The sequence below is a fragment of the Hirundo rustica genome, chromosome 19 (assembly GCF_015227805.2).
Source record: "Hirundo rustica isolate bHirRus1 chromosome 19, bHirRus1.pri.v3, whole genome shotgun sequence".
NCBI lineage: Eukaryota > Metazoa > Chordata > Aves > Passeriformes > Hirundinidae > Hirundo > Hirundo rustica.
Window position 1 is genome coordinate 1,313,579 of NC_053468.1, and position 282,716 is coordinate 1,596,294.

The window sequence follows — 282,716 nt, forward strand, 5'->3', positions numbered from 1 at the left end:
GTGGTCCCGGCAGTCCCGGCGGTCCCGGGGGTCGCGGGTTCGAGGCCGGGCGCGGCCCCGCCCGGCTCTCAGGCCACGGCCATCGCCCCACGGGCCCCGCCCCCGCCGCGCCGCCCCATTGGTCACGCCCCCCGCCGCGGCCCGGGCGCCAGCCAATGGGAGCGCGGCGGGGGCGGGGCGCGCGCGGGGCGGGGCGCGCGCGGGGCCTGACCCGAGGTAACCCCGATCACACCACCGGGGGGCGGCGCGGGGGCGGGGTCGGGCCGGGAGGGGCGGGGCCGGGGCGGGGGCCGCGCGGGGAGCGCCAGGCCGGGGGCCCGCGGCGCCTCCGCTGCACCGGCACCGTGAGGTGAGGGCGGGGGCCGCGCCGGGGGCCGCGCCGGCGGAGCGCGGGGGGCGCGGGGCGGGCGGCGGGCGGCGGCGCGCGGCGGCGCGCGGGGGCCGGGCGGGGGCCGGCCGTGCCTCGGGAGATGGCCGGGCCACGCCGTGCCGGGCGGGCGGGACCTGGCCGGGCGCCGCGCCGGCGGGAGGTGGCCTGGCCGGGCCATGCCGTGCCGTGCCGTGCCGTGCCGTGCCGTGCCGTGCCGTGCCGTGCCGCCGGGGGATGGCGGCGTGCCGAGCCGAGCCGGGTCGGGCTGAGCGGAGCAGCGCTGGGCCGAGCTGAGCCGGGGACGGGCGGGGGTCTCCCGGGCCGGAGCCGCCCCTGCCCGCCGGAGGAGCCGCCGCCCGCCTCCCTCCCGGTACCGCGCGCTCCGGCCGGGCCGGCGCGGGCGGTGCCGCCCCCGGCGCCGCCGGTGCGGTGGCTCGCGTGGCCTCGCCGGTCACCCCGTACCCTGAAACAAACACCACGTGGGCGGCGGCGAGTCCGGCACCGAGCGCCCCGGGGGCTGGAGCTCGGCGGCTGGAGCCCGGGGCGTCCCTCCTCCATCTCATCCTTCTGCTAGCCCTGCGGGAATTTCAGGATCCCGGGGAACAGTTTGGGTCTGGTTCTGCCGAGGGGCCGAGAGCGGCCCTGAGATGCTCAAAACCAGTGAAGTTTTAAAGGCAGATTGGCAGAGCAAACAAAATTTTTGGGTTTGCCCCTCCCTTCTAAATATTCTTGAAGAAGTTTAAAATGAGAAGGAGTACTGTGTTGTGAGTGGAGTCTGTTCCAGTTTAGCAGGCGGGAAATACTCAGTAAACTGCTTAAGTGATGCCAAAATCTCTCAGAGGCAGTGGGATTTAGACAGTCTCGAGTGTTTTAGCAAACTGGGATAGCTGTAAGTACAGGCTCTCCTTTTGGTCTCTGTAGAGGTTTGGGCTGGACAATAGGAAACATTTTTTCCCGCGGAGGGTGCTGGGCACTGCCCAGGCTCCCCAGGGAATGGGCACGGCCTGAGGCTGCCAGAGCTCCAGGAGCTGCCGGGGATGCACAGCCTGGGATTGTCTGGGCAGGGCTGGGAGTCAGACTTGGGGGTCCCTTCCAGCTCAAGATATTCCGTGATTCTGTGATTCTACATCCACAGGTGGAAAGTTCTAGGTAGTTGTTTTTCTCCCAATATCCAGCCTAACCCTGCCCTGGCACAGCTCCAGCTGTTCCTTTGGGTCACGGGGAGCAGAAATTGGAGCAGCAGCCCCCGGTGAGTGTCCCCACAGTCTCCTCCAGCTGACCAAATCCTTGTGAGGCCCCTGCAGACCCTTCCCCATCCTCCTGTCCCTCTTTTGGACGCTCTCCATCAGCTCTGGATCCTTCTTGTGCTGTGGAGCCCGCGCCTCCCGCAGCAGCGCGCCGCGGCCGTGGAGCCGGTGAGGAGCCCTTCCTGCGGAACCTCCGGGGGTGTTTGGTGTGTGCCGGGCCGGCAGTGAGGCAATGCCCAATGATTAACCAGGAGGCAGGCTCAGGTGGGGCCGGCACCGGCCCGGGCTGGGCTCCGGCGTGGGGGCGTTAAAACAGCGCGGCCAGGGAGCCGCCGGGGCTCTTCGGAGCTGGGAACGCTCTGGGGCAGGATCCATCCCTTCTCTCCCGACCTGGAACTCCCCTCCCAGCCCTGGTATAGGTGAGCACGGTGCTGGTTTATCTCTGGTCAGGACAAGCGACTCTGTTTTAATTTGGTTTTACCTTTTTTTTTTTTTTTTTTTTTCCCTCCGTTATTTTCTGTGTTTCGCCAGGTAGGGGTTGTGAGAGCACAAATCCATTTTGTCACTTTAGAGTGATTCACGTGGATCAGCAACAGCTCCCTGGACTTTAATCAGGAGACATTAGGTTTATCAATTTCCTTTTTAAATGCCATATCAATATTGTAGAAGTGTTACTCTGATTCTTTGAAAGAGCCCGTTGAAATACCGATGTCCTCTTCAGCTGTGGATTTGTCTTCAGAACGTTTAGAGAAAAATAGGGAACTTTAATTTCCACCTGTCATTGCCCAAGTTTCATGCCTGGGCGTATTTTACAGTATTGAAAGTGATTTAAAAGTGCAGCTGTTATAAAACTTCCAAAGTCTGGTATTCTTACAAGTGCATTTCACTATTAAGCCAAGGATGTGACTAATGGCAGCAGCAGAGCTGTGGAGGAGTGCAGTGGGGTTTGTTTCACCTCAGGCGAAACCAGACACGACGCTTTCTGGGTTTGGGTTGCAGAGTTTTCACTGCTGGTAGCGCGGACACAATTTGGGTATAAATGCTTGGATACCTGCAGAGCTGGGAGCTGATTTCCCTGGCAGAAAGGAGAAGGGAGCACGGCGAGGCTCAGTCTGTGGGGATCCAGCTGTGCCTGAAGGTATTTCTGCATCTGAGCAGGCTCAGTGCTGTTACCTGTCCTTACATCATCTCAGGACTGAGCTCTCAATCTCCATCCTTCCATAAGCTGCAGGTTTTTCTCCTCTCTGCAGAAGTTACCTGTTGGGCAGGCCTTTGGCACCTGCAGGAGGGAGTGCAGGGGCTGAGCACAGCTGAGGATCCGGGTGATTTTGGGTTGTAGGGTCTGGTTCAGCATTATTGAGACGAGCAGTGCATGTGCAGCGGTTCGTGGCACACGAATTTACCTCGGTGCTCAGCTGGATTTGAGGTGCTTGTGTAAAAATGGAGCTGTGGCAGTTGCATTTCAGAGAGCCAATGAAATATACAGAGCTGCATAAATGTACCCCTTTGTTTGTATATATGTGATACACTCCTTTATTTATGTTTATAAAACATACCCCTTTATTTGTAGATATGTAACACGCTTCTGTGTTTGTATGTATGTGAAATATACCTCTATATGTGTATAGATAATACAAGTATATTTATAAAATATCACTCTGTATGGGTATTGTTGAGGGTATAGATAATGTAAGTGTATTTTTGTATGTGTAATACACCTCTGTATTTATAGGTAATTCACCTCTATAGTTATATATATAAAATTTGCTTTTATATTTCTATATATGCGGTGTACCAGTGTGCAGTGCACAGCCTTGTGCATTCCACTCACAGCACAGAAATCCAGAGGCTTTGGTGAGGAGATCTCTGAGAAAGTCCCGGTGTAATTTAGCCCCAGACAATGCTGGAATTATTTTAACTATGAACGAGGACTCTCGGTGTGCTGAGAACAGGCTGAGCTTATCGCTCCAGCACAGCGCTGCTTGCACAACCCCAGTGGAACTCCTGCCTGTGGGACTGGGCTCCCAGGGCCTGGAAGTGCCTTGGGAAATGGACCTCAGTGGGGTTTCGTGGATAACAACTGCGTTTTTTGGGGCTGAACTGGACAAACCAGGTGTTGCAGTGGAGTTGTGTGAGCGTGGCGGTGCCTGGCCTGGGGTGGATGGTTTCCCGCGGAATATTTGAGTGAAATACTTCGCTTCCTGTTCCTCTGCTTCCAAAAACCCCCCAAAAATCCTTGAAACTTGCTTATTATATATTAATTATTGAAATTAGAAAAGGTTTTTTTTCAATGGAGTGGGGTTGAAGTTAGTTTGGCTTCATCCCAGCCTCTTCAGAGCTGGTGATTGTGCCAACAGTGAATCTGTCTGGATGAAAATCTTTAGGAGTGATCTGATGCCAGGATAAATATCCACGTAAATACTGCCTGCATCTTTGTATGCACAAACAAAATTGGATTTGTGCTGTCTGAGCACCTCAGGTGAAGAAATCTCCCTGTATGGTTTAGCTTGCACATCACAGGTGGACAGGGAAAGTTTCTGGTCGTGCTTTCCCTTCTTCTCATCTCTGCCCTTAAAAAAGGGGTTTTTGAATGCTTTTAATGCCATGTCAGACAGATATTTGTGACTTTTCAGTTACAAAATGGTTAATGATGCCTCTGTGAAATGAAGTGCCCGTGGCCCCAGGGTAACTGGAGTTTGTGGGAGGAGTGATGTCAACACAGGACTTGATCTAAATAATTCAGTCGGGTACATTCATGGCAAAAGTGCATGAGCCAGTTGGATGAGTTTTTAGTTCTCAGTCACTGATGGGAAGCAGGAGTGTGGTGCCCAGGGATTGCTCTGGCTGTAAATGCTTGTCTGGTCCCTCATTAAAGTCCCCATCATGTCCCATTTGTGTGACACCACGGGGCCAGGTTTTTGTGCTGCATCCCTGTGCTCTGGCATAATGTGGCTGTAATTAGCAGGGCTGATGAGGTTTTCACTGGGATTTACTCCTTGGCATTCAGCTGGAATCAGGTGCAGAAGGTGACAGAAAAGGTTTGATAGGAGTAGACAGTGCTGGCACAAGCCATTGGTCCTTTTAGGAAGGAAACTGGCAGGTGGGACGGCCAGGTCTCTGGGAAGGTTCCAGAAGGATGGACCAGCTGGAGTGCAGGTTTAGCTCCTGGGTTAATCTGTACCTGGAGCAAGCGAGCCAGATCCTGGTGTCCCTGTGGGGTTTTTTTGGGACTGTTTTGATGGTATAAGCAGGAAAACCCACATGGAATATGCTTCATTATAACCCCAATGCTTATTTCCTGATTCTTCTCTTTTCCAGTTCGTTTTGGAAGTGGCTCACTGCTCAGATTGCCCGGATATCGAGAGGTTAGTGCATTCCTCATTTCCTAATGATGTGTTTCCAGCTGGGTGTAGTTGTCATGTAGGTGCAGAGAAGGGAGGTATCAAATGTTTAATCCCCATCCCACCTTTGTGCTGTGGGGTGTTCCTTTCTTTTCCACGTCTCTCATGGCTCTTTCTCAGTTGATTTTTTTTTTTTTTTTGTTTTGTTTTGTTTTGTTTTTAAGAAAATGCTTTAATTCCCTGCTGGAGTACTGGAAAAGACCCATCCCTGGAAGTGTCCAAGGCCAGGAGCAGCCTGGACTGGTGGCAGGTGTCCCTGCCCGTAGCAGGGGCTGGGATGAGATGATATTGAAGGTCCCTTCCAACCCAGACCAGTCAGGGATTCTCTGATCCTGTGATTCTCAGAGTTCCCTGCCTTTGTCTATAGGTTTTGTGTCTGGTGTTTGGGGTTATTTTGGTGTTTGTTTCCCACCTTTAAGTGACTCCTGCAGCTTTGTGAGGTGGGAGGTTCTGCAGCTTGTGAATCTCAGAGTCCCTGTGCAAACGGGGAAGTCAGTGCTCAGAGCAGAAGTGTTTTTGATCCCGCACTCAGGGTTCGGCTCTGACCTTTTGACGTTGCATTTCCCATCAGTGAACCTTGCTTTGTCCTCCCAGGGCAGGTTATTCACCCCAGGTGTGGTGCTTTCCTTTCCTTTGCCCCTCACAGTGTTGAGAGCGCAGTTTGGGGGAGCCATGGAGGAGGCTTCGGAGGCCAATAAAGCCCTGGATGCGAACGCTCACTCCCGCTTCATCATTGGCTCCGTGTCAGAGGATAACTCCGAGGATGAGACCAGCTCCTTGGTGAAGCTGGACCTGCTGGAGGAGAAGGAGAGGTCTCTGTCTCCTGCGTCCGTCTGCTCCGATTCCCTCTCGGACCTGGGGCTTCCAAACACTCAGGATGGCCTGGCCAGCCACATGAGGTATGGATAAGTACTTCTCCAGTCTTTTTACCCTGTCAATTCCAAAGACAATCCAAAGGTTCAGCTTCATGCCCGCGTTTGGCTTCAAATGTTTCTGTTGTGCCAAGACATGCTCCGGCGTTCTGTGTCTAAATGACCTCTTGTTTGTTTATCTCATCAAACCCTTCCGTTTTCCTTTGGTTTTAGGGAAATACTTGTGCCTAAATTCCTTAAGCACCTTGCCTGTCTTGTCCTGGCTTTCAGAAAATGGAAGTGTCTTCACTGAGATACTTGAAGTTTTCACTTGTGTGTGTTTTTTCTGGGCCCTGTTTGTTGAGAGCAAGAACAATATTTGCTTACTTTGTTTTTGCTGCTTTAAATGTATCCAAAGAATTGGCAGTGGGTAGGATCAGTGGCTCCATGCTGGAATTTTTTTTTGGTTTGGATAGGGAAGATTGTGATGGTTGTAGTAAAGATTGGAGTCCTGCAATGTGGTGATAAACCAAGATTTAATGTGGTCACAGCTGCCTGAGCTCAGGGTGGGTCTCAGGGCTGCTCCACTCCTGATTTGTTGTGAATGATCTGATGAGCAGGGCTTTTGAGGTCGTGGTGATGGTGTTTCCTTGTCCAAAGGTCCCTTTATTTTCAGGTATTGCTGATTTGCATTTCAGTAGTGGGATGTGCCTGTCGGATTTCCCCTGTACTCTGGGCACTTCTCACTTATAGATCACTGTTTCTCGGTGCCTGGTCAGTCTCTCCTCACTCTCCCATGTAGCCTTCACTTGTTTGCCATATTCCAGGAGGTCTGCTCTTTCTGCCTGTGCCATCCCGTTCCAGGAACACCCAGGACAGTGTGAGTCCCACTCCAGTTTCCGCTGGACAATCCCTCTTGTTGCTCTTGAAGGAATGCTTGATTCCAGGAAGCTTTTCTGACCAGTGGGAGATATTTACACAGCCAGCTAATCCTTGTCCTCGTGTTTCGCTGGTTTCTTTGCTCGTGCAGGTTAAGGAATTGTAATCTCTCCTTTTTTTTGGTGGCTCCTTTCCCACTTCAGGGAGGAGCCTCTGGGAACACAGAGTCCCAAACTCCCAGGCTGGGGCAGAAGGGGGACATTGGGCTGTGCTTGACAGAGCTGTCATGGCCAGGCTGCTGGGCATGTTCAGCCAGCTGCCACTTGCACAACTGATGCAAAACCTTAAAGCAAATTTACAGAGGGTTACCTTTCCAGAGCCTGCCAGCTTGCAATGATTTGGCAGCACAAAAGGTAATTCTGAAGCAGGAAACTGTAACTATATATATATATAAAAAATCTTAGGAACAGGAGAACTTTGATGAGCACCTAACCACAAGTGTGTAAATGGCCAATATCAGAGCAAGAAACTTCTAGGACAGTGCCTGGCACCAGAGAGCCCCGGTGCAATAGGTGTGCAACCTTGGGCACCTCTGTTGTAACCTGCTTACTTTGGCAGTGCCTCTGGGGAGCACTTGACTTTTGAGTTAAATTGGAGAGAAATGCCAATTCAAATAAAAAAGAGTTACGGCATTTCATGGGCTGTTTTTCTAAGATAAACTCAGATGAGCTGAAATACTTTTCAGGATGGTTGTCCCTTTCATCGGGACATTTCTAAATCGTGTTTACAGATGGAGAAACTGAGACAAAGACAGCAGCAAAGACAAGTTCAACAACTTGCCTGGAGTCACTCTGGACAGTCAGTTAGTGGAACAGAGGTGCTCTTGCCTCCAGCTTCCTTTTGGTGACCACAAAGGTACCACACTTTGTAAAGCGATAGAGGTGAATCCACAGGCAGTTCTGTGCTCTTTGACACAGGGTGCAGGTCCAAGGGAGCAGATCTTTTGGGAGGAGCTGCCAAAAATCTTTCCATTTGCTGGTGATTTTCCCACAGGATTGAAACAGAGATGGTTCGTGGTTCAGAGCAGCTCTCAGGGAACAATCATGACTGAAGTGCAGGATTTACTCAGCTGCCAAAGGGTTTGTGAGGACACGTTTGTGTGACCTTACTGATCTTGTGAAGTGTTTACGCAGTTGCTAAAGACACTCTTGCTGGGACAGGTTGTGCACTGAGGGCTCTCCTGCCCCTGGACATCCGTGGAGAGCTTCAGCTGTGCCAGCTGGCTGCTGCCCTGCAGGGCTGAGAAAGCCACCTCTGAGAATGAGCTTTCAATTGCTGTGTGGATCACCAGCGCCTGAAAATTGGTGTGTGGGGACAGTAATCACGCAGACTGAATGTCCAGAGGGTCTTTGTTGCCTTTTGCACCATGAAATAGTGAAACTGAGCCTGCCATTTTTCTGCCTTTTTTTCCTGCCTGTGTTGTCTCTGAGTTCAAAAGTTTCCATCAGCGCTTCCAACCAGTCCTGCTGGGGTACAATTTTCCTTGTAGTGAGCTGTTAGAGAGTTGCTGTGCTCCTTTCTGAAGTTTTAGTGGCAGATGAAGCAACTCCTCCACAAGTGCCACTCAAAGCACTTTGGGCCCATCTGTTTTGTTTAATAAATTGTTGCTGATTATTGCTAATTTTAATTTCTAGCTTCCGAGACGGTCTCTCGTATCAAATTCTCGTTTAAAATAGAACAAAACCTGGATGTCTTCTGGTATTTGTACATCAGGGCTCTGGTTTCATAATCAGTGACATGGGTGCACAGAGTCACCTGACAATCCACTTGTATCAGCTGAAAGCCAAATTTTTGGATGGAGTTCAGCTGTTACCTCATATGAAGCCCACAGAGTTTAGCTCGTTGCTCCTAACACTGATTGGACATCCCAGTGTATTGTCTCAATAAATTATGGGGATGCTTAAGCAGAACTACTCATCTGCTAAAGGAAATTTGGACAAATGCCTCAATTTTAGCCTGGACAGTAGTGGTTGAGCGTGCCCAGCCTGGCACTGGGACAAGGTCCCTGCTTAAAAGCCAGCCCCACAGTGACTGCACAGGGTCCTGAGCGTAATGAAAGATCCTTTTGAGCCTCTTCTGAATGTAAAAAAATTCCTTTCCAGCCCAGCAGTGAGTGGCTGGGAGGTTGCACTGTGGGGCATTGATGGTGTGGAGCTGTTGGTGCTGCTGTGGTTTTAGCCCAGCTGAGGGCAGGGAGGTACGAACGGGCTCTGCGGGGCTGCTCCACAAAGGATTCCTCCTCTGCTGCACGGAGTCCTGGCTGCTCCAGGCTGTCTGCAGGGTCCTGCTGTGGGGCCTGGGGCTGCTCTGGCTCTGCCTGTGCTGTCAGGTGGTGCTGGAGGTTCTGTTTAGGGTGATTTGTGTGCAAGGAACACCTTCCTCTATCCCAGCCTGGCCGTGGATGGATGGGGCAGCCGCAGCTTCTCTGAGCAACCTGTGCCAAGCCCCCACCACCCTCACAGGGAAGAATTTCTGCCTAATTTCTAATCTAAACCTGCCCTCCTGCAGCTTAAGGCCATGAACTTCGTCCACCTGGAGTGAAAAGCCGACTTCCTCCTCTCTCTGTTGAAAGAAAAGGAGGTGGTTTGGACTCGTGGCTGTCCCTGGTTGTGCTGATAACGTGGGAATTGCAGCTCTCTCCTTCCCTGGAAGGTACTCTGCTTCCTGAGCAAACACACTCTACACCTCTGCGTGCCTCTCAGAAGTTGTATTCTTATTTTTGGTGTTATTTTACTCCCTTTAACCTCAGTTAACAGAGGAAGTCTCCTCTCTAAATTCAGTCATCTCTTGGGAGAATTTGTGGAGATTCCCTGACTGAGATACCAGTGTGGGAGCATCTCCCGCTCTTCTGATCCTTCAAACTGAAAGAATCTCTTACTTTGGGTAAATTTAACCTGCCCCCTAACTCTGGTGTGTAGAGATCCATTCTCGTGTTCTGCAGATCAGATCTGTTCAACACTTGAACTTTGCCAGAGAGCACGGGGAGGGCTCCGTGCCAGGGACTCCAGTTCCGTTCCACTCTCTGGTGCAGAGCTGTCTTGTGCTGTTGTTGTTCACTTTTGTCTTGGTGCCAGGGCTTCACCTGGACAGTGTTGGGCTGTTTGCTGCTCCAGGAACTCGTGGAATTTTATACTTCATGAGGATGTAAAAGTAAAAGTTGGTACTTTGTAGGTTTCGGAACTGCAGTATGGATATCGATGTGATTTACTCCTGGCTGTTTATTTGGATTGATGTTTGGATGCGGTGGGTATTTTGAGTGTCAGGGTGTTGCTTTTGGGCTTGCGAGGAGCCTCGGTGATTTGGGCTGTGTGCCCTGGGAATGGTCCCGTTCCAAATGCACCTGGCGTGGCAGATGAACAGCCAGGTGTGTGCTTAGAAAAAGGAACTTCTGGCAAACTGTTGGCACTTGGTTATTTGGGAGGAATCCTGGCAGCTTGTGCCCATTTGGGCTCTGTAAAAGTTCCTGCTTTAGGCTAAAGACCTGCCTGGGCTGATGTTGGAATTCTGTGTTAGCATGGAACGGAAGTTATTTACCAGGCAGCGCAGGGAGGACCGGTTTTGTTCTGTGCTGCATCCTTTATTTAATTTCCTGAAATCCTGAGGCTCAGTTCACTGTCAGAGCTGAGTCAAGTTTCATTTGTTTTGACCTGTAGGTGAAGCTCTGGTTTTGACAGTGTCTGTGTCCAAGCTCTTTAAACCACGGGCAAGGCTGTCTTTGACAGAGTGCAGATTGCTGCCTCCAGTGCCTGTTGCCTGAGGCGTAGGGAACCATTTACTCCAGCTGTGGAATTCTGCATCCCTTGCTGGACAGCATTTCTGCTTGTTCCTTCTCTGCCTTCCTGTGAAATCGGATGCAAGGGCAGAGCTAAAACTGGAGCAGGTCTTCGGGAGGCTTCGGCTGCCTGAGCCTTATCACCTGGATGGAACAGGAGTTCTCACCGTCTTTCCAAAACACAGAGCCCAAATGGATGGGGAGAGCTGTGCTTTCCACACCCTTCACAGGCCACATCCAGAGGGAATCAACCCCCAGCCCTTTCCCCGGGTGTTTGTGTGTGTGTGTGTGTGTGTGCTGCAGCGTGCTCCAGGCTGCCTTCCACACGAGGCAGCTCACGCATCCCTGCCTCTGGAAGCCCCGGGAACGTCACCTGCAGCCCCTGGCATGTGGCAGTGCTGGGATCAGTGCTGGGATCAGTGCCGGCTCCTGCCTGGGATGTGCCTCAGGTACGTGTGTGTCCCTGAGCAATGATTTTTCCTTGGAGGCTGCAGCAGAGGAGCGGGCTCAGCCTTTCCCTTTGTCTGACAGCGCCGGGGAGGGGGCGGATTCCGTGGGATCCGGGTTTTGGGGAGCGCTGCCTGCGGGACATGAGCTCTGGGGAGCCCGTGTGCGTTGGATGGGCAGCCCTGGATCGGTGACACGTCCTTGTGCAGCCTGTTCTTGGAGGGAAGCTGCAGCAGATCGTGGCCATTGATTTCCCAGCAGCGAATTCAGCTGGCAGGGTATTTTTAACCAATGCTGAAGCTGCTCCTCTGGGTGTGCTCCTCCAGCAGCAAATCGCGGCCATTTCTCTCCCAGCAGTGGATTCAGCTGGTGGAAGGCACGGGGAATGTTTCTAGCAGTGCCACATTAAGCTCTGTGTAGATTTGTTTCCTTGCAGCCATGACAGGCAGAACCTGGGTGGGGTTTTTGGGAATGAATTAAATGGGGAATTTGTGGGCTACCTGATGATTGGGCAGTCTGAGATGCTTTTCCAAGAGGAATAAAGGCTGGCAAGTGAAAAGGCGTTGAGTTCTGGGGTAGGTACGTGGTGTTGGGGTGTTCCTGTTGGTTGAACTCTGTTCTCTCTCAGACCCCTTGGCTCTGCTGGGGTTTGTGTGCAGGGTGAGGCTGCCCTCACCCCACAGCTGTCCCTGTTCCCTGCTGCTCCCTGGATGTGCCTGGAACTGGCACATCACCGTGTCACCTCCTGTCGCCAGGTTAGCGTGGCACTTCTGCCGTGGATGGTTGTTCTTTCCTGAGTGATCCCCTCCCGGCTGGCTGCATTTTGGGATTCTGTGCCCCAGATCAAAGCTGTGCCCCCTGGCTATGGCCCTCCACCAGGACAGACCACAGTATCCCCAAATTTAGAAATTTCCAGCTGCTGTGCAGTCTCAGCCCAGGTTTTACTGCTGCAGTCACTGCCCTTTCTTATCCTGCCTCTACCCCCAGATTTACAGTTTATGTCTGTGTGTGTGCAGGGCCAGGGGTTGGACTTTGATGATCCTTGGGGGTCCCTTCCATCTCAGGATGTCCCATGATTCTGGTACTGAGTAAACATTCTTCCTTCCTCCAGTGATGTTACTGGACCCTGCCGTGCTGTAACACCTTGCTTGGGAGGTTATTTATTCTCCCGGCACACGGAGTGATCTCATCCCCATCTTATAGGTGGGAAACAGGCACAGAAAACTGAAGTGACGTGTCCAGGGTCTCCCAGCTCCCAGGCTGGTGTCCAGTTTGATCTGCCAGCTCTGCCACACTGTGGCTGCGTGTCTGCACAAGCTGCCTCTGACATTCCTCTCTGCAGCCCTGGAAACGCTGCCCCTGTCACCTCCCCACCCCTCCTGAAAACCCCATATTGAAATCTGACAAGGGACTGAATTCCTGGGGTCTCAGAGCCTGCAGCTGGGGACGTGCTCCTGGAGCAGAATCCTTGTGTGTGCTGCAATCCTGTGTGTGCTGATGGAGGATGTGGGGAGCTGCCCCGGTCACCTCCCCACCCCTCCTGAAAAATCCCATATTGAAATCCTACAAGGGGTTGAATTCCTGGGGTCTCAGAGCCTGCAGCTGGGGATGTGCTCCTGGAGGAGCGCCCCACTCCCTGTGTGTGCTGGTGGAGGATGTGGGGAGCTGCCCCTGTCACCTCCCACTCCTGAAAATCCCATATTGAAATCCCACAAGGGGCTGAATTCCTGGGGTCTCAGAGCCCGTAGCTGGGGATGTGCTCCTGGAGGAGCGCCCCAATCCCTGTGTGTGCTGGTGGAGGATGTGGGGAGCTGCCCCTGTCACCTCCCACTCCTGAAAATCCCATATTGAAATCTGACAAGGGACTGAATTCCTGGGGTCTCAGAGCCCGTAGCTGGGGATGTGCTCCTGGAGGAGCGCCCCACTCCCTGTGTGTGCTGGCGGAGGCCGTGGGGAGCCGTGCTGCCCGTCCCCAGCGTGCCCCCAGTTTGGGAGCTCCTCCCGGGGCCCCCGAGGCTCGGAGCCGCCGCCGTGCAGGCGCTCTGGAGCTCCTTCATTACGTAACCTGTGGCTGTGGCGCTCAGCCGCGGTGCCTGGGAGGCCGGTCCCCTCCGCTGCGTCACCGCCACCGCCGGGGTGACACTGCCGGGGGGAGCCGGGGACAAAGGTCGGGAGATCCGGAGCGGTGCCGCTGCTCGGGGGAGAAGCCGCGCGAGGCTCTTGGCGCCTTCTGCTTCAGCCGCAGAGTTGGCAAAATTTAGGAGCCGCGAGCTGCGGAGAGGAGCCCGAAATCCGTGAATCCCTGCGCTTCGGGCGGCATGGAGGATTCCGCAGAGCAGAGTCAGGAGATGAGGTACCACATGCTGCAAAGGTAGGAATGGCAGATGTGCCTGTGCCCCCCTGCCTGGGCTCTGGGCTGGAGATGCCCTCGGAGCCTTTGGGGTTGGTTTTGTCCTCCGGAAGCTCGCAGAGCCCGTGGGCTCTCTCCCCGTGACAGATGCCGGGGTGCAGCTCGGCTGAGGGGGTCAGGGTTGTCCGAGTTGGAGGCTCTGCACAACTTCTCCCCCCTAGAAAAGCATGTTGAGAATTCCTCCATCACAAAACGTGGCAGTGGTGATTAACGGGGATGACAGTCACTAACTCAGCATTTATTCTGTTTTGTTTAGAGCTCTGTGCTTTCTTCCTTCCTGTCCAGCTTCTACCTCATCTTATCCTGCAAAAAAAAAAAAAAAAAAAACCCTCACCCCAGCTCTTCTGTCTTGATTACAATGTGTTATTGATAAATAAACTTCATGTTCTTGACATGCTCACAAATGAAACTGTGGTGGTTTATGTCCAAGTGCTCGTTGTATCCTGGATGATGAACATCAGGCTCTGTTCACATTCTGTCAGTGGCAGTATCTGTGTGTGTAGTAATTTCTCGGTGGGACAGTTCATACTTGAACACGTTCACAAATTCTCCCCTTGGGATTTTTATCTCATTTTTTTTGAGGCTGCTCTCAATAAACCTGTAATGCATAAGCCTCTCTCACTCTTTGGACTGTGCTCCTTCCTTGCCAGGAAGACTCTGACCCCTAAATGCACAAATTTAGTAGAAATTCAACCTTAACAGCACATTTGCTCTCTTTCTTGCCTGCTGGCTCCTGTCCTTGTGTTCCCAGGCTGAGTTCCCAGGAGTGTGAGATCTTTTGCTCGCAGGGACGAGTTCTAAGTTTGGTGACAATGTCTGGAAGTGCAGCTGACTGGAAGAAGGGAAAGTACGAGGGGAGGGACCTGTGCACACACAGCTTGTTCTTGCCTTTCTCCGGCTGTCAGCTCCCTGCTCCTCTCTGAGATAAGACACTGGATGGATGGAGTTGGTGTGACTTAGCCCAGCCTTTCCCGTGTCCCACAGTGTCCCTGGCAGGGGCGGTATTGGTCTGTGGTGGCACCGTGCTCTGGTGAAGGAGGGTCTGAGATCCACCTGGGTGAATCCTCACGGCCCAGAAGGTGTTTCTGAGGGAGCGTGAGGGGGAATCCCTGTGTTCCCTGGCCAGGCCCCTCATTCCCGCAGGGATGCTCCAGCCCTGCCCTGGGGCAGGTGCAGCTCTTGGGCTCCCTGGCTTTGGTGGCTGTGATGGTAAAAGGAAATCTGTACACGTGCCTTGGCTTTCCCTTGGTTTTCCCTTCGTGCCCTCCCCCAGCAGTCCCAGCTGCTCTCTGCTGTGTCCCATCCCGTTCCCAGTGGAATTACTCAATGGAGCAGCCCTCCAGCAGCTGATTAGGCCAGAGGTTCCATCCAGAGGGCTCCCGGGCATGGATCTGCCAGTGACCAGCACCGACCCCTTGGTGCTCTCCAAAGCTCTGAGCTGAGCTTCCCAACTCTTCCTTCCTTCAGCAGGGTTCTGTGATGCTGCCAGGGGCAGGGTGGGGGCTCCCCCGACTTCCTGGGAAGGAAAACTGTTGGGGGAAGCACAGTAAGTGCAGTGCAAACAAGTCAGGCTCTGGGGTGAGCAGAGAGGGTGAGGCTTCAGCGGAATAGAAAGTGTCTCATTAATTCCCCAATTTGTGCTGCGCCGTGGCAGACACTGGGTGTGGGGAGCAGCTCTGTGCTTTTCCCTGCAATTTCCTCTCACAGACTCAGCTTTGTAAACTTTAGCAAATCCAAGGCAAAGGGTGATGTGTCCCTGTGTTGTTGCTGTGGAAGCTGAAGCAGAAAGAGGAGAAGTGACTGTGCCATTCCCACACAGAAGGGCTGTGGCAGGACACGGGGCTGGTCTTGGCAGGCACAAAACTGGCTTTCTGTGTTTGTAGCAGGAGTAACGTGATTAATTTGTCCTCTGGCTCCCAGAGCTTTTGAGGAAGGTATTAAAGACCGGCTAGAGGAAAACTCTTGGAAAACGATTTCCGTAGCCAGTCTGAGTCTCTCGTTTGCACCTGGAGATAAATTTGCTGTGCTTCCCAAGAGGGTTTCCTTACAGAATCTGATCTTTGTAGCTTGTTTTGCCAAAGCCAGAAATCACTGCTATTTCCAGCTTCTCTAGATGGACTGAAAGCAATCTGGTGGAGCATTGTTGTCCATGTGTTGGGCAGCAACACACACCAAACATAATTTTACCTGTTTATATTTTAGCATAGCTGGAATTTTTCCAGCCAGCCTGAAACTTTTGCATGGAAATAGCTGAAAAGTAGCTTAAGAGGAGTCAGCCCTGTAGAACTGGGGACCAGGCAAGGAGAGATTGTGCTCGTGTGATTGGGGAATGTGGTCAGAGAGAGCTTTCCCATTACTCACATAGTTCTTTTGCTGGTGTCCAGCTGCACTGGCAGGTTGTTTCCAGCTGCACTGACAGGTTGTTTCTGTCTCTGCCCGTTTCCCCAGGCCCAGCATGTCTGGTTTGCACCTTGTCAAGCAAGGCCGGGACAGGAAGAAGGTGGATGTGCAGCGAGATTTCACCGTGGCTTCTCCAGCAGAATTCGTTACTCGTTTTGGAGGGAATAAAGTCATTGAAAAGGTAACTCCCTGACCTTTTTTAGGGTATTGCAGCTCCTCTCTGGAGCTCTGCCTGTCTCTCTCTAAGGCTGTACGTTGCAGATATCAAATTATTAATATTTCTGCGCTTGGAAGTTGTGCTTCTGCCTGGAATCATTGTGTTTCCTTTTTCTGTGTGATAAACAAACATCTCATTATTTTAGCTTAATGTTGTAAGAAAGTGAGTGAGCCAGAGCACTTCTGCTGATACAGAGGGATTTCTAAAATTAAGTTAAAAGTAGACTGGAAAAAACACTAAGAAATGTATTTAAAAATGCATAATAATTTGATTTGAGTCCTTCTGCTCTTCAATCCAACCAAGGCATAGCACATTAAAATTTCATGGTGAAACAAGAGCTGCTCTCTGAATCGACAGATGGGCCATGGGCTGGATGCTGGCTAAAAATCCCAAACTGGGCGAAGGGTCTGCAGGGGAGGGGGCAGAAAAAACTTCTTTCGTGATTGTTAATTGCTTTGTGCTCTTTAGACTCCCATTTCATCCCGGCTTCTCACGCCCCCAGGTGCTGATAGCAAACAACGGCATCGCAGCAGTGAAGTGCATGCGGTCCATCCGGCGCTGGTCCTACGAGATGTTCAGGAACGAGAGGGCCATCAGGTTCGTGGTCATGGTCACTCCTGAGGACCTGAAAGCCAACGCAGGTGAGCTGGGGAGGGGTCACAGCCCTGTCCTTGTGCAGCCCTGGGGATGCAGGGACCGGAATGTCCCCCTGGCCTGGCAGTGCTGGGATGTTCCCAGGGAGCCAGCCCCGTGAGGAGCAGCTGAGGGAGCTGCCAGGGCTCAGCCTGGGGAAGAGGAGAGTTTTGAGTCCTGTGGTGAGGTTTGCAGCCTGAATGGAACCTGCTCTGTGTTTGCAGAGTACATTAAGATGGCAGATCACTACGTGCCCGTCCCAGGAGGACCCAACAACAACAACTATGCAAACGTGGAGCTCATCCTCGATATTGCCAAGAGGATTCCAGTGCAGGTGAGAGGTGTCACACACGATCTGCTCTCCTTCCATGAGGAGCTGTGCCTGGGGAGCGAGGCAGGGCAAAGGAGCTGGAGTTCCGAACCAAACGAGCAGCCAAAGGCAGCACGTGTGACAGTGGCTGTCCCAGCAGGAATATCTGCAGGACAGGGAGGTTCCCTGCAGCCTTGCACTTCCCTGCACCCAGCTCCTCCTCAGCAGCTTGCTGCAGCAGCCTGCTTGCACTTGTCTGCAAGGTGCAAGTCATCCTTTAAACTCAGCACACCCTGCAGCTCAGAGGCTGCTCTGGGGCTGTTTTCTGTGAAGAAAAGAAGGACTTGGAGTGTTTGCATGTGCCTGTTTCTGCTCACTCGCTTGTCTTATTCCAACAAAGGGCAAATTGTTTCTTTTCTCCTGCAGGCTGTGTGGGCCGGCTGGGGCCATGCATCAGAGAACCCCAAACTGCCGGAACTGCTCCACAAAAACGGGATTGCTTTCATGGGTGAGGAGATGGACTGCTCGGGTTTAGGGAGATAAAAGATCCTGAGTCCAGGGGAGAGCCGTGAGGAATGGTGTGCAGTGCAAGATGGATTCTCTGTTCTCTACAGTATGGAAGAAGGGGAAAGTTTTCCAAAATAGCCTTTGATGTTGAGATAAAAAAATCAGAAAAGTTTCCTGTTAAACCAGATTGTCCCAGGAGGGGACATTTTAAAGGGTTCAGTTTTATGGGAAGAGTGGAGTTTTTCCTAAATCAGAATTTCCCCTCTCTCATGCATTGTCTTTGCTCTTTGCAGGTCCTCCCAGCCAAGCCATGTGGGCCTTGGGAGATAAAATTGCTTCTTCCATCGTGGCTCAGACTGCTGGCATTCCTACTCTTCCTTGGAGTGGCAGTGGTAAGAAGGAAATTGTCCTGTCTTTATCAAGCCATCCTAATCTTTTTTTCCTTCAGCGTGTCTAATTTTTGGGAAGCTCCGTGCCCAAAAGTGTGTTCCGGGAGCTGTTCCATCCTTTCAGGATTTCCCATTTGTGCTGTTTGCCCTGCACACCAGTGAGGTGCCTTGGATCAGTGACACTGGGGATGGAACGAGCCTGGAGATGGTGGGAGAGGCTGGCAGCGTGCAGAGGAGGACAGGGAGCAGGGACTGGGGGGAGAAGTGAGGAAACATGGAAGAGGTTGTTCCTGTGAGCTGATGCTCACAGGCTCACCTGGTGCACCCAGGGCTTGGAGACACCGGGTCTAATGGAAGGGAGAGAGACTTTCACCATTTGTGAAAGTCTTCTTACCTTCACTGGGTCCCACAGAAGGTGTCCCTGTCCACGGCATGGGGTTGGAACAAGATGATCTTTAAAGTCCCTTCCAACCCCAACCATCCCGTGACTCTGTGTAGTTTTGGAACCCATACCCTGCTTCCATGGAAGTTCCTCTGGAGTTTCAAAACACTGAATTACAGCCTGCTCCTCGCAGATGAATGGAGGAGGGTATAATGGACTGGATACAAATACTTGCTCCCCGGAGCTCAGCAATGCCTGTTTGCGTTCTGAGGGCTCCCAGCCCGGTTCCTCAGGCTGCTGTGACTGCGGCTCGTGTCACCCACGTCCCAGGGGTGGCTTCTCCCAGCTCACAGGGCGATGGCTGTGTTCCAGGTCTTCGAGTGGACTGGCAGGAGAACGACCTGCAGAAGCGCATCCTGAACGTCCCCCAGGAGCTCTACGAGAAGGGCTACGTCAAGGACGCCGACGACGGGCTGCGGGTGGGTCTGGGGGTCTCTCAGGGCCCACAGGGCTGGGGCTGAGCTTTCTCCTCGTGGGAGCACAAACTGCAGCCCCAGAGATGGGAAGGGATCATTCAGGGATCTTCTTGGCCCTGGCCTGCAGAGTTAGGTGAGGGTTAGCAGGGAGAGGCAAAATACGGGACAGAGGTTGTGTTGCTTTAAAAGCTGACATCTAGTTTTTGTTCAGTGCAGGAAGAAGGTGTTTTTAGTAAAGACCCACAGCCTCACACTTGACATCATCTTTGGAGTCTCTCCTTGACGAGTTTTAGAATAAGAAATACTCCTGGCACAGCACAGGGTTTGGAGTTTTCCTTTGTGAAGAGCTGGGCTAGGGATATGATTTTTCCATGTTACCCAGCTTAATGATTTTCTGTATTATACAAAAGCTTTTCTGTGAGTTCGTAGATTTCGTGGCATGAAAGCACTGACAAAAGGTTTTGTGGTCACTTGGAGAGGTCAGAGTTCTCTGTAATCACAAAATCCCTGCTGATTTTTCCAGCTACAGGCCCTCTCTCCAGTGGGATATTTGATTTCTATCCCATTGGTTGCTAAATAGTCAGATAGGGAAGCTCGGATGTGAATCACCAGGGAAATAATGATCTTTTCACTGGATCCTGCTGCCCTTCTGTACTCACCCTGTTGTTCTGCCCGTGCTGCCAGGCTGCTGAGGAGGTTGGCTACCCTGTCATGATCAAGGCTTCTGAAGGAGGAGGAGGAAAAGGAATCAGGAAAGTGAACAATGCAGATGACTTCCCCAATCTGTTCAGACAGGTGATTTTCCCTCTGACCCGTGCTGCCTTGTCCGGGTGGGTGTCTGTCGGTGCTGCAGGCCCGCCTCACATGGGATGCTCTGCCTGTTGGTTGTGTCCCTGCTGTAGGTTCAAACCGAGGTCCCAGGCTCTCCCATCTTTGTGATGAGGCTGGCCAAGCAGTCCAGGCACCTGGAGGTGCAGATCCTGGCAGATCAGTATGGCAACGCCATCTCCCTCTTCGGCCGGGACTGCTCCGTGCAGCGCCGGCACCAGAAGATCATCGAGGAAGCTCCAGCCTCCATTGCAACCTCAACGGTCTTTGAGCACATGGAACAGGTGAGAGGCGGCTCTGCAGCTTCCCCCTGCCCTGGCCAGGCTCCAGAAGCAGGCAGGGCTTTGTGTTTTTATTTTACGTCACCCGGAGTTTGGCGTCGTTGAATAGGAGCGGTACGGGGTTGTGCGTCTCGGACGGTTTTGTGTGGGCAGCACTCATGTTTCCACACTAAATCTCACCAACAGCTCCTTTCAAAGATACATGCCCCCCAAAAAGGGGAAGGAAGTGTGTTTTAAATGTGTGTTACCATATTAAAAGCAAGTTTCAGGAGTTGCAGGAATTGCCTAATGTTGAGTGTTGCAAGTATTTGCTTCAAACCCTGCCTTCTGTAAACTGTAGAGGAAATAAGTTGGAAATCAAAACTGCTGTGCCACAGGGTTTTCTCTGAGCTGTCTGTTACAAGCTGTGGGGCGTTTCAGAATGCCAGCAAAAATCTGCAGTGGGTGTGATGGGTGAACAGAGAGGGCACGGGTGGCTGGCCATGCCAAATCCTCTCTTTCCCCCTGTGCCAGTGTGCAGTGAAGCTCGCCAAGATGGTGGGGTACGTGAGTGCAGGCACTGTGGAATACCTCTACAGCCAGGATGGCAGCTTCTACTTCCTGGAGCTGAACCCCCGCCTGCAGGTGGAGCATCCCTGCACCGAGATGGTGGCAGATGTCAACCTGCCAGCAGCACAGCTCCAGGTGAGCGCAGGAAATGGGATTGCTCAGCTTTCAGCAGGTGCAGCGCTTTGAACTTCCTCTGAGATCCCGTAGAGAGCAGCTGTTGGTGTGCTGTGGCTTCTCAGTCCCTTGTGTGTCCCCCCAAACTCCTGGCCCCCAACACCCAGCAGATGCCACAGTCCTCTCACACCTCATTAAGGCTCTGTGTGATTTTCTACTTCTTTTTTGAACTGTGTCTATAAAAAAAACACCCAACTAATGAACAGGGCAAGTGGGATTTTGCTCCATAAGCATTCAGCCAGCAGCTGGTTCTGCAGGTCGCTCTCCCCACGGTTTATAATTGTAAAATTCCATAGTTTCCTGTAACCAGTTAGGGCCCTTCTGTCTCGCTGGGCCCTCAGTATATTTTTAACAGGCCTAATGCATGCCCATCCTCAGCTGACCTGGCACTGCCAGCTTTCCCTGGAGCCTTTTAATCAGTCAATGGAAAATACTGGCTGAAGGGCTTAAGGTGGATATTACACTGAGCTGACTTGCCCTGGGAAATGGGAATGTTTGACTCTGCGAGGAGAGAAACTTACCGCTGAGGGGTTTTTTTTCATTATTATTATTTTTTCCTTCCTCCTTAGATTGCCATGGGGATCCCCCTGCACAGGATCAAGGATATCAGGGTGATGTACGGGGTCTCTCCCTGGGGAGACACCGCCATCGATTTTGAGAACTCGGCCCACGTGCCCAGTCCCCGCGGCCACGTCATCGCCGCGCGCATCACCAGCGAGAACCCTGACGAGGTGAGGCCTCAGCCTCTGAGCTTGGTGCTCGCCCTGGCCTTTGCAGGGCCGGTCCCTGCTGCTGCTGGAAATGTTGGCAGCGCATTTAAAACATTCTTCTCCTACCTCACTTAGGTTAGACACAGCCTGAACTTGTTTTACCATGTTGCAGCACCAAGAGAGAGGTGTTCTCAGAGCCTCCAGAACCCACACTGTGCATTATTCACCATTTCTTCAGGGCCTAGAGCAATGTCTGTCTGTCTTTGCAGGGGTTCAAGCCCAGCTCTGGCACAGTCCAGGAGCTGAATTTCCGCAGCAATAAGAACGTCTGGGGCTATTTCAGTGTGGCTGCTGCAGGAGGGCTCCATGAATTTGCTGATTCCCAGTTTGGTCACTGCTTCTCCTGGGGAGAGAACCGTGAGGAAGCCATCTCGTAAGTCAGAAACGTGGGAGAGCCTTGGCAATGGCTCGGGTTTGTCCTCTTTGATCCAAAGTTCCACGGGAAAACAAAGCTCCTTACTCCTAGGCGTTTCAAGAGAAATTTCCCTGTCTTTATCTTGTTTTCCATTTCATGGTCAGGCTTCTCATCCTTGTCTCGCTTTGCAACCCCACTATGTTGCACCTACATTTCTGCACTTTTTGCTTAATTTTCTTTCTTTTTCTTCCTTTCTCTTTCATCCCTGCCTTGTATGTCTGGTGCTGGGCTATGACTCAGCTACCACAGTGGGAAAGTCCCTCTTTAAGGCATCCAGGTGAAGGCTTCTAACAGGAAAAACATTTCTAACCTGACTTGCCAACGCTTCAGGAGGGTTTGTGAACCATGGGGTGTCCTCTGTGGTGTGGGATTTTAAAAAGGCAGACCTGTCTGACCTGTCATCCACGCTTTTCATCCAGAGCCTTTCCCCAGTTCCACTCTGGGTGGGGTGGACACCACATCTGTCTGTCTGTCTGTCTGTTGTACACCCCTGACACATCCCAGGGAAACCCCTGGTCCCACTGAGCTGCTCTGCACACCAGCAGCAGGGAAATCCATCTTCTCCCCTTCCCAAACGTTCCTGCGGGATCCTGCTCTAGTGCCTGTGCTCTCCTGCTCTGACCTTCGGCTGCTTTTGTGTCTGGAGCTGCCAGCTTGCCTGCTGCTGTTAGGACGGGACAGATAACAGGGCTTCTCTGCCCTTTCAGGAACATGGTGGTGGCTCTCAAGGAGCTGTCCATCCGAGGGGACTTCAGGACCACCGTGGAGTACCTGATCAAGCTGCTGGAGACAGAGAGCTTCCAGCAGAACCGCATCGACACGGGCTGGCTGGACCGGCTCATCGCCGAGAAAGTGCAGGTGCAGCTGCTTCCCCTGGCAGGAACACAGCTGGCAGTGAGCAGGGGAGGGGGTGGCTGCCTGCTGCTGAAGCCTTTAGGGGTGGTGGATGTCCACTTAAAGAGTAAACAATTTCAGTGGCATTTTACTTCTTACATATATCAAAATCCTAGGCTGTCCCTATTGGGGAAAGTTGGTCCTAAAAGTTGTCCAGAAAATCTTTGAGGCCAGTGTTCTGTTGGGAATGTGGGACAGGTGACAGTGGAAATGTTGTTGGAACCTCGAGATTTGATCCAGGCAGAAGAAAATATGGTTTTAAGGAGTTACAGAAATAATGGCTTCTGTGTAGAGTTCACGTGGCTGCTACACTGATTTTAAAGAGCGTTGGCCATGAACCAAAAGCAGAGCTGAGACTGCTGATTCTTGTAGCTGTGTGTTCAGGCTGTGCTGAGGCCGGAGGAGGTGTGACTGTGTGTGTCCCTTTTTTAGGCTGAGAGGCCTGACACCATGCTGGGGGTGGTGTGTGGGGCTCTGCACGTGGCTGACGTCAGCCTCCGAAACAGCGTCTCCAACTTCCTGCACTCCCTGGAAAGGTAAAAGTGCAAGCTGCTCTCTAGTAATTGCCCCTGGTGTACAAGTTCTCTTCAAGTCCAGTCCAGGAATGCTCGGGGTTTGTTATCTGCTGACACTTCCCTGGCCCCAGGGAGCTCTTTATCTACTGGGAAAACTGGCAGGTGTCTGCATCTCCTCGAAACATCCCCTGCTGTCTGCACAGATTGCTTGGGTTCCTCGCAGGAGCTCCAGGAAATGGCTCAGAAACACCGAGTTCTTTCTCTGTGTGCTGCTAGGGCAGCGCTAGGGAGTCCTGAATCACCCAGGAGTGAATGGGAAGGAGAGCAAAGCTGGCCTGTGTGGCTGGAGGGACTTTGTTTGATTTGGTCAAACTGACCCGTGTCTCTCTTAAGAGGAGACTCCAAAAGCCTACTCCCATCTCTCTGCCGGTGTTTCCTAAGGCCTTGCATGCATCTCTGAAGCTCTTTGGACCCCTGGTAGTGATTTGGTGGCTCGTGGAAGATCGGTTTTGTTTTGTGCTTCCCTTTCCAGGGGCCAGGTCCTCCCTGCTCACACTCTGCTCAACACGGTGGACGTGGAGCTCATCTACGAGGGACGGAAATACGTGCTGAAGGTACAGCGTGGGACCCACCCTCCTGCCTCTGAGCTGGGCATGGCCTCATCTCTGCACAGCTCTCTGCAGGGAATTCTGGCTGAGCAGGGTTTATTTTCTCTGCTTTGGTGGGTGAAGAAACCAGCACAGCCTCCTTTAGGATAACACCCCTCACGTCGCTCCGTTGCAGCGTCTCTGTAAACATTTCAGCCTCTTGCTCTGAGGAGCGTGAAAATTACTTTGTTACAGGCAAAGATTACTACAGGCTGACCAAAACTTCCAGCTGACTTTCCTGCACATGTAGGTCCACTCTGGTGGGGTTTTGACGCACCAGTGTGACAGAATTTGCAGCAGTTTTTTCCCTGTGGTGTTGCTTTTTTGCTGCATGCAAAACCCCCCGTTGCAAAAGCAAACATTTGAAAGTTAGGAAATATTAGACTTAAGGTTGCCTGTGCAATCTTCATTAGCTTCCTTGGGCAGATTTGTGGTGGTGAAGTTTTTAATGACAAGACCACAGGCTGGTTTTTGCAGCGGTGGGAATTCTGTGCCTCTGCAGCTGCCTGGGTTTATCTTTGATGAGAAACAGAGGCATTGAGCTGCAGCTGAAGTGTTCTTCGAAGGATTTACCCAGCTTCAAATAGGAGCTCTGGGGTGGAGGCTGGGAGAGCACTTGTTGCTTTCCAAACTGTGAGACAATTTCTCTTTTTCCCCCCAAATTATCTCCTGCATTGCCCACTTTTAATACACGACTGTGACTCGTAGGTAGATGAGGGTGAGAAAATGTCTGTGACTGCACGATCAAACCTCAACCATCAGTGCAAAAGTGTGAGAGGATTAAATCACCGTTCATGGACAGCACTAGGTCTGGCATCCCTTGACTGCTGTGTCACAGAATCCCAGACTGGTTTGGGTTGGCCCTTGTAAAAAGTCTCTGTCTTTCTTGTGGGCTCCCTTCAGGCACTACAAGGCCACAGTTAAATCACCCCAGAACTTCTCCAGGCTGAGCAATCCCAGTTCTCTCAGCCTTTCCTCACAGATGAGGTGCTCCATCCCTCTGATCAGCTTGGTTGCTTTGCCTTCATGGCCCCAATTTTTTTTCCACGAACATCAAACTCCTCTGTTCCTCTTCATGAATTCCCACTATCGCAGCACTTGGAAAACTCTGTGCTGTGGCAGCCAAAGACGCTCAATGCTGCGTTAATTCTCTGGGTGATTCCTGCTCTTGCGGGTTTGCAGGTGACCAGGCAGTCTCCCAATTCCTACGTGGTCATCATGAACAGCTCGTGCGTGGAAGTCGACGTGCATCGCCTGAGTGACGGGGGGCTGCTCCTCTCCTACGATGGCAGCAGCTACACCACCTACATGAAGGAAGAAGTGGACAGGTAGCAACCTGGGCAGCTTCATGTGTAGCATTTACACAGCCAGAACGAGGTGTGTTTGTAGCTTCTGTTTGTAGCTTCGTGCTTGCCAAAAGATCAGCTGGGAATGGAATTCTCCCCTGGAAGGGGTTTCCTAGGTGGACCGTGGGTGAGTTTTAAGGCAGAACAGATCTTGGCCACTCTTAGAAGAGGGATCTGGCTGTGCACCACGTGGAGTCAGTAATCCTCTGCTTGGTCCTTAAAAGTGACTTTTGGCATTACAAAAACTGAAAAGCCAGAACCTGAAAGTCTTTAAAATTCTTGAAATTCCACAGCTGCTTTAGAAATAAAGACAAGTTCTACTGTTTCAGTGCATCCCCTCAAAACTTCCTGCAGTGAGGGCAATACAGGGCATCCCCAGGTCTGGAATGTGAACTCTGCTCCCTCTGCTGTGTTATCTTCTGGGAAAAGTAATGGATCTGCTCAGGAGGACAAAGAATTCGGGTGACTTTCTGGGTTTGGATCTCCACCTCTCGGTCGGCTGAGGTGTTTTCCTGTAGTTCTGTTTCAAAGTAGGATAGGGAAAGGGAGACTGGATTTTCCCCTTCCCCTGCCTTCCTCCAGGAATTCTGTTGCACTGACCTGTCCTGTTCTTCCCTAGGTATCGCATCACCATTGGGAACAAGACCTGTGTGTTCGAGAAGGAGAACGATCCCTCCATCCTGCGCTCGCCTTCCGCTGGGAAGCTGATCCAGTATGTGGTGGAGGATGGGGGACACGTGTTTGCAGGCCAGTGCTTTGCAGAAATCGAGGTAAAAGGCTCAGAGACCTGGTTTGGCTGCCCAGGAGGAAGCTCAAGGGGGAGGGATGTTGGATGCTTTGGGACTGGGAGTTGACTGCGAGGGATAATTTGCAGTATTTCATTTACAAATTTTAACCTGAACTACAGTGGGAATCATCAGTGAGAGTGGTGGGGTGGGGAAGAAATGACTGAAATTTGAATGTTAATGACTGTGCACCAAGTTATGAGCAGAATTTCTCAGCATGGGCATGGTTATCACCTTCCTGAGATTCCAAGGGAGGGAGGAATCCATGTGTTACCCTGCTGCGCTGAAGGAAGCCTTCTCCTTGTAATACTGACACAGAGTCAGGATGAAGCAACAAACTTCATCCTGGTTAGCTGCTCATTTGTCAGGTCAATCCCGTCAGTTAATAAGTGTCACTCCTCCCTTCTCCCCGGGAAGTTACTTAACTCTTACCGAGGAGGAGGATGAGCAATTTCTGCATCACGGTGAGGAAAGCACAAGGGGCTGTGTAGGAGTGTGTGGCTCAGAACAGATTTGAGGGAGGGGAAGGTGTGTGATAACAGAGGGGCAATTAAACCAGCTGGGGACAATGTGTAGGAGAAAAACATCAAGACAGAGATCCAGCTGTTTTATGTAAGTGCTTTTGCACTGCAACAGGTCGTGGCTAAGAAGGCACCGCCCACACAATCCCTGTGCCTCCCAGTGGTGTAGAGCAGAGTGAGGGTAAAACCAGACTGGCTCCCCCATGCCCAGCCCTTGTGCTCCAAAGGTGGCAGCTCGTGATCCAAGGAAGCGTTTCTGCCTGGGAAGAGCTGTCTGAGAGCTCTAGGAAGCGATGCTGGTTCCCTCTGCTTCAAGTGAAGGTGTGGCTGTAGCCTTTGAGAGGAGCCTTTGGAATGCAGCAGAAAATTGTCTGCTTTGTTCACTGTGCTGAGTGTGGGACCCTCCTGAGTCCCCTGTTGGCTCAGGCAGTGTGAGCAGCGACATTCCAGAAGTTCCTGCTGCACTATCTTCTGGCCAGCTTGTTTGTTCTCCCGTTCACTTTAGTGGCTGGGTTTTGTTCCCACCATCTCTGCTTGGAAGTTTTGGGAACGCCTGAATGCCAGAGGTGCTCATGCAGGCCTGTCTGTGGTGGGACACTGCCTGCTGGCTCCCCAAACCAGAGCCATTTTGGGGCACATGGAGCTGAGCGTGTAACCTGTCTTCCTTGCTACAGGTGATGAAAATGGTGATGACAATAACAGCAGGAGAATCAGGCTGCATCCACTATGTCAAACGCCCAGGGGCAGTCCTGGATCCAGGCTGTGTGATTGCCAAGCTGCAGCTGGATGATCCCAGCAGGGTTCAGCAGGTGAGGAGCTGCAGAAGGCGCGGGTTTTGTGGGGTTTTAATGCGGGACTGATGTCGAGAGCGGTGCAGGACAGCCCACTGAGCCAGTTTCCCATTCGTGCGTTGTACTGGAATTGTCACTTCACCGTTTATTTGTCTCACATGAGGACTGGGACTGAGATTTTTCCCTCTCTCTCTGATTCAGGCTAAACTTATCTACCATTCCTGCTCTCTGCTTACCTCAGTACTACTGTGGGGATGTGTCTCTCAACCCAGGGCATTTCCCACTCCGGGCATCCTTGCGAGCTAAACCTTGGCTCCAGTCGAGGGTGGCTGGCTGTCGCCCGTGGCTGGTGCCCCACAGGAGGCTCAGTGAGGCTGTTCCTTGTTGCAGGCTGAGCTGCACACGGGTACCCTGCCCCAGATCCAGAGCACGGCGCTGCGGGGCGAGAAGCTCCATCGCATCTTCCACTACGTCCTGGACAACCTGGTCAACGTGATGAATGGCTACTGCCTGCCAGAGCCCTTCTTCAGCAGCAAGGTACCGGGGGCCTCTCCTTCCAGAGCCCAAACACAGCGTTCTTGCAGCTCAGGGAAGGGTTGGGCAATTTTTCTGCCCCGGGGCAGCACCCATGAGACGGGATGTTGGACATCACCCCTCTCCTTCTTCCCCTCCTTGTTGTTTATTCTCTTCTTCGCTCTTTCCTTCACGCTGCCTTGTCTCTCTCTAGGTGAAGGGCTGGGTTGAGCGGTTAATGAAGACCCTGAGGGACCCATCCCTGCCCCTGCTGGAACTTCAGGACATCATGACCAGTGTTTCTGGACGGATACCACCCAACGTGGAGAAGTCCATCAAGAAGGAGATGGCCCAGTACGCCAGCAACATCACCTCTGTCCTCTGCCAGTTTCCCAGCCAGCAGGTGACCAACCACACCTCGTGGAGGGATAGAAATCGGTTTGTGTTGGGGCAAAGAGAGTGAGAAAGATCCTTTAAATGACGTGGAGGTTAATTGGACCTGAAGGTGTGTTTGAACATGGGGTCCTCATGACGAAACACCTTTGCCTGTGTCACTTCAAGGCTTGTCTCTACCTGTGCTGAAGGGTTCGTGTTCCCTGCTCGGTACCAGGCACTTTGGAAACACTTCAGTCTTATCAGTGGCCCTGTGGGCATTTGTTTGCTTTTTGCATGGTGCACGTGCTGCAGTGCAATTTGTGGTGCCAGTGTAACCTCAGAAAAGCATGATTGCAGCCAGGGGAGGCCTGGTGGGGCAGGGAGATGCTGCAAGCTGATTTCTCTGCTGTGTGATACAGCGCACTGATTTTTGTGTCGCTGGCAGCTCTTGAACTTCCTTTGCTGGAGCCTGTTGGGGCTCTGGTGTGTCTCTGCTGGTTGTCCAGCCCATCCAGGGCTTTTCCCTGTGCTTTTTTTCCCACGTTTTGTTGTTTATTTTCCCCTTTCAGATTGCCAACATCCTGGACAGCCACGCAGCCACCCTGAACCGCAAGTCGGAGCGCGAGGTCTTCTTCATGAACACCCAGAGCATCGTGCAGCTCGTGCAGAGGTGAGCCTTGCCCAGGGGCACCCTGCAGAGCTGCAGCTACCCCCAGCAGCCATGGCAGGGTTTCTGTGTGCATCCAGCCTCGCTCAGGGCTGGGTTTGGGGTCTTTGCCCTCTGCAGGTACCGCAGCGGCATTCGGGGCCACATGAAGGCCGTGGTGATGGATCTGCTCCGGCAGTACCTGAAGGTGGAGACTCAGTTCCAGCACGGTCAGTTCCTGGGCACATCAAGGATCTGAGTTGTTAAAGAGTCGTGTTTGGTCCTGGCAAAGTCCCTGTGGGCCCTTTGGAGAAGCTTTGCTCTCGCTGTGTGCTGAGGGTGAGGTGCACAGCCTTGTTTTAGGGGTCTGCAGTCAGATCCGGGGTTCTGTAGAGGAGATTCTGTCCCCGAAGCTGGGCTGCAGCTGAGAGGTGAAATCAGCGCCTTGCACTGCTGTATCCAGGCACAAGATGGCAATGAAGCCCTGGCTAATTCCGAGGCTCTGGCTCTTACAGGTAGTTCAGATTCCACTCTTTTGTCCTGCTCCATTACCTGCCCCAGCCTAATGGTACTGCAGATTCATTTCCACCTCAATTTGCTGGCAGCAGAGGAATGGTGCAAGGCTTTTTGCTGTTATTTCATTTTGGTTGTCATTTGAATGAAAGTCTGAGCTCCCTATTCCTCTCTCAGTATTGCTCACAAAGGAGGCATTTGGTGTTGGAGCTGTTTATTAAGAGTGGGATGTTAGAATCAAAGTTTGCAGGAGGTGACGGTGGGAATGATTGCTTCCCAAGTTGATTGTGTGGACCATAGAGAAGCACAGAGTGGTCTGGGTTAAAAGGGAATTTTAAAGCACATCTCATCCCACCCCTGCCAGGGGCAGGGACAACTTTCACTCTCCCAGGGTGTTCCAAGCCCTGTCCAACCTGGCCTTGGACACTGCCAGGGATCCAGGGGCAGCCACAGCTGCTCTGGGCACCCTGTGCCAGGGCCTCACCACCCTCACAGGGAGGAATTTTCTTCTGATACCCAACCTAACCCTGCTCCTGTCAGTGTGGAGCCATTCCCCCATGTCCTGTCAGCCCATCCCTTGTGAATAGTCTCTCTCCACTTTCCTTGTCGGCTCCCTTCAAGCCAAGGAGATTCTCAAAAAATACCTGTAGAAAAATAGAGACACATCTGGTAACTTGCAATCCTGTGAAGACTGGAAAAGAAATGTGGATTTCTGCCTGCAGGTCACTATGACAAGTGTGTCTTCACCCTTCGTGAGGAGAACAAGAGTGACATGAACGCGGTGCTGAACTACATCTTCTCCCATGCCCAGGTCACCAAGAAGAACCTGCTGGTTACCATGCTCATTGTGAGTGTCTGCTGCTTTCTTTCTTTCTCCCCTTCTTTCTTTTCTTTCTCCCCTTCTTTCTTTTCTTTCTCCCCTTCTCCCCCCTTTATTTTACAAGCATAATGTGGTCTGTTACTGCCAAAAATCCATCCAAAGTAGCCATCCACGAAATAACTCTGCAAAGCAAAAAAAAAGTGTCATGATTTTCCTAGACCGAGGGTAAGTTTCTTAAATTCTCATTTGTAAGATGTAAGAATCCTGGTGTTCTTTCTTCCTTTTTTCCCCCTTTTTTTTCCCCCCTTTCCCTTTTTGGTGTGCGGTGTGATTGTAAGTAACGCTTGCCTTAAGAATCTCATTATTTGAACACGGAGCCATATTTCCTCTGAGAATTCTGGAGTAGCTTTGAGCCGGGGCTGTTCATTTCTCAAGTAATCACGCTGGCGTGATGGAGAGAGAAAATGGCAGCTGTTCACAGCTCAGGCCTTCAATTTTCTTCAGAGTCCAGTCACTCAAGTGTGTAATTACACGGGGGTGCGGGCGAGGCGTTAGCCCTTGTCAGAGAGCTGGGCTGAGGCTTTGCTGCTGCCTTTGCCAATCAGTGCAGGCAGAGCCAGCGCCTGCCTTTAGGTTCTCGTTGTCATCCTGATTATTCCTTGCTAAAACGGGCCTGGAGCTTTGGGTCTGGTTTGTCACCTCGTGCCTCGCTGGCTCTCGGTGCCGGCGTGTGGGGGGGCCCCAGGGAGCCTCCCTTGTCCCTCCCTTGTTGGATCGTCCTTCCACCATCGCTGCCAGTTAGTTCTGCTCGGGGAAAAGCCAGCATCCCAGGCTGCCAGAACTTGAAACAGCCGGGAGAGCGTGGTGGAGGAGCTCCTGGTTACCTGAGTCCGTCGGTGCCACCTCACGGGGGCACGGGGATTTCTCCTCTGGAGCAGGGACAGGAGGGACAGCGTGCCTGTGGTCACCCTTGGCACAGCTGGTCTGAGCTGCTGGCTTTGGAACTGACAGCTCGGGGTGTCCCCGAGCCTCCAGGCACGCCATGAACCACGAGAACATCACTCCTCTCCCTTCCAGCTCACGGCTCTTGGCGTCCCCCCGTGCACGTTCGGTGTCCCCACGGTGGCAGCTGTGGGGTTCCAGCTGTTGGGGTGGGGTGAGGGCAGCCTGGCTGTTATTGATGTGTCCCGGGGATCCATCATTAACCAGGGGCTCCGAGGATGGCTTTAGCCGTGGCGTTCTGCTGCCATCACTCACCTTTTTTAGCCAGCAGGCGCTGAAGGCAGGGCGGGAGCTGCTTCATCCTTCATACAGCTGTTGAAATACGCTGTGATTTGTTGTTGTGGGCTCATTTTCTGTGCTTAACTTAAGCGCCTCCTGGCCTGAACAGGCTGGAGTGGCTGGGGGCACGGCAGGGGCCCGTGTCCTGTTGGGTTTCTGTTCCCTGGAGCAGCAGCAGAACAGCTCCCAGGAGTTTGTGTTCCAAACCCAGCAGTTCTGGAATTGCTCGCTGTGAATCCCCACAGTGTCCTGGAGTGGATGAATGCACGGAATCACACCCGTGTTTGGTGGCCAGGGCTGGGCACAGCAGTCTGCTCAGAGTTAGGAGCTCAGATGTTTCCTCAGTGGTTTCAGTGTGCTCTGTCTCCCTGGGAGAGATCTGGGTCATCATTCCTGGAGGTGCCATCGTGCCCGAGCAGGGCTGGAGAGGCAGGGCTCAGGAGCAGTGTGCGGGGAAAGCTGCTGAGCCTTGGAGTCTCGTGGAGTAGGAGCTGTTGTGTAGTTATTCACTCTGTGGGGCTGTTGGATTATTTGGCTTTGGTTTTCACTTTATTTTCCCTGGCAGGTTTGTCGATCCCACCTGCTGCACAGAGGTTTCCCCTTATCCTTTTCTATTTCTTGGATCTTCAAATGGCCTGTTCTGGTCTGTAGGTGTTTAAGATCTCTTTAAACTTTTAGGCACCAGCTCTTTCTTGTGGCAAATCCCTGTTTCATCTCACATTTCCCTCCTATGATTAATTTATCAAGACAAGCTGTTAAATGCTGTGTGGGAGAATCGTGTTAGAAGCTCCTAGAGGGTTTCCATCTTTGGGGTGGGAGGGAAGAGGCTCACAAGAAGTGTTGAAGACTGTGGGATTATTCGTGAGAATTGAAACAATTTTTGGAAGAAGGCCTTTACTGTTGGTGTTTTTTTTGAATGGATGAATTCAGAAGAGTTTTGGAACAGCATTAACACTGGAAGTTTATGCTCTTCAGCTTTGTTGTTTTATCCAGCCAATATAGACAGTAAGGTAAGCTTGTGGATTTCCTCAGATCCAGGATTCTCTGGTTAGAAGAAATATTCCAGAGTCAGTCCTGTACTGTGGCAGGAAATACAGGACATTATTCATGGGTTTTGTTAGCTTTGCTTAGCCTTGTCAGAGCAATGACAGATCTTTTTTCCTGGTGTTGGCTGAAGCTGCACAAAGCTTGGGTGGTTTGTGGTTGTGGAGCTGGGGGGATTTCTGAGGTTTGAGGTGTTTTTTTGAGTGGATGTCAGGAGGTTCTCTGGCAGTGTAGCTGTGGTCACCCTGCGTGGGGAAGGTTTGCTGACCTTTACGTGTTCCACAAGGTGTCTGGGTACAATTTAAGCTCTTTGAGTTTTGCCTTGGTGCTAGGAGAAACTTCTGGTACAAACCTGAAACTGGGTAATGGGGAAAGGTTTTCTGAGTCTCTCTGACAATTCTGCGTTTCTCACGTGTTTGGGTGCCCAAACGTGTGCCCCAAACAGGAGAACGGGAGATGGTGCCTGTCCCCTTGTTCACCTTTTGTTTATGTGGGTAAAATCGTTGAATGCTGAGCATTTGTGTCCTTGTCAGCACAGAATTCCAGGATAACTCAGGTCAGGACTCCTGGGGATGGTGTGATCCAGCCCTGAGTGTGTGTGTGTGTCCGTATTCCAGGCTCAGACTCCTTCGGGGGAGCACAGATGACGTTTTCCCTCTGTTCTCTCTGCTCCCAGGACCAGCTCTGTGGCCGTGACCCCACCTTGACAGACGAGCTGATCAATATCCTGACAGAGCTGACCCAGCTCAGCAAGACGACCAACGCCAAGGTGGCCCTGCGAGCGCGGCAGGTGAGGGATCCCTGCCCCGGCTCCTGGAGCTCACCCCTCTGGGAAATCCACACCTCCTGATGGTTGTTTTATCTCTGTGCAAATGGGGAGAGTAGGCTCCTGTGAGCAGCACTTTGACAGTGAAGCTAATTAACGGTGATTAACCAAGGTGCCTTCCCAAGCGCTGTAATATTTAAATTTTAGCGTGCGTTCCTTGGTCCCCCGCTCCTCCTGGAAGTTTTGTCTGGTTCACACAGGAGTTAACTGGGAGTAGCCCGTGGTTTGTGCGATGGAGGAAGTGGAGATGCTTGGTCACTGTGGTTTTTTGGTGGTTTTGTCATCTGCAAAACCACAGGATGCCTGGATTGTGCAGGAACAACGTGGGCAGGCTCTCCAGGTTCCTCAGCTGCGTTACAGTTGTGGATCCATGGGTGCAGAGAACAGGGAGAGCCATTTGCACAAGAACCAGGAGTTCTTTGCAGCTGCTAAGGAATTACCACAAAGAATTTTTGCTGGCCTTTTGCAGGGTTTCTTCCATCTCTGAGTTGCGCTTTGTCGATTTTGCTTTAACCTGGAAATAATTGGGAAAAAAATCTCTGGATACTGTAAATTCCAGGAGTCTGCTACTGAACTGATTTGAATGTCGCAGAGGCACCCAGATACTGCTGTGAGCTTCCTCTTGAGGAGTTCAGTTTAACCCTCCCTCTGTTGCCAGGAGGGGATGAGAGGGCGCCGTGGTTTCCTGATAACGCTGACCCCGGAGTCTGATCTCTCCTCTCGCTCCACAGTCCCTATCTCCAGCCTAAAGCAGGAAACCTCACACTTCAGGGGTCTCTCCTTTTATTTCAAAGCTTGACTATTGAAGATGAACACGGTGTTTGAAGCTGCTCGGTGACCTTCTGTTTCCTTCAGGATTGTGTTTGTGTCCTTGAGCCGTTCCGCTGTTGAACCTCCCCACGGCAGCTGGGGATGGTGCTGCAGCCCTTGCCTCGCTCTTCCACTTCATTTTCCCTGCAAGCCGCTTCCATTTCCTGCCTCTGCATCCTTCACACGTTGGGCACTTCGTGGCCGGCCGTGGTGTGTGTGTTCCCTGCCCGGGGGCAGAGCGTGCGCTCCCCACGGCCGCTTCCCGAGGAGCAGCCGGGCGGGCAATGCCCAGCTCTGCGCTGCTGAGCCACGTGCACTGGTGGAACTCGATGGAAGGCGCTCCCTCTCTCCGTGGGGAATTGCCAGTAATACGGAGCAGAGGCACAAATGAGGCCGGGGAGGCAGGGAGAGGGTTTGCCTGGGACAATCTGGAGGTGCCAGCCCCCTGCTGCTGGCCCAGCGGGGCTCCTTTGTGTGACACTGCCCGTGTTCCCCCAGGTCCTCATCGCCTCCCACCTGCCCTCCTACGAGCTGCGGCACAACCAGGTGGAGTCCATCTTCCTGTCGGCCATCGACATGTACGGGCACCAGTTCTGCATTGAGAACCTGCAGGTACCCACCGGCCTCCTCTCCTCGGCTCCCTGCCTCCTCCTCGCTGACCTTCACGTCCCACGCTCCTCGTGGCTTTGCTCTGCACACATCTCTTGTGTCCGGCTTTGCCCTGGGTTCTGTTTTTTGTCCCCGTGCCAGTTCTGCACCTTCCTCACGGGGGGTGGCAGAGGAGAGGTGCTGCTTCCTCCCTCTGGTGCCCAGACACGAGGAAATCGAGTGGAGCTGTGCCAGGGGAAGCTCAGATTGGACATTAGGAAAAGCTCCTTGCCCCAGAGGGTGTTGGGGCGCTGAGCAGGAATGGGCACAGCCCCGAGGCTGCCGCAGCTCCAGGAGCACCTGGATCAGCTCCTCTCGTGTGGTTTTAGTTTTAGTCCTGTGAGGAGCAGGGAGCTGGGCTCACTGATCCCTCCCACCTTCAGCTTTTCTGTGGTTTAATATAAACAAGTCATAATCCTTGATGAACAACAGGAGAAGCGTGGAAATCAGAACTAGCCAGGCTTGATTTGGGGTTTTTCCCTTTTTTTGCCTGATCCTGGTTGCAAGACAGATTTCTCTTTTAAACCTCTGCTTAATATGATCTCTCCTAGAAACTCATTTTGTCCGAGACATCCATCTTTGATGTGCTTCCCAACTTCTTCTACCACAGTAACCAGGTGGTAAGAATGGCAGCTTTGGAGGTGAGTTTACTCCCATTGAAAAAAATCAGTATTTTTAATTTTCCTGTAAGATTTGGTTTGTTTTGAGCGCTGTCACCCTGCAAGATCCAAGAGAGCCGTAGGTTGTGTGGGGTTGGGCATGCTTAGAATCTGGTATTTACCAGCATTAACCCTGATAGTTGAGTGAAATTTCAAATTCAAGCTGTGTTTGTGTGAAGGCTGAGGTGGTTGAAGGCAGGAAGTGAAGCTGCAGTCAGAGGACAGGCTCACAGTCCTGATGGCTCTGGCCTTCCTCAAAGAATAACTTCAAATTCTGATTGAATTAATCTATCCAGCTGCTCATTTGGAGGCACCTGTTTGTTTTTTTGCTACTTTAGGGCTCTCTGGGGCATGCCCTGATGGAGTTTCTGTGTCCCCAGGTGTATGTTCGGAGAGCCTACATTGCCTATGAGTTAAACAGCGTCCAGCACCGCCAGCTGAAGGACAACACCTGCGTGGTGGAGTTCCAGTTCATGCTGCCCACGTCCCACCCCAACAGGTCAGATCACCCCCCTCTGCGGCTGCAGGCTTGGGAGGGGCTCACTCCTGCCCTGGCAAAGAAAACTTGTGCTGGGGCTGGTGGAGAAGGGGGGGTTTGTTGCAGTGTGGTGCAGTTTTCATGGTGTTTTCTGGTTTTTATCTTCGGCTCGGGTGGTGGATCATCTCTGGGGTGTCAGTTCTAGCTGGATCCCGAGCCTTCCAAAGGATAGTGTTCCAGGCAGAATAATCAGTCAGTGGGAGTCGTGGTACAGAACAGTCAAACAGGCTCTGTCCCCTTCCTGCCAGCCCCTGCTGACTGCTTGTGTGGCTCTGCTCCTTCTGCCTTTGCTGGATAAGGTGACAGCTTTTGTAGCGCCCCATTTCTTCTCATTAAAAAAAAACCAACCCAGAAATCCTGACTGTCAGAACTTACAGGAGCATTGCGTCCGAGTGGTTTGGGTTTAAGGAAGGACCTTAAAGCTCATCTCCTTGCACTCCCCTGCCCCGGCCCGGGTTGTTTCTGGGTGTCTGTGGGCTCAGCCCGTGCCGTGCTTTCCCCAGGAGCTGTCCCCTCGCTCTGTCCCTGCTGGCTCCGAGGTCGCAGTGAGTCCCCGCAGCCACCGGGTGCCACTGTCGGTCCGTGCCGGGCGCCTGCTCTCCCTCCTTTGTTTCCGAACATCTTCTCCCTGCTCTGGTTTTTTGGTGGGCCCCGGTCTCGCTTCGTTGAGAATCCATCAGTAGCTTTTTATGGAATGGTTTTCAGGCTCTGGTTTGCTGGAAATGAATGGCTGTCCCCAGCCAGCCCCTGAACCGCTCCTGCCACAAATGGGACGTGTGCTGGGGCTCATCTGGTGCCTGCATTTCTGGAATATTTGTAAATAATTGCATGCTATTTTTAGTACCCCTCTCTTCTCCCCTTCGTTCTTCCTCCATCTCTTCTCTGCTGGCCTCAGTTGCCTTTGTTGCTCGGGGATTTTCTGGCCTGCCAACGCTGCCCACTGCTCTGCTCCGTGCACAGGCTCAATCAGACGAGGCCAGCTGGGAGAGGAGAGCTGTTCCCTGCTCCAGGAGCAGCTCTCTGGCCTCACATCTCCTCTGCCCTCACGCTGAATTGGCTGGGACAGCGTTCTGAGCTCAGCTCTGCTCCTCAGGCTGCTGGGTGGTGGGAAATGCTCCGAGCTCCTCGCGCAGAGGGAGGCAGGCTCCGCTCCTTGGAGCTGCTCCGGCTGCCACTGGTGGATTTGGCTGCTGGGTGGTGGGAAATGCTCCTCGCTCCTCGCACAGAGGGAGGCAGGCTCCGCTCCTTGGAGCTGCTCCGGCTGCCAGTGGTGAATTTGGCTGCTGGTGCTCGGGGCAGCTTCTTGCAGGAGGGTGCCCAGGGGCTGATGGTGGCACAGGCCTTGAGGAGCCTTAAACCCAGGGTGTGGAAATCTCAAAACTCTGACTTTGTCCTGCTTAAGTCTTCTCTGTTGTTCCTGACCACGGTCTGTGTTCATGGTGTGCTTTTCTGTATCTTCTGTAGCACAAGTTCTTAGGCTGGAAAGCTAAAAATGCCTTCCAAAAATGCCAAAATATCCCCAAATGTCCCTGGAGGCTCTGCAGGGCTGGTGACCCCGGAGCAGCTGCCCTCAGGAGAGCATTCCCTTTGGGAGCTGCTGTTACCTGGTGCCACACATTTTTCACCACTGCCTCTGATGTTTTTAAACCCTTTGTGTCAGAGGTGTGGGAGCCTCTGAGAGCCCACGTTTTACTGAAGCAAATATTCCCTCAGAGAAATCAGGTTTAAAAATGGTTTAAATTCTAATTGGGTTTTTAAATTTATATTTAAATTCTCGGTTATTGGTATTTAACCCTGCTATGCCTCTACTTAATTGTGGCAGAAGCAATCCCAGGCACTCCTCCTGCGCTGCCTGATCACAGCTCGGGCTCAGACTTTGTGTTTCTGGCCATGGAAGGATTGCCATCAGCTGCCCACAGGGAAGCAGAGAGGACAGAAAAGCTGTTAAATCTGCTGACAAAGTCGCAGAAGTGCAGCCTGCTCCTGGTGGGCTTTGTGGGCAGAAAACCGTTCGGGGAATTATTTGTCGAAATTAACAGAAAACATCCTGATGTAAGAATCCCCACTGAATGGCAAAGGGAAAGCCCTAGGGAGCAAGAAAGCTTCAGATGGGAATCACAGAGGCCTTGGTGGATCCATCAGCATCCCCGTGCCCGCGCAGGGCAGACGAGCAGCGCAGTGTCACCATCCGGCAGCAAAGGGAGTTTGTGAGCCCTCTCCGAGCAGAAATCCGCCCTGGAGGCGTGGGTCCCAGGGGATCCGGGTGGCCCCACGCTGCAGGGGGCTGCAGACGGTGCAGAGCCCTTTCCTGGGGATGACCTGCCCGGGACAGGCAGCAGGGCCCTGGGGAGGGCAGCTGGGAAGGGAGTGAGAGCTGCTGCCGTGGGTGGAATATTGACTGGAGCTCAGAGCCTTTGTCAGCCTGGCAGCACAGGTGACAGATGCTGAAAGGCCTTTCCGAGGTGTTCGTGGAGCAGGCCCTGCCTAATCTTAGCTTAAAATCTTCTGTTCAAAGGAACATTGTGTGTCGAGGAGAGGGAATTATAGTGCTTTTTCAACAAAAGTGCTGCTTTTCTAATCCCCTCTCCTCTCCTGCTTTCCAGCAGCCTTTCTTAGGTCTGAAGCTGCAAGGTTTAAATTAAACTGGGGCACTGTCTGCTCTTGGAGCCTGCTGCTGCCCTGCTCCTCCCAGAGCATCCCCTCCTCCCCAGCTCCCCCTGCCAGGCTGCTCAGCTGCTTCCTTGATCCCCTCTTCCCCAGGTGTGCTCCCAGAAAATGGTGAACATAGTGTTCATTGCTCCCACAAAACAGATCCCTGTTTTTTCCTCAGGGCTGGATGTGTCCCGTGTCAGATGCTGAGACAAGGAGACCTAGAGGTGCAGGATATATCCCGATTTTGGGGTGTGGCAGGGAGAGCCCGGGGCTCTGCCTTCCGCTTTGTTGAGCCCCAGAGGAAACTGAAATAGAACCCAGGCTGGTTTTGGTCCCTGCTGCCTCAGCCCTGTGAGCCCACCCCTTCCCTGTGCCCCATGGAGCACCCCCAGCTGCCACACGGGGCCCTGGGGTGCCCTGAGGGATCTTGGACCGGGCAGTGCCACTGGGAGGAGGCAGTAAGGAAGGGTTTGGCACTGCAGATGGAGTTTTGATGATGGGCCTGCTCAGCCCTAAGGTTCTGGGGGCTGGACAAAGGAGGAGATGTCTGATGGCAGCACACCCTGGATGCCTCTGGAGCCAGGAATGCACACACCCAACAAACAGGGATGCAGAGGCAAATGCCTGGTGTGGGCTGAAATCCTTCCTGGGGCTGCATCCTGCTGTCCATGGTGCTTCCAGGGATGGCGTTAGAAGCTAGGTATGAGTTACTCTGCATTCCATCAGCATCATCCAGCCACAGAGCTGGGGTGGAGAAGGACCTTAAAGCTCATCTCATCCCACCCCCTGCAATGGGCTGGGAGCTTCCCCCTAGCCCAGGCTGCTCAGAGCCCCACCCAAGGGGATTTCCCTCTCCATAAATGTCTCATCTCGTGCTTGGTTTTGCCTGGAACCTCCTCCCCCTGTGCCTGTGGATGTTTGTTCACGCCCCACCTCGGGCTCTGGTGTTGCTTGATCGCTCCTTTGCTGTCTCCTGGTGTTTTATCATCTATGGGGTGTTTTGGTTGTTCCTTTTGGTTGGCCTCTTCCTTAGCTTACAGGCAGAAGCCACTGAGAAGGTGAAATATCCCTGCTCCCAAACAGGGCTTTTTTTAGGAACCCCACACTCTCTCACATTGAGAGCAGCATGTGGAGGTTTTTTTCCCTGCTATCATTTTACGATGAGCTACTCGTAAAATGTGAATTTCTGACAGAGTGAGAGCATTTTTCCGTGGGCTGGCTGCTGGAACCACCTCTGGCACCGGTGTTTGGATGCCAGGAGCGACCCAGCCGTGCTGCTGTGGGCTCTGACCCTACCTGGAGCCCCAAAAGGGATAACTCACGGGGTGTCAGGTAGCCTGGGGTCCCCTCCTTGCTGTGAGAGTGGTTTGCACGGGGAGGGAGGAGGGGAAGACGACTCCAGGACACCTGTAAATCCCTGCAGCTCCGTGCTGAGGTTTGATGTTAATTAGGCGGCAGGCAGCAGTAATGTGCTGCCGCTCCCTTGGCTTGCCTGCCTCGGAAAGGGCAAAATCTTCCAGCAGAGCAAAGAGGGGGCTGTGGAAGGGGCAGCAAACTGAATGGAACGACGATAATTTTATGCAAATTGGACTTCTGTAGCAGATTCAGCTTGGCTGAATCACAGAGGGAGCAGAAGAATAAGGGAAGAAAGAGGGAGAGGAAAAAAAAACCCAATCAAAATGTATGGTTTGAGGCATGTTTCCCAGCCTTCTGCTTAGATTCTTCTACTGAAATGAGGAAACATAAGAGGAGTGGCACTGGTCAGAGCCAGTGGAATTGCTCTTTCTCCTGTGGAACTGCTGTTAATAACTACAAGTGGGTTGTTGAGCCAACCTCTGCTGATTCTGCTTTGCTGCCTCATTTCCAAAGCCTTGCCCTGTGCTGGCACTCGCTCACAGCTGCAGCTCTGCATGGCCCTGGCATGGGGGGAGAGAGAGCTGCTGTTCCTCGCAGAAAAAGGGGAAGAGAAGGAGAGAGGGCAAGGGGAACGGAATTCAGAGTCCTTGGGGGTGCAGGAGCAACGGGGCTGGAGCAGGTCCCTGCTGAGGTCAGCTCCTGGTCAGGAAGGGCCTTTCTGGGAGCTGGGGAGGGATCAGAGCAGGGCTGGGGCTGGTGTGGAGCACAGGGTGTGGGGCTGTGGGTGCCAGCACTGCCCCGTGGCTGTGCCCGTGTCACCCCTGGTGCTGCTGGGGGCTCTGACACGGCCCTGGCGCGGAACCAGAGCATGGTTTGGGCTGGAAAGGACCTGAAAGAGCTTTAATTCCACCCCTGCCATGGGCAGGGACAGCTGTCCCAGGCTGCTCCAAGCCCCAGTGTCCAACCTGGAACATTTCCAGGGATCCAGGGGCAGCCACAGCTTCTCTGGGCACCCTGTGCCAGGGCCTCCCCTCCCTGCCAGGGTGGAATTTCTCCCTGACATCCCGTTTGGACCTGCTCTCTCTCGGTTTCCATCCACTCCTCCTTGTCTTGTTTCCCTCCTTGCCGCTCCTGCCCGGGCCTCTTGAGTGTGGAGTGGCAGGAGAAGCTCCCGGAGCACAGCACCAGGGTGCCCTTCTCGAGGCTGAGATGAACATTTGTTCTGCTGGCTTTTTTGTCCCTCTCTTTCCTGAAAGCCTTCCAGGGACGGCTACAGGAGTGTTCCTGCTGGGGGTAGGAACTGCCAGTCCTCTCCAGACTATTTTTTCCGACTGAAAGAGATCACATGCAGCTTTCCAACTCTTTGCCAAGCTCAAAAAATAGTCCCAGCCCCCCGAGGGCTCGAGGCGCGTTCTGTCCTGACCACAGGCTCTGCAGCACGGGGTCTGTCCCCACCACTCCCCAGAATTAAAGATTTGTGCTACTTACACCACAACAGATATGTTTTTAGGGATTTCCCCCTGCTCCATTTTTTAAGGAGGTCATGGGAATTTTTTGTGCCTCTACCAGCAACGCACCCAGCACATCTCCTCGTGGTGAAGGTGACTCTGCTGTGACCAAACCAGTCTGGGACGGGAGCAGGGCAGGCTGAGCAGCGTGACCATGGAGCACACTGCTCATTGAGCACTGAGCCTTTGTGCTCAGTCACCTGGGCTCGTGCCTGTGGTCTAGGATGTCCAAAAAGTTTGTGGTTCGATCTCCTGAAGGGAAGGGGGTGAATGTCCCCTCACACGTTCCCCAAAGCTCTTCTTTCCACCTTTTAGTTCTTGCTAATCCCTTTGCACAAGCCTCCTCTGTGCAAGGACCATTTTTTTTTAATTCAGTCAGATCCCAGCAGTTTCTCCATCTTGCATGGAGCACTCTCCTGGCAGCTCCTGGTGTGGGCTGGGCTGTGCTGCTGCTGTGAAAATGTGCAAATGTGCCCCTCACTCCTCTCTGCCTCGTGCGCATCACTAAGCCCTGGGCTGCACACAAATACAGGGAGAGTTGGGCTGATGCAAAAGAATTGGTAAAGTTTTCCTCAAATTAGCTTTAAGGTTGTTCTTTTTAGCCTCGAGGTTGTTCTTTTTAGCCCTGAGGTTGTTCTTTTTAGTTCTGAGTGCTGGAAGTGCGGCGTGCTCCGCGGTGCTGCGCGTTTGCTCTGTTCCTGCATTGTGGGAGCCTGTGCGTGGGCTGCTGCTCAGCCTGCGGGTCTGGCACTGAGGATTTGGCTCGTTTTCCTGAACCTGTTGCAATTTTCCTGTGTGAGATGGTCATTTTGTTTTATTTTATTTTATTATTTTTTTTTCCCCTGCATCTCCGCTGTTTGCTGATCTGTCGGGGAGTGGAAGCTCCCCCCCGCCCTTGCTTTGCGCTTGGTGTGCGCAGAGGGCTCCACGCGGGGACAGTGGAAGGCGGACAGGAATGTGCCAGGCGTTCTCCTGGGCTGTTCCGTGGTTGGCACGCTCCCTGTGTGTCCCCTGCCCCTGGCAGGCGGCGGGTGCCTCCCCAGGGCCCCTGGCAGGGAGCTCTCCCTGGCACCTGACAAATTTGGGAGAGTCGGTTGTAGAGATGCGTGCATCGGTTTGATGATGGTTCTTTATGATGGCTTTCACTAACCAGTCTGTGACTAACTGTGGTTGTTTGATTACAGAGGGAACATCCCCACGCTAAACAGGTACGGTACTCGTCATCTTTTCGAATTTCAAAAGCCCCACTAGAAAGAAGTAGCCTAATCCTGAATGTTTTAACATGTTTTGTTGTAGTGCCCTTCTCTTTACTTGGGAAACTCTCGACCGTAACTCTTCTTTTACCTCCCCTTCTCCTCTCCCTTTGTCTAAAACATGTTTTCAGCTTTGCTTTAAAAATAAAAAATTAAATCTTTGCATGCAGCAGTCTTTGAAATCAAATTTGCTGGGTGACTCAGCTCATCTGCAGTGTGTTACACAGCAAAGGGCTGTCCTAGGGTCTTTTTTTGGCACTGGATCCCCAGGTGTTGGTTCCTCCCACCCCAGCCTGGTGCTACTCTGGTTTCTCATCCATAGCTTAGAATTTGTCAAGGCTGTTTCACCTCCCTCGCACCATAGATGAATCTACATCTCAAACAGCTGACAGCATGTTTTGTTGTGGTTTGGACGCTAATTTTTCCTCCTGTGTCTCAGTTGAAAAGTATTTCTTGTTTTGAATAATACGTGAAAAATGTCCGCTGTCTTTTTGTTCAGCTCCCGTTCTGTGATAGTTTTTGTATTGGTTGTAAGAAATGTACACCAAGGCACGTCCTGAAAGATTCCACTCTTCCAAAACGTGAATACCTATTATTTATTACTGCTTACGAGCCCGTTTAGGGAAAAATAGTAAAAACGGGCTTGGAAGTCTCACGGCTCTTAATCAGAGATAAATTGCGGAAACAGAGAGTGACTTTAAGCACGGAGAGCTATTAATCACACTGATGATACTTTACACTTGTTAGCACTGCACTCAGGGCCGTATCACAGAGGGCTTGGTGTGTGGAAAGGAGGGAGCACAGCTCAGCACCCCTTGGACTCCACAGCTCTGAGCACCCTGTGGCGTGGGGAATCCACTCCCTGACTTTTTTCCCCATCTCCTCCTGTTGTGGCAGCGGTTGGGAGGAGCAGGATTGACGTGTCCCCGAGCCCCAGGGAGAGCAGGCAGCTCTGGAGGGAAGCCTGAGTTGGGATGAGTCTGTAGTGCAGCTCAGAAATTGGTGATAATTACTGCAGAGAAGGCAAACCCCAGCTGTGGTCACCAGAGAAAGGTCCAATGTAATTGTGTGGGTTTTTTTCCTCGCCGTGGGAGAGGTTTCCTAAGACTTGACCATGGCATTGTGAGTCTTTAAAAAAACATAAAAATCACAGGATCAGTGAGGCTGGAAACGACCTTCAAGACAGTTGAGTCCAACCTGTGGCTGATCCCCACCTTGTCAGCCAGCCCAGAGCACTGAGTGCCACGTCCAGTTGTTTCCTGAACAGAAAGGGAGGGAATATGAGTGTAAGACTCAGTAAAGAATTTTGGAGAAGTCACTGTACCATACTGCATTTGAGGAGTGCAAATTATGACGTGATCAGAAAAATCCTGGAATCAATAAAATAATACTGCATGGTGTGCTTCAACCTAATTTGCAGAAATGTACTGAAATCCTTCAAGTGTCAAATCTTAGAATTGTCGCTGTTTGAATCACGTTCCACCTGTAAAGCAAAACATAAAGACAGGAGGAAAAATGAGTTCATCTTTGCATAGTCAGAATTCTCCTGTCATCTCAAGAAATACCTGTTTTGAGGGGGTTAGAACATTACCCTTGAGTGCTCCTGTGGTTGAGACAGCATCCGGGTGAGGGTGGCACCAGAGGCAGGGCCTCCGGAGAGGGCTGAGAAATCCGACGTGGATTGCGCAGCCGCGCTCCAGGCGCTCAGAGCGCGTGCCCAAACTGCTCCCGGTGCCGTCCCCCGCCTCCCCCCGTCCCCGCTGACCGTGCTCTCGTTGCCTTGCTGTTTAGAATGTCCTTCTCTTCCAACCTCAACCACTACGGCATGGTGCACGTGGCCAGCGTCAGCGACGTGCTGCTGGACAACTCCTTCACGCCGCCGTGCCAGCGCATGGGCGGCATGGTCTCCTTCCGCACCTTCGAGGACTTCGTCAGGTGCGTGGGCGCCCTGGGGCTCGCTTCTGTGGCCACCTCGCCCCCTGGGCCCTGGCAGAGCCGGGGCAAGGCTTTGCCAGGCCTGGAGTCGGGTTTAGGCTGGTCCTGGGCGTGTTTCCCCCTTGGATCCCCGCGTGTGTCCCGTGCCGTCTGAGGCTGCGGGCGGAGCGGACGGAGGGATCAGCATCCCGGCTTCCTGCTGCTCGGAGACCATTAGGGAACGTGCTGATGTCTCCCAGTGCTCTGTGGATGTGTGTGTGGGGGGAGTTCTCTGTGCTTCCAACCTTTTGGGGTTGGCAAACCCCTCAGCCCGCGCCCAGGAGCTCTGTGACAGGCGTTGGACAGCCCAGACTCCGCTCTGAGGAGCTGCCTCCCCATCCTTGAGGAGCCCTCTCCTGCCAGGGCTGGTGGGTTCAGCGCCGGGTGCTCCGTGGGCTGGCAGTGCTGTGGTGGTGACTGCTCCTTCGCTGGTGTGTTCCAGGATCTTTGATGAAGTCATGGGATGCTTCTGCGACTCTCCCCCGCAGAGCCCGACGTTCCCCGAGGCCGGCCACGCTGCCCTCTATGATGAGGACAAGGTAGGGTGGGGATTTTTTTTCTGGAAGGGGCTCTTAGGCTGGCAGCAGGGCTGAGGCTGGATGCTCCTCCCTCGCTGGAAGCAGGAGTTAGGAGCTCTGTGCATTTATGGCTGTGATTTGCTTGCTTGTTCCACAGCAGGTGACTCGGTGTGGGCGGCCGCTTTCCGGCTCCGTTCTAAAACTACGGCTCAGTCCCTTGCTCTCCATGTAAATTTAGTTTATGGCTTTTAGCATCAGCAGAATTACTGGATCCACAGCAGCACAGCAGAGTTTAAACCCACCATTAAGTCTCCAGAGCCTCTCTCTCTCATCCTGCACCAGGATGTTGAACTGCATCCTCAGCCGTCCTTGTCCTACGTCTGGCTTGCCGTGTTTCCTGTCTTACACCCTTCCCAGTCACCTTAAATCCTGATTCTTCCCTCTGTTCTGCCTCTTGGGACTGTTTTCGGGAGGAAAAGCTGAGTGGAGCCGCTCGGTTTCTGCGGTGGTGTGGAGAACAGGTGCAGGGGAAGCAGGTGGTCCCTAATCCGTAGGGATAGAGGTCCAGTTTCCCTTAGAGACAGGTAGCTGCTCCACAAGAGTGGGAAGCTCTGCTGGAACAGAGCCTGTGTCCAGAACAGGGCTCTGTTTTCCACTGATCCATTGATCCTGATGTGTGGAAGCACTGTAGCCTTTTCCAGAATATTACTGTCAACCTTAATGTTCTCAGATCCCTCTCTCTACATCCCCCTCACCTCACCAAGGTAATTTCCTGTTCAGACTGTTTTCCCCAGTTAATCCCAGGCTCCTGAAGGCTGAATTTGTAACTGCTTGGAGCTCTGATGTGGAATTGATGTTTCCACATTGTTTCGTGCTGTTGTGGATATGAAAACTCACATTGTTTCGCCCCTACACTTCGATTAATTTATTTACTTTCCTCGATGCCAAAGTCCTCTACTGTCCTTGCATCTGGTAAAGAGAGGCCCTGACCCTGTGCCCTGTCTCATCCTCAGACTTGGATTCTCCAAGGGAGGCTCCTGTTTGATGTTTGTGGACGTTGACTTCTGTGAAATTGCAGATTTATGAGGCTCCTTGGTCAAGGATTTCCCTGAGAGTTTTCCCTGCTGCTCCGCTGAGGTCATTCCCCCCAGAGCACCTCTGCTTTAAGGCTGGATTTAGGGAGCCTGTCCTGAGCACTGGCTGGTGTTGAGCTGGTGATTATTTACCCATGGGCAATATTCCCTTGTCCTTGCAGAGTGCCCGGGAGGAGCCCATCCACATCCTCAACGTGGCCATCAAAACCGACAGCGACGTCGACGACGACGGCCTGGCTGCCATGTTCAGGGAGTTCACCCAGAGCAAGGTGAGCTCCCTGCATTCCCCCCTGCCTCTCTGGCCTCCTGCAGGACAGCAAAAGTCTGTCTGTTCCCCGGGTTTGGGGTGGTTTGGTTTGATTTCAAAACTGACATGCCGCAGTTGCATCCTTGATTTATCCCATCTAAAGCCTCTGCCCATTTCTTTGACTGGATGTGGCTGCACCTTTCTGAAGCCACCAGGTCGCTGTTTCTCCGTCTAATCTGTCAGGTCAGGGCTTCTCCCTTGAATTTTTGGTGGGATGAAAGACTTGGAAGGTTTTAAACACATCAGGTCAATCTTCAGTAGCTGCCTCCACGTGCCCCGAAAAATGTGTTCTGTCCCTTTCCCTGGTGATAAAGTTGCTGTATGAGCAACAGAACGGCGTAAAATGACATTAAAATGTCCTGGATTTGTGTATCACCATAGTCTTATTGCAATTAACATTTATTGCCCTTGTTAGCATGCTGGAGCATCCACCTTATGCATTATTCCTGGCAGGAGGAGGAATTATTTGGTGTGTTCTGTGCCTCCTCCCTAAGCTTTTTTCTCACTGTGTGAGAGGCTTCCTCTGCTAAGACTTGACCGTGGCATTGTGAGTCTTTAAAATAATATAAAAATCACACTTCAGAGTGCCAAATGTGAGTGCTGGGTCAGCTGTGACACAGCCTCCATGTGTCCACTCTGGGCTCTGCCTGCACCTGCTTTCCTGGTGGTGTGGAGAACTCCACCAGTTTGTGCAGCTGAAAATCCCACCAGGAGCTGGGATTCCCGGTTTTGGGAGCTCCAGCTTCTCGGTGTGGGAGGTGGGAACATATCCTGCAGAAACCAGGGCTTCCAAAATGGGACTGGCATCCACGTGGCTTCAGCAGCTTCCTGTCTCTTTAAACAAGGAAAGCAATCAAATCTAAGAATTAAAACTACTTCTGCTTTTCATCTGCTTGATCATGCTCCAGGCATTTTATGGGAAGGGGATAAAAGGAAAGAAATAATATATATATATATTAAAATAAAAATAAACTCCAAACCCACATTAAACTCTCAAATAGGTTGATCCAAATTGTCCAAATAATCTTCTAGTCCCAGCATGTTGTGTGTGGCTTTTTTAATAGAAATTAGGATCATATACTTGTAAATGACTTGTGGAGGAGATTGAGGCAGTCAGTGGAAATGGAGTTTCTCCAGGTGCTGATGGCTAATCGCTCTGTAATAGCTGTGGCCTTGCTGGGAGACCCACATTATTACCATGTAATCAGAATCCTGTTGCTCTGCTGTTATTGTCTGCCACTTGTGGAATTTTAAAAGCAATAACAGTTTTTGCTTTTTAAATCGCGGCGTTATTAAAGTTATTTTCCTCCTCTTGCCGTGACTATAGTCACTGCTGCTCATTTTCGAAGGGCTTAACCTTAGTGAAACATCACGGTCTGTGCCGAGAGGGGCTGGCTTGTTCCTGCTGGAGCTGAGCTGCTGTTCCTTTTTGAATTGGGAGAGGGAGGAGGAAGGAGAAAAGTTTGAAAAGGAGGAGAATTGCGAGATCTTAACACTTCAGAGGATCAGTGGTGTGGTAGATTCTGATGGCAGCGCTCCTCAGAGAGGGGGCTCGGGGGAATCTGAGGGAGAAGCAACCAGGATGGAAATTCTGTGATCTGTTTGAAAAGAGTAACTGACACTGACTTGTATCACCTTTGCAGTGCAGATTCCTGGACTCTCGGGGTGGTTTGGGTTGGAAGGGCCCTTAAGGCCCTGCCTGACACCCCATCTAACCCTTGTCCCCCTAATTCTTGCCGTGTTCCTCTCTGCCCGCACAAAAAGCCCCTCTCCCTTCTGTTTTAACGCGCTTAGAGCACCAGGGGGTCGCAGTGAGAGCCCCCCAAAGCCTGCTGCAGGCTGAGAGCCTGGACGTGTGCTTTGGGCTGGCTTATCCAGGAGCTTGCTGTGCCAAAGGCGAGTATGAGCCTGTGCTGCCCTGGGTTGGCTCCTTTAAAACTCCTTTTCCATCACCTCCCGTGACCTCACCACCTCCACGCCGCGCTCCCGTGGAAGAGCAATCCTGGCAGAGGAGCAAGGACGTTTCCTGCGAGGTTTGGGTGTGACTGCTCTGCAGTCCTGCTTAGCCGGGCTCAGCTGCAATCCACTCTTGCTGTGATTTAGTTATTTACCTGCTCAGGTGGAGGGGATCGGGGTGTTGGTGCTGCTGAAGGAGCATCACCTGGGAAATCCTGGCTCCGAGGAGGCTGCAGGGGCTCAGAGGTGGAAGGATCTGCAGAGCTTTTTCTGCGTCACGGAGGAGTTCAGCACGTTTTCAGTCTGTTTTTCTGCCAGTCCAGTCACCTGTTTCCATGCTTGTTTTTGCAGAAATCAGTCCTGATTGAACATGGCATTCGGAGGCTGACTTTCCTTGTAGCACAAAAGGTATTTCAGTGTCTCTCCTGCTGCTCAGAACTCTTTGGTTTCTAGCTCATTATAACGTTGGCATCTGACAAGTTTCCCCCCCTAAACTGAACGCTGCATTTGCTGTATTCAGTTCCGTCTTCACCGTTTTTGTCCTCTAAAACTTGAGATGGTTTTTCGTGAATTCGCTTAAGAAAATTAATTTACAATTGTAAACAATCTTGACGCCTCTTGTATTCTTGAATTAATTAATTTTTGATTTTAATCCTAATTGCTAGCTGTCTTCTGCTTTGTTTTTTTTTTTTTTTTTTCTTCCTACGTGTGTGTGTTTCGTTTGTAAGGACTTCAGGAAACAGGTCAACTATGAGGTGGATCAGAGATTCCATGTAAGTAAAAAGGGCCTGGAGCGTGGTGGCATTCCTGAGGTGAGGCCAGGAGACACACAGGGGGCTCTGGCCTTCTCATTTGCATCTCAGGGCAGCCGTTTGATGCCCGCACTGGTGTCAAAGCGAAGTGCTGAAGCGTTTGTTTGGATGTCTGACTGCAAACCCGGACTGGCATTCCCGGGCTCTGAGCCTCCCTCGTTACCTGGCTGAGCTCAGGAAGCCACACTGATAAAGGTTTCCCTGTGTTTCGGTGTTGTCTTCTCCTCTAAAGTGCAATTATCAGTGAAACCTTTCTGTTTCTCATGTAGTTCGGTGATTTCTTTCGGCTTGCTGGTTTTTAAAATAACTCGGGGCAGTCATGGAAGGGACCTGTGAAATTTTGCGCAGTGCTTTTGTCATGTGGGAAATGTTTGATGCTCTTACTGCTCAGAATTACTTCTTCCCCCAGGGCCTGGGCATCAGTGAAGCCTGGTTTAGGTGGCAATGTAAGGCATAAATCAGATTTTTATCTCTTGGGTGTCTACTTTTCGATTCTGGGAGTTTTATCAGGAGCCTTTGAAGTGCAAGAAATTCACCCTGTGCTCCACACAGCTGGGCTAGGAGGGTTTATGAAGGGAAAACTAGTTTACAAATCAGCAGAAATAGTGTTTGAACCTATGTGGGAGTCACCACGTGGGAACTGATGCTCACGCTGCAGGTACAGAGGTGGCAGTCAGTGGCTTAGGAAACCGGATTTTGTGGAGCCTTTTTTGGGACATTTGGCATGAAAATCCAGGCTTTAGGTTTGAAAAAGGAAGTTTTTAGAGAGCAGAGTAGGTGTTGGGGGAAATGAAAAATCAGAGTTGCTGAGTAAGTGCTGTTGGGAGGTGTGAGACGTGAGAAAGCAGGCACAGAGCAGGAGGAACCGTCCCTGCATCCTCAGTGTGGTGTCATCTGGCTGCAAAGTTTGTGGAGCACCTCTGGGAGCTGCTCTGTCAGTCTTTATTACTGTCTGCTATCCCAGCCCCTTCATTACTGGACCAACTATTAACTTAGCCAGGGCCTGGGCTTGGGTTTGTTTTTGTTTTAATTACAGTCTATATAATTAGTTCCCAGCATGTTGAGGTAATAGAGAGTTGCTCCAGCAAGCTTCCAATTTCCTCATCTCATTAGGTTTTTAACGTGATTATTAGTATAATAATCAACTCTGATGATTTCTGGTGTAGCTTTTCGCATTCTGCGGTTTGCAGGGTGTCTTGATTGGCTAATTTAGCCAAATTATTTTGATTGTCTTGATGATGGTTGGTTGATTAGAACACAGCAGGGGTATAATTCTTCTGCCTAGGAAATGGAGCACTCTTTTGGATTTTGGTACCGGGGCACTGAGGGTTTCTGTGTGTGTGCACATCTAATTATGATATTTGCCCACCACGCCAGTGAGGTGCCTTGGAAGCAATTCCAGTCGTGATGGGATGAGCATGGAGATGGTGGGAGAAGCTGGCAGCGTGCAGAGGAGGACAGGTAGGAGGGACTGGGAGAAGAGGAGACGTGGAAGAGATTGTTTCTCAGATGAGGCTCACAGGCAACGGATAGATTGGGTGAGCCTGAATATTTAGGCAGCATTTCTTGTGCCACTGCTTGTTTTGGAAGGGTTTCCAGGCAAACACAAGTTGTTTTGCTCAACTGAGAGTCATCAGGTTGAGGTTTGGGGGCTGTTTTACCTAGCAGGGGAGGAAGGTGACTGACTAGAGCAGCACTTTGAGCTTTAAAATCAAAATCTGTGCTGCTCAGTGGTGGCTCGCACGGTGTCACTGGTTGTCGCGCTCCCTCCAGCTGGGGCTGTTCATCTTCCACGGATAGTGGAATGTGAGCCAGAAATTCAGTGACTCCAGGTCAGATTCCCTGGTTTTTTGCTTAGTAAGACAGTTCTGGCAAGTTGTGTGTGTCCCTTCAGGTCACCTTCAGCACAGGCTGCAGCGTTCTCGTGTGGTGCAGAGCACTGACCAAAGCTCTGCCCAGGGAAATGGGATTCCAGAGGAGGGGATGGATTTGCCTGGATGGAGCTGGAGGGACAGGATGCTGTCTAGGCTTTCTCTCTTCATCTAGGATTTGTACAATATTTCAAAACACTCCCAAGGCTCTGCCCGGGTTTTGTCTATGTAAAAGAAAACCAGAGAAACTGCATGGTATATGGGCAGTTTTTGGAATGCTTTTGCTGTTCCGTACAGGAGAATAAAGCTATTTGATTGCCACTCCCAGTTTTCCTTGGGAAGAGAGTATTTCTGGCAGTAATGGTATGGAGGGAGCTGTAGGATAAGATCATTGTTCTGTGTACATCTGCATCCCATGGCCGGGTGTTCATATCACTCCAGACATTTCCACGGGAATCTTAATCAGAACAGAGCTAGGAAAAGTTTCCCACTGCTGTCTGGACGCTTCTGTGTTGTTATCTGTTACTAACTGGCCATAATAACCTAAAGCCAATCAAGTAGCCTTTTTTGAGGGCAGTAGTGAGGGCAGGTTTAAGCTACCTCTGCTGTCTTGAGGGTGACTTGATTTCCCACCACCTTGGTGATGTTGAAAAAGTTGCTGGGAACAACTTGTGTCCCCTCCTGTGCTGTGGTGCTGCCCCAGGAGTGGCCTGAGAGCGCTCTGGGGACGTCAGTGCTTGCTTTGGGGGGACTAACGCTGTTCTTTTTATTTCCAAACAGAGGGAATTCCCAAAGTTCTTCACGTTCCGTGCCCGGGATAAGGTGAGTTGGATATTCTTAATACTTTTCTCCCAGTGTTGGCTTTACCCTTCTTCTGTGCAGTGATTCACTACTCAGGATCAGGACAAAACCTTCAACCTTCTGTTTTCTTTGGAAAAGAGGTTTTTTTGAGGGGGGTGAGCTTGAGAACTTGCTGTCCTGCAGTTTGTGCTGTGCTCTCAGCGCTTCAACAATTTCACAGCTCCCAGTGCCAGATGGAGAAGTCTGCGTTGGGTTTGTTCCAATTTTTAGGAGTTTGATTTAAATGTGGAATTTCCTAAGGGGTGTTGTGGAGTTCTTGCCCTCAGTGTTTCACCTTTTCAATGCACCCTTTCCCCCGCTTTGCCGTGCCCCTGCAGTTCGAGGAGGACAGGATTTACCGGCACCTGGAGCCGGCCCTGGCCTTCCAGCTGGAGCTGAACCGCATGAGGAACTTCGACCTCACGGCCATCCCCTGTGCCAACCACAAGATGCACCTCTACCTGGGGGCAGCCAAGGTGGAGGTGGGCACAGAGGTGACAGACTACAGGTTCTTCGTCAGGGCCATCATAAGGCACTCGGACCTGGTGACCAAGGTGAGTTTGTCCCTCTCCAGGGCGGTGAGTGAAACCCCAGGGGTCGTCCTGGGGACCTGCAGGGTCCCAAAGTGACCGTTCCCTGGGTGGAGGGCTGGGGGTTGTGCCCTCTCCTTGCTGGTGCTGCTCTGCAGAACCATCCCTTTGGAGTGCTGATATTCCTGTGCACCAGGGAGGCCTTTCAGGGACCCTTCAAGAGAAGAGTCATAGATCCTTAGTTCTTGGGGCAGCAGTGGCTTGCCCTGTCTGGTTTCAGATTCACTGTGAGCTGAAGGAGGGCACAAGGTGTGGGATCCAGGCGCTGGGAGCGCTGGCCCTGTGCTGGGGGTGGATCTGCTCCGGGGCTGCACGTCCAGCAGCGCCCATGGGGTCTGCTCTCCATTGTACCCCCCCGGCAGTTTCCCAAACCTCGCGTTCCGGGGCGGTGACTGGCGAGTCCAAGGTCAATGCTTTGTTTGCCATCTCTGGCAGGAAGCCTCCTTTGAGTACCTGCAGAACGAGGGCGAGCGTTTGCTGCTGGAGGCCATGGACGAGCTGGAGGTGGCCTTCAACAACACCAACGTGCGCACGGACTGCAACCACATCTTCCTCAACTTCGTGCCCACCGTCATCATGGACCCGTCCAAGGTGGGGGCTCCTGCCCAGCTCGGGGCTGGTTGTCTTTCCAGGGCTTCGCTTGTCACAGCTAAATGGTCTTTTGTTCTCAGGATCACGGAATTGTGGAGGGTTTGGGGTGGAATTCCATCTTTTTCCAACCCCGACACCTTCCGCTAGCCCAGGTTGCTCCAAGCCTCATCCAGCCTGGCCTTGGACACCTCCAGGGAAGGGACAGCCTTTGCCAGGGTCTCCTCATCCTCAGAGTCAGGAATTTTTTCCCACTATCTTGTCCAACCCTGCCCTCTGGCAGTCTGAAGCCGTTTTGTTGTGCAGCTCAGCTCCTCTGTGTAAACTGAGCGACAACTGTTAGAAATCTGCTTTGTGTTTGAAACCAAACCTGTTTTTTCACTGTGTATTTGAGGTAAACAGTTTTAATAAGGAAGCAGGTGTAAACGCTCTTCTGTTTGTTACGGAAGTTCAGATTCCATCCAAATAAAACATGAGATAAATTGGGAGCTTAAAGAGGATCTGTAAATTCGGCTGCCAAAGTGCCTCATTTTCAGTCTCTGATACAAAACCGCAGAGATGAACGTTATAAATAAATGAACATTAAGATTTGTTGATGCACAAATGAAAGTGTTCAGGCACAAAGGATGTTTGTGGTTAGCAGAATCACCACAAAGCAAGTCCCGAGTCCAGGCTGAATTTAGCTGGAAATCAGCATTCAGTTCATGGGTGCCCAAAGATGAGAGCTGACCTTTCCTGAGGAGAACAGCTGAAAGTTTAAAAAGATGAATTGGGTATCAAAATAACTCTCTCCTGCTTGCTGACTTTTAAATCATGATTAAAAATTGGTGGCTTAAATCCCTTTTGAATGAACCTTTCCCGGCGCGTCCAGAGCCGTTGGTTCCCAGGAAGTTCAGAAGCAGCTGGAATATTCGTCCCTGGAAGTTGGGCTGCCCTCAGATACAAACCATGACTTTTCCTTGAGCTGCTGTGCAAAGGAGACTTTTTTTGGGAAAAATGTTTAACCCAGCCCGTAAATTGCCTTCTTTTAATATGCGCTTTGCCCGCAGTGGTATTTTATAAAGTTTAATAGAAGAGCAGAAGGCCCAGCTCCAAGTGGTAATTGCTTTGTTGATTTAAAGCTCCGTGCAGGCAGTGAAATGTGATTATTGTGCATACAAGGGCTACAGAGCTGCTTGCCAAGGGTTTGGTTTCCCTGGATTCTGTGGATCCCAGGTGTAGTGATGCCTGTGGAGGGGAGGCAGGGGGTCCCAGTGCTGGGGTGGGGTGTGGTGGTTGGGCTTGAAGATCACCAAGATCTTTTCCAGCTTAAGGATTCTGTGGCTCCGTGTGCCATGAGGAAACAGGGATGTGAATCCAGCACCGTCCCGCTCCATCGGTATTCCCCAGCTGGAGTCCCTGCCTGTCTCAAGGCTTAGGATGAGGAGGGACGGGTCGCCAAGGTGCTGTAACTGCACTGGGCACGAGCCGACGTGCGGTGCTTCCATCACCTTGGAGCAGTGATGGATCCAGGACGAGTCCCGGGACGGTCTGGGTTGGCAGGGACCTTAAAGCCCGTCTCGCTGCACCGCTGGCACGGGCAGTGCCCCCTGCCCGGGTGTCCCTGTGCCCGCTGAGGAATCCTTTCCCCGCCGCAGATCGAGGAGTCGGTGCGCTCCATGGTGATGCGCTACGGCAGCCGCCTCTGGAAGCTGCGCGTCCTCCAGGCCGAGCTGAAGATCAACATCCGCCTGACGCCCACGGGGAAGGCCATCCCCATCCGCCTCTTCCTCACCAACGAGTCGGGCTACTACCTGGACATCAGCCTCTACAAGGAGGTGACGGACTCCCGGACGGGGCAGGTGCGTCCCTGCGCGCGGCCGCGGGGCGAGCCTTGGGAAGGGGGCGCGTTATCCCTGCTGGAGCTCCTGTCCCGCCCGGAGGTTCGGGGCCTTCGCTCAGGACCAGAAGCTGGGTGGCTGTGAAAGCAAAGTGCTTTATTGCATCGTTAAATCAGCCCCGTGAGGGCAAAGTTATTGGGGTCCGTAGCAGAATGCGGAAAGCTTCTGATGTCAAATCTCTAAGTCCCAAGGAGCATCTTACCAGTAAAGGCAATTTACAACAGCACCCGTATCCCGTGTTCCCCAAACAACGTTCTAACATCCTAGTGTCCTGACATTCTTCGTGCATTTTATTCTGTTTTTGGCCAATCAGGCTTAAACGAGAACTCTCCACGAAAGTGTTGGACCTAAAATTGATTTTAGCTAATCCCAAGCTAAAATTGATGTGTATTAATATTTGTAAATTCTTACACAAATTCTGCATAAACACCTCTATCTGTTCTATCTAGGAATTTCTAGCGAGGTTACATTATTTTTATTAGAACTAGAATTTAACTTTGCAAAAGGCAACTTTACTGAACTATAAAGTAGGTGTTAGATCTCTTTCTTACTAACACAGGCTCTTATTTTTAAGGCACTTAAAAATCCTGTATTTATTTAAAACTAGGCTTGCATTTCTACCTCATGTCGGGGTGGATTTTATTTTATCTTAGCTTCTCAGAAGTTTTTAACTCACTCCCTACATCTTTGGACACTGAGTTTTCCTCAGAGTGCTAAAAAAAGCGCTAGAAAAGGAATCACTGCTGGTGCTCATGCTGTAGGTTGTAATAAGAAGTATTATTATATAATTATAATAATATAATTAATTCCTGAGAGGATAGAAGGAAATCTGTGAACGTGTCCTTTAAATTCTAAAGATACAAGGAATGACCTGGGTAGGATGTTGTAAAACTATGGAACGTGCTTTTGTATCATTTTTACAGAGCGTAATGGGCTCTTTTGAAATGGTTGTGGCTGTTGTGGTATTTCTGTTTTTCGTGCTGCAGGGACAGTGTGGTTAACTGAAATACCTACATGTGCTAAAATCCGTGGAGCATGGGATGCATGGAAAATATTTAAATAGAGAAATGTTTACATCTCCCTCTGTAATCATCTCTCTGCCAGGCAGGGGAAGCAGCAGAATAAATCACTTGGGCACTGTGAATGTAGATCACAAAGTGCTGAGTCACCTTTCTCCCCCGTTTTCCATTTAATTTTTCCAGCGAGCTGCTGTCCGTGGAGTCCATCCAGCTCTGAGATCCCAGAACAGATAGTGTCAGTGTGTTTTACCTCGTTCCTGCCTTTGAGGGGAGATGAGGAGAGAAAAGAACATTTTAATAATCTCCAGCAGCTCAGCTTAACCCTTGAGTTGGGTCAGTCACTTGTGAAGGTCACAAGTGAACTCTGAACTCGTTATTTAAAGCTTGGGGAATTGGCTCAAGCTTAGCAACTTTTCCAGTATTAAATTTGATTTGTTTTCCAGAATATTAAACCAGGTTCTAGTAAAAAAAAAAAAAAATACACTGATATTTTTAGGAAACTTCCCCCTCATGATGGAGGTTTATAGGGCAGGTTCAGATCTGTGGATTTTCTCCTGCGTTTTCAGAGGGCTCTTTTAAACATAGAGAAATCTTTTTAAAAATTTGAAATATTATGATGTGCTGGGTACTTTCCTGACTTCTGAAGAATAGGAAGAAGGCTTCATGGTGAAAGAATGACCCTGATCTTTTGTTTCTCAGTAGTGGTGAGTGGTGATGCTCAGCACAGACTGCTCCAGTTCCCTACAGAGCTTCCCAGAGACTGAATGAGAATTTCCAAGCGCAGATCCTGACAGGTCCCAAGACAGGCATTGCCACAAACACTCATTACCCTGAACAAATGCTTCTTCCATTAAAGAAGCTGCCTCCCAAATTAATGTTTGTGCAGCCTGAAGAGAGCATAAACTGCAGGTTTTATCTAAGAACAAAAACAGGCTTTCCTGAATTTGGTGTAAATCTTCAATTAGATAAATTCCTCTTCAATTGGATAAATTCATCTTCAATTAGATAAATTCATTGTCAATTAGATAAATTCTGTTAAACACATGCCAGTCGTGTCCCTCCTGCCAGGTGTGTCCCTGTTAGGCAGCGTTTTTATCCCGTTTTTATGCCGTTTTTATCCCATTTTTATCTCCTCCTGCTTCTCCACTGAAAAGCTTCCCTTCCAAATCCTGCCTGCCCGGAATTATATAGTGCCGTGAAGCACGGCAGTTGATAATTCACGTTGCTACTCTGGGAAAATCCTTTAAACTTACAATATCCAAACTTCAAGCCCGGTGACATACGCGAGTCCTGACCCGGCTCGCGGGCGCCGCTCCATAAATACCGGAGTTCTCCCGGCTGCTCCCCGCGCGTCGGCGCAGCCGCGGCGCCGGGGGGCTGCTGCTGGGCCCCGGGAGCCCCTCTCGGGCCCGGCTTTGTGCCGGGGCCGTGGCTCTGGGCGCCCTGTGCTCCGCCGGGATCGCGTGGCGCGGGCGCCCGAGGGCAGCGATGCGCGGTGGAGCCTTGCAGGGGGCAGGGGCAGCGGGGCTGGGGGTTTTTGGGAGGAGCTCTGGGTGTACAGAACCCGTGGATTGAGCAGGGCTGGGCCGTGGTTCGTCCTGCAGATCATGTTCCAGGCGTACGGAGACAAGCAGGGGCCGCTCCACGGGATGCTGATCAACACCCCCTACGTGACCAAAGACCTGCTGCAGTCCAAGAGGTTCCAGGCGCAGACTTTAGGGACGTCGTATGTCTATGACATTCCCGAGATGTTCAGGCAGGTGAGCATCCTTTGGGCTCTTCTTGTTGCTCTTCTCTGTGCCATCGTGATTGTCAGGGGATCCAGGGGCCTGGAGGGGCTGCCAGTGGTCCCCAGGAATTATCAGCTGTGGATTGGATCTGCTTTGCATCAAATCAGGATAAACTGCTGCTGGAGTTCCATTAATGAGTCAAACAGCAGAAGCTGAAGCATAAACCAGTCTCCCCTTTCTTGTTTCTTTGTTTTCTCACCTTGTCACCTGCCCTTCCTAGATGGTGTTTCTGGTTTGCTGGGTCCTATCCTGAACCACCCCATCCAAATTTCACTTTGGGGGGAAACTCTTTCACGATTCAAATCCCAAAGCGGGTGAGATCCCCCTGGAATGCTGTCAGTCACACTGGCGGGAGGGACTGTTGGGAGCACCGAGTTGGGAATAATCCCAGATTCCCAAATGTGGGAACACCACGCTGGGGTGGCTTGAACATAAATATATAATATTGAATGTAAATATAAGAACACGTCAGAAGGTGACGTTCCTGACGAGAGTCTCCCTTCCCACCCGCAGTCTCTGATCAAGCTGTGGAATTCCATGAACGAGCACGCGTTCCTGCCGCCGGCGCCGCTGCCCTCGGACATCCTGACCTACACGGAGCTGGTGCTGGATGACCAGGGCCAGCTGGTGCACATGAACAGGCTGCCAGGGGGAAACGAGGCAAGTGTCCCTTCCTCCCGTGCTGCTTCTCCCTCCCTGCCCCACAAGACCCTGTGCTTTGGGCTGGGTTTGACAATTTTAATGAAAATTTACCAGCCGGGCACAAAATCTATTCTTTCAGCCTTTCACAGATGGAATCTCACTCTTGAAAATGAGATTTTTTTTTTTTTTTTGTTTCATTAAAAATTAATACCCTCCCTACAATGGGTGTTTTAACTTCCATAGTAAGTGATGATTCCATTTCAAACCTGTGCCTGTGCTGGGCTTCCTTCGTAATTAAAAAGTGCTCATTCAGCTGTTCCTGGTAACTGGGGTTTGTATTTGAGCAAGATGTGTTTTACAAGGCTAAATGGAAATATTTTCATTTGCTAAAAACAAAACCAAAACAACCCAAACCATGGAAGAATCTGTTTTATGCTTCCATTTCCATCCTCCCTGCACAGTTTGTATCAAGGTGTGTGGGACCTTCCCCACTGGAGCAGGATTTACTCAAGAGTTACAACGAGCTGATGCTGGGGATGGCAGAGTCGAGCAGGAGGAGGATTTGTGCGTGGGGTTTTGCCTGGGGTGTCTTCCCGTTAGGAAGGCAAAAATTGCAGCTTTGGAATGACTGCAGGGTGAAGAGAACCCACTAGAAGGTGTGGTGGTGAATGTTCCAAAGCAATTTAAATTTGAACGGTTCTAAGCGACGGTGTCATTTATTTTTTTCTTGGTGTCGTTGAACCGTGTTTTCCTAAACACACAGCTTAAGGTTTGCAGAGGCTCTGTTCAAAGCCATCGGGGTAGTGATGCAAGGACAGAGGGGTTTTCCTGCACGGATCTTGTCAGGGGCAGGTTTGGAATAGGATTTTTGCAAACCGCCCCCGATGGTGACGGTGGGGTCGCTGCGGCCTTGTCTTCCGCCGGACTTGAGGAGAAATGTTTGAACTGGTCTAATTAAAGCTGGAATGAGCTATTCCCTGCATTCCCAGTGCACGCTGAGGCTGCTGGGGAGCCTTGTGCCATCATCTTTCTCTCTTTCCCCGCTCTCATTCAGCCTTTCGAGTGGATGGTGGCTGGGGAAACAGCAAAGTCCCTCAGGGACGTCGCTCTGTTCTTGCTGAAATTACAAGCACAGAGCTGCCTGGGCATGAACATGTAGTGTTTACTCCGCCAGTATGAATACAAATAGTCTTATTATAAGAGATTCTGTACCCAAAGACCACCACCAAACAAAAACAAAAAAAAAAAAAAAAAAAAAAAAAATTAGGAGATTTTTTTTTTTTTTTTAACCCCTGGTAGACGTCGTTGTGCTCAGTCTGTAAAGAAATTACATGGCTGCCGTGGTGCGTGGAGTGTCGGTGTTTAAATTAATCTGATCTGATGTGATCTGTCAGATGTCTTCTTGCCCAGAGGGGTTGTAGAGGTTGTGAGCTCCCCACCCCTGGCAGTGCCCAAGGCCAGGCTGGATGTGCTTGGAGCACCCTGGGGCAGTGGGAGGTGTCCCTGCCCAGGGCAGGGGTGGCACTGGCTGGGCTTTGAGGTCCCTCCAGCTCCACCGTGGAGTCTGTGCCCCAGAGATGATTCCAGTGAGCTGACTGACAGGTGAAATAGGAACTTCTCAGGTAAAGGTGAGATTTTTATCATTATTTTCCTTTCTTGCCAGTGAAAGGTGCTGATTTTCTGAATTCAAAGTTGGAGATATTGCCCGTGGTGTTTTTTTAGTAAAGAGGAGATATCTATGGTAAATGTTGTTGTTTTGGGGTACATTTATGTTCCTGTTCTCCAGTCTGGATCAGAGGCTCAGAGCCATCCCCACACTTCCAGTGGGAGCCCAGGCACCGGGGGATCGGTGTCCCTGAGGCAGGGCTTGGCCTCCCTGACAGTTACATCTCCATGAAAAGGGGTCAGGCACTCCTGCTCTCACAGCATTCAGCCGAGCTGAGTGCCCTGAGTGTCTGAGCTGAGGGGAGGAATTGAGAAGCCACCATAAAATCCGGGAGATTTGTGGGCAGCGTGTTCAGCCGGAGCCGCAATCCCTGCTCTGACACGGGGCAGGGCAGGAGCTCCTGGCTGGGCTTCTCCTGTCCTCACCGAGTTTGCAGGCAGCATTTTGGGCAAAAATCTGTGTTTTCGGGAAAATCTTGACGTCTCAAGACTTCCCCCAACCCACGAGGTTTTTCTCCATGTGGCTCACGACCACTCCCCTCGCCCACCAGGCCGCTGCAGTAATTAGCTCTTTGCTGTGGTCTCAACAAAGAAGCCAAGGAATTAATGGACTGTGAAAATACAAGTTGCTCTTTATTCCTAGGCTGCTCTGGCTGCTCCCAGCCCCTGTGCTGCTGGCCCTGCCTTGCCCTTGGGGCACAGCACCATCCCTAACGGGGCCTTTTCCCAGCCTCTGACCACCCAGAGGACACCTCTTTTACCACTTTGTCACAGAATCCCAGGCTGGTTTGGGTTGGGAGGACCTTAAACCCCATCCTGTTCCGCCCCTGCCGAGGGCTGTGCTGAAACGGGGAAATCTCTGCAAGAGTCAGGAGCTGGGTGAGCACCGAGCGGTTCAGGAGTGAATCCAGCGCTGTTTAAATCACCGTGCTGGAGACAGGACACCCCTCCAAAGCCCTTTGTTCCCAAGGTTAGCATGTTAGCAGAAATCTCCGTGTGAAAAGGTAATTCCCTCAGCCCCTTGCAGAACTCAATATATTCCTTGTCAGTCCTGAGCCGGCCGTTCGGGTGCTTTTCTGGAGCACTGGATGTATTTTGACTACAATTTCCCCTGATCCTCCGGCACCAGGAAAGCGCCAGCTGCTGATAAGACCTGACTAATCTTCAAGGACAAGGAGAAAGCAGTGTAAGGAGGGCCTGCAGCAACACCCCACATCGCCCTTCATCCCGGTGCCCATGGAGAATGTGTCGTTTTCCCCACTGGCACTAGATGTCACAGTTTTTCCTCCTCTGTAGCACAGGGATCAGAAATAATCCACAATTGCCGCTGTTTGCTGGAGCTTTGGCTGCAGCACCTTTCCTGGGTGGCTGGGAAGGTTTGGCCAGGGGAAATTCAGGATGGCAGAGGGCTCCTGGAATGCTGCTCTGGTGGCTTCCCGGATTGCCAGAGGCAGAAAGGTGTAGCTAATGCATTTTATACAAGCACAGCTTAATCGTTGAGCTGCATGTTCTGCTTTGTCACCCCCTGTTCCTGCATTTTATGGCAGGCACAGGGAATTAAAACAGCAGCGAGAGCTGCAGATTTCTTGGAGGGTTTTAGAATCCTCAAATCCAAGCCTTCCAGGAGCAGAGATGGAAGTGGTGGCGCAGTTTTATTCTCTGTTCTCATACAGGTGTTTGAAGGGTTGTTTGTGGATCACACGGACACCGTGGACAGGAATGTTCTTGCCCACTGGAAGGCTCCTGGTGAAGGTTGTCTGTTGCTCTCTGCAGTGTGTCTTTACCCGTCTGTAACTTCAGGAGGAATTTCTCCGTGGAAAGGGTGGTCAGGCACTGGCAGGGGCCGGAGTCCCCATCCCTGGAGGTGTCCAGGGAAGGACTGGATGTGGCACTCTGGTCTGGGTGACAAGGTGGGCATGAGTCACACGTTGGACACGATGATCTTGGAGGCCTCTTCCAACCTGGATGTTTCTGGGACTCTGACACCTCTCCTGAGCACTCGGTCCCGACTCACCCTGGAGCTGTTCCCTCCCATCAGCTCGTGCCAGCGTGCTTGGCTGGGCTGCCACCACCACGCTTGGATTGCTGAGGGACACCTTTTCCAGAGCCAAGACGGAATCCTGGCTTTTGGCACTCCACCCTTGTCAAGGCACGGAGCTGGAATGCCTCTGGCAAGCCTCGTGCACTCTGCCCTTTCCCTGGGAGCTGGTTCGTGCTCCAGATAAGATTTGGAAAGCTCTGCGCCATGTAAGTGCAGAGAGTCGCTCCTTTAGATCTGAAGTTCCAGGCAACAGATTCAAATGATGGAGTGCCAAAATTGCTGTATCTGTACCGAGTAAATACCCACATTCAGCTTTTCAAATTTGGATGTAAATAGATAAAATAAAGCCTGGCCTCCAGTCCCCAGGCTCAGCACCATCCTGTTGTGGGGGAAGTAGGATAATCTCTTCTGTCTGGTGCCCAGTGACAGGACCTGAGGGAACAGCTGGAGCTGGGCCAGGGCAAGGTTTATGTTGGATATCAGGAAAAGGTTCATCCCCCAGAGGGTGGTGGAGCACTGAACGAAGCTCCCCAGGGAATGGTCAAGGCTGCCAGAGCTCCAGGAGTGTTCGGACAATGCTCTCAGGGGCAGGGTGGGATTGTCGGGGTGTCTGTGCAGGATATTCTGTGCTTCTGTTGGCTGTGCTTCTCCAGGAATTGCAGAACCTGCCAGAAGGAGCCTGAAGAGCTCCCTCTCCCCAGCACCAGCTCCCCTCTGCTCGGAGCCTGGGATCGGCTCCTTCCCCGTTCCCCTCGGCGCCTGTTGTCAGCAGCTCCGGCTGCCACCGGCAGTCAATTCGGAACTGCATCAGCGTGTGTATTACTGTTCCCATCGATAGTGCAATTAATGTTGAAGTCAATTTTGGTGTTAATTTTAGGCCGTGATTAGTGTTGACACTGGGTGTCAAACGAGCGGCGTTTACGAGCGCCGGGGAAGCGCCGTTCGTTAGCGCGCCCGTTTTACTGGCTCTTAATGCTTCCATTAAGGCCAAGATGGAGAGGGAGAAGGTGTGTGTAAAATTACACATCTGAAACTTGGGTGTCATCTCCGCGCGTCGTGCGATTCCGCGGGGCTGGGGCCGTCCGGGGAGCAAATGACAGCTGAGCACTGAATCCTAATCACAGTTTGGAGCATCAGAAATAATGATCACTTCTGATCGGGGCTTGTGAATTATTCATCCCCTTTGATTTTCACGTGCTGCCCACTGATACTTTTCAAACCAAATGTGTTCCTACAGGAGAATAATGGTCCCACTTCTTATGGAAATACCGTGGCACAAATCATTTTGCCAACATAAAAACAGTTAAATAAGATGGTTCCTGCTTTTATTTTTTTTCCTCCGCCTCCTCTTCACTCCTGGGTGTGCTGGGAATGGAGCCGTGGCAGGAGCAGCGCTTCCAAACTGTGCTGCCTCTTCAAAAGAGCCTGTTCCAAAGCCGGGGCTGCTCACCATCACCTATCATTGCCTGCCAGTGCTCTTAGGTGATTAGCTCAGCCTGGTTAATTAACCTGGGAACTCTCCAGTTTTTGGAGTGCGGCTGTTAACTTAAAAATCTCATTATTCCTTTTTTTTTTTTTTTTTTTTTCTGGAATAGAAAGCCATTCTCCACTGCCCATAAATCTCCACCGAATCCAGCAAATTCATAGCAAAAAAAAAAAAAAAAAAAAAAAATCCTAAGTTGTGCAGATCCCCGTGGCTTTTATGACTGGATAAATGACACAAAACATGCAATGAAGTGGGGAGGCAAAAGACACCCCAGTTAATATAGTGGTGCACTTTTAATTTTTCTTTTCCTAAGCTGTGTAGGGTTGCTCCATATTTCTCAACTGTAAACTGTTTTCAGGAGTTTGTGCCCTGGCTAGATGGTTTTCTGTTCTACTGGTGAGCGCTGGCAAAAGGGACTTTCCTGGTGTACAGGACACACGATCCTAGGTTAGGAAACTATTCCAACGCTTCTGTTACATTCTGAATTTTCTAAATAAGAAACGCCTTAAATTGGCCCGTTTCCTGTGCTGTCAAAAATCATCAAGCTGCTGAAAGTGAGGAAAACCTCTCACATGCTGGTGGGTGGGATGGAGTGTGGGACCAGCCCTGGGGGCTCCCTGGTCCATCCCTGGTCCCTCAGCCCTGGCTGATGGGATCAGTGTGGATGGAGGGAAACAACTTTCAGGGATTTTTGCTCCCTTCTTTGAAGCTGCTTCAGCATCTCTCTGTTCCAAACCCTGCAGCTGGATGCTGAGGTGGAACTGTAGGGGTCTGCAAATATTCAGAGGCAAACAGATTATTCCCTTTTGACTTGTCAGAGGAGGAGTGGAGGAATCCAAGGAGAAGGTGAACTGAAACACTCTGTTAACTTGCAATCTCAGCTCTTGGAAGGGGAGGTGTAAGGAAGGATCTGCCAGGAGCTGGCTGTAATATTTTTGGATTGCTGCCTGCTTTACTTCCAATGACCCTTTGATTAATTCCTCTGCCTCTTTATTTTTTTTAATGAACCTATTATGGCATATCTTATTGCAGATGCTGATTGGATCTGGGCTGTGTATTGTGCCATTTGGATGTGGATTAAATGGCACAGATCTATCTGCTGCCTCTCCCCCTCCCTCTTTAGTTCATCACGCTCAGAATTCCGAGGCTCCACAATGAGAGTCTCGGCCCTGCTGATTGCAGAGGATGTGCAATCGGCTTGAGGAATGTGTACTCAGAGCTTATGATCCTTGGGCAAGCGGGGACTGGGTGATGCATGTGGCTTTCAAGGGACGCTGCTGTTCCCATCTGTTAATGGCATTCCGAGCTGGCCGGCTCCCGGAGCGCTGCCTGAGGGATGGGGCAGCCGGGGGAGCGACTGCTGATCCTCCAGGAGAGAGCATCCCCTGGGTTTTGCAAAAGGAAAAGTAGGCAGCAAAAAGCGCTGCTTAACCCGGGCAGGCTTGGCATGGAGCTGCTGTAAAATTGGGGAAGGGAAAAGGGAAGAGAGGAAGAAATGAAAGGGAGGACCGGGGGCGGGGAAATGTAAGATAGCAGTGAAATAAAAAGATGGTTAAAATGAGGGGCACTGCAAAGTGTCCCCTCGCAGGAGTGCAGAGGCTGTTGGGGTGTGGGATGTGATGTGTTCCTGCTCGTGCCCAGGAATGAGGCTCCAGGGTGGTGAGGATGATGACGGTGTGGGGTGGTACCTGGGAAGGCTGAGCAGGTGGTCAGGGATCCTGTGCAGCAGCGCATCCCGGCTCACCTGGGAGCACAGGGAATGCACGGCTCCCTGCAGCAGGGACGTGGGCAGAGCGCGTCGGACCCGAGACAAACCCCTGAACGGGGAGAGGGAACGCCAGTGTGAGCGTCCTGGTGGGATGGGAGCGCTGGAGAGCGCGCTCCAAGGAGTGTGGGAAGGATCTTGTGCCTCCAGCCGTGCTGTGCACTGGCTGAGCCCATCGCAGCTGCTGTTATCCAGGTTCCCAAGGAAAATATGCCAAGTCCAAGAGAATCCAACAGACCGTTTCCTCAAATAAGAGACATGCTCCCTGTGTGGCTCCCTTCCCTCAGACACAGCCTTTATTTAGTGCTGTTCTCTGCTCTGGGGCTGCAGATTGGGATGGTGGCCTGGAAGATGACGCTGAAGACGCCGGAGTACCCGGAGGGCCGGGATATCATTGTCATCGGCAACGACATCACCTACAAGATCGGCTCCTTCGGGCCCCAGGAGGACGTGCTGTTCCTCAGGGCGTCCGAGCTGGCCCGGGGGCAGGGCATCCCCCGCATCTACGTGGCTGCCAACAGCGGGGCCAGGATTGGCCTGGCCGAGGAGATCCGGCACATGTTCCACGTGGCCTGGGAGGACCCAGACAACCCCTACAAGGTAAGGGGGAGCAGGAACCAGGGGGGGAAACTCGGCAGCAGCCCCCAGGAGTCTTGTTTTGACAGCACCTCTTCTGACAGAGGTGAGGGTGAGCATTTCTCGCAGCGTCGCCTCTGAAGTTCTCCTTGGTATTGGATGGGGAAACACTGGGAATGTCCAGGGATGAAGCTGGGAGCAACCTGCTCCTTTCTAACCCAAACCATTCCCTGACAGGATTTTACGGTCTCCCAGGCAGCAGATTGGCATCTGGAAGGAGTTAGTGCTAAATATTGCACCATTCCCAGCTGTCACTGGCCCCAGTTGCATCTCCACTGTTGAGAGAATGTTCTTATCACTCTGTGGAATTAAATTCTGCCCCCTGGAAGTTTCTTTTTGGAAGGGGATACAGGGGCTCAGGAAGGGACTAGAGGAGGGATTGGGATGAATGAGCTGTTTTTCCCTGCAGGGATACAAATACTTGTACCTGACTCCTCAAGACTATAAGAAAGTCAGCGCCCTGAACTCTGTTCACTGTGAACACGTGGAGGAAAATGGAGAGTCCAGGTAGGATTGAAAAGCTTTCTGTTCACCCTTGGGTGATGCCTGGTATGTCCTTGTCCTCAGCTGGGGCATTCCTTAGGGGCAGGGGATGGAGGCATGGAAGAAGGAATTGAAGAAAAGGTGAGATTGCAATCCTTGTTCTTTTCCTTTTTCCCTTTGTCTGCATCCCTTTTTCTTATAATCAGCCTGCTCCTCGCATCCTGTGGGAACGACAGGACGCTTTTCCAGGCCTTCCTCTCCCTTGGCGTTTCCCTTGCCGTGCTGCAGCCGTGGGGACGTTCCGTGGTGCTGCAGGGCGAGCCCTGCTCAGCTCCTGCCCAGCCTTTGTGCGCATTTCTCCTTGGAGCCTTGATGATATTTAGTCACTTTGCATTTTCTTTGTAGCAAACCGATTCAGCAAATCACTGGAGCTTGTGACTCGAAGGCTGTCTGTATCTCCCTCAGGTACAAGATAACGGATATTATCGGGAAGGAGGACGGGCTTGGCGTGGAGAACCTCAGAGGATCTGGCATGATTGCTGGAGAATCGTCTTTAGCCTATGAGAGCGTTATCACCATCAGCTTGGTAATCCCCCACCGCTTTCTATTCTTCAGATGTATTGTCTGTTGCAGCTAAAACTCCTGCGATGCTATCCCAAGCATCCATCTGGGATGGGCCTGGTGGAGATGGGCTCCTGTGGGCTGTCAGCAGCGCTCCTGGCGCTGGTGCAGGCCCGGGTCCCCTCGCACTCAATTTAAAACACTTCAGGCATTTGGCCTCCTATTTGCTCAGTCTGAAAGTTGCTGCTTCTCTTTTTTTCTTTTTCTTTTTTCTTTTTTTTTTTTTTTGAAATGCATTTACGTTCAGAATCCTGTGTTTTACGAAGTAACGGATTCTGGAGTTTTCCAGCGAGAGTAGATTTTTGTGGCCTTGTACTACAAACACACCTCGAGTTTTGTCTCAGTGTTTGAATCAATAGGTTGGGGCTGTGTGGAGAGACAGAAATCAATGCCATTGCTTTTATTTTTATTTTCTTTTTTTCCTCGTTTTCCAGGTGACGTGCCGGGCGATCGGGATTGGGGCCTACATCGTGCGGCTGGGCCAGAGAACCATCCAGGTGGAGAACTCCCACATCATCCTCACCGGCTGCGGGGCCCTCAACAAGGCAAGTCCTTGCACTTCCGTCCTCAGAGCTCTCCGAGTGGAGCCGGGGTTTGTCGTGGAATCCTGCAATGGTTTGGGTTTGGGTTGCAAGGACGTGGAAGGAGGAGAAGCAGCTTTTCTCAGGGGTTGTGGGCACGGATTAAATACCAGGAGTGGAGAAGCCCAGGCAGTGTCTTCTCCCGCCCACTGAGTGCTGTGAGGGGACAAGGGCTGTTCCAAAATAATCCCAGAATCCAGAACTTCCAGAATCACCTGAAGTTCCAGTCACCCACAGCAGTGTATTGGTTCTGGGGAGCACTGAACCCGAGGAGCTTGGATGCTGACTTCCCAGGCTGGGAACGAGATTTCCTGCTGGAAATCTCAGCCGTGGGGACAGGAGGAAATAACTGGGGCTGTTACAAAGAAAACTTACAGCTTCACGACTAAAGTGGCTCTTTTTTTTTTTCCCTGCCACTCCAGAGGCAGATTTTCTCCCTGGCTGCCCCAGGCCCATTAATCCCACAGCCTCCAGCTCCTTGCCTGGTGCAGACACAGCTCCCAGCCCACTCTGCTCCCATCCCTGTCCCTGAGGGCTTTGTTTCCCTGGAGTTGGGGCTGTGTGCTGTGAGTGCCCTTCCACATCCAGCAGCTTTGTTCTCAGGCACTCTCAGCACCTGGGGTGGCTGTGCTCCATGGCAAGCTGTGTTTCCAGGAGTGCCTGCCTGACAATGGGAGATAAAGGAAAACAGGCTCTTGTTGAATTATTCCCCTGAATAAAGGGGGCTCTGCAGAAAATGAAGCATTGATCCTATCAACTCTAGGCTGCAGCACCCTCAGTTAGATCTCTTACACACATCACACACACCTGCATCAATGGGAGGAAAAGAGGCATTTGAAAATGCAGCCTTTAAAAAGAAATTGTGTCAGTTTAGTGCTTGCTGGAGTGCAGTGAGTTGCCTGGTTCCAGCTGTCACTTGCTGGGGCTCGGGGCCCTGCAGAGTTTCCCAGATGGCAGGGCCAGGCTGTTCAGTTCTCCCCCTCTTCCCAGCTTCAACTGCACTCCCTGCCCGTGGAGTCAATGGCTGTTTTCACGGGGCTGGATTAATCTCACTGAATTTTAGGCACTTAAAAATTAAGGATATGGACTGAGTTAAGCACCTGACATCTGTCAGCAGGCGCAGGCAGAAGGAGCTGCTTTCTGAGGGGGATTTATCCCATCCTGAGAATTTCAGTGGGCTGAACAATCCTGTGTGTCCTTTCCCCTCCTTCCTGCTGTCTTGGGATGTTTGGATGTTTGTGTCAGCTCTGAACCCTCCACCTGCCTGAAGGTGAAGAGGGAAGAACCTGTTGCGTCCTTTGCAGCTTTCCCAGCAAGACCCAGCAGTGTTTGCCTGCCCTTGAACAGTGGGAGCCTGCGAGTCCCCATCGCTCCCGGGTGTGTGTGATGTGTCTGCTGCTCCACAGGATCCTCACTTTGTGTGATGTGTCTGCTGCTCCACAGGATCCTCACTTTCCAGTTCTGCTCAGGGCTCCTCGAAGGGATCCAGCTGCAGTTGTGTCCCAGAAGTGTGTTTGAAGTAGGGAGCTGGTGCCCAGGGTGAGCCTGGAATGTCCAGGCTCAGTCTGCCTGATCCTCTGGAGGATCTGAGACAAGCAGTGAGTGCTGATCCATTGGCATCCTCCTGCCATGGAGTCTGGAGTGACTTCAGACTCACCCTGTGCTCCCTGAAACCTGTTAAACACTTGTCCCTGGGATTTAGAGAGCCAGCTTGAGTTTTTTGGGAGATCAGGCCACTGCCAGGCAGGGTCAGTTGTGCAGAGCACACCTCGCAGGAGTGCTGAGGCTGTTGGGCTGTGGGATGTGATGTGTTGCTGCTCGTGCCCAGGAATGAGACTCCGGAAAGGGGAACTCGTCGTAGTTCTGTGTGCGGGGTGAGTGAGTCTTGGTGCTGCTCGTTCCCTTGGAGGAGGTGGGGAGTCAGGGCTGGCAGGGGCTTCAGGAGAGAGGATGGCTGAAACAAAGGTAAACACAGGGAAGCTGCCGCCTTCAGCTTTTCCCAGGTAGGTGCCAGAGATTTGGGACAATTCTTCCGCTGCTGACTTTTACATCCGTGCGTTCCCAGAGGTTGCAGGACAAAGCTGGCGCTTCTTGTGTCTGCAGACACATCTTCAAAATGTCTCCTCTCCGCCAGCAGAACGTGCAGCACAAAATTCTTTCTGCAGCACTGGAGACAATTGGGCTTTCAGAGAGCAGGCAGGGCTTTCTGGGAAGTTGTTTAATTTTATTTTTCTCTCCCTCTGAAATGCTGGATTCTTTCTAATTTGCAGAGGGGAATGGTGGCAAACGTTACGTGCAGCCAGAGCCGTTGCTGGTCTTGTTCATTATCATTATGTAAAAGCAGCCTGAGGGTTTAGGTGTAGAGGGAAAGGTCCAGCTGCCAGGGCCAGAGCGTGACCTCTAGCTCAGACCACGAGCTCAAGGTCGGTGCCATTCGGAGCTGCAGCTCCTGCTGGGCTCTGGGCTTGGCTCCTCGCAGAGGAGACCCCCGGCTTGGAGCATTCTCCAGCCCCATTCCCTGGCAGGGCACGCCCCAGGGCAGTGCAGGGTTTCCCCTTTGTGTGCCCTGGGTGCCGGGCAAAGGTGCGATGCTGCGCTCTGGGGCCGGTGCCAGCGCGGGGGACGCGGGGCCGTGTTTCAGCTGGCCCCCTTTTGTCTCCCCAGTGCATTTCAGCGGGGGGTGGAGAGGTGGAAATGCCATTTCCTTGCTCTCGGTGAGCGTGTGCCGAGCCCGCTGACCCCCCTGCAAATTGAAATAATGATAATGCGCGTCTCCTGACTGCATCAAAGTATCAGCACATCAAAAGCCAGGAGGCATGAAATGCAAATGATAAAGTGAAAGCAGATGGATTGTGCATGATCGCCTGATGCCCAATGAATTTTAAAAGATGCTGGTTCACATGGGGAGAGGGGCTGAAATAAACACGTTATCCCTGCAATTTTTTTCTTTTTTTTTTTTTTGTTCTTGCTGCTCACTCCTGACAATATTTTTTCACACTTCAGCGAGCAGCCACTCCATCTCCCTCCCTCCCTTCCCTCTCTTTCTCTCCCTCTCTCTCTGTCGCTGTCTCTACCTCACACACGTCTCGGGTCATGTCGCCGCAGCTCCGGTGGAAATAATAAGATATAAACCACGAGGTTGTTATTTGCATAGAAATAGCATGGAGCCCCAGGCAGCATGGGAGAAGGACACAGAGATCATTTGTCTAAAATTTTAATGAAAACTTTTGCTGAGGCAGAGATTTTTTTTTTTTTTTTTTTTTTTACTTCCCCTGCCTCCCCCTTTTTCCACCCCTAAACCTTCCTCCTCCTCCTCCCTTCCCTCGTCATGAGCTGAGCACGGGGTGATTTCAGACGTGACGTGCTGTGCCCTGCTCCAACACCTTCATTTCCATGGGTTTTCTTTTTAACGGGAGTAAGACCAAAGAGCCCGGCATTCCCAATTCTGCATTGCTTGTGTGCCTCATGCTCCCAGGGCTGTGTGCCATTTCAGTCCTCCCAAGGATGTTCCAGAGTCTGCTGCTGACCTATTTTTAATCAGTTTGCTCCTCCTTGTCTTTTGTGTTTAAAAGAAATCCCGTCTTGGAGACTGTTGTGTTAATGGAAACAAATAGTGGCTTTCAGTCACGTTTTCCCTGCAGATCCGTGTTCCAGGCTTTTCCTAAGGGAAGCCAGCAGCTTCAGCTGAGGCTTTCAGGAACTGCTCCAAGCAGCATTCCCAACAGTTTATGCAGATGTCCAACCAGGCTCTCCAATGGTTTGTGTTTTGATGGTGACGAGGAGCTGCCCCGAAGCTGCTGGAGGTGACAGAATTCTGGCCAGCATTGCTTTGTTTCACTCCTGTTTTAGCTTTATTTCCCCCAAACTCTCTGGTTTTGACAGGCCCTGTGCTCCCCATGGTTTGCTCAGAGCAGCCAAGAGTACCAAGGATGAGCTGGACAAATCCCACATGCCAGGAGTCTGCAGGGAAGATGAGGGGTCAGAAACTAAAACATGAAACATTTTAGGCATAGTTCAGTACTTTGGGTTTCATTTCTCTGCCTGGTCATGGGGTGATCTTTTTGACCAGAATGGATCCCAAAAAGAAAGGAAAAAAAAAAAGTGTTGTTTGGTCTTGTTGGATTCCTTTGCATGAGGCTGGAAGAGAATTTCTTTGTATTTTTGATTCAGTCCCGAGCTGTGCTGCAGAACTCTTTGGATGCTCTGGGATTGACATAACAGGATGAGACAATAGGTCAGGGCTGCTCAGGGGGCTGTGCCCATGTGAGAGAGGTCTGGGCATCTCCGAGGCTCCCTGGAGGAGCTCAGGGAGGAACAGGAGGCTCACACAGGCTGGGGAGTGATTGCCAACAGTAGTATTTACCCTTCCATTTCACAATCTGCAAAAATAAATAAAAGCCCTGTGAGCCTGATGCTGTTTGGGGTTTGTGCTGTGGAAAGCTCTTTTTAAAATTTTTTTTTTATTTTTTTTGAGATTCAAGGCAGGGACAGCTCAGTATCTGCACAAGATGACTCCAGCCTTGGGATTAGATCAAAGCAATCATGTGAGAGCAATCATGTGAGTTAGAACAGCAAGTGCCAGCCCTGTCATTCAAAGGAGCATTATAATTATTAATGCATGATATGAATCTTTCTGTAGTGGCACAGCAGGACCGTTGGGAAGATCTGTATGGGTGCTGGGTGTTGGAGAATGCTAAGGAGGGGTGGGAAGTGTCAACCAGGAATCAGCACTCAGCAGCATCAAGTGTTGGTTCCTTGTGTGGAGGTTGGAGCTGCCCAAGGTTATCCCGCTCCTGGGAAGCAGGACAGCCCCCCTGCCCTGCGTGGCTGTGGTCACAGGGTGAGAACAGGGCTGGTCCCAGGGTGGAGGTTGGGTTCTCCAGCTCCCAGAGCTGCCCAGGACCGTGGTGCTGCTGTTGGTGTCCCTGATGTGGGTCACCATGGCTCAGGTTCATTCCTGGCCGGGCTCATTCCTTTCTTTCCCTGCCAGTGAGAGGCTTTAGGTGCTGCAGGAGCTGTGGTTGGTGGCACTGCTGAGGACACACGGGTCCTTGCTCTGTGTGGAGCAGTGGATGTGAGCAGGATGGATGCCTGGCCTCAGTGCAGATAAACAACCAGCACCCTCCACTGCTGCATTTTCGTTTTAATTGCTTTTCTTTAAGTGGTGATATTTGTGTGTTGTTCCCATTAGAGACAATTTACGTTCCAGGCGTGCCATTATCAGTCCCTTGATGTTTGCTTAGGGAAGAAAGTCTAATAGATTTCTGTTGACTTTTTTTATTCTCCCTCCTTCTATCATTTTTAATACAGATCTTGCTCAGTTTATCTGTGTGGGCTCTGTGTGGGTTCAGTTCTGCTAAACAGGAGTTTAACACCGTGGCCCGCATTCTGCCTGTCCAAATCTCTTCCCAGGACTGTGTCCCAGCTCCTGGGGATCCTGCAGGGCATATTCTCACTGGAGCATCCACTCTGCTCCCTGATGTTCCACAGGAGCTGAACTTTTCAAACATATCCCAGAGTTATTAGTCTTGACCATCCCTCTTGGGATGCCCCCAGGAGGACATTGGGGTCACCAGGGGCCTTTTCCTTAGGAATTCCCTGTGATTCTGGACACAGGATGGAAATTATAGGAACAGCACTGGAGAACTGCAACATTTCTCCTGACTAAACCTAAACTCAGGCTGGAAGGTGAACAGAGTTTCACTGTCCTGGTGAAGAGGCACAGGAGCTGCAGCCTGTGCCCTGGGGGTCTCTGAGTAACGGGGTGCTCTGACAGGGGTCCAGAAGGTGACAGAGGAAATGACCACGATCTTTGAGTTGGAGACAACCATTAATATTGTTTATGGGGTTCATATCTAGATGAGGGAACCCCTGGCTGAGACAGGTGGGATTTATGGGTGTTGGCACCATGTAGAATAGGGGCTGTAATTTTAGTTTGCGAAGTGTATTGAGTCCTTTTGATTTACCACTGACTGAGGGAGTGACCTTGAGCAAAACACACGCAGGGAGAGGAGAGAGGGGCACGAGGGTTTTGACAAGACATTTTTCATCTGGAAATGCCACTTCACTGAAACTGGAGCTCTTCAGGAAAAAGTATCAGTTTGGATGAGCTTCTCCTTTGGAATTTTTTGGGTCGAATGAAAAGTTGTTCGGTTTTTATTTCCCAGCTGACTTTCGTTCCCAAACAAATTTTTTATTTTTAATACATACAACAAATATTTTAGAGGTCACTTGGAGCCTGTCTGATTTCATGTTTGTAGTTCAGCTCTCAAGATTGCAAAACCTGATTTTTCTGCTGCAACCCAGAAATTTTCCAAAATCCTCCTCGATGACCGCAAGGTGGGAAAAAACCTTCCCACCAAAAACGTGTGATGCTGCAAACAAACAGAGTCTCTTGTGTGTGTGACCAGCTGTGGAGCCCTGCTCCCTCTCTCTGTGTGAGGAGTGTTGGGATCTCCAGGCGGGAGCTGCAATTCCGTGTGCACCTGGGTGCACCTTGCCCTGCTCCCTGCCAGGTGAAGTGCAATTCCTTTCTTGTCCCTTCCGCCTCCCATCTCACCGAATGGAAGCAGGGAAAGGCTCCACCAGCAGGACCTGCCCGTGGATTTGCAGTCAGGAGCCATCCCCAATAACCATCAGGCTGTCAGCTCCCCACCTCCCCCCAGCTCCCACCTCCCCCATCACTCACCAAAGGGAAAAAAGAGCCCGAGCTGCAGCTTGAAATATATCATGCAATAGTGTATCATGAATTTCTTGTGAATCACATTGGAGAAGCAGGTTTATTTATTTCCGAGACTCTAAATCAATACAAAGTAGGTCTCTTAGTTCTGAAGCTGGGATGGAGTGGGAAAAAATGAGCCCATTGTACTCTTAAAACTTTGGGGAAAGGAGATGACAGCTATATAATTCCATTTACCAGGCACTAGGGGCTTTAATGTGAAGGTGACAGGGAGCTCTTTGTGCATTTAGAGCACCATATCTTCTAAATAAAAGATCTGTAGACTTGATAGTGGAGTATAGCTCTGCCTTTAATAATCTCCAAGCATTAGACCGAGCCAATCTGTTCCCAAGTCAGAAGGGTCCCCCACCGAACGCTCGTAAATTAGGAGTGCAGGAACTGCAAGGATTCAGGGATTAGGGAATGCAGGAAGGGCAGAGAGGAGCTGTCCGTGTTCCCACTGCCCAGCACAGGGGCTGTGCCTTCGGGAAGGGCTCTGTGCTCAGCTGGGCTCTCTTCCCTCTTGCTGCTGTTCCCCTCTAATACACGATCCGTGTGGGGGAAGAGCTGGAAATGAGCACTGAGCTCTGCCGAGGCTTGACTGCACATAATAGCAGTCAGGTTTGAAGTTCCTGCATTGTGTTGCTACATTTTTTCTGATGAGACATTCATTCCCATCATTTCTGCCTGTTTATGAAAAATAGGCTATTTATAGGACGTGCATATGCCTCTTCTGCCTCGTGTTTCTGGCAGACAATATAAATTGTGGGATGGGAATTGCAATTATTGAAATTATTTGGATAAAAATCTGGCAGTTATATTTGATATAAACACATGATATGCTCGGAATAATAACAGCACTTATGTTACATAATGATTCCCATTCAAGCCCTCCCAGCTGTCGTGTTTTCAGATCTTTCATCCTGGGTGAAACAGATGAGCCAAGCCAGCCCTCAGCCAGCCCAGCTTTGCAGGGAAAGTCCCAGCTCTCCAGCAGCTCGGGTTCTGAGAGGAGAAAGCAGCTGCTCAGCGTGGGTTGGAGTGCTAGAAAATTATTAATGTACACGCAATGGGCCTATGAACCTGTTGAGGACCATCCTTTAGAGGCTGTTGGAATCCTAGCTCTGCTTGTGTTTGCCAAAAGATCCTCTGAAATAACGAGAAATGTGGTTTCCTAATGGGTTTTTTGAAGATCAGATGAACTCCGTGTTGGCAATGCCGCCCAAATATTTTGGAGTGTTTTGGAAGTGTTCTCCAAGGGAGCACATGACAGGACAAGAGGAAATGGCCTCAAGCTCTGCCAGGGAAGGTTCAGGTTGGACATGAGGAAGAATTCCCTCATGGAAGGAGTTTAAGGCCCTTCCCACTCAGACCATTGTAGGATTCTGTGATCCTCCTGACCCCCTGAGTGCCCAGAGCCAGCCTGGGGATGGAGCAGCTCAGGCTGACCCAGAGCTCAGTGTCCCCTCTCACCTGCGCACGTGCTCAGCTGTGCACATCCAGCTCATCCAAATCCCGGCTCCAGCTCTCCTCAGAGGCGCTTTTCCCTGCAGCTGGGCACCCTCTGCCCCTGGCTGCATCCTGCTCTGGGATCTCCCACCCGCTCCAGGCTCTGCTGGAAGGGCTGCAGCACTCGGGAGAGGGAGCTGTGTGTTTATCTCCATCTCCAAAAAGGGATTGAAGGGCGAGAGCAGCGGTATATTAGGCTGTTTCATTGCCTGTCAGCAGTGCTAAACCTGAGCTGTCTGCAGTGTCTCCAGATAAGCAGGAGCAGAGGCCCATTTTGCATGAACATGCGTTTGCATTAGTTCAGAGAGGGGGAGTTTAAATCCTCTTTATTTTTATTTTCCTCTGCGGGAAGCGTTTAGCTAGGCTTGTGCCTGGCATCTGGAGGCCTGGGCTTTTCTTATCCTTGAAGCTAAATCTGTGCTGCTGTCTCCTCTACCGTGGCTTTGCTTGGCACTGGTTTTGTTGGAGGAGGAGGAGGAAGGTGGCTGAGCTCAGAAGGGAGTCCCGGGAACATCCCTGTGCTAAGACACACGCTGGATTCTATATTTGGGAGTGAGTTTTGTAGCATCTGCGCCTCGGTTTTCCTCTGTACATAAACCTTGACTGGCATCTGCCAGCTCCTCTGTCCCCAAAACGAGCTGTGCTGGGTGTTTGGGGGAGGCCAGGCTGCCTGTGTGTGTTTGAGGGGGGTTTTTAAGATCCAAATGAAGCAGGTGTGTAATGTCCTCTGTCTGTTAGAAAGACTCAACCCATAAAAATAACAAACGGCGTGTATTTGCTGGAATGTCAAAGTTATGAGTTTATTTTGTAATGATGTGCTCCTGCCTTCATGAGGTAAACTGGCCGTGGCAGAGGTGTTATTAGTAATATGGAGTCAGTGGAGCAGAAAGCCAAGTGACCGAGAGATCAGTGTATCAGTCAGGGAGAGGGCAAATGGGAAGAGACAGCAGGAGAATGAGAAAAGAGCTGCGCTGCCCAGGCTCAGATTAGAGATGGAGCTGTGCAAGAGAATGAGGAGCCCCAGCCTGCTTCTGTCCAGCCTCTCCAAGGAGCTGCTGGGCCTTTGTCTGGGTTTGTTTGTTTGTTTGTTTGTTTGTTTTCCCCAGTTATCCATTTAAATATGTCCACCCTACAGTTTTCTTGGAGCAATTTGGGGTTGGTGAGCTGAGCTGGGCTCAGCACCCGGGAGCTTTGGTCACGCTGCTGCTTGGGGAAGGCAAGTGGGAAAACTGCCTCAGTTTCCCCACTGGTATCATTCCCCTTGGGGATCGCAGAATCCAGAATGGTTTGGGCTGGGAGGAACCTTAAAGGTGCAATTCCACCCCTCTGCCATGGACAGGGACACCTTGACTGTCCCAGGGTGCTCCGAGCGCTGTCCAGCCTGGCTTTGGGCACTGCCAGGGATCCAGGGGCAGCCACAGCTGTGCCAGGGCCTGCCCACCCTGCCAGGGAACAATTCCTGCCCAACATGCCATCCAGCCCTGCCCCCTGCTCACTAGGGATCCCTGCTCAGCAGCTCTTACCTGCACACAGGGCTTGGCAGGCTGTGTTGGGAGAGGTTTGCTCCTCCCTTTTCATTTCCAAGCGAGGCTGAGGCGCTGCAGGAGTGGGTTTGTGTGAAGCTCCTTGGCCAGCACCTCCTGGTCACATCCCAGCACTGATGGCTTTCCCGTTTTTCTTCCCCCAGGTGCTTGGACGGGAAGTTTACACCTCCAACAACCAGCTGGGAGGGATCCAGATCATGCACAACAACGGGGTGACACACGACACGGTCTGTGATGACTTTGAAGGAGTCTACACCATTCTGCAGTGGCTTTCCTACATGCCAAAGGTAATTCCTGGGCCTGCACGGGTCCCAGGTGCCGCTGTTTGCGGGTTTTTGGGAAAGGGGGCCCTCACTTCCTGCTGTATTTTCCTTTTCCCCTTAGAATATACACAGCCCTGTGCCCATCCTGAAGGCCAAGGATCCCATAGACAGAACCATTGACTTCGTTCCCACCAAGACCCCCTACGACCCTCGCTGGATGCTGGCTGGACGCCCCAACCCAAGTATGGCCAGGAAATGCAGCAACTCATCTTGTTCCAAGGCTGTTTGCCAGATGTCTGCAACCCAAATAGATTTCAGATTCTGTAGAATAATTAGTTCTAAGCAATATGGATATAATATAGAAGTATTTACATATAATTATATTAATCTGTGATATAGTTTATAAACAATATCTAAAAGTAGCATGTAAATCCTGAGTGCTCAAGGACACCATACTTTTACAGATGTTATAATAGTTGCTTTTATGGATTTTTTTAGTGATTTAAGGGGAAGTCCATCCACAAAGGGTCTGCATGTTAAAGGAATCCCAATATTCCTGCGCATCCCGGGCAGTTGTTGTGTTGGCACCACTGGGGCTGTGCAGCCTTGTGCAGGTGCAAGCTGCAAACTGGGTGACCGTTACTCCTGCTGTTATTAATGAGTTTGGGGGGCTAAAATGAGATTTGTGATAAACTAAGTTTTCTGGTTTTGGATAATATTTTTTCATCATCTCTCAAGCAATTCATCCAGCTGTCTGGGCGCCGCAAACGCCGGCTTCCAAATCGAGTGACTTCAGATTTTAATTTAGTGGAAGCGTTAAGGAAAGCAGATGATTCCCTGTGATAAGTTAAAGCAGATATCTCCTAGGTGAAAAGTTAAAGCCATTTATTAGAGGAGATATTGCCGTGATATTCTTCAAACTGACGCCCGACACGAGGCCAGAATCTAAACGATCAGCTTCGGGCTCGCGATAAAGAGATAATTTTGAAATGGATGGTCACATTTTACAGTGGGGCCACAGAGGCAGGGAATGTAGAACACAGTAATTACAAGTTTGGGCTTGATAAAACACTCTCCATCCTGTTTAAGTCAGCAGAGGTTAGCTTGCTTGGATCTCCACTTTTTAATTGGTTTTGGACTTGGTTTGCAGCAGCAGAGGTGCTTGTTCAGAGGAAAGAGTTCCTCGGGAGCTCTGTGCCGAGGGGTGAAGCTGGGAGGGATTTGGGGGGATTTTTTGTGGGTTGTTTTTATGTAGGGCTTCCCAAAACCCCGGTGCAAAGCAGAGAGTTGTGATTTCTGTGACTGACTCTAAATATCATTGACATTTTCGTATTTAGTTCCTGGGTTTCTTCAGCATTCCTACTTTCAAGGAAAGATTAGGCAGGATCAAGAGAAGAATATGAGAGAAGTTTTAAAATAGAAATAGATGTGTTGAAAAGCCTCTTTAATGACTTTACTGCTTTTTGACAAATGTTTGTAGTCTTGAAAAAAGCAGAGTTATTTATTTAAAAGCACGGGAAGTCCCTCTGCTCTCCGAACCCCATCGTTTAACAATAAATGATGCTTTTGCTGATAAATTGCTGTCTTTATGCAGACTAGGAAATGAAATAAGACATGATGGCTGAAGGCAGACAAATGCTCAGCTGTCTAATGTTCCCTTGTATTGTCATCTATTCAAAATTAAATAAATAAGAAGACAGTGCCATGTTCTCCAGCTGGCATTTTTAAGCAAGTTTGAGTTGCTGCTTTGATATTCTGTTTTCTTTCTTCCCTCTCTCCTTCCTCCTGTGATGTTTCCCTTTTTTTCCCTTCCCTTTAGATCAGAAGGGGCAGTGGCTGAGTGGGTTCTTTGACCATGGCTCGTTCATGGAGATCATGCAGCCCTGGGCTCAGACAGTCGTGGTGGGGAGAGCAAGGTAAGTTCTGAGACGTGTTTTAGACAGCTACAGAAATCCACTTTGGGTTATGCTTCGCATTTCCCTAGAGCACAACATTCCTGTGATTATTTCTTTGTCTCTGTGTGTGTATATATATATATATCTGTTTAATAGAAAGAGTTGGAAAGAAAGGGATGAGATGACGGTTAAGGTCCCTTCCAACCCATTCCATGGCTCTATAATTCTATAATTTAAAGGCTTCCAGGCTAGAGCAGTGTGCCAGGGGTGGAAATCAATGATTTGGCAGAGCCAGAAGCACTCTGTCCATGCTCAGCTTCACTTGCAGTTCCTTTCTTCTGACAAATTCCAAGTGGCTTTGGACTCTCACACAGCAGGGATATATAACACAAATGAAACAGACTCCTTTGAAAAGCAGTGGCACTTTGAAAAAAAAACCAAATATGAATGTATTCTTCTGGGATTGTTACTGTAAGTGCTGCCAAAACTCATCTCTTGTATGTATGTTTGGAATATGTGTGCTGTTGGCTGTAAATTGTCTTTTATTATTCTATGGCAACTTGTCCAGGGACACACTATAAAACAAGATGTAGCATCTTCATGTGCTAGCCTGATAAAATTTATATGAAGTATTATGGAAAACAGAAGTTGTTTTGAGCTGTTTTCAAGTTCAATAAATAACTGTAATACTTGGATAAAGATGTTCTTTATTAGGTCACATGGGCCCTAATATAGAAGTTATAAGTTACCGATTTAAGACGGCTTCTGCAATTACGGGGTTCCAGCAGACTCTTAATCATAGGGAATGGGAATATTTCCAGCCCCTCAGCGCACATGGGCCCTGTCTCTTCCCTGCCTGTTCGTGTGTCATCAGCTGGGGGTGGCTGGGGAGGGAGAGGGGGCTCTGCTGGGACTGTCCTGGCAGCGTGACGCCGATGGCTTTTGTGTGTGGATGCCCTGTGGGGCGGAGCTGGGCATCCTCGCTGGTGCCTGCGCTGCTGCCCGTGCCTCTGGGCCTGCACCTGCCCCCCTGGCAGTCCCCCTGCAGCAGCACGTCTGGGGGAAGCGCAGGAAGGGCTTCCAGTCCCTCCCAACTCGTTCTGGGGTTCTCCGATTTTTCACGGTCAAGACCATCTGTACCAAACCTGGGTGATGGCAGGCGAAGGATACATGGATTTACCGTTCAAAACCCGAGTTTGGTTTGTTCTGCTTTGTTTTTAGAGGGGAATGTGCTCATTTTTGCAACAGATTTTGCTGTGAGAGCTCTCTGGAGCTCTGCAGCCGGGTGCCTCAGCTCTGCACAAGGCCACGCCGCTGCTCCTGCTGTTTGTCTCTGCTGGCTGCTTGGCTGTGTAGCAGCAGGAGCAGCAGTTCTGTGTCTCACCTGTTTGCAGGCTGGGAGGAATACCTGTCGGAGTGGTTGCCGTAGAAACGAGGACGGTGGAGCTCAGCATTCCCGCTGACCCCGCAAACCTGGACTCGGAGGCCAAGGTGGGTGCGCTCCTGCCCCTCTTTGTCCTCTGCAGCTGTCCCTGTGCAGGTGGGGTTCCTTCCTCTCCCAGACCGGTGCCGATGTGCAGCCGTTCCTGGAGCTGCTGGAGCAGTGCCTGCACCGTTGTGTGACCTTTCCTCCAGGAGACATCCCCAGCACTGCCTCAGGACTCAGGGGAGGGGCAGGGATTAGAGCCCAGGGGATGTGACAACCAAAAAATCGCTTCCCTGCTCTCTTGCTGTGACTGGGGTGCTCCATGGCCTTCCTGCTGCGACATTTTGCTGTTTCCCCACCTGATTTCACAGCCCTGCCTCATCTCTCCAGGGCTTTCTCCTCTCCATGTCCTTTTCTTCCTCTTTTCCTTCCCCTCCTTACAGCATCAGGCTGTCCATACTCTCCTTTCTGGGCTGAATTAATGTGACTGCTGCTGTTGAAGCTGGTGACAGAAGGATTGTCCCAATTTTCCCATGGCCAAGCAGACCCTGCACGTTCCACTTGCCACCCTTCTCATTGTTTATCCCACATCACAGCTCCTGATGACTTTTTTCTATGTTTCAACTCTTACATTAATGTGCTTTGAGGCCTGACAGTGGATTTTCCTTCCCACCAGATAATCCAGCAGGCTGGGCAGGTGTGGTTCCCTGACTCTGCCTTCAAAACAGCCGAGGCAATCAAGGACTTCAACAGGGAAGGGCTGCCCCTGATGGTCTTTGCAAACTGGAGAGGCTTCTCTGGGGGAATGAAAGGTAAGCAGCACTTTGGAGCTGTCCTGGGGGTGGCTTTGGCTCTGTCTTGGCTGCTGAGGGCACCACGGAGTGCTGCTTGAAATGTTGTGAAGTGCCAAAGGACGTGAGATTGATATTATGAAGTTGGAAGTGAAAGATGGGATCGGGGCCTCTCGCCTGTGTGAGAGGAGCTCCAGGGGCACTGAGCTGGTGGAAGCTCTCAGGGTGGCAGAGCCTGCTGGGCACAAGGCAAAGCCTTTGAATTTGCAGATGCCAAGGTGGGAGGTGGCAAAAGAGGGCAAAATTCTTCCCTCTGGAAAATACCCACAGCCTTTGAGGGTGGATGCTGCTCCGTGTGCTGCTGTTGCTTTCCCAGCCACACAACTCACTGGGAAGTCGTTGATATAATTTAAGCTCGTTTATTTACCTTATTTAGCCCTCAGATAACGTTTTACCTTAAAATGTCAGACCTGGCCTGGCTGGGTTCCTCAGAAAGCTGAGTTTTAGCTTGGTAGTTGGGTGGACCAGGCAGCACGAGGTTGTTGATATTTATATTGCATATCCCGAGTTATTCCAGCCAGCTGGCAGGAGGAGGAGGAGGGAAGGACAGAGCCATTGCAGTCTGCACCTTGCTCCTTGCATTTTCCAGCCTCCTGCTTGCTGCTGGTGTCTCCTGACGCTCTGGGTGTCCCTTGGGGAGTTGTTTGCAGTTTTGGTTTCAGTGCTGGCTGGGGATTATGCGAGGAGGGAAAATAAACAATTATGCCACCCCTCAGTGCACACAAACACACTGCCAGGAGCCGACTGCACTGTGGGTAAAATGACTCCAAAATTGTGTGTAATGAGTAGGAAAAGATTAGAGACAGCTCTTGCTATGCTGAAAATTGACATTAGTGAAGGGGGGGGAGGAAGGAAAAAAAAAAAAAAAAAAAGGGGGAAAAAATGAAGCCCCCCTCTTCCCTAGTCGGCCTGGGAGGTCTAATTCCTGCTGTAAAATAAAGAAATAATGCCCTAAATAAAGGCAGCTCGTGGTGCTGCTGCTGCTGGTGGCCTCCCCAACGAGCTCTCTCCGTGGCCAGAAGGCTCCTGAGCATAATGTGAAATTAAATTATGAAAAACTGGCTGGAATATTCCTTTGGAGGAGCCATTTGGCCGGGGTTTATTTGGGAGAACCGGCGGTGACCCACGACGGGGAGACATCCAAGCGTGAAATTCCCTGGAAATTAGCACCAGGGTCCTGGGCTCGGCAGGGAGGGTTTGATCACATGCAAATCCCCCCCTCGCCGTCGGGCGCTCCTGGTTTACTTCTCCTTTTTGCCCGGGACCGATTATAAATAACAATAAAAAAAAAAAAATGAAATGAAAGAATTCGGTGGAGCGAAGAGGCTGGTTTGGAGCTGGGGGTGGCTGAGTTCTGTGGGTTCTGTGGGTTCTGTGAGTTCTGTGAGTTCTGTGAGTTCTGCAGGTTCTGTGGTTTCTGCAGGTTCTGCGTGTTCTGCGGGTTCTGCAGGTTCTGCGGTTCCTGCAGGTTCTGCGGGTTCTGTGGGTTCTGCGGGTTCTGTGGTTTCTGTGGTTTCTGCAGGTTCTGTGGTTCCTGCAGGTTCTGCGTGTTCTGCGTGTTCTGCATGTTCTGCGGGTTCTGTGGTTTCTGCAGGTTCTGCGTGTTCTGCGTGTTCTGCGTGTTCTGCAGGATGGGCTGCGGGCTGTCCCGGCCCGTGGGTGTCTCCGGGTGCCATCTGCTGTTCCAGCCGTGCTGCTGGGGGCTGTTGCAGCTCGGGGGGCAGCGAGGGCTCTGGGTGCCGGGACCAGCGGGGTGGGGACAGCTCCCGCAGGCCGTGTCCCTGCGGGGTGGGACCGCAGAGACGGGCACAGAGCTGTGCCCACGCCACTGCCGCCCCTCTCTGCCCTCCTGCAGCGTCTCTGCCTTGCGGGTGGCTGCTCGTGGAACCCAGCCTGGTCTGGGTCGGGAGGGGCCGAAGGATCTCCTCATTCCAGCCCCTGGCCGTGCACAGGGACGCCTCTCACCAGGCCGGGGTGCTCAGATTAGGCTGAGCTTGAGATGAATTTTGGGCTGGAGCACCATGGGGACCCTTCGGTGGTGGCACTCAGGGAGGAGAACGCTCCTCAGCAGGTTTGGCAGCCACATCTGGGAGCACCGAGGGTGACTCCAGCCCCAGGAGCAGCAGCAGCTCCCCTGGCCTTGCTGAAGTGTTGAGTTTTGTTATTTGTGTTTAATCAGTTATTTAATGGGGATGCCTGGGCTGCTGGGACATTCCAGGACACTGAAGGGCTGTGCTGCAGGGCCCCAGCCCTGTGCAGAACCACGGAGGGCTGAGGCTCATCCTCCTGGAGGGCTGATCCCTAAAGCTCCGAGGGCACAGAAATGCCTCCCTGCCCGCCCGCTGCCACCCGGGCAGTCACATCCTCTCCTGGCGACGCCCGGGGGACCTGAGCGAGGTTTGGAGCTGGGAGGAAGCATCCAGTTCCCCGTTTCTCTGCTCCTCCTCCCCCTGGCCTCTTCAAACAATTAGTGCTGCTCTTCCCTGCGCTTCACCTGAGTAAAATATATACCCGTGGCAGGAGTGAAAAATGTATTGCTAATTACACGATTATTTTATTATGTAGCACTAGTAAAAAATGTCTAGTAAAGAATTAATTCAGTTAAAATAATTTGAATCAAGCAATTATTTTCTTAACACTAGAATTAGCCGAAAGTACTTCAAGTGGTTTATTACTAGCACTACATAATAAAATAATTGTATAATTAGTAATAAATTTGTCACCCCTTTTGAGTCTTTTCCTTTGCTCAGGACAAAAGGAAAGGTCGGAGTTTTGTTTGGTTCTCAGACCTCGCTGTCTCTGCTAGGATTTATGTTTATTCCCAAATAGAGGGAATAAATTGTTCCTCCTTTTGTCAGCATTTGATACCTCTTAAATAACATTAAATTCCTTTTCTTGGGTGGCAGTGACCTTGGAAATGAAATGGAGAGATCCTATCAGTGCCTGTGGTACTAATATGTATCTATATATATTTGTTTGTATATGTATATATTTAAAATACAGAAGAGTGTGTGTTTCCCAAAGAATTAATTGCTTTATTATGTTCATGTTAACACTTAACACTTAAATGAGGGTTAAGTGACAAAGGGACCTTGGCTGGAGTCTCTTTCTTCCCCAGAAATGAGGCTTTTCTCGAGGGATAGAAGGATTTTACATGAATAAAGTGTCTCAGTGTTTTCAGACTCCTCCTGTTGCAGCAGGTTGAGGTACATAAACGCAGCTCCTTAAGTTTCTCTGCACTCGTATTTTAATGGCCAGAAAAAGAAATGAGGCAAACTGGGAGGGTCCAAGTAAAAATCCCCAGTGATGGAGGGGGCTGGAAGAGAGATGAGGGATGGAGGATTCCTGCACTGTCTAGAGACAAACCCCGCTGCGACTCCTGCTGCTCTTTGTGCTGAGCCTGGAGGAGGGCAGACGTTATTAGGGTGCTACAAGGGAGGTGACGTGAAATTAATGGGGAGGGAGGGGAAGTTTGGCTGAGTTCTGAGGGGGATCTCATCTGTCTGGCTGTGGAAATGCCCCTAAAGAAGCAGTAGATTTATTGTTTGGGGTTTCTAAATGGGAGCTTTCAAAAGCGCTGTGGAAGGAGCGGTCCTGTGTGAACAAAGAGGTGGGCTAGATGGGCCTAATAACTATTTTTCATTTCTTGTATTTTGATTTAATACTTCTAGATACAATTATATGTAACAAAATATATATATTCAAGAGTGCCCGTTTCCATTACAAACTGTATCCATTAGAAACTATATCATCTCATAGAAATTCTTCTGCCTTCCCTTTTTCTCTTTTATTTAAATCACCTTTGGGGCTGGTATTTTCAATGTACTGTCTTTACACAGTGGAGTTGTTCTTATTAATTTTGAGCAAAATGCCTTAAACAAATTCTAATGGAGGAAGAGCGGAGTGCTGTTCCCCATCCCTCCCCACACACATTTTTATGAAGATCTGCAAAAGCTCTGCTGCCCTTAGGTGCATTTTATTCTCGTTACATGAGCTGTGAGAGAGGTCCAGGGTGGTAAGTCTGAAATTGGGCAGTACAGATGTACCCAGCCTGATTTCCCAAACTCTGGGAATGCTTGTGGGCCGGGAAATCAGGGATTGATCATCCCCAGGGCAGCTGGTGTGAACTGAGGGCCTGCAACCCTGGCATAGATGCGGTTTCATGGAAAGTGTCCAGACTGGATTTCCAGAGAGGAGATCCCATGGTTGGACTGGTGTGGGAGCATCCTGTAGGCTGCAGAGGGACTTTTCCCAAGGGTGTGGGGTGACAGGACAGGGGGAGCAGCCTGAACCTCGAGGAGGGCAGATTTAGATGGGGTATCAGGGAGAAATTCCTTCCTGTGGGGGTGCTGGCATGGGTTCCCAGGGAACTGTGGCTGCCCCAGCCCTGGAAGAGTCCAAGGTTGGGGCACGGATGAGCTGTGACTCCAGGCTGTGTGTCCTTGTCCCAGCTGTGTGTCCTTGTCCCCAGCTCTGTGTCCTTGTCCCAGCTCTGTCCTTGTCCCCAGCTCTGTCCTTGTCCCAGCTGTGTGTCCCTCCCCAGCCCTGTCTGACCAGCTGTGTGTCCTTGTCCCAGCCGCGTTTCCTTGTCCCCAGCTCTGTGTCCTTGTCCCCAGCCCTGTCTCACCAGCTGTGTGTCCTTGTCCCAGCTGTGTGTCCTTGTCCCAGCTGTGTGTCCTTGTCCCAGCTCTGTCCTTGTCCCAGCCGTGTGTCCCTCCCCAGCCCTGTCTCACCAGCTGTGGTGTCCTTCCCCAGACATGTATGACCAGGTGCTGAAGTTCGGTGCCTACATCGTGGACGGGCTGCGGGAGTACCGGCAGCCCGTGCTGATCTACATCCCGCCGCAGGGCGAGCTGCGCGGCGGCTCCTGGGTGGTCATCGACCCCACCATCAACCCGCGGCACATGGAGATGTACGCGGACAGGGACAGCAGGTACGGACCCCTCTGCCTGCAGTGCCCCCCTGGGCTGCTCCCTGGGGCCCGGGGCAGTTCGTTTCCGTGGGGCTGGGTCCCCGGGTGGAGCCCCGTGTGCGTTTTCAGCCCGGATAATCCGGAGCTAAAAATTCTCCCTTTGCTTCGTCTCCCTCCCCGTTCGTTCTCTTCTCACGCGCTTTCCGGCTGACGTTGAACCGTTCTCGAACCTCTCCAGCTAACGTTGAGCCAGTTTTGTGTCTGGTGAGCTGCAAGTCAGGTGCAAAAAGGGCCTCTCTTTTTCCTTTTGCAGAGGAGGGATCCTGGAGCCGGAGGGGACGGTGGAGATCCGGTTCCGCAGGAAGGACCTGGTGAAGACGATGCGCAGGGTGGACCCGGTGTACATCCGCCTGGCCGAGCGCCTGGGTACGTGGGACACCCTCCCAAAGGGCACTGGGGCGTCTCATCAGAGTCATTGCCGTTTTTATTTCCTGTTGTCTGACGTGGGAAGAAAACCAGATGAGCCCCCTGCACGTGTGTATGTGTGAGATGATGCCCACGCGTGCTCAGCGTGCCCAGGGTGGGGTTTTGAGCTGATTTCTCTTTTCTGTCATATTTTATTGACTGGATCTCACAACACACCCTCGCTGCAGGTGCCTGAGTCTAACTTCCAGCTCAGCTCACTAAAGGTTTGTGGGGCAAACCTTCAGCGGGCGGCGTTTCACGTAACAAAGGGTTTGATCAGAGACATTCTGGGCTGCTGGACTGTCACTGAGTGTCTGGGGTAGTCTGCCGTAATGACGTCCGTGTGCTCTTCAGTTTCAAGGGAATGAGGAATGTTGTCCACGTCTGTGAACGGGGGAGCTGTGCAAGGCTCAGTGCTGGCATGGCCAGGGTTGTGTTATTGCCACTCCGAGTGATCCCAGCGCCTGCTGTACACTCAACATCCCAAAATACAGAGTGTTCAGCAAAATGCACTTATTATCAGATATGTTCTCTCTCAGGGGAATAGGCTCTTTAAATAGTTCTTTACTGGCTGTTACTATAAGAGTATAATCTTACAGAGCCTCCTTTTACCTCCAAAATTGACTACATTTCAGTGGAGGGAGAAGTGTGCCGTGTGGGTATGGCTTGAATTTACAAAGCCTTTTGGGATCCTTCAGGAGGAAAAGTGTTCTGCAAATGACTGATAAATCCTGGCTGTTGCTGCAGTTACATTTTATTATTATTCTTTTTTTAATTTATGGCAAGGCAACAATTTATATACAAAACAACCCTCTCGATAGGCCTCGGGAAGAGAAAAATAACGGGTGAAGGGTGACAGGTACCCTGGGATAGTGGAATGTCCTGTCCATGGCAGGGAGTGGGATGAAATGATCTTTGGAGTCCTTTTCAACTCAAACCGTTCTATTACTCTCTGATTTAAATCCCAGTTTTTAAAGCCTGCAGTTGCAGCAAGGAGGTTATTTTCAGAAAACCTCACTTTTGGCCTCTGTCAGGCTTGACAGTGTCCCTTGAGGAGCAAAGGGGCAGTGACTACCCCAGATCATGGGCACCCAGCTCAGAGTCCCAAAATAAGCTCTGTGGAGGTGTTCAGTGGAGTTCCTCACCGGGCAGGACCCCCAGGTCCCCTTCCCAGGGGTGTCTGTCAGGCAGGGAGAGCAGGAATCTGCAGGGAAGGAGAAATCAGATGTGTGCTTAGGGGAGGGAATGTGCTGAGCACTCAGCTCAGATGAACGGCCCTGCAGGGCAGCGCTGCTGCTGCTGCTGCTGCTGCTGCTGGGAGTGTTTGCCTTCACCTCCCCACACAAACCAAGCCCTGCTGCAGGCAGAGCCCGTGCCTTGGGGATGGATCCGTCCCCAGGAGCGGAGCCACCGGAATGCTGTGGAGAAAGGCTGGAGTGAGGAAATCCTGGAGGGAAGGGGAGCAGAACATCACCTTCACTCACCTCTGTGGCTGCAGGACCATCTGCAGGCCACCCTCGAATCCTGTGGGACTCTGGAAAAAAGCCACAAGGGGAAAGATGGGACAGAGTTTTGTGCCAAAACCCCAGCGCCGTGCGAGGACGCAGGAGCCTGGTCCGGGGTTTTTCCCCTCTCTTCCTCTACAGGGTAATTACTCCCGGCAAACTCCATACACTTTAATTAAAATGACTGCAACACAAGAGCAAGTCACTTACAGCTGTACACAGGCAGAGCTCTAAAAGCTTCAGTCACTGATAAGCATCTCCCTGAGATGGATCCTAATTGCTCCCAGCATCGGGTGATCATTGCTGTTGTTTTGGCACTGATTCCGTACCAGAGCAGGAAAACCAAGATTGCAGGACACACTGAATTGCATAATTTTTTTCTTTTTTTTTTTTTTTTTTTTTGCTGGTTTTCTTTCTGGCCAATTTAAAATTTGTCAAAGTCGGTCTTCTTCTGGATCACTGCCCTTTGATATTTCGCGCACTCCATTTGCCACAAACAAGCCGCAGGGCCGCAGTTCATGCTGACTCCAGCAGAAGCAGAGAAAGCTCCATTTATCTTACACTGCCTGCTGAATTCTTACTCATTAGCTGGGGGTTCACTGCCTCTCTTTAACCCCTGAGTGGCTGTCATCCCTCCCCGGAGCTCGGGGAGCGGCGCCGGGGGATGCTGTGCCGCAAGCCCGCGCTCGGGGAGCGGCAGAGCAGGGGAGGCCGGCAGATAGCGGATCGTTGGACATAAATCTGTTCATTATCAATTCTCCGGCGCCGTTGCCGAGATGTTGATTGGCCCCGTGGTTTATTAAAGTGTCACTCAGAGTCGGGCTGTTCCAGCAGAGGGCAGGGGGAGAGAGGGTGGTGGCCCTTCGCCTGCCCCAGAGCACGTTCCCACGTGGAATTAGGTGTGCAGGGAGCACCCAGAGGTGGAGGAACCGTGCAGGCTGCAAGTTTAAAATGCAGGGATCCGATTTTGTTTATTTATTATTTTAACTAAGTAGGAGTGGAGTGGGAAGAAGCCTCATCCCGCAGATGCTGTGCCTTGTGTCAGAGGTGCAGGGAAATGGGTCAGCAGCGGGGTGGAACGTGAGTGAGGGGAGTGGCAGAATGGCTCCAGGTGCAGCAGGAATGGCTGTTGCATCTCCATGTTTCTTGTAGGTGGCATCCAGTCATCACCTGATGCGTGTTGTGATAGCGGCAGTGTCCTCCTCGCCCATCCTGTGTGCTGGAATGCACCTCTAATTCTATTTATTTCATTTATTTCATCTCCTCGGGCAGTCAGTCTGTGCTGCTGGGGCTCGGCTCACACCTCACTTGGCTAAAGAGCATCCAAAATTGTCTTTAAATTTCCAAATAAGCAGTGAACACTCAAATATTCACCGCTCAGCTCCACTTCAGCACAGCAGATCCTCTCTGAAATTAAGCACTTTGTGGTACAGGACCAGAACTGACCCCCACTGCCAATTTTCAGGAAAACCTGGGAGAAATCACTGCTCTTTTGATCCCATCTCTCACGGGGTGTAGGATGAACACAGGCTGTAACTTTGTTTTGTGGGTGGTGCTGGTTTCAGTAGCTGCTTCCGTGTGCAGGTGCTGCTGCATTTAAATTGGTGTTAATTCACACTCACGAGGCTCCAGGAGCAAGTCCTGCTTTCCCTCAGCTCCTCCCTGGCACTTGGCACCTGGGACATCCTCCCAGGAGGGCTGGGGGTAGGAAATTTTTGGAATTATGTTCCCTGCCACACTTCACCTGCTCAGAAATGAAACCTCAGGAGCAAAGAGCGGGAAGGGCCAGGGTGGGAATCACAGGGATTCTGGACAAGGATATTTGCAGCCTGTGCCACGAGCGTGTGTGACCTTCACTGGCTGTTCATGCTGCACCTTTCTGACATAAATCCTGCTGAATATTTAGTGAAGCAATTACAGCCCGTCTCATTTAAAGAAACAAGAGACAATCCAAAAATGCCTGTCTCTCCAGGGACGTGAGTGCCTCCCTGTGACCTTCCCTCTCCCCTCTGGAGCAGCTCCCTCCAGATGGGCTGGGGGGAGTTTCCTGGGCAGCCTGGACACCTTTGGCATTTCTGCTGCCTTTGCTGAATTTCCTGGAATCCCAGGATGGTTGGGAATGGGAGGAACCCTAAAGCTCATCAGGGACACCTTCCACTGTCCCAGGCTGCTCCAAGCCCCCCAAACCTGGCCTTGGACACTTCCAGGGATCCAGGGGCAGCCACAGCATCTGTGGAGCCTGTGCCAGGGCCTCCCACCCTCACAGGAGAGAAAAAACCGATGTCTGGCACCCGTTTTGCTCAAGGCAGGAGAAGAGCAGGTGCCATTCAGAGGGGAGGCTGTGCTTGCAGGTGTGGAAATGAGGGGGGACCCCAAAGCTGCTGCTGTCCCAGGGCACCTTTTCAACTTGGTTAAGGCAGCTTTGCTACTGATTAAAAAAGAGAGAAGCGTGTAGAACCGGGAGGTGTTGGGGTGCTCCCTGCCGTGGGTGGGCTCTGTTGGGAGCAGAATGAAGACGTTTTCCTGCCCCTTCCCACCCCGGCCCTCTCCGGAGCCACAGAGGCTGCAGAGGAAGCTGCAGTCTGAGAGAAAGGTGACATTTTGTGGCGCTTTGGAGCTGCCTTGGAGCGTGCCCTGTGCTCCCTGCCGGGTTAGGGGGGTCACACGTGTCCTGGTGGTGCCCCAGCTGCGTGCCAGGCTCTCTCCTCATGGAATGGGGCTGTCTCAGAGCGCTGCTCCTTTTGTTTCCCTATTGATCAGCAGCCAATCCATACCTAGAGGTCTATAATGTTCCTATGATTTAAACTTTAACAGTTTCATTAACTGTCAAGTACCTCTAGAGCAAAGGAATCCCATATTTTAACTCCCCTCTCCTTGCCAGGATAAGATTTGTGGAAGGAGATTTCTTTTTCTCCTTCTTTTTTTTTTTTCCTAAAAAAATTTTATTTTGCCTTGAGAAATAAATAAATAAAGCCCAGGCTTTCTGAAAAACCCTGAGGCCTCAAGATCTGACTAGGAAAGAAAGAAAACCATTCCAAGATATTTAATTGTACAGGGGGCTTACGGGATTGATCGAGAGCTTAGCTTTTTACAATAGTCCAGTGAATAAGAAATGCTCCTGACAAACGATCGATGATGGGATAATCACTCTTTATCCCCCCTCCTCATTGTTACCTTCTTTCTTCCAGGAGAACAGGGTTCAGAAGTCAAAAATCTTTATAGACGCTGCTTTTAAATTAAGCAGAAAATAGACATTGACATATTTGTTAATCTCACCTAAATCATTACTGGGCCTGGCTGGGTGGACTCGGTGGCAGGGGCTGGAATTCACCACCAAGGCTGCCTTAAGTGCTTGTGTTGCCATTAAAACCAGGGAGCCTGGGAGTTCAACGTGGACAAATATAGATAATTTTTTATTCTGAAGGTTACAAGGGGAGCTTCTCTTAATTAAAACCTTCTTACTCGCATCTGAAGGGTCGGGTAACATTTGTATTGGTTGGGGCACAGAAAAAAACATTCCTTCCCCGGGAAGGATCTTTGTCTGGAGGGACTGTGGCTTGGAAAAATACAGATTTGGGGTGTGTGAGCGGGCACGGGAGTGCTCAGGCCGCTGGGGAGCTCGGAGCTCTTCCCTTTGCACCAGCAGCCTTGGACTGTGGTGTCAGTGGGAATGAGCCAGGGAAAGAGCAGCAGCAGCAGCCTGCAGGTGCCATCTCAGCTTCCAGCTGTGGCTTGGAGCCTTCCTCAGAACAGAGCAATGTCTGATCTTTGTGCTCAGGAGCCTGTGCTGGAATTTCCTTGCGTGAATTTGCCCGTTTGGGCCCAGTGACGGTGAATTCCAGCCTTGGATTCTGCGCTGGGTGAGGCTCGTCCCTCTCGGGGGTTCTGCAAAGCTCTGCCCGCTGGTTTAAGCTGGGTTTGCTGCCTTGGGGTTGCTGCTGTGGTTGCAGAGCCCCGGGAGTGGGCTCTGGCAGGCAGCAGCATAAGGAGAACCGGCAGTGGTGAGGGTGGTGTGCCGTGCTCCGTGTTTCCTGCTAAATGAACAGCGTGTTGGGACATTATTCTCTTTTAGGAGTAAGTCCCGTAAATGTCACTTAATTGATGGCTTGGATCGTTGGCATTTAAATGGAACAGAGTTTCCATGGTGAAAACACCCTCAGAGCTCTTGCCTGAGTCTCTGTGGCACAAAAATCTGGGCTGGAGCACAGAGCTTTGCTGGGCACTGCCGGGAGCTGATGCTCCGGGCTTCGTCCTTCGGCTTTTCCCAGCTCTGCACTGCCTGGAGCTGCCCCCCGAGCTTTCCCCAGGCTCTGACTGAGCTGGGCTGTGTGTGGTTCCAGGCACCCCCGAGCTGAGCCCGGCTGACAGGAAGGAGCTGGAGGCCAAGCTGAAGGAGCGGGAGGAGTTCCTGATCCCCATGTACCAGCAGGTGGCCATGCAGTTCGCTGACCTGCACGACACCCCCGGCAGGATGCAGGAGAAAGGAGCCATAACCGTGAGTGTCCTGGGGCCTCCTGGGGCTGGGGATGGAGCCAGCGCCTCCCCTGGCCCCGCGCTGCTCCTGGTGACAGCGGTGACAGCCTGGGAACCCCTCGTGGTGACGCCTTGGGGAGGCTGACCTGGAACAGGGCTGGGCAGAGCTGGAGAATAAAGCAGATACTTACTGAAAGGATCCACCTTGGGCAGGACAAGAGCCTGGCTACACCCAAGGTGGGCACAAAATGGGCACAAAATGGACACAAAATGGACATTGGGCCACGAGGTCTCACACTTTTTAAGGTTTTGGTCCATTTGCACATTGGGGTTTAATTGTCCCATTCCATCCCCAGCTTGTGAGGCCCCATCCTTGTTCCTCCCTCCAGCCACCGCTGTTCGTGCTTTTGGGCTGGAAGCTGTCCTTGGTGTGCAGCAGGAACAGGATTTGTTTTGTGTGGCTGCTGTGTGCAGAGAGCTGAGTGACCCTGAGTGTGAGCTCAGAGCTGCGCCTGGGCACCACAGAACATGGAACACGTGAAATTAAACCTGAAGGCATCACTGGGAGCCGCCATCTCCCTCTTGTGCCAGGGGACAGAACAAATCCCAGCCTGGCTTTCCCTTTGGGGTCGAGCTGTGTGTGTCCCTCGGTGCCGCCGCTGTCCCTCACTCCTTTCCCTCTCCCCACCCGTGCCCGGGGCAGGACGTGCTGGACTGGAAAACCTCCCGCACCTTCTTCTACTGGCGGCTGCGGCGGCTGCTGCTGGAGGAGGCGGTGAAGAGGAAGATCCACGACGCCAACCCCGAGCTGACGGACGGGCAGATCCAGGCCATGCTGCGCCGCTGGTTCGTGGAGGTGGAGGGCACTGTCAAGGTCAGTCCTGGCTGCTGGCACCCGGGCTTTGTCCGGGGCAGTGTCCTGATGACCCCAGGGCGCTGTCCTGCTGTCCCCAGGGCATTGTTCTGCTCTCCCCAGGGCATTGTCCCCTGTCCTGCTGTCCCCAGGGCAGTGTCCTTGTGTCCTGCTGTCCCTAGGGCAGTGTCCTGCTGTCCTCAGGGCATTGTCCTGCTGTCCCCATGGCATTGTTCTGCTCTCCCCAGGGCATTGTCCTGCTGTCCCCAGGGCATTGTTCTGCTCTCCCCAGGGCATTGTCCTGCTGTCCCCAGGGCGCTGTCCTGCTGTCCTCAGGGCAGTGTCCTGCTGTCCCCAGGGCATTGTCCTGCTGTCCCCAGGGCATTGTCCTTGTGTCCTGCTGTCCCCAGGGCAGTGTCCTGCTGTCCCCAGGGCATTGTCCTGCTGTCCCCAGGGCGCTGTCCTGCTGTCCCCAGTGCATTGTCCCCTGTCCTGCTGTCCCCAGGGCGCTGTCCTACTGTCCCCAGGGCATTGTCCTGCTGTCCTGCTGTCCCCAGTGCATTGTCCTGCTGTCCCCAGAGCATTGTCCTGCTGTCCCCAGGGCATTGTCCCCTGTCCTGCTGTCCCCAGGCCAGCCTGACCCCCCTTCCCAGTTCTGCCATCCCTTCCTTGGGGTGGACACCGGAGACCACGGGGATTCCTTTTAGAATTGTGCTCAACCTGCACGGGAGGGCAAGCTCGGGAGCTGCTCTCGGGCTGGTTTTGTCACAAACCTCCAATCTCAGTATTTTATTTTAGTTTAGTTTAGTTTTTCTATTTTATTCTATTCTATCTTATTTATTCTATTTTATTCTATTTTTATTGCATCTAATTTTATTTATTTTGCTGAATTTTATGTATTTATTTATTTCCTTTTGCTTTGTTACTATGTTGCTTTATTTACTTTTATTTGTTTAATTTTATTTTACTCTGTAACTTTATTTATTTTACTTTACGTTACTCTATTTTTAAATTTTATTTTACTTTATTTTTCCAAAATTCTATTTTATTCCATTGTTTTATTTTTTAATTCTGGTTTTTGTTTTTTTTTTTTTTCCGTTCCATTTTTAAAGTCCCCAACACGCAGGGGTTCCAGGGAAGGGGGGAACGTTCTCTGGAGGGCAGCAGCCTTTCCAAGGTAGAGCCTGAGCTCTCCAAAAGCAGGCAGCTCGTTAGCTAATACATTACACCAATCAAGGAGAGTTATCTTAAGCCACAATTAATCTGCTCCCTGGCATATGTTGATAGGGAAGCATCATGCTGTTTCTTAATTAAAAGCAAACGGATTAAAAATGATTAATAAGAGTATTAAATATTCTCCTAAACTAAAAGCTTTGGGATTCTTGGGTAAATGGAGCTTTGCACAGGTCTGGGGCTGTGTCGCAGCTTCCCGGGCTGGCTCCTTCCCCCTTCCCTGGAACCGTCCTTTGTGTGCCGGGAACGCTGCTGCGGGGCAGGGGCACGGGCAGGGAGCGGAACCCGGCGAGTTTCCAACCCTGAGAAGGGGAAAAACAATGAAAGAAGCAAAATCTCGAAGTGACATCACCGGGCTGGGACAATCTCGTGTGAAAGGAAATAAAATAATCCTGGGGTTTCTGAAGTGTGCCAGGAGCTGGGACGGGCTCTGAAACCAGAATTCCTCCCTGGCAGTTCCCGGAGCAGCCCCTGGACCCCTGGCAGTGCCCAAGGCCAGGCTGGACAGGGCTGGGAGCAGCCTGGGACAGGGGGAGGTGTCCAAGTCCCTGCAGGAGGGGACAGCCAGGGACAGGGACAGCAGCAGAGGGAACGGCCTCAGGCTGGGCCAGGGGAGGGTGGGATATTGGGAAAATTCCTCCCTGCAAGGGCAGTTCGTCCCTGGAAAGGGCAGTTCCCCCCTGGGCAGGGCAATTCCTCCCTGCAAGGGCAGTTCCTCCATGGAAAGGGCAGTCCCTCCATGGAAAGGGCAATTCCTCCATGGAAAGGACAATTCTTCCCTGGACAGGGCAGTTCCCCCCTGGAAAGGGCAGTTCCTCCATGGAAAGGGCAATTCCTCCATGGAAAGGGCAATTCCTCCATGGAAAGGGCAGTCCCTCCATGGAAAGGGCAATTCCTCCCTGGGCAGGGCAATTCCTCCTTGGAAAGGGCAGTTCCTCCCTGGAAAGGGCAGTTCCCCCCTGGGCAGGGCAATTCCTCCATGGAAAGGGCAATTCCCCCCTGGACAGGGCAATTCCCCCCTGGGCAGGGCAGTTCCCCCCTGGAAAGGGCAATTCCTCCATGGAAAGGGCAATTCCCCCCTGGACAGGGCAATTCCCCCCTGGGCAGGGCAGTTCCCCCCTGGAAAGGGCAATTCCCCCCTGGACAGGGCAGTTCCCCCCTGGGCAGGGCAGTTCCCCCCTGGAAAGGGCAATTCCCCCCTGGACAGGGCAGTTCCCCCCTGGAAAGGGCAATTCCTCCATGGAAAGGGCAATTCCCCCCTGGACAGGGCAGTTCCTCCATGGAAAGGACAATTCCTCCCTGGAAAGGGCAGTTCCCCCCTGGGCAGGGCAATTCCCCCCTGGGCAGGGCAGTTCCTCCCTGGAAAGGGCAGTTCCCCCCTGGGCAGGGCAATTCCCCCCTGGGCAGGGCAATTCCCCCCTTGACAGGGCAGTTCCCCCCTGGGCAGGGCAGTTCCCCCCTGGGCAGGGCTGCCCAGCCCTGGCACAGCTGCCCAGGGCAGTGCTGAGTCCCCTCCCTGGTGGGATTTCCGAGCTCTGTGCGTGTGGCACTGGGGGACAGGGTCAGCGGTGGCCTGGGCAGTGCTGGGGCAATGGTTGGACTCGGTGATCCCAGAGGTTTTCCCAGCCCTGAGGACCCTGTGGCTCCCTGGTTCCGTGCCCCAAAGGCGTGGCAGGCTCCGGCTGCAGCAGGGGTGCCAGGGAGGTGCCAGCGCGGCGTCACCGCCCCCAGCTCATTGTCATTCTGCCTTTGACTTGGTTAGTGATAACAGAGAAGGATAGTGCACCTTTAAATGAGGAGCTTTGTGTTTAATTACCCAAATAAAATGACATAAATATGAATGAGTGCTAATGGCAGTACTTGCTTTTCCGGAAACCATTAACAAAATGATTCTTAAATGATTTGTAAAGAAAATGAGAGGAGAGGAGAGAAGGCTGTTAGGGGCTCACACACTCCTGAGTTATTACACAGCCAACTATCTAGCAAATATCAGGTGAAATGATCTCGTGAAAGGCAAAAAGGGGCTTGTGGTGAAGGCTCCACACGCCCCGTGTGCCCAAGGAGCTGCTTGGCTCCGGGTCAGGGCTCCCAGGATTGCTGGGGCCTCAGGGACAGGCTGGAGGAGATGGGGACTCACAGGTCCCCTGATGATTTAGGGGACAATCCTGGGAGCAGCTGCATCTCAGGTCAGCCAGGTTCCACCAGAACTGGGGGAGCTGATAAACCAGGGAAGCTGGGATTTATCCGGGACAGCTCCCGGGGTTGGTGCAGCTCCTCTGCAGCACTGACCAAGCACCTCCCTGCTCCCTTCCATCACATTTATGGCAGGATGCAAAAGAAATAATGAACCTTCGGCCCTGCGCTGATGGTTAGGTGTGTCTGTGGGGATCCCCGGGCAGGTGTGCCACCCACAGCTGCCGCTCCAGGAGCTGTGGGGCACATCTGGGGGTGGGCAGGGCTGGGGCACGGGCTGAGCTGTGGGCTTTTGGCAGGCCTACCTGTGGGACAGCAACAAGGACCTGGTGGAGTGGCTGGAGAAGCAGCTGACGGAGGAGGAGGGCGTTCGCTCGGTGGTGGAGGAGAACATCAAATACATCTCCAGGGATTACGTGCTCAAGCAGATCCGGAGGTGAGTGCAGGGAGGGGACGTGGGTGGGATCAGGGGTGGCCCCAGAGCTGCTGCCCTGCCCCAGCCAGGGCCACGCGCTCAGGGTTCCGGTCCCTGCGAGGAAAAGTGTCCCGAGGAAGCTCCCGGCTGCTCCCAGGGCTCCTCGCGTTCCAGCCCCTGGAATTCCCACCGGGAGCTGCCTCGCTCACCTCCGGCCCCTTTGCAGCCTGGTGCAGGCCAACCCCGAGGTTGCCATGGATTCCATCGTGCACATGACCCAGCACATCTCCCCCACCCAGCGAGCCGAGGTCGTGCGGATCCTCTCCACGATGGACTCTCCCTCCTCCACGTAAGAGCGTCCGTTCCCGTTCCCAGCCCGCCCCGCCAGGAGGAACCCGGGGCCGGAGCCGGGAGCCGCCCTTGGCGTGCGCGGCAGGAGCGCCGCGGGGACGCTCAGGGAACGCTGCTGCAGGGACACTTTCATTGTTCACATCGGGCTCACCAGAGCCAAAGGACGTGAGGAAAACCTACAAACGCGAGCGCCCGCGGAACTGAGTCCCCGCCGTCCTCCTGTACCTTATTTATTGAGCGGGGCGGGGCTGGGTGCTCCGGTACCGCGAGGCCTTGGCGCGGCAGGGCCCTGCAGGGACGCCTCTGTCCTTCCAGGGACCCCCTGCCCTCCTCTCCTCTCCTCCCCGTGCCCGGCAGCAGCAGCTCCGTGCTGACAAGTGCCAACGTCCCCCCGTCCCCTCTCCGGGGACCCCCGGAGCCCCTGGCTCTGTCGCTGGTGATTTTGTGTCACCGTCTGTCAGTGGTGATTTGATTTGTGTGTCCCACGTCTGTCTCGTCTCGTAGGTAGAGGAAAACCTTTAGCTGCTGTGGCCAGGGCTGGCCCCGTGCCCCCAGGAGGCTCCCGGGCTCCCCAGGGCTACGAAGGTTTTTGGGGGGGGGCAGGATTTTGGGGGCTGAACCCCCCTCGCTTCGCCTTTGTGCCCAATTCCTTTAGAACAGGCTGTGAATTGTGTGAAGGGCCCTTCTGGGACGAGGTACAAGAGACCAAAGTGCAGCTGCTCGGCATTTCTGCTCTCCCTTCCCCGATGTTCTCGGGGTAGCGGATGGGGCAGCCCCACTGTGCTCATCCCTTTCCTGTGGGCAGCTGAGGCGAGGAGGAGAAAGGACAGAGCCAAATCCCCCAGTGGGGTTGGAACTGTAGGAGGAAATCTCAGTCCGAGGATCTGAGGAGAGCTTTCTCTCCATCATCCTGCCCTGCCCCAGAGCTGCCTGTGCTTGGCTGGGGTGGGGCCTCTCTTACCTGGGGATGTGAAAAAATGCCTGGGATCTCATCCCACTGGTCAGGAAGGTTTGGGTGGCAGGTAGGTGCAGGAAGGGTTCCCCCCAGGCTAGCCCAGATCCCCAACTTCTTTGTACGCGTTTTTTTTATGTAAGAGAAGCTCAGAGAAGCCGCAGTGCTGGAGGGAAGCACAGCCCACCCCTCCCACACCGCTCCCGTTACAGAGCTGGGTCCGGGCAGTGCCGGGCTCACCAGTGATGGTCCTGGAAGGATTTCAGATTTCCCAGCCCCTCCTTCAGCGCAGCAGGAAGGGCTGTCTGTCACAAGGACGGTACATCAGAAGGGCTGTTTTTATGAGAGAATGAATCCATGATGCTGCCAGTGCCTCTCAGCTCTCCTTGTTTCCCCCCAAGTGCAATGCAGCCCTTCTGCCTGCGGTGCCAGTGACTGGAGGTGCCAGCCCGGGGCCGCTGCTCCCCTGCCCGTGGCCACCACAGCTCGGCCGCCTGCAGGACTTGGCTTTTTCTTAATAGTTAAGAACCCTAATTTGATTTAAGAGATTTTTTTTTTTTTTTTTTTTTTTTTACCCCCCACTAGAGCCCCCTGAACAAGCCCCAAAGACGCTTTTGCTTACGCCAGGGTGGGCTGCAGCAGGACACACAGACAGAGAATGTGTCAGCCAGGCAGGACCGGGACTGGTGGGGCTCCTCCCCTGGCACCAGGAGTCCCCCGTGGTGTCACCCGAGTCCCTTTCCCAGGACTTGTGCAAAGGGAAGTGTGCCCCTGCCCGCTGTGCCACAGCCTCGTGCAGAGCAGCCCCCCGTGGCAGTGGTGCAGCACCGCCTCAGGCCCCACTGCGTCTGGGGGCAAAGCAGCTCCAGAAAAATCTCCGGGGTGACACCGGGGTCTGGCTCCGGCCCTGGGGGTCTGGGGCTGCTGGGGCGCCGTGGCAGCAGCACCTGAGACGTCCCCAGGTGTGTGGGGGTCACCGGGTGGGGCGGGGTGAGGGAAATGCCCTGGGTACGAACGGTTCTCGCTGGTGCTGAAGTATTTCACTTACCTCAATTTCTTTTAATAAAAAGAATGAATGACAGCTCTCTGGCTGCGAGTGCAATCTGTCACCCCTGCCCCGGGGGAGCCGAGCTTTGCTTGAGGGTTCTGTGGGACCCCTCCAGGTCGGCTGTGCCCTCAGCTGAGCTCCCAGCTCCTCCCACAGCTCTGCTGTCCCCAGGTGTCCCCAGGTGTCCCCAAGCCTGATGGTGCCCACCCCCCATTCCCATCCTCGTCTGTTGTCATCTTTAACACCACAGTGAATGGGACAAACAGGGAAAAGGCCCCCAAAGCCCAGGAACTGCTCCAGGGGCAGGAGAACTTCGGGATCCCCTTCCCAGGGCTGGTACGTGGGCAGGGATGGGGGCACTGGATGATCCTGGAGATCTTCTCCAGCCTCCTTCTGTGCCCTGGGCAGTAGGAGGCTGCAGGGAAGGGCCCAGCAGGACCTTGGTTATAGGATGTCCCTGGGAGCTGATCCACAAACACCCTCTGGAGGTCTCCACGTGAAAGGTGAGATGGAAATCTGCCCACAGGAGCCACCACAGACAGCGCCAGCACTTGATTCCTCAGGTTCCTCAAACCAGAATCACAGCAGTTAAAATTTGGGGGGTGGTGAGGGGACAGACCCTACTGAACTCCAGCATCACATTTAAAACTCTTTAGCCTAAAATATCTCCATATTAAAATACCAAGAAAAGACGTACCAAAGCTGTAAGCTCTCCAAAGCCCAAGATCAAAGTGCCATCATCTTTTAATGTAAACCTTTTGTTGCATCAACAGTCTTAAGAGGGATGAGAGACATCAAAATAAAAACTGAGACAAACTGGGGCTTTGTAGCTGTTTTTTTGTTTTAGTCTCTTCTCTCAATTTGGGCCATGAAATAGGTCAGCTCCATTACTGATCAGCCTTCCCACAAATATTTAAAACAAATTGAATTGCACACCCAATACCCATCACAATTACGCCAGGCACAATAACTAAATTAGCAATTCAACAAAATAATTGGAAATGCGATTCTCTCCATTCCAGAGCCTCCCCCGGGGCTTTGGCCGATCTATGGGGGGAAAACTCTGCTTTACTAATTCTGCAGCTAATTAGAGACACACTTGTAAATGAAGTTGTTTGTCTGAAAGTTGAAATTCTTCGCTGTGGCGGGGTTGGGGGAAGAGGATGAACACAACCCTCTGTCCCTCCCTCCGCACACCCCGGTCCCCAAAACACCTCCGAGTGTTTTGCTAAGGTGTAATGCCTGTTTGTGGAGGTACTAATTAGCAGCTGTATCACGCACTAATAACGAATTAATATTCTGTATGGGGAGGGGAGATGTCACTTGCTGTTAATTGGTGGAAATCGGTGGAAATGGCCCTGGTTCTTTCCGTGTGCCCGTGTCGGGCACCATCCCCCTGGGGCACCGAGGCGCAGAACGCCCTGTCCCTGCTTCCAGGTCAACAATATCACTTTTAAAAATTAAATAAAAGCAGCTACAGCCAGCCCAGGTGGTGAGAATGGTTCTTCCCCCTCCGAATCCCAGGTGTTGCTAGCACAGATATTTCATGGGCACAGCAGAGAGAAAGGAGTGCCCCGGGTGAATATTAACAGCTGCAGCACATTTCGTAAATCTCCGTGAAACATCAAAATAGAAATCACAAAAACTCCCAGCACATCCCCAGGAATCCCCTCTCCCTGTCCCTGCTCTCTGAGGTGCCACCACCACACCAGAGCCTCTGGGCCGCTCCTCGGGGATTGCACTTTTCTTGCGGCACTTCCACATCAGCTACAGCTCCTTTCCCTGCCCTTTTCCTTCCCTCCCAGCAAGGTCGGAGCTGTGTGCCTGGGGCTGGGCTGTCCCCATGTCCCCAGGCCAGGCTGTCCCCATGTCCCCAGATCGGGCTGTCCCGCTGTCCCCAGGCCAGGCTGTCCCTGTGTCCCCGTGTCCCCATGTCCCCGTGTCCCCGGGCCAGGTGGTGGCAGGGATGGGGACGGAGAAGCGGCTGTTGAAACACTGATAAGTGAATCCAAAAGCGGCGCTCGGCCTCTTATCTCCTCTAAACAATCACGTTTAAAGAGCTTCCTATTACCCTTTTAACATTACAGAACTGAAAAAAAAAATAAAATACATTAAAAAAAAAAGCTCCGAGAGGGCTGGAGCTGCGGCTGCAGAGGACACAGGGGTGGCACGGGAGGGTGGCACAGCTGGGACAGCCCAAACCCCCGGGAACCCAGGGGGCTGCGGGGTTGAACCGAGGGGGTTTCAGGCTGCCCATGGCAGAAGCTCAGCTCCCTGCAGGTCCTGAGACTGACGGGGACAGGAGGTGGCACTGCCAGGATCGTCCTGTGGGCCCAGGAGATGGGGAGGCTGTGCCGGAGCAGCCCACGCTGAGCTGAAGCACCTGGCACAGGTGACAAAAATCAGCCTTTCCCTGTGGCCCTGCTCCCACAGCTCCTGGGGGGATTCGCCCGGGATGGGCTCCGCTGGACGTGGGGCATTGAAATCCGAAATCCGGGTGCTTTTCTGCCTGGATCAGAGAGCTGGGGAGGGAAGGAGGGCAGGGAAGGGAAATGGATGCACTCCCCTGGGAGCTGCAGCTCCGCTCCTCTGAGAGGGAGCAGAGATTCCTTCACCCCTGAAAGCCCTGTTCCACCCAAAGCCAATCCTCGGCTGGCCTTCTCTTTCCGAAGGGGGCATGGAGCACACCGGGACGAGCAGCTCACAAACCCCTTCAGCTGGGGTGCCCAAACCGCAGCCAGGGCCAGGCCAGCTCCGTGGGACAGCCACGGCCACCACAGGCATCAGTGACACCAGAGAATCCCCATTTCTGACTGATGGGGATCCCAAATCCCCTTCATGGGCACTTCCTACAAACCCCCACAGCCCTCACAGGACAATCACCTCTGTCCTCCTGCCCGCGGTGTCACGGGCTGCTGGAGACAGCCAGGCCCAGAGTCACGAGCGAGAACTGAGTGTGCAGGACCAGGGCTGGGCTGGAGGAGTCCCCAGGATCCTCCCAGAGCAGCAAAATCCTGGCACATCCCCGTGTCGGGGTCAGCCCACGTCCCTGTGCGTGTTGGACAGCCACGATGTCAGCTGGGAGCTCTGGAGCCTGCACAGGAGCACCTTCCCTCTGTTTTAAGGCCACGTTAATTATGGAAATGACATTTAAATCCTCTTGACTGGTGAAAAAGGAAGTCACGCACTCCCAACACGCAGCCAAGCACCAGAACGGGGCACTGAACCCCCCCAGCCCCCAAATCTCCAAGGTTTTAACCCAACCCTGGGGGGGCCCCGCTGCAGGGGGGGGCTGGATTGTGTCCCACCCCCCACACTGTGCCCAGGCTGCAAAATCAAGGTCAGGAATTGAAAGGGAATAGTTAAAAATGGATTGTCTTTGGGAGGAACAGCTCAGGCTGGGCAGGGGGTGCTTAGCCTCTGACTCAGCAGGGTTTGACGCTCCTTCAGGGGGGATTTTAGGGACAAACCAGAGGCTGGAGAGAGCTGGCTCTGCTCCTGGGCAGCCTGAGGGAGCAGCTGAGGGCAGAACCAGCGGGGAGAACACCGGGAGCTCCATCCCAGATCCTAACTCTGCTCCGGCTCCTCTCCGTTCGTGACTTTTCCAAACAGCGACCGATAAAGCTCCGTCCTGGGGGGAGAAAGGCGGAGAGGGAAAAGTTACTTTTCAAGGTCAAAAAGGAAGCAAAAAGCTGCCACAAACCCCTCCACTCCTTCAGCAGGAAAGGCCTCGTGTAATTAAAAATACATTCGAGAATCTTTATTAATAAATACAGGCAGAGGGGGGAACTTGTGTGAGCCCAGTCCCAGGCGGGACAGAAATGGAAATATTCCAGCCTGGCTGGATATTGGATCTCCAGAGAATGAGGGCTCCTGTAAGTTTGCCCTTTGCAGACAGGCTCTTCAAGTAAGAAAACAAGATTGAATATTTTAATGGGATGTGAGGAGGATTCAATCACACAGCCAACGTGGGGCTGTAATTTGGTTTTCATACATTTTCTTGGACAGCACTTGAAAAACAATGAAAATGACCCAGCAACAAGATTCCAATTAATATCCCATGTGCAGCAATTCTGAGAACAGGAGCAAAATTCCCTTAAAAAAAAAAAAAATTTAAAAAAAAAAAAAAGAAGTGGGCTGGTGTTATTTATCTTTAATTTTAGAACCCGAGAACGGGAACTGGGGGAAAGAAGGGATTCTTGTAAGGAGGGAAAAGCAAGGGAAGAGCTGGAATTTCCCTAAGTGCAGTTCCTAAAGCCTCTTGGCTGCACACGTGGAGGGGTGTTGGGTACACAGGTGGGATTTTCCCTTCCAAGCACAGCAATATTTGGGTTTGGGCCCCGTCCCTGCTTGCAGACACCTCCTGGGGGAGTTCCCTGTCAGCTCCCGAAGGAGGAATTCCATGTTCAACAGCGACGGCAGAAAAAACTCCCCCAGGAAGGGAAGGAAGGAATGCCAGCAGTGCAGGATGGAGGGACAGGGGTTTGTCCTGCCCGCAGGGAAAGCCCCAAACCCTCCTCAAAAACCACCCTAAAGGCATTTGGGAAAATCCAGAGGGGCCTTGCTCCCCTCTCCAGGCTCTCTGGGCCCTTCTCCTTGGCACATTCATTCGTTTTTTCCATCCCCAGGAATGGGAGGGAGATCAAAACCAACATTTTGCATATTTTTGGGGAACCCCATGGGGAGAGCAAAGCTTCTGTGTGTGCCTCATGAACCCCAGAATGCTGCTCTGCCTCGGCCTTTCCCACCGGGGGAGAAGCCAGGAGGAGAATTCCTGGTGGTTTTGTCTTCATTTTTGTGTGTTTGGAGCTCTCCCGTGGGTGCAGGAGTTCAGGGATCGATGCTGAATTTGCTCCAATCCCACAGATTCTAAATAAACAGCCATTTTTCAAGCACGCAGGGCCCGGGGAGATTTCGAGGAAGAATTTGTCTTTGCTGGCAGAGCAACGTTTGCTGGCACTGACACGCTGTGACATGGAAACTCCGGGTTTCTGGGGTCAGGGGGATTCCCTCATCCTCCCAGGAACGGCAAAAGGAACGGGGTGAGGCAAAATCCCAGCGGGTGTGTCTGGATAAGGACCCCGGCAGAGAGAAATCGGGTAACCCCAGCAGCCCCAGAACAGGGCAAATATTTCACCCTGAAAAGAAAATATAAAATAACCCAACCCTTTTTTCCACCCCCCTGTCCTCATCAGCCAGGCTCCCTTTCCGCTCCAGCCTCTCCCCTCAGCAGGATTTAACCATGCAGAGAGTAAAACTCATCAATCCTGCAGGTTTAACCTTGTCTGTGTTTCAATTCACCAGGGTAAGCGCGGATTTTAATACTTTCAGCCCCCTTAAGGCTATGCATAATGAACTCGGATTTTGGTTAAGAAAATATAAAATTTCTCTCCTCCACCCACAGATATTAAACATCAGACTTGAGCCAGCGGGCTGAAACAGCCGGGGCCACCCGGAGCTGGGGGAAAGGTGACTTTAGCACAGGCGGCCTGTGCTGCAATACCCTGGGCAGGTAATTAACACAACTTCCACCTCAGGTACGGCCAGAGCAGGTCGATACAGGGGTCTTCCCTGAATTAAAATTTAACTTACCCTTTATTGCAACCCACAAAAGCAAGTAATGAGCACTAACATTTTTATTTCTTTTAAACCGTCGTTTAGGCCGTAGAGGGGATAATTACCTCTTTCCACTGTAGTAAGGTTTTATCACCCTTAGTGAGGCATTTTCTAATTTAATATTTTTACTGTATTATCATAAAACCTGTTTCTGGAAAAAAAAAAAAAAAAAAAGATCGGGAAGCACACAGCCATTTGCCATAAAACATGTGTGTGTGTAAGTAGCATGGCTTCATTATTTATGCACCTATTCCAGAGGCAGGGGATGGCACCTCCTCACCTGGACACTGCGGCTTCCAGGTCAACAATATCTCTTTTAAAAATTAAATAAAAGCAGCTACAGCCAGCCCAGGTGGTGAGAATGGTTCTCCCCGCTCCGAATCCCAGGTGTTGCTAGCACAGATATTTCATGGGCACAGCAGAGAGAAAGGAGTGCCCCGGGTGAATATTAACAGCTGCAGCACATTTCGGAAATCTCCGTGAAACATCGAAATAGAAATCACAAAAACTCCCAGCGCATCCCCAGGAATCTCCTCTGCCCCCCTGCAGCAGCACCAAATCCTCCGAGGGGAAACCAAACAAGTGCCTGCACGTGGGAGGGGAGCGGTGCTGGGCTCTGTGTAATTATACTCATGTAATTCCTTATATTCATTATATTTCCTTTTTTTTTAAAAAAATATAGTTCTGTAAACCACTCAAAGAACAATATTAAGGGAGAAAATTCGGTTTCTAGAGGGTGGGTTTTTATTAAAATAGCAACAGTGCTCCAGTCACCGCTGTGCTCTTTAGTAAAAATACCCTCCAACCAATTTCGCTGCCTTTTCCCAAGTACCTTTTACTTCTTCTCTTCTTCTACCCAAAAAAAGAAGATAATTTAGAATATGCCACAAGCAGTACTGAAATGAGTACATCCCCCACTCCTACTGCCGTCCTCCACTGGGAACTCTGAATTTTTAATTCAAAAGAGCTGGAAAAGAAGACGGAACATAAACAGCCGTGGAAATCACGGCTCCTGATGGAAACTGAGGTTGGCCGATGGTTTCCTTGGAAAACTTTCTGTCTGTACCAGACTGGCTCAGCTGGCCAGAGCAGGGTGCTGCTCACAGGGTTCAGTCCCTGGATGGATCATGCACTGAGGGATTGGATTGGATCATCCATCTGGGGCTCTCCCAGCTTGGAATATTCTGTGAAATGCTTTTTCCAGGGGTGCGAAATTCAGACCGAAGCGCCCAGCAAGCAGAGCAGGTACCAGGAAGACAAAACAAAGCCGAAGCCTTACATTTCTCAATAAAAATGAGTATTTCTCTTAAAAAATGAAACGAAAGCAAGAGGAATTCCAGGTGAGCTCAGTGCCCAGTGGATTCTTCCCCACTCCAATCCCAGGTTTTGCTGCTCCACACCAGGAAGGCGAAACAGGGTGGAACCATTTATTCCCAGTTCCTACCCAAGGGCTGAACCAGCCCCAGCTCCCAGTGAAATCCCAAAGCCCAGAGGGATGTGCTGTGCATTCCCACAGCCCCAGCACACACTCCCCGCTCCCGCTGGGATCACTGGGACAGCTTCAAGGGGCTGTGGGGCTACTGCAGCCCCAGGAGGCGGCACTCATCCTCCTCCCCAAATTCCAGCCACAAATCCCTGGCCAGAGCCCCCCGTGCCCCCCCAGCTCCTGCATCCCCCTCCTCGCAGGCAGCTCGGGATCGGGCCCTCTGTGCCCCCGCAGATGCTTTTAGCCCCACGGCTTTAAATTACGGGAGGTGACGTGTGACCCCTGCCTTGTCCCCCGAGAGCAGGCACAGGGGGTATAAGTATTTCAGGAAGCCCTAAACACAGGCCCAGCGCACATCTGGAGGGGCTGGATGTGGGGATGGGCTGAGGAGAGGGGGACAGCAGAGAGACGGAGCTCAAGGCACCGTCCCCAAAACCAGCCCTGGCGTTTGTCCCTGCCACCAATTCCAAACCGAGCAGCACTCAGCCCTGAGCCCAGCCCTGAGCCCGGGACACAGACACGCAGCAGAGGTGCAGCTCATCAGCCCGATTTCGGTCCTGGGCCTGTTTTCAGGGGAGCTTCTGCAGCACAGAGGATGCAGAGAACCAGCGAAGCACAGGGAGGTGCAGACACCCCCAGGCTGGCTCCACTGGCCTGTGCTCCAGCAGCTCCCAGCTCCCCAGGAAATCCATCAAATGCCGCCCTGCCAGGCCGCTTTGGGATGGGTGTTTGAGCAGGGCAGGCTCTGGGATGCTGCTGGGGAAGTGCCCTGTGCAGAGGGAACCATTCTTTGTGCTCCTCATATTCCGAGGACGATTTCCCTCTTTCACAGCTTGCCTGTTTTATAACAGATTTGATGCAGGGGAAGACAAATCGTCTCACAAAGGAAAAACGACAAATCATCTCGCAGCCCTTAACAGGTTATTTTTTTTTTTTTTTCCCATTTAAGAGGGAAATTTCCATACCAGAGGCGCCTGTCTTCCTGCCAGGGATGTCAAACATCAGCTGTGTTTGTGGGACAAGGCGATTCCAGCCCAGAGCCACCAGCTGGGTCACACTGAAGCCAGAGCCCCCGCTGCAGCACCAGCCCTTCCCACAGCCCTGGAGGAAGCCACAGGCTGGGGGGGTTGAAATAAAACAAAAATCAGGCACAAAGAGAAGAAATTTCAAGGCCAGGTTGGACAGGGCTTGGAGCAACCCGGGACAGCGGAAGGTGGATGGGCTTTAAGTTCTCCCCCAACCCAACCAGGCTGGGATTCTGGGATTCTGGGATTCTGGGATGCCAAAGCTGCGGTGCCTCAGGACCGACCCAAGCAGGTTTAGTTTCACAGGATAACGTTCTTCCTTTGGTTCCTCCACGTTCCTGCTCCTCTCTTTGTTTCCTAAAGCAGAGCCAAAGCAGGACATCCTCTCCTCCATGCTGAACGAACGTGGAGGCGTCTTCCTCACGCCAACAGGGTCAGGGGGGTTTGTGCCGTGCAGCACAGGAGCTGCTGGCCCAGTTCTTCCCTGAGGAAGGGCTTTGCTTCCTTCCCAGGAGTTCTGTGGTGCTGAACACCCTGGATTGACAATCGCCGAGCCCAAATTCCTCCCTTAATCTGCTCTCGTGGTGTTTTAATACCCCAAGTACAAAGTCAGCCAAGTTAAAGGCTGGTATCTCACCAACCCCTTTTTTTAAGATTTTTTTTTATTAAACTCTTATGTCATCTAAGTAAATTAATCTTTTAATACCAGGATTTCCTGCTATGTACCCCCCTCTGCTTGCAGCAAGGCGCTCTGTGACAAAGCAACGGCACCAGAGGGAGAATGCTGATCGGGAAAGTGCACGGGATGCAAGGGAAAGGCTCTGATCCAAACCTCACTGGCAGCCGGATAATCTGGGCGTTAATTCAGACCCTCAGCAGGCTCCACCCTGCTCTCCTGTGCGCCACAGGATCCCGGAGTCTGGGCACTCATCTCCTGCCCTTGCATGTGGGGTTTAAGGAAGTGTTTCCCACCCCGGGCTGTGGTGACACCGGCGGTGACAGTGACACAGTGCCACCTGAGCCACCTTCCTCCCTCTGATTCGGCTCACAGAGGATGCAAATCCCTCCTGCCCACCGAGGATCCGTGTGCCGAGGCACAAACCAGCCTGGGGAAAACCGGGATCTATTCCCGCAGCTGCAAGCCCCCAGCCGGAATTCCGGCGTGTCCCTGGTGTCCTGCCTGACTCCCCTGCAGGAAAGGCTCCCTCAGGCTCCTGAGGACCACCTTTAATGATGATGTATGGGCGCCCTTCCCCTCGGGGGGCCGCGGGGAGGGGTCGCACGGGTGACACCGCCAGCCTGGGTATCAACAGCGAATTATAAACCATGTCAATCCCAGCTAATGCAAAGCTGTAATCCTCTTTAACAAGAGATCAAATCAGTGCCATGAGTTATGTTCATTCTGTAATCTGATAAGAAATAGAGTGAGCCTCTAATAAAAGAGTAATGAGAGCCCTTAATGATGCTGTTAAAAGGTAGCGCCAGTTAAAATATTGCTGTTGTTCCAGCTGATTAGATCACTGCTGCATATTTGCACAATCTTGTTTTACCTGTCAGAGTAACCTGGGTCGTACTGGGAGATAAAGGTGTTTGGACCAAACAGCTGTGTCCTTAGAGGATGTCTCCCGTGCAAGGTGCCGTCCTCCAGAGGTGAAACGGGGATGTTCATCAGACTCTGCAGCAGCGTGCCACCAGCCCTGGCGTGTGTTCAGCCTCTGCTCCCCTCACACGGGGACGGTGCAGAGATCCGAGGGTTTGTGTGTCACAGCTGGCAGCCAGCCAGGATAAACCCCAAATGCACACACAGCTCCTCCAGGAGCACAGACCCCACCTGGGCTGGGAGCTGGGGGCACCCCAGGACTGGGAACACCTGCGGGTCTCCAGGGGCAATGCTGAGCCTCACCTGCCCACAGATGAACACATCTGCCGGGCACAGGAGCCTCTGCAGGGGCACACACCTCTGAGCTCCGACAAGAGGAGGCTTTCAGGGCAATGACTGCACAGAAGGTCTGGGTTCAACCTCAGCTCCAGCCCAGAGCCGTGTGACAGCTTTAGGAATTCCCTGGCTCGCTCTGGATGTCTGGGCCCCAAGGCCTGTGGAGACAGGGGCTATCACCTCTCTGTGCCCCATTTCCCAAAGCAAAGGTTGGCCTGCTCCCAGCTCTGCTGTGCTGCTGGAGGATGCCATGTCCTGATGACGGAAAAAACCTGTTTCAAGGGAAGTCCAAGAAGGGGAAACCACATGACGCCACCCTCCAACCCAGGAGAAACCACAGCCAGCCCCGTCCTGCCCAGGACAGCTCCTGTCTGCTCCGGACAGCCCCCAGAGCACACTCCCAGCTCTGCCTTTGGGCTCCCTGTCCCATTTACACAGCAATGACCTTGCACCGAGCAGGAAAATCTTGGCCCAAGAGGACAATAAATGTGTTCGAGTCCGTAAACACAGAGCCCAAGGTAACCATAAAAATCCCTCCCCAGTGAATGTTCTAAAGTACCACCAGAGTGGGGTTAAAAAGGGGGAGGGCTGGAGGCCACCACTGCCCCACACACTACAACATAAAATACGTGAGCACGGGGTTAGAGAGCCCTGCCCGTGCCTGGAAAACGGGCAAGGGGAGGATGAACTGCCCCAGCAACGCTGCGACCCCAGCCAGCAGCAGGAGCGAGGCACAAAGGGGCTGGGATGCTGACAAAGGCACTAATCCCAGCTGTTTCTCTTCTCGAACTCAGGCTGTAAAACCTGGAGTGATCCCCTTCTCCTGGCAGTGCTCAGCTGCTTCTCCCCTTTCTGTCTGCACAGCCAAGGAGGAACCAGAACCACAGCACCACCCACACCTGCAGACACACGTTTATTTATTTACTGGCATTTTCCTGGTGTCTCCCTGCCCCTGTGGCCACTGGTGGAGCTCAGAGGGAAAGCCCTGCCAGCTGTTCCTACATCCATTTTGTACACAGCTCACTGCCACTGGGAATCCTCTCCCACCACAGCACAGTGGCCTGTTGATCAGAGGTGCATTAATTTTGGGGCCATGCTTTTTAAGTGCCGGACCAGGAAATAAAAAAATAAATCCGGCTCAGATCGCAGTCACATCTCTGTGAAGTGCAGATGAGCGTTTTCAATCCAGGAATTCGCACTTGCAAACAATAAAATGACCTGCTTCTGCCACGAAGGGAAGCTGTTATCACCGCTGCCTCCCTCTCCAGCACACAGGCCTGGCCTGTTCTGCTTAATTCACCTGCAGATGTGGAACCCTTCTTGCCTTGTGTGGTCCGGCTGTGCGCTGGACAGAGGTGCCAGGGGCATTTCGAATACAGAGAGGTGAGCTGACCCCCAGAGAGTGGCTCTGATATTCAAACAAATCACTGAGAGCAGCGGATCTCTTCATCTGGGGAGAGCTGAACAAAAACACCCACAAAAAGCCCAATTTTCAGACACCCGCTGCAGTGTTCTGGGCGTGCTCTGCGTATGGATGCAAACAGAAATGGTGTGAGCTGGGGAGGAGGGCAAAAAGCTTTTCACAAGAATTCACACCCAAATGTGCAAGGAGGAAGCAAGAACCTGCTCCCACCTGGAACACGACAAGAAATTATGGTCCTAAATTACAGCAGAGGGAAACTGAAGCTAAACATTAGGAACTCATGGCTGGAGGAACAGCTTGGAGCCTTACCACATTTCTTTTTGTGGGGAGAGGATCCAAACAATACTGAAAAAGTCAGAGCAGCTGGGCTTGGCTCTCGTTTGGGAAAAAAAAAAAGAGTGAAAAAAAAGCAGAGTAAAGCAACTCTGAGAACGATGCTCTGATGAAACAGCACAGGTCCTGTGGACACAAAACTTCTCATCCATAAGTCCCTGCAATCCCCCAAAAGGCAGCAGCAAACGAGCAGCAGGTATTTGCTTTCCATTTCACAAACAGACAAATGGCATCTCTCCCTCACAAAGCACTAACATGTTCCACAACCCAGGGGAAAGATGTTTCTCAAGCTTTCTCCATCCATTCACTGGAAAAATTATTCCACCTCCTTCCCACAAAGAGCTCAGCTTTCGGAGATTTGGGTTCAAATGTACTGCTGAGGAAATAGAGGTGGATATTTGTCAGGTAACTAGGCACAAAACTTCCAAAACTGGTGCTTCCTTCACTAATTACCACATTAAAACATTATGGTCCTCCAATGAAATTCTTTCCTCTTTGAACAGAGATAAACACAAGCAACATAAAAGTCTTGAGTGACTCTTGAGAGAACTATTCCAGGTATTAACCGAGCTAAGGAAATGCACATTAACCAGGATACAGAAGTTGCCATTTCTGTTAGAAGAGAAGCTCTTTTTAAAGTTCTGATTCTACCCGAAGACACCAGGTGTATTCCCAAACTAATTCCACAGAACAGGGAGATTTCAAAACGGGAGGAGCTCCTGAAGCAGAATCAAAACGTAGGTGCTGAGATTTATGACGACTCCTCGTTTGGTGTCACAGTAATTACAGAGGGAAAGCTCAGCCAGGCTGCCAGGACAGATGTGACCAAGACACCCAGGCTATGACGCCAGTGACAAATGGGGAAGTGATAAGGAGGGATGGAGAGGGTGACAGGCTGAAGAACAGGTCAATACCACGCTGTCACGGAGCCATTTGAGAAACATAATTAATCTCTTACTCACCTGGCGTCATCATTCATCGTGCACTGGTCAATAGGTGCCATGAAGCTCACCAGCTTGCTGTGGACGTGGTACCTGAGGAGAGCAGCACATCAGGAGCTGCTCATGGGGAGGAAATGCTGCTGGCCTGAGCAGGAGCGGCCCAGCAGGGCTCTCCTGGGGGCTCATCCCTAAGGATGGAGCTGGCAATGCCCCCCTCCCTCCTCAGAACATGATCAGGTGATACAATGAACTAAGAGCAAGTCCTCTCTCATCCCAGCCAGGTACAGGACAGCAGCACCCAGAACTGTGAGCCCCAGACAGACAAAGAGCCGCTCCTCCCCAGCCCTCCCATCCCCATCACCTGCTGAAACCTGTGCCCACTGCAGGCAGCGGGAGCAGCAGCAGCTCCAGCATCCATCTGCTGCCCTTCCTGCCCTGCTCTGTGCCCTGCAGGGCCCCAAACAGCAAAATCCCACCCTGGAGCCATCTCCAGAGCTGCAAAATCTTACCCTGAGTAAATGGAGCATGTAAAAACAAGGGAAGGAGGAGACAGGAGCCTGTGCAGAGATGGGATGGGGCATATTGCCATCACCAGAACACTGCTGCAAGCACCCCTGCACCTCCAGAGACAGGATCCCCTTCCCACTTGCCACCCTGGGCAGGAGCCTGCAGGCATTTCATGATTTATATTCAAGGGCCTGACATAAAATTTAACAGGGTACTGAGCACCTCTGAATGAGAAGGCTTTAAACCCCGTGTCCAAGGCCAGGGGATTCCAAACCCAGGCGTGTGTGTGCACTGCCTGCCTGCCCCAGCCCGAGCTGCTTCCTCCAGGCTGCTGCTATTTTTAGAGCTTGACAAATAGCAGGCAAAAGGATTCACCAGCATTTGCCCAGAATCACCTTTCCACGCCGTCACCTCTGCACTCCCTTTTGTTTGCCCGTGCAGGAACGCTCCCTGGGGGATGCTGAGCTCACAGCCCATCTCAGGAGGCTCTTCAGGCACAGCCTCATGCCAGGGCTTCTCTGCACTCTGCTGCCTTTGTCACTGGCAATGGAAGGAGCTGCCCTGGTGCAAGGATGGAGTCAGGAGCAGCCACAAACAACAGGTCACAGCCCGGGCTCTGTCTGTGGGGACAGCCTGGGCTCTGCCCATGGGGACAGCCTGGGCTCTGCCCGTGGGGACAGCCTGGGCTCTGTCTGTGGGGACAGCCCGGGCTCTGTCTGTGGGGACAGCCTGGGCTCTGTCCATGGGGACAGCCTGGCACGGGCTCGTGGCCACTCGGGCACAACCTCTGGCCCCAGCTGTTTGTCCACATCTGATGGCTTTTTAAATCAGGACTTTGAAAACCCCAGTGCAGCAGATGTAAAACATTTCATTTAGCGTTGCGGAAAACACGGAGATGTGGAAGAGGTGGGCAAACACGCTTTCCTTAAGTTTGATTTTTGGATGGACTTATTTCCCGTCTTAATGCCCAAATTTCCCTCGTGGAAGGCTGACTGCTTCCGAAGCACCTGAAGATCCTCAGCCTCTTCAATAAACATTGCATCCCAACGGGCGGTAATGTTGAGGCTTTGCTAAAAAGGGAGAGTTAAGGAGACAGGTGAAACCTGGCATTAAATGCTTGGCTCTCTGGGATCTCAAAGTCATGCAGGCAAATTTAAGCACTGCTGCCCCAATTTTAGAGGAAGAGAAGGCAGAACAGAGGGTCAGGGATGTGCCTGGGGTGACACCAAGTCTCCCAGTGGAAGCACCAACTATTTAAAATCACCCACTTGGACTCTGCTGCCCTGTTCTGAAAAATGCAGGAGCTTCAGTGCATCCTAATCCCAATCACAGACAATGAGACTTTCCTTCTTTTATAATTATTTTCCCTGCAGGGCCAGTACAACTTTTAGTTAAAGAAGAAAAAAGAGGCACCCAAGATGTAGGAGGCAAATGACTGGGGGGGAGAGCTGCTCTCCCAGGAGTGCTGGAGGCACAGACTGCACACAATGAGAGATTTCCCCATCACTCCTGGAGGTTTTACGAGGCTGCCTCACTCGTGTGATGTTGTCAGGAGTTTTGACTGAATCCTGAATATATCCAATTATGTGTGATGCTGACAGAAAAGAATATTGATAGTCAATAATTATAGGCTTTTCAGGCCAACAAAGTAGCTCTTCCCTCTTTCAATAAATTATCTTATGACATCTATCTTAAAAATTGCTATGCCAGGCCAGACCCAGACTGACTCCACTGACTTTCTATCAGATGCCATCTAAACTCAGGATTTATAGTTTACTCACAAAGGATGGTTAATGTGGTGGATTTTTCAGGAAGCAGAGCAGCTTTTCAGCATCCTCCCTCCTCCACCACAAATCATTGCTGATCTCAGGGAGACTCAGAGAGCTGCTCTGCAAAAAGGGAAACACCTCCTGCTCCCCAGGCTGCTTCCCTTCTGTGGAAGATTCTTCCACTGGGTCCAGCCCAAGTGAGTGATCCAGGAGGGAAATGATTCAGACACGAAGGGAGCTGTGATGTGAGTTACCAGCAAAGAGTGACCTGACACCAAATTGCAACTGGCACCCAGTGAGGAATTGAGATTTACCTGAGGTATTCCTGCACATCTTCCCCTGGAGGCGCTGCCCACATCTCAGTCAGGAAATACACACTGCACCAGAGGGGTTTACTGGCTCTCTCTGGAAATGACAGCCCCAAACGGCCCAGGGACATGCGAGCACCTTCCTCTGCTGTTTGCTCAGACCCCGACTGGGGCAATGCTCCCAGGCTGCACCCACCAAGCTCTTATTCCAGGCTCCAGGAACATCAGCATTCCCCACTGGCTGCCCCAGAGCAGGAGATGCCCTGATCACAGGTCAGCCACCACCCCCAGAGCCAGCTGGGGTAAAACACACCCAGAGCTGCCAGGCTTTTTGTTTGGCACAATCAGGACTCGTGTGTGCTTGCAGGAGGTGTCACCCACCTGATTCTCCTTCCTTTGCTGGCTTTTCTGTCCACTTTCTTCTTTATTTTGCTCCGCAGCTTCTGGATGGCCAACCACTGCCTGGGGGATGCAGAACAACAGGAACACAACTTCAGAGCCACTGGACGCTCCCAGAAAAACACCAACTGTATTAAAAACTCCACTTCTCAGCCAGAACTTCCTCAAGCCAAAGAAGTTTCCAGCAGGGAAAAACTTCTCCTGGTTATAAATATATATTATTTTTTTTTAACTGAAACGAGCGTCATCTCACCTGATTTATACAATGAAAACTCGACATCAGGGAAAAAATCTAACAAAATCCAATTACTGCAATCTTAATATAATCTTAATTACTGTAATCTATTTTATTGTAAAGTCAGATAAATGTACAATGCAATCATCACTTAAATGTAATTTTGTCTATATCGTGTTAAATCACAGTGAATAGCTTTCCATAATACTCCAGACGTACACAAAATAAATTTGACACGTCGCGCTAAAACCTGGGCGATATTTTACAAGGAGAAGAGTTGTTTCACCATCAACAAAATTTCCTGGTGCATTTTCTTCCCCTCCCCATAGACAGCCCCCCCAGAATTGTTTCAGGGAAGAGCCCAACTCCAGCTTTTCCAGCTTTCCTTGGCTTTTACACTTTTCTGAATTCCCGTCAGTGGCTATTTCAGTGCACACTGCTCATGAAGTGACATTTGGAAGATTCTTTACTTTCTAACTCTAAAATTAAACAGAGAAATAAGAGCTTCCCTGCATGGAGTTATATTTTACTTCTGCACGCAGGCAACATTCCCTGATATTGTTTTAATTGTACAGAAGCTTTTCTTACAGGAGGGATCCACAGGAATTGCTTTAACTGATGTCAGAAGATTTATTCTTCTAAGACAACACCAGAGCTGAGTTAATAAAGAGACAAAGCCAAATTTCAGCAGTGGGCAGCCAGTTTTTGTGGCACTTAGTGCTGCAGGAACCACTGGAAGACAGAAAAACCTGGAGCAAACCTTTCCTACGGGGAAATTTCTCCAGAGGATCACACACAAGCAGCTTAAAAGTCAGACTGGGGTAACCCATAACTCAGGAGTCTGTTGGAGAGGATGAGCTTCCTGACTAACGTCTCAAAGCCTTTTTCCAGGTGAACTCAGGGCTCTGCCCTCTGCACTGAGCTGGACTGGCAGGGCACAGGTCACTCTGGTGGGCTGAAGGCAGGGGTGTCACAGCCTCTCCCACTCACCTGCCCATGGCCACCTGGTCGTTGGGGTCCAGGGACGTGGTTTTCCGCTCGATCAGCTCTCGCAGGAGCTGCAGGAAAGACAAAAATCCCATTTGGAACAAGCACAGCTGCTGTGCAGCCAGCTCCCACGGGGGCAACAGGGGAGGATGTGCAGGAGAAGCTCAGCCCCACACCCCTGGGGAAGGGCAGGGCGAGCTGAAACGATCCCCAAACAGAAACTGGGCAGCAATGCTCGCTCCGAGAACAGCACAGCAAAATCCTTTTTATAGCTACAGCAGGAGTGCTCAGGCAGCTTTTTCTATTTCTTTTTGTGTCCTGAGGGCTGGGGTTTGTCCTCTTTGCTTCCTGCAGCCAGAGGATGTTGTGAACAGCCTTTCTGGATCCTTGACTGGTGCTGTGTGTTTATCACCACTCGCTGCAAACCGTGCGTGCTGTGCCTTGGGTACTGGCCAAGATAGCAACACAAGGAACAGAAATAAACCCTCCAGAAGTGAGGGGAACAAACTGCTCTGCGGATGCCTACATCTCACCAACCACTGAAGTTACTGCCTGAAACACACCCACCTGGAACCAGAACCCAGGCAATTCCAGGGAAGAAAGGATGCAGGATGCTTTTCCTCCACCCTGTACTTCCCTCTCCTTCGAGGCATTCACCACATTACCAGAATAAAAGAGTGATTCAAACATAATTAAAAACCTGCCACTACTTTTTTTTTTTCTTTTTCTCTACTTGCTTATTTTTGGAGATTATTACTGCAGCAATTACATTTAAAAATTCCAGGAGCCCAGGCCACCGGTTTATTATCACTAGAAAACAGCGAGCTACTTCTCTGCCCTGTTTATCTGATTGATTCCCAACACCTTTCTGGCACACAATCTATCAGTTTATCTCTGCCACTTCATCACAGTCACTTCTGGCAGCTAAATACAAGATCCAAATCCAGTGCTACACAGACACACGACACGGTAAACCTGTGTAACACCGCCACTCTGCAAACAGCTGCCCTTAAGGCTAAGCAGAAATGGGATCTTGCTTTCCAGTCAATATTCTGTCAAAAGCAAGGTGGGAGGGAGGCTTGGAGCAGCAGCCACAAGTGGTGCAGGCAGGGGAGAGCGCTCTGCTCCTGCTGCAGCAGTGAGGGGCGTCTGCCGTCTCCTCTGATGCCGCTCACAGAGGCGCAGGTGTCACACGCACACCCCCTGTGCTCCCGGGGAAGCTGCAGCAGGACATTTCCTGCAGGGCTTGGCTCCTCCTGCTGGCCCAGAAATCCAGGCTCAAACACCAGGGCGTGCCCCAAGATCCTACAGCTGTGCCCACACTGGTGAGAACAGTGACAGAGGGCAGGGATGGACGGGATGTTGGGGAGGAACTCCTGGCTGGGAGGATGCTGGGGCGCTGGCACAGGGTGCCCAGAGCAGCTGTGGCTGCCTCTGGATCCCTGGAATTGTCCGAGGCCAGGCTGGGCAGGGCTTGGAGCACCCTGGGACAGTGGGAGGTGTCCCTGACTGTGATGGGGTGGAACAAGATGAGCTTTAAGGTTCCTTCCCACCCAAACCGTTCCACGATTCCAAGATGCATTTTTGGGGCCGGTTCCTAACCCTGAGCCAGTTCTGCTGACCTTGGGGCTGACAAGGCCCTGCAGTGCAGTGTCAGCTGTGGGACTGGGGACGCTGCCTGGGAGAGCAGAGCGAGGCAAAGATGAGGGAGAAGTTAAAAAAAAAAAATAAATAAAAAAAGCAGGAGCAAGAGGGAAATTAGGAAATGGAAATAAAAGCTGTGAAGCATCTTGTTACATCTAAATAGCGAACGTCTCGGAGCTGAGGTTATAAATCATGCTAACAATGGTTACTAAAATAAAAGTGGATGTAGCCAGAGGCTAGCACTGAAAAAGTCAGCCCAGGCCTGCCTGGCTGCCTTCGGTCTTTAAGGATTTGATTAGTTTTCTGCTTTCTGGTTCAGAGTCTTGCATCCAGCCCGTGCTCCAGTGGCAGCCAGGGCTCGGGATACAGAGTGAATGATAAATTCATTTACTGAATAAAGCAACACTGTTTTCCCAGCACAAGACTTAAACCACTTCCCAAACGGTAATATTTCATTAAGCCTGGCGATTCTGCTTAAAATTTATTAGTCAAAACAGAAAACTCTCATCAGACCCCATATATTCCATTAGGAGTGATATATGGTGTCTCCCAATGTCTAATTATTAACTAGGAAGTGTGAGTAAATCACCATCAGCGTTAAGCCCTGATGTGTGAAGACAGAGTCAGGCAATTCCAGCATCAAAAGGCTTTGATTTGAGACAGAGCCTGTTTTGCTTTCCCTCCTTCACCTCTTCCCTGAACTTGCAGAACCCCAGCTCAGTCTCCCACGGCAGCGAAGCGCAGGGCAGCACAGCCCCATCCCACAGCTCACCTCCCAACCCCAGCTGCTCCTGCCAAAACTGGCACCAGGAGGACAAACCACGGCAGCAGAGGGAAGCTCTGAGTGCCAGCTGCGCTTCCCTTGGCAGAAGCGCTGATGTTTGCCAGCAGAGCCCCTGCAGGCCCGCTGCAGAACCCCAAACCTGTCCTGACACCAAAGCCAAGATCCTGCCGGGACCACCGAAGGGCTTCCCGCAGAATTCCCCCAGAGGAGCTCCCCTCGGTGCCAGCTGGAGAGAGGCACACCAAGGCCACGGGGCAGAATCAGAGGGACTTGGAAATGCCACCAGGGCGTTCTTCAAGGGTAACAGAGACTCGTTTCTCATTTGAGAGGTCAATTTTCATTTTAGAGGTTAGGGCTCATTTTCATGCACTATCTATCAGTGTTTCTAATCCTACACTCGCTGACCTTTCTGATTTGCAGACCCCTAAGAATTTCCAGTTGAGACAAAGAGCTAAGGAGAGCTGGAATCAGCCTGGTGACAAAAGGCTCACTTGTCTTAGACCTTACAGAGCAAATCAAATTAAAAAAAAAAAAAAAAAAGTCCATCTATAGATCCCCTTCCAAGCTCCCACTCAGTAGCTGTGAAACAACATTTCTACCAACACCAGAGAAAATTTAAGTTTGCAGCTCAAATATTATTTTAAACCCCCTTGAAATGCTTCACGAAAACTTAATTTTTATATTTAATAGAATGCGAGCTGCAATCACCGGGCAGTCTCCTTTTCAAAGCCATTTTATTCAAATCCTGGTTTGTGCAGGATGCACAGATTTGCCTATTTTCGAATAACCCATTAAGAGAAGCTCCAAATCAAGCTTTAAAATGTGTTATTAACCATCCACCCAGCCATTTGAAAGATACATGCCTGTGATAAGAGTATTGTATTGCCATTAACCTGTGGGATGGTTCGAGACATCTCTTATTCACACAAAACTCTAAATGCATCTAATTAAAGCCACAAGATCAGCTGTCCGTATTAATCACTCACCGGTTTAATTAAGGTAAACCAGCTTGTCACAAAGCCAGCCTTCTCTCTATTCCTCACCACTATCGACTTTTCATAGTTCTCTGGATTGGAAATTCCATGTTTATGGCATTATCGGGTTCCTGGGAGAGGACACCACGCCCTGGGGACATGCACCCCAGCAGGAAAGTTTTCCCAAGAGTCACACAGCGGGGTTTAAGGACGCTGAGCTTGGGGTAAATCCCAGCGGTGGGGGGATGAGAACCCCTCTGTGGTGTTCCCTTGGATGCTCCCCCTCCACCCTGGCTCCAGGACTGGAGGCCGTGGGCTGTCGCAGGACGCACACCACCACCAAAACCAGGAGAGGAGGGAGCAGGAGAGCAGAGGAAAAAAGGGGATTATGGATATTCCCAATTCTCCTTAGGCACACCTGCTGCCAGCAGTGATGAACATTTGTTCTGGGAAGAGCTGCTACCAGTGGAACACTTAGCATATGAACACTAACCTAATTCCTGTTGGAAATAAACCAATTTCCACTCTCTCCTTTACCAGAGGAGTATTTCAACCTCACAATAAAATCTCCACTGTAGCATGTCAGAGCAGCAGCTCCCTGGTAGCAGGCAGGAATTTTAAGTCCTAATGCTGCAGTATCAGCTGTAATGAATTCTACGTAAATATAACTTCTAAAAATAAAAATCCTTTTTCTTCCCTAAAAACCAGGTATGAAGGAGAATTTAAAGGAGAGGGAAATGGGCTCCAGCCTCTCACTGCTGCCAGTAATGAGGAGCCTTCTGAAACTTAAACAATTCCACCCAAATAAAAATATTTCACTGCACTATCCAGCTCAGCTTTCCATCACCATCCAGTACGGGTCATCACAATAAAAACTGTAACTGCTTATAAAACAAGTGAAGAACAGGAGAAAAGGCAAAGTGGGATGGACAGGCAGAAGAGAGTTAAATCCTGAATCACCACAAAATTCCACCACACCCACCTGCTGAATTCTACTGAATATTAAGACATGGACAAGAAAATTATTTTTTCCAGAAGAAAAACAGATTAATTAAAGAGCTTTTTATTATAATCTATAATAAAACAGTATAACTACTTATTCTGTTATCATCAACTTGTGCACATTCATCAAATCTGGTTCATTTTTACTTGCCTAATTTCACACTGACACATAGAGGAAGCTGCTTTCCAGTGCTGTCCTTTATCCGAACGTTTACCTTTTTAAGCAGCAATCAAAATAAATTAACAACTATAAAACGCCGTTTAGAAGAACGAAAACGATCCCAGGGAAAGCCTGGATGTAGATTTAAGCAGGAAGGGAGGGGCAGGTGCTGAAATGCACGCTGCAATCAGCGTTATGCACAGGGGTCAGAGGCTGTGAGCACCCTCAGCTTGGTGCTGATCACTCCTGGAGCAGCAGCTCCCCTCCTGGGTTTTATTTCCGTGCCCACACGCAATCACACGCACAAACACACACAAAAGCACCGCTCAGTTATGACCCAGGGAAAGCAGAGCCATTCAGGGCCTTGGCAGCCCCATTGTGCTGCGCTCTCCCCGCTCTCAATGCAGTCTGCAGCTCCAGCTCAGCGCCCTGACAAATAAAGGAACGCACTTTATGAATCCAATCTAATTGGGGAGGTGACAGAAAACACAGAGCCGCTCTCCTCAGCCTCAGCTGGCCTCAGCTCCAATCTCCAAACCCCGCTGAGCACGGGACACGAGGCAGGGCAGCCCCACAAACACCGGGGGTCTGCACGGACCCTCCCTGCCAGGAAACACCCCGAGGGATGGAGGAGAGGGGAAGGGCAGAAGGGAGGGAGAGCAGGAGGGAGGGAGATCAAAACAAGCCCGGCAAGAGAGGAAAATGGATGTGCAGCTGCCCGGCGGCTCAGCAGATGTCTGCGTGTGATGTACGAGGCCGGGAGAAGCCGTCGGAGCCGCTGCCAAGGACTGGGAGGTGATTAAAGCCTGCGCCAGGCTAAGCACCGTATTTCCAGCCCGTGGGGTTCCCAAAGTGGCACCCACGCCCGGCTGCGCTGCCAGATGCTGCTGGCTGGTCCTGCCCCCGCAGCTGGAGCTGCAGGGAATGCGATCTGCGGCGCTGCCTCGCCGCAGCCGAGCCCCTGCCACCCACCCTTCACCTCTGCCCGGGCCTCAAACCGCTCCAATTTGCTGCCACTGCCCTCCTGGGAAATGGCCCAAGGTACAGTTGTGCCTGGCAGACCCATTTGTTTTACTCAGGTGATTCTCTTCCCTCGATGACCTCTATTAGTTTAAGTTTTAATTTAGATTAACCCCGGCACCCCAATTAACCAGTGAGGGGAGAAGCTAAGCTGGGCCCGCTCATATTTCTGAAATCACGATTTAGCACAGTTACAGTCATTAGAGGGAAAGATGGGGACACTCATCCATTGCTGTTTTCTTTTAAAAAAAATTAACATTTCATGGCCAAGAAGCGCCTTCTCTGCACAGGTCCTTGCTCTGCCAATCTCAGCTGTTTCTCCACTCCCTGAGTTTGTTATACCAACTTCATTTCTTCTGTGTTCCTAGGGTCCAGTGTGCCCCCAAAGCCAAGCTTCTGGGCCACCTGGACCCCAAATTCCACCTCAGCATTATCTCAGCAGATTTGGCCCCTTCAATCCCTGCTGCCAACAGGACAGGCCCTCTCCCACCATCACCATTTGGCCTCCTCACACAGCAGCAGCTCTCTCCTACTCCCCTAGCCCTTTACTGGCCACTCTAATAACTATTCAGGTCAAAAATTTCTGTCCTTCTGGTGATATAATGATATTTGTTTAGTCCTGAAGGTCGGGCTCTGTGTGGATCATCAAAGCAGGCAGAGGTTTGCACACACTTATGGTGACATATTCCTCAATATGTGACAATTCCAGTTTTTCATGAAGCTGGCACTGTCTTTACTCAATAAACTACAAACACAGTGTTTCCCTGACTCCTTGCTTCTAAGAATTTTGCAAATAAAAGGAATTACTGGCCTGGATCCAAGCTGGCCCAATTCCAAGAGAAGCGCTGGAGCAGCCCAGGAGCTCTCCCATTCAGCAGGTAAATGAGATGATTTAGGCTGAGACAAGAGCAACTTCCAGTGCTCCTGAGGATCTCCTGGGATTGTTTTTCCTAAGGGGGCTCTGCCCACAGAGAATTCAGAGCCTTTTCTCCTGTGCAGCCACGTTCCCCAGGGAGAACAGGCACAGCTCCTGCAGCCCTGACACACTCACCAGCAGCAAGTTCACACCCACAGGGCAACTTCAAACTCACACAGCCCTAGTGCAAAAACTGAGAGCAGAGTCCCCTGAGGGACTTGCAGAGACTTTGGGTGTTCAAACAGGTATCTGAGTTTTACAGGCAAAGAGAAATACGGAGCACAAGAACCAACTGCATCTCCTCTGTAAGCACTGAAACCCAACCGGAGCCACAATCCCCACACACATTTACCTGGTGATAAAAGTCATCATCATCAAATATCTCCTCATCGATGTCCTTCAGGTGCCTGTTGGAATCTGAGGCAGGGAGGACTTCCTGGAAGCATCAAGGAAATAGGAGAGCTCATATATGCACATTCCTGTCCCTAACTCCAGAGACATCACGTGCAGCAGCTTGTAAACGCACTTGATGATATGAAGGAAAGGGGAAAAGCTCCTAGCTTTTAAGGACCAGGAATACATTTAAAGGCAAGGCAGAAACGCTGCCAGTGCCAAACTAGATTTATGATGCCTTTACTGGGAAATAAATAGGACTGTGCAAAGTCTTTCTGGCAAAATACTACAGATATTTTTAATGTAATGGCAAAAATACATCTTGCAAGTCCAGTAATTCTACCTGATCTCTCAGAATTGAGTATTTATTCATTCTTAAATACTAAATTAATAACGGGCTTACCACTAACATATTCTGCAGGTTATATGCAGTATGATTTTAAAAGGGACTTTCTGGGTTAAAGACTCTATGCTGCAGAGTGAAAACCAAGTTTTGCTGCTGCTACCTGAAAGATCAGAGATCCAGTGAGCAGCACAGGAGGGGCACAACCCCAGCTCAAACCCTGTCAGGAGCTGGGACAGGAGATACTGCAAACACCACAGAACTGGAATTTCAATGTTTTTACTTAGCCATTACAATTGTCAACAATCAGACACCATCCATCCATCCATCCATCCATCCATCCATCCACCCATCCATCCATCCACCCCCCAAACAAGCACCACACCTGCCGGAGGCTCACGCTGCTCGTCCCGCGGAGTTTTCCGGGACGAGCCAGAGAAACCCAGCCCCTCCTTACCGAGCTGTCCGGCCCAGGCTGAGGGGCTGGGGCAGGCTGCTGCTCCTGCTTGCCCAGCACGGTGTAGAGGGAGCGGCGGGTCTGGGTGCGCCGCAGCAATCGCTCCTTGTCCAGCAGGACGTGATCGATCTGCGCCAGCACCGAGCGCTCGAAGGCTCCGAAGCCCTGCACGGCATCAAGCAGTGTCAGATAACACACACAGCCTCTCCTCAAGGCACCACCGTTCCTCTATCTTTCCATGTCACCGGATCGGCAGCTCCGAGGGGAGGAGGGGGTCTGGGCTCGTTGCAGGGATTTCTGCGAGGATTTCTTATTTGTTTCTCCCTCGCTCTCCCTTCCCAACCTGAGGCCAAGTTGACGCCTGGCTTAATAAAATGCCTCTGCTGTTCTGGTTCAGATTAACTTCTTGATGATTAATACCGACTCAGAGATGTGAGGAGACCCTGGATCTCTGGGTGGAATGATTACCCATTGTATTAAAGCCTACACTTCATGGAGGAGGAGAGCCTCGGAGGGCCCTGCTTCTGGAGGAACCACAAACAGCTCCTGCAGCAGCAAGAGTGACATTTTCCCGGAGATTATTCGCTGCTGGAGATTGGCTGTGATGGGATGTCTGGTTGAGAACACAAAAACTACCATGAGACACCTTACACTGTCCCAGGGTGCTCCAACCTGGCCTTGGATGCTTCCAGGGATGGGGAAGGCACAGCTGCTCTGAGCACCCTGTGCCAGGGCCTCCCCACACTCATAGGGAAGGATTTCCCTCCATGTATCCCACCCAAACTTCCCCTTTTTTGAACTTGTTTCCCAGACCCCTGCTCCAGGGGAGCCAGGTCAGCACACACAAACCACGCCTTGCCTTCCCCATTTTGCCGGTTGCCAGCTTTGTCTTGTCGTGCCACTTCTGCAGGGTGCTGTTCCTGTAGGTCCTGAAGTCCTTGTAGCGCTTGGCTATGAACTCAGGGTACTCCTCAAACTTCAGCTTCCGTTTGGGGAGGCTCCTCCTCTTCTTCTGAGCCTTCTCCAGCGGCTCCTCGTCGCTGCTGCTCGGGATTTCATCCTCACTGGAACAAAACCGCTCAGGATAAACACCCTGTGTCCCTCCCTAAGGCAACGCGGGAGTTGTGTGGCCCCTCCAGCACCAGCCCACACCACACTGATATTTTTGTTAAAAGTATCAGAAACATCACAAACCAGACTTCCCACAAGGCAGAAGGAATCCAAATAACAGAATGCCTGTCCCCCAGAGACAGCAGCAACTGAGAGAGCGGCAGGGTGAGGGTGGTCAGGAAGGCTGGGCACTGTCCTGTTTGCTGGAGACACAGGGTTCAGAAAGATCTTATCTCTTTTTGCATTCACCTCTCAGTTTTTGCTTGCTTCCCATCGACCAGATGCCTCGTGCCTGGGTACTGATAAAGCAGCTCATCCTGGAGTTCCACCAGCACTTTCAGCAAGGCCTCCAGGGCTTTAAAACCTGCAGAACAAGAGACACAAGTGACAAGACCTGATCTATGGGGGAAACTTTAAACCACGACCTGGAGAGCTTAATGAGAAGATTCTGATCACAAAACAGAACTGCAGGCCCAGAGATCCTCAGGAAAAGAGAAAGGGAAGAAAAGACGGGGTGGAGGTGTATAAATTGAGCAATACACAGCATGGATGTGATTTTTACTGGGATGAGCAGTTGCACTCCAGGGTGTTCACATACAAATCCTAAATTTGAAGTCCCAAATTACAGATGCGATGCTGTGTATCCAAAGGCTTTTGCAGCTGACATTTTCCTGTACCCATGCAGTTCCAGTGGCTGAGGGTTCTCCAAGGACACACAGTTCCAGATGACTGTGGGACAGGTTAACTGCACACTGCCACGTGCCACTCTTCAAAAATAGTTCTGTGGCAACCAACAAGCCTCCCTGCAGAACTCCCTGATAGAAAACAAGCGTCTGCCCAGGCCTACACAAACTGTCCCTTTGCACAGCCATCACAGGGTCAGCTCCTCCAGGTGGAACACTTGGCACAGCCCTGCCCAAAAACCTCCACTGAACTGAGAGAGCACGAGCTGGGACCTTCCCCAGAGCTTCCCCTGCTGCCCCCTCTGCCACGCAGACGGTGGGGCTGCTCTGCTCAACTCCCCACCCTCCCTCTGTACGTGGCACAAAAAGAACAGGGAGAGCTTTTCCCCGCTCCACTTTCTCCTTTATTTCTGCTTTTCAGTGGGGGACACGGAGATCATGGGGAGAGTGAACAGCAAATCTTCCTCAGGCAGGCAGAGGCAGAAATCAGCCCAGACACTCCGAGGTCTCAATCTCCCGCGTGTTCCCACCGTGATATTGCTCAGCTGTCACCACCTCCAGATAAATGATGGCCTGACCTCGGTAACAGCAGTGTCAAGGAGAAGATGCTTTAAGATTTTTGTTGCACATCAGCTGTTGGACTCGCCCTCCCCGCGCCCGTGGTTCGTTATAGATACGCTCTGACAGCTCCTCTATATAAACCTATTAACGGATTAGGTTTGCTGCACTTGTAAATCAGACGTGTGCGAGCATCAAAACAATTCCACCAGACAAACAGACAAAAGCCCTTAAAAATGCATTTGTTGTAGGTGTCTGCGGCTAAAGCATCACTTGCAGGAGCCAAGTGCCCCCACCCTAGCCTGAGTGCACAGCTTACACCAGCAAAATCCTTCCCACTGCCTGCAACACGGCCAAATGTCCCCAGAGCTTCCCAAACTGTTTATTTTCTCCCCGCTGCCTCTCCTCCGGCAGCAGTGCTAATGCACCCCAGGCAGCTTTGATCCTGGCAATTACAACTGGAGTAGCACTCCAGCCCTTCTGGGGTACAGCAGGGCCACGGCGAGCAGGCAAGGAAATAAAGACAAGGCTCGAGCTGCCCCAGGCTATGAGACACAGACCCCAGCAGAAGCGGGCATGGGGAGCAATTTTATTGGGAGTGAAGGGGCTGGAGAGGGCAGGGAAGACAATGACCGTGCGTCTAACCAGGTGGGAGGGCTAACTATTCCAGGCAGTGGCTTCATCAGGAGCTGGGTAATTTCCCTGTTCTCAGTTCTTGTGTATTTAATAGCATCGCTGGATGGCATTCTCACTTCTACCGCTGGCTGCTTAAGTGTGCTGTAAACTCAACTCCAGAAGCCAAGCATCACCCTCCTCTGCCCTCCTCCCACCCAGCCCTGCCCTGCCCATCTCACATTTAATTCCAGGAGGGGCTGTTTTCTTCCCAGTCTCCTTCTCCTCATCCCTCTGAAGCCCTTGGGGCAGAGTCTGGCCCCATTTGTGAACGAAGGCAGCACAAACCAAACCTGTTCCATGGATGCAAACTGGGTCGTTTTGAAAGGAGGCTGGACACTGACTGACCCTCCTACCCCCAGCAGGGTTTTTGTAATGCTGCTCCTTGTCTGAAACAAGAACACAAGCGTGGCTGGAGTGCAACTTCCAGCTCAGAGGGGACGCAGGGTGTCAGTGGTGAGACACCACCTTGGAAGAGTCACTGTGAAGAGTCCACAGAAGCCCCTTCATTTTGTGTCCAGGAGGGAAAAGGTCTTTCCAGATCCAGTAGGCAGCAGATCAATCCACCCAGAACTCTGGGAGCCAGCACCAGTAAATCAAAGTGTGCCTTTCTCTCAATACTCCTCATATGTCCTCGTTTTATCCAGCCCTCCAGCCAGGCTGGAAGCAGCCCTGGAGTATTTAGCTCCATTCAGGGACAGCACTGCCATGGATCAAAGTGTCAGGAGACCCAGCAGAGATGAAACCTGTCCTGCTGCTCTCAAACCACACCAAATCAATTCTGTCAGTGCCACTGCTTGTGGACAAACTGGAGTTGGGGGGGGGACTGATCCCAGAGCTGCCAGGGAATCCACGCGCTGCCCATGGGGATGGGCTGCTGTGCTCAGCCACGCTCCAGGCCCAGCATTCCCACGCAGGAAAAGCGAGCCCTGCACTCCTTTCCATGACCTCTAAGGACAGGGTGTCATCTCACCCTCCCAAGCAGCTGCGTGGAACAGAGGGAGCGGCCACAGGGACACTGAATCCATGGGAAAAAACCCCTCCTGGGATGTACCAGCAGGAACCACCACCTACCCAGCACACAGCTCCGCTCCAGAGCCCGTGCCAGCACTGGAAATGAAGGATTTTTTTCCCCTCAATTGAATCTGAGGCTCTGGCATCACTGGAACATCACAGGCATGCAACGCCCTCCATTCTCCCTGCGCCTCCACAGGCTGGGGAAGTGCTCACGCAGAAAAAAGCTGGAGCAGCGGCTGCTTCCACTGGGATGAGGGGATGCACGATACTGGGAGCGCTCCCCTGCCTCCACGGAGAGTCCCCACGTCCCCCCGTGTCCCCTGCACGCCGCCCACACCACAGAGACCAAGAGGAGGAGAGGAGCCCAAGCTCTTGTTGCAACTGCTGCACACAATGAGGAGTCTCCACCCGGCACACAGGTTAATCCCAGCACCGGGATGGAGAGGGGGAGTCTTCTCTCCCTTCAAAGGGCTGTGGGACAGGAGTTAAACTCCAGGTCAAAATGGCCCTGGATGTGCTGCCCTGGGAACAATGCTCCCCATTCACATCCAGCAGCCAAGCCACTTGCACTCGTCGGCCCCAGCAATTAATCCCCCACCAAACACGTTTGATTAAATCTTTTCAAGCAAATCCTTTGCTTTGCTTTTGTTAGTTCACTTCTTGTCAACATCTATTAAAATATGCCTTTAATTCTCCCACAATCTTAAAAAACACCGATTCCACTGTCTTCAACTTTAATCAACTGTATGGCCGGCATTTTTCATTTCATAATAATGTGCTGTTTGGAATTCAAGAGGCAGGCTCAACATCAATCATTCGGCAAGAATTTTTCCACTGCAATAAATATGCAAATGAGGAAAGCCAGTCAGTCGTATTTCAGGCCCGACTTGCTAGTGTTTTAAAAAAGACACAAATTTATTAATTGCCGTTGGCCAGCGGAATCCTATTACTTTGGGCATTGATTACAAAGCTGTGTGAGTGATTATTGTGCAACTCGCAGGCTATCCAGGCATGAGGAAAAATTATTAAAGCAAGGCAGAGATTATCAACTCGGAATAACAATAAGCCTTAACATTTTAGGCCTCTAACTTCTTCAACAAAGAATTACGCCGCAGCTCCAGTGTATCATAATTCTGAAGCCTGTCAGTATTACTTTTGGAGCTCGCTCTCTATTCCCAGCAGCAGGACGATGTTCCCAGCCAGGAAAAGGAGGGGGAATTCCTCCAGGTGTCACAGCTCAGACACGGGGCTGTGGACAGGAGCTGGGATGTAATTCCCAGTGTGAAAGGAACAACGTGAGGCAGGGAGGATCCGGCACCCCTGAGAGTCCTGGGGTCCCAAATCGAATAAAAGAAATAATTTTGTTTGATGAGGCTCAGACAGGAGCTCCAAGAGCCAGCCCAGACTCAGCGATAGGCTAAAGGTGATTTTTTTTACAGGTGGTGTGGTTACATTCCCATTTCTCACAGACTTCAGCACAAAGCACTGGGAAATCTGTCCAAATTTAGGAAATGAGGGGGAGCAACACTCCTTTGGCGCTTCCCAAAACAGGGAGTTTGGGGAATTTTATCAAATGATAGCAGGAAAAAGACTTTGCTGCTGACAGCAAAGGCCTGCTCCACACCCAGTTTGCTGGTTCCATTGGAATGCAGATGATGCAAGAGCCTTTGCAGAGGGGAAAATTGTATTCCATGGGCACAAAGGAGCCAGGGCTGCACCCCCCTCCACAGCAGCGCTTCAGCTGACTCCCAAAGAGTCCCAGAACAGCCTCAATTTAGCCCTTTCACTCCAATATTACTGCATCTGACAGGGAGGACAACAGGATCAGACACAGATGAGTTTGCTAAAAGTAAAGAAAATAACTGGATTGAACAACAGAATAAAGGCTGGGTGTTCAGGGGTTTATTACAGGGGGCTGGGGGAGGGGGAAAGCGGAGCAGGAGAGAAAGAGAAACACTTCCATGAAGTTCATGCTCTGCTGATTCGCCTCAACCATCATCTTTTGATATCAGCCCAAACCAGGAAGGGGACGGGGCCGGCAAAAATGAGATTTATAAAAACTGATGCTTTCCATTACTGGAAATGCAAAGAAGCTGACAGCACACAATCCTGCCTCTGCCAGCCTGGAGTCCCCAAGTACATGGGCACGGAGGAGCAAGCAAGAGGAAATGTGAAATTTCACAGTTCTGTCTGGATATTAAGGCCAGAAGGGAACATTAGCCCATCCAGACTGACCTCCACACATAATACCAGGCCATTAATTATATTTATCATGACAAGCCCTGAGTTTCCATCTCAAGGTGCCCAATTGCCAATTAATCCGAGTTAGCTGACATTTGCACACGCTTGTCTGGACACTTTTAAAGCCTTTGTTTCCCCGCATCTTGTTTGTGCAGTACACAGCCTAACACGCACCAATATTTAGCTAAATTCAGTTTAATTAGCTATTAATCTTGAGAAACTCAGGTGCAGGCGAAGCTGTCTGGGTGTGGTGTAATCCCACGGGCTGGAGTTCAGCTGGATCAGGGTCACCAAGCAGGGACTGTCCCAGCATTTCCTGCACTAAAATTTAAGGCAGATTTCAAATAAACCTCAGACATCACCACTGAACAACGCACACGGCTGTGGAGATCACCTAGAAAATCATTTTAGCACACCCACACATGAGGAGACAGCAATTCTGCTCAAAAATACTGAATACCACAAGCCAAAAGCCTTGGCACTCCGTGAGGGAGGGCAAAGAGTTTTTTCTCTGAAAACAGCCCAAAACTCCGAGTTAAATAAATGTCCTGCAATCCCCCACCACCTCCCACACAGCATCCCCAAACAAACCACAGACAGTGATGCTAAACCACAGAACACCTTCCTGGTACCTCTCACAGCCCAAATTCTGCACATGCACAAAACATCACGGACACCATGACCCAAATTAACATTCACAGAGCAACAGCAGAGCTCCAAAGCTGAGCCCTGGGCCGTGTCTGAAGCCTCTCACCCCATGGCTCTTCCCTCTCACTGAGAGAACACAGAGACAACAGCCAGGATGGCCCAGGAGCCGCTCATCCCCGCTGAGCCCACTCCTCACCAAAAGCTCTGCTCACCAAAATTTAGGAAAAAAAGGGATCTGATTCATTCGTTTCTTCCAGCTGAGAGGAGAGACTTCATTAATGTCAACAGGCTTTGGCTCAGTCCCAAAAAGAGTTGAACAGATTCTCCATGAGATCAGAGAGGAGAGGTGAAATTCGGGGACACCTGCATCCACATCCATTTAAATCACATCCAACCCTGCAGGAACTGACAGGGCCTGTGCTTTTTGTATTCATAAAGTGTCCAGACTAATACAATTCAATTAAAATGAACTACCAGTTTTAAGTGGGCTAGATCTGATCACAATAATTTACACTCAGGCTTGAAACCCAGTTCTGCTGTCACACATTTGTGCAGGCTCCCAGTAAAATCTTCAAAGCAAGAATATATTTAAGTCCATGATCTTGCCTAGCACCAATTAATCCTGTAACTGCTCTATGCCTCTGGAAACTGTGTAATCTGCCTGTGCCTCTGTTCCTCCCCCTCCCTGTGACACTCACCCTGCTCTGCATTAATGCATTAACATCTCCAGATGGAGGTGTGGATATACCGGAGCTCTAAAAGCCGTCCAGGATTAGAGGTGATAACAAAATTACCAGGGAGTTCTCTGCTGCTGAGTCCTGCAGGCTTCCCTTAAAAATCCCAAGGCTGTGTCAGTCAATCCCACCTCGTCAGAGAGCTGTTCCCTACCCAGGTGTGTCCAGGGAAGGCCTGGCCGGGCACATCCTCTCCCCCAGGAAGTGGAACGGCTTCTCTGGAACCTACAGCAGACTGGATTTTAGCCAAAATTAGTCCCTGCTTAATCAGTGTCTTCAACATGACTCACCTGGATGTCATGGAGGATGTAAAAATATTATTTTCAAGTCTGGGATTAAGAGAGCCCAACAAAATTCCTAATTTAAAAGACACACAGAACAGGCTCATACACTAACCCAGAGAATAAACAGAATCTTTCCCTCTCTCTCAAATGACAAAATATTGCAGAACCAGCCCAGAAGAAAATGAAGATACTCAGTGTGAATCACTCAGAGCTCTAAAAGGGCTGTTTAGTCCCAAGCCACAGAATTTGCCATGGCACCAGGTACCCAACCTGCTGTGCCAGGGCCCAGCTCAGGGAGTTACTCCAGATGGGAGCACAGCTCTTTCCCAGCACACTCACCACAAACTTCCACCTATTTCCACCCCAGAAACACACCTGGGTCACTCAGAGTTTTAGGAACAAAAATCCAACATCTTCATTTCGCAGAAGGCAACAAAGCCCTGTGTTATTGTTTTCTTTTTTAACCTGATCCACTTTATTCAGGTTTAAATATAAACAAACCTTGGTGAAACTTCACCACAGCTCTCCAAAGAGTAAATAAGTTCATATTTGTTGTCCCCACTGAGCAAACCCATCCTCACACATCCTTGCATATCTACTTTTACCAAACCCACTATTTCCTCCATTTCTTGAAATTATCTGCAGCTTATGCCGAGGAACAGAAATGTGGGATTCCGGTATTTTCTCTTAATCCACTGACAGATGGAGTTAAAGCCAAAAAAAAAACCAAACTAAACCTCACAAAAATGCAGTGACCAGTTCACATTTCCTGAACTCCCGCGAAAGGAAAGCACAGACACTTGTCCACTTAAAGTCCTGCAATTTCCAACAGTTTCTGGCAAAAAAACCCCCTTCCTCACCTAGGTTTCTGTACATTCTTAACTCATCTCACCAACTATAAAGTGGAATTAACACTATCTGCTATTTAAAAGCTGCAATTCCCAGCTCTTTTTGAAAAGCAAAAAGTATTGGTCACTGAGATGTTCCCAGTTTAGTATTTTTAACTAGAATCAGAAAGAAAAAGCTACAGGCCTGTACTGGGAAGCTCAGGGCCTTTGAGGATGAAGAGGTTTAATTCCTTAAAGCCCTTGTTACCTCCTTGCCCCTCAATTATTTGTGGGGTTTTTTTTTGTCACTCTATCAAGATTTCACACAACAAGCCCCCAGCTCTGGAACTGTTTAATTCCTGACACTGGCTGTGGCTCCAGCAACGTTTATTCCACCTCTGCTTTGGCTCTCCCTCGCCCTTGAGGTGATTTTTTGGAGACAATTTCAGGAGATCCCCTTCCAGGCTCCCAGCACAGTGAAATATGAGTGGCAGGCCTGCAATCTGTGCACAGCCACAGCACAGAAACTTGCACCTTGCACTCCTTTTCTATGTAAATAAAGCAGGGATCCTGCGGGAACGTGCCAGGGATTGGAATTTTTAATTAATGGGTCTCTTTAATGTGCAAATCAGGAGCAGATTGCAAATTCTGACTCGCATTGATTATGAAAAACATTAATTGAACGTGCAAGACCCCCAAACAGAGGCAATGTCTCAAGGCCTGGACAAGAGTGGAGGATGCAGTGCTGGGGAATACAAATCTGTCCTGGAGGAAGAGCCCAGCCCAGGCAGCAGCACCTTGGAATTGTGAGCTGGGAGGGTTTGTGTGTGCAGGGCAATTAAACACCGGACATTTGTGCTGCTTTCAGAGCTCAGCCTCTCTGATCTCAGTGCTAAAAACCATCCAGACTTTCTCAGTGGGTGCAAAACAGGAATAAACACGAGCTCCACCACCACAGTTTGGTCTCCCATTTGTATGTAAAAAGGGTGACAGGAAAAAAAAAAATCTGGAATATAATTAAAGAATAAAATAAAAAAAAGGGGAAATAAAAAGTAAGACAGCACAAACAAAGCAATGCTGTCTCTTTAAACAGAAATTCATCCTATATAAATTATGGCCATAAACTTTTCCTGCAGTGCAGCCTAATTAATTCTTGTTCTATACACAAAGGGAAATGCTGGGTGACAAATGGGTGTGAAGCCTGAAAGCTGCCAGGTCTGCAAAACATTTTCTACTTCAATTTATAAGCAATTTTGCAGTAAATCATCTACCAGAACCTGAGATCTCAGGAATCTAAGGGTGTCCAAAGCATGTTGTAACATTAAAAAAAGAAATCATAAAATATTACAAAAATAATAAATTAAATATTTTAGGTTTTGTAACCTCCAGTCTCAAAATCTGAAAAATGACCATGACCTCGCCATTTTCACCCAGGTTTGGCTTTAAAACAGCAAATGAATGGAGAACTGCTGCTTCCTCTTTAACACAGTGACACTCCAGCCCTCAGGGAATTCCAGAACCACAACAAGGTTGTCCAGAGTAGGAGATACCCAAGAAGAAAATACACAAAGGACCATTCTCCAATCCAAAAATTTCAATCTTCCTCTGAGCACAGAGCAGAAATTTCACGAGAAATGGAAAGATTTGGGAAAAATCACTGGAAGTACTCTTGTCCAGGAGCTCTGAGAGCACTGGGAGCCTCCTGACTTCAGCATCCTGCAGGGCTCACTCAGAGTCTGGGATTTTGGCACCAAGTCTTTCGTGCAACTGAAACACCTAATCATTTCCTCCTGTTCAATGAGGATGATGAAAACGTGCCAGATTTATTCTGTGGGTTGGACAGAAGTGCTGAGGCATCCCTGAAAGGGATGATGGCATCATCCAGGCCAAAACCGTGTCCATGTGATGACGATGATCCCAAATCCTGCCCAAGGCTGAAGCTCACCACGTCCAAGTGTGGCAGCAGAAGCAGAATGTTCCTAAATTCAGCATTTCCCATCTGTCAAGCCTGAGATTTCCTCTGCTAACATTGCCCAGGCCACTCCAGCTTTATGTTCTGTCTTCAGAGATGAACCACAGAACATAAAGCTGTGAGAAGCATCAGAGTGAGCTCCCACAACTCCCCTGCCCAGATGATGAGGAGAAGGTGAGGAGGGATCATCCAGCAGCTCTCAGCAGTGGAGCTTCCCTCAGAGCTCTGCACAGCTGAGGGATCAGCCTCTGCAGCACTGGGGACATTACACTCCATGCTCTTGGGTGTATTTTGCTTATGGGAAATACCAAAATGTCAACCATTGTTTCTGTTAAAGGTCTTTAATGATATTGCCTCTTAGACCTGTAATGAAACACGGAGCTGGGGCAGTTTGTAATGCATCTCATTAAGGACATTATTAACGTGTGTTCCACTGAAAGGTCAGCACAGCATTGGTGGGAGTTTGCCTTTTTGTCCTTAATCACTTCATTTAAAGCAGCAGAGCCGGGTTTAAAGCAGAAAGCAGCTCACCTGTAACTGCAGGTAAGCTGACTGCCCTGTCCTGGGCAGGGGTAAGACAGAGGATCACAGCCAAAACTCAGGGTCATGTCTGATGACCCATGACTGACCTCTCTGCCTGTGCATTCACCTCCAGGCCAGAAAAAAGGGGTCCAAACATAACAACTCAACAGACCCACACTAAAGCCCAGTACTTTGCACTTACCAACTGGAGCCTGCATGCTACAATTTCATATTGCAGAATCTACCACAGATCTCATCAGATCAGTGTCACTGGCAGTGATCTCAGGAATGAACAGATGAAGCAGCTCCATGTTGGAATTCACCTGCACAGAGCCTCTTTTGGGCTGCATTACTCCTGCTCTGGGCCAACCTTTGCATTCACCGGCCCAGCACAAAATTGGTACAAGGTGTCACTGGGCAAAGCATCCCAGCTGTGCACTGAACAGCAATAAGCAGTTGTTTATAAGAGACTGAGCAAAGGAGAAAGATTAAAATGCTCTTACAGTTCTCCACAGCGTTGTCAAAGTCCTGTCCTCCCTCCTTCCTGAACCTGGGGTAGGTGTCTGGCTGGGGCAGCCTGTTGGCTGTCAGGAGCACCTTCTGCATCTTGATCCTCCCTTCCATCAGCTGATCCCACAGGGCTTCACGACAAAAAGGAAACAAAGGAATCAGTTAGCAAGTCAAAGCACTTGTTCTTCTCCTCTGGGCTGCATCACTCCTGCTCAGGGCAGTCTTGGCATGCACTGACCAGCACAGCACGGGTGCCACAAATTGTCTCTGGACAAAGCAAATCCCAACTGCAACTCTGTGACCCACAGATCAAACCACCCCTTTGCTTTACTGCTCCAAAGGACAGCCTGCAAACGGAGGTTTGATGGTTCAATGGCTCAGGCAGGAAGAAATGGCGTTTTGGGAGTAACATTTTGGAAAGAAACAAAGTGATCACGGCAGGACCAGTGCAGGAAGTTCCCAAACCCAATGGTCCTGTGAGGATATCCCGCACTGGTTCAGCTAATGGATAAATACACTTATGCACAAGCAGGGTGCTGACAGCACCTCACCATGCTGAGGGGTGGTTTTGCACTGCCACAAACACACAGCAAACATGCACAAACCTAGCTGGTTCCTCACAGCTTTGCCCTTCTCCACTTCTTCAGACTCCTGTCCTCTGGAGAAGGTCAGCACTCCCCCATCATCTTCGCTGTCTTTGGTTTCCTTCCCATCATCGTGGTTTTCACTCCCAAATTCCTCCTCCTCTTCGCTTCCTTCTTCCATGTCAGCACCATCTTCATCCTCATCCTCATCCTCATCTTCATCCTCCCCTTCACTGCTCCCTGCATCGTCCATCCCCTCTGCAAACTTCTCAAAGTCTGTGATATTCTGGAAGCTGAACTTTGGCGCCTTGGCCTCTTCATCATCCTCCAAGTCATCCTCCTGCTTGCTGCCAGCGCTGCTGGGCTTCTCCCTGGCCTTAGTGCCAACACTGTCCTCCTCTGCTGAGCCTTCACTGTCACTGTACCAGTCATCTAATGCTTCCTCATCTAATTAATGAGAGAAAAAAAATATTAACTTAGCAGAAAAATTCAAGAGCTCAGGTTTGGTATATTTGATGTCCAACTTCATTGTAGCTGTTCCTTGCCCTGTAACAGGGCCCTGAGGTTTGCCATGCTCAGTCACGTGCTGATGCCGTGGTTTGCCAGCAAAAAGTGGGAAAAAATGACATTTCTTACCAGATCCTTCTTCAGACACAGCATCTCCCCAAAGCTCCTGCTGCAAAGCTTTCCGAGATGTGGCTTTTCCACTGTACCTCTTATCAGCTTCCAGGAGCGAGGCTGAAGCTCTTTTCCTGATATTACCAACAGGCAAAATCTCATCCGTGGTTTCATCCTCAAACCTGTCAATCACTTTAGCAACTGTAGCTGTGGGGGGGAAAAAAGGAAAAACAGGGAAGAGGTGCCTTAAACTGAACTGAATTCCAGTGTGGAAGGAGCAGCTGCAGGAAGGAGCCCTGGGAAGCTCCTCATGGTCTGTAACAACAGTGGAACACAGGGGAACAGGAACTTTGAAAGGTGCAGGAAAGGCACACAGATAATTTCCTGCAAGGGGGAAAGGTTCCTGCATGAAGCAGAACACGGGCTAAGCCCATCCAAGCCCTCCCAAGGATGCAGGAGGGGCTCTGAGAAGTGCAGCCCTTCGTGTGGAGGACCCTGCAAAGCTGCAATGCCTTCACTCACTTCATGCTTGCACTTTACAAGAGGGGAACTCCAATTCAGATGCATTTGGCCTCTCACTACAAATACAAACCACATAAACATTTCAGAAAAGCTCAACAGAGGAATAGTTTCTCTGTGGTTATTGCCCTTCTTCATCCCCATATTCTCCAGGACACAGAGCAGAGCGGTCCAGCCCAGAGAACACATCCCACCACCCTCCCTCCCCACTTTTGTTCATGTGCAAGGCACCCTGTGCCAAATTACAAGGTTAGCTCTGTTGGGGCAATCCAGCGACTCACATCGATGAGTGCTCTTAATGTGTGTTTGGAAATGTTAATGCCTCGCTTGGAGTGTTTGTTAGAGGCAGAGGGGGGCAAAAAAATCCCCTGCTCCTAACGAAAGCAAGGAAATGTGCTCTAAGCAGAGTCATTCCAGCCAGCAGAGGATGGGGAAATGCTGGGCAACAAGGAGGGGCAGAGGCAGATCCTCCAGCGATCTCCGGGAATCCTCACTCTTGGCACCACCACAGGGGGAAGTTCTCCCCAGAGCAGCTGTGGCCGCCCCTGGATCCCTGGCAGCGTCCCAGGCCAGGCTGGAAGGGGTTTGGAGCAGCCCGGGAGAGTGGGAGGTGTCCCTGCCATGGCAGGGGTGGCACTGGAGGGGCTCTGAGGTCCCTCCCAACCCAAACCAGTCCGGAACAAAGTTACGGTTACTAAAATGGGAAAACGCCTCTGCTGACCGCGGTAACTTCCTCGGTGGTTATGAAGACGTTTCTTACAAGTCGCTACCGCTCTCACACAGACCGCAGGAAAGAACCAGGCTCAGCCTAGCACAGGCCCGAGCCCGGAGGTGGCCCCAGGCCCTGAGAGAACCCCCATCCCGGACACATCCCCGATCGCCGAGATGAACTCAATCCCCGATCCCCGACACAGCCCTGATCCCCGAGATCACCCCGGGCCGGGGACACAGAGGGAACCCGACCCGCTCACGCCGCCGCGGCGCCACGTGCGGCCGCTCCGGCAGCGCCCGGGCCGCCCCCGCCGGCCCCCTCCCGCCCCGCCGGCCGCGGTGCCAACCCCCCCCCCGTCCCCGGTGCTCCCGCACCTTCCTCCGCATCATCCTCGGGGTCCCGCGGGCCGGGCCGGGGGTCCAGCAGCTCCTGCAGCTGCAGCGCCAAGGGCGCCGCCATCTTGGGGGGGGAGCGCGGGAGCGCGGGGCGGGGGCGGGCGGGGGAGGGCGGGGGCGGGGCCAGAGCAGGGGCGGGGCCCGCGTGAGGGGACGGGGCGGGGCCTGCGTGAGGGGGAAGGGGCGGAGCCTGCGTGAGGGGAGAGCCAGTTCCCGCCGGAATCCAACCGGGAAGGAGCTTGCGATCCAACCGGGAGCGAACCCAGGATCCAAACGGGAATGAACCCGAGATCCAAGGGGAATGCACCCGGGATCCAAACGGGAATGAACCCGAGATCCAAACGGGAATGCACCCGGGATCCAAACGGGAATGAACCCGAGATCCAAACGGGAATGAACCCGGGATCCAAACGGGAATGAACCCGAGATCCACGGGGAATGCACCCGGGATCCAAACGGGAATGAACCCGAGATCCAAACGGGAATGAACCCGAGATCCAAGGGGAATGAACCCAGGATCCAAACGGGAATGAACCCGAGATCCAAGGGGAATGAACCCAGGATCCAAACGGGAATGAACCCGAGATCCAAGGGGAATGCACCCGGGATCCAAACGGGAATGAACCCGAGATCCAAACGGGAATGCACCCGGGATCCAAACGGGAATGAACCCGAGATCCAAACGGGAATGAACCCGAGATCCAAACGGGAATGAACCCGGGATCCAAACGGGAATGAACCCGAGATCCAAACGGGAATGAACCCAGGATCCAAACGGGAATGAACCCGAGATCCAAGGGGAATAAACCCGGGATCCAAACGGGAATGAACCCGGGATCCAAGGGGATTGAACCCGGGATCCAAACGGGAATGAACCCGGCATCCAAACGGGAGTGATCCCGAGATCCAAGGGGATTGAACCCGGGATCCAAACGGGAATGAACCCGAGATCCAAACGGGAATGAACCCGGGATCCAAACGGGAACGAACCCGAGATCCAAACGGGAATGAACCCGGGATCCAAACGGGAATGAACCCGAGATCCAAGGGGAATGAACCTGAGATCCAAGGGGAATGAACCCAGGATCTAAACGGGAATGAACCCGAGATCCAAACGGGAATGAACCCGGGATCCAAGGGGAATGCACCCGGGATCCAAACGGGAGTGATCCCGAGATCCAAGGGGATTGAACCCAGGATCCAAACGGGAATAAACCCGAGATCCAAGGGGAATGAACCCGGGATCCAAACGGGAATGAACCCGGGATCCAAACGTGAATGAACCCGAGATCCAAGGGGATTGAACCCAGGATCCAAACGGGAATGAACCCGAGATCCAAGGGGATTGAACCCAGGATCCAAACAGGAATAAACCCGAGATCCAAGGGGAATGCACCCAGGATCCAAACGGGAATGAACCCGAGATCCAAGGGGATTGAACCCGGGATCCAAATGGAAATAAACCCGAGATCCAAGGGGAATGAACCCGAGATCCAAGGGGATTGAACCCAGGATCCAAACGGGAATGAACCCGAGATCCAAGGGGAATGCACCCAGGATCCAAACGGGAATGAACCCGAGATCCAAGGGGATTGAACCCAGGATCCAAACGGGAATGAACCCGAGATCCAAGGGGATTGAACCCGGGATCCAAATGGGAATAAACCCGAGATCCAAGGAGAATGAACCCGAGATCCAAGGGGATTGAACCCAGGATCCAAACGGGAATGAACCCGAGATCCAAGGGGATTGAACCCGGGATCCAAACGGGAATGAACCCGAGATCCAAGGGGAATGCACCCGGGATCCAAACGGGAGTGATCCAGAGATCCAAGGGGATTGAACCCAGGATCCAAACGGGAATGAACCCAAGATCCAAGGGGAATGCACCCGGGATCCAAACGGGAGTGATCCCAAGATCCAAGGGGATTGAACCCGGGATCCAAATGGGAATAAACCCGAGATCCAAGGAGAATGAACCCGAGATCCAAGGGGATTGAACCCAGGATCCAAACGGGAATGAACCCGAGATCCAAGGGGAATGCACCCGGGATCCAAACGGGAGTGATCCCAAGATCCAAGGGGATTGAACCCAGGATCCAAATGGGAATAAACCCGAGATCCAAGGAGAATGAACCCGAGATCCAAGGGGATTGAACCCGGGATCCAAACGGGAATGAACCCGAGATCCAAGGGGAATGCACCCGGGATCCAAACGGGAGTGATCCAGAGATCCAAGGTGATTGAACCCAGGATCCAAACGGGAATGAACCCGAGATCCAAGGGGATTGAACCCGGGATCCAAATGGGAATAAACCCGAGATCCAAGGAGAATGAACCCGAGATCCAAGGGGATTGAACCCAGGATCCAAACGGGAATGAACCCGAGATCCAAGGGGATTGAACCCGGGATCCAAACGGGAATGAACCCGAGATCCAAGGGGAATGCACCCGGGATCCAAACGGGAGTGATCCAGAGATCCAAGGGGATTGAACCCAGGATCCAAACGGGAATGAACCCAAGATCCAAGGGGAATGCACCCGGGATCCAAACGGGAGTGATCCCAAGATCCAAGGGGATTGAACCCGGGATCCAAATGGGAATAAACCCGAGATCCAAGGAGAATGAACCCGAGATCCAAGGGGATTGAACCCAGGATCCAAACGGGAATGAACCCGAGATCCAAGGGGAATGCACCCGGGATCCAAACGGGAGTGATCCCAAGATCCAAGGGGATTGAACCCAGGATCCAAATGGGAATAAACCCGAGATCCAAGGAGAATGAACCCGAGATCCAAGGGGATTGAACCCGGGATCCAAACGGGAATGAACCCGAGATCCAAGGGGAATGCACCCGGGATCCAAACGGGAGTGATCCAGAGATCCAAGGTGATTGAACCCAGGATCCAAACGGGAATGAACCCGAGATCCAAGGGGATTGAACCCGGGATCCAAATGGGAATAAACCCGAGATCCAAGGGGAATGAACCCGAGATCCAAGGGGATTGAACCCAGGATCCAAACGGGAATGAACCCGAGATCCAAGGGGAATGCACCCGGGATCCAAACGGGAGTGATCCCGAGATCCAAGGGGATTGAACCCGAGATCCAAACGGGAATGAACCCCGGATCCAAACGGGAATGAACCCGGGATCCAAACGGGAATGAACCCGAGATCCAAACGGGAATGAACCCGGGATCCAAATGGGAATGAACCCGGGATCCAGCCTGGATCCACCCGGGAGCCCCCCGAGCCCCTGCCCGCTGCCTCGGCCCCCGTGATTCCCGGGGGATTCCTGGTCCTTGTGGGGCTGTGAGGGTCGGGGCCTCACGGTGCGATAACAGCAGCAAAGTCTCAGTAACAATGCACAATGTAGCAGCTACTGCTTTAAACCAACGTCGCACTCTTCGGCCTCTCCCGCTGTGCAGAACTGAGTTAATTCTTTTCCTGTCCTGTGTTAAATATTCTGTGGTCTTGGCTGGAGCCCCCTCACAGCAGTGAGGTCCCAAAGCCGGGTTCTCAGGTCAGGCCTTGCACACAGATAGATCCTTACACCTGAGTTACACATGAGTTACACCTGAGTTACACCAGCCACAGGGAATTCAGGAATTTTGGCTCCTGGGGTCAAGCTCTGGCTGAGGAGCAGCAGCCAAGGGATTCAGATGTGGCCTGCAGGGAGCCTTAGCAGGGACATGCTCTCTGAGTTTGCCCTCTGACAGCCTCTCCCGACCCCTTTCTGTTGTTCTGAGGTGGCCCCAAAACTCAAGGAATTGCCTGGGACTGGGGAGCAGCAGTCGAGGCTGGCACAGATTTTGTTCCGAGGGAGCAGGGGCCCAGCTCAGCCTCTCCAATCCCGGTTGCAGATGTGGGTCTGAGCTTCAGACCCCACAATGAGCACGGGCTCCAGGTTTGGGATTTCACCTGCCGAGGCTCCAGCAGCTCCCTGTGACCCTGAGCAGGCTGACGCTCATCCCCTGCTTGCCTTCCCTGCCCCCGAGGAGCCTTTGAAGGCCACAGGAACGAGCAGGAGGTGATGTGTGCCGGGATGCAGCCGGATGCATCCCGCAGCACGGCTCATGCGGGCGCTTCTCCTACAGAGGGCAGAGGAATATCAGGAATTCCCATCGCCTCCAGCCGGGGACAAACCTGGCAGGCACCGAGAGGGAGCCGGCTGGAAAAACCCAAACATCGCCCTCCCCTTCTCAGCCCCGCTGTGACCCTCCCCGCGAGCCCGGCGACAATTAGGCAACCCAATGACAAAATAAAGCTCGATTTATAGAAAAAAACCCCAGTATTTACTGAAAACGCACATTTTCACTGCAACGCCCCCCCCCCCCAAAAAAAAAAAACAAACCAAAAAAAACCCCCAAAATCCCCCCTCAAAAACCCAAACCAAAAAAAAAAAAAAAAACCCAAAAAAAAAAAAAACAAAAAACAAAAAAAACCAAACAAAAAAAACCAAAAAAACCCCAAAAAAACCCAAACAAAAAAAAAACCAACCAAACAAAAAACCCACCAAAACCAACCAACCAAACAAAACAACAACAAAAAAACCCCCCACCAAACAACAACAACAAAAAAACAACAAACCAAAACCCCCCCAAAACAAACAAACAAAACCCCCTTAAAATACTCAACAGCATCAAATCCAGCTCGGTTTTGTAGTTTGTATTTATTTTATCGGGGCAGGATAGATGGCTCTAATGCTCTGCATAATCTGTGATGGGGGTTTTCCCCTGCTCCAGCAGTGAGAAATTGAGTGCTGATTTTTATTTATGTATTTATTTACTAAGACATGATTTGAAAAAAAAAAGAAAACTTACAAACCAGTAGACATGCACAGTGTATTTCCCCTGGCTTTTCTTCTAAGTTTTCCTCTTTTTTTTTCCCCCTTTGAGTTTGTTGGTATTTTGTTCCCAGATGCCACCATAAACAAAGGGAGGAGCCTGGAGGAATAAATCCGTGGAAAATTAAGTAGCAGGAACAAGTGCTTACCTGTGCAGTTGCTTCTGAGTAACTAACCGCTCACACAACCGAAGAACTAGTGCCAAGACTCTCCTGCATAATTGCATTTTCAAACCTCTGCACTCCTAGAGTGAAAAAGGGATGTTCTCTACCCTCACAAATAATGGATTGCCCTGTTAATGAAGGGAGAGAGGCTTTTAGTGATGGTTAAATAAAACAGACCCGGTAGAATTAATAAAAAATACAAGCGAGTTGCATTAGTCCTTTGGAGTAAAAAATGAGCTTCTTGAAGTCACAGCGTTTTTGATACTCAGGCCACCGAGATCAGGATTTCACCCACTGAGACTAATGGGACAATTGCTCCATATAAATCCCAAACCCAGCAATGCATTCAAATCCACGTCCACAGCTGTAAACTCAGGGGTCCTGGCAGAGCTCGCCTGTTCCTCTCCTGTGCCACATCCATCACTCACAGCCGTGCAGAACAAAAGTGTGCTCAGGTGTGGGGGGACCCCCCACCACTGGGTCACCCCAGCCTCACTCCCACGGCCACAGCACCTGTTAATTCACAGTTTTTCAGGAGGAGATGCAGTCAATACAAAGCCACATCAAACAGCAACTGCAGCCTATGGAAGTCGGGGATTGTTAAAATATTTCACCCGCAGAGTCGCCTTCGCCGCCGTTTAATTCTCTCTCCTCTGCCTTTCACTTAGCAGGGTAATTAAATCAGACTCCAGGGCTGGGTTTTAATTTCTGGTTCGCGTGCCCTCCAACCATGCTGCCGTGCCTGGGACTCAGAATAGAGCAGGGGAATATTTGTACCAAAACTGTATCGATACATTTTCATTCAAGATGCTCATGAAAGGCTTTTTATGCATCACGGTCAGTTCAGAGAAACCCTTGGCCTGTTTAGAAACTCCATCAACCTCACTGACATCATTTCTTTGGCATTTTCCCTCTTAATTTTACTTTTTTGATTCGCATGCCTGTTTGCTAAAATGGGAATAACACCCTAAACACAGAGCAGATAAACAAGGGACCATGGAACAGGCTGGGCTATAAAAAGGGCTTTAATTCCTCCCACTCGGCGTCTTTCGCTGCCGTACCCGTGGAGCTCGTCAGCTTTTGGGAAGCTGTCAGATGAGATGGAAGCTTTGGCAGGGCAGGGCAGGGCTGTACCATCCTCCCGAGTCTGTATAATTACAGGTTGTTAATAGGAATCCATCTGTGAGAGCCATTCCTTCACCAGAACACAGGAATGGGCCGGGGTGGAAACGCGGAGCCTCTCGGGCACTGCCAGCTCAACTCGCCCGGCCCCACTCGGGCTGCAGGCACCCATTCCAACGGCATTCCCAGCCACATCCACGGGAATTACCCGCCCCCGAGTCGCCCCTGCTGAATTTAATTGAGTTACTTCATCAACAGCAAAATTTGACCCATATACGGAGGGCCTCGTGCTGGCCAAAAATAGCCACGAGCTGGGGCTGGTCTTGCCAACGCTTGGGCGAGCAAATGTCCTTTTCCAAGCTGACCTTTATCATCTCAGTCATGCTATGTTCAGTTAAAATTTTCTTTTAAAACCAGCAGCACAATTTATCCATGAAAAGGAGAGATAAAAGAAGTGAAAAAAAAAAATTGGGGAGAAGCAGGAAAGAACACAAGCAAACCCCATCCACTAAAACAAATTACATAAAATTTAGAATATGTACATTAAAAACTCTCCTTATAAATATTTATTAGTATTTTTCTTCTGTGCTTTTATTTACTTGAGTACTTCTGCTATTCCTAACCCATCCCTCATTCAAAAAACACAATTGTTTTAAAGATTTTATCAACACTTAATGGTTCCTGCATTGGAAAATAGAAGGAACAGACTCTGTCTGAGGAGATGCACAGCCCAAAGATGCTTCCAGCAGATAAGAATTTTAAAGGCCACCCAAAGGCAATTTAAAAACTAGACAAAAACTGGTTTTAGAAGGAGCAAAATGTCTGATTGTCAAGCAAACCACGCGTGTGCTCTCCTGTGCACAGCTGTGCCAGCGCACAGACAGGCACAAGGGAAGTGTGCAAGGCAGCCTCTCCCATGGGCTTCACTCCCAGAAATTCCCCACAGCCCCGGGGAGTTCCTCTCACTCCGGTTCTGAGGAAGCCAGGGGGGATTTTCCAGCCCAGGTTCCAGTCTGTGCTGTGTCACAGTTCTCACACTGTCCAGGGAGCCTGGGACAGGCCTGGGTGAGCAGAGCCAGGGATTTCCTCCCAAACCACGTGGGATCCCAGCAGCCTCTGAGCAGGGACAGATTCCCCAGGAAGGGAGCTTGGAGTAAAACCAAGCAGCAAAAATGTCCCTAATTCTTACAAACTGTGAACAGTGCCCAAATGGCACCCAGGCAGAGCTGTCCCTGAATTTGGTGACATCCTGGAGCAGAAGCTGTAAGAGAGCCCAGGCACCCTCTTGTCCCAGCAGCGTCACCAAGGGATGCTCCCACAACAAAACCACAGAAACAACAGCTGGGATCCCTGTGCCAACGGGAACAGGGACAGCCCTGCAGGGACACCCTAAAAGCACCCCAAGAACACCCCACAACCACAATTTAGATTTAGTGTTTATGCTCACCACAAGGCCACATTTCCTCCCCTATTCCTGTGTCACAATTCTGCACTTAATGAGTGAACAACTCTCTGAGCCACACCAAACTCTGCTTTCCAAGCACGAGCCCACGCTCTGTAGCTAAACCACGAGTACTATCAACAAATAAACAAATCCCAGATTTATAGTCAAAATATATTTTAAGGGACCCACTAATTTAATTTATAACTTCATGGATGTTTTGTTGGCATGAGGAACGCTGAGCACCCCAGGGCCATGGCAGAGACAAAGAAAGGACCTTCCAAAACCTGCTCCAGCATTACAATTCCTTGCTCCCAGCTCACCAGCACAGGAGGATTTGTATCAATTGTTTAAACTTAGTAAATATGAATTTATCTATTAGGGAGATTGCAAATGCTTCAATTTCATATTTTAAGAACATGCAAAGCTTAACCACAAGATAAAAAAATCCAGATTATAGCAAAAGGAACCATTTCTAAGAGGACACTGCAATATCTGCCACTTCCCAGGATGGCAAAAGTATGTCAATGATATTTTAAAATGATATTTAGTTATAAATTTGTATTGCTCAGCACCTGGGTATGGGCATTAAAATATTTGTCTACAAATCATCATTTAAATACATCCTTTCTCCTGGGATTCAGATCTTCCCCAATCCCTTTCCATCCCTAAGCAATCAGATCCCAGCAGAGCCTGGGGAGAGAGGGAATGGGCAGAGAGGAGCCTCGGTGGGGACAGTGTGGGACATTTGGGCCCAAGGCTGCTGGAAACCCACGGCATTTTACAGACTTGGATCATCCTGCAAAACCCCCTTGACGCAGAGCAGCTGCACACGGCTGGTACTCACAGGATGTGCCTGGAAGCCTTTTCCTGGGGGCTGGAGCGGGTCTGACATGTGGCTGTGCACAGATCTTCAGCCTGGCACCTTCCACGGCCGAGCGTCCCTGGCCACCCCAAGCCAGGAGAGCGGCCAGGCGGGGCAGGGGCAGCGTCACCCGGCTGCCCTCAGCTGGGACACGGCCCCGAGGTCACGTTAACAGCGGCAGGAGAGGCAGGAGAGATCAAAAGAGAGCAGTTACTTCCCAAAAGCCTCGTGGGGAGGCCTTGCACGGACACTGAGCCGGGCACTGCACCACAGAGGCAGCGCAGGATCCTGGGATCCCTCCAGGCCCTTCTCCCACAGCCTTCCGTCCATCCATCCATCCCTCCATCCATCCCTCCATCCATCCATCCATCCCTCCATTCACGGCAGCACTGCCGGAGTCAATGGAAATGCTCTTGTAAACAAGGACTTACAAGAACCCAGTGTGACAATACTTTCAAAAGGAGTCTTGACTGTGCAATTGTTGCTGGATTAGGGGCTTCAGACGCACCGAGCTCGCTCTGAGGAGTGCAGAATTCCAATCTCCACGGGGCTGGGGCTCAGCCTCGGCCATGGGAACGGCTCCTGGGCTCCCTCAAACCCAGCAAAGCCCCAAGGAAGCGACGGGAGCATCACAAAAAGACAAACTCTCCTTTTTACAACCTAAACTGACCTAAAAGGAGCCCAACACTGGCCCAAACTGAGCCTAACACTGAGCTAAACTGAGCCGTGTCACTGCCTAAATGAACACAGAATAAACTGTACACGGACCAAAAGAAAGAGAGAGAGAGAGAAAGAAAAAAATAAACCCCTCAAAATTTCCTCCAAAACAAACCTATTTGGCAAAATCCTCATTTTAAATCACTGATTCAACAATAAAGCAGCAGCCCAGCCCAGCAGCACAAACAGCAGTATTTGTATTTCCCAGATAAGTAGAAGTTTGGAATAAATAAATCACCCATTCCTCCGCTGATATAAATGCAAACCAGAGCAACAAAACATGGCAATAGCACAAAAGACAAACAAATGAGTTAGACACGGAGTCCAGGAGTTTAAGAAGTCTCCCCTGTATTTAATAAAGCATGAATTATTTTCTTTAGAAACACTAACAGATCCCTTGCAGATAGTTTTTTATCTTTATATTGTTATTATATAAGACATTTTGTGTTTAAAGTGAACTATTGCTTCATCTATGTGGCCCCTCTGCTGGGCATAGAAATTAGGTAGTGAACAAAATCAAAAATCACCATTGAAAATTACAAACTATACAACTTAAAAGCATTTGGAGTTGGTTCTTTTCCCACCCCCAGTCCAAAGAGAGAAATAATAGAATCACTGGGAATGGGGAAGTCTGGGGTTTAGCATAAAATTCTGTGTCTACATCAAATAAAAGAGAAGCCAGCCCAAGCCCCGGTGAGTCGAGAGGAAGGAGGAGATGCAATCCCAGCTCTTCCCTCTCCATTAACCCAGCAGGTGGAACATTCAAACCAGAGCCTGCAGAACCGAACCTGACTCTTTGTCCCTCACACAGCTCCGAGTCCTCTCGGGGGCAGCGGGACTTTGGCTTTTGAAGAACTGAATATTCACGATTCTGCCACTGTTGATAATTAAAATGGGAAATCTGGCATTTCGCAAGGCTCCAGGATTTTTTTTTGTTTCATTTTTCTCCAAAAGAATGGGGCTGTAGCGAGGGCAAAGCAAAATATCCTCCCCCGCTGCCCTTTAGAGAACTTCAGAACGACCAATCGCCGTCAAAGCATTGACTCTGCCTCAGCTCTAAGAAAAAAGGATTAAAATTACTTTCAGGACATTGAGGTTATGCTGTGTCCAAACCATCCAATTAGGAGGAAAAAAAAAAAAAAAAAAAAGATAAAAAAAAAAAAAAAAAAAAAAGAGTAAAATTACCTTTGGAGAATCAACTAAAACTGGATCAATTGCAAACCGTATCTTTGCAAGCATTTCACTTTTACAACACATTTTTGTTTATGCATAAAATCAGCATTTCAAATGTCCTCTCTTAGCACAGAGCATGAATAACCAAAGATATTGAAAAAACCAGATTATTTCTGAAATTTAAAATTTAAAATGCAGTGGTACAGGGTATTTGGACTTCAGCAACTGAGTCTGGAGATGGAAAGAAAGGCTGGAGCTGCCTCTGGCCGCTGTCTGCATCAACACCAGGGCTTAGACTTCCACCAGAGCCAAAGAGCTGCCCAGGATCAGCAGCAGAGTGGATCCTCCCTTCTCAAGGCTATTTTTACTCAAGAGAATCAATTTCTAAAAATGGCTTAAAACATCAAATGAAACACAAGTTATCTAAACATCAGATTTTCTAATTTTATTAAAAACGCACAAATTTTATCCAACATGTTTTCTTTCATACAGTGAATGGTCTAATATGCACTGGAGGTCACACAAGCTTAGGTTCATTAGAACAATAAAAGACATATGAGAAATTTAATATATAAAGAAAAAAGTAGCAGCTGTTGACTGCATATTTGACCATAAAATTTAAATATTTTGGACTTTTATTTTAAAGACACAAAAATAAAACCTGTGTGGGTCTATATAAGTCATATTAACAATTCCATGAATGTTCAACAGGACTAAAAATTAGCAAAGATGTTTGTTTGTCTTTTTTTTTTTTCTTTTTTTTTCTTTATAACCTTGTAACACTTTTTAAACACCTTCTCGGGTTGCTGGTGCAAAGCACCTTACAGTATTTGTGCTATATATTTACTTTATTTGGCAACTGTCTGGGTTTTGTGGGTTTTTTTTTTCTTTGCCTTCTGTAAACAACACCTTTTACAAACTAGCACAGTGAACCACAAGCCCTGCAATCTGTTAGAACATCTACAGAAAAGAAAATGAACTATTTTGGTTGGCTGCTCAAAATCTTTTGCTTTTGAACAAGAGGTTTTTCTAAAACAGGATTTATTAGTAAAACATTGAGCTCCTGAATTTAACATTAGACGTAAACAGTTGACTGTTTTTAGTTCAATAGAGTCTTTTTGTTTAGCTTTTCTCTCTCTGTGAAGGTAGAATACTTTTTGTTTGTTTGTTTTTTCAAGTCATTTTCGTTAGAGGTCTGGGTGGTGACCTTTGCTATGATGAGGAGGTTTTGTACGTGTAGCTTTGTGAAGGTAGAAGAGTTGGTGCTGAGGGCTTTAACATTTAGTATTTGCTATTTTTGGAAAACAACAAAAAAAACCAAACTAAAACAACTGAAAAGAAACAGAAAAGAAAAAAAAAAAAAAAAAGGAAAAAGGAAAAGTTGTCCCACCTGATCGTCAGCAGGCTGAAATGGCTGAAGCTAAAAAGAGTTTCTTGCTGTCGAACTTTCTGAGAGACAAAAATGAACAAACAGATTCATAATGCCAGAACCATCCTTAACCGGGAACGCTATAGAGAGTTCTTGAAGCTTTTTTTTCCCCTTTTCTTTGACCTCTCCTTCATTCAATTATTTTTTTAAATTTTTTTTTTTTTTTAAACGAGAAGTTTCTAAGGATTGTGGCTCTTAGGATGACATCCAACAGGGTAATCAAACTTAGGCCATCCTACGGAATGGCAGCACTTTTACTGTACAGCTTCCCCAGTTTCTTTGTCAATGGTACAAAAAAAGTCCCCTCGCTTGTTTGATACAACCATAACATGGAGATTGTCCTGGTCTAGAGCAAAGCTTGCCTTGGAGCGATTGGATTCAGTTCGTTCCCAAGGTAAAATTGTCTTAGGGCGGGAGAGATGTTATATGAATTCATTTCTGTACACCATAACAATAAGCAGACTAGATGATCATCACTTACTTAGACCCAGTTTGTTTTAAAGCTACCACACAGCCGCTTCGTTCATCTCTGGAGGGTGGGACAAGTGATTGCCGTAGTTAGCACCACCGTTGACGGATATCGACGAAAATGGGGGGCTGGGGCCAAAAACTTCCGCGGACATGGAGTGCAAGGGCCCGGGCAGGTTGGGTTCGGGGCTGGGCGAGTCTCCCGGGGGATGCGACATGATGTCGGTGAAGCGCTGAGCCTCACTCGAGGGGTGATGTCCAGGCAGGGGGTGGTCCATGGCCCCCAGCGGGGTCCCTGACGGCCCCGAGGAGGGCACGAACGGGAGATCCACGGGGGTCTGCGCTTGAGACGAAGGCGGTCCTTGCGGGAAGAAATCGTAATTGCTTCCAGGGCCGTAATACTCGCTCTGATAATCTGGCGGACAAAGAAAGACAGAGGGAAGGTAACAGGCGGGCAGGTACCCGAGCGGGAACGACGCGGGCGCGCTCCCGGGGCGGTGCGGCCGGGGGGGCTCCGGTGTCACCCACGGACCCGAGGGGAAACGCGTGAGCGGGCTGGCCGGGCTCCGGCATCCCCGGGACCCCCTTCCCGCAGAGCAGCGGGGACACCGACACGTAGCGGTGCTCCCGAAAGCGCCGGGATCGCGGCGGCAGCGCGGCGGCGACGGCCGCTCCCGGCTGCGGGGAGTCCCGCGGTGGCATTCCCGGGCATCCGGGAGGGACGGCGGCCGGAGCCGAGGCAGGAGCCCGGCACGGAGCGAGGCAGCGCGGGGGCAGCGGTACCCACCTCCGTAGAAGGAGAAGGGCCCGTTGGGGATGAGCTCGCCGGGCTCCAGCCGGTCCACGAGCGGCCGCATCCTGCGCGGGCTGCGGAAGAACGCGTGTCGCCGGGCGCCCAGCGCGCTCAGCTGCTTCATCCGCCGCTCCTTGGAGCGCCGGTTCTGGAACCACACCTGGGGGGCGGCGGGAGAGGCGCCGGTCACGGGAGCCGCGGGTTCCGCTGCGGGAGCCCGAGAGGCGCCGCCGCCGCCCCGCTCTCCCCGTCCCCTCCATCCCCATCCCGGGGCTGCGCTTTTCCCCTCTCCCGGGCTCTCTCGCCCGAGCCGCGCTCCAAGCGCGGCCGAACCCACGCGTGACGGCGGTCCCGCTCCCCACCGACTGCGGGTCAAGAATGATTGAGTTAATTCTTATTACTCTGACAAGATTGCTGCTAATTACCCTCACACTGAGCCTCTCCAATCTAACCTCGTCTGTAATGGTCCTTTAACCCCCCATTACCCCAGCGCTGCGGGTTTATAAACCTTTTAATAATTCCAGCGCGTTGGCATTCTTATTTACCCATTAACCCCTCACATTTCTGGTTGTTAATTTCCATACTGCTTGCAGCTTCTTTAGGACTTTTACGAATAAATCCGCGGCTCTGTCCCCGCCGACCGGCCGGGGTTGGGGAACCCGGAGGCCCCGGGAGCTCTCGGTAATAACGATTTCAAAGGCCGGCCGGGCTCCCCCGCGCCCCGCCGTGCGGAGAGTGCCGGGCACCGGCCCCTCCACGCCCCCGCATCCCCCGGAGCCGCGCCCGGTGCCCGGAGGCGGCGGTACCTGGATGACCCGCATGTTGAGGCCGGTCTCCTGTGCCAGCTGCTCCCTGATGTGCCGGGTGGGTTTTGGGGTGGCCGCGAAGGCGGCTTTCAGAGTCTCTAGCTGTTTGGCTTTGATGGTGGTGCGGGGTCCCCGCCGCTTGGCCCCCAGGTTCTGGTCGTCGTTTTCGTTGCTCCCCGTCTCCTTGTCGGACACGTTGGCGCTTTCCGAGTCCTTGGCGTCGTCCTGGGAGGGGTCTTGAGAGTCGGGGGACAGGCTGGGGTCACTGCCGGTGGTGGCTGCGGGAGAACAAACGCGGGTCATGCTCGACCGCGAGGGACGGGCCGCGGTAGGACCGGGAGAGAGGAGAAAGAAGGGAGAGGGAAAAGGGAAGAAGAAGAAGAAGAATTAAAAAAAAAAAAAAAAAAAAAAAAAAAAAAAAAAAAAAAAAAAAGACAAGAAGGAGAGGAAAAGAAAGGGATAGGAGAGTGAAGGGAGAAGAGAGAGGATGAAGAAGAGAAGGGACAGGAGAAAGGAGAAGACAGGAGAAAGAACAGAAGAAAGGAGGAGGAAGGAGAGGAGCGTCTCATCCCAAGGAGCAGCCGGTGCTGAGCGCATCCCCGCCCTCACCGCGCCGGCCGCGCTCCCTCACCTGAATGCAGGCTGTTTTCTTTGGCAGTATTGCTGTTATTTAGGTAATCTTCTTTGCAGACAAACTTGTTCTCGTCTATGATGTAGAGCTCCTCGCCGGTGGAGAGTTGCTTGTTACACATCATACACGTAAAACAGTTCAAGTGGAACACTTTGCTCCGCGCCCTGCGGACCAGGTCGCTGGGGGAGATGCCCTGGGCACAGCCCGCGCACTTGGTCCCGAAACACCTGCGGAGAGAGGCCGGGCAGCGGTCAGCAGCGCCCGCCGGCCGCGGGCCCCGAGCCGCGGCCTCCGCACGCTCTGCTCGGCCGTGCGAAACGGGATTAAATGAAATACGGCATCCCTGCAGAGCGCTCTCTCTTCCCGATATTACAGATTTTAAAAATAAAAATCAAAGCCGGCCCGGGCAGCGGGCGCGGGGCTGCGCTGCCCGGGTGTCCCCGCGCCCCGACACCGGCATTGAGGGCGCTCTGACAAACGGCTCGCACAAATTCTACGCGATCTGCTCGTCGGTACCGGCCTCGGCCGCGCTCCGGCCGGAGGAGCCGCCGCTGCGGGCAAGGCCGGCGCGGGGAGCCGGGGGACTGCGGGGCCGGAGGCCTCCCGTGCCCCGCTCAGCCCCGCGGGGCTCCGGGACCGGGACCGGAGCGGTGCCGAGCCCATTCCCGGGGAGAAGCGGCGGAGCCCGGAGCAGCGCCGGGCCCCGTGCCCAGGGAGAAGCGGCGGCGGGGCCCGGGGCCGCGCTCCGCCGGGCCGGGCCGAGCCGGGCGTTGTGCCGGTGTGCGGCGGGGGCTCCGCGGCCACCCTGGCCCCGGGCCGGTCCTTGCCTCGGCGCCGGTGTGCGGCGGCGGGACCCGGCGGGGCAGCGGCGGCCGCTCCGAGCCCGGGATTGATGCCGGCGCCGCTGCGGGCCGGGATGCGCGGGGGAGAGCGGCGGCGAGCGAGCGTCCATCCCCGCTTCCCCCTCCGTCCGTCCGTCCATCCATCCACGCACCGGCGGAGGGTCGCTGCCCTCGGGCCGGCCTGGCTCCGGTGGACGGGATGCGCCGGGCCCGCGGAGCGGCCGCACCGGGCCTTGCCCGCCGGGCGGCTCCGGCAACAGCGCCGGGCTCCGGCCGCGGAGAGCCCCGGCCGGGTCAGCCCCGCTCCGCTGCACCGGGCCCGGCCCGCGCTCCCCCGGCCCGCACCGCCCCGCCGCTCCATAGTTTGGACAGAACTTTGGGCAACTCGAGCTCGGCCGGAGGACGCGGAGAGCGGCGGCATCAACGGGCCCGGCGCCGGGCGCGACCCCCGCCCGTCCGCGCTCCCCGAGACCAGCGGCGGAAAGAGCCGCGGTCTGAGATGTTCGCCTGGGTCCCGCTGACAACGGGGGAAAACAACGAAAATTAGGGGAAAAAAATGGAGGTGAAAAACGAATGGAGAGGAGCGGCGGGGGCAGGCGGAGGCCGGTACTCACCGAAAGAAGTCGTTTTTGCAGTAAAGCTTGCCTTCTCGCGAAAAGCATTTCTCTGTCAAATTGCATTTACATTCGCAGCACTGAACACACTTCACATGCCAAGCCCTGTCCAGTACATTCAACAAAAACCGGTCCAAGATCGGCCTTTTGCAGCCTGCACAGTGAACCATTGTCTTTGGTTAGTTCTGAGGGGGCAGCGGTTTCCCAGGTATCAAGGAAAAAAAAAAAAAATAAAAACAATTCCTTTTTTTTTTTTTTTTTTTTTTCTTTCTTTCAGAAAGACGACAACACCGGCGAAGGTTTTTTTGTTTTGTTTTATCTCTCTCTTATTTTTTCTTGTTTTTGTGAATGTATGGTTTAAAAGCCTTGGAGAAGTGAAGGAGGAGAAAAAGAAAGGGAGGAAGAAGAAAAATCTTCGTTCGAGTGTCTTAGGAGGGGTGCACAGGAGATCCCCCACTGCCCAGCGCTTCGACACAGCCGCAAGATCCCGGCCGCTACCAACCACGCGGATAATAATAATAATAATAATAATATTAATTATATTAGTAACAATAAAACAATAACGGCTATAAAGATCGGCGCTCAGAAAAAATAAAAATTAAAAAAAAAAATTTAAAAATGAAGCCGCCAAAAAGCGAGCGTGATGAGTTTTTCTAAGGTCTGAGGTAGAGCAGTCAGGAGTCAAAGTGCTTTTCCCGATGAGAAATCAAAGGAGGAAAAAAAAAAATAACAACAACAACAATAATAATAATAATAATAAATAACGAGCCGGGACATGGAGAGGCGGTGGCGGTCAGACGGGCTGTGGCTGCTGCCGCGGCGACATCGCCCTGACGCGGGGATGGGGACACGCGGGGACGGGGACACGCTCCGCCGCTCCTCGCTCCGCCGCTCGCTCTCTTTTCTCTCTCTCTCTCTCTCTCTCTCTCTCTCTCCCTCGACGTCTCGGCGGCACCGTCGCGCCCGGCTCCGTCCGTCCGTCCGTCCGTCCGTCGGTCCGTCCTACCTACCCCCGCGCATCGCTACCCGCGGCGGCCGCCCGTGTCCCCGGCGAGCGGGCGCGGCGTGGCATGGCCCGGCGGCGGCGGAGCGCAGGGCCCGGGGCGGGCGGGCCGGGCGGAGGGCGCGGGGCACAGGGGCGGCCCCGCCGTCCGGCCGCGCAGGGGCTCCGCATGATCCCGGCGCCGCCGCCGCCGCAGCCTTATGCACCGCGCGCACACGTCACCGCCCGCCGCGGCCAATCCGCGCCGCCGCCGCCCCCCCGCCGCCGCCGCCGCCGCGCCGGACGGGGCGTCCGAGCCCCTTTATAGAGCCGCCGGGGCGCCGCCGCCGCCTCCGCCCGCCGGGCCGCCGAGCGACCCACCGACACGCCGGCAGGCCGGCAGGCACACCGACAGACCGACAGGCAGACACACACACACAGCGACACCGACAGACGGACACACCGACAGACACACCGACAGACACAGCAACAGGCAGAACACACCGACAGACAGACAGGCGCACCGACAGACAGACAGGCGCACCGACAGACGCACCGAGCGATCGCCCCGCCGACGGCCGGCGCGGCCCCAGCGCGATGCGGCGGTAGGTGCGAGGGACGGGGGCACGGCGGGCACGAGGAGACGCTGCCGCTCGATGGGGCCCGGAACCCCGCGGGGTCACGGCCCCCGTGCCGGAGCGCCTCGCTGGGGACCGGCGACAAACGAGATCCCGCTTCGGCGTGGGTTCCCCACGGCAAGCGGCGGGGCCCGAGGGCGCGGGGTGGAGCGGGGCTCCGGGACCGGCCGCTTTCCCCGGGGGGAGCGCTGCGGCGGGACCGGCACTGCGGCACTGCGGCCCGGGATGCTCCGGTGGGGAGGGGGTTCGGGCCCGGGGCCACCAGACCGGCGGAGGCGCCGGTAACTTCCCGGTGCTTCCGTTACCGAGGAGCACCGGCCACCGCGATGTACCTTCTTTATTATTATTATTTTAAAATCTTATTTTTGGCAAATAAAAATTAATTCGCTTTTACCTTCCAGGGGCCGGTCGGTACCGGGGCGGTTCGGAGGGACCAGGTTTCTCTTTCCTTCGCGCTTTGCTGCCCGTCGGGATCCCCCGCTCCGGGGCGGTGTCACCGCCTGTCCCCGGCCCGTCCCGTCCCAGCGGGGAATTGGGAAGGGAAGGGCGGATGGAAGGGTCCGAGCGTGCCCGGGGTTACACACACCACCGAGAGCTGCGGGTGGATGAGGCCGGCCCGGAGCTCGCAGCATCCCCCGCCCGTGCCCACCGCCCTCGCTCTCTTTCACGTCTGTTCTCCTCGGCCTTGAGGGGAGGGAAAAAAAAAAAGAACGGGGAAGGCACAAATTGGAAATCAGAAAGAAAAAGGAATCAGCAAACCCGCTCCGCGCGGGGTGCGGGATGCTGAGCCTGCCCGGGCCGGGCGAGGCGGTTCCAGGGCTGTCCTCAGGCCGAGACATCTCCTCGGAGCTCCTGCGGGTGTTTAAAAGGCCCGGGTGCACCCGCGCTATCACCCCTGGCCCGGCCGGGGCGCGCAGCTGTCGGTTCGCTCGGGGCCCTGCCGGGTCAATGCGGCCGGGGCTCGCCCCGCCCGGTGCCCGCACATGGGCGCTTCTCATGCGGAGCCGCCGCCCGGGAAGGCGACAGCTGCGGGCTGCCGTCAGGGGAGCGCTCCCCGCGGCCCCGGTGCCATGTGTCGGTGGCGATGAATGAGGGGAAGGAGATGAGCATCTCGTGTCCATCAAGCACCGCGTTTTCACAGCGATTTTTTTTTTTTCCCCCCTCTTTCCCCTCCTTTCCCAGGCGTTAGCCAAAGCATCTGGTTCTCCCCCGCTCCCCGGGGGGCGCAGGCCGTGCCCAGCCCCTCCCCGCGGGGCTCCCCAAACCCCCAAACCCCGCCCGGGAGGGGAGGCGGCACCGACCGAGCGGGACACTGGGGACAGTGGGGTGCCCCCTCCGCCTCACCCCCTCCCCAGCGGGGATCCCCACCCAGAGCAGGCGTTTGCGAGTTCCAGATGCTGCTTGTCCCCAGCAGGATCCGATGAATCAAAGCCCACCGTGCCCGGGCTGCCCTGGACCCCCGAGGGAGCAGCGCCGTGTGCCGCCCCCGCGGAGGGCCGGGTGATGGGCACGGGGGAGGGTTGTTTGGGGTTTTTTTTAGTGTATTTTGCAATTCGCCCGGGTCCGTTCCCGGCTCGAGGCCCGGCTCCAGGCGGGCCCGAGCTCACCCGAACCCCGCAGGAAACCCGGCCAGGATGTTCAGAGCAACCCCGGCTGGCCGCAGGGATGGAAAGGAGGGGCATTAGGAGAGTAAGGAAAAAAGGAAAGAAAGGAAGAAAAGCGGGAAATCAGCGGATGTTTTAGAAAGGGAAATTTTAAAACTGGAAAAAAAAAAAAAAGAAATGAAAAAGGATGGAAATGAAAAGAGAATAAAAAAATTTTTAAAATAGACAGTATAAGTAAAATAGTGAGAGAGACACAAATAAAGAGAAAGGGAAAATAAAAGAGCAAAAAAAGAAAAATAGCCAAACAAACCCGAACTCAAATTCATTTAAAATCTAATACCGAAAATAAAAAAACAAATCCCTTTCAAGCGAGTTTAAATTTGCATTTTATGGGTGTCGTTCCCGTTTTTTTAGTTAAACATCACGCTGTTTATCATCCCCTTTTGCCACCGCTGCTCTCAGTGATGGGATTTCTCTCTCCTTTCCGGGGTCCCGGTGCTGCACAACCCCTGAGCCCCTCACCGGGACCCCCGCGGTTCGTTGTGGAGCATCCCGCATCCCCAGCCGGGCAAAAACTTCCCTCCCACGCGCTGGCAGACGCTGTCCACCACATCCATCCCCGACTGCGCTAAGTTTTTCCCCTCTTTCCCCATTTATTTTTAATTTGATTTTCTTTTTCCACCTTTCTCCAGGACAGGGCTGGGGGCTGACGCCGGGCTCGGGGCGGGGGGAGGCCCGGAGCTCCCCTTCCGACCCCTCCGCATCCCGGGGGCCGCGGGTCTCTCCCGGCGGCGTCTCGGAGCCCCCCCGGGCCGCGCTGCGGGGGGACAGCCCGCGGGGAAGGTGGGGGTCACACCTCTCCCCCCGTCCCCGCGCTGCCCCCCGCAGAAGGAGCGCCTCCGCCGGATTAAATACATGTGCGGTTAATGCGCGGTCCAAATATTGGCGTTTAGGTGTGATTAAGGCTGTAGAACATCCCCGCGCAACGAACCCCATGGCTGGGCAGGGTCCATCCCCTGGTTTGTTTTAAAAGAGAAAAAAAAAAAAAAAGGGGGGAAAAAAAAAAGGAAAAATAAGAAAAATTACGTTTATATGATGTGTTAGAAGGTGCCAGTTTGTCCTGCCACACTCGGGTCGATGCTGAGGGTAAACACCGCACTGTCGCCCCCCGGCTCCGCTCGCCTTTCCCTTTTCTCCTATTTCTTTTCCATTTCTTTTCCCTTTCCTTGTTTATTTTGCTGCCCCCCTCCCCCGTGATTAGCCCTCCCGGGCTCCTTCCCACGCCGCTAAATGTTGTCGCTTACACTCCGAGCTCATGCATTGTTTATGGGAAATACGGTTAATAAATAATTACAAACCCGAGGTGTGCGGCTCTGCCTCTGACTGACGGGAAAGTGGCCGGGAAGGGGCCGGGGGTGGCCGGGAGCGGCTGCGGGACAGCGGAGCGGGATCCTCCCCTCGTTAAAGGGCAGATAAAAGGCGAATAAAAGAGAAAAGGAAGAAAAGTGGAGAGGCAGAGGGAGCAGAGGGAGTAGAGGGAGCGAGGGGTGGGGGGCTATAAAAAAAGAGGGTGAAGCGAACCCCCGGAGGATGCTCCGCTCCCGGCTCATCCATCTTCATTGTCTCCGCGTGTGCAAAAGCAACTCCGGTCTAAGGAAAAGCCACTATCAAAGCCATGGCTTTATTTTATATCCTATAGATCAGGAGGGAGGCAAAGCTTTATTTTCGCCCAGAGACAGATATTTTATTTCTCTCTTACGGTTTTATGTGTGAGAGATGTCAAAAAGGTAAAATAGATTGCTAATGCATAGGCAAAACGAAGCTGTTTTGGCATGCTCCGTGTCAGGAGGGCTCCCGGGGAGCGCGGGCTGGGGATTTAGGGCTGATGGGGGACTCGGGGGGATTCTGCTAAAACATCTCTCTCCATAAATCCAGCCGCACGGTCAGCGCGAGCGGCGGAAGGAGTTTTAAAGGGGAAGAGTTGGAGCGCGGCGGAGCGGAGCGGGATCCCGGCCCCGCTGGCCCCGCTCGGCCCGGCCGGGGGTCCCGCGGGGATCCCGGGGGTCGCAGCCGCCCTTCCCATCGCTTCTCCCGGCCGAGCTGCGGCGCCGGGAGCGGCCCGAGCGCCCCCGGCTCATCCCGCCCGGCCACGGCGCTCCCCCCACAACCTCCTCGCCCGATTTTATTCCATTATTTCATTATTTCATTCCTTTTTTTTTTTTCTTTCCCCCCCCCAAACAAGCACCCATCCCCCGACCGTCGGTCCAGCTCCCGGAGCTGCGGCTGCTCAGCCTCTGCCTCCCCGACCCCGGCAGCGGATCTGCACGGACCCTTTCCAAAGTTAAAATATATCTCCCCAAGCTGCAACAATTTTCATACTTTTTGACCTCGGGGATTTACTTAGCGCGTTAAGTTCAAGGCTCAGAAGCCCAGGGCTATTACTCATCCAGGCACTCCCACCACCAACACTTTTCACCACATATTTTATCATTTGACTTCCCGGCTTAAATTCATGTTATGGCAAATAATGGATGGTAATACTTTCCCCCCTTCCCCATGTTAATTGTCTTGTCTGACAGCCTCCGCATTTGAAGTGATTTAAAGCAAACAAGGGTGCAGCGAGAGCGGGAGACAACGCAGCACAAACCCTCTGCGGGGGCCCTGCGGCCCGGCTCTTCCCTCCCAGGTGGTGGGCTGGATCCGGAGCGCGGCAGAGCCTCCCCCAAAAACACCGCCCAGCCCTCGCTGGGCTCCCCGCAGCCCCTGGGGGGACTCACCCCTGCCTCGGGCCCCTCTGGCTTTGCTGCCCGAGATATTCCTTCCTCGGGGTGGCTGAGACGGGGAATCAAGAGCGGAGTGCTATCTGCAAATTAAAAAAAAAAAAAGAAAAAAAAGAAAAAAAAAAAGGCAAGGTGTACTTGATTAGGAAATTAATTATTTCAGTACCCCCAGGATTATATTGTTTTTCTAAGTTCTGTGGGCCTGTGTAATTTACTAATTTCACAGTGGCTGAACTTCCCTGGGAGTGAGAGTCAATCTCCGCTCTCCGACGCGCAGGCGGATCCTGCGCGGAGGCAGCGGCTCCTCGGCAGCGGCGGAGGGAAGAGAGAGCCCGGAGCTTTCCCTGTGCTCCTGCCGCTGCCCTGCCGCGTGAGCCTGGCCAGATCCCTGCTTTCTGCTCTTCCTTCCCACCAGGAGCAGCTGAGACAGGAGCGGCCACGCGGGCTCCTCTGCCCAGCGCCGGCGCTGCCTTCCCGGGAGGAAAGAGAGCTGCTGCACGAACGCGTCCTTCCCGAGCAGCTGCAGAAGAGGGAGGATTCTCAAGGCAGAAGGGTTTTTCGTCACCGGCAGAATGTCAGTTTTTGATGCTGACATCACTGTCACGCAGGAGGTTTGGGGGAAAAAAAATCGCTGAAATGCCAACAAACGGGACTGTGCCAGGAAAATGCAGGGGCAGAGCTCGGTTCAGCATCACCTGGGGCAGGTACCGCGGCACCAGAGTCCCCTCAGAGGCGACAGCGAACGCAGAGCTGCTGGCTGTGTTTGTGTCTGTCAGCTTAGTCCTGACTAATCCTCCATCCATAGATTCTGTCACTTGTTAATGTAGGAGATCATATCCCACTCCTGTGATTTTCTGTTCTAAGGGATCTGAGAGGCCGTGGGGGCTCTGGCCAGCCTGCCCTCCCTCCTGCCCACACCCCAACCCGGGCAGCCGGGCCAGTGCAGCTCCTGGGTGCCTCCACACGCACATTTCCCGCCGTGCCCTTCCCCTCACCCCGAGGGATGCTCCAAGCGTGGCTGACACGCTCACAGCTCATCTCAACGCCACGGCGGGGACGCAGCCACAACCCCGCTGCCCCGAGATGCATCACTATGCTGTGTGCAGGATGAAAAAAACCCAAAGCATTTTGGTCTAAAATGTGAAATTTCGCTAGTTCCAGCTAATTTTTCCAGGGGTTGAGCTCCATCCCCAGGGGAATCCTGCTGTGCCCCAGGGCAAGTCCCCACACCGGACAGAGTCACACTGGCACTACCAAGGGCCAGCCCTCCACTTCAAAAACCAAATATTATTCTAAAAAAAATTCCATCCTTGGCATTCTTGTGGCTCTTGACAGCGTGTCACTGAGTTCTGGGCCCAGGAGCTCGGTGCCAGCCCAGCCCCCAGGCCGCTCATCCACCCCCAAAGCGGCATCACCACCAAGGCACAGCAGATTCTCCCTAGCAAACAAGCAAACCCTGCTTCCCCAAACCCTGGTGGGCAGATTCACCGAGTCCCTTCCTCCTGCCTGTGAAACGTCACCGTTTTCACAGAGAACAAGTCGCTGCAGGAGCTGGGATGTCTGTGCTGGTGATGTTGCCAACAAAAGAGAACAGAAACTTCAGGCTCAGAAGCTGTGAGTCTGCACAATTCCCTTCCAATGTGGCTTTTCCAGTCGTTGAAATAAAATCTACATGGCTGTAATTAGTCAATATTTGTACAGCCTCTAAGATTGCAGCATAAATGGCTGAGAGAAACTCGCCTGGTTATTAGGTAAATGCATTAATAACGATGGCGGTGGCTGGCGAGGAGATGTCGCTCCTAATGATGTACAATTTATTTCCTTAGGGGTGTGCTGATAAACAAAACTGGTTTTTGGAATCTGATGTGTTGGTTCCACATAGGCCCTCAGATCAAAGAAGCTTCTCTGCCCACATCATCTCCCTGCTCTCCCTCTCTGCAATCCCTCATTAACTCCTGCTGTGCCGAGATCAGGGACACACAACAAACAGCACCCCAGATCCTGAGCCCTGCTGCCCTTGGATGTGGCCCTGAAATCCTGCTGGGACATCCCAAATGTTCCCTTAACCTCAGCGACGGGTGTTTGGGGCAGTCCCTGATGGATCTCCCAGCCATGGATCACCTGCAGGCTCTCCAGGTGACCCCAAAGGTTATTCCCTGTCCTCACTGCCCCTGTTAGACCAGAGGAGCTGCTGCAGAGCTCAGAAGGGGAGATCTTCCCTTCCCTTCCCTTCCCTTCCCTTCCCTTCCCTTCCCTTCCCTTCCCTTCCCTTCCCTTCCCTTCCCTTCCCTTCCCTTCCCTTCCCTTCCCTTCCCTTCCCTTCCCTTCCCTTCGTGTTCTCCCAGCAGCGCTGTGCCCGTGGTGTCCGCACGAGGTGAGGCGCGGCGGGAGCAGCTCCGCGCTCCGCGCACAGTCCCTGCTCTTCCCTCCCAAAAATCGATGATTTCAACCCAAACCTTTCCTGCACACCTGCAGGAGACTGCCCAGAGGAAAAGCAGGCGGGGGTGGGCTCCAGCAAAGCCGCCAGAGCCTCGAGATTTCTGTGGAAATCCCTGTCTTGGGTTGGTGCCCATCTGGACACGCGTTGTCCCCGCATGGACACGCCCGTGGAGCCAGGCTGCTGCTCACAGGCTGGAATAATCCACGAGTGTTCAGAATTTAGGGAGAAAGAGGAGGAAAAAAATGTTTGAAAAGAGTAGTTTTATAATCCTAGAATTACCAGAAGACATCCTTTTCCTTGGGGATCCCCCGTGAGGGCCAGCTGACAGCAGGGAAGGGGGTGAGGCCGGGCCAGGCAGCTCCTCCCGGAGCCAGGGGAGGAAAGGGGGAGATCGCTTGTAACTCAGAAATTCACCTTTTTCCCATTCCTGTGAGAACCAGGAAATCCACATTACCGCCAGAACTGGGAAATGCACCTCGCTCTGGGCTCTGCCCAGGTGATGGGGACCCTGGGCAGGACAGAAATTCCAAGATAAAGGACAAAAATAACCTCCAGCAGGAAGCCACACGAAAACCCTGCTCATCTCTCACTGCCCCGATGCGCCGCTGCTTTTTTTGCTCTTTAAAAAAAAAAATCAACGAAACTCCTGACTTGACACCAAACCATCAAAATTACAGTTAAAACAACTCTGAAATGGCCACACAACCAAATATATGCATTGGATGTTAAACCTTCTATCAGAGAGCTCAGCTGGAATTTACTTTCCCTCCCCCCCCCCAATAAATCTGCAAAATATAATTAAATTGGCAGTAAAAAAAATAAAATAAAGGAAAAAAAATAGAGCCCGGTCCAAACCCTTATAAGGGTATTTCAGCCATGCTGAGGTTCCTTTTCCATAAATGTTAAGCAGACATCTGTAAACATAATTGGAATTTACTGCACACGTGAATAACTGCATATAAATGAGCCTGGCTGGTTGGGGTTTAGGGAAGGGCTGCAGGTGCCCCCCCTTGCCGATAAGACTCCGGCACATCCCAGCTCAATTCCAAATGTCAATTCTCTACATTTTAATTCTTTTTTTTTCTTTTTTTTTTTTTTTTTTTTAACAATTTTTTTCCCCCCCTGGCTGTTGCCTTGTTACATTTATCATAAAGCCTCTATAGATGAGACATCCTGCGGAATTCTGTGCGTTCCCCAGGTTTGTTTACCAGGCTGATAGTTATTCTTTTGGAAAATGCCGAGTGCTATTGTCAGGCATTGCTTAATATTAATGACGGGGATCTGGGCATCGGAGAGAGCTGAATGAGCACAACTTCATTTCACCATTCCTCATTTGTTTTTTTTTTTTTTTCTTTCCACATTTTTTCTCCCTTTCCTTTCCTTTTCTCTGCTTTCTCCTTTGTTATGGCAAACACGGTGCAAGGCACGGAGCCCTCGGCCCTAAACCCGCAGGGATCTGTGGCCAGATCCCCATTTTTCAATGCAGTGGGAAAATATCCAATTTCCATGGCCCAGCACCAAGGACACCCTGTGAACTTTATGCCCAGGGCTGAGAAGTTCTCCTCAAGCCACGGTGAAACTTGTGCCTCTGCTCCTCGTGTCCGTCTCCATCCTCCTGCCCAGGGAGGAGTTGGGAATCCCACACCTAGAGCATGCAGGGAGGGCAGCCCCAGGTTTGGGGTTTAGTGAAAACAAAGGGCTGTGCCCGTTCCCAGCCGAAACAGCTCAGCCCTGGGGATTTAGGGGGCAGGTCCACCCCAGCCCAGCAGATGTTGGGAGCTGGAGTCGATGATTCCCGCGGATCCCTCCCAGCTCGGGATGTTCCGTGGTTCTGCAAGCCAGGAGCCTGGAACCCCCTGGAAGTGTGGGGCTGGGGAAGGATCCCCAAGGCCCAGCAGAGGAGAAATCCATCCCACCCCGGGACAACCCCTTGGACGGGGCTGCAACCCCCAATTTCCTCAGCTCCAGGGTGTCTGTGCACTGGGGAGCCCAGGAGGAGCTTGGGGGGCTCAGGGGGTGTCGCACACGGAGCAGCCCCCCAGGGCAGCCCCGGCCCCGCCTCGGGAGCTTTCCCGAGAGTTCTTTGGGACGAGGGCGCCGTCCCCAGCGCCGGGGTGATTTATCCCATTGTCACCCTTCAAAGGCGCAGTTGTTTACCATCCATCTCCCTCCCTCCGTCTGTCCCAGGGGCCGGCGCAGGAAGCTCGGGGGGCTCCGGGGACATTCCCGGGACGAGCCCCGGGACGAGCCCGCCCCTCTCGCCGGGACCGCGGGAGCCGCAGCCCGAGGGATGCTCGGGGCTGACCTGAATTTCACCTCCCCGAGCACGGGAGGTGAGAGATGCGGCAGCACGGCCGGGGCCGGCGACAAACTGCCGGCGTTTTTGGGGATGGAGGGGGCGACAGCGGGGGTGGGAAATGCCACCAGCCCGGCCCGGCAGCACCCAGCGGCAGAGCGGCCTCTGGCCCACAGCACCTCTTCTTAACCATGGGAGTTGCTATCAGTCACTTTACAATTCAAAATCACCAACTAAGAGGGGGTTATTTATTTTTTTTTTTTTTTTTTTCCCCCGGGCCGTTCCAATTTCTCCCAAATGCAGCTATTTGATTTTAGTGTCAAAGAGATTCTCTCTCTCTCTCTCTCTCTCTCAAGTTGTTTTCACTTAAAAAAATAATAAAAACCAGAAGTCCTGGAGCAGCAGACGGAATAATAAACAGACTCACTATTTAGTCACAGAATGACCTGAAATTTCTCCAAGGAAATGTATTTGCCACTGAAAAATGCTGGAAAAATCTGCGTGAAGGTTTTGCCTCGATGTTTTACTGGTTTAGGGGAAACAGGAGAGCAATCTTTGCCCATCACTTTCATAGTTCTTTATTTTTCCTTCCTTCTTTCTGCTCATCCCCAAGAGTTCCCTCCAGGATGGGAATTGTAAGGAAAAAAAGGAGAGGGAAGAGCAAGGAATTGGGAACCACTGGGACGTGGGGCTGAACCCCAAACCTGAGCCTGCCAGTTGCTTTTGTCCAGGTTTTTCACTCCTTCCTGCCAACCCAGCCGTGTGCCCAGGGGTCTGTCACATCCAAATCCACGGAATTATCTATTATCTATTACAATACTTCAATATTTATGGCACAGATTTCCCCTGAACTGCTTTGTAAATCACGGCAGAAATAACGGCCTTCCAACCGAGAGCCACAATCGACCAACAGGAAGCCAGGACTCTAATTTAAAATATATATTAAGAAGTCCTTAAGTGAACATTTTGCTTAAATTAGGAGATGGGCCATGGTTCAAACAATAAGGCCTCAGCAAAGAGAATTTCCCCAGCAGATCAGCCCAGGCTGCAGAGGAGGCTCTGGGGGTGCAAGGGAGCCATCCTCACCTCCCAAGGCTATCCTGGAATTTAATTTTTCACAATTTTTCTTGTCGGGACTTCACCAAGAGCCTTGTCCTGGTGAGGGCCAGGGGGCTGCAGCCCAACCCCAGTCCCAGGCAGAGCTCACCCAGCTTTTCCCAGCTCGGTTCTCAGCCTGGATCACGGCATTCCAGTATTTATGAAGCCTCTTTTCAATAATTATCACGCCGTTACATTGGTGAGTTTCTTGACAAGTTATTAAATCATAATTTCTAATTTAAATGCCAGCTTTTGGCGTGCATGCCTGCTCAGGATAAGCTCATTTTCATTTTTATTAAACATCACCTATTAAACACAAGGAGAATTTTCTCAGGAATAACAGAAAACACCACAGGTGCCTTATTTCCCAGCTCACGTTGTGACGGTTTCAAATAATTCCCGCAGCACACGACCACAACAAGGGAGTTGTTCTGTGCCTGGGTGGGGACTGGGGGCTGCAAAAACCCTGCTGGGGACGAGCAGGGGCTGCTCGGAGCCTTCCCTTGGGATTTAATCCCTGACAAAGCCCCGGCTCCAGGCTCTGCATCCTCGCACGCAGCGTCTCCGGCTCCCCAGAGCAAAGAGCGCCCGCAGGAGCCCGAGGGGCGCCCGGGATGTCTGAGTTGGACGCCGGTGCCCGGGGCTCCCGACTCGCAGGGATGTTCCGGATATCCTGACGTGGCACTCACACCCCAGCGCCGCCTCGCTCCTGGCTCTCCAAGCAGATGGCCAATTAATTATGCTCGTTGGGTGTTTATGGTGCCTGGCCCTGGGCTCGGTGTCCCGACTGCGTCCCCCCCGCCGCAGGGCCGGCTGCGGTGGCACTGCCAGCTCCGTCCCAGCCCGCTGACCCTGCCCAGCCCCCGGGATCTGCAGCCTGAGGGGCCGGGAGCCCACAGAGCCTGAACCTAGCCCGTGGTGTGCGGCACAAACTGCGCAAAGAGGGGCCCAGGCAGCTGCTTTCACCTGGAAACACAAAATGAAAGGGAAAGAATGACTCCAGGGCAAGAGCCCTGCCTGAGAGGAAATCCGGGAACATCCCTGGGGATGCAGGCCCCAGCTTGGCCCCTCACTCTGGGGTGGATTTTGTGCTGAAGCCCTGCCACGCTTTGGGACTGATGGGAAAAGGAATTCCCAATTTCCCCCCAACGATTTCCATCTCCAGACTGCACACTCCCCGTGATCAGACTGATTGGTTAAATAAATCATCCTCACCTGAAGATAATCCATTTACGCTTTTTAATTAAACACAATTATGACAATTTGTTCTGCCTCCTGCCAGGCTGCCTGCGCAATCGAGGCCCAGGGCGGGAAACTTTTGTGGATGTGTTTCCCTCCAGGCCAAAAAACCCGACAGAGCAGGGCTGAAAGGGCAACTTTGGGCCACGGAGTTGAGATTGGCCGGGGAACAGCAGCAAGGGGAGTTTGGGGAGCTGCTGGAGATCCCGGGGGACCTGTGGGACGGCTCCTCCTGTGCCACAGCCGCACTGGGGCACCTGTGGGGTCCCTCCACCCTCAGTCCTGGGGCTGCACATCCCCCTGGCCAGTGCAAGGCGCGGGCACAGCTGGGACTTGTCCCAAAGCAGCGCCGTGTCCTTGTCCCAGCCCCGCAGGACGCGGACCCACGGCCCCCGTGTGCTCTGCCGGGGGTTTGTACCCAGATCAGCTTCCCCCAGCTCGCTGCCCCCGGAGTGGGAGACAAAACCAGCTCTAATGAGAGAGCTTAAATAGATGTTAGAGACCTTGCAGGTATTTAAGAGGCCTCTGCAGCCCCTCTCGCCTCCCCTGCTCAAGTTCAACCGGCAGCGAGTACAGCAGGCTCTGTGCTGTTTGTTTTGGGTTCAATGGCATCTCATTTACACGTGTTAATTGCAACTAATTGGCACTAATTGGATGAACAGGAAACCCTCTGGGAGCACTCATACCTTTAATTTGTAGTAAATATCATTAATTAACATATGCTAATTAGAGCCAATTAACATTGATTAAGGGTTGCCAGCTACTTGGAAAGTACAACTATCCACGTCGTGTTCAGTCAGCACAAAATATGACGCAGGGTTTTTGGGACAACCCAGGAGGCAGCACCTGGGAGCTCCCTCTGGAGCTCTGCTGGGCACACTGGGAGCGCTGGGCTCCCTCCCCACTGGGCAGCCAGGACAGGAAACGCAGCCTGGAGCTGCTCAAAAGATCACAGAACTCGTGGTGTGGTTCAGTGGGTATGGGGGGGGTCGGTCAGAGCTTGCACTTGGTGATCTTGGAGGTCTTCTCCAGCCTTAAGGATTCTGTGGCTCTGTGAACCCAAGGTGAGCTGTGAACCCAAGGCAGCCTGGAGCCAGGCGTGAAGCTCCGAGGGAGGAGCACCAGAGTCAGCAGCGGGCAGCAGCTGGTGGCAAAGATGAACCCAACCCCAGGCAGCGCCACATTCCCCTGCAGATCCCCAGGGATATCAGTGACACCGCCAGACCCCCGGGGGGGAGCGCAGCGCCCTTCCCGCACAAGAAACTCTCCGCCAATTCACAAGCAAACAAAACCAGGACAGCCCCTGAAAATGGCATTTCCCTAAAGAGCAGCTCCTTCACGGCCCTGCCTCTGCCAGCCGGGGATCTGCCAGGACAGCCCCCAAACCCGCTCAGAACGATGGAAATTTGGGATTTGTCTGCCCTGACAGACGAGGTGGGGATGTCCACACAGGGCCGAGGTGATCACAGGAGCCTGAAGTTCAAACACCTCTTGTTCTCCGAAACCTTTTGCTCTGAAATTATCACTGACCTGTTTCCTCTGCTGTTTACCATTTTATCAACTGATAAACATCCCCTTATCAGTTTGTGGAGAAGGATGGAGAAGTGCAGCGCTTAATCCCAACGAACACCTGGGAGGAGACGAGGTCTGGGCTGACACTGGCTCTGTTTCCCAATTTACATGTTTTAAAAGGATTAGCTTCCAAACTGGGGGAAACAGAGGCCGTGGCTGAGACACCACAGGGAGAAGATGCGCCGTGAATTCCCCGGATTTTGTTGTTTGTCTCAAAGAGGATTTGTTGGCAGAGGGGGAAGCACGAGGGATTGTGTGGGGCCGTGTCCATGTGCTGTCCCTTCCCTGCTCCTACAAACATTCCCTGCACAGGCTGGGGACACACAATTACCTCTGCCTCTAATTGCAAGCCCACCCCGTGATTCGAGGGCTGCAATTAAAGCGCAGGGTTTGAGGCATTTTCACTCTTTATAGCACAGACTGCCCAGGAGAGTGTAGAGGATGGAGAAGGGATGGGGAAAGACGCTGCAGCCCGAATCCCAATGTTTTGGGATGCCCTAGAAGAGTCCAACACCCATCCAGGAGCTGCGGAGCGTTGGGGCCGGGCTCAGGACCCAAAGCTCTCCCTTTGTCCCCAAAGGCCGCCCCAGCACGAGGCCATGGCAGGAGCAGGAGGATTTATGGCTGTGCTTTTTCCACTGCTCCGAGAGCTGTAAATTTTCCAAGGCAGGCTCGGAGGGGAAGCGCTGATGGAGCCACATCCCCTCACCTTTTCTGGAATTCAGGGATGTAAAAACCCCTGTCCCCAGCCTGGACGTGGAGCAGGACCAGCACAGAGCCCCTTGGGGAAAAGCCAGGACTGAGTGTCTAAAAACGGGCTGTGAAATTTCAGACAGCTGCAGTCAGGGGCGGGGGACATCTGAGAACCTGAATACGTATTTCTCATGATTTTAATAGAAGAGGAGCATCCCTGAGACATTTAAAGAGGAATCAGAAAGCTGACAGGCTAAAAATGCCAGGAAAATACACACACACATAAATATTTCTATCTATGGACACACAGCCTGCCCCTCTGTGAGGATGTGCTCAATAATCCAGTCCCAGCTCCCCCTCTAATCACGGCGATCCCACGACCCACGACTCCCAACCAGGGCTTTAAATCGGAGTTTACAGTATTTAGGAAGCGGTGTCAATAATGTTTACAGTGAAATAATTACCGGAGTGATTTTAATTTATTTTCATTAATGATAATCTTATCAAGCAATTAATTAAACCCAAATAAGGGACACGGCATTGTACCCCGGTAAGCAAACGAGGAATAATCACATTTCCAGCAAGGCGGAGCAGCAGCTGGGGAGGACCTGGGACACTGCTGCTGCTCCAGGTGTGTCCTCCCAAGGGCTGGGTGTTTTTGGGGTGCTGCCCACCTGCTGCTCCCCTCCTCACCGGCCAGATAAACCCCCCTGGCACTCACTTGCCTGCAGCAAAAAGGGGTTTTTTTGTTTTTTTTTTTTTCTCTTGGGACTTGCCCAAAATGTCAAAAACATCCCTCAAACACCCCCCAAATGTGACCTCAGCTCTGGCTCACTGTGGTTTCTGCTGATCAGATTGGGACCAACAGGGTGGGAGAAATTCGGGGATATCTGACAATAATCCCGAGTGGGGATTCCTCGGGGAAAAGAAGCAACTTGAGGAAGTGACTTAAACGCTTGCAAACTCGACATCTCTTTGTGTTTTACGCCGGCATCCCTCTGCCCGTACAACCCCTTCAACAAACATAAAGCACGGGGTTTATTACGGATGGATCCCGTTTACTGAGGGTTGCAGCGGTGTTCCTCCATCAGCTGAGCAGTAAAGTGCGTTGTTCTGACCCTTCCACTCCCCCTAAGACTCCAGCCACTTGATATTTTTCCAGTTCTGACATTTCAAACATGCAATGCCATATGTATTGCCACTTCCAGGTAATTATCACGTAAAATTAGGCTGGTCTTGTACATGAAACTAGCAATTAGCCAAGGATTGAAGGTCAAAGAGATCTCATTTATAGAGTCTCTAACAAAATGTTAAGTGTAAATGTGTGTCAGATGGTCCAGGATGCCGGATTATATGGGGTCATGACAACGGGGCTGAAGTGTCATCAAGCACGATGTAACCAGTCTGTTGGGCACAGCAGTACAATCTGGGACTTATCTCTCTCAGCCTTATCAGAACCTGAGCTAAATCTAGGACACAGCCTTGGAGGAGTTTCTGCAGGAAGCAGGAAAATGACTCGCAGCCCATTGTTTCCCTGGGAGGGCTCTGGAAGGAGCTGCTCGCTGCTGCAGCGTGTGCTGGGTGACAAACGCCATCCCTGTCCCCCAGGACGCGTCCCAGTCGGGGCAGGACCTCGCTGGTGCCACCAGGATGAGGGCAGCGTTTGTCCCAGTCGGGGCAGGACCTCGCTGGTGCCACTGGGATGAGGGCAGCGTTTGTCCCAGCCGGGGCAGGACCTCGCTGGTCCCACTGGGATGAGGGCAGCGTTTGTCCCAGCCGGGGCAGGACCTCGCTGGTGCCACCGGGATGAGGGCAGCGTTTGTCCCAGTCGGGGCAGGACCTCGCTGGTGCCACTGGGATGAGGGCAGCGTTTGTCCCAGCCATGCCCAAGGAAGGGCAGCTGTGCCATGAGGCGGCGAGTGGTACATGCCAGGGCTGTGCCACCCTCTGTGTCCCTCTGTGCCACCCTCCGTGTCCCTCTGTGCCTCTCTCCCTGCTGGGCTCCATCCCAAGCGGATGCCCTGGGAATGGAGATCCCTCTCCAGCTCCAAGGGGGCTCTTCCTTCCAGGAACAAATCAGCCACCAGGACCATCCCATCACATTTTAATGCCATCAGAGCAGGATTATGCAGCGGGCCCAGAGGTGTGTGGGACCTTAATCAGGTGCTGATTTGTTCAGCCCTTGGGAGACGCCAGCCTGCGTTTTTGTGGATGCAGAGCCTCACCCTGCAGCTCCAGGGGAGGCAGAGCCGAGCTCCTGGGACACCACAGTGCTGGGCCAGACCTTCCCTGCCATCTCCAGGAGCAGACAGGAGGATTTCTGCTCCTTCCCCGGGGCCTGGGGAGGTCTGCTCAGAGCAGAGAACTCAGGGATGCTTTCACACGAACGCACTTTCTATCAACCTCACCCAAGTGTGGCTGGAACCTCTCCCAGAGCTGATTCCTCTGCTTTTCCCTACCCAGTCCAATACTGTTCCCCTCTCCAGGGACACTTTGGTGAACAGACACGGAGCACAAAAGCCAGGCCAGTGGAAGAGGCCTGTGCCAGGACTGTGGCTGAAGGAGATCTCCTTTTCCAGCATCCCACTCAGGTGTTCAAAAGCCTCTTTGCATAACTTTGCTTATTCCCACCTGTATAACATTTATCCTTTCCTCCTGTTACTCCAAAAAGGAGAGAAATAACACCAAAAAAGTCTTTTCTCCAACAACCCAAATGCTTTCCAGCGGGACACCTCCTCCATCAGCGCTGCCAGCCCCTCCAGATCCTCGCTGTGTGTCACCCCCCGGCTGTCACCAAGCCCCCGTTCCCGTTCCAAGCAGTGTTTTCCCAACACTGGGAAGTGGCAGATGCCTTTCACACCTCCCCTGCTGGCGGCAGACCGAGGGCTCGCAGCATTTCCCTTCCAGGGAGGGCTTCCCTCCCCCAGCTCTCTGTTCCCCGCTCCCTGAACCACGGTGCCGGAGCTGTGCTGATGGGAAATGTGGGAAACAGTCCCCATGAGGGACCACGGCACCCCCGGGGCGCCCCTGCTGCTGTGCTCCCTCTCTGCAGCAGCACCACGGGAGGAGGGAGGGATGGATGGAGGGATGGAGGGATGGATGGATTATGGATAGATGGAGGGATGGATGGATGGATGGATGGAGGGATGGATGGATGGATGGATGGAGGGATGGAGGGATGGAGGGATGGATGGATGGATGGATGGAGGGATGGATGGATGGATGGATGGAGGGATGGAGGGATGGAGGGATGGAGGGATGGATGGATGGATGGATGGATGGAGGGATGGATGGATGGATGGAGGGATGGATGGATGGAGGGATGGAGGGATGGAGGGATGGAGGGATGGATGGATGGATGGATGGATGGAGGGATGGATGGATGGATGGAGGGATGGAGGGATGGAGGGATGGATGGATGGATGGATGGATGGAGGGATGGATGGATGGATTGGTGCTCCCTGTGCCCACACACCAGAGCCAAAGGCGCCACCACACCATTCCTTGGCACTCAGACCTGCCAAAGCCACACCAAGGACAGCCCCAAACTTTCCCGGCTCTTCCCCTGCTGCAGCCCCGGCTCTCCCCTCCCTCCCCTCTCCTGGCAGCCCAGGTCGCGGCGGCACTTAGCTAAATTATATAACTGCAAACAAAGTGTGACAGCTTTATTTGTAATTATACCGCGTTTAAAGGAACAAGATGAGCTTAATGAGTTAATAAAGTGGCTGCCTGTCAAAGCAGGGGCTGCTGTGCCTCGGCGGGTCCCACACGGGGCTCATGCATATGGAGGGTGCCCGGGTGCCCCCGGCCATGGCAACGCGCAGGTAGCAGCCCGTGGCCAGCTGCCCCCGTCCCACCAGGCTTGTATGGAGTGAAGACTTGTGAGGAGCGAGCATTTTGTCTCAGCACACTTGACAAAACAAAGACAACTCACTCCTCTGGTTTCATGCCACATTTTTTATTCATAAACAAGCTGTTGGCTGTAAAGACATGATAAAACTCGAGCTCAGAGGAGGCTGGCGAACATTTGAATGCAAATCCTCAGCTGCTACAAATCCGTCCTATTATTCAGCCGATTTCCCCCCCCTCCCCTCCCCATTTTTGTCTTATGCTAAGCTAGGCAGGATCCCAACCAGAGATATGTGATAAACTCTGGTCAATGCAAAGAAAGGCACCGGCATAAAAATTCAAAGGCTGGCGGGGAGAGGGGAGGCTCTGCGGGGTGAGGGAGAGGAACAAAGGCCACCCTGCTGCCGGGGGCTCTGCCAAGCTTTAGCTCTACATGCACAGTTTTGCTGCTTGGGAGCTTTTCCCACCTTTTCCTGCCCTCTCCAGGTAGTTCATTCCCAGAGGGCGGGAGTGGGGAGAACTTGGCCAGCGGAAGGGCAGGGAGGGCAACCTGGCTGCTGCTCCAGCATGGAATAATCCTGTCAGGGCAAGCAGGGGGGCTGCAATGAGGGGATCTTTGGGGTCCCTTCCAACCCAAACCATTCTGCGGTTCTTTGGAAACCAGGAGCTTCCAGTCGCAAGCAACAGGAATACCTCAAAAATACCCAGCTAAAAAACACCACAGGGATTCCTTTAATGAACCAGGAAAGAGACAGGAGTTCGGTATTTTCCATTTTTGCCCCCAAACTTTCAGTGACGCTCACGAGTTACAGCATACACAGACCCCCAGGAAGGGGATGAGGCTCTCTGGCTGCAGTTTTGGGCTGACAAAATCAAGTTTCAGGTTAGCTGCGAGGCTGATGCTGAGTGGGGAGGAACAAGGACACCACAGGGCGTCCAGGACCTCAGTCTGTAAATTAAACCCAGCTCTGCCAGGGCTCCAAGTACCCTGTCCCCACTGACTTAAACCCAGATGTTTCACCAAGCTCAGCTCTGCAGCTTAATCTGGATTTTAGGCCGGACCTGGCCAGGCTCCTGTGGACCCCCTGCCCTTGCAGACATTTTTGGAAGTCTTTTAACCCTGTTTTCCCAGTGAGCACTGAGTCTTTTAACCCTGTTCTCTCAGTGAGTTGGGGCTGACAGCTCCCCACCCCACAGACCCCACTGCGGTGAGAATGGCTCCTGGCCTCCTGCAGAAACAGCTCTGCCCTTGGCCATAACAGAGGGAATTTCCTCAGGGAGAAGGGAAAAAAAAAGTGGAGGAGAGGAGATACAGTTCAGAGAGATGAGTTTTGCATGATAATTGGGAAATAAAGAAACGAAAAGTTCGTGGGAATTCATTTGCATGAGAACGCAAACGGGGAAAAAAAAAAACAAAGACAGATTATTTCGTGCAGCCTCTATCTAATAAATTATTTGGAGAAGAAAATGCCCCAGAGGTCGAGATTGCGAGCAGGAGGGCTGGGGGTCACTCGGGGCTGGGGGTTTGCTGCTCTGGATGCTGACTGATAGAGATATTTGCATTTCTGGGGTAATTCTGCAGCACCAGGAAATCTGCTATCACGGCCTTCCAGGACACCCCGCATCCCCCCCCGAAATCATTAAGCCCAATCCCTTTTACCTCCCTGCTAAGCAAACAGGGCTGGTGTCACACCCCAGCTGCGCTGCCACCAACGCCAAACACTGATTTCATTTTCGGTGGCGCCCAGTGCAGGGCGGGCAGGGAGGGTGTCCCGGTGCCGGGTGGATTTACTGGCAGCGTGGGAAGGGGTAAATGCTCAACTGCAGCTGAAACCAGAGCCAGGCAAGGCACCCACAGGAAGTGAGGGACCGCACAAAAACCACCTTTCGTTCTCTGAGACAAGTGTCGAGGCACGAACTTTGATTTTTACCAGTGTGCTCGTCATTCTTGAGCGTTGAAGCAGTTTTTGGTGAGCCTCAGTTGCACGATGGGCTGGGAACGGAACCCCCCAGAACGGGCACTGCCCACGCAGGGGCTGGTCCCTCAGGAAGGTGAATTCCCCTCCTGCAAGCCCTTCCTGTGCTGGCAGCAATGCATGGACACCCTCCAAGCACGTCTGCCTGGGGCTCTGCAGGAACAAACCCTGTCCCCCCTTGAAGGCAAAAATCCCCCAGATGTGACCAGGAAAAGGCAGAGCAAGGTGTGTGTGAGTGGGGACATCTTGGAAAACGCTGAGAGAGGAAAGGAAAACAACTCTGGCATAGCTGAGAGAGGCCCTGGGGCAGGACAGGTTTAGATGTGAGTTTGATCTTCAACCCGAGTTCAAGCACAGCGTTGGGCGCCCCGTGCTCCGCTGCCCGGGGTTTTTGGGGCGCCTCTTTGTACAGAGGGGCACCCACGGTGCCTGCCTGGCTGGGAGAGGCTCCTGGGGGTGCTGGGGCCAGCCCAGGAGGGAGTGAGGTGCTGGCCCCATCCCCGCTGGGACGGGCTCTGCTCCCTCCCCACACTTTGGGCAAGGCGCGGGTTCCTGGCGTCGGGACCGGATCAATGCAGGGATCCTGCTCGTGGGCAGCAGGAGAGACTTCACCCTAATCTGTATTGACTGCTCCGTGCTTCGGCTGCCAATTTGCATCATGGGCTTGTCTGGAACAATGATGTGGGCCTGGCAGGTTCTCTCACAGTAATCCATACCAGGGGCAGCATCTCCAGCGCTCCTCGAGGCCCAAAATACACCCTGAGCTGCTGCAGAGATCCTGCCTCCGTGTTTGTCCACCCTCATCTCCAGCGTGCTCAAAGCCCAAAAACCCTTTCAGTGCCTGGCAGCACAATGAGGGGGGATTTCCCTAAGTTCTTGTCCTAAAATGTTTTGTCATGGCGCCTCAAGATGCCCGAGGAGCCCCAAGAGAGCCAGCTCCATCTCCTGGCTCCTCCAGCGCTAAGTTCCACTTTACTGAGCACCCACAGCTTTTGTTTCTTTAAAAGCTGGAAATTTGTGATTGAGGGGGAAAAAAAAAAAAATCTCTGTGTATTTTGGCTAAATATCTTGGAATTCCCCTTATTTCCAGTTTGATTTTACCCCAGGTTTGTAGCAGCCCTGGCCACAGCATCCTCTCTGTGCCTGTCAAAAGGAACCTGGGTTTTTATAAATAGGTTTCTGCTCTTGGGTATTTAAAAATACAAAGCATCCGAATATGGCTCTGAGGAGAAACAGCCACTTTCTTAGAACATAAATAAATAAAAGCCCTCTTTGATTCCATCCCAGTGACACCAGGGCAGCAGGACGAGTGACAGGCCAGGCCATGGCCATCCCTCCCAGCCACGAGAAACGCAAATAGGGATAATAATGTTTTCCCCAGCTACAATTTTCCTACTCCAGCGTGGAGAAATGGCCTGCTCATCCAGCAACCGTAGAAAATCTCAATTTCCCACATAAAAATATTAGTGGCTGGCTTAAAATATTAACATGTGGATCGCATTGCCCTCAGAAGCTGTGGGATCGGAGTTTAGCATCAGCAGTTAGACACAGATATGGAATTAAAAATGTAAGCAGGGGCTTTTCAGGCCTTATTACGGCAGCGGGGAGGGATGGAGGTTTGCCCTCTCCGCCAGCCCTGGCTCAGGGGCTGCCACCCCCGAGGTCTCCCCACGTCCTGCAGCTGCGGAGGAGCAGGAGAAGCTCTCCTGGGGCCGGGGAGCTCGGGGTGAGGCCGTGCGGGGTCTTGGCCGCGTGCCGCGGGGCGAGGGCTGCACCCAGCCCGTGCCACCCCACAGGGCCCTGGCCAGGCCTCGGGGGGCTCCCCAGACACAAACAACGAACGATTACTGCGACATTAATGAGCAGACATCGCACCAGCCCCGCGCACAGCACGCGCAGAGCCCCGGGCCGGCAGAGACCCCGCTCCCCCAAGGTCTGGGCTCGCACGGTGTGCCACGAAGGTGCCAGCGCCGGCTCGGGGGAGTTGGGAACGGAGGAGTTGGGCAGAAGGTTGGCGCCGGAAACAAAAAAACTGGCCCGAATTATTATTCCACCCGTAGCCTTCACAAGGAAAATAGAAGCAGCAGATTGAGGCCTGTTTTCATATTTGATAGGGAAGCAGATAAATGGCAGGCAGCTTGCTCTGATAAGGCCTTGCTCTGGGCATAACCTCTCTCTCTGAAAGCCTCTTACTATGCATAGAGTCAGGCTATCTGTGCAGCTGCACCTTGACACAAATATATCTGCACCCAAGATGAACCAATTCCCCCAGAAATTACAGCACTGGGATTGCATCTGGGGAAGGGGCCGCGGCCACTGCTTGGCCACCTTCTTTTTTTTAAACGATACTCTTTCCCCCCAAGTAGCTTCTCAGACCAACATTCTTTCCCTTATTCTGCCTTCTCCCCCTGCATTGCTCTGTCCCCAGTGCCAGCCATGAGCAGGGAGGGTGATGGGGGTCTGGGAGGTGGGTGCTCCCCTCCACCCTCCACCTCAGCACCACCCTGCAGGAAAAAAGGGATTTAACCCTCCTTCCATGCTTGGAAATGGCTCCCAAATGTTCCTTATTTTGGGGGAGCAGCCACTGAGGTGACACCAGTGTGACCTGGGAGCTGCCAGGTGTGATGCTTTGAACATCAGTGTGCCCATCACTCCACCTTGGGCATTCCTGCACTTCCCAAACACCCTGGGCATTCCCAAATCCCCTCCTTTCCCTGGGACTGGCTCCTGTGCACTGAAGTGCTTTGGGAATGGGCTCCAAAGGCATCAGGGCCTGATTCCCAATGGTCCCGTGCAAGAGTGGGGCCATTCCCTTTGGAACACCATGACATCGAGTCACCCTAATGCCCCTGTGTCCCTGGGGCTCTGGGAGCAGAACAAATGTCCTGGTAGATGTGACCTGTGGTGGGGAAGGAGAGCTGGGCCAGGGCTGAGGGACTCAAGGAATTGCAAGGCAGGAAAGGATTTTCCCGTCTGTGTGAGCAGAGCCTCTGCTCCCAGCAAAAGAAAATCTCCAAGGAACCAGAGCAAACCAAAGGAGAACTCAGTCAGAGAGATTTGGGAGAAAGGGAGCAGAGATTTGCAGGGAAGTGGCCTCTAAGTGGGCATTGGGCAGCTTCTGACCAAACCCACGTTCATCCCCAGCCCCGAATGGCACCACCAATGTCCTTGCTACCAACACCACTATTTTTTTTATGGTTTGTTTTTGTTTTTTTTTTTTAACCAGAAGGGATGGTAAATGAGTTTTCCAGCTGCACGACCACTCTAAAAGCTTTATCCTAATGTTCTGTTTTGTGGTGACACGAGTTCTATCATCATAAGAGGAACAAATCAGCAATTAGTCTGCGAGAGGCAGGGCCCCGGAGGTAGAACAGCCCCCAGTCAGAGGGACAGGGACTCCTTCACAATGAAGGGCCCCCGGGAGAGTCGGGACCTGGGCCCGGTGACGATGATTGATGCTGGCACTGCAGAGAGGCACCACACCTCCCCAGAAAATTAAAAGCCTATTTGGTACGGTGCTAACAACACATCACATTGATATTGTCTCATTACCCAGCAGCACAGGGCCCTCATCTTCCCATTTGTATGGCATTAGGGGCAAAACCCCACAGGACAAGCACTTTTCCCCCTTTTCTCCTCATCCAGCCCAGGACACGCTCGGAAATCCTGAATGTGAAAAAGCCCTGGTCCCATTCCTTTTACATCATCATTATCAATATTATCATTATTACCATTATTATTATTATTATCATACAGATTTAAGTACCACCCAAAAGCTGAGGGGCTGAGGGGCTGGGTGCATCCCTGGAGCTGCCCTCGCTCTCCAGAGCTGTTCCTTCTCCCAGCCTGGCACAGGGTGATGCCAGCTCTGTTTTTCAGGCTGTGCCAGCGCTGAGCAGCACATGCCCGCAGCTCTCAGGGATTTGCATCCCAAGGATCCACGTCAGGGCTGGAGCTGGGGCCGGGGGGAGCGGAGCAGGAGCGCTCGGGGCAGGGGCTGCAGGAGGGGCAGAGCTGTCGGAGCATTGTGGCTGTCGAGGCGCAACCGCTGCCAACTGCGAAGGGCCGTGGGTAAAAAAAGTGAAATACTGGATCTGCGGGGGTTTCCCTGCCCCCACCGCTCCAAACTGGCATCTGTTCCGTGCCGGGCTGGAGCAGCAGATGCCTGCTTGCAGCTAATGACAGCACTAGTCTGTTAACAGATGCCACGAATGTAGCAACAGCCTTTGTCTGAGCCAAACACCGAGCGCTGCAAAGGCAGCGGGGCCAAGGCCTTTCCCTCCCCGATGGGCCCGAGCCGGAGCCGCAGCCTCGCTCCTCTCCCTCCCCGTGCCAGAAGGGACACAGCTCCAGGGCTGGGGACTAAAACCCGCTCATCCCACCGGAGCACGGACAGGGCGATTCCCCAGCCCGAGCCCCTCGCTCTCCCGCGCCGGCGCTCTGCTGGGTGCTGAACCGACACTGCAGCCCCCTCTTCCCTCTTTCCCTGCCTGCTTCCCTTGGAGCTGCTGCCAGGAGCTGCTGGCAGCCAGCCCCGTGCAGGCAGGAGCGTGTGGGAGTCACCACTGTGCTGGTTCTTCCCCGCTCCAGCTCTCCCTGTCCCAGCCAGGGCACCCAGCCCGGCCACTGGTACATCCCAGCACCCCGGCTCATCCCTCTGCCCACGCTGCTCATATTTTGGGGTGTTTCCATGCGAAGGTGAAAGCCTGTCCTGCCTGGGTGTCTGCTCTCCGGGCACAGCCCAGTGCAGGTGGCTGCTCTGCACATCATTACAAGAGGAGGCCAGAAATCCGGAGCCAGAATCCACAGTGGTGGATCCTCTCCGGAGGTCTGGTGGTGCTGACCCAGCCTGGCATCCACAGCCCCTCTCCTGCCGGATTCAGGAGGGGGAAGCCTCCTGCTGTCCCGCTGCAGATGGAGAAGCCAAGGCAGGAACAGCCCCTCGCACCCCTGGCCCTGCCAAGCCCCTTCCTCCTCTCCAGGCTCGCATTTCCCTGGAGTTACCACCCTGCCACACCGGACAGGTACGGGCAGCACGGGGAAAAGAACCAAACGAAGAGAGTTTTTAAACAACACACGGGAGCCTAAAGGATAATTAAATGACAAGACTTATCAGCCCCCATGGGGCGTTCCCATTGTATAAGAGATTAAAAACTGTTTCCTTTCCAAAGGAAAAACAGTGGCTGATCTACCCTGCGCTGAATCTATCAGACAACTCAAGCTGAAACAAGTTTCACGTTTTTTTAATGCGACCAGCTGATCCAATCCCCCCCCCTAGTTTGATTTCCCCAGATGGCAGGAGCAGCTGGAATGGAAAATGCTTCCCTGCCAGCACTGCAGCATCACCTGGCCGTCACCAGATCGATGTGCCCGGAGCTCTGCCTGGGCCGGGCACGGAGGGAATCAGGGAAGGGAGAGGTGCCAATGGGTCAAAATGCTCTGCTCTTCAGCCAAACAAACAAACCAACCAACAAACCTCGAGCATTCTCACTCTGGGGAGGCTTTAGACACCAGTTCATGCTACAGCAGCTACACACTCGTGGGTGCAAGCTGACACCAGGAGCGCGATGAATTTGGCTCAGTGTTGTATTGAACAAAGTTGGACCAGAAAGAGAAGTCATGTTTTTTTCTGCTGAAAGTTTTTCTATCGCAAAACAGAGGTTTTTCATAAAAGGATCTGCTTCCTGCAGAGTACTTTCACAAAGAAGCCCAGACACGAGAGCAAAGAGCCCCTTTCCCCGCCAGCTCCTCGGACTGGGACGATTAAAGAAAAGAAATAAAGCAGTGATGAAGTTTTCCATGGCCAAGGTGACTTTTTGGCGTGCCCGGCACTGAGGACGGAGCTGGTGCCGGTGCCCAGGCCCCAATTTGCCTCCCCCACGTGCAATCAACTGTTTACACGGCGTTGGCCACAAATGTGCATTTAATTGGGCACCTTTGCTCCCTGCTCCCCCCTCCTGCTCCGGGGGCTGGCTGAATGCGAGGGGGAGCAGCCCGCGATTCATCCGCGCCCACGCTGGGGTCCCTCCTCCCCTCTCCCCGGCGCCCACAAAGGAGAGGTCGCTGCCGTGTCAAGTGGGGTGTGGAGACCAGCTGAGGAGCCGGAGAGCTGAATTGTGCCAATTTGCGCAGCCAGCGCCCGCTGACAAAACTCGGGATGGGGAGGCATGAGCCGGCATATGGTGCCTCACTCAAGGGCCTGTCACTCAGGGCAGCGGCGAGTGATGGCTCTCTCAGGTCCCTTTATGGCCTTTCTGTGGCAGCCGGGGCGCGCAGGGCCCCGCAGGAGGAGCGGGGCCGGCAGGGCTCTGCTCCATCTGCACCCCGAGCAGCCGAGCGTGCGGCTCGCTCTTTATCCCGCTCCCCTCCTCCGATGGTCCCCGACGGCCCCGGGAATGAAGCGCTCGTGTCGGCTCAGGGACGCGCCGTTTGGGCTCAATTTCATGCTGGTTAATTCCAAAAAAAAAAAAAAAAACAAACCCCAAACCCTGGCCGCGAGCGTGGCTGCGCTTCCCGGTCCCTTCTCCTCGTGTCTCCCAGGTCATGGACATCCCTCCTCTCCCTCCAGCCCACCCTTCAGCCAGGGCTTGTCCCTGCCCTCAAAGCTGCCCTCTAACAAGCAGAAAAGCTGTTGGAGTAAAAGGACTACGAAGAGCCACCACTTAAAGCGCCTTTCAGGACCAGAAGGTTTTTCAGCTCGCAAAGAAAGAAGGTTTTTGTTCTGGCTTTGATGTTTCTGGGGTCTGGGACTCTCCGCTCTTTTCTCCTCAATCCCGAGCAGGCAGATATAATCACCCTCCTCCTTGCCTGCCTCTATTCATCGGCGCATTTTAAAAAAAGTAACAACACAATCCCCAGTTTGGGAACCAACCTCAAATTAGTGCCTGCCCCGCTTTGCCTGGGGAGATTTAATCGGGCAGTTAAGCCCCCGCTTTAGGAGAGGCTTCCAGCGGGGTTTGGAAGCTGATCAGGGCAGGGTGGGAGGAAGGGGACGGCTCTGGCCGTGTCCCCCTGCAGACCCCGGCACCCCAAGCTCTGGCACTCGTGCTCATCTCCGGGATCGCGTGGTTGGGAGGAGCCACGATTCCCTGTGACGGGATGTGACCTGTGCAGTGTCCTGTGCCACCTTCTCAGTGCCATGCCATGCCATCCCATGCCATCCCCGCAGCTCTGGCGGCAGTCGGGGGCAGAGCCCTTGGCAGACACCGTCTGTCTGTCTGTCTGTCTGTCGGTGGCTCTGGGGACATTGTCTCACAGCCCGGCCCGTTCTGTGCCCTCGCTGTGGCTCAGTGCCAGCCCGCTCAGCGCCCTGCCCGCCCGGAGCGTGGCACAGCGCACACCAAGCCCTCGGCACACACCAAACCCGATTTCCCACCTCCTCCCGGGCTGGCTGGGATAAATGAACCCGTGTGCCCGCCGAGCCCTGCCCGGCTCCCACCCGAACCGTGTCCCAGCTAATCTCCATCGCTCCCCCGGCCGTCCCCGATCTCCCTGAAGTTGCTCAGCGTTGAATGGAAGCGGCTTTAATGTCAGAGGCAGATGGGCACCTCACAAAGGCCCCTCACCTCTCCAAGCTGGTCTGTCCCCATGCCTGATTAAATCCTAATACAGAAGTTAGAATTGATACAGTGGCTCTGGGGTGATTCAATTAGTGCAGCAGGCATGGAGAAAACAGCACAAAGAGATGTGGTAGTTAGAAAGTCATTTTCTTTTGATCATTATAGCATCTCACACGTGGAAGCAGAAAATTATAGGCTCATGCGTCTTTGCTTAATATCCTCTGGGGCCAGATTTGTCGTAACATTGAAGTTAGCTGTCAGAATTGACAAAATCATGTGGTGTTGATGAATTTACAGCGCTGCTCTTAAAAGCCGAAGCAGGATCCAGGAAATGTCTGCCAGACAAATGTATTCGAGTCCCATAAAATCACCTTTCCCTCGCTCCCAGCCCCCTGCCTTGGCTGCCGTCCCTCCCGGCCTTTGTGGTGGGGGCAGATGCCGGGCTGGGCCGGCAGCCAGCCGGCTTTGCCCGTCCCCATGTGTCGCCTTTCGTGTCGGGGTGCCGCAGCCCTGGGACAGCTCCCGGCGCACCTGGGGCACCCCGCTCCATCGCTGAGCGGGGAGCAGGGCAGCGCCTTTTGGGAGCTCCCCGGAGGAGGCTGGTGCTGCAGAGCGGCGGGCAGGGGTTCTCCCTCGAGGGCAGGCACGGCACAAAGGCGGCGGCCGCGGCAGCCCTCGCACCTGGAGCGAGGAGCACGGCCCTGGCCGAGGGAGCTCAGCGCCTGCTGCTCCTGCTGCGGCACAAACCCCTCGCGGAACAGCCACAGAGGGACCCGCAGCCCTCTGGGAATCATTCCTGTGGTTGTGTGGCTGATGTGTCCCCCGTGCCAGGGAGGCTGCCTGTCCTGCTGTCCCCCCTGTCCTGCTGTCCTGCTGTCCTGCTGTCCCCCCGTCCTGCTGTCCCCCCTGTCCTGTTGTCCTGCTGTCCCCCCTGTCCTGCTGTCCCCCCTGTCCTGCTGGCTGCCAGGGGACAAACCCCTCCAAACCACGGAATTCCGCTCAGGGAGGCCGAACCACCACGACACCGGCGCAATCTGTCCTCAGCCCACGGCCCTCACAATTCCCCAAACTGCTCTGCAGGTCACCATCCGCCATCCCCCTGATCCCAAACGCCGTTGGAGCATCTCCCACTGTCCCACAAGGGATCATCCCCTTCCAGAGGCAGGCACTGCCCAGCCCAGACAGCCTCAGCTGTACCTCGCCCACCGCTATGCAGCACCCCAGACACGGGAATATTCTCATTCCAGGATGTGTTCTCCTGCCCTAGAGAGGTGGAAGGGCTCAGAGGTCCCTTTTCCTGGGGGATCCTTCCTGCCCTGGGATCCCAGATGCCCGGGGAGCTCCCGGCGCTCCCTGATGGCGCTGTGCTCATTGTTTGGCCCTGGCTGAAGCAGCTCCGATATTTCCCTAATTTTCAATACAATTTTATTGTATTTCACACAAACTGCTCAGCTGCTCTCTCCACACATCCACGCACCGAGTGTTCTGCTGACAAATTCAGAGGACAGATTTCTTTTTTTTGTTTAAATATTTTGGCTCTGCAAAGATGGGAATGCCGTTTTCCCATCGCACCAGCCAGGAAGGGAGAACCAAACCGCGCCAAAGAGCGGGACCCAGCCATTCTCAGCCAGCGTGGCAGCGATGGAGCCAACGCTGCTGGAGCCTGGCACAGCTGGAGCTGCGTTCCCTTGGGAAAAGCATTCCTGCCGCTGCATCCTGCAGAGAGGGCTCACAACGTGTGCTCCTCTGGGAAAGGCACGTGGATGTCCTGCTGGCCTCCCCCTTTCATCTCTTTGTGTCCATCCCTCCTCTGCAGAGGGATATTCTCAGCCAAGTTCCACATGCTTGATTTGAATAATTTTTTTTTTAAAATATTTCTAATCAAGAGGTGAACTCGTGAGGGATTTTTTTTTTTTTTAAGGTTGCCATCTGTAAGAAAAATGCTATTTCTAACCAACTTCTGTGATTTTGGGGGAGTGAGTTTTACACAGTTTGTTCATCTTAAGGAATCTCTTTACCTTCTATTCTTCCATCTCTGTCTGGTCTTCAAGATATGCTAATCAGTGTGTAAGTATATCCTTTCAAATAATTATCATACATTATACTCTACTCATCTCTGTATAATTTCCTCATATGCATAATCGTATTTGACTTCCTTATGAATGTAAAAACCATCTTACCTTGGGCAAGTTAATCTTCATTGATTGAATATCAAATTCATTTGAATGTGTTAGCAAAGCCTTCCCCCCTCCCTCCCGAACAGGAGAAAATGGAAGGGGAATACACATTTCCTATCCTGCTGCTGAAGAATTTGTGTTTATTTGGCCTTAATTTCTCATTTTTCTCCCTAAGACCCTTTTTGTTGCCCCACTTCTCTCTCTGTTTCTTTAAATAAAAGTTACAAAGGAGAAAAGCCAAACAACACCGGCTCTTGCCTTATTTTCAGATGAAAAATGCCTCCTTCTCCGTGCTTCTGAGGAGAATAATTAAAGAACCGCAGAACCCTGATAATAACTAACTTCAAAAGGGTGAAAAGCGAAGCCAAAAGTCCTCCAAATGAAACACAGTCCCCTCAGGAAATGCCAGTGTGGGAAAATTAGGCTTTCTTCTTCAAACTGTTTGTGGGCTTTGATAGAAACAAACCTGAGGAACCACGGCCTCTGACGTCCCACCGGCACAGCCTGGGGATGGAGGGACTGCTCCTGCTCCTGCTCCTGCTCCTGCTCCTGCTCCTGCTCCTGCTCCTGCCAGACCCACAGCCTCCTGGAGATCTCCCTGCACTCCCCTTGCTGCCTTCCTCCAGGACAAACCCAGAGCTCCTGTGCCCAGGAGATGGAGGAGTGACATCCCAGCCCCAGAGGAAGCCCTCGGATTTTCAGGGGTGGATTTTCAGCTGCACAAAGCTCCCTGCAGGTGAGCTCCTGTTCCAGGGGGAATTGCCCTGATGGTCACCTGCCAGTCATCATTCAGCATCTCAGCTGAGCAATGAGTCCTTAAAGCACTCCTCATGCAGCAAACAGCAGTTAAATAACTCGAGTTTGCAAATCCTGCCGGAGCCTTGGCGCAGGAATTGCGGAGGGAGCTGCTGGAAATGCCCCATTGCAGGCCAGGGGTGTGCCCACACCACGGGGAGAAGCTCCAACCCAGCTGCTCAGCTGCTGTCCTCAAATCCCAGGCTATAAAATACTCCCAGCTGAGTTTAAAATTATTCAAAGTTTTGTTTTGCCTTAAAAAAAAAAAAAAAAAAAAAAAAAGTCAAAACAATAACAAAGCAAAAATTCATGAATGCCAATAACATCCAAATCTCCCCCAGATTAGGCTCCTTGCTGGCCCCAGCTGGAGCAGGCACCAGTAATTCAGCACTGGGGAAATGCCCTGGTGATATTTTCTTACGCAGCATTTAGGAAGTAAATGATATCACGAGTTAAAATCCAGGTTTCTCTGCCAGGCTGCAGCCTGGGGGAGCAGCAGCAGCCTGCCCTGCCCTGGGGGTGGTGGGATGTGGAGCTGAATTACCTGGGACAGATCAGAGCTTAGCCCAGGCTCCCTACACGGAGGGAATTAACCTGACACCCGGGGAGGTGGGATGTGAGGAAGATTCTAATAGGCTCACCCAAAATTAAGCCCCCTTGGTTCAAGACCTTACACTTATAAGGTCAAACCCCTGCCCTGTAAGCACGACTGGACACCTGCCCCAAGTAAAACCCTGTAAAATGCCAGGTTAACCACACCCCTTGCCTTTGGGTGCTGCCTGGGCTCTGATGATTACGGGACACCTCTGGGCTATCCATGGTTTAACCCATCCCGTGCATCAGCCACGCTCAACCCGGCCAAACCACGAGGGAGGCGCCGGGATCACCCCACCCCGAGCCTGTGGGTGACTACAGCCCCATCCCCTTCCCTTCAGCTGCTCTCCCCTTCCCCAGCCAGGGATTTGTCCCTTGCAGCCCCCAAGGGAGCCGCAGCGGAGCCCGGTGCAGACGGGCGAGCGCTCGGCTGGAGCCCGGGCGGGCGGACGCGTGGCCGGAAAGGCGGCACGGGGCCAGCCCGGGAAACCTGGACATATGGGAGACTTGTGCGTGCCCCTGCCAGCCCTGGGCCACCACGGCCAAGGCTGAGGTTATTTTTGGCTCTCTGGGTACCGGGAGGGAGAGGTGTGCTACGTAGTGGAAAAGGGGAGAGCTGCTCTGGGGATGGCTGGAGAAGGCACGGCTGCGGCGCGCGGGCGAGGTTATGTTCTGATTCATCAGGCTGATGTACCGCACACTAAAACACTAACATTTGCAGGAGAGGCGTGATGGGGGTTTGATTCCTCTGGGTTAGGATGGGCTAATTCCCTACAAAACTTGCTTTTTTTTCCCGTTTTCAATTTCTCTGCCTCCATGAGGTATTTTGCTCCGTATTTCTGGCAGACCTTCCTGCCCAACACTCAGACTCCTTCCCAGCCTGGACCAGCCTCTGTAGGAAGCGAGGGCCTGACCCAGCAAAACCCAGGATGAAGAGGGTTCAAAGGAACAGGTTCAGCCTGAGCAAACCCCTGAGACCAACGAGATGAAGCTCTGTGCTCCCACGGGAGATGTCCTGGCAGAGCAGGGGACATGAGATGGCAGGAAAGCTGGACAAGGCCGCTGCCTGGGAGATGGGCACAGCTGCTGATGTGATTTTGGGGCATTTTTCTCCCTTCACACCAGCGCTGAAGTTTCTGGAATGACAAGTCCTTGCTAAGCAGGTCACAGCACAGACAGAGCACCCTGAGCGCGTTCGACTCTCAAAGTATCGATGACCTCGAGGCACCATCCTGCTCTCCATCCCAACCCCCCACGTCCCTGGGAACGGGAATTTCGGGGAGATGGCTGGGATGAGGTGTTCTCCCTGAAATCCTTCCCCAGACTGCCCCTGCCCTGCGTGTGTGGACACGGGGGCACAGCCCAGGGGTGGCCCAGGTCCCCCGGGAAGGTGACCAGGGGTGCTGGGGACAGGGAGTCCCTCTGCCAGGCGGCTCATCCATCAGGGCCCGGACAACACCTTCCAATGGGGATTTAATGATGATGAGCAGCAGACCCCTTCCTGCTTTGACGTCACCCCTGGGAGCCGGGGAGAGCCGGGCGCTCCTGGCACTGCACTTTCCCTGACCCCTGAACCCCGGGGCCGGCACTTTTATGGGGATGAAGCGACACAGTTCCTGTGACCTGCCTCGGGGGCCCTGAAAAATTAGACTGAATCAAAGCAGAAAATGAGTTTTCATTTATCTTGCGATGATGCACGAGGTTACATGAAAGACAAATAGCTGCTTCTGACTCTTCCTTTATCATTGTCACCGCAATTAATAGGCTGTGGCCTTCGTTACTGTGTTAGTACTAAAGAGAGCGCGGGCCCCGGGGGACGTTAACGAGAGGAGAAGAGCAGCGCGGGCTCCTCCAGGTTCTGCCGTGTTCTGCTTCTCCCTGCCCCGCTGCTGCAGTGCAGGTGGCTCAGCCAGGGCTCAGCCAGGCCGGCACAGCCCTGACGCGCCCAGGCCCAGCTGTCCCCTGCAGCAGCGGCGTCACGGCTCGCCCTGGCCCGGCTCCCAGGGACGGGACAGGGAACGGGGATGAGACTTCCCTGGTGGCCTTGGGGAGCCGCGCTGTGCCCTGGTGCTGCTCCCCAGTCTGGGCCGGTCTGGGAGCTGGGACGCTCCCGCTGGGATGGTGGGAGCTCACTGGGATGGGCGGGGATTTGTTCTGTCCCCACCTGGGGTTTGGGCTGTGGGGCTGCACTGGGAACCAGAAATCCCCCTGCAGGGAGTCACGAAGCCAAGGAAGAGGCTGGGGTTCAAGGTGCAGAATTTGCCTTCAAACAGGGACACTCCAACACGTTCGAAACCCTTTAGCAGAGACAAACTTGGCTGCATAATTAGGAGCTTAATTAAATCTACCTCAAATTTTCTGCAGACTTTCTGGTCTCGTGCTTACATTAATTCAGGGGTTTCCCCTTCAAAGCTGACTCTGCCTTGCAACCTGCTTTTGACCCTCATCATTAATTTTTGGTGCTGAAACACTTCTAGAGGGTTTGGCACAGCCCATCCTTACGTGATCGTGGCACTATTCCCTTTAATTGGTGCTTTTGGAGGTTAATTGAAAAGGAATCCACGATTGGCAAATCAAAATTAGGAGAATTTTGTCGGGATTAAAGTTGTCCTGGAACAATGTTTTCGTGGGCAAATGGAATTTGCCGTGCTCCCAGGTATCTCCACATGCTCAGCTCAGTAAGGAGGGGCCAGGCAGGGGCTGGGCCAGCCTGGGAAGATGCCGTGGGTATAAAGGCTCATTTTAATCTAAATGCAGTTAACATGCTCAGAGTCATTTGGGATAAATGGGATACTTAAGGACACATGATGGCTAATCTCTGCTATGACATTTGTGGAGGAGGAGGAGGAATAATTTAGACTGAGGGTATTGTGCTGCTCGCCAGTTATCCCCTCTCTGCCATCACAAGTGGAAGTAATTGTCAGGAGGGCACTGGGCACGCTGGTGGCAGCTCCTGGCCCAGGGTCCCCTCACCTGTGCTCTCAGCTCCTCTGCAGAGACATCGCTGACCCCGTTTTCGGAGAGGAAACTGAGGCACGAGCGGCGCAGTAGAGCTGTGGGACGTCTGAATCCGAGCTCAGGCTCCCGGGGAGTTTGCAGGGAGAAGAGCCAAAGGGGCAGGAGAGGCAGGAGAGAGCAGCTGGGAGTCTCAGTTACTGACAGGGACACCCGGGCACGGGGCAGGGACAGCCCCTGGTGCCCCCCGGCCCTCCCTCGCACAGGGGGCTCAGCCAAGCATCGCTCCTGCTCCTGAACTTACAGACCTCCTCTGCACATCCTTTCCTAGACAGATCCTGGGCTTTCTACCTTTCACGCTGCCAAGCCTCTTTCAAGCACCAACTTCTTGATGTGCGCTTGAAAAAAGTCACAAATTATCAGCAGAGGCAAGAGAGCCAAAAGATTTTCAGCCGATTTTCCAGGGGCTTTGTTCAGCGCAGGCTCGGCAGAGCCCCTTGCTCCGAGCGCTGCAGCATCCAGGGACAGACACTCACTGTCCCAATCGTCCAGCACGGGTTTGGGGGACACACGGGGTCATGTAAGAGTGCCACCCCGGCTGCTGACCCCTCTGGCAGCGCCGCTCCCCTCGGCTCCATGGAGCCGGGATTCCGCCCCTAGATGGCTCCAGGATATAAGTTGTTCCAGGCTATGCCGAAGGACGATTTGCAAATCCCCCTTCCCTGGTCGCATCACGGCGGCACCTGAGGCTCTGGGTGTTTCCCCCGGGTGTCCCTGGCACAGCCTGCGCAGGGTGAGGTGTCCCTTGGCGCGTCCCCCGCCCTGGGCAGGGTGCTGGACACCGCCGAAAAGCCTGGGAGGGGCTGGGCAGCACCTGCGTGGGGGAAAGCTGCTCTCCTGAAGCCAGGACAAGCCCTGGTTGGGTTCCTGTAGATGATCTCCCTGCTCTGATTGTGCTGCTGGGGCCGTAAGCAGCGGGGCAGGATTGGGAACGTGGGATTAAAAACAATCGCCGCATCCCTTTGGAGACAGGAGACGGGTAAGGAAAAGTGACAGTGCTGGGCAAGGAGAGGAGAAGAGGCAAGTTAGGGAAAGCAGGAAGGCAAGAGCTCTTCCCTCCTGTTCTGCTGAAGCTTTCTGCAGCTCCCAGTAATTAAAGCACACATGATCTGGCTGGGCTGCCCCTGCCCGCAGAGACCCATCGCCCATTTCCGCCCCAGAGATGAAAAGTTTAACCACCTTTAATGGAGAGGGGGGAAAGCATTCCCATGCACACTCCATCACATATTTATGACGCTTGAGAAAAGATCAATAGCAGCTATATGCAAGGGTCTATAAATTTAATGTAGCACGATCATTTAGTATCAGTTGTTTCTTAGATTAATAACGCCGGGACGGGCGGCGGTCCTGAGCTAAGACAAAGCGATGCCGGCTGGGAATGCACAGCACATGGAGCTGCCCCAGGCAGCCAGGGGCACTCACCTGCCCAGGTGTCTGTGCCACGCTGGGGCCCCTGGCAGAGCTGGCAGCGCCCAGCAGCTCCGACCGCGCTCTCTCTGCCGGTACAAGAAGCGAGAGGGAGGGAGGAAGCTGCCATGAGGATGTCCCCAGCACAAACGTCCCTGTTTGGGGTGAAGCCTTCCAAGCTGAGCACCTCCTCCTCCAGCTGGCTGAAGGCAGGGGAGCTCAGCATCCCCTGCCTGCGCTGAGCTGACCCTGCCCGGGCGGCCCAGGGGCCAAGGACTGGCTCTCGGCAGTGACCACAATATGTCACGGTTCAGTGGAAGGACCTTAAACTTACAGACAAGGACAAGGCAGTAAAAGATGAAGCACCTGAACCCCCCATTTCCAGATTACTAGACCCCAGGTGTGTGCTAGGGAGCAGTTAAATTTCATCATTACCCTTTCTTCTATGGTATTTTTTATAGTCCTTTTTACTACTGGCACTAAAGGTGCCGGACGCATCCCAGGAGCTAAGAGGACATCACTCGTCAACCTGACTGCTCACTGATATAAAAAATGACAAGTCCTGGCTTAATCTTTCTGATAACTGTGTTCTGCATGGCCCATCCATCTCCACGGAGGAGTTTTGGTGAAGCCGGAAGACAAGAACATCACAGCATTTAAGAATGAAAAATTAAGTGCCCTTTTTGAGCACAGCATGGAGCTTATTACCGCAGGAGTGTTCGCCTGCTACTCCTCAGGTTGTGAGCATGTGCCTGCACTTGTCTGGAGCGGAGCTCCTGCTCTCAGCCTTTAATAATTTGGCTGCGAGCAGGAAAACAGAAAGAAAAATCAGAGAGATTGACCGACAGATGCAAAAGGCCGGCAGATTCAGAGCCCTCTGCCTCGGAAGCAGCGAAATCCAGGGATACAGACACACAACAGCCCTCCTGTGGACTTCCAAACCATTGTGAGAGTCTTACAGGTTTCCTAAAGCTCTTGGATTCAAGGGAAAATAGGAAAATTCAATGGGTGTATAAAACCAGTGGTCACGGAGGAAAGTCTCAAAAAACTGAGTCTCAAGAGCTTAAAGAAAATGCAGAAAACCCATAAAAATATTTTTCTAGCGTATTTTTTAAAAAAAATTATTTTGCAAATTGGCACTGCTGCACTTTGCCAGATGCGCCAGGTAGTTCCTGGGACCTGGGGCTGCCAGCTGCCCCCGTGCAGCGCCTGTTCCACTTGAAGATTTTTAAAACTAAGGCCGATAGCCACAGGTTGGACTGCATCAGAAATAAAGCTCTTCTCCTTCAAGCTGCTCTGTGCAGTGAGCAGGGGGAGGTCCCCGGGCCAGGGGCAGGACAGCAGCTCCCTGGCCAGCTCCCTCTGTCCCTCCACAGATGTTGCAGCTTGGTGTGAACTGGCAGCATAGCAAATTGTAATTGAATTAACTCTTAAGTGTTCCTTAATCCGGGCTGACAGGGCTCCCCCAGCCCCGTGCTTCGGGAGCTCTGTCTCCATCGTCCTCTTGGCAGGGCTGGGGGATTGCTGGAGGAGCCAAAGTGGATTGAGTGGTGTGGGAAGGACGAGCTGCAGCCCCTGCTCGGGAGCCCTGGCTGGGAACTCACCCTGGCTGAGCCCAGCCCAGCCTGGCTGTAAGCACTTCTGTTCATGCTAAACAGTCTGAGAACAACTTCAGCAAGGGGAAGAAGGAGGATGGTCATGGAGAAGATCTCTCCTGGCACAGACAGCAGGAGCCAGCTCCAGGGAGAGGGGAAGGGGGGTTCCAAAGGAAGTTGTGGAACCTGCGGCTTCTCTGGGACCAGGTGAAGAACAAATCAGCGCCGTCACCAAACCCTGTCAGAGCTGCCCTGAGCCCTGCCCTGAGCCCTGCCCTGCCCTGTGTGTGGCACCTCTGGTGCTGGAGGAGGAGCAGCTGGGCTGATGCCAAGAGAGTCCCTGAGCCCCTGAGCCTCAGCTTTTCCTCAGCCACAGGACACTGCCCTGAGCTCTGAGCCTTGCCAGGGGAGCTCAGTGCCATGGGGGAGCCCAGGCAAGCTCCTGGCCTGGCAGGACGAGGCTGAGGCTGCCAGAACCCAAAGTGTCCCCAGCCTCCTTCAGGCGCCTGATCAGGAATTGTCCTCCTGCCTCGCTGGAAATGGCTCTTTGCATCCTTCTCCTCTGAGGTGGCCCTTGGAGCCAGGTGTCTCCCTCGGGCTGTGGTGAGGAGAGGGAGGCCAGGGCTGAAACAATTCACGAGGGAGAGGGGAGAGGTGGAAATTTTCCATTGAAACCTACTTTTCGTGGAAAATTGGGTTTTCAACAAAATGAAAGCAAGTGCTTTTTCTTTTCCTGCTGTTTTGATTTTTCATCAGAAAATTAAAGAGAAGAACACTGTCACAGTTTCTTTCCCAATTTTTTTTCTTCTTTTTCAGTTTCATTTGGCCAAAGGCTACAAAAGATATTTTGGGTCCTTCCCTCAGTTTTTCAGGTTTTACATTTTCAGCTTCCTGATGCAAATCTGGGACTCTCTGTGGGGAATTAAAACACCCTGCCAGCACTCCTTGGTTACCTGCACCCCTCTGCTCCGGGACACCAACACACTGCTGTGCTCACCCTCAGCAGCCGTGCTGCTTTCCACAGCATTTATGAGGATTTGGGGTTTCCTGAACCTCCTCGTCCTTCCACTGAAGATATCTGCCCCAATACCTGTCCCAGACATTATCTCCATTTCCTTCCCCGCTGTGTTTCAGATCGTGAACGTCCCCTGGCACCCCTGGCACAGCACAAAGACGCTGGGCTGTGATCACGGTGCCACGATAACAACACCACGCCTGGCACCTGCAGCCCCCACGGAAAAGCAGCTCTGCTCCTTCCTCTGATGGAAAAGGAGTTTTCCTCTTTCCTCCCCTGAAGACAGAAAGCAGGGAATGCCATCCCAGCACCCTGGCACCCTTCCAGGAAAGGGGCACAGGCTCAGCCTGGGCAGGCACAGCTCGCAGAGCTCATCCAGGGCAAAACTGACGGAGAAAATCTACCAACCCTCATCAACATCAGAGCAGCGGGACCTGATAATTGCACAACCTCCGAGCCCTGTCCGGGTGCTCGAAACATCCTCAAGGAAAATTGCTAAATAAATTTTGCCAATTAAAACACCTGGTTCCCTCCGTTCTACCTGTCAGGAAAGAAAGTTTCATTTATGAAACGCATTAATCGCTGGATCTCCAAAGCCCCATAAACCTGTGAGTCCTGCCTGGTGTATAATCTTCTAATCTCCTCCTCCTTAATCTGCTCACTATGGAAACCCCTGTCATTAGGAAACAAATGGCTTTGTGGGCTGCCTTATTATTTGCAAGGCGAGATGTAAAAGAGGGCGAAGCCGATCGGGGAGGACGGTATAAATTACTGTGGTGTTTACCTCGGTCGTGTAAGGGAGCTAAAGAGAGCCTGGGAAGGGAGCGGCGATGCTGTTATCAGGGCAGAGCTCGAGAGCCCCGGGAAGGGGGCCGCGTTTGCGCCGCTCTCGTGCCTGCCCCTTCCTGCCGGGGGTTTCAGGTGGGTGACTCCAGGCAGGGATGTGCGTGCTCATCTCTTAGCACGTCTGGCTTCTGAGAGAGGCGCAGCCGCAGGTAAATGAGAGTGCCCGCTGCTGGGGGGGCACCCACCGCTGGCACTGCCACCCTCCCGCAGCCCCCCAGCACCCCAGGGGTGGTGACGCAGCCTGGTCCCTGTCCCTTGGGTGCAGCCACCCTGAATTCCAGCCAGTGGCCAGGTCTGAGCTGGAACCGGCACAACCAGGGCTTGCACAGAGCCTCTACAACGCCGCAGTGGCCAAATTGTGCCCTACACTGGCCAAACTGTGCCCTTCACTGGCCAAATTGTGCCCTTCACTGGCCAAAGCGTGCCCTTCACTGGCCAAACTGTGCCCTTCACTGGCCAAATTGTGCCCTACACTGGCCAAACTGTGCCCTTCACTGGCCAAACTGTGCCCTTCACTGGCCAAAGCGTGCCCTGTACTGGCCAAATTGTGTCCTGTACTGGCTGTCCCGTGCCCAGCACACGACCCATGCCTTCCCCAGCACAAATACCAGTTAAAACCATCAGTGTTTTGGTTTCTGTCCTCAGGTCCTCACTTTATTCCCATCACAGGGATCAGGTTTTTTCTGATAAAGGTGGATTAGGAGCAAATACAAACCCGGCGCTGTCCTGCCTCCAAGCCACAGATAAGATCTGACCTCTCCCTGAGGATACCCCAGAGCTCAGCACCGAGCGAGGATTTTTTAGCTTGGAGGACGAACCAAGTCTGGACGATAAAAGGTTTTATGAAATCAAGGAGGGATGCAGGATGTGCTGGTGGAGAAGCCCTGGCTTCGGGGATGAGTGAGGGAGCTGGCTCGGGATGAGAGGCTGTGGAGGGAGCTGGACACTGGATCTGAGGTGGGAATTGCTGAACAGCTGCTTTTTCTGGAGCCGTTCCCAGCGCTGACCTTCGGCTCAGCCAGCGTGGCATCCACTGCTGCTGAAACCTCATCCATCAGCCAGCCCCGAGCAGGAGGAGACACAGGTGAGAGGGAACCAGGGAGAAGAGGAACGTGAAATAAGAAGGGAATTAGAAAAGCAGGGACCCCAATTCTAAATGTGCTGACGGTGCTGTGCTGTAATTAATAAGTACCAAACCTAACAGGGATTCGTACGGCGCAGGGAAGAGCACATCATTAATCACAGCCCAAGGTGTCGGGATGCCAAACAGGAGGAGAACCTGCCAGGCCCCGGCAGGGAGTGGAAGGGTCCTCTAAAGCCAAAGCCCGCTGGATCAGTCAGGTACAAAACACAATTAAAACCCCCTAAAATATCAGCAGCCAACTAAAAACCAAGAACAGTTTAAAGCACAAAGTTCTGGCGGGTTTGTGCGTCCTGGTTTCAGTGCAGCCATCCTCCTCCTCCCTCTGTCCCTCTCCATCCCAGTATTTCGAGTTCTCATTCCTCTGGGGTGTGTTCCCACTGGCTGAGCTCATTTCACCCCTGCACACAACCTGGATGTCGTGGACTGCTTTGATTTCTTGTGCTGTTTGTCTGCTATCATGGCATAATTTAAAGAGCAAAAAAGAATGGCTCATTTTTTGAGAGGAGAGGAGAATAGAGGCTCACCAGCTATTTGACTAAGCCTCCTGTGACAGAAAACTCGAGCAGGCAATCAGCAGCAAACCCAGCATTCGCAAAATGGAAATAAATGAGGATGGTGTCTGGAAGGCCAAGGCCCCCCTCTCCACGTGCAGTGTCCAGACTCTGTTATCCAAACCCAGGAGGATGCTGGATGTGTCCCCACATCCCAGTCATCCCTGGGAAGGTCACTTTGCACCCTGAGCAGCCTGGCCAGCACCAGCACCTCCCTGCCTGATGCAAAGTTAGAGACACACAAGGAAATTCCACCCTCTCCCATCTATCCACAGCAGCACTGCAGGAACGTTCCCCTACAAATATAGATTCATAAACCCAGGAGCAGCAACAACAACAACAACATATTAATGCCTCTAGTTGCCTATTCACAGTCAACGGTTATGTCTTCCTCCAAGCAAGCCATTAAACTTGTTAGCTCCTGGTTAGACACTAATTTTCTTTCCCAAAGAAGCGGTGTGTTAGGAATTATGTTAATGAAGTATAAATCAAATCCGTCCTTAAGTCAAGAGGCTGATGCCATCTAAACATATTCTGTGTTTCAACAGCAATATAATTTCATAGGTGTAATCCATCAGCAGCCAGGCTGGTCAGCTAATTCATTAAAAATAGATAATTAATGTCCACTAATAACCTGCTGCCTCGATTTTGTTGATCTCGAGAAAGGAAAAGGAGAAAAACTCCGCATTTCGAGGCGGCTTTTAAGCGGCACATTTTGAAGGAGGTGATTGTGGAACATTAATTTGCTATCAATCAGCAGTGCAGGTGGAGTTATATTTATCTCTTTACCTGATCCCGCTGCAGGGCGGGGAGGGGAAGAGCAAACAGCAACAGGAGGCTGCTGGGAGCGCGGGCTGTCGATAACTGCGCCGGGAAATGAGGAATTCCCGGGATAACGGTGACACGACTCCGATATGAATGGTGCTTCCAACGTAAAATATGGAGATAACCAAGCAACAAATAGGTCATTTCTTGCAGCACTTCCCCGGCAGAGAGTGCCTGTGCAGCAGAACAACATCTGTTTGCTGCAACCTCGGCGATTTGGGGTATTTATTGGTGCTTGCCATTGTCCCAGGACCTCTCTGGAGAGGATGGTTTGCTCTCAAGTGCTTCCTCCCTTGGAGTGGGAGAGAGATGAGAGGGCTGGTTGTCAGTGGGGATGGGGCATCCATCAACTGGATGGTGGTGCTTTGGACCAGGAAAGAGAATAGAAAAGGCAAAGAGAGAAAAGGGAAAGGGGGAAAGGAAAAAAAGCGCGTCTATCGCTCATTCCAGCTCTCCGTCATCCAAAAAATGTAAGACGCAGAAGGTGCCTCGGCTATACCACACTGAGAAACATCAGCTCCTGCCTCTCCCTGCGCCAGGCCCTCAGCCAAGAAATGTGCTGGCATATTCAGACCTGAGAAATCCCAAGGACTGCCAGCAAAGCGATGCTGGGGATGGATTTGGCCGGCTTTGCAGCCCCCGTTTGCGTGGGAAAAAAGTAAAGACGAGCTCTCCCTTAAAAGCAATGATAATAAAAGAAAAGAACCTGCAAACGAGACAAAAGTCGTGCTTAAAAGCAGAAGCACGTGGGAACAAGAGGATGGGATAGGCCAAATGGGCAAGGATGAATTCGGAAAGAATTTCAGCTGTAATTAAACCGAGGGGGAGCGGAGAGGCACCGGGCTAAGTTTTGTTCCCAAGTCCCTCTGCTTTGGGAAGTCAGCCCTGCCTCCCACCTCCTCCTCATTATTATTATTTGTGCAGGGCTCTGCGCAGAGCAGCTCATAACTCACCGTGTTTATGATGAAGCAGAGCAGTTGTTTTTGGAGACAGGCACTTTGGAACGGCGCGGCCCCGGAGGCTGCGCCGCCGTGAGCTCTCCCTCCATTCCCTGCCAATCCTTCCCTCCCCTTTCTCCAGAGCGCCTGAAGGAAATTTATTGCAGCAGGCGACTGCTATGGGCAAATACTAATAAAATGCTGTTTTGCTGCAATTTGTTTAATTGGCCACAGAAGAGAAGCCCCGCATGTTAGATCCAGCTCCTGACACCTCCTGCCCAGTCCACAGATGTTCTCACCATGAAGCGCTCACATCTCCCTGTTTATGGTGGGGAGCAAACAAACCCCTACCATTAAATCTTTCCTATTGCAGCAGATCTGATTTGATTTAACATGCATATTTACTGTGGCAGGCTGCTGGCAACCTCCCTGATTCATTCAGCTAAAGGTGCTGGTTAACATCCCCTCCCCTGCTCGGCACCTCCCAGACACTCCTCCCCATCCCAATCCCATGAGATCCAAGGGATGGGCAGCAAGGGGGAGGCAGGCACACAGCTCTGAGCCATGGGCCTCTTGGGGATCTTATTCTTCATGGCAAACCCAGATTTGATGGCATCAGCTCAGCCATGAGGATTGGGACTTGCTGCCCGCTCCAGAGATGAGCTCTCTGAATTTTGACCCTTGGTTTGCAGGAAACTGTGGTTGTCACAGAGGTCCCAGGAATCCCAGTCTGTATTTCCATAGTGCTCTGGGATCCCTGAGTGAAATCACTGATCAGAGCATTTTAGCAGTTATCTATTACTGAGGAGAAAAGGAGTGGCCAAAAAATGAATCCCCAGATTTGCACATCTCTGTAAGGGACGGTGCTAACTCGGATGCCAAAGCAGGTCATCTGCTGGTTCCATATCAATTTCCAGAAACCACAGAATGTCTTTACTGGGTTTCAATTCAGAATACCTCATATTCAGAGATATGATTCCTGTTTCACCCCAGGTTAGCAGGGCAGTAAAAGATTTAAAGCAACAAAGGCAGCCCAGCCACCCCCAGCCTTTGAATGCTCATAGGGTTTGTGTTAAGAAAAGGAACTTAAACCAGCTGTTTAGGAGATTTTTGGTGCTGTAAATCCTCCCTTTCCCCCCTGTTTTTATGGCAGGAACCGAGCCCATCTCCAGCCCCAGACGAGCACTCGGTGGCCGAGCCTCCTGCACAGGGCAGTGATCCAGGCTGAGATGTCCTAAACTGTGATCTGTACACACTGAGAACATTACAGCTCCCCACGGATCCTCCCTGATACTCACTAAGTTTGCTCTTTGCTGCGTATCTCAGAGATTTTAGGGGTGGGAGCTGTGAGACTCATTTGCACTGGCTTACAACCCCAGCTGTGCAGTGGGGTTTGTGCTGTCACCGCTCGGGCCGTGCTGGAGGAGTGGGAAAGGGGAGAAGAGAGAGAGGGGCCACGGTGACAGCCCCCATCTCTTCCTCTGCTACTTCTTGGTGATCCTAAAGGTCTTTTCCAGCCTCCCTGACCCCATGAGGATTCTGTTCTTGAGCACAAAGCCGGGACATGCTCATGTCCCTGGGATGGCAAGGGTGGGAACAAAGCAGCCCTGGTTTGAGCAGTGGTGGGGTGGAAGCACCGTTTAGCTCAGCCTCAGGTGGGACCAGTCCTGACTGCAGGGAGAGCAGGCACAAGCAGGGACAGGGTGCTCCTGGAAAAGCCTGGCTGGTCCTGAGGGCTGGGAATGGATGCTGGGAGCCGGCAGTTCCCAACCCACGTCGGGGTCTGGATGGAAAACCTCTCCTTCCCCAGGATGCTGGCTGCTCTCCCTCCCCGTGGCTCTGCAGCTCCAGGTGAGGGAGGGATCAGCCTTTGGAGATGCTGCGGGAGCGCTGCAGGACGCCGCGGGCAGGGAACGACCAAAAACCACAGCAAAACCGAGCTGGGGCAGAGCCAGCAGCAAACCCAGAGCTGCAGGGACACCGGCAGCAAACCCAGAGCTGCAGGGACACCGTTAGCACACCCAGAGCTGCAGGGACACCAGCAGCAAACCCAGAGCTGCAGGGACACCGTTAGCACACCCAGAGCTGCAGGGACACCAGCAGCAAACCCAGAGCTGCAGGGACACCGTTAGCACACCCAGAGCTGCAGGGACACCGTTAGCACACCCAGAGCTGCAGGGACACCATTAGCACACCCAGAGCTGCAGGGACACCGTTAGCACACCCAGAGCTGCAGGGACACCGTTAGCACACCCAGAGCTGCAGGGACACCGTTAGCACACCGAGAGCTGCAGGGACACCGGCAGCACACCCAGAGCTGCAGGGACACCGTTAGCACACCGAGAGCTGCAGGGACACCGGCAGCACACCCAGAGCTGCAGGGACACCAGCAGCAAACCCAGAGCTATAGGGACACCAGCAGCAAACCCAGAGCTGCAGGGACACCGTCAGCACACCGAGAGCTGCAGGGACACCGTTAGCACACCCAGAGCTGCAGGGACACCAGCAGCAAACCCAGAGCTGCAGGGACACCGTCAGCACACCGAGAGCTGCAGGGACACCGTTAGCACACCCAGAGCTATAGGGACACCAGCCCGCACCTCGGGGCCCCGCTCCGGTCCGGGAAAGCAGCAGGAGAAACCTGAAAGCCAAGGCAGGAGCAGCCCCCGGTACAGGAGAGCTCCTCCCGCAGAGATGAGCTCCTTCCCAGCCCAAGCTGTTATCTGGCGGCAGAGGATGCCAACCATCATCCCCGGGCCCATCGGATCAGCTGCTCCGCTCTTTTATCTTCCCTTATTGAGGAGATTAAACCAGTGCCAGGCTCGGGGAGGCAGAGGCGCGGATTGCCGCGGGAGGGGGAGGCTGTGCTAACCCACACACACGATTATTTTCTGTAAAATATACACAAACGGGACACTTTGTAATGAGTAAACAGGCAGGACACCTCCAGCGCCACCCCAGAGCTGTGCCACGGACAGCTCTCACTCAGAGGGATCCCTTGGGGAGTCCAGGAGACAAAGGCTCAGGTTCTCCTTCCCCTGCTGTGACAGGGATGGAGCAGTGGCACTGAGCTCGGGTGGGCACAGCCGCTGCTCCCCAGAGCGGACAGCCAGGATGTCACAGAGCCAGGAGGGACTGAGGGTCCCTGATCCTGCTGAGGGACAAACTCCCCACGCTGCTGCGACTCCTCCTGCCAGGGAAAGGTTCCCGAAGCTTTTCTGCCTGGCTGAACCCCTGCAGGCTGCTTCAGTTTGAAAAGTGGGGCAGCAAACCTCACATAAAGAAACTTTGGGAAATTTCCTGCCTCCAACGAGGCCACAAGTACTGGGACAGCAGGTTTGACTCAGCTGCTCCTGGCTCCTGTCGTCTGCCAGCCTCGGCCCCTGTCCCTCAGGTAGCTCAGAAAATAGGTTGAAGGAGCTGCTGGGGCCCTGAGCAATATTTCACAGCTCTTATTCCAATCTCTGGAGTTCACTCAATTTATACTTATTGTGTCTTGCTCCTCTCTGCGCTGCTCGTGGGAACCCAGAGATGTCACACAGAGGAACGAGTGACACTCGGCGCCGGAGCGGCTCCAATTATTTGGGTTTGTTTTATGCAAATAGAGGCTCCTGGAAGTGCAGGCAGCAGGATGGGGCAGTGCCAGGGATCCTGCCTGCAGCCCTGCCAGGGATCCTGCCTGCAGCCCTGCCAGGGATCCTGCCTGCAGTCCTGCCAGCGTTGTTGGGACACTGATGCCTAGGGAATGCCTAAAGGGGATCCAAGAGACCTGGAGAGGGAGTTTGCACAAGGGCATGGAGTGACAACATAAGGGAGAATGGCTCAAAACTGACAAAATAAATGGGTTGGATATTAGGAATAAATCTTATGTGTGAGGATGGTGAGGCACAGGGAAGCTCTGGCAGTGTTCCAGGCCAAGCTGGATGCGGTTTGGAGCACCCCGGGACAGCGGAAGGTGTCCCTGCCATGGCAGGGGGTGGCACAAGGTGAGTTTTTTTAACCCAAACCGTTCTGTGGTTCTGTGACCCCTTCCCGGGGAGCTGGGACAGAGGAGGGAGCATCCTGCATCTCACCAGCCATCCCTTCTCGGCACCTGTGCCCTGGGGCAGAGCTCCAGCAAAACCCAGCTGGGCACGAGGCCACAGCCCCGAGCAGCGCCCGGAGGCACCAGCTTGAGGGGTTTGGGGACAATTCCCAGGCACAGGGTCCCAACACTGCTCCAGTGGGAGCTGGGGGTGGATTGGGAATAGAATAGTCAATAGAATAGACTAGACTAGAACAGAATTCAGCAGCTCCAGGGAGAGGAGCCCTCAGCACCGGGGCTTTGCTTGCTGCAGCTGGGGAGGCTGAGATGCTGCAGGAGCCCCGGGTCTGTGGGCAGGGAGGAGCCCCAGCCCCAGCCCCAGCTCAGGAAAAGGCCCTGTCGTCTCCACCAGCACACGCAAGATCCTCTGCGGAGGTTTCCCGGGGTTACTCGTGTATTAAGTTAAGCTAACCAATTTACAATGCAAATGTTACATAGCTTACAAAGGGTAAACGAGTTGTATGTTGAAGGAGATAGGCTTTACCCAGACAAAAGTGGAACAGACCTGTGGCAAACTGCAATTAATGACCTGAACACATCTTCCAGAATGAAAAATTCATCGAGTCCTCTAAGGATATATAGCCCGAGCAGAAGAAATTATTCACCACCTTCTACATATCCAAAGTGTCACCAAGCCTATTTATCTGGCAAACAAAGTGCTCCCCTTCAGCCTTAATATTTCTGCTGCTGTATGGTCCAGAAGTTCTGAGATTTTTTTGAGAGTAGATTTCACAAAGAAAGTGCCATTTTAGGGAAGCTGAGAGTGGGTTGGTCGTGGGGAGAAGGAAGACTGAGGTAAAACAAAACTTTTAAAATCCAAGTGAAGGATAGCAATGGGCTTCTGTCAGGCACATCAGGATGGGAATTTGAGACCTCAGCAGGCGCTGGTCACTGGCTAAAATCCCAACTGTGACGCTGAGGGAGGTGATTCCCAGTCTGGCCACGTGCAAAGGGGAGATAAAACCTAACTGTCCCATCAGAGGTGGCACCGGTGGTTTCATTAATGCACGTGAAGCACTTTTGTGGTCCCCAGGTGGGTTGGGAAGTGTTGTTATAAAACTGGGACTAAATCTGAGATATTCTTCTCCTCGCCCGTAATGGCAATGAACAGAGCAACTGCTCCACAGACCCTCTCTGGTTCAAGTGATTCCGTATTTCGTCGTGGTTTACTACCCCAGCACCTGGGGACAAACAAAGCCAGAAGCAACTACGGATGCCAGAACTCATTTCAAAGAAAAAGTTTTCTTTTACCACAAATATAAAATGTGATTTTTTTTCCCTGGGTAGGCACCAGCTGGGAAGCTCTCGGGGAAGGGGGTAGAGCTGCTGCACCCCGTGGCCTCCTGCTGCCAGGCACACACCCATCCTAATTCTCCCATTTCCCTTTTCTGCCTTGCCTGTGACCCCAAACAACCCTTCCCAGCCAAACCCCCGGCAGCCCTTTCCAGGATCCATGCACCTCCTTCACCCCAGGTATCTCCCAGGGGGTCAGGCTGTCCCAGCTCACCTGAGCACCTTTCTCTGGTGGAGAAAGCTCTGCTGCCGCTCACAGACTGACATCAGCTCCCCAGGCTGGCACCCCAATCACCGGGGGAGTGGGGTTTGGGGGGATTAGGGTGACACAGCCTTGCTGGGAAGCAGGATGCTGCCAGATCACTGCAGCTGCTGTGAATTGGGGTGTGGACACCAGGGAACATCCCTGGCAGAGTGAGCAGCCCTGGCCCGACACCAGCAGCCTCTGTCCCCAGCTCAGCCCCCGGCAGCGCGCGCTGCCCTTCTGCTGCTGTTTGCCGAACAAAACCCACGCTGCAGCTCCGAGCTGAACAGTTAAGCAGCACTCATCATGCCTAATTTACAAAAGAAGGGGCATATTTCAAAATATTTATTCTGCCTTTCCCAGTTGGATTGGCATAAGCATGTGGAAATCTTCGAGGAATCAAACAACTGTTAATCACCTCAAGCTATTCCAGGCTGAGTTTGCTGTGTAAGCTGCCGCCCTCTGTTTACACATAAGAAGCAATGACTCAAAGAATCCTATAGAGACGAGGGTTTTTTTCTCCTTTTTAACGATAAAGTCTGGCCAAACGGCTTAAAGGGCCCTGCTATTTAGTATTGGAGCTGCACCTTCTCTCCTCCCCGCCCGCCCTGTAATATCCACATTTGTATTCAGGCGGCGAGCGCTGAGGAGAGGAGAGGCTCCGGCTTCCACAGCCCACCCGCCTCGCCCTGCTGGCCCCGGGGCTGGCTCGGGCTGCAGGGACACGGAGGTGGGCTGGGCAAGGACAGGACACTGCCGGGGGCCTGAGCAGCGCCCCGGCTCGCAGGTCCCAAACCCGCAGCAGAGCCATCCTCTAAAAGGCACCACGAGGGGGATTTCCAGACCAGCAGGAAGAAGCAGCATCTCAGTGGTGTGGTTTGGACCTGCTGCCCTTTCTTGTTTTTCAGGGTGCTGTCACCCACCTCAGCTCCCCTCTGGTTCTGCTGACCCCAAACCCTCCAGCTCCACCCCAAAAATGAGCCTTGCCCCAGTAACACCAGTCCTGCACTCAGCCTGGACAACAAACCCTGCACCCAGAAACCCTGCACCCACAAACCCAGCCTGGACAACCAACCCTGCACCCACACACGCAGAATCCCCAAACCCAGAATCCCCAAACTCAGCACCCACAAGCCCAGCACTCCCAAACCCTCCATGCCCAAACCCAGCACGTGCCAGCTCAGGGTTTTTGCAGTCACCCCAAGCTCCAGGCTCCTCAGCAGAGCAGCAAAGCCACCAGTGCCCCAGTCCCGTTCCCTGTCACGCTCCCGCCGAGCATGCGCCGGGCTCTCCCTCACGCCATGGCACTGCAGCTGAATGCTGATGAGAAATTCTTGGTCCAACCCCAGGCACTCATTTTCGAGTAATTAACTTGGCACCACCACAGCACACGGCAGATCCGACTTTCCTGACCAGGAGATAACTGCATTAAAAGGCCAGGTGTGGGATTATTTATGGCCTTGCTTCTTGCTTCTTCCCCCACCACCAGTTTTAAGTCAGGAATGATAATTTCATCTGGGCTCTCTGTCTTCGCAGCCAGCCTGGAGGCTGACAGGTTTCTCTGTTGGGGAGCACAGCGCAGGGGCAGCTGCAGTAGGGAGCAGCCCTGGGGTGCTGGAGGATCATCCCAAGGATGTTCCATGCCTGGGCTGCCCCCCGTTCCCACTGGAAGGGCAGTTTGGGGGGCATTGAGGGGTTTTTACCATTCCTGCTCCTCGGACATGCTGCATATGGCATCACCTTCCATCAATTCATCATATTCCTGAATGGAATGAGCGACATTCCCAACTCTTCCCAAAGCTGCTGGCAGCTCGGCTGGAGTCAGAGCTGCTCTTTGCTGCCCCAAATCCCCGGTTACTGCTCTCCTTCCTCCTCCCAGACCAGCCCTGATGTGGAGCTGCAGAGAGCTGTGAGAAGGGGGAAGGAGGATGGCTTGGGAGAAAGGAGGATGGTTTGGGAAGAAGGAGGATGGTTTGGAGGGGAAGGAGGATGGTTTTGAGAGGAAGGAGGATGGTTTGGAGGATGATTTGAGGAGATGGAGGATGGAGAACCAGGATCTGGTTCTCCACAAAGGCTGCTGCCCCTGGGGCCGTGCTGGCCAATTGCTCCTGACTGCAACCCCCGGGGGTTTCTGTTTGAAAAGCCGGGCCCAAAAAGGAACAAAAAGATGTGACAGACATGGATCTCCTGGCATGCCCCAGCACTGTCCCGTGGCTCCCAGCACCAGCACAGGGCTGGGAGCTGGAGGAGCCCATCCCTGCTCCCAGCAGAGCAGAGCTGTGGAGGGAAGGCTGCCGAGCGCTGACATATGAGGATAATGAGTGCTGACATATGAAGATACAGCCAAACTGAAAGCTACATCCTATTTAGCTTTTAATTTGGATGCTCATAGAGTGGATTCTGAAGCTCTGCTTCATCACAGCTCTTAAAACAGATCTGACTCACAGGAAACAAGCTGATGTGAGGCTGCATCACTGATAAATCTCGAACACAGCGCCCGCTCCCGCTGACAGCCGCCCTGTGAGATCCCTCGCTGGGCAGCAGTGCTCTGCCCCTGGAAAAGGCGTCATGCTTTGGGAAACACGCTCCTTTTTTCCATGGAAACCTTCTCTAAGCCACACGGGTCGGGGTGAGATCTGGGAAAAAAGGGACACGCTGCTGCGCCAGCCCGAGCCCATCCCAGCATGGGAACCCCAGAGTCGAAACTTCCCTGGGCCAGTTCCACTTTGGGAACTTTCTGAGCATCCCTCTGAGCAGAGAGAGGAGTTTGTGTCTCTGCCTGGGACAGCAGGTGCCCCCTGCTCTCCTCAGGGCATCTCCCCCTCCTGACCTGCCCCAGGGTCTCCTCTCCCACTTCCCCCCCTCTCCCGGCCAATTTTCCAGGCACTGAACCAAACTGGGGAAGGGCAGCTAAAGGTTTGCTACCTGCAGCTCCTGCAAATCGCATCCCAGATTCCCCCCGGGCTGAAACATCCGCCAGAACAACACGACAACAAGGACAACAATCACACGTTACTATTTTCAGCTCCGCTTTTGCTTTCTTCTTTTTGAAAGTAATTCGTGACTCGCAGCGCCGAAGAGGCCCCTGTGATCCCCGGGTAATGGCCTGCCCTCTATGTAGAGTGGAATAGAGTTAGAATGAACGCTCCAGAAACCCTGACAGCCCGTTTAACAAGGTGTCTAACATCCCATTTCCTCTGCACTTCCTCTCTCCTTAATCCTTTTATGCGAAACTCACTCAGGAGTAAGCACGTGTGAAATTGAGGACTCTCTAATACACATTGCTCGACACAGGCTCGCTGAAATGGAGTGTCTCAGCCTTGTTCCGTCAAACAGCGCCGAGAGGAAGCCGACGTTAATCAAAGAGCCTTTTCCGTGTGTCCGGGGCCTTGCGCACCCGCGGAGCAAACAAACAGCTCGGCACTGCCACGGCTCTCCCGGCACTTCCATCCCCCGGGAGCTCGGCACTGCCACGGCTCTCCCGGCACTCCCATGTCCCTGGAGCTCGGCGGTGCCACGGCTCTCCCGGCACTCCCATGTCCCTGGAGCTCGGCACTGCCACGGCTCTCCCGGCACTCCCATCCCCCGGGAGCTCGGCGCTGCCACGGCTCTCCCGGCACTCCCATCCCCTGGAGCTCGGCACTGCCACGGCTCTCCCGGCACTCCCATGTCCCTGGAGCTCGGCACTGCCACGGCTCTCCCGGCACTCCCATCCCCCGGGAGCTCGGCACTGCCACGGCTCTCCCGGCACTCCCATCCCCCGGGAGCTCGGCGCTGCCACGGCTCTCCCGGCACTCCCATGTCCCTGGAGCTCGGCGGTGCCACGGCTCTCCCGGCACTTCCATCCCCCGGGAGCTCGGCACTGCCACGGCTCTCCCGGCACTTCCATCCCCCGGGAGCTCGGCACTGCCACGGCTCTCCCGGCACTTCCATCCCCCGGGAGCTCGGCACTGCCACGGCTCTCCCGGCACTTCCATCCCCCGGGAGCTCGGCACTGCCACGGCTCTCCCGGCACTTCCATCCCCCGGGAGCTCGGCACTGCCACGGCTCTCCCGGCACTCCCATGTCCCTGGAGCTCGGCGGTGCCACGGCTCTCCCGACACTCCCATCCCCTGGAGCTCGGCACTGCCACGGCTCTCCCGGCACTCCCATGTCCCTGGAGCTCGGCACTGCCACGGCTCTCCCGGCACTTCCATGTCCCTGGAGCTCGGCGGTGCCACGGCTCTCCTGACACTTCCATCCCCCGGCACTCCCATCCCCTGGGAGCTCGGCGGTGCCACGGCTTTCCCGGCACTCCCATCCCCCGGGAGCTCGGCACTGCCACGGCTCTCCCGACACTTCCATGTCCCTGGAGCTCGGCACTGCCACGGCTCTCCCGGCACTCCCATGTCCCTGGAGCTCGGCGGTGCCACGGCTCTCCCGGCACTCCCATGTCCCTGGAGCTCGGCACTGCCACGGCTCTCCCGGCACTCCCATCCCCTGGGAGCTCGGCACTGCCACGGCTCTCCCGACACTCCCATCCCCTGGAGCTCGGCACTGCCACGGCTCTCCCGACACTCCCATCCCCTGGAGCTCGGCACTGCCACGGCTCTCCCGGCACTTCCATCCCCCGGGAGCTCGGCACTGCCACGGCTCTCCCGGCACTCCCATGTCCCTGGAGCTCGGCGCTCCGAGGAGCAGCAGCGCTGGGAATGGAGAGGGGAGGAGGGCAGGGCGCACCCGGCTCTGACCGCCCGGGGTCCCAGGGGTTTGGGTTTGGAATGACATCTGTGGGCAGCACAGAGCAGCTCCGCAGGCTGCACAGCTCCAGGAGTTCCCTGCAGCTTCCCAGGGCAGGAGCAGCAGCCTGGGCTGGATGTAGGGACACGACACAGCTTGGGGGAATAGTAGAGAAGGTAGGATTGAGCTTAGAGCAGCTCAGATCTCCCCAGACTTGAACTAAGGGTGCTGCAAAGATTATTCCTGAGGGTTCTGAGCCCCAAGCAGCCCGGCTGCGAGGTTTGATGGCACCGCTGCTGTGACCATTCCGTGATTCCATGATAAATTCATCACCACCAGTGCCATTGTGCAGTGGGAAAACATGATTTTCCTCAGCAGCTTGGATTTCTCAGCAGAAAGTCTTTTCTTTACTGGAGCAGGGAAAGAACAGCAGCAAGGAAACCAAAAGCCCTCCTGATAAATTCCCAGGAAATGCTTCCTGTGGTTTTGTGCACTTTTTTTTTAATCACAAGCCATGAGCTGAGCAATTCACTCCCGAACACGGGGTGCAGATCAGGGGGGTGATATGCTGCCGTTGCAGGCAGACAGACCTGATCCAATGGGTCTATTATCTCCCCCCGTTACTCTGATCCTGTCCTAATTAGGATCTCACGCCGACCAGATACACCAGAAGTCAATGACAACTTCATTTATCCAAGGGCTTCGGTCTAGGAAAGCTGTCTGGTGTTTTTAAGTCACCATCAAGTAGGTATTGATTCGGGGAAGTCAGGAAATGATCCTTCATTTGTGTGCTTCAGCTGGAATTTGGGGTGGCCCCGGGGTGGGAGGGCCGAGCTGGCTCAGCCGTTTGCGGGGTGAGCGGCGAAACCAGCCCCGCGTCCCTCCTGCTCTGCCCCACAGACCCCCCGAGGGCTGGAACCCACGGCAAACCAACAAACGTCTGGATTGATAAGGGTTGCAGGGGAGTGATTTGCATCGGTGCTCTCTGCTGGAAGAGGAGCCCGGGAGGAGCGCGACGGACGCGGGGAGACGGAGAACCCCTGTAACTGCACGGCGGAACGCAGATTACGGAGCGGGAGATGCTGAGCGGCGCTAAGCCCAGCGCCTCCAAATAAATAAGCGCACAATACGAGGCCCCCAGTGAATGAGATTTCCGTGTTATCAGCGCCCCGTGTAAACGATAGCGTCCCCCCGGATTAGCCCGCGGAGCGCGGGCTGGGGCGCTGCGCCGATAAGGCGCTCCTAATCTGCACACCTCATCAGCTGAAGGGAAAATATAAAATGCTAATAACAAATTGGAATTCAGTCTAAAAAGGGGATGCAACAAACACCAGAACCATTTCCCCCCCTTCTTGCCTTTGGGGGGAAAAAAAAAAAAAAAAAAAAAAAAAGAGCAAACCATTCCCTACTCCTGCCGCTCACCCCCGGCTGTTCTTCCCCCGATTTCCCCCTCCAAAATGCTCCATCACAACACTTTAGGGGGTGAAATCTTCCCATTAGGAGCTTGGCTCCCATTTTCCCTGCCCCATTCATCCAACTTTATGTTTGAAATGGATCAGCTTCCTTGTGACTGAACCCGGAGTGGATCTCCCCAGCCCTCGCTCGCTGGAACACTATAACAGGTAAGTGCTACCATACATCATCTTAAAAGGTGGCTTATCTGGACAGGAGGTGCAGGAAATATTGTGTGAGGGACTGTCTGCATCCGAGGCGCAATCGGATTCCATTTTTCCTTTTGAAATAGAGAACAGCAAACCCGCTGCTAACGCCTGGAAAAATCACGGCACGGCCCACGGCCCCCTTGGCCGAGGGGGCAGTGCCGCGGCGGGGAAGTGCCCAGGTGGAATCATTCCTAATTGTCACCATTTACCTGGGCTCAGGAATGCACCCGCATCCCCCAAAGCCTTGTGCTGCAGCACTGCCCGAGGCCAGGAGAGCTCTTTTCCCTATTCAAACCAGCAGGATGTGAAATGGAAAGGCAATTTTTCTTCCTAAGCGTGTGGATCCCCAGGGCTGCGCCTGCACGGCTGCGCTGCTGCTGAGGCCGCTCACATCCCTGGGATGCAGGGCCGGGAGGTTCTGCATGGGTCTGTGCCCGGCAGAGCCCGGTGCTGCCCCGGTTCTGGGCTGTGACCTTCGGCATCGGGTCAGGGTTTGGTGCTCGCTCCTCACCAGAGGGCCTGGCCCTTCCTGCTGCACTCTGCCAGTCAAACCATCCATTGCTGGAGGCTCAGGAAACGTTTCTGAGCAGAACCGAGAGACACCCCAGTTATTTTACTCCATTTCTGCTTATTCCCCCTCCACCTAAAGCAAACAACACCTAAAGCAAGAGTCCTTCTGTCAGGTTCCAGCACAGCCACGACCCCAGCCAGCCCCATCACCGCATGAGGGTGAGCAGAGGTCCCTGTGAGCTGAGTTACTGCCTGTCCCGAGCTTCCAGAATCATCATCCCGCCCCAAACGAAGGGTTAGACACCCCTGTGGGTGTTTTCCCCCTTTGCTGTGCCACAGGGATGGTGCTGTACACTGGAATTACCCTCTGACACCCAGGGGTACCTCCGTGCCCAGCCCAGCTCCCCACCCGCAGCTCCTCCCAGTCATTTACGGCTCCTTCTTCCCCATCCCCAGAAAGCCAAGGCTCTGTGGCACTACAGAAAATCCAGCATCAGCGCAGAGCTTTGGGGTTAAGCCACGGGCTGTGCAGCCTGTGTAAGCCCCAGTGACAGTGTATTTATTTCCACTGCTCAGACAGGGCAGATTTCCTATTACACACACGCACACACACGGCCAAATCCTGTATATTGGGCAGGGAGATTATTGAACAAAAGTAAGTGATAAAAGCACGGGCCAAAAAGATGTGTTATAGTGTTTTCCTTTGAGGCAAAGACAAAGAAGACACTTTGCTGTTTGTTGTGCCAGAGAATCATCTCTGATTGTTTGTGTCACGGTGGCAGATAAGTGCAAAGGAGATAGATGTTCTGTCTCCCAGGCACAGTTCTCATCTGTATAGTATAAATTTATGCCTGCTGGTTGCAAAGCTCATGATTCAGAGCCCGTGTGACTGTGATCTGAGCAGAGGAAGGCACTGCCTTCACGCCTGACGTCGATCTGCTTCACCGGCGCTGTCACTCAGCCCCTGGGCGATGTCCCCTCGTGTTAGTGTCACCGCTGCCCGCGTGGGCTCCCGTCCTGCCCCGTCCTGCCCCGGCCAGGCTCTGCCCACCAGGCTCTGGCCGTGTCTCTGCTCAGTGGGGAGACACATTTTCCCTTCTTTCCTGCAGACTGAGATCCCAGAATCTTCCCATGCCCCCAAAGCCATTCCCCTGCACAAACCAAGCCCGGGGGCTGCAGAGGAGGGAAGTGGCTCTGAAATCCCACTCCCTCCTTCGCACAGCTCTCGGCCACTGCTTTTGGTTCCAGAGGAGTGATCTGAGAGCAGCAGCGCTGCCCAGGCTGGATTTCAGAAGTCACACCTAACAGCTGCCTGTTTGGGATTTAAGTGTTCACTGGGGCACCCTCAAGGTAAACATGTAATCACAATAATGACATTCAAACCGAGCTGGAAGAGCATCTCAGCCTCGGTGCTCACTCGCTCACCCAGCCCCAGAGAACAGCACCTTACAGGGTGTGCTGGAGGCTGCCCAAACCAGCCCTGCAGGGGTTAAGGAAGCAGCAGAGCTCCCTTATTTTATTCCTTGATACAAAATTCTGTTCTGGGGCAGCACAGATCTGTAGCTGACACCTATTAGTGCACACACAATTAGCAAGGACCAGAGTCGAGCCCAGCTCTCTCCTGCCTTTTCCATTCCATCCCTGGGCTTTGCTTTATGGCGCAAAGGGAAGCAGAACTTTGCTGCTCCTCAGTGTCCTTCTCCTCCCTCTCCCCAGCAGGGTGATGGACCCTGTTCCCGCCTCCTGCTGCTCCTCTGGGACACAGCTGACACCTCCTTCCCCCTTCTCCTGGTCAGTCCCTGTCACTTCACAGTCACTGAATCATTCAGGCTGCAAAAGGCCTCGAAGCTCATCGAGTCCAACCCATGGCAATCACCACCTCATCACCCAGAGCACAGCCCTGAGGGTCATTGTCCACTCTGGTCCCACCAGAGCCGGTGGGGTCCTGCTCAAGGACAGGGGCAGCCAGACACAAAGGGTGTGGCTGGAGCCGAGGCAGAGTCTGGCATGAAACACTGACCGAAGATGTTTTGAAAACAAATTGTTTCAAAAGCAACAGCATCAGTGAGACCTTCCTGCACTTTCCCCACCAAGTGAGGCTTTGGGGAGTCCTCCTCCCCACACAGAGGCTGGCTGTGCTCTCAGGTGTGAAGAAGATAAAAGAATCTCCGGGCCCTGCTCCTGCCTTGTCCTCCAGAGCTGAGAGTTTGTTTATTTGGGTCTGCAAACAGCCCCAATTTCCCCCAAGTCCTGATTGCTTAATTTCATGCCCCTCTGACACAAGGCCGGTATCTCAGCCCATCTCCTCACGCCCCTTCCTGCAGCAATCACTCACACATCCAGCTCCCTCCCCTCTTCCCCAGCTTGGAGTGACCAGCTCCAAGGGGATCCCGGAGGAAATGAGCTTTGCTCCCATCACTGGACAATCTGGACAGCTGAGGGAAATGAGGGCTAAGCCCAGAGGTTTAATTTCCCCTTGTGATGATCAAGGGACTTTAATTCTTTTTTTTTTTTTTTTTTTTTTTTTTTTTTTCCCTTTTGGTACCTCTGAAGTTGGAGGGAAAACAGCCAGAGCCAAAGACAAATGAGAAAGTTCACTGGAGGCTCTGGATTTCCCCACAAATCACCTTGGCCAGGGAAGGTTTTATTGCAGGAGTTTCTGGGTTAATCCAACACGGGAGCAGGAGCGCTACCAGCCCGAGAGGCACATTCCCTGCTGCAGTCAATGATTACCTGCCACCCTGAGTTCCTGAAATCAGACCCCGGCCAGCCCTGCATTCCCAGGGCACCCACATTTCCCAGGAGTTTTACGAGCAGCAAACTTGAAAAGCCAACTCGTGCTCCTCGTTTTGGGTCAGTAAATGTCAGCAAAGCCTTCAGCACAACACAAGCATTCCCAGAAGAACGGAGCTCCAGCAGTGGCACTGCTACAGGGCTCCCGTTGCCATCTCTGGAATGCCAACACAGAGGAGAAATCCTCCCAGTTCTCATTTTCCTCCAGCAATTTGCTGCTGAACTCACAGGAAAACGGGGAGCCAGGGCAGAGCTCAACCAGTGCTCCATTTCAGCCTCTCCTGGGGTAACCTTTCCTCTCACTTTTCATTGCTGTGTTTGCTCCTGTTGCTGCCTTAGGGATGTGATGAATCCTGGCATTCCAGTGATGCTGGCAGGGAGATCTGGGAGAAGCCCAGGAAATTCCCCAAGCCACAGTAAAATAAAATGGGGAACACACAAACCTGCACTTGCCAAGCCCCCACAGAGAAGCAAAACATCAAAAAACCAACGCTCTTTAGCAGGACCCCAATCACAACGTGTAATTTCACTGGCTGTGCCCTGAATTCATCTCCCAGCTCAGACAATGGGGGTTGGGGACCTTTGGAAGCCCAAATCAGACCTGAGCATGCTGGTGGTGCTGGCAAACCTGTGCTGGGCAAGCCTGACTCTGGTGGGTGGGCACCTGGGAGAGCAGAGGCCAAGGAAATCTCCAGAAAATGCCTCCCCTTGGATGCCAGACGCAACTTCTCGGGGAACTTTGCACCTCTCACCCTGGCACCTTGGAAAGGAGGGGTTGGCTCCCGTGTCGTGCACATTGTCTTACGAGATTGATTTTCCACCTGTAAAAGTGATCTACATTCGCCTTCCTCTCCTGGACGCCTTAGTCAAAAGAGAAAATGGATCTTTTAAAGATACATGTATCCATCACTATTATTTACATCCTAATATGCGTACGCAGCTCTGCTCCAACAAGGGAAATGTAAATCAGATGGACATCGTTCCCTGAATGCCCTAAAGAGCTCCATTCCCCTCAAATTAGAATAGAAAAAGCTCTTTTAAAATGCACCTTTAATATGTAAAAGCTGCCGTATCCTGACTCTAAATAAACCAAACTTGAGCTACATGCCAAATATCTTAGATAAAGGACAGGTGAGATGGTAGTATCTGGCCAAGGAATCGGTCCTAAACAGCTATTTATATTAATGCAAAGAAGGTACAATGTTCTTCCTCTTGATATATGCTGCAGAGGGATATAGTTTTGTCCCACTAGTGAGAATAAAAACGTACAGTTCATGATAGGCAAAGTCACATGTGTGAGATAAAAAGCTCCGGCTATAATATATGTCTTCACCGCGTATTCTCTTCAGGATTTTCTTTAGATCTTGGGATGACAACAAGAAAACACTTACTCAAGGTTAGACACTGCTCTCTGGGCTTTTTAATAACCATTGCCTCCATCCTGGGGGATTGCGTCCGTGAAATAAGGCAAACTCCACTCCAGCGCCCGGGCTCGCAGAGGCACGGCGCAATCCTTCCGTGCGCCTTTGTTTCTGCTTGGCTGTGCATGCCAATGAACCTGGTGAACTGCCCGTCCCAGGGAGCTCCCCGAGAGCCGGAGCGGAGCCCTTCACCCACAGCACCGCCAGACTCGGAATATCACCATGAAAACCAGCGGCTGCCCCGCTCGGACCGGTCAAAAGGGGACCGCTGCCCGCAGCGAGACAAGAATATCTGGTTTTAAAGCAAATCCCTCGTGTACAGCAATCGTGGGGGACGGGGCTGTCCCTGCAGGCTGCCGGGGGATGTGCGGTGTCCCTGCCCGAGCCCTGCGCTCCCTGCCCGCGGCAGCGGCTCCCGCTGGAACCGGCCGAGACAACGCGGAGCCGTGCGGGAGGAGCGCAGCCCCCGTTCTCCTCATCCTCCTCCTCCTCCTCCTCCTCCCGCCACTGCCGGGCGTGGGACTGGGGAGCTGGCAGGAGCAGGGAACACCGTGGATGGGACCTGGGGCAGCCGAGCGCGGCGCTGCATCACTCCCATCTATCCCACCTATCTCATTGCTCCCACCTATCCCGTCACTCCCTTCTATCCCATCTACCCCACCTATTCCACCTATCCCACCTATCCCATCTCTCCAGGGCTTTGTGCCATGCTAATCCAAAGGACACACACACAAGGCATAAGCCCAGGAGCCGGTCTCAGCCCAAAGTCAGAGTCACAGCCGTGGGACTGTGCCCTCAGTCTGGTTTTTGGCTTTTTTTTTTTCCCCTCTTGCCCTCCACACACACTCTTCCCTCTCCAGACAGCAAATTCAGAGGGACACGGAACACATTTCAAGTTGGAAACTGGAATTTTCGCACATGTGGCGGTGCCACTCCCAAGGCAGCAGACAGAAACAAACCCACGCACGGAGCACACTGCTCCCCCTCCTCCAGCCTTGGCACGAGGTGCTGGGAGCAGCTGAGGGAAGAACTTGTTCCTCCCTGCCCCGGCTGGAGGCTGCAATCCCCCCAGAGTCAGGATTTCACTGAAATGCAAACCGATTCTAAAAGGGGAGCTGTCGAGCTCCCCTCTCCCTGCACTCTGGGCATCCTTTAAGCATCACCTTGTTCCTGACTATCCCGGTGTTCCATGCTGCAAACACTTCCCACTTTTCCCTCCCTTGCTGACAGCTGACAGAGCCCTCTGTCCAGCTGCTGCTTTACTCCACAAGGCACACTGTTGGAATACGCTCAGCTTGATATTTCTTCCAGCGCCAAAACAAAGCTTAATCAGGCAGCGAAAGCAGCGGCGAAGATGAAGGATTCTGGGGCTGGTTTCCCTTCTGGGTTGCTGCTTTTTGACGCATCTGCTGGTCCAGCAATAACGCGTTCCCCACTTTGCATTAAGAAGGACGTTAGCACAGAGGTTTTGTTGCCACCCCAAGGGAAGGGCAGCACCAGGACGCCTGAAGGGACAAAGGACAGTGCAGGAGGCAGCCAGGAGTCCTGGGACAGCCACAATCCCTGGAGTCCCGGCAGCTGGATGGAGACGAGCCAGAATTCACCTCATTTACCACAATCTCTGCTTATTATCATTACCACTAAAGCTGTTTTGTAATCCAACAGCATTAACTGGCTGAGATCCCCAGCGCCCGGGGGAACCAGCAAGCGCGGTGAGCAGCGCTTGGAAAGCAACGCCCGCCCGGGCACTGCCGGAATTCCGGGATGCAGCACCGGGACAGGCCCACAGCTGGGCAGGACTGGGAGCTGCACGCTGCAGGGCAGCTCTGCATGCACTGGTGCAACAAACCCCAGGTCGGTTCAAACCCTCGGCCGTCCCCGGGTATCCCCCACGGCACGGTCCCGCTATGACAACACCTGTCCGGGCGTTATCCCGGCGACCCCTCGGCTGTGAACGAGCCAAGACATTTTGGAAGGAACAACAATTTGCTTCCTCTATTTACTCCTTTCTTGCCGCTCTCGACCCCGCGAGCGAGCAAACGCTTCCCCGCCGAAGAGACGCTCTCGTCAAGGAGGAGTAAATCACAATAACAGGGGAAATAAACCTTCCCCCCCGAAATGATCCCCGGTTATTTATTTCTGTATCTGCCTTTTGGCGCCAGCCTGGATCAGAGCGCGTGAATCGCGGCTGCCGAGCGGCCCGGGCTCCGGGCGAGCATCCGCGGGCCGGGCACGGGGCGGCCGAGGCCGTTCCCCTTTAAATCTAACTCAGGTAATGAAAACGCACAAGAAAATAGTGCGGGTGCATCTGGGAGCAGTAGAAAACAGTTAGATCTTCATAGAGCCATAAAGAAGTAAACAGTAGGCTGCTATGAAGATCTATGGGACCCCGCAGTGCCATTGTCTTCAAAAGGAATTAAAAACAAATTGCTGAGGGCCAGCACATAATTTAGAGACTCACGGCAATTTTATGACTTGCTAATGTTCCTAATTACATGCCCGTGAAAGGCTTAATTAATTGGGGGATGTAGCAAAAAGTGGAGCCTGTGTTTGTTATCATGGTTCCACTGCATTGATTTTAGTGCCTATGGAGAATTTAGGGCCTCTTTATTTGCACAAAGAAAATGCAAGTCTCTCGAAAAAATGCACATTAAGATCAACCCCTCGCTGCTATCTAATATACTTTCCTCTACTTAACCAAAGTGCTTGTAATCATATTTTGTAAATGTTGGTGCCGTTAATTGCATTGTGAGAGAAAATAGGTTCCGCTCGACTGGTTGTGGAGAATTTTATAAAGTTCTTTTCCTGCTCCCAATTCTGAGGACTCGGAGAGAAACTCATCAGAAGTTGCAGCGGTGGGCAGGGAGCGCTGAGGCTCTGCTGCTCCCCATGTCTGGCTGGGCTGCTGTGCACCGGGGCAGATCCTGCACCCACTCAGGTTTTCCCGAGTCATTCCCTGTCCTCTGGGCATCCCCACGAACCCTGACCCACGGCCTCTTTCCCAAAACAGCACAAATCAAGCTGAGCGTTTCTGCTAAGTTGTCTGAATCCAAGTTTTGATTGCATTAAAAGCCACGAACAGCGAGTTTTTATCTCTGATGGTTTTAGTCGGAGGTGAAATCTCACCAGCCACCCTGCTGTCCCGAGGTGCCACCAAAACACCAGCAACAAACTGCAAACTCCAGCTCCGACATCCCGCACGAGCAGGCAGGGGCCAGGGGGAAGCCAGGCAAAGAAAGAAATTTGGAACGGCAGTTTTGCTTGGAACGACGTTCCTTAACAATCAGTAACTAAATTTCCAGGGATGCAGCCTGGACAGCCCCTCGCTGCTTCCTCCTCCCCTCACCTGCACCTCCTGGCAGCAACATTGCAACGAGGAGGAGGGGAAAAAAAAAAAAAAGCAAAGCCCAGTTTGTGCGTTGCTCTTGAGAAAAGCAGACGTCTCTCGAAATATAGTTGGTGCTTTGACGATAAGACCTTTGACAGAAACATGAATGACATGAATACTTTGATCTCTAGTCTCAGAAGCTTCAACAGCAATTATGAGTCAAGAGGGGTGAATATGGGCAGCAGCTAAAGCAATGCCCTGGAGGGTGCTGATGCAGTAATTAGAGACAAACCCCGAGCATCTCTGCCTGCACCTCGCCAGCAAACCAGGGAGGAGGTGGGCCAGGGGGAAGCTTCACGGAAAAAAAAAACAACTCTTGTTCATCTGAGAGACATAAAATCAACTAGACTTTATACATTTCAAAGCAAAGATCTTCAAAGACAGGTAAAATGCTAATTCTGCTAATGTAGGTTTTTATGTATATGCTCTGAAAAGGTAAAGCAAATTAATCACCAGCTTTACCCCCTAATATATATCTGTGTTACAAATATATTACAGCATGTCAGATCTGAGGAGATATATCTGAACAGCAGTGGTTAAAAGAGCATTTCCCTTTTCATGCTCTAATACAGTTATTTTGATCTTTCAGTCTTCATATTTTTTGTTCTCATCAAAGGAATGATGGTGCCAGAGATTAGGATGTTATTTATTTCCCTCTCACTGTCCTACCCATGTTAATCACTTGGAGTGTCAACAGCAGCAGCAGTGCCCGTGCGCGGGGCCACGCTGTCTGTGCTGCCTGCACCTCCTGCCCACCCACACCAGCATCCCTTGGGGTCACCTCCAAAAACCCTCTGACCTCCAAAACAACGGAAATGCCGTGCAGAGGGCAGGGAGGGAGCAGAGGGACACACAGCCCCACCCCTGACAGCAGCAGTGCCCGGCTCAGCCTCCTGCGTCCCTGAGAGGGTTGTGGAACACGCCAGGAGAGGGAAACGCTGATGGAGTGGCAGGGCGGTGTCAGGCACCCCCAGAAATCCCTGCTCTAAATCACACACAGCTTGGAGACCAGGGAAATGGAGAAGACAAACGGAAGGAGGCAGAGGGACGGGAGATGGTGGCCAAGGAGTGGCACATGGCACTGCTCGGTCCAGCCAGCGCCATCCTGGCTCTGCAACCTCGTCCAACCTCATCCAGCCTCTTCAGCCTCGTCCCCAGAGGGGTTTGCTCTATGGCTGAGGGTGAGTTTGGACCTTGCCCATGGAGTTTGGGCCATGGTGGCCATCCCCAGGCTGGGCAGAGCTGCCTGCTGACCCTGCACAGGACGGTGACTTCAGCAGCTTCATCCAAACACAGCTTTAAAGGATCATGTGAGATCCCAGAGCTCAAAGACCAAGCGTGGTAGCTGCTGGCTACTCCTGCAGGTAAGCAGCAGGGATGAATGGAGGAATTTGTGGAGAGGGGAAGCTGGTGATAAGCAGGTATCTCCATAATTATTTGCAGAGATGAACGGAGCGGGTGCACTTCGGGCATAACTAATCCTTGAGAGACAAGGAGCAGGCAAAGGCTGCAGGAGCTGATGTCTTTGAAACAGGTTAAACCAGTGACATTGCCCACCATCAGCATTGTGTTCCTTGCCTTTAAAATGCTGACACTTACAGGTTTGATGGTAACTAGACTGCATAGGGGCACCTTTGCTTTCACATCAGATCTGCTGACATGAACAAGAGTCGATTCAGATGGGCATCCAAACATTAAAGTCCTTCCCTATTTCCATAAAATGATTGGCAGGATGCCTACTGCTAGCGGCTGGTAGCGCTGCTGATAAATGGCATCTTGATAAAAAACTTTGGGCTGTTTTAAGGGGAAAAAAAAAAAATAAATAAAAAAAGCACGCTCTTATTCTAATTCACTCAGCTCCTGACAGATGAGATGTCTCATCTCTAAAAATTAGATCCCGGTGTCTTTGCTGTGTGTAGAGAAGGAAAACAGCTTCCAGGGGCTGGGACAGGAGCTCGGCGTGCCCCGTGCCTCGCCCCCTTCCTGGGCAGGCAGCCGACCCCACCGTGGGGCATCTCCCCTTCCCTGGCACTGAAAATGTACAGCTGGGGACTCAGCAGAAAGCGCCCAAGATACAGCAGAGGTTATCCCTAGGAAAAGGAAAAGGGCTTTCCCTTTCCAGGTCTTGAACCACTGAAGCTTTACCCACGGAGTCCTGCAGGTAAAATCTCGCTGGAGCAGCTGAATTCCAAGGTCATTTCTAAGACACAGAGACCCAAACCATGGAACCGGGTCCTTCCTACAGTCCTGCCCCCACAGTATCACAGACTTCATTTTCACACATAAAAGTCACCTAATTACGTTGTGAAGCACCAAACAGGAGCACGGAGAGCTCCAGGAGCATTCCCTGCCCGCACAAAGGAAACAGCCACGGACAAGGACGGCGAAACCTCAAAGAACCCTCGGTGCTGCCGGAACAAGCACGGTCAGAACCAGCGGCAGAGCTCACTGAAACCAGCCCCCGGTTTATGGAGCTGCTGCCCTCCCCTTCTCCTTCCTGCCTCGGTGCTGCCTCCAGATGTGCTGCCAGCTGTGCCAACACCAGCACCCAGACTGAGCTAACACATCTGCCCGCGCGGCAGGGCTGTGCCAGCCCGGCACCACCTCCAGCCCTCCCCACAGCCCTGCCAGACGCCAGAGACACAGCACCCACCCCGAGACGGGCACTGGGACCCCCAAGATCACAGCAGAGCCACGGCAGGCTGCGGGCAGCCCAAGGAGCGCAGGAACGAGGTCTCGTCCATCCCTCCCCTGCTGGAAGCTCCCCAGGGCTCCTGGGCACCCCTCGGCCGGTTGTCCCCGAGCCCCAGCACAAGGAACACAATTAAGAGCAGTGACATCCTTACCTTGATTCCCGTCATGGTCCGCTGGAAGCCACTTGGGGAGCCGGGGCTTCAAACCTGCCCGGCCATCATGTGATGTGACATCGCGGAGAATTTACTGGGGAAACAAAAAAACCCCACAAGTGTGAAATGCGACTGTCGATAAAGTAATCCTCAGCAATCAGACAAAATTAATTGTGTGAACATCATTGATCAAACCTACTTAATACATTGGGTTTGTGGAAAGCTGGAATGTAATTTCATTACCAATCTGCTCCATCCTAATGAAATTCCTAATAACACTTTAATTTTGATTTCGGTTAAGGAGAGAATGATGGAAATTTTCTTTTGCTTCTCTTGTAAGGTTTTATTTTATTGGTTTTCTGCAATACTGGGGATACTAATTTTTTTTTTAATTTGACATTTTATTAGCAGGGGGCTTAATATAACAACACAGATAAAAAACAAAATTACAAAACAGACAAACCTTACAGAAATAGAATTGATGTCAAACTTAAGGAGGCTAATTTTAAAGAAATTGATTTATTTTATGAGTGGTGATTTGGTGATTTTTTTTTTTTTTTTTTAAGTTCCAGCCGATTTTCTGACCTAAAGCGATTTAGATAATCCTGGTTTGCAGTTGCTTTTCTGTGGAGCTCTCCCAGAACAATGCTGGGAGAGGCAGCACCATGCCTGTGTTTGTAATGGGCAGATTAAGGGTGAGCAGACCCACGTTGGGAGCAAGGCCCCCTCAATTTGGACACAACCAAGATTTCACCCTTGGGGTCAAGATTCAAAAGGCACCGCTGAGACCTCCAGACTCAAGCCAGGGGAGGGGTCAGAGGTTAAGGACAGCAGTGAGGGAGCATCGGGCAGGTAACTGAGCGGGGCTGTTTGGGATTCACAGGGAAAGCCCTGTGGGATGTGCCCCCAGCTACCTGGGACCCCCATCCCCGAGGGATCGTGGCAGAGAAAAGCGCCAACGCTCCAGGAGAGGCCCAGCAGAAACTAAAATTGGTGGACCCAAGGATTCCAGTCCAGGGTGAGCATCCTCCTGCCTCCCCTGCACCCCTGGATTCGGTGGGAGCGTGTGCTGCCAGGGCAAAGCGGCACCCAAGGGACAGGTCCTCGGGACACGCTGCCTTGTGCCAGCGAGGGCTCAGGGCACCCTGTGCTGGCAGCACCCACCCACCCATGGAGGGGCTGGGCAGGACAAGGTGCTGCCCTCACCCTGCAGGGTATTTCTGCAAACTGCATTTCCCCGAGGGCGGTGGAGAAACAAACCCAACCGCTCTGCTCCGCTGCTTTTCCTGCTGGGAACGCGCACGCAGGAGAGGGCAGGCGCTGCTCCTGGAGCACCTGGCACTGCTGCTGGCTGCTCTGGCAGGGCAGCCAGGGCATGGAAGTGCCCTGTCCTGGGTGTGCAGGGATGCTGAGGGTGCGCTGGGGTGGCTCCCGGGCGTTTGGGGCCTCTGCGCCGCGGGCTGGGCTGCGATGAGCAGACAAGGGAGCACGGAGCGTGCACGCCTGCTGCAGGAAGGTGATGCTCTTTGACTACTGAACTGCTGCCTGTCTCTGGTATTTCCATTTTCAGCAATCTGATGTGTTTTGGAGATTTATTCATGACTGGTGTAGTGAAAAATTGGAAAAGGCTAGCGGGATAGCCATGGCCTGGAGATCCAGCGGCTGATTGAGGCTACAACTGAATTACTGTCAGAGGCATCATGCAAGGTTTACTCTGGCGAGTGGGAAGTTGAATCTTTATATTAATAAGTGAACATGAACTATCAGAGAGACTGGCATATGTCTGCTGCCGGGCAGGGCGGGGAAGGAGCTGTCAGATCGAGGGGAAACTCGAGCAGACGAACGGAGAAGCTCCAGTGCCCCCTTCACGTGCTCAGAGGTGCCTCGGCAGAATTTACTGGTGCACAAAGGCTCAGAGCTGCCCGGGACTGAATCCCTGACAGGGAAATCTTGGCCACTGCTCCACTCCTGAAGCACAGGTGAAGATCCAGCCCCTCGTTTGAAATAAAGCCACGGTGATGACACAAGGGACACGTGCTGATAATGCACATCCAGAAATCCCAGTCCAACCAGGAGCACCCGTCCCTGAGAACTCAGGGAAACGCCTTTAACAGGAACCAAACCTACAGCAAGTCACTATATTTCACTATCTATCACTAGAAATGATGATTTTTGCCCTGTTTTCAAAATGATAAGGGAAATGTGCTGCTCAGTGCTGGTCACTGCCCTCCTCCTCGGCACCACCCTCCTCTGTGGCCTCCACTGCGGCCACTTTCGAGGCTGCCCCACAATTATTTCCACACAAGCATGAGAAACTCCTTCCCATCTCGCTTTCCACCTGCTGGGTGTAAAAGGACTGGAGGAAATGTCCCTTCCCACAAGGTCGGCTCTCCCCAGACCCTAACTTTAGAGAAAACAAAGCAAATAAGCAAAGGGGCTTCAACTTTTGATCTCTCTTTTGACCTGATTTAACCCACCCTGGGGCTCGCTCCAGGCTCCCTCTGAGCCAGGCTGTGCTTAGCTCAGCCCTGTGAGCTCCTCCAGGGGAGTTTCCAAGGGAAGGAGGGCGGAGGGTGACCGTGCTCCGGGAGGGATCGTGCACCAGAGCTCCCCGATATTTTAGGGTTTATAATCTTTCTGCTCTCTCCACGGCCCCGTTGCACTTTGCTGATCGTTAATGCCACCGCTGTCCTTGGCAAGGAGCAGAGAAGGGATTTCTCCTGGCAGAAAGGCAGCAGAGCTGATTTCCTAATAATTTATGGCTCCAACAAAGTTGCAGAGCAGCAACCAAGTATGCGGGAAAGGTTGGGGTGAAAAATTATTTACAAAGTGAATGCCCCGAAGACACTTGTACTGGACAACAATTACGGCGCCTTAATTAACTGAAATTTAGTTCTCCCGTCGACTGAGGCATGTCCAGTGCTAAAGTTATGCCACTACTGCTGTCTACCTCTGGTTAATGAATATAAATCAGATGGTTTATAGTTAGTGAACATGTAATAGGCTCACAATGAGTTGAATTCCAATGCAAAATGCCCGGGGATAGGAACATGCCATCCATAAAATATATATAAATAACAGATTTACATTTCTACAAGGAGAAAAACAAAGCTGTGCTCCCATCTTGGTGTTGCCCCATCTCGACAGAGCTGAGCTCTGGTGCCCCAGCGAGACGTGGGATCAACAGGGAGGAGTTTGAGGGTCTGATCGCCCCAGGGGCAGCTCCTGAAAGGCCAAAGCTCTCCCGTGTCCTCCTTGTTCCCCTCCCAGGTTTGTCCTGTGCCTGTCCAGAGCTGCTTGGGAGCAGTGCCCGAGGGGCAGCAGCGCTGAAGGTGACCCCTGAAGGCGCAGAGCACCTGGTGCAGGTACCAAAGCCTGGCCAGAGGCTTTGTGCTGCCTTGCCTTGGCTCTGGGTCAGTGTCTGGGGACAAGGCTGTGCTTTTGCCGCGGCTCCTTCTGCACAAACCATCGCTGACAGCAGGAGAAAAGAGCAGACAGCTAAAGCTCCATCTCTAGAGACAATTCAGGATAAAAAATAAAACAGCACCAACACCCTGCCCCTTGTTCTGCAGTCAGTCCTGAGCACAGGCTGCAAACAAACAAACCTCTCCAAGTTCCCTGGAAAATAACCTCAGTTCTGTGCCAGCTGAGAGCTGGGTGGGCCTGGCCAAAGACTGGGGTAAAGCTTAACCCAGGCTTGGCATCATCCAAGCTGTTGTTCTAGGTCAGGTCAAGGATGGGACACTGCTGATCTTGAACTCCCACCCCACTCCTGGCAGGTAAAGCTCCTCTGGGTCATTCCGTGCTGGAGAGCCAGAGGATGCTGAACCCCAAATCCCAGACTCTTGGGGAGTTGTTGGCACCAAGCCTGAGGCGGGAATAGCCATCAAAAAAACCACCCAGTGTCAAAAAAAACCCCCAGCCTCAGCTCTTTACATTTGCTTGCTGCAGAAGCAAGAAATTGTGGACTTTATTTATTGCACAAATTAGGTACAAGAAAATTATTTTCTTAATGTGAGACTTGATGAATGTTCTCAACTCTCCACCCTGCTAGGAAGAGGGGATTGCAATGAAAATTATTTACAAAGCATGTGCTACCCTGCAGGGATATTTATTCAGGCAGGGGATGTTTCCGCAGATTTTGTTGACAAAGGCAAATCAAATTACATTTTTGTGAACATTACAACGAGCATCTTGATTTGCTATGGACATCAGCTGGCTCCTGACTGAGCCTGGGAAGCAGCTCGGGCCCAGCACCCTCCAGGCACCTACAAAGGTGGTCATTTTTGGGAACAGATGGGTAAAGTGCTCTGCAAGCTGTTCATGCTCTTCTAAATATTGACTGGGAGTTTCCCTCCCTTTAAAACCTATATGAATTGTTATGAAAACCAGGCTCAGACTGAAGATGGCTAATGGCTCTGGGGGCAAGGGGAGCTCTCAGGAGGCCCTGTAAGACCCCCAGATGGGGGGTCGGAGCCCCCAGACCCCTGGCAGAGCAGCAAATGGCAGAGCTGGAGCTCAGGGAGCCCTGCCTGCCCCCAGACCACGCACCAGGTGCATGAACACAGACCTGCAGCTGTGGATGGACACACAGGGCGCATGGGCAAGAGCAGCACCTTAAATCCAGTTATTGTGATCGCCTTCAAATGACTCCTTTAGGCAGAGGACACACAGGAGCACCCCTGGCACAAGCTCCTCTAGCAGGAGCCCCTCCATTGATGCTGCAGCATCAGAGCTGGGATTTTTCCTGAATTCCTGAATAAATATCATGACACAGCTCTTCCATGGCGCTCAGGGTTAACCTGAGATCGGGCACAGCTCTCTGCCCACCCTGCCAGGGTGGGGATGGTTTGGGAAGAGCACAGGGAGACTCAGGACATGGATGATCACAGCAGGAAGAAACGGTTTGGAGCTGCTGGAAAATCACCTCAGTGCAACACCACTGATCCCGTCTGATTAAACCTGTGGGTCTTAAACTTGGTCTTCAATCAGGTCTCTGGGAAGTCCCAACAGATTACAGCATCCCTGTGCTCAGCCATCATAATGACTTGTGAGTGATTAGCTTAACCAGCATTTCACCCAATTCAATTTCCATGGCTGGCCTAGCCGTACCAGGGAAGACATTCACATTAATTTTTACATAATTAAATCAGGAATGACCCTGGTGCCAATGAAATAAAACCTCAGTTCTTCCTGGGCTTCAGTGCACTCAGCTCGGCTTTAACCCTCAGAGCACAAAACTTGGCTGGAAGGGACACATCTGGCTCCACTTCCAGTCCCTTCACCTTCCCCAGGCCCAGTGACCCCAACACCCACCCTGCCCCAGCTCCCCATCACAGCACCAGAAAAGCCCCTTGCGTGGACAGTCCTGCGCCTCACTTCAACTTTTATACTGAATTTCCTGGAAAAAGCCTGAACGAGCAGAGCACGACAACCCATTGAGTGTTGTCCCAGCTCCATGATTTCCAAGGATCAGCCACAATTTGTCTCACTGCCCACCATGAGCTGCAGGAAGTCCTGACCACCTGGAGAACCAAGCAGGCAACAGGAGGGTGGAGGCCAAGCCCAGGTGCCCTGGCAGGAGAAGAGCTCCCTTCCCTGACATCCCTTCCAAACCCCTCTGCCTGCTGCTCCTGACCACTCCCTGGGATCTCTAAAAAGGATAATTACTGAGTGTTTCATTAACCAACCCCCCCTTTGGAGGCAGCAGCAGCAGTTCCTCACTTCTACTGTAATTTTAATTGGTGGGCAAACATGATCTTCGTGGAGACAAAGCCTCATTCCTCTCTCCCTCGCAACAGTTTAAATCAATACTAACCTGGGGCTGCTTGGAATTATTTAATGAAAACTATTTTGACAGAAAATTGGATTCTTGATGAGGCACAATATTTGTTTCCAGAGGAAAAGTTTCATTTTGTCGAGAAGCCAAAACTTTTTCAGTTTTTGCCGGAAGGTCGGAGCTCAGCCCTTGCGCGTCCCGGATAAAGGGAAGGTGCGCAGGCAGCCGGGGGGATGAGATCCCAACCCAGGGCTGGAGCCGGGAGCCCTGTGACACCTGTGGAAGTCACAACCTTCATGCTATGACCTCTCCCAGTGTGACAAAGAGCCGTGGCACTGAGGGCACGTGGCGGGTCCCAGCAGCCGGGAGCCGAGCGCACGGATCGCCGCGAACCCCGCGCCCGAGGGCTCTGCCCGCGCGTTCACCTTGGGGTGAAATTAGCGATGGCAGAAAAAAAAAACAAAACACCTTACTCAGGTCTTGGCTAATGATTATCCCATTAAAGAATCAGCTGACATAATATCATTTGGTGGTTTTATAAACCTCGGTGACAAGACTGATGGGGCCTAAAGCCCTGACAGCTCAACTGCCCAGAAAGGAGGAAGGCAGAGGGATCTGCTGCTTTACTGCGCCGTGAATTTCACGGCGCTAAAACCCCACGATAAAATAACCCTTGGAAAGCTGGGTAACCTCTGCCTGTCCCCAGAAACACTGGGATGCTCACACCCAGCCCTCCCCTGGCTGGCACCCCTCCATCCAGCACGAGAACTGCAAGCGGAGCTGGTCACGGCCAGCGGCCGGGCTGTCCCCACCTCGCGGGGATCGGCGGCTGGGGGGTCCCGTCCCTGCTGCTGACCCCCCTGGAGCCCCCAGGGCCCCCCAGAGAGGAGCCCAGCCCCGGCAGCGACGCTGGGGAGCGCTGAGCTCGGGCTCTGCCGCAGCAGCTCCGCACCCAAGCCCGGCTCAGGCGCCGCCAGTTGGGGACAAGGTGAGGTCACAGTCGCTCGCACCGAGCAGGTGGCTGCTACAATTAGCTCTTTTAACTAAAAACGGGCAAAGGGAGTGCGTGCTGCCGCTCCTGTCCTCAGCCATCCCCGCAGCAAAGCAGGACAGACACAACCTCACAGGACATTCAGCATGCTCCTGCTGCTCAGGGGACATGGGGAGGGCACGTGGCCTCTTCTGCTGCTCTAAAAGAGGCACGACACAGGTGAGCACTGGCCAGAAAGCGCCTTCTACTCTGGTTTATGAATGAATATATATATAAAAAATAAAATTTTAATTTTTTTTGCAACCCTCCCAAAAAATAATAATTAGGCAAATCAAATGAAGCATTGGCCTAAGGCACCACTGCATCCCAGCATTCCGTATTGTGCATTTTAGAAGGGGAGGGGGAAAAAAAAAAAAAAAGCTTTGCTTTTCTCCCCCTTGCCTGGGTGTCATGAGCAAGAAATGAACAGCTGACCTGAGTTTGAATTTAGAGTGTTCATTAATAGGATATTATGCCATATGCTCAGCACACTGTCTTTTTTTTTTAATGCAGCCGCCAATTTGAGAGAATTTCTAATTAGTAATGGTATAATGAGAGTATTCAGAGGCTAATGTGGTGGGTGGGGAAGCGAAATAGATCGCTTGGTGTGGACTGGAAATATTTCTGTTCAAATTCCCGGTGAAATAATGACCCGCCGTAAAAGGCTGCGATCTCTGACAAATGAAGGACGCTCGGGGAGGTTACAGGAACTGCCGAGGGAGCATTTATCAGAGCCGGGGGGAAAGGTGAGACGATTTGGGCCGCCCGAGCTTCGTGCAGGGAATGGCTGGCAAGGAGAAACACATGAGCTGGGGCTGGGCTGGAGGGAGGGAGCACAAAGGAGGCCCCGGGAAGGAGAGCCCTGGCAGGGAGAGATGCTCAGCTGGGTGCTGGGGGGGGTGGAAGTGCCTGAACCCGGGGAGCTTTGACTCTCCCTGCCCCAGCAGCAGCCGGGCATCGGTGTCCAGCTGGCCACAGCGTGGGGACAACGCCCAGCAGCACACAGCAGTGGGAAATACTCAGGAGCACAGAGGCACCGAGCCCTGCAGCTGCCCAGCGAGCCAGGGGTGCTGCGGGCAGGGGCAGGGAGATGTCCCGGCTGCCCAAAGTGCAGCCTGCAAGGTGCTTTTGCCCCGTGTTTGGGCTCTGCTGTCAGACCATTTTTTAATGGTGTTACAGAAAAACTGGGTTATCGGGGCACGGGTGCAGGTAGGGGTTCTGTAGGAACCTGTTGGTGTGAAGTGTTGGGTGTGTTTTTAATAAAATGAAGCTTTGAGGGTTGTGAGCTGACAACACAGGTGAGCACTGGCCAAAGAATGCCTTCCACTCTGGTTTATGAATGAATATATATATATAAAAATAAAATGTTAATACTTTTTTAAAACTCCCCCCAAAAAATAATAATTAGGCAAATCAAATAAAGCATGGGCCTAAGGCTGACAGAGAGCCCTGTCTGAGGCTGCCTAACCCTGCAGGGTATGGGCAGGAGATAAACCTGCATAAACCACGGCACAGGTCCAGAGGAGACCATGCTCAAACCCCAGAGCATCCTTCAACTTTAACTCTGATTTTTACAGAACAGAAAAGGGACAGATTTTCAGTGGTTTGCAAAAAGTCAGGATGCAAGACAGGAAACTGCTCCTCACCCCATTAAGAAAACATAGCACTTGCAAATTAGAAAAGAAAACATTTTCCCAGGAGAAAAGGGGTCTGGCCTGGTGTGGATATGGGAGCTGGGCTGTCTGGCCTAAGAGTGCAAGCCCACTCCTCTGGTTTCAGAGGGAAATTCCAAGCAATAAGAGGGAAAACCTGCAAGTTTTAAGCATAAAAAACAAACCCTAACAAAATTACTGTCTTTCTCCCCGGTCCCAGGCAGCACCAGGTCCCTGGAGAGGGAATACACCCCGTGCTGCAGCGGGCAGCGTTCCCACTCCAGCTTTGCCAGCTCTGGGAACGCCGTGGCTCTTCCCTGCAGCCTCTGCTGGAACTCATGCAGATTTCTCCAAATGAGCTGTCATTAATTTGCCTTTTGATTGGACCAATTAGATCTTTAACACTGTAGGAAATAATTTTTTACTAATGATTAAGCTGCAGACCAGGAGCTTCCCTCCCTGGAATGGTTTTAGGGCATTGCCATCGTCCCTCTAAGAAAGCCCCTGAATTTCCACGACCCCGGCACTTCCTCCTCCTGCTGTGACACACATGGATTGTCCAGGAACAGGGAATGGAGCAGCCTGGGATGGGCAGGAAATCACAGAATTCCAGGATGCTTTGGGTGGGAAGGGACCTTAAAGCTCATCCAGTTCCAACCCCAGCACCTTCCACTACCCCAGGCTGCTCCAAACCCCATCCAGCCTCGCCTTGGACACTCCCAGGGATGAGGCAGAAGAATTTCCTCCTAACATTCAATCTAAGCCTGCTCTCTCTTCCAGTTTAAAGCCATTCCCTCTTTCCTGCTGGGGAATTGTCAGGCATGGACCAAGCAGAGCAGAAAGAGAAGGATCTGCTCCAGCCCCAAACCAGGGACCGGCCCAGCCGCCAGGCGCTCGGGGATTGTGTAAACCCTGCTTGGGAAATTAAATATTCATAATGCTCATATTAGATTCTAGAGCACCTTTTAGGGAGAAATAAATGAGATTTGCTTTAAAAGAAGGAAAAAGGCACAGGGGCCATGTAGAACCAAGCCACAGCTTCATAAATAATATGTTTTTATGCCAACACTCAACAGTTAAAAGGCTTAAGATTCGTTTTGGAGAATGAATCGAGCTTAAAATTCATTCTCTTGCCTTATTCCACGTGCACAGGAAAATGAATGCATTCCCCCAATATATTTTTAGAAGGGATTTATTCCTTGCTCTCACGCCATCCTTATTTTCCCAACTAATAGATGCGAGTAGTGAAATGCAAGCAAGGGTTTTTTCCCATCCTCTAAAGTTAATCTCCATCTTGTTGACAGCCGTGCCCAAACCTGCCGGACCTGGAGGCTCTGCATCGTCTCTGTCCTGAGCTGCTCCCCCTCTCCCCGTGCCCTGAAGGCAAACAGGAGCCCTGGCATCGCTGGCACCGCCGTTCCCACCCGCCACAACGTCCCCAACGCTCGGGAAAGGGAGAGGATGGAAGGGGCACGGGCCCTGCTGGCTCTTGGTTGGGACCCCCAACCCCGGCAGGAGCATCCCCCAGCTCATTTCACAGCCCATTAGCCAGAAATAAATATTAATATAATACGATATTATTCTGATGAAAGTGAAAAATGTGACTATAATAAGGCTCTCGTGCTCCACTTGGATTAATACGCCCGTTAATTACCAGCAGCTCCTGTGGTCTGCAGCCCGACGGGAGCAGCGCTCCTTCAGGAGCTTCCTGAGCTTCAGGGAGAGCCCAAAGGGGTGGAATGAGCCCTCTGGGAGCTGCTGCAAGGACAAGGAGCAGCCACCAGCGCCCTGAATCCTGGGAAAGCGCAGTGGGAACGGCGCCCAGGGAATGCACACAGGGCTCTGGTCACTGGGACCTGGGAAGTTTCTCTCCATCAGTGTGGAACAACCCCAATACTCCTACGGACACTCCAACCACGCCCACGGACACTCCATCAGTGCCACGGACATTCCACCAGTGCCATGGACACTCCAACCACTCCTATGGACACTCCAACCACTCCTATGGACACTCTAGCCACTCCCATGGACACTCCAACCTCTCCTATGGACACTCCAAACACTCTCATGGACACTCCAAACATTCTCATGGACACTCAATCAGTGCCATGGTCATTCCACCAGTGCCATGGACACTCCAACCTCTCCTATGGACACTCCAACCACTCCCATGGACACTCCATCAGTGCCATGGACATTCCACCAGTGCCACGGACATTCCACCAGTGCCATGGACACTCCATCAGTGCCATGGACACTCCAATCTCTTCTATGGAAACTCCATCAGTGCCATGGACATTCCATCAGTGCCACGGACATTCCACCAGTGCCATGGACACTCCAACCACTCCTATGGACACTCCAGCCACTCCCATGGACACTCCACCATGCCATGGACACTCCCTGCTCCATTCTGGGGACCCAGCACAGGTGGCCCCACATCACGTGGGGCAGGGCTTGACCCCACCAGCCCCATTCCACCTCGGCTGCACAACTCTGCCAAAATCTCCTTGCCCCCTTTCCTTAAACTTCCCTCCCCAGCTCTGCAAACTTTCCCCCCGTGCTCCAACACGAAATTCCCACCAAGCCGCTGCTCGGGGAGCGCTCGCTCCTTCCCGGCACGTGCGCGGCCTCCCGGGAGGTGGAACGGATAAGCCGACACCTCTGAGGAGGTCTGAGATGAAAAATGGCATAGCGGTAACAAATCTGTGTCAGCACAGCCCCGGGGCTGGCAGCTGCCGTGCCCTGTCCCGAGCCACCCGCGCCGTCCTCGCCGGGACGTGGCCTTGGGAGAGCCTCGTGCCGGGGAAACGCCGCGGCTCCCGCCAGCAGCGCTCGTCTCCCGTTAAAATGTTATTTGGGAAGTTTTTCCGGCTTTACTCTGCACAGCCTGGTGCTGTTCATTTTAGGTTTGTTAGAAATGTTCTCCGGCTGAACACCGAGTGAAATAAATTCAAATCCTACTCTGCAAATGACACTGCACATAAATATTCAGTAAATTAGCAGCACACTTTTATAGATTTATCAGTCATTGCTGGCACAGAATGACAGGCAATGTTGTAGCTGAAATATTAATGCTGACAAATTAATGATTTCTGAGTAAATGATGTCATTTTTGCACCGTTTCATTAAAATTTACTCACTTTCAATATCAGCTTCATTTCTACGCCAAAAAAAAAAAAAATTAAAATCATTTTCATTCTCTTTCTCTCTCTCCCCTTTTCTCTTCCCCTCTAGGAGCCTTTTTTGAACCCAAAGGGTATAAATTCCTTACACAGAGGGAGAAGAGGGGCTGAAGTTCGTGGAGAGGGCAGGCAGCGGAGCCTTGTCCCCCTGGTAGGAACCAGGTCCTCTCTCCACACCTCGCTTGAGCTGGGTGCTCCCTGCTTGGAGCACGGATTGGACCCTATGGAACAGTCCCTGCCTCTGCCAGGACCCCTCATCCCGGAGCTTCCAGATCCCCCCACCCTGGGCTGGGGTGCGGAGGTGGAGAGGGGGAGGTTGGGTGTCCTCCCACACCAGGAGGTCAATGCACGGACCAAGGCTCCATGAACTCCATTCCAATTCTTCCATGGATTCTCCAAAGCAAAGGGGAGAGCACCTTTGGGGTTCACAGCAGTTTTGAGAAGAGAGAGCCCTGTTCACCCACAGGGAATCTCCTCCCCAGAGCCTTTGCCACCAGCTGCCATCTTTAATATGCCACGTTGGGTATTTTTGGCAAATTACCCCATCAAAATCTTTCCTGCCCTGTCTGTCATCACCAGGCAGGACTGGTGACATCTCTGACAGGTGACTGACAGAGACAGCTGTAGTGGAAAAAAAAAAGGGGCGGGGGGGGGGGGGGGGCAAGGGGTGGGGGGAAGGAAAAGAAAAAAGAAAAAAGAAAAAAGAAAAAAGAAAAAAGAAAAAAGAAAAAAGAAAAAAGAAAAAAGAAAAAAGAAAAAAGAAAAAAGAAAAAAGAGAAAAAAGAAAAAAGAAAAAAGAAAGGCAGAGAGAAAGCAAGAGAGAAAGAGCCCAGAGAAGGTTTTACCCAGGGTTCCCTGGGCTGAGCTATATCAGTCAATCTCCGGGCTAATTCGTGTCAGTACTTGTTTCCTATCTCCTTGAGTCTCCAGCGGAAGGTTGATAAAATTGAAGTGGAAATGAAGTTGGATGCACAGGAGGATACATACAACAATAGCCTGGTGAAATGGGTTTGTATCCCTGATACACTCTTTGGAGCATCAGGATTCGTGGTGACCTTGGCAGTGTCCTTGGGAGAATAAAATAAAATAAAAGGCAGAATTTCCGTCTGCCAGAAGAAATTTGAGCGAAGCGCCACGTTTACCACATGGACCCTGTGGCTGCTGGCATCGCGTATCCGGCTTATTTATCCAGTGGGAATTGGTGTTTGCACAAGTACTTCCCCAGCTATCTGTGTGAAATGCAGAGAGAGCCCGCTCCGAGCTCTCTACAGCACTGGCTCTCGCAAGAAAGTCTCTGCTGCCTCAGGTGAACAGGAGGAAACCCATCCCAGCTGAAATAAAATGCTCCTGGGAGTGTGTGTGCAGCGAGTTCCCCTCCAGGTGTCAATACTCTGTGAGCACAACCTCAGAGAGAAACTCCACCGAGGTGCCCCTGGTTAAACACCACACGGATCTCTGCTTGCCAGCCCCCCGAAAATCAAAACACTGGGGATAACTGTGCTGAAGGACACGGGAGAAGGGGAGAGAGCTCATGGAAGAGTCCAGAATGTGGGAAAATGGGGATCATGCTGATATTTTATCCACCCTTATTTACAGCCATGGCCTCTTCCCCTCCCTGCAGTAATTCTGGGAGAGACCCACTGACTGATGGATGCCCTGAGTGCCCGGGTTTATGGAAAGCCAAGGATCAGCCGAGCAGCTCTGGTTGGACCCTTCCCCTCTGGCTCCCCAGGGGATTTCCGTAGCAGGCGTGCCGTCCTGCCTGAATGATGGATCAGAGGTTTCCCATAAAGCTCAGAGCAGCCCATGTTTTTTATGAGGCTGGAGAAAGGAGGATTTTAGGTGTCTATTTGCATTGCAGATAAATCCGTGGAGGCAGCAAGTTTGCTTTAGATGCTTTTCCTGCTGATATAGACCCTGCAGACTTCTCAGTGCAACATGAGGAGATTTTTGGATGTGTGAGGCACAGCACTGGCAGGTTCAGGGAGAGATGACCAGGGAGACTTTCCCTCTGGGACTGGGTACATACAGCATCCCGCTCAATCTCGACTGAAATGTTTGTTAATTCTAATTTGGCGGCACTGGTGGTGGAGAAGAAGAACACGGGTAGAACTGATGCTTCCCCTCAATGCTATCCCTACATCCAAGGGAATACTGCTGGCATGCAGCAGCGTGCTCAGTAATCTCCTGGTTTTTGTCAAGACCTTCATGGAAGACACGTCTGAAGCAGCAAGTTTGGGAGCCTGTGCCCGAGAAGATCCCAAAAGATGTGCAGAAAATGGAACAAAATCATGTAACAACATCAGAACAAAGGGATCCTGGGAATGCTCAGAGCAGTGTCAGCAGCGACAGCTCCTCGTGGTTTGCCTGGGCCTGGCCCTCAGTCCCAGAGGGAAGGCGGAGTTAAGACCCCAGATTTACAGGAAATGAACCCAAACCTACAACACACCCTGGGCAGCACCCCTGGGCCACCAGCACCCAGCACCACCAGGCTCCAGGGTTTGGCAAATAAAACCCAGCTGGCTTTTTCCACTCTGCTGCCTGTGAGAAACTGATGACAACCTGTTTGACCGCTGACCTCTGAACTTGACCCCCTGCTAATACCTTCAGCTGCTGATTGTCATGGGTGGCTGGCAGAGCCCTTTGTCTTTTGCTGTTTTGGAGTCCAGACAGATAAATGATTTCTATTTGTCCTTTGGCGCAACGGAAGAGCTGATCGATATTATCCACGAATGATGTCAAGGATTTGTCGCCACAGCTTATGAATGACAAAACACTACCCAAAAAAACACCTTTTGGGGCAAAAGATTGAAAGCTGGAAAGGTTTATTGATTTTTGCTTTCTTAAATAGCAGCTCAAGCCACAAAAGAGAAAACGAAAAGCTTTGTGTGCTAAAATGCAGCAAAAAGCTTCCTCGAGAACAACGATTAGATCAGCTCTTGCATTTAAGTACTGTATGCCTTGCCACAGTCAACTGCTCAATTTTGTCTGCTAAGCCCACTGCAATTTCCCCCCATTTTTCCTTATTTCAAAAGCACTTGTGCAGTGAAATACCCTGGAATAAAAGGCAGCCCTGCTTTTGATCACTGGTCAGTGAGGAGAAGGCTCCACATCTCCCATGTGGGCAGGGAGAGCCTGGGAGAGCAAGGAAAAGATTTTGGGTCCAAGGGTTGGGCAGGTGGGACACATCACTGTGTCACCTTGGGGTGAGGGAAGCTCCCTCCTTCTTCGCAGGAGCATGGCATGGTTTGGGTTGGAAGGACTTTAAAGATCATCTCATTCTAGTCCCCTGCCATGAGCAGGGACCCCTCCCACCCCTTCCTTCCTAAACCCACTACAAAGGAGAAGCCGGCACAGAACAGTCCCTGAGCAAACACTCATTTAAGAAAGATTTGATGAAATGAGTCCGCTCAAACCTCTACCACGGCCCCAGTTTTGTCCCTCCTCTGGAAAAAGCTGCATTTAGTTTCTCCTGCAGCCTGGGAGAACTTGCAACCTGCAGCTTCCAAACTCAGTGCCAGCCCCAGATGAAACCAGAGAATTTCTCCCAGCTCCCACCCAATCCCAGCCGTGCTTGAAGTTCAGTGAACCTTGCCCAACCCTCAGGTGGTGATAAATGTCTGCTGAGGTCACAGGGTTTGGGTTTGGTGGCTCCAGGGAGGGATTACCTTGGTTTGAAAGGCTGGAGCTCCCCGAGGGGAGGGAGAATTCTCCTCCCGGCTGATCTGCACCAGTAACAAAACTCAGCAGATATTTTGGCCTGGGAACTTTGACCACTGAAATGAGACAACCCCTGGAAGCACTTCTGCTGTGAGGACATGGAGAACAGAAAGTGCAGGGACTGAAAAGGGACCTGACCTGCAGCTCTGAGGAATTTTGCTGAGCCTGTTCTGGTGGAACCGGGAGCTGCATGACCCACGTTCCTCCAAAATGCCCACAGGAGCCCTCCAAGGTCCAGGGGAGTTCATCTCCCGGTTTACAGGCCTGTCATGACATTAGAAATGATTCAAACCACTGAATGCTCTACGGCCACATCATTCCTCTTCCCCACTTTGAGCTTTTATTTTGATCTGCCGAGTGTGTCCCGTCACCGGTGCCAAAGGAAGTTCCCGAGACAATGTGCTCTGTGTTGTGCTCATGGCACTCACCTCCTCAATTTTATTCCTTGGGTCACTTGACAGCTCGTTTCCCTAAATTTACAGGGCTCACATTTCATGGATGTATTATTCATTACGAAAGAATCTAAATTCCTGCACAATATCCTGCATGGGAGCATAAACTGATTTAAGCACGTGGTGAACAGGCTGGGTGGCTCCAGCCCTGGGCTCTTCATCAGATGCTCATTAAAAGGCACAGCCTGGCTTCAATTTTAGAATTTAATCAAAAAATGCCTTAAATCTGAAGGCAGCCCCACAAGAAAGGATCTGAGGATTTCTGCTCACCCCTGGAAAACTTGGCATCGCCTCTCCCGCTAGCGGTGTTTTACACCCCGCTCGCGACAGCCAAGGCGCTTTGAAGGAAGTGTTTTCTAAGTAATAAAACGCCTCCAAGAGCGGGGATTAGACATAATCCAATTCCTTTATCAAATAAAGATGCCATTGTGGCCTTTGGAACACAAAGGCAGAAGTTCCCTGGCTGTTCCCATCTCACCATTATATCACATAACAGCCCTGCCGCAGGCTGGGCCGGCGCCGCGACACAATGAGAGATGGAAAGGGCTCGGCCTCCCCGCCACCTGCTCAGGCTGCTGCATCATCTGGGACACAGGGATTAATCCCTGCGTTTCCCTTTTCCATCTGCCTCCCATCAAAGGTAACCCCTGTCAATCTGGGGACACAGCCCTCGTGGAGGAGCGGGGAGCACCCCGCTCCGCCGCAGACTCCGCTGGGACAAATGCGGGGCTCTCCCTAGGGATCTGCTCATTTCCTTCGATTTTACACACGGATAAAATGTTTGGTGGAAGTTTCACTGTGGGGTGCTGTAGTTCAGAGTGGTGAACTCGATACAGGCTGCTGTGGAGCTGCCTTTGTCTGTAATTCGAGTACCGGCAGCGGTGTTTCGCTCTGCAATCAGAGCTGGGGTTTTGGAGGTGCTTTCCAAACAAGGTACAGCTCGGAGAGGTGCTCACCAGTAGGGAAGTGCATCTGGTTAAATGACAAGATCACTCCTCTCCCCACCCCCCAAAAAGTAGAAATAAAAAAGGAAAAGGACAGGTAAAAAAACCACTCCACCCCAAACTCTGTAAAGCCTCCAACTTTCTGTCGAAAGTTGATGTTCTTCCTACAGGTCTGCTTTTCCTTCCACTCCAACAATCCTGCAGTTCGCAGGGAGAAGGGTCCTGGCTGCTTTCAGTGCTTGAGGAATGACTCTGAAAGGCCATTCCACCATCTGGCCAACAAATACACCGGGCTTCTTCCCTCCCCCCCAGGAAGAAAAATCACAGGAATGAGCCGAATTCATGAACAACCAGAATAGATGTTGCATCCATTGACTCCAAAATGAGATTTGTCATGGAATAGAGAGCCCTGGCGCTCCAGCTGTGGGGTCAGAGGAGATATTTCTCCACAGAACTGGCTATTCCCCATGCACAGGAGTAATGAAATATCCCATGGATGGTGGTTTCAGAAGCTCGACCTCGCCAGCAGCAAGGGGGAGTTGGGTGCTGGCCCAGGTGTGGAGCGAGGCTGGAAGAATTCCCCCATTTCTGGAAGAGGAGCTGGCAAGAAGAGGCTCATTTCTGCCCCCACTTCCCCATGAACTTGCTGCAAGTCCCTGTAACAGATTGACTCTGAGTGTAGCTCTACGGCCAGAAAATCTTAGATCTTAATTTTATAATATCAGCCTCCATTCTATTTGACATTGATTTTTCCACTAAGTCTCGGCGCAAATCCATGAATCAGCCCATGCACGATAGGAGAATGAAAAATAAAACTTAAATACTTTCATGATTCTTTTCTCTGGAGCTGGCAGCAAAACCTCAGTAAGTCACCGAAAATCATCGGAGGGAACGCATTCCCTTGAATTTTGCTCCACCCTTTGGTAGTGAGGATTACATGAAGAAGCCGTGTGAGGGACTTGTATTCCAGAGGAGGGTTGGTGGGAATCGAGGAGCTCTGGTGAGCGCCAAGCCTCTCCTTTCTGCACATTGACCTATTTCCCTGTCATTTTATCCGCACGAGCCGCAGCGCAGACCCGGGACGCCAGCCCGACGTGAATTAGCGCGAGGGCCATTCGCCACCTGTTTGATCTGTCAAGTTATGTGGGAAAGCGTATCAATTAACAGCCGTGATTAGCTCATCAGCCTGCCCATCTGACAAAACAGTCACCCCCTTTCCAGCCTAATCCGCCCGGAAAGCCGCGGCAGGGCCGGCTGCGGGGCGGCGATGCCCGCGCGCTCTGCCCGCCGCAGCCGAGGAGTTTCACCCTGCAGCCAGCAGGTATTTGGGTTCAGTTCCCAGGAGCCTCCTGCCTCCCCTTATAGCTTAAAAAGCTGGGACAGCGGCCAGGAAAAAGGACCTTCCGTGACCCGCTCTTAACCCCTGAGGAAAGTTACACAAACTCTTTCACGCTTGGCTGGGATCGCTGTGTAGGAGTTGTCCAAAACAATACTTTCCCTTGTGTTTGCCTACCTTATTAAATATCAATTAATATTTATGGAAGTTTATAAACAGTGCAGCTTCGGTTTCAAGGGTGCTTAGAAATCCGATCTCCTCCTCCTCCTCCTCTCCCTCCTCCCCAGCAGCATTTCTCCTGCTCAGCGCTGCATGGTGAGAGCCCCGCTCCTTCCCAGGGGTGCCTGGGTTTGGGGAGCTCCTGGGGCTCCCACCCCACTCTTCTCCCACCCCTCACTGCCTGTAATCCTTTGGAGCACCCCTGGATCCCCCATCCTGCTCATCCCTGCCAAAAATCCAATGCCAAGAAAGCCACGGCGGCACAGACAGGATCAGGCCTGATGGATTTATACCAAGTAATCTGTATTTATTGCAAGTCCATTCTCTTCTTTTTTTCCCTCCCCCTATTGACACACTACTTTGTTTTAAATTATGTTTAATTTAAAGGATTTTTCTGTACCCTTATTTCCTAGGAAGAGCCTTTCTAAAAGGCTCCTGCTGATTAATTGTCGCTGGGCTCCTGCCAAGAGTTGGAAGTTTTACATGTAAAGAGAAAATACGTCTCTCTCCACTCGCCCAGGCCTTTTCTATTTAGTACTTCAGACTATTTTACAAACATATGGCCTGTCATTCAAGGCAGAGAGCACCATCCTGCTGTCAATATTTCCCTCCCCATCACCAAGATTAACATCAGAGGCTCCGGCAGCAGAGGCTGGGGTCTGGCCTCTCACCCCAGCCCCACGCTGCTCTTTGCCATGCAGCAAACACGTCCCTGCACCAACCCAACGCGCCTGAGAAATTGCTCCTGCTCCTGCTTTCACTCCTCTGCTTATTTTTGCCAGATAAATCAACATAGCACAGATGTTCATTGCCCCATTTTTCACAGTCCCTTTTAAATTTACTCTTTATTATTTGTAGCAACTTGGAATACTTGAAGTTTAATAATATTAAAGAACAAGGATTTTTTTTTTTTTTTTTTTTTTTTTGCCTGCCCTTGGCTTACCCTTCACGTCAAGCTGAGCACTGCGGTTGCTACAGTGGGGTGTGACACTACCATGGCAGAAGCTATAAAATATTATAGAGTTTGTTTTCCTTTTATTTTCCAAACACAGGATCACAGCCAACGCTGCCACGGCTTTGCAGCTGTTTGTTGCTCCAGCTGAGCTGCTCTCACAGCTGGGGGGCAGAGAGGACAGGGGTGGAGACGAGCCCACAGCAGCACCTCGGGCAAAACCTCTGTGCCTGAGCATCTTTTTGTGTGAGACAGTTCATAGAATCACAGAATGGGTTGGGTTGGAAGAGATCTCACACCTCATCTTGTCCCAGCCCCGTGCCATGGGCAGGGACATCTCCCACTGTCCCAGGCTGCTCCAAGCTCCATCCAACCTGGCCTTGGACACTGCCAGGGATCCAGGGGCAGCCACAGCTGCTCTGTGCCAGGGCCTCACCGCCCTCACAGGGAAGGATTTCCTCCCAGTCTCTGATCTACCCCTGTCCTCTGGCAGAAAAAGCAACAGCTCCCGCATCTTGGCTGAGACACAACAAAAAGCACCGCCCCAAAGCCCTCTCCTCCCTGAGCATCCCTGCATGGATCAGGCACCTCTGGGAGAGCTGCAAGGGCTGGTGGCAGCTCACCCACCTCTTCTGGCCATGGGTGAGAGGTTCCAGGGCACAGGAACTGGAGGAAAAGCAGCACCAGCCCCAGCAGCTATCAGTGAGGGCTATCGCAGGGCCCATCAGAGGGCTGTTAGATAAGAGGGTGTCAGGTTTAATACATCAGACAAACCTGTGCTCCTGGCCTGCCAGACCCTGGAACCTGAGAGTTTAAGAAGAAAGGGATTTAGGGCTGGATTCCTTCCTGGGCTTCCAAAAATAAACTTCTGCAAGCCCGATTTAAAAAGCAACATTCACTAGAGGGAACCAAGTTCGGGGAAATCTGCTACAGTGCTGCGAGCACATGGTGGAGAGTAAGGAATAGGCAAGAAAAAACAAAACAAACAAACCAATCCCTGCTAGCAAACAAACCCCTCCATCTCATGCACTGCTGTTATTTTTCACTCTTTCCCTCCATACTCACCTCCCAAACCTATCACCGTTTAATGCAGAAAAGTAGCCGCGATGTTCTAAAAGCTCAGATCAATAGCAACCCCCTCCATCTTTCTCTTTTTTAACCTCCAAAATTATTTTAGGCGAGGCTGGGCCCGTTTTATCCTTATATATTTATTACTTAATCGGTAGAGAACCCTTGAGGCAAAATAGCCTTGTTTGCAAGAAAGATCAGGTGCCAGGAGCGGAGGCAGAGCCACAAATCAGTATGCAAAGCACCCCACGGCCCGCCAGCATCGCCGTGCTGCACATGTGGTGTTTGCTTACATTACTTAACACAGTTTAACACGGGCTTTTTAAACACAACACTTGCTTAAGAGGGCCACGATACGGAAGGGCAGGAAGTTGGTTCCAAAACCAGGATGAAAATGGGAAAAGGCGTTTGCTGGGGGAAGGCGCGTCCGCCCCCGAAGGCTGCGCAATCAATTTTTGCCTCGTTAACACATCCCATGAAAGATGCCCTGTCTGTCCCTTAAGTCTTGCTCCTCCATGTCTCCCTTAAATCTCCGCGTTTGTTACCGTTCATTATTATTTGTACAACTTTGTCTGCTCTGGAGCAGGTACAAAGTGCTGAATTCTGTGGGGAGGACCTCTTTACACACTTAAAAGGACTCCTCAGATCATGCAGTAACACAGGAGTGGTTGGGGTTGGAAGGGACCTTAACAGCACCTCCAGTTCCACCCCCTGCCACAGCCAGGGACACCTGCCTCTATCCCAGCTTGCTCCAATCCCAGCCTGTGCATCCCTGGGGGTGCTGTCCAAAGGCTCCTGGAGCTCTGGCAGTGAAGAACCTTCCCCAGATCTCCATCTTGACCCTCCCTGACGCATCTCCAGCCACTCCCTGGGTCCTGTCCCTGTTGCTCACTGTCAGAGGTGTGCCTGAGCTGTATTTCTGCAATTGCAGTGATTAAAGGATCCTCCCAGTCCTTCCCCTCATCCCCACTGAGGGACACAGGTAACAGATCCATCAGATGAGCGGCATTAAGATGTCACTCCAACAACAGCCTGTTCTGAATGGGGAAAATAGCGAAGATTTGGATGAAAGATCTGCCCCGAGGGATCAGCATGAACCCCATGCCGTGGGCTGGGGGTGCACGAGGACGACATGGACACCGTGGACAACTGACAGGAGTGGGAAGGGAGGAGTCAGCTCAGGAGCACGGAACACAGTTCATGCCCATCTCCCTGGAGCAGGAGCTGCAGGGGTATGGCTGCAGTCAGCCTCAATAACGAGCACCATTAGAGAGGGGGATTTAAGTGTCAGCAAACTTAAGGCTGGACGGCTGAGGGTACATTTCTTTAATGAATAGTTTTGTTGTCCAGGGATATTTACAGCCTCTGTTGGCAGCGCTGCAATAACCCCACGGTGCAGCGCTGCTTATGGAATAAAATGACTGGCCTTAACCAAGCATACTGTAAATTTTCCGGAGCCAGTGTCCTATTGGAAGCAGGGCCTGGCCGTGTGCTCACGCTTGATTTAAGGAAACGTGTCCCTTGCTGCTCTCTGCTCCTTGGCTTTGCAGGAGATGCTCTCTCCGTGGGGTGTCAGCCATGGGGTGCTGGCACAGGACAGGACACATCGTCCCCAGGGCCACCCACGGCTCAGATCAGAGTCCCCAAAGGTTGGCAGACAGCAGAGACCTGCTCTGGCAGGGATTTATGCACAGGGTTGAACCTCAGCCACAGAGGGGGATCCTGCTGCTCTCAGCCAAACCCACGAGCTCACATACAAGTCCACAGGACTGAGGAGTTCAGCCAGGTCTGTGTTTTCTGGGAGTGAACCAAAGACAGACATTTGCTTTGGGTGTGGATTTTTGTCCTGCCCGGATCTGCCAATCCTGCCTGAACCCTCTGCTCCCAAATTTCAGACATTACCCCAGGAGCTTCCTGCAGGATCTGAGTGATCTTTATGGACTGACAAGAGCCACAGCTCAAATTTGTAACAGCAGTGATTTAAGAACTTTCTATATTGTTGTCTGTGCATCTGTGCCGTCTCACACAGGTACGCTCATGGAAAAGAAGGAAATATATATAAAAAAAGAAATTCTCAGGAGAAAAAATGAGGCAGGATGAGAAAAAAATTATCAGAACTTCAGAAATACTCTAAGGTTTGCAAAACAGCAGAGGAGGAGGGACATTGAAAGCAGGCTGTTGGGCACAGGACTTTCCATGACCTCAGCTCTGCTCCGTGTGTCCTCTGGAAAGAGGAAAAAAGGAGCAAAAACGCAGTTAATGATTAATTGCACAACCCAAAGCTCTCCCACAAAAACCCCTTCTGACCGTGGCAGATATTATTCTCCCACTTCATAAAAGCTTAGCCCCAAATCCCAGCCCGGGCCGCATTCCCCCGGAGGCTGTGGGGCCGCGGTGACCTGGAGGCACCGGGGCTGAGCCCGCTCTTAACCCCAGAGCACGGAGACACTGCACGAGTGACCTGCCATTGATTTACAGTACAGTGAGGGGACAGTGGATTAGCAGAGTGTGTGTGGCTGGATCAGCTTCCAAGGTGGAAGACAAGCTCAGCCCGGGCTGGATCCGTGTGTGGGAAAATTCAGCGCCGCCGCCTCCCAAAGCTCATCCGCAATTTACGCTCACGGAGTTGTGGGTTGTTTTTTTTTTTTTTACAGCATCATCAATCAGTCAATCAACAGTGCCCAGAAAGTCAAACATCCCAAACTTCCACAGAGCAGCACGGCTTCTCCTCCCCCTCAGCCCTCCTGTTTGTGTTACTGCCAAGGGGAGATGTTTCCCGGAGAGGCCAGGGGAAGGAGAGAGCAGGCGGTGAACTTGAGAGGAGGAAGGTGGGAAGGAGGCAAAGTGGGAGATTGCAGCTCTCCTCCATGGTCAGTGAGCAAAATACAGCAGAAAGGAAAAACCGTGACACCAGGGAACACCACCGGCACCCCCCAGCAACGATAACATTTACCCTTGGGGTCTCTAAAGAGGCTTTTAAAGAACACCCTATTTTGGGGCTTTGGGAGTGGATCAGGTTTCACAAGTCCCCAAATGCTGCAATTCCTTACCCCTTTGGAAAGCCCTCCTGCCCAACACACGGCTCCTGCCACACAAACCGGGTGCTTCGCTGTTCTCACCCTCAGTATCCCGGCTAAGGGCTGTGCAGGCTCCAGGTGTTTAACTTTTACCTTTCATTTCCCTGCCCCTTCCACCGAGGGGAGAAAAGCCAAGCCCGAGCCCAAGCGTGGCCCAGCTGGGCAGCGAGGACATTCCCCTGCAGCGCATGTGCACGCAGCCAGGGCACACCATCCATCCCGAGCTGCTATGTCTCTATCTGAAGTGACACAGGCACAAAAGGGATGTCCCCCCCCGCCACCCGTCCCCAGCTATTGAGCGATACAGATGGGCAGTTCGGGAGGACTGTGTGCACATATGCAGAGATGCTCTCATGTCCTTTGACCCCTCATCCCTCCATCATGGTCGATCTATAACATTTACAATCCAAAAAACAAAAGAGAAGGGAGAGTAGGGCCAGAATTCATCTTCCAGGCTGACACCTAGCGTTAATTAACGACTTAAAAATCAATGACATAAGGGACAGGCAGCAAATGACACCTCCACGCAGAGCCTGTCTGCTTTCAGGAGCGAGGAAAAAATATCTTGGAGGACAGCTTTGATGCACACACTGTACAGGGGGAGCAGGAGGAGAGGCTGCACCCCCAGCCCATTGATTCATGCCACTTCAAACACTCCAACTTCCCCCACTTCGCTTCCCCATTTCCCAAACACCACAGAGCCATGTTGGGCTTTCCCCAGGAATGATGCTCCCAAAATTGTGGGAAACCTGATGTGTTTGAGGATGAGCACACAGCAAAAGCACTGCAAAGTCCAGATGGGAGATGGGCTTTAAAATGTTCTCAGAGGTCAAGAAAAATCACCTGTGCACGTGGCCAAAGTGGAAGGTGGGGAAGGATGGAAGGTGCGAATGGATGGAAGATGCATGGAAGATGAGGACGATGGAAGGACAGGATGGATAGAAGGTTGGGATGGATGGAAAGGCAGGATGGATAGAAGGTTGGGGTGGATGGAAGGTGAATGGATGTCAGGTCAGGCTTGCAGCTCCCACAGCAATCCATGACATTCACCATTTTGCAAACCAATGCAGTTAAAACAAATCATCCCAAATCAATCCTCAAAGGGTAGGGGTGTAACTCCAGCTGCTGCCCATCCCCAGGCCTCGGCACTTCTGCTGCTGGAACAGCCCCACTGCCATGAAACTTTTGTGCAGGAGCCATGGAGGGAAGGTCCTGGAGAGCAGATGGCACAGGGGTTTTTTTTTTTTCCCCTCTTGAAGAGCAAACCTTTCTGGAATACTAAATCTTACAGGAGCTGTAAATGTCAAATTTAAATTCATACTTTGTACCACCTTTGATTTCAAAGAGGATTACACCTATTCGCTGAAAGCAAAGCAACACCAAAGCTACATGAAATGGAATTACGACTACTTAGGCCTTTTTCTATTGCCTCTTTATATTGTTAACTCCTTCCAATTCATTAAGTCTAATCCTTATTAGGCTAAGTAACACACATATGAATAGACAGGACTGGACACAGGAGCATATGTGCCTTTTGTATCACTTCCTGGTTAATCCGCAGCCCGGGGAGGGCCGGAGCCGGGGAGCAGCGGCCGCGGCTCTGCAGGGCCGGCGGAGCCGCGTCCTCCTGCCGGGAGCCCCGGGCGGCCCCCGCTTGGTTAATCCCGTGCTCCGGAGCGCCGGCTGTGCCGTGGAAATCCGCAGGATTCCCGCGATCCCGGCGCGCCCGAGCGCGGCTCGGTACGCGAGACCCGACCAGGAGGGGAATTCACAAGGTGGGGAGGGATGGATGGAGTGAGGGATGGATGGATGGATGGATGGATGAGATGGGAGGATGGATGGATGGAGGGATGGATGGGAAATGTGTTTATAGTGAAGAACCAGCTGATTTCTAGTTTGCCACCTTCCCAATGTGACACCATCCCTGGGCACGCTCTCTGCTCTGGTTATGGAATTGCCGCTCAAGCAGCAAGAACGGGAGAGGGCTGAAAGCAGCACCTTGCACGGACAGTGCCTCTGGCAACCTGCCTCTTGTACATTTATAACCTGGAATCGCAACAGGAAACCCTCAGCTCAACGCACAGCAGCAGCGTCTCCCCTCACGTGCTCTCTGCAGGAAAAAAGGGGGAAATTCTCCTTTCCCAGGCAAGATTTAAACCAAAAAACGACCTGCGTGGTTCCACAGCAGTGAGTGAGACAGGAATCAAAGTATATAAAATAGATATTTATACAGCACCGGCCTTGCTCATAGTGTTTTAAAAACAATAAAGCAGCCGCTTATATAGTCTCTTGCATATTGGGGACATGAAATAAAGCCAAGAGAGGAGCTGGAACATCTAATTCCCTGGCTACACGGAAGAGAGAGTGATTCAGGTTTACAGGGTGCCATTCAGTTTTATGACAATATCTCCTAATACAGCAGGTTTATCAATTGAGCAAAAAGGCACAACGGGGTGTGTTATTATTGGAGCCTAATCTCATGCCTCGGGTGTGTTGTGCGAGGCACGGGGGCAAGAGGCCACACCACTGTGTGATTATCCAACAGCAATGCTCACTCAGGACGCCGTGTCTGGATTATAAAGTGGATTGGCTTAGGTTTTAAAATGAAATGTTAACATTTGTTGCTTAGGTTTCAGCCGAGGATGGATCTCCCTGCTGTGGGTGTGAAGAATGGAGAGCACAGGCAGAGGAAAAGCGAGTATCCTGCTCGGTGTCGCTGCGTGTCCTCACGGCTGCCAGGCTGCCCATGGCCTTGGGGTGCCTCCAACCCAACACCCTGGGGAGGAAAGGACCTTCCTGGGCCGTAAGAAGAACCCAGGACACAGGGCTATGGACAGAAACCAAGAGCACAAGTCAGCTCCCTGCAGAAAGCCTCACTGAGCAGGTCCCCAGTCGATCTGATGCTCCTGGCTGAAGGACGGCACCGAGCTTCCCTCCTGGATCCCCGTCTGGGGAGGAGCCCTGCTCAGGCCTCATCTTCCCAGCCCAAAAATGCACCTAATCCCACTTCTCCACAGATGTTCCCGAGGTCTAAGGAGCCTCCTGAAATCCCGGGCACATCCACCATGTATTAAATGGCCCCTGTGCAACAGCCACGGAGTAAAAGACTTCTTGTCACCCAAATGGAGAAAATTGCTCCTAAAACCAGGTCCCCTTTAGGCCAGTGGGATACAGGGGCACATGCTGCATCCTCAGGGGGAGAACAGGACCCTACAGATTTTAATTAGCACTCTTCTAGCAGCAAAGTTCCTGTCTATTGTCACTTAATTACCGTGTATCTACCCCAACAGACATTAAGCTTTCCCTATGACCTCTCGCTCTACACCCTCGTCATTCTCTCTCTCTCGGAGCCCCGTGTGACACTGGGAAAACACGGAGCAACTTCTTAATTAATTGGACTAATTAGTCTCCTAGATGGCTGGACAGCTGGACCCTATCTCCGCCCCGATCTCCTCGTGGAGGGAACAATCAAATCGCGGTTTGTTTCTCCGGACTCGACAAAGTCCCGGCGCTGCCGTGCTCTGGTTCCTATTAACCCGACTCCCCCGGGAGCGCCGGCGAGGATGAAGACGTTTTCCCTTTCGCTAATGAAGTCCACAGCAAGACCAGCCTGCAGCCAGAGCAGCACCTGGAAGCCTCAGGAAGGGTCAAGGTTTCCTCTCAACCCCGTCCCTCTCTGCAGGGTTTGTAACTTTGCTCCGGCTTGGAGCCCTCCCCGCTGGGTGCCAGCACCACCTCGGAACTCGTCACACCTCCCAAAACTACCTTTAGGCCTTTTTAAACCTCTGAATCAAACCTGATTTTGCAAAAAGCACCATATCTGATGCTCCTGAAGGGGCGGTTTTCCCCTCCATGTCCACACACACACACACAAGCAGCTGCTGTCACTGGGGCTCCCTCCCCACAAAGCACTCCCTCCTTTCCTTGCTCAATAAACTGCAGCATTTTCCATCCAGGAAAAGGTTTGGACCATGCCACACTCACAAGGGTTAACCTGCAGAGCTGGGTGTTTGGTAATTCTCAGACTTTTACTGTTTCACTGCTTCTTTGCCTTTAGACATCTCAGAAGTCCCTTTGATTCACCATGGGAATATGGGGAATAATTGTTTCCGACATTCTGCCACACATCCTGCCATAGATCCACACACTACAAACTAGGGAGAAAAGATAAGAATATTTTCTGTTTCTGGAGAATTTTTTTTTTTTTTGCAGTTCTGAGTGCTGGGTTTTTATTCCTGATTTGCTGAGTGTGAACTCCACCCGGAAGCAAAGAGAGAGATTATTTATTTTTTTTTTTTCCCCACCCTGTCTCTATTATTTCCTTCGGAGCCACAAGCTGCTCTCCCCAAACGATACAGCTTAAAAAAAACCCACTGAGAACAGCGAGTATCCATCTGGAGATTTATAAAAAAAAAAACCCACAACATACACTCGGTGCATTTTGGAAGCAAATTCCAAACAGCTGAAGGCTGCAGCAGGAGGGAAATGGGAGGCAGCCACGGTGGCTTGGCAGACGAGAGGCAAAGGACCCGTTAGCTGCAGGAGCGGCAGCAGCCACGTGAAAAAACAACCACCGAGTGCTGAAACACGCGCGGAGCGAGCGGCACTCGCGGGGATGTAAAAGCAGCCGGGATTCCTTCGGGATGCTCTCTGTGTCAGCAGCATCAGCTCCTCGGCCGGGCTCGGGGGAGAGGAAAACGAGGAGGAGAGAAAAGCCCTTCCCCAGCACAGAGCCGGTGTCCCCTCCCCTCCGACAGCCCATCACAAAATTGTCAGAGGGGGAAATTGAAATAAATGATGGAGAGCATCTGGGCAGGCTCTTCCCTCTCGGGCTGGGGCGGGGGCTCAGGGAACTTTCCCGAGTCCAGGAAGTGGAACAGGGAGGGGAACAGGAGCTGCTGCCTCCCGAGCTGCTCAGGAGTCTGCCAAACCTCAGTTCCATGATCCCTGGGCAAAGCTGGGAATCCAAACCCCCTGGGTTGCTTTGGAGAACAGCCACTGCTCTAGAACCATCGCCCGGGCTGTCAGATTATGGATGAGATTGAAATAAGTGGGAAAATGGAGCAAATAATACAAAAAGAAAATACTATTTTTCAGGAATTTACCCTTTCAGAGCATCCTACAGCAGACAGAGGTGACCAAATCTCAGGTACTTTGACCCTTAGACAAGAAAATGATCAATTGTCTGACTACAAGTGCTGCAGGACCAGCTCAGCTATGGTGGGAACTATCACGTTCCTCAGCCAGAGCTTTGCTCACATCAGGACCAGCAAGTCCCTGAATTCCTGCAAAAAAGAAAGAACTGAAAGGGTGCAAGGCACCACCGGGCTCTGTGTTGTCCCAAATCCAGACCTCTGGACCAGCAGATCCCTGGATTTATCTGCCAGCAAGATCCACTGAGCTGACCCTGCCTGGCCTCACACCCAGGAATTTCCCAGACTCAGTTCCAGTGGCTCACCCACAACTTTGTTCATTTCCCCCAATAAATGGCATTTTGTTTTATAAAGACATTCAGCCTGTATTTATAAGACTTGTGAGTGATTGAGCATCTACCATATCCCCTGGCAATTTTCTCCAATGGTTAATTACTGTGACTGTCAAAACACACTCTTCAATTCTCATTTGAATTTCTCTGCCATCAGTTCCCAGCCACAGAACCTTGCTGTACATTTTATTTTTTTTTTTCTCTTGTTCAGCTTTAGAGCCTTTTACTGTCTCTTATTCTTCCCTGAGTTGGTATTTGTAGATTATGACCACATTGTCTTTTAACCTTTTCCCACGTAAAGATTGGTTTGAACTCCTTGGCACCTGATAGAAGATTATCCTAATGCACTCCTGCACTGCCGAGGGGCTGCAGGGGGGGACAGGGATTGCAGGCATGAGGCGCTGTACGGGTATAAAAAAGGCAATCAAGCCCTGGAAAGCGACCTGTACAACTCCCTCGCCGTGTCCACGCTGCCTTTTTGTACATTTACGCACACAGAGGATGAGAGTTCAGAAGGCAAAGACGTCAAAACACCCCCAGCAGTTTGGGCTCAGTGGAGTCCTCCTTGCACTGCCCACATCTGAGCCCACGAACCATCCCAAGGGCGGCACAGCCTCTTTCCCAGTGACTCCCAGTGCCCCCAGCTCCCATCCTCGCTCTGGAGGGAGAGGAGAGCCTGGATGTGTCCCCCCACCCAGCAGAGCCCAGTGCCTCCTGCTGATCCCAGGGAGCAGCTTCCAATTCACTGGCAAAGCACCAACTATTACCTTTTTAACTTGTGCATTTTCAATACATACAAAGAACATGTACAACAAGGTTTTGCTGTGGTCAATAATCCCTGAAATGATGTTTTCAACAAACCTCATTTCAAGTCTAGATCTGGAGTAGAGAAGTGATTGGATGAAAGGCCATTATATGACTGCTGTAATTTATTCTGCAGAGAGCTAAAACCACCAATTATCTGACATGAATGACACCACTTCTTTTTCTTACCAACACAAAGGTGCACAGTATCTATTTTCCGAGATCTAATTTAAATTTAAAAAAAACCTCCTATGTTTAAATAAAAGGTGGCAGACACAAACCAGCCCGAGTCAGAAGCACTGAGCAGGAGCGAGAAATCTCAGCTGAGGCGGGAGCTGCATCCCTCGGTCCCTGGGTTGCAGTCGGGATCCTCGGGAAGCAGCGGCTGTGGCTGCATTTACTCTGTTTACAGGCAGCAGGGCTGCAGTGAGTGGTTTATCCCTTTGCCATGAGGCTCTAAAGAGGGGGGTTTTGCTTTCACACAAGCTAAAACGATCCGTGTTTTGGGGTGCAGAATGTGGCTGGCAGGCACACACCCCACACTGGCCTGACTGAGTTTCTTATCTGGTGCCCTGGAAGGTGCAGCAGCCAAGCGCCTTCAGCAGGTTCTAAAGTCAAACAAAAAGCCCAGCAAACTCCCCGCACAAAATCAGAGATGCTTATTTAAGGGGCAGCACCCTCCGCTGAGCTCCCCATCCACGACACCTTTCTCTGGCTGAGGAAACCGGTGACCCACTTGCTGGACCGAATTAATTAAATCCCTTTCACTCATTAACACCGACGAGCGAGCGAGTGCTTATTTTAGAAGCGCAATTATTTCCCGTCCTCTCCTCCAGAAGGACCCCGGCGCCCGGTAACCACTTGTGTGGGGCTCCTGGGGCTGCCCAGGGTGCTGAGGCTCCAGGAGAAGTTCTGCAGCACCAGCTGGAGCCCAAGGGTCCCTGGGAGGGAGCTCAGCAATGCCCCGGTGTTAATTTACTGCAGGGAAAGGCTGCTGCTGCTGTAAGCAGGGCGACACCTTCAAACTGACAAATGTGAGTGACACAAGCGACAACAGTCTTGCAGGTTTGCTGCGAGGGGATGGAGAGGAGCAGCCCGGGTCATAAAATGCCGGCTTTAATCTTCCGCCACCAAAAAAAAAAAAAAAAAATTAAAAAAAAAAAAATTACAAGCAAGAGCAGGAAGATAAATAGAATTACAATATTCTGAAAAGCCCTGTACATATGTGCATCTATCTCGGATATTCACCTGGGGAATTGCAATGTGCTGGGGAAGGTGGGAACCCCCAGCTCCGAGCAGGCAAATCCAGGTCCTCACTTCAGCCAGAGCATTGTCAGACGGTTTGAAGGGGACAAACTGGGAGGAGACCGAGGTTGTGCCCTCATGTTTGATTCAGTGTTGGTTTCTGGAGCTTGGTACAGGACAGGGAGTAAAGGCTGTAGGGTCCCTCTGTACCAAATTCAATACCTGAGCATCCTGGCAGGATGGGCCAAGGCAGCACCTGTGCAGGAGCCCAGACATCCCCTCCCTGCCTCCCAGCACGTTCCGAGGATCCCACTGACCTGCCCACCAGCAAATAACAGAAATTAATGTCTGATCTGGCATTTGGAAACCTCTGAATGAAATGACAGGATCATAAATCCACGATTGCTCCTTTGAAATGTCATTAGCATTGCCAATGCTTCAGGTCAAGCCTGAGCCCGAAACCATAAACAATCCCAAGGAAAACAGAAGTGCCCTGAGGTGAGAAAACCACCCTTGCTGGGATAGGGATCTACAGTTTTCTAAACCAGTTTGAACTTATTGCAGCAGCCCCTATTTATCTTCAACAACGACTTCATAAACTCCAATTCTGGGGCTAAAATTATGGAGTGCCTCAGCTCGCTTGGTTCAGTTCACCATGGCTCTGCTCCGTACCGGGAGCGGAGCCGTTCACGCCGCGCGGGTTTAGGGACGGGGAGTGAGAGGACCCCGAGCTGACACTTCCTCCTCCCAACGTTTTACAGCCGCCGCTGCTGCTGGAGGTGGCTTCTGCTTTTCCTATCACGGTGACATCTGAGTGCCGCTTTCAGTGAGGCCAAATGGCCAAGTTCTAGCGGGCTTCGGACACTGGGAATTAATCAAAGTTCAACGTTTACGTCCCGCGCTCATTCATCAGCGGGAACACCAACACCACTCCAAGGGAGGACACCTGGCTTTTCCTTCTGCTTTGCTTTCCCAGCTCCGCAGAACGGGGGAAGTTTGGTCGCACAGAGCCAGTTTGGATCAGCACAGCTGGTCCTGCTTAGCATAAACCCCTCAAATTCCCTGTCTGATCTCGGGCACGTCACCATCCTGCCTGGGAGCCAGCTGATCAGCTGGAAGGAGGGATGTGTGACACGAAGAGCTGTGTCTGCCCAGTTAAACGCTGGTTATTTTAACCCTTTCCTAGGGTTAGCCACAGGGTTGGGAGCTGAGCCATCTGCCTCGGGATTTTTGGCATCCTTCTTTGCCAGGACAAACCTTGAACGCTTCCATTTTACCTTTACCCCGCGCGCTTTCAAAACACCCACAGCGGGGTGATGATGCAAGAGTGGGCACAGTGAGAAGGTAACTTTTTCTGGAAGCTTTTCAACAGACACATTTGATGGATTTTGGATTCCTCCTGCCGGGGAGGAGCAGGAGGAGATGGGGCAGCAGGCGGGCAGGGAGGTGCCCACAGCTCTGCTTCTCCTCTCCTCGCTGCGGGCAGGAGACAAAAGCGAGGGATGCTCTGGCTCCCTGGCGCACACGCTGATCTGCAACATATTGTCCGTGACTCACTGGCGTTCCAGGAGCCGAGAGAAGGCGCTGGGAGGAGGCACGGACGCCTTGGCTGCCAAAGCAGAGCCCCGTGCCAGGCGCCGCGTTCTCCATCCGTGGAAAAATAGGGCAAGAGCCCCGGAACCCTTGAGAGATTTAACTCATTAAACGTGCCTCGTGTGACGGGGACGTTATCCAGGCCCCGGTAAAGAGGGCTGGAAGAGCTGGGCTCGGTGTTGAAGTGGCTGCTATTAAGATGTTTGAGGAGGGCAGTGGATGAGTTTGCGTGGACAAGCGCAGGGGAGAGGGAGAAAGAAATACTGCGCAGAATAAAAAACTAATTAAAATGGGGACACACTCTTCGGAACGATCGGCTCTGTCTAAGCAGGGAACCGGAGCATTTAACCTTTTGTTTGTGTTTCACCCAAACGTTGCCTGCCTTGCTCTCTGCTGGGGTCACAAGCAGGTCACAGCCACAGCCCCTCCCGGCCGCTGTAAATCACCGGGGCTGTGCCCGCCTGGCCCCCACCCGGCCCCTTCCACCCCTGGAAATGGCGCTGGGATGGAGACCAGGCACAAATGGCAGCGTGCTGGCAGCGGCTGCCCTTGCCCCCGAGGAACTGGGAGAAATCCCAAGCAGAGCTGTGTGGATTTTGTGGCGGCACAGGCACTTCCCCATCAGCGGGCCTGAGGTTATGGCAGCATTACAACAGGGCTGATCCACCCCAGGATCGCTCCAGGAGCAAAGCTGGCACTTTGGAATTCTGATTTTAAACGCGGGTTTAGCTTTACTACTGGGGTGAAGGAATAATCTCATATATGTGCCCTAAATCCTGTGAGTTGAGCATCCCTTCCAAACTGGAGGTGCTCAACTCCACAGGCTGCTTCCAGGGGCTGTCCTGAAGGGGCACAGCCAGAAGAAAGACTGGATTTTATCTAATGAATAAATAAAAAGCTTTTCCTGCGAGTGAGAATTTTTCAAACAAAGTAAAGTTAATTTACTCAATCTTCCCGGTTCTCAGAGAAAAAGAGAATCCAAAATAGCAAAAAAAGTCTTGTGAAATGGATCAGGCAGAGGGCAATTTTGTCACTTACATTTTGAAAATTGAGACTGATTTATAATGAACCGAATTCCACCCTTCTTCCCGGGCTGCCAATAAAAATATGTAACTTTTGGAAGCCTGCTAAGGAAGGAAGGAGTTATTGCCTCCTTGGCAGTTGGCTAAACAAGCTCTGAGAGGCAGCGAGAGTTTCCCGCTCCATCCATCCGCACGGAGCTCAGCTGATTTACCTGGGCATCAAAGGAGTTGTCTCACTCCCTCTCTCCAGGCTCAAGCCCTGGATTTATTCCCCGCACTGGAACCCCGAGCGCTGGCACAGCAAGGCTCCCACACCCCAAAAACCACTGCAAGCTGTCCTGCGCTGCCCCAGCAGCAGCCTGACCTTCGGAGCCGCGCTCTGAAGCGCTGGTGCCGTTTACCCTCGGGGCAGGAACCGTGTGCGTCCCCCTGTCCCTGTGTGTCACACACGCCGCATTGGGGACACCAGCACGTCCCAAGGTCATGTGCAAACTCTTTTCACGCCCAGCTGGAGCGCAGGCACACAGACACCGCGGCCACCTCTGCCGCCGTTCTTCCTCGCTGCGTGTCCTTCACCCGTATCACCAGCACCGGTTCTCTCCCAGCTCATCATTTGTGTATTAACTCTCGATTAGCTCGGAGCTGGCCCAATTTCTGGGCCCCCCTGCTGCAAGGCGTTAATGGAGGATTTGCAGCAGCAAAGCGAAACGGCCTCTTTGCCCAAGAGGCTTTCGCTTAAACATAAAGCCGGAGCAGGAGAAATCCAGCAGGCACTGCTGCCCCCATCCAGCCCCCCGCCACCTGCAAAGTGGAGGAGGGATCCGGGGAAGGGCAGCCTGGGGTTCCTGTTACACTGCTCTTCTCTGCCTCCACACGTCCCCACTGCCTGCCCTTCGCCGCTTTCGCAGCCGCCAGCAAATCAAACAAACACAGCACGGCCTCCAGAAACACATCCCTGGATTTCACAGCATCCCAGAATGGCTGGGGTTGGAAGGAACCTCAGAGCCCATCCAGTGCCACCCCCTGCCATGGCAGGGACACCTTCCACTGTCCCAGGCTGCTCCAAACCTCGTCCAGCCTGGCCTGGGACACTGCCAGGGCTGGGCAGCCACAGCTGCTCTGGGCACGATGCCCATGAAGGGCTCGCTGTGGCCCAGGAGCACTGGGCAGAGCTCCGCCACCCCCGGGACTATTTCATTTCTATTTGCTGACATCCTTGTGCTAAACCTCCTCCCTGCAGCCAGAGAGAGACCAGGCCCCTCTTGGAGACCAGGGGAATAATGTAATTTCCAGTATCAGCCAAAGCCAAATAAAGTGGAAAGCAGAGCCGAGCACAGGGCTGTGCTCTCAGACAGAGCGAGGGGGCTCTGCTGCTTCCAAACGTCCAGGAAAACCGACCCCAGAGCTTCAACACCACACATTAAACGTGGATCGAGCTCTGTTCACTCAGGAAAAAGAGACAACCCACCCTAAACATTCCTAATGTGCATTGCTAACTGCACACTGCACCTCCAATCATTTGTATGACAGAGGAGGAACCTAATCCTGAATCTGAAAAACTATGTGATGGAGGATTTACAGTATTAGAAGGCAAACAGTGGCAGGTGTAATTAGGAGAAAAATTTGTCATGCTCTTGACTCTAGGAGAGAATGAAAGGTCTGGAATAGCAATCTCCCAAGTGTTTACCCAATGTGAGCGCACACAAGATGGAAAGCACATTTCCGACCACGGACAGATTAATATTTGATGCCAGAAAGAGAAATGCACGCTGTTCATGTTTATTTAGGATATTGTGAAATACAGTGAAATTTGCAATTTTATTGGATTCAGGGGTTCTGTGTTTTTGAAAAGTCCTAAGCTACTGTATGTTGGATAAGAAGCACGTATGTTAGGGGTTTAGACATGCCAGCTGCAGGGAATGGAAGGGCTTCCCCTCCCCCTGATTTTAAAGAAGGAAAAAAAAAAAAAAAAAAAGAAAAAAAAAGAGAGAGATATAAAAAGATTAGCCGCAGGATAAACTGGGAAAACTCCACTGAGCTTTCTGTGTCTCTTAATACTAATTTTAGTGGCTAGAACTGACACAAAGGAAAATATATCTGGGTTACTTTGTCAGCCACTGCAGCTCCGAGGCTCTGCGGTGCTAAAGCAGCACTCTCATCTAAGGGGCTGTGCTGGGACCCTCCTGCTCTGCCCAGTGAGGGTGGATTTCAGGGACAGGGGGCTGTGATCCCCTCCCTGTCCCAGGAGGATTTCCTGCACTTCAGGCACTCCCAGAGCTCTGCTCTGTTAGGACACAGACACCCAGCGCTGTCCCCAAAAGCTGGTGCTCCTTTGGCAAAGCCTACCACCCCTTCCTGAGCGACACCTCGGTGCTGAGGCTTTGCCACACAGATCCCCAGAAAGATGACAGCAGATAAATCAGCAGTGCAGGGAGTGAACGGGGTGGAATTTTCATCGTTATCACGTGTGTACCCTGCTCTTCCACAGCCTGGCCACCAAAAACTGCCACTGCCCACAAACCCCAACAGCACCTCTGCTCTTTGCACACCTCAGAGCCCTTCCAGGAAGGACTTTTTCCCTCCAGAAGTTAAAAGTTTAATTGCACACAAATAAAAACCACAAAGAAAACTATATGGATGGGTATAAACCACGTACAGACGCTTGTGCACACCATGATCCTCCTGGGCCTCATTCTGAGTGGGTTTTTCACCCATCCCTTCCTCCCCTCCCAGCTCAGGGCCCTGGCAGAACAATAAAGCAAAAGCCCTGTGACCTGGTTTTTGGAGAGTTTGACCGTGCTAGTCCTGGGGTACAGCCTCAATTGAGCACAAATCCAGCACGAGAGCGGCACAGGTTGGGCTGGAGAAGCAGCGCTGAGTTTTCCAGCCCGTCCCTGCACTGGAGGCAGCTCCTGCAGCCTCGCAGCACATCCCTGTGTCACTGCAGGGTGCTGTCCCCGTGTCTGCACCGGCTTTGTCCCCAGAGACACGGCCGAAGCTTTTCCAGAGGGCTCCTGGAAATCCCAGCGGGGATGGGGGCGACGAAAGGAAATATTTCTGGATATTCTGGGTGAGGAAGAAGGAGGCTGTTACTTTGCTTCTCTCATCCCTCTGCCCAGCTGTGAGCCCAGTAAAAGGGATATATTATGCTCCTACACATCATTGGGCAGGAGAGGAAGTGTGTGACAGGTTCCATATTCCCCACACGGGGAAGGAGGACGGGAAGATTCTCCTCTCCCACTCGGGGTACCCTGGCAGTGATCCATCGCTCAGGGAGGGATGGGCTGCAGCAGCAGACTCGGGATTTGTGGTGGAGGAGGCACTGGAACAGCGGGAAGGGGATGGAGAGAGACAGGGGTAAAGGGGAAAACACACCGAGGGAGGTAAAACCTCAGAGGAAAGAGATCTGTGCGGGAGCGGCAAGGAGAGAACAACTGGTGGAAGTAATAAATAAATCAGGTTAAGGGAAGAGGCTGAGGAGAGGTAGGAAATGTTATCAGTGGAGTGCAGAGTGAGGAGGGGAGGGCAGAGCCAGGGCTGAGGTGGGAGGGGAACACGTGGGAAGGTTCCCCAGCACCTTCAGCCGCTCCTGCTCCCTGCCACTAACAATGGAAAGCGCCTGGAGGAGCAGGGCTGTGCCACCCCAGCCACAGCAAATGTCCCACACTGGGGACACCGCGGCCAGAACCTTCCTCAGCTCTAGGGACAACTGAAATAGGAGCAAACCCAAATTACTGAAGGCAGGCAGCGGGGAGAGCGAGAGTCTCAACACGGAGCGTGCCGGGGTGTGCCAGCACCTCTGCCCCGAGCCCTGGGGTGAGGCTGAAACACCCTCTGAACCTCAGGAATTACAAACACCCTGCCTGCCAGGAAGGATTCCAGGATTCCACTGCCTGGGAGCGTGTCTCACGTGCTCAAGCCCCAGTCCGTTCCTATAAACCCCCCAAAGTCACATTTCACACAGCGTGTGTGCTCACGCTGAAGCCTCCTCAGAGGTTTGCACCAGACAGACTTTGCCGTGAACCCTCTGCAGCTAAAATTAGTATGAAAATGGTGGTGTTTCATAAAAGAAAGATATGTGGATGCCCGTAAGTGCCATTTTATTTCTCAGTGAGAGGATAAAGTGTTTTTTCCTACATAATTTTTGATGTAGAGGCTAAATTAGGCCCGAGAAGAGGGACAATACAACTTTAAACATCATTAGTATTCAGCCTACGTAAGCCAACCAACAGCAGTTATGTATTTTTGCAAGTATGCATATAATTTATTGTGGAGAACACAATTTACATGGGTAGTCGATGCCTGTTTTATAGCCTCACAAATAGATGTATGAACTCAAGCATATAATGGCTCAACCAGCAGGCGCAAATACGTTCTAAATCTTCTAAATGTGCTTCACAAAAATGTAACTGAGGAATATAAAACAGATCAATTCTTGCATGTTATATATTGGTTTTTGATTTACAAATCTAATCTGGGAAATTTCTTTAGAAATGAGTGGATTTTTTTTTACTGAACTTCTTCTTTTGCACGATTGTGCCAGTCCAATCCTCGAGGATTCCCTCCTGTATATGGCTGGGTTTAGAGGGTTTTTTATTATTATTTTAATCTATGGAGAGAATACAGGATATATTTGTGGCATCTGATTTCATAGCTTCCTGTGTGTCCTAGTGCTAATTTCCTAAGAAAACCCCTTTCTGTTATTTACAGTCTCATAACACACAGTGTGCTTTATCTATGCTGGCCCTAATTAGTTTCCCAAAAAAAAAAAAAAAAAAGAGAAGAGAAAAAAAAAAACAAACCAACAAACAAAGGGGAAAAAAAAGAAGAATAAAAAACCCCAAACACATTACTGTGTGGATCCTTGCACATCCTAGAAAGTTGGCAGTTTCATTTCTAATTCAGTTGCAGGGGGAAGATAAAATCTGGGTGTCTGGAATAAAACACATTTCTAATGGGATGGAACGACAATCCCTTATTACCTCCCACCATTTTTCTCATAGTTTTGCTCCAAGTACAGCAAATCCCCGTGCTATATTTTTTCATAATGTATAGCTTGCTATTACCTCTCAAGAACAATTTTTATAGAGAGGGTGCCCTGTTCAATAGATCTGTAGTGTCTCCAAGGGGGAATTCACACAGGGTTTTATTTATGGTTACACTCAACTGTACCATGTTGCCAAGCTTCCCCCTTTGGATTTGTCAAAAAAAATATTCCTTTCTCCACCAAAGCCTCTGCATCACATGGGTATTAAGATATAAAGGAAATAATTATTTTGCCCTTTTTAAGACCCTTATAGCACTTGTCTGATATAACATCAAAAGAATAATAATAATTAGAAGAACAAAGTTGGATGTTTGAATATCAGAGAATGAATATTCCGGAACACAGGTTTTGCTTTGAAGCCGGGATTATCTGGAATCTCCAGAAAGATGATTGTTGCTGACTGATTGTATGTTTTCTGACTCCCATATGAAACATTTATCTGTCTCCAAAGGGTTTTGGCGTCATCTTGGCTTATACCAGAGCACAAACAAATTAATTCCATCACCCCCTCAAATATTCCTCAAGTTAATTTCAATTGTAGCCCTTTCCACAAACACACAATATTTCTGGTCCATTTCACTATATATATATATATATATATGTGTGTGTGTGTGTGTGTATATATATATATATATATATTTTTTTTTTTTTAATCACAGGAATCAAAAGTCAAAAGAAAAAACCCACTGATCATGACACAAAACAAATCCCACCTCGGGCTGACCTCTCCTCTGGTATTAATGTCCTTCAGGGTGCAGTGTGTGTCTGTGTCATTTAGGGTCCCTGTCTCGTGTGGGCACTGGCAGAGATCCACAATGAAATCCTGTTATTCCAAACCCTTTTGGGGAGCAGGAGTGGGGCCCTCAGCCCCCAAAGCCCTGCTGACCCCAAAGCCCAGCACTGGAGAACAAAGAGCTCCAGGTGTGACCAAGGACATCCCCAACCCGCTGCCCAACCCCTCCTGGAGGGACAGAGCTCTGGGGGTGGCTCAGAGCTGTGAAATAATTTACCAGTTGTACTTGGAGGGAGAAGGGAAAGAAAAGCAATGTCATTTAAGGTCCTGGAAGTGTTTTTGTTTGGGTTTTCCAGAAGCAAGAGCAAAGGCAGAACCCTTCACTCTGAATGACGGCGGCAAAAAGAAGCAAAGATTAAAACCCAGCAAATTTTGCTGTCACTCTCCTGCAGGAGCACATTAAAAATACTTCTTTTTCCACTGGGAAGATTATCTGATTTTCCACAAAAGGAATTAGTATTTCTATTTTTAACAGTACAGAGTCTACCGCTTGTCTATGGAAAGATCGGCGTCCCAAGCGGCAAAAGTTCTGAGGAAAAAATCCAGGTTAAAGCACGGCGGCACTTTCCAGGGGGATTTTTATGTACCAGGAGCTGAGAGGGAGCCCAAACTCACTTCATTTAGGTCACCAGAAAACCACCACAACTTTGAACAGAGACATTTAAACAGGAAAAATATCAATAGGTCACAGAAACATCCAGGAGGAAAAAAACTCTTTGGAAAGGAAAAAAAAAAACCTCTTAGGAAAGTAAAAAATGAGTAAGATGACAAAGGAGTACCCAGAGACAGTTCTGCTTAAAATAACAAATGTAAATGTTTCTATGTTTAAAAAAAATATAAAAAAATCACTGGATCACCTGAGGATAATTCTCTAAGGCCAGCTGCTGAAAATACAGGGAGAGAGCTCTCTCCTCTGGAAAATCAGGCCCATGCAGAGCCTGGCAGCTCCAGGTGACAAAACACAGCACCAGCACAACCTCTCCACCCCGGGGCATCAGGGGCTGCTGCAGCTTCCCCAGGCCTGCAGGATATTGATTTATCTGCCTGGACACCCCAGATAATCCCTAAAGGGAAAAGGGGTTTGGGTGACAGCCAGGTGACACAAAAACCCCGGTTCTGCCTAAACCTTGCATTAGCGATGACCGCAATTAGCAGCTCCCCTGGAGGAGCCGATCCTGACACATCCTTTGGTTAAAGTGTCCCTGGGCACAGGGATCACCCTGCCCAGCAGTTCTGAAAATGTGGCTTTCCAGGTGGGAGTACAACTGGAGTTAAATTTCCAGACCAAGCTACGTGGAACATCCCCACTTCATTTTAATTGATCCTGCCAGGCGAGATTGATTATCTGCAAAGGGCATATTCACACTGCAGAGGTAAACAAGGAGCTGCGCTGGCAGGGAGCAGCGACGCCTGAGAGAGCAGGGACTGCTCTGAGAGAGGACAAAATCCTCTGGGGAAACGGGGAAAACCAGGAGAGCTCCCAGATAATCTCCCCGAAGGGAAGGTGGGAAGGAAGGCTGGGGAAGGAGGGCAGCGCCGCTGTCGTGGTTCAGCCTGGCAGCGTCCAGGCTTTGGGAAGGATCTCCACAATTCCACCAGGCTCCCGGAGCACAGCCCGAGCCACAGGAGCCCTCTGCACACACCTGGCTCAGGGGCTCTGTCCAAAGTAAAGTTTTCAAAGAAGGAGGCTGCCCTCAGCCCTGGTGGGCTTGGGAAGCGCCGGGTTGGATTCGCTCTGGGAGAACCCAGCACAGCTGCAGGATCCGGGTCTTGGAATATCGGCCACTCACAGCTCGGTCCATCACCTATTTCCTGCTTCCCAAATGCAGCTTTGCTAAAATGCTACAGCACAGATTACTTCTACCTAGGGTTGCAAGGAAAAAAAAGCCTCTCTTTTCTCCTTTTAAGGTGGACTAAAATAATAATAATGTGAGAAGACCCCCGTGCAGGGCTGAAGTCACATCCTGTTCGTTCATTACAGTAACAAATGTGTTCGGCGGTAATTATCCAAAGGGGAGAATTCCAAATCTTCTCATCTTGCTCTCTCCTAATTAATTAATAGTTTAAATGTCATCATGATGGGAAGTGCTCATCAGAAGCAGAATCTGCTGCCATGATTTACAACTCTGCCTCCAAAGGCTCTGAAGCAGTGGCACCCCAGGGTTAAATTTAATTCAAAAACCTAAGGCTCTTATTGCTCTCCTCTCCAGTTTAGCACTGAAACTCCCCATCAAACCAACGGTGTGAAGGGAAGATGTGGGGGAGCACTTCCTTCCCCTGCATTCATTTTTTTTTTTTTTTTTTTTCCATCATTAAGCTGGAAACGGAAAGATTAAATTAAAATTAGTCGTTTGTCAACTTGTTAGAGATTTGTTGCAGGAGGCAATTGAAGGCCAAGCCTGCTGTGGAGCCGAGCAGAGCTGATCTAAAGAGGGGCCCTGGCAGTCGGTGAGAGCCGTGCCTGCTCTAATCCCGGCTGGAAAGGGAGCTCAGCACTCCAGCTGCACAACAATGAGGAGAAGGAGCCGTCTGCTCACTGCTGGTCCTTGTTCCCAGCCAGCTCAGAGCATTTAGCCAATTAGCCAGCACAGCTCTCCTCTCCCAGCAATTCTGGGCTGGAATAATTGGAATTTGCACTTAGCGGAGCCTCTCCTGCCGCAAGAGGTTTGCCCGGTGCTTGTGAGTGAAGTGGGGAGGGAAAGGCAGCCCCAGCCCCGAGTGCACGGAGGGCTCTGAGCACAGGGGAACCCTGCAGGGCTGGCCCTTGGTGATGCCCCAGCCCAGCTCTCCAGGCAGCTCTTCCAGCCAGGAGCCACCAAACCCATCTTGGTGTGCGCCAAACCACGCTCCTGGCAAGGGGACGGGCACGGGTCTCCAAACCACCGCAGCTGCAGCGGCTTCACAAGCCTGCGGCTTCCCGACTGTGCAGCCTCTGCAGCACACCCACACCCTGCAAGGGTGTCCCAAACACACAAGTCCAGAGTAATAACACATCCTCCATCCTTTGGATTTCTTTAAATAAAATGAATTTAACTGAACAACCAGTTAATGAGCTTTTCGGGTTGCAATGAAGAGCTCTGCCCGCGTCATTCCGAACCAAACCCTGACTAGATTAGATTATCACCCAGCATCCCGTGTCCAGTGGCAGAGTCATCCCATGTGGACTTATGCTCACACAAGGAAAAAAAAAAATCTTCTGCATTCACAGAAACCTGTGCAGTGATCTGGATTTCCGAGTATTGAGAGGGGAATTCCATCTTCAGGAGATCCCCACACCCGCACAGGCACGGAAATAACTGCAAGGACCAAATAACTGCAAATAACTGCTCAGCACCACCAGTGAGCAGCCAGCGTCCCACAGAGCTCAGCCCGAGCTGACACACCTCGAGCGTTCTGCTGCAGGAGGACGGGATTCAGCCCAAGGGCAGCCAACTTCCCGGGATGTTTAACTACAGCTCCCAGGCACGTGTCCCTCCCTGATGGATCGACTCCATCTGGCTGAGCGTCGCCTCCTCCAAAATGACAATATCCCATCCTTCCTGTCTCCCACCTTCCCTGCGCACACGTTGCCAATCCATGAGGTAGGAAAAGAGAAATTACGGATCTTTATTTGCCAACTTTGCACATTTTCTCCCTCCCCCCATTTCCATAAAACAACTCTTTTATTCCCGAGGAGGAATGGGGGGTGGGAGCTTGTTATTTTTCTATTTCAGATAAAAGGTTGGCAAAAGAAGAACCCGATTCATGTCATTGTATTTCCTTATTGTCTGCATTAACCTTCCCCATGGTTACTTGTTCTTTGTAATGTTACACTTGTCTTGCTGCAACACATGAATACCCGAGCCAATTTTGTCATGCAAATGAATTCAGTTGGATTGTAAATTGTGTGAAGGAGCATTAGTTTATCAGGAACCCGCCTGCATGCTGCACCCAACTGATTTCTCCTATTCACACCAAGAGTGCAATGTTTTCTAGTTGATCCTGAATGTCCATTCCAAAGCTGTGGGGTTTATTATCATGATTATTATTATTATTATTATTTGTAAGGACTTTTACATTTGCATTTACTTATTTATTCAGTCAGTCACAAAGCTGTATTCCTTTTCTAAAGCCTGATTTATATAATCAAAACCCACAGCTATGCCATCAAAAATGAAATATTACTGCAACCCACGTCTGTATTTATTGTAAGCCTGAATGGAAGGCTTGTACCTGTGTTGGGAAGGAACAGACATTATAATCTGTGAGCCATCAGGTAGATAACGTTGCTGGCATTTCACACCGTAAAATGAAAATATTTCTATTGAGGTCGATACCTGTACTTAGAGTGACATTTCTCCAGCCAGCCCTGGGGTTATCACCCATCTGGAAAGCCCACTCAGGACAGAGACACAAACATTGCATCTGCAGAGCAGCCTCCTCCCCGCCGGCTGCCAATCACCCTGGGAACGGCACCGCGAGCAAATTCCTGAGCTTGCACCCCAAACGCCTGGGTCCCCGTGGAATTGCACTTCTGCCTCCTCCAGCAGTGGGAACGTGTCCCACCGACCTCCCGAAGTCCCAACAGCTCCACTCCCAGCACCTGCAGTGCCCCAGCCTGTCACTCACTGTCCCCAAACCAGTGCAAACCTTCCTCGTCCCCCTTGCCTCACCCCCGGGTGTGTCAGGAGGAGCTGACACAACTTTGCTTTAGGGCTGAAGACCAAAGCCACGACCCCATTTCAGTGCCAGTGACAAAGCTGACACCAGGAACACAGACTGGATATCAACAACCAACTCCTGGGCCTGCCTTGATTTGTAGTGGAGCTCGAAATTATCAATAAGTTGGTGGCAACAGCAGAACAACCTCCAAATGAGGTGCAACAGCCTCATTGCTGCCCTTATCTCCCTGCAGCCTGGGCACTATGTCACAGGCAGCCTCAGAAACGAAACCAGAATTCACATTTCCTCACAATCTTCTCCCAGCATTATGGATGGAGACAATACTCTGCCAGGCATCTGCTGGACCATGCCCGATGAAACAACAAATCCCCGGAGCGTCTGTCCCTGTCCTTCCAGGCACCTCAGGGTGAGAGGCTTTGTCAGGAGGGTACAGACCAGCTCCACCCCCTCACACAGCCAGGAAAGGCTGGGAGAACTGGGAATGTTCAGCCTGGGGATGGGAAGGCTTTGGGTGACCTACGTGTGGCCTTCCAGCACCCGAACGGAGTCGCAAGAAAGATGGAGAGAGACTTTTACAACAGCATGGATGAGGGGGAATGGCTTCACACTGCCAGAGGGCAGGGTTAGATGGATAATAGGGAAAAATTCCTGCTTGGGAGGGTGGTGAGGCCCTGGCACAGGGTGCCCAGGGCAGCTGTGGCTGCCCCTGGATCCCTGGAAGTGTCCAAGAACAGGCTGGACAGAGCTTGGAGCAGCCTGGGATAGTGGAAGGTGTGGAAGGGGATGAAACAAGATGAGCTTCAGGGCCTCTTCGACCCAAACCATTCTAGGATTCCGGGGTTCCATGACAACAGAAGATTTGTCTGAATGTCTCAAGTGCGTTGAGTGGGCTGTGACCCACAGGTGACAGCCCTGCACGGTGCATGGCATGGAGAAACAGCAAGTGCAGCTGCATGCTTGGGGTGCTGCAGTAGCAAATCCAAACTGGAGGGGCTGGGGAGAGCAGCCCGGGTGGGATCCTGGGGGACTTCCCCATCTAATCAGCCTTGAAACACAAAAGGAGAGCAGCGGGCGCATCCTCACCCCCCATGTGCCGTATGGAGAGCAGATTGGGAACCTCTGCGACCACTAATCCAGCACAGCCACTGAAAAGGCTCTCGGGTTGGTGGTGACAGCAGGGCTCTGGGTCCAGGCAGGGCAAGCCCTGCCTGCAAACCTTCCCAGCTCCACCCAGCCTCTTCCGGGACTCAGTTTCTCCAAGTGCAGAAACTTCCTCCTCCTCAGAGGGGCACTGGGAACTCATTCCCATTTAGAAGATACCTGTGAAAGCTCCAGATAACCAACGTTGCAGGTGTGCAGAGTGTTCTTTACAATCCTGCCTAACAAAAACTACTTCAGGAGTGTGCTTTATCTGCTGTGGACCTGGCTCCAATTTGAGCGTAATTCTTCCCCCACCACACTGAAGATAAAGAGATCAAACCATAGGCAAGGGAAGATGGAAAAGGGAAAAGAGCAGCACCCAGAAAGAGCAATGGAAAGGAGACTTTATCCTTTTGTAGAACACCAAGCTGGAAAAAAATAAATGGGAAGGGCAGGGCAGCAATGCAACGGCACCAGTGAAGACACCAGCACCACTGGAGAGACTGCCACAGCCCGTCTGGGTGACTTCAGCCGCACAGACCTCCAGGGGAAGGTCTGGCCAGGGTGGGTTTGTCCGAATTAGAAGTTAAAAGAACCCCAAATGACATTTTTTCCCCCGGAGGTCCCTTCCCTGGCTCCGTCAGCGTGCTCTGGGGTGTGCAGGCACACTGGAGGGTGGACGTGGCCCCTTGGAGAGCAGCCTCCCTGCAGACAGCTGAGCAGGGCACAATCGATGCCGGTCACTCCACACTGAGCTCCCTCTGTATTTATTGTCCCCCTTTGGTGTAAATAGGTCTTAAGCCCGTGGCATGTCATTATAACTTTTTCGAAATAATGATGCTGCCTTTAGGGTTTTTTTTGCCATAATTTATGCCCAATGCACCAGCGCCAGTCACTCAATACTGTAGAGTCTGCAGAGGTGGAGATAGCCCTTAATGAGAAGAGGTTTTGCCTTTATCTCCTTTATACTTCAACCATTATCTTCCTCCAGTCTATAACCATGCGGTTACCACTGACAATAATGCTCAGAGGCAACAAATGCTGATGAGTTTTCTATGCAGTCTTCACAATAAGTCTATCAAAACAACCTCGAAAAATTATGAACCCTAGTGACAGACAAATAGAACCAGCTTCAGCACGAATTTACAGCCCAAATGCAACGTTCCTTTTAATTCTTCAGGCTTTTCTTATCTCTGCTGTTCCTCTTCTGGCTAGGAGATAACAGTAATTCTTCTGTATGCTATTTTTTTTTTTTCCAACTGAGTAAGATGTTCCTCGTGTCTTTCTGCTTGCTAAAGATAAAGGGTTAAAGACCAACTTGTGTTGGTCGCTTTGTGTTGGGGGAAAAAAAAAGTAATCAGTATTCAAGAGATTGTTATCGGAGGTAAAGCGAAGAGAACAGTAATTTTGCCTGCTTCAGTTAGGATTTTTTTTTTTTTAAGTTTTTTTCCTTTTTTTTTATTTTCCCTTTTTTTTTTTTTTTTTTTTTTTTTTTTTTTTATGAATGCACATAATGCCTGGAGTGTTGGGGCCAGATAAAAGAATTAGTGGCAGCGCAGGGGGACAGAAGCACAAAGTACACCGGAGAATTAGACTGTCTATCTTTGTCTCTCCCAGCTCATCCAGGCAGCCGGGGCTCGCAGCTCGTAAACAATTTAATCTTTTTGCTACAGTTAAAATACAAAGACAGCAAACCTCCCTCTTCCCAGCCGGGGAGGGGGTACGGTATGGCGGGGCGGGGGAGAAACGAGAGGAGAGGAGGTGGCGGCTGGGGAAAAAAAAAAAAAAAAAAAAGGGCTGACACAAACTTTTCTGCCTTCGTTTAACCTCTCGCCTTCCACCATCTGCGCGATTTTCCCGAAATTCGGGGGGGGTGCTTTATCTCGGCAGCCAGCCCCACCTCCCAGACGTTTTTTCTCCCCAGCCTCTCTCCTCCCCAGCTCAAAACCTTCCCATTGTGGCTGGCTGAGAATTCCTCCGGCTCGCAGGTTAAAGAGCCAAACGGATTAACTCGTGTAGCGGAAAGGGAGGGAAAATAAAACCGGGCGCGAGGCTTCTACCCCTTCCCTGCACGAACAGGGCTTCGCGCTCCGCAACAGAAGTCCGGCAGGGCTGTGCCTCGCTCCCGGCCACGGGAGGTGCCCGCCTCCGGGAGCCGGGAATTCCGTGCGCCGCCGGAGGATGGGGCTGCCCGAGGGGCTCCTCCGGCTGCATGCCAGGAGGGCGGAACAGGCTCTCGGAGCCTTGGGAACGGTGCGAAGCAGCTCGGAAGGAGCTCTGACCTTGTCCGGGTCACCGCATTTTGGGCTTTGCCAGCTGGAGGCTGGGTGGACGCATGAAATTAGGGATTGCACAGGGAGGTGGAGGCAGGCAGCTCTGGAGCTTTCCTAAATCGAGGTTTAAGGTGTGGAGGCTGAATAAGAAGGGCAAACCAGCCCAGGGAGTTCACTGGCTCCTACAACCACAGCAATGAGCACAGCTAAACCAAAAAAATCCAGAAAAACACAGGATGTCTTCTCCTCCCCTCCAAACTAAAGCTCCTCTCTGGTGACTCAGTCACTCTTCTCCATCACCAAAGGGGTGGGATCACCAGCAGTTGTTCCCCCGAGAACTTGAGGGACTGATCGCCTGGAATTAATAAATGAGCGAAACAATCACGGGCTGGGCTGCGCAGTCGGCTCCTCCCATGTAACAATGCACACACAAAGCTGCATTTCTGCCTCCTGGTCCTTCACCAGTCACACACCGAGGGATCACTCACAAAGGAGTGACAGGTACAGCACAAATGGAAACGTCTGAGGCCACCTGGGTATGGCCCTGAGCAGCCTGGGCAAGGGGAAGGTGCCCCGGACCACGGTGGGAGGGTTGGAACAAGATGGGCTTTAAGGTCCCTTCCAACCTTCAAAAACAGCTTTCAAAAAGAAAGCAAACCTGAGTTGTGCTGCTGGGGTAGAAGCAGTTTGCTCACTCTGACCCCTCACAGGACATTTTCCCTGCAGGCTCCAGCAGCCACCACAGCCACAGAGCAGCCTTGGGGCATCTGCTCCTCTGAGATCGCAGCAGAGACAAACTGCTGCTGGCCCCACACCACTGGGGTTTTTTTGTTGTTTGACTAAAGGCAGCCTGCGTACACAAACAGAAAATCAGAATAAAATAGTGGCAGCATAAGACTCTGCAAGGAAGAAATATTATTGCTGGCTTTAGAGCGAGCTGCTGAGAGCTGCTCTCTCATATCTCCATCCAGGAATTACCAAGGGCTTTAGAGACACTGTTTGAAACAGCCTTATCCACGGCTCTGAGGAGAGGGATTCTGCCTGTTTGGTTAAGTGTGAGAGCAGGCAAAGTGTGTTTCAGTTAAAAACATTGTATTTCAATCCTGAGTCTGCATTATCCAACTATTGTGGGACATCAGTCTGACTGCTGTCCCCTATAGAGTGCTGTAGGTTGGTTTGAAACACTGCCAGGAGGTCAAGTGAGGGATTAGGACACGGTGCCCAGGATCCTGGTTTGAGATCCAAGGTGGGCATTTGGGGCAAATAATGTGAAAGCAGAGCACAGCTGAGCCCTGTCCACGCACACGGTTCTGCCTGTTCATCACTTCCACCAACATTAATTCAAACGCTTCTTTTCTTGCACGTATTAAGCAGAAAGGGGAAACAGTTAAATGATGTTAATATTTTTTAAATTAGGGAACAAGGAGATCCCGTTTAGGAGTCAAAGGCTGCTCTCACCCAAGGTTTTGTTTTAGAAAGGAGTGCAGAAGTTAATGAACCCAGAATAACCTTTAATTTTCAGTGTCCCCTCACAGTCTATTCACTCAGCATTCATGGCAGTAGCATTGCTCCTAATGAATGACTTGGTATTCATGCAGCTCTCTCAGTATTACTTATGTGTCTGATCTCTCCTAATGGAAAAACTGATTGTCACTGGGAAGTTATGAGGAAATATTAAAAAGATCTGATCCACACTGAAAGTTTCTTCACTGTAAATGAAACTGCCAGATAACAAATGCAAATAAATTTGGGGAGCTTATTGGTGCTGAAGTTTAGTGCCTTTATAATTTATATCTTTACTCGGGAGCATCTGATCTCCAACTGAAATGGAACCCAAATCACTGTGAAAGAGGAATCACCCTACTTCAGATATCCTTCCACCAGCAATCACAGCTGTAGCCTCTTCAACCTCCTGTTTACATCACAGTTAATTTGTTTTATATCCAAGCTGAGGTAAAGATTCCTCACTAAGCCAAGAGACTTTTTTTTTTTTTCCTTATTTTTAAATTATCTCTGCTGTGCTGTACATTTACAGAGAAGCTGCCGTGCATCCACTGGCTCCCCTCCGCTCGTGGGGACCTGCCTGCAGCCTTCACTGAAAGTGCTGCTGGAGGCCAGTGGTGCCAGAGCCCTGGGAATTCCACACCCAGAGCCAGCAGATTGTATCCTTCCAGTTTATCACCTCACCGCCAATCCCCCCATCAGCACCCACATCCCTGGGATCGCAGATGCTCGGGATCACACTGTGCTTGGGGTTGGAAGGGGCCTTGAAGCAGCCACAGAGGAGACCCCCAGCACACCCCTGGCACATCCCACAGCAACCTGGTGAGCACCCAGGGACCCGGCACAGCGAATAATCCTCACTATTAACATAAACTGGAGCAAAAGGATTCCAAATTTCCATCCAGAAGACGACTCAGGCAAACCAAGCTGTACGAAGCCTCCGAAATGTTTCCCTGTGATTTGTATATTTGAGCAGGCTTTGGCATTAAGTCCAAACTGATTGGGAAGATCAGTTTGGAGGCACCACACCAGAATACCAACAGGAGCTGCCACTCAGCTCCGCTCCCCTCCTTCCTCCTCCCTTTGTAAAATTCCCCCAGAGGTAACAAACATCTGAGTGCTTTACCGCAGCCTTTCTTTGGGATAATAATGCTAATGAAAAATGCATGCGAATGATTCGTTCTGGCAAAACAAATTTCCTCCCCAGAAGAGCTGGGAGTTAAATCCTGCTCGGAGCCCCCACGCCAGCCCAGTCCCAGCACTGCCACGCTGCCGTGTCCCAGTTTCCCACGTCTGTCCCTGCAGGACCCGGCCGGCTCTGCCTCACAAAGCCACCGCGGGGCCCCGGGGGCTGCACATGTTGTTGGCTAAAAGGGGTGAAAGCCCATTGTATCGGGCTTTTTCAGCACAGCCAAACTTCTTGGGAGAAGCAATAGTTTAATGCCATCGGAGAGCTGTGTTTTCATTTTGCCGCTGTCTTTCCAGGAAAATTATTCGTATCCCACACCAGATCCACCAGGCAGCTCCACGGCTCCTGTGCTTTTAGCTCTTCAAAACACACGGCTCCCTCCTCCAGCTCCTTCACCTGCAGCAGGCACAGGCTCAGCTGGTTTCCACTCGTTGGGAATCCTGGGATGAGCCAAGGCTCTCTGGAAGCTGCAGGAGGAGATGGCAGCACACACGGTGTCCCTGGGTGTTCCTGTGGCTGTCCTGTCCTCCCCTCCTGCTGCACTCACACCTTGACCCTCCTCATCTGCAAACAGGTTCCTCCAGTCCCCGCTAACCCTTTCCCCCCAGTCCTTTCCCCCACGGACATTTGCACGAGCGGGGGTTTTGTACAAGGACTTGTGGAGAACTCTTGGGGAAAAAAAAAAAGAAGCTGTTTTTAATTGACGGAAACGTGGTGCCGGTGCCAGAAACCCGACCCTGCTCCTGCCCCGTGGAAGGGTCAGGGTGACCCACACGTGACGCTCCAGTGCTGCCCCAGCTCTCTCCCAGGCGCTGTTCAGAAACGTGTTTACACATCTGAGAAAACCGAGAGTGCCTTTGCTCACCAAATTTCCACAAACAAGCTTAAATTAACCCAATAAAGTCGCCCTTTGTTAATTATTTGCCCAGATTTCATTGGAGGGGAAGCTCTGGCTTCCGCTTTAACACACAAGCACGAGGCGCGGGTGGCGATTCCAGGGAGCTTGCTCGGCAAACGCCAGCGCTGTTTCCCTCCGTGCACCTGCAGGTCGCTTGGCGGTGCCTGCTGCAGTCCAGCCCTCCTGGCTGCAAAACCTCCCAGATGTGGAGGAGTTTCCACGCCCGGTGTCCCAGCCCCGAGCCACGCACGGCTGCCACGGCCCAGAACCAAAACCTTCTAGAACCTTCTCGGTGCCGAGCTGGGGGCACGCAGCCAGCCCTGCACGGCCGCACCTGGGGACGCCCAGCCAGTCCCGTGGGCGAGGGTTTGTCTCCTCACAGCGGTGGCGGCTGCTGGTCCCTTGTCCCTCTCTCCTACAGGCGCAGCCGCCAGCACCGGGATGTTCACGCGCACCTGCCTGAACCCAAATCCACGTCCAAAGGTGGGGGAGTGGCAGAGCCTGGCAGCTCTGTCTGGCACCCGGGGACACACGTGGGTGTGAAACGCCCCGAGGAGCCTCTGGCAGCCCCGGCTGCCCATCCCCGCTGCCGGCTCAGGGCGCTTTGTTCTGGGGCTGCCAGATGGGCAGGGCCGGGGGTCAGCCCTGGCAGCGGGACACGGAGCTGCTTTACTCACTTCGGCGTGAAAAATGTCACCCTGCTCGGGCTTGGGGGATTTTCATCCCTCCTCGGCTCGCCCCCTCCCGCTTCCCCACACAGCTGTTAATGAGACAGTTTGCTGGAGCCAGACAAACGCAGACGGGGCCAGGCGCTGGGAGCGGGCACGCAGGGCAGCGTGGCACTTTTGGTGTAAACATGTGGCGTGTTGGCGTGCCAAAAGCTTGGTTGGTGGCCTCTATTTGTTTTTCAAAGAGCTTGTCAGGTTCATTTACACACGTCAGCGCCCGCATGTGCTTGAAGAGAGAGGGGAAACACATTCTTTGTCTGCCGGGTCCCTGCGAGCCCTGCCTTGGGAACGATGGGCTGAGGGAGCTGGAGGCAGCTCCGGGATCACCCCGGCTCCAGGCAGTGGAAAAGGTCCCTGCAGGGCACAGCCAGACCCTCAAACCACCCCCCTCTGCCAGCACAACAAACACCACTCTGGCTTTTCGGCAGTGTGAATATCAGAACCTGGCTTGTCTTTCCCTTGTCGTGCATCTCCTAACACCAAGCTCTTGTTCCGGGCATAGGGAAGGCAGAGCTGGTGACTGGACCTGGCCCTGTGTCTCTCCAAATGCTTATTTTCAATCACAGAATCATGGTTTGGCTTGGAAGGGACCTAAAGACCATCTCCTTCCATCCCCTTCCACTTGAGCATAAGAGGGGATTCTCCTCAATCCTTACACAAAGTTTAGACCCTTCGTGGCAGAGAATATAAAAACTAAAAAGTTTTGATTCCTTTCCTTGACGCTTTCTGAGTTTTGCAAGGAAACTGGCGCTGGAATTGGGATCACCCGTCAAAATTGCTACCAGGGGATACACAACTCTTAACCAGCTCTGAAACACTACTTGAGTGAAGTGGAACAGGATTGAACTAAAAGGGCTTTACCTCCCCGATATTAAGTGCATATTGAAGATTTAAGTAGCAATTAAGGTTGCTGTAGAAGATGGCAAATCAGCATGTTTATCTTCCAAAGATAAGTTTTAAAAAAAAGGACAAAAAAGAGGGAAAAGGTAAAAAAACCCCAGCAATTAGGAGAGTAGACTGGGGGGAAAATATTAAATGGATGTTTCTGCACAAAAAAACCCAGGCTGACAACATTTCTGCTTTGTAAGGGGGAAATTACTGTAACGCACTGTTTACATAGCAGAAATCAGGGGAAATTATGCTGTCACACTGACATCTGTAGGAGAAGGACAATTTTAAAATTACACTGTTCAACACCTTTAATGATTTGTAACACAAGAGGTGTGGCTACTCCTATTAAATGTGTTGCCAAATCAATAAAAGGCATAATTGGAGTTGTTAGAGCAAATTATAGCACCACCGTTATGTTGCAATACAATGTTCCCTTGTAAACTGCTATTACGGGTAAAGCTGTATTTCTCTCTTATTTGGCTGTTTTGTAATGAGTTGGCATTTTGCTCCATAATAGTTCCACTTTCTTTTATGGAGCTTTCACTTTTACTTTCCTCTTTTGTGCAGCCTATAATTTCCCTTCCCTTCCTCTCTGCCTGTTGACAACTGGTCTATATGCGTTTGAAAACAGCCCTGAGGTTATAAACTATATTATTTAACATTATTTGTAATCTTTTTCAATTGGAAGTCAAGGGGGGAGGCACAACATGGGCACATTTAGAACCTGAGGTGTCTTTAGGCTGGGCCTTCACCTTCCCCGGAGGGAAGGGAGCTGCAGCAGGGCAGGAGAGATGGGAAGATCTCGCATAAACTCTTCAAGGGTCTCGCTGCTGGCATTTCAAATGAGGGATTTGGGCTTATCTGTCTGGAGCACGAGGAGTTGTAAAACACCAAATGTGCCCCCCAAATGTGCTAAAGTTGCTGAGGTCTGGGTCGCTGCTCTGCTCCCGGTAATGAGGAGCTGTTTCTCTCTCTGGGAGGAAAGGTAACGAGCATCAGCTCCTCCACACGCTCAGCCCCCGGCCCACGGCTTGGCTGGGATGCAGAGATGAGCTGGAGCCACGCTGCAAGCTCACTGCTGAGGTGCTGAGGGGCTCACAGAGGCTGCTGGGCTCCTGCCTGCAGCTCAGGGGAACGGGGGAGATTCATCATTGCCCAACCCCTCCAGCTCACAGTGAAAAAAACACAAGAAAGGAGGAAGAGAGAGGAGAATTGATCATGAGCCAGGCTTCACCCAGTGCTGCACAAGCCTTATCCCAGTTACCATAAAATCCTGGTCATGGCTGTATTCCCACAGCAGAAAGGAGCTGAGCCAGCCTCAATTCTCTCCAGCCATTGACCAAAAGGCAATAGCCAATATTCCACCTCCTTTGCTAGAATAAAAGTCATCTGTGTCCTCTTCTGCCTAAAACCCTGCAAAACCTCAGCATGAGACACGCAGACCCATGGGACAGAGATTTGGGCTGGCAAATCTCCCCAAAGCCAACTTTTAATGGGAAGTTGTTAAACAAGAGCAGCTCTAAACCAAACCCTTGCAAGGACTGAACTGTGAAACAAGAACAGCTCTAAACCAAACCCTTGCAAGGACTGAACTGTGAAACAAGAACAGCTCTAAACCAAACCCTTGCAAGGACTGAACTGTGAAACAAGAGCAGTTCTAAACCAAACCCTTGCAAGGACTGAACTGTGAAACAAGAGCAGTTCTAAACCAAACCCTTGCAAGGACTGAACTGTGAAACAAGAGCAGCTCTAAACCAAACCCTTGCAAGGACTGAACTGTGAAACAAGAACAGCTCTAAACCAAACCCTTGCAAGGACTGAACTGTGACACTGTGTTTCCCTGGCAGGCTGCAGCAGGAATGTCCCAAGCCCTGGCTCGGGCGCTGCCAGCCCGGCTCAGCAGCTGTCCCCACGCTGGCATCCCCACAGCAGGGCCCTGCCAACTGCTGGGATCCCATTGTCACGGCGGGCACAGCGTGACACAGAGGGGTGTGGGCAGCTGCCGGGCTTAAACTTATTCCTAAAGTTATTTTTAGCCCCTTAAAGCCATGAAACAGGTCACAGTTAAAGGCAGATGACCGGCACGGGCAGAGAGGAGTGGGGTGGAGAGCGATGCTCTCGTGTTTGTGATCTGCAAACAAAACCAGGGGAAATTGCTATCAAGTAGCACGGGGATGCTTGGAAATCAAATATTCTCACTGTGCTGGCAATCAAGAGAAACAAAGGCTGGATTTTGGCCTTTGACTTGTGTCAGAAAAGCACTTTAGCATCCACACGCTGCTTTGTGCCTCTCACAGGGAGATGCTGCTCGCAGGGGAAACCTACACACAAAGTTTGTGCAGTATCAGATTTATTTAGCATTGTTTTGTCAATTTCTGGGACCTGCAGTAAATTTATTCCTTTGTTTTTATGTAAAATTTTTCTTTGAGCCCTGTATCACTCACAGTCAGATCCTGTTCTCTCCTAGCCAGAAGTTGTTATTCACAAGCAGGGAAGCTGAGGAATAAATTTTCCTCCTGTGAAGGCAGAGGAGCAACCTTTGAAAAGCTGCATGGAAAGGAGAATAACAGGAGGATGTCCATGGGTGCCCCTCAGAGCCTGTGCAGCTCCAGGGCCATGGGGGGCAGCAGGAGCACAGATCAGCACACACAGGGACACTCAGTGGTGTAAAAACATCTCCCTGAGCTCAGTGTGAATCTCCCTGGGTTTTCCATGGAACCAGGAGGGATTTGCCTTGCCTAATGCCATCCTGCCCTGTCCCAAAGCCACCCTCTCTGTCCCAGTACCATCCTGCCCTGTCCCAATGCCATCCTGCCCTGTCCCAATGCCATCCTGCCCTGTCCCAGTGCCATCCTGTTCTGGGTGCTGAGGCACCCACTGGTTTCTGTGCCAGGTCAGGGCCTTGCACAGCTCCTGTCAGCCCAGGGGAGGAACACAAGCAGCCACAGGGGTGTGGAAGAGGTGCTTGTGAATGTTTTGGGATGTAACCCAGGAGTATTCTCTCTCTGGCAGCATCAGAGAGAACAAAACGTTGCGGATTACGTCACGAAATCAATTCCCCCCAGAACAGGTCCGAGCTGAAGGCAGAGCAGAGTCGTGCTGGTGGAAGAGGATGAGGAGCTCAGCCCCAGCTCCGGTAAAGAGAACAGAACACGCAAACGTTTGCCTGTGCACAAACCCGCTCCAGCCCACGCAGAGGAATGAGCAGCCCGGCGCAGTGCGGGGTGTCCCCGCCCATGGCAGGAGGTCGGAACCCAGATGGTCTCCAAAGGTCCCAAAGACCCTTCCAACCAAACCGTTCCAGGGTGCTGTGGCACAAAGCGGGCGGGGAGGGAGAGGAGCAGCCCCACCGTCACACGCTCCCGGCACGCTCGGAGAAGCGGCGAATGGAAAATGCGCGTTCCTCCCGTGCTGCCGAGGTTTTGCTCCCAGTGAAATCCCTCCTCCCGGATTCATATGCAGAAAGGTGGGAGGGGGGCCAGCCCAAAAAAAAGTGAGGCTCCCGTTTCCTATCGGGCACGTGCTGGGCTTATCAGGCATGAGAGTGCGCTGCTCGTAGCCCAGATGTAAAGCAGTTAATAAACAGGCTGTTAATGTGTCAGCAGCCGGCAGCAGACAAGGCGCAGCGTCTCAGGCTCCCCCCACCTCCCCATAATCCTAATTGCATCAAATCTAATCATTTTTATGGGATAAAAAGATTTCCATAGATGACAAAGGGTTACATTCTCAGCCCTGTTGATCCATCCAGTAAAATTAGATAAGAAATAGATTTCTAGGCAATGCATTAAAGGCGATCGGGGGTGAGGGGGGGAGGCAGGGAAAAAAAAAAAAAAAAAAAAAAAAAAAGGAGAAAGGGGAGATCATTTACTGCAATTCCGCGTCTCACTCCTCGGTTCAAGAAAGAAAATGTAAATGTGATGTTCGTTTGGCCACAGGCAGCTGCTTCTATCAGGCACTGCAAACTGCAGCAGGACAAAGGGGTAACTCCGGTAAAAGGAAAGGTTAATAGCAAAGCAGAGGAGGGGGGCTGCTCATCGGCATGGACGGCACGTCGCAGCCTCGACACTCGGTGATGGGTTCGAACTGGGAACTGACATGAGATATAGAAGTGCTCGCTGAAAATAATTCAGAGTGACGGCCGCGCTGGCCTGAAAATGGAGAGGGGCTGAATCACCGAGCACTTGGCGAATATGCGGGAGCGGGGTTGCCAACTGCTCCTGATTATTTTCAGTAATAGTCTGGATTTTACTGACCACTCCTCTCCTCCCCTCACCTGCCTGCTCCCAGGAGCTGCGGGTTCAGGGCACTGCCGGGGGCGATGCTGGGGTTCGCTCGGATTTAAACAAGGAGCGCACAGAAATCCCGGTGACATCTGTGGTTACATAACTGAGCCACAGCGAGGGGAACGTAAATAATGAGAAAAATTAAACCCACGCTCCATCCCGGCTGTTAATTTTACCAACAGATATCCTAACCGAGTCAGATTGCACAGCTCGTGCTGTGACACACAGGAGACAATCAAGGCCTAGAATATTCTATATATTTACAGTTACACAGCTCTTCCTACACTGACATACACACTGAGGAAGCTCCACATGCACTATATGACAGATACATGGATATTATACCAGAAAAATATATTTTGAGCGTTCAAGAAAAAATAACATTTTACAAAGATATCCCCAGACCCATATTCAGATTTCTCGCAGCTCAGGGTGCTGTGAAAGAGCAAAACCAACACTCCACAGCCGAGTCTGCCCTGCTACAAATGGTGAACAGGTTAGAAAGGTCTGTATTGCGGCAATTAGAATTTTAAATGATGTTTTTGCGGGTCCTTTCGCTGGGGGGATGTAGCTGGCCCCCCTCCCCAGGAGGGGCAGAGCCTGGCCCCGGGGGGATGAGGGGTCCTGGGCTGGGCAGGTGACAGCCACGTCCCTGCCCAGCTCCCCAGGTAACTCATCCCAAGAGAGCAAGAGGGTCCCTGTATCCCAGCAGGCTTCTTTGGGGTATTTACAAAGAGAAAAGTCTCACCATGCACCTCGTGGGGTTTGTTTGCTTTTAAATCTGGCGTGAACACGTTTGGAACGACAAAGAGAAGCGGTTAAAAATATGCTAAAGCAAAAATAGATCCTCCGCCCGCAGCTCGTCTGGATGGTTGGCACTCGCCCTAAAACACGAGTTTACTGGGAGATTCAGAAGCTCTAAAAATCACCACCAGAAAGAAAGAGAGGAGAAGAGAGAAAACCTCCTGGGTGCCCGCATCCCTGTGAGCATCCCTGCGAGCAGCAGCACGGTTCCCCCTCCAGCCTGACCCTCGGCTCCTGCTCTGAGCGGGTCGTTCCTGGCACGTGGCTGCAGTAGCAGCGCAAGCCAGAGCTGAGGCGGCTTTTGGACCATCCCCTGAACAAACCACAAGACAAAGCTTCTGCGGAGAGGCAACCTGTCGTGTGGGGATGCCAAGGATGATGCCTCTAAAGGCTGAAGATTATTTGGAAAAGGAAAGCAGTGCTGGCCTGTGAGCCAGCCTGTGAAGAGACCCGAGCCTCCCCTCTGAAGCAGCTTCCTCTGCAGCTCACAGCCCTCAGCAGAGATTTGCAGAATCAGGGAGTGATTTGGGTTGGAAGGGACCTGCACTGAGTCCAACCCCAGACACCTTCCACTATCCCAGGCAGCTCCAAGCCCCATCCAGCCTGGCCTGGGGCATTTCCAGGTGTGAATCCACAGCTTCTCCTGTGGTGCCCAGCCTGGTTTCAGCCCCTGCAGCTCAGCAGAAAGGGTGTGCTCAGCACTGACATCCTCTCACCCTCCCCTCGGTCTCCTGCAGGATTTGGGGCGCAGTTAATAGAGCACCTGCCATGTTCAGCTCTCCCTTCCCTCCTTTGTCATTTTAAAGCTGCCATTGTGAGGACTCGTCTGAAATTATGTAAAGCCCGGCTGGTTAGATGAGGGCAACCTGTATTTATAACCCCAGTGTTGAAACACATACTAATTCCACATAAATCTATGGCAAGTTAATCATGCCTGCATTTCCAATCCAGTTTTATGAGGTCAGAGCTCTCGGTCCAGCACTCCTCTCGTGCCTGAGGTGGTGCTGGCTGCCAGCTGCTCCAGGGCAGTCGGGCTGTGACACCCCAGAGCTGCCCCCTCCATCCCCAATGGGGACCCAGCTCCCCATGGGCTGCCCCAGAGGTTTCCCCTTCCCAAGGACTTCAGCTCCCCCCCAGACTCGTCCTACAATGTCACAATGCCGAGAGAGGGCAGAGGGGACCTGCTCGGTGTCTCCCCGCTGTTTTAGCTGATCTGTTTTGGCAACTGCCACAGTGACCCCGCTTTGATCTCAGCCAAGGCACCTGACTGAATTCAAAGCAGTCAGCGCAGCCCATCCCTGGTTTGAGGGTTGGTGGAGGTGGGGAAAGGTGGTACAGACACCTGAGACAGCCCTGGGGCCAACGCCAGAGTCCAGCCAGCAATGGTCTCCATCAGGCAGCTCCTCGCCCTCACTTCTCCATTCCATATCCAGACTTCCTTAGACCTCCAGCGTTACCAGAGTTTCACTGACACCTGCACAGCGCCTGGAGCTGGAGCCAAAACTGGTGACCTCACAGCCCTCTCTTCACAGCAGTCGCAGTGGGTACCACAACACCCGGAGCCTGCTGCTGCACAGACCGTGATGGAAGCGGCTCTCAGCCTGCCCTGATTTTCCTCCTCTGTGCTGGGAACATAAATCCTCGCTCAGCTCCTGGTGCTGCTGCACTGCCGACCTTGCTGAGGCTTGGCAGTGGCGTAGATCTTTGTTTGGAGAACCAAGGAGGATTTGGATCCCGGCTCAGGATGGTTTTGGCACGGATGGACAGAGAACAAACAGATTTCCTGCCACATGGAATTGCTGGAAGGAAACAATAGCCGGAGGCAAAGAAAATAACCAAAATCAGGGGCATGTCCTGTCACTTCCCATTTCTGCACCTGCATGAAATGTCCAAAGCTTTGAGGAACAAAGCTGGGCTCTGATGTTTCAGCTGCTCTTCCCTGTGGATGCAGTTACTGAGGCAGAAAGGGGAAAGGTCACCCGGCCTCAGTTATGGTTCCAGTCCATTTCAGGGTTTTAGCACTGACATCAGCCCATAAATAGTAAAGGCATCATTTTGTGAAATAGATTTTTAAACTGTTCTGTTTATACTCGACTCAGTAAAACATGTAAGGGCTTCCCACAGCAAGCTTTTGGAGGGCTCAGAAGGTACAGACACCTCAAGAAAATAAAGGGAGAGACCTCTGGCACTTTGAAGGTCCAGCTTTGTATCTTTCACTTTACTTTCTAGATACCATTATTTTGTAATAAAGCACTGTATCTAAGCACATTTCTTAGCTCGTAAATAAATTGGTCAGCAAGGTGACTCTAAAACGTGCAAAAGTTTTCCCAGAAAAAACATGCAGAAAGCTCCACCAGGATTTCTGTGCTCGGATATCTGGCTGCAGACTAAGCTTATCAGTTTGCTAATAACCATCAGCTCTCCGTCCCAGTCAGGCTGCACTTCCAGGAGCTGAAATTAAAAATATTGACAGAAACAATTTCTGCCAGGCAGGAGAAGTTCACACTGTTACTGTAATTTTTTTGTAGGTTCCTATTGAGGTTTCTATGTGCTCCCTGTATTACCTGCCAACTGCTGCTCTATTTATTTTACATTTCTGAAATGTGAAATATTATCGTGAAAAAATATAATACAGAATGTAATTTCTCCTGCAGAACGTGGGAGGAAGCGAGCTGGGAGTGTCCTGAGCTGTGGTTATTAGAGC

At 52.2% G+C, this 282,716-nt stretch overlaps 3 protein-coding genes across 10 annotated transcripts; 1 reads left to right on the forward strand and 2 right to left on the reverse strand.

Moving 5' to 3' along the window:
- The first annotated feature begins 292 nt into the window (after positions 1 to 292).
- Positions 293 to 100,478, forward strand: ACACA (acetyl-CoA carboxylase alpha). 8 transcript variants are annotated; one of them, XM_040082390.2, is made up of 56 exons: positions 293 to 349; positions 4,936 to 4,982; positions 5,665 to 5,917; positions 15,886 to 16,018; positions 16,557 to 16,695; positions 16,912 to 17,021; positions 17,424 to 17,505; positions 17,798 to 17,896; positions 18,648 to 18,754; positions 19,436 to 19,546; positions 19,654 to 19,863; positions 20,374 to 20,544; positions 21,153 to 21,314; positions 21,563 to 21,726; positions 22,476 to 22,626; positions 23,095 to 23,198; positions 23,710 to 23,791; positions 25,007 to 25,152; positions 25,790 to 25,940; positions 27,151 to 27,285; positions 27,658 to 27,804; positions 27,995 to 28,183; positions 28,725 to 28,825; positions 28,943 to 29,031; positions 30,037 to 30,161; positions 33,136 to 33,249; positions 34,594 to 34,707; positions 35,295 to 35,384; positions 35,783 to 35,901; positions 42,641 to 42,664; positions 44,501 to 44,644; positions 45,126 to 45,222; positions 46,457 to 46,564; positions 48,910 to 48,966; positions 49,287 to 49,331; positions 52,022 to 52,063; positions 52,420 to 52,635; positions 53,107 to 53,262; positions 54,897 to 55,100; positions 57,763 to 57,918; positions 58,462 to 58,608; positions 65,878 to 66,147; positions 66,593 to 66,690; positions 67,132 to 67,252; positions 67,722 to 67,832; positions 77,783 to 77,926; positions 78,024 to 78,144; positions 79,722 to 79,818; positions 81,192 to 81,288; positions 81,900 to 82,035; positions 86,830 to 87,007; positions 87,300 to 87,412; positions 93,297 to 93,451; positions 94,133 to 94,303; positions 98,008 to 98,144; positions 98,350 to 100,478. In XM_040082390.2, the coding sequence occupies exons 3-56, from the start codon at positions 5,691 to 5,693 to the stop codon at positions 98,474 to 98,476; spliced, it is 7,044 nt and encodes a 2,347-aa protein (XP_039938324.1). In that variant the 5' UTR covers positions 293 to 349; positions 4,936 to 4,982; positions 5,665 to 5,690; the 3' UTR covers positions 98,477 to 100,478. The 8 variants fall into 8 exon arrangements, with proteins under 8 accessions (XP_039938324.1, XP_058278993.1, XP_039938328.1 ...); XM_040082394.2 differs by lacking the exon at positions 293 to 349 and adding an exon at positions 1,601 to 1,619; XM_058423008.1 differs by lacking the exons at positions 293 to 349; positions 49,287 to 49,331 and adding an exon at positions 1,601 to 1,619.
- An 813-nt stretch (positions 100,479 to 101,291) lies between these two features.
- AATF (apoptosis antagonizing transcription factor) lies at positions 101,292 to 139,824 on the reverse strand. Its single transcript, XM_040082715.2, has 12 exons — positions 139,718 to 139,824; positions 138,131 to 138,319; positions 137,516 to 137,941; positions 136,904 to 137,041; positions 126,492 to 126,606; positions 125,992 to 126,196; positions 125,133 to 125,297; positions 124,292 to 124,375; positions 117,443 to 117,510; positions 116,200 to 116,280; positions 113,256 to 113,327; positions 101,292 to 104,105 (listed from the first exon to the last, which is right to left on the reverse strand). Exons 1-12 carry the CDS (start codon positions 139,800 to 139,802, stop codon positions 104,042 to 104,044), a joined length of 1,692 nt encoding a protein of 563 aa, XP_039938649.1. The 5' UTR covers positions 139,803 to 139,824; the 3' UTR covers positions 101,292 to 104,041.
- Positions 139,825 to 150,235: 10,411 nt separating this feature from the next.
- LHX1 (LIM homeobox 1) lies at positions 150,236 to 156,647 on the reverse strand. Its single transcript, XM_040082455.2, has 5 exons — positions 155,652 to 156,647; positions 154,196 to 154,422; positions 153,565 to 153,842; positions 152,753 to 152,918; positions 150,236 to 152,380 (listed from the first exon to the last, which is right to left on the reverse strand). Exons 1-5 carry the CDS (start codon positions 155,819 to 155,821, stop codon positions 152,001 to 152,003), a joined length of 1,221 nt encoding a protein of 406 aa, XP_039938389.1. The 5' UTR covers positions 155,822 to 156,647; the 3' UTR covers positions 150,236 to 152,000.
- Positions 156,648 to 282,716: the final 126,069 nt, after the last annotated feature.

Bases quoted from the DNA above. Each gene is read 5' to 3' on its own strand.
- ACACA (XM_040082390.2), top strand. From the start codon at position 5,691: ATGGAGGAGGCTTCGGAGGCCAATAAAGCCCTGGATGCGAACGCTCAC. The intron at 34,708-35,294 runs GTACCCACCGGC...GATCTCTCCTAG, and splicing joins TCTGCATTGAGAACCTGCAG to AAACTCATTTTGTCCGAGAC. The intron at 66,691-67,131 runs GTAGGATTGAAA...TATCTCCCTCAG, and splicing joins GAGGAAAATGGAGAGTCCAG to GTACAAGATAACGGATATTA.
- AATF (XM_040082715.2), bottom strand. From the start codon at position 139,802: ATGGCGGCGCCCTTGGCGCTGCAGCTGCAGGAGCTGCTGGACCCCCGG. The intron at 137,042-137,515 runs GTTTGTGCATGT...TTTGTCGTGAAG, and splicing joins AGCTGTGAGGAACCAGCTAG to CCCTGTGGGATCAGCTGATG. The intron at 117,511-124,291 runs GTAAATGTGTGT...TCTTTCCTGCAG, and splicing joins ATGATGACTTTTATCACCAG to CTCCTGCGAGAGCTGATCGA.
- LHX1 (XM_040082455.2), bottom strand. From the start codon at position 155,821: ATGGTTCACTGTGCAGGCTGCAAAAGGCCGATCTTGGACCGGTTTTTG. The intron at 154,423-155,651 runs GTGAGTACCGGC...CTCTCTCCGCAG, and splicing joins TGCAAAAACGACTTCTTTCG to GTGTTTCGGGACCAAGTGCG. The intron at 152,381-152,752 runs GTGGGTACCGCT...TTTGTCCGCCAG, and splicing joins GCCCTTCTCCTTCTACGGAG to ATTATCAGAGCGAGTATTAC.